This window comes from Natrix helvetica (genome assembly GCF_964273705.1).
Source record: "Natrix helvetica genome assembly, chromosome: Z".
NCBI classification, from domain to species: Eukaryota; Metazoa; Chordata; class Lepidosauria; order Squamata; family Natricidae; genus Natrix; species Natrix helvetica.
The window spans coordinates 69190181-69450446 of NC_138554.1; the positions used below are offsets into that span (position 1 = coordinate 69190181).

The 260266-nt window shown below is 39.7% G+C and overlaps 5 protein-coding genes across 8 annotated transcripts in view; 3 read left to right on the plus strand and 2 right to left on the minus strand.

Moving 5' to 3' along the window:
• The window catches only part of EGFR (epidermal growth factor receptor), a 158728-nt gene extending 109800 nt beyond the window's left edge, over window positions 1–48928 (plus strand). The window contains exons 13-28 of one of the 2 annotated variants that reach the window (XM_081971049.1): window positions 1768–1900; window positions 3405–3504; window positions 9545–9702; window positions 14000–14035; window positions 14555–14696; window positions 15125–15247; window positions 16058–16156; window positions 19227–19412; window positions 20506–20661; window positions 21706–21781; window positions 24645–24791; window positions 32445–32542; window positions 33465–33632; window positions 33836–33883; window positions 34075–34180; window positions 42795–48928. In XM_081971049.1, coding sequence (XP_081827175.1) covers window positions 1768–1900; window positions 3405–3504; window positions 9545–9702; window positions 14000–14035; window positions 14555–14696; window positions 15125–15247; window positions 16058–16156; window positions 19227–19412; window positions 20506–20661; window positions 21706–21781; window positions 24645–24791; window positions 32445–32542; window positions 33465–33632; window positions 33836–33883; window positions 34075–34180; window positions 42795–43180 — 2162 coding nt within the window. In that variant the 3' untranslated portion in view covers window positions 43181–48928. The remainder of the gene's footprint in view (window positions 1–1767; window positions 1901–3404; window positions 3505–9544; window positions 9703–13999; window positions 14036–14554; window positions 14697–15124; window positions 15248–16057; window positions 16157–19226; window positions 19413–20505; window positions 20662–21705; window positions 21782–24644; window positions 24792–32444; window positions 32543–33464; window positions 33633–33835; window positions 33884–34074; window positions 34181–42794) is intronic. The other variant, XM_081971050.1, reaches the window with a different exon arrangement.
• A 27093-nt stretch (window positions 48929–76021) lies between these two features.
• On the plus strand, window positions 76022–101300 carry LANCL2 (LanC like glutathione S-transferase 2). 2 transcript variants are annotated; one of them, XM_081971053.1, is made up of 11 exons: window positions 76056–76261; window positions 76396–76506; window positions 76698–76767; window positions 81526–81643; window positions 90833–91040; window positions 91931–92078; window positions 93548–93694; window positions 96058–96240; window positions 97453–97629; window positions 98718–98790; window positions 100215–101300. In XM_081971053.1, exons 1-11 carry the CDS (start codon window positions 76197–76199, stop codon window positions 100328–100330), a joined length of 1416 nt encoding a protein of 471 aa, XP_081827179.1. In that variant the 5' UTR covers window positions 76056–76196; the 3' UTR covers window positions 100331–101300. The 2 variants fall into 2 exon arrangements, with proteins under 2 accessions (XP_081827178.1, XP_081827179.1); XM_081971052.1 differs by lacking the exons at window positions 76396–76506; window positions 76698–76767 and having other exon boundaries at window positions 76022–76254.
• On the minus strand, window positions 100724–150349 carry VOPP1 (VOPP1 WW domain binding protein). The gene is made up of 6 exons (XM_081971062.1): window positions 149940–150349; window positions 134335–134393; window positions 120656–120733; window positions 119737–119873; window positions 108125–117025; window positions 100724–107098 (listed from the first exon to the last, which is right to left on the minus strand). The coding sequence occupies exons 1-5, from the start codon at window positions 149988–149990 to the stop codon at window positions 116844–116846; spliced, it is 507 nt and encodes a 168-aa protein (XP_081827188.1). The 5' UTR covers window positions 149991–150349; the 3' UTR covers window positions 100724–107098; window positions 108125–116843.
• An 8962-nt stretch (window positions 150350–159311) lies between these two features.
• Window positions 159312–205665, minus strand: BLVRA (biliverdin reductase A). 2 transcript variants are annotated; one of them, XM_081971054.1, is made up of 8 exons: window positions 204519–205665; window positions 176822–176885; window positions 176070–176196; window positions 174489–174608; window positions 173563–173660; window positions 170558–170665; window positions 165752–165920; window positions 159312–160261 (listed from the first exon to the last, which is right to left on the minus strand). In XM_081971054.1, the coding sequence occupies exons 3-8, from the start codon at window positions 176186–176188 to the stop codon at window positions 159988–159990; spliced, it is 888 nt and encodes a 295-aa protein (XP_081827180.1). In that variant the 5' UTR covers window positions 176189–176196; window positions 176822–176885; window positions 204519–205665; the 3' UTR covers window positions 159312–159987. The 2 variants fall into 2 exon arrangements, with proteins under 2 accessions (XP_081827180.1, XP_081827181.1); XM_081971055.1 differs by lacking the exon at window positions 204519–205665 and adding an exon at window positions 191410–191428.
• A 534-nt stretch (window positions 205666–206199) lies between these two features.
• Window positions 206200–224381, plus strand: FIGNL1 (fidgetin like 1). Its single transcript, XM_081971051.1, has 2 exons — window positions 206200–206385; window positions 222276–224381. The coding sequence occupies exon 2, from the start codon at window positions 222279–222281 to the stop codon at window positions 224310–224312; it is 2034 nt and encodes a 677-aa protein (XP_081827177.1). The 5' UTR covers window positions 206200–206385; window positions 222276–222278; the 3' UTR covers window positions 224313–224381.
• Window positions 224382–260266: the final 35885 nt, after the last annotated feature.

The following is a 260266-nucleotide window of genomic DNA, read 5'->3' on the forward strand; positions in this document are numbered from 1 at the left end:
CATGGGCAAACAAAGACAGATGGTGGGGTCACATTAAGAAAGCCAAGCCGGGCACGCCACAGCCACTGCGTGCTCAGTTGCCGCTGTCCAACTTCATCCTCCAGCCAGACTGCTTCCCAACCTTCCCATTTGTGGGGCCATTGGGAGTGGGTAGGAGAGCAGCAAGCTCACTGGAAGAGGAGGTTGGGTGGAGAGTTTAGCTCATACCATTCTATGGTCACTTCCACCATTAAAGCGATTGATGACAGAACAATTGCAGAATATGGTTTTATCATGTGACATGAGAACCTCTCCCTATGCCTAAAGAGAAAAGTTTTTGACATGCAAGAAGAAGGAGAAGGAGAAGGAGAAGAAGAAGAAGAAGAAGAAGAAGAAGAAGAAGAAGAAGAAGAAGAAGAAGAAGAAGAAGAAGAAGAAGAAGAAGAAGAAGATATGGTCTACAATACATGCAATTTAAATTTTTAATAAGATTGGATTTGAAAAAAAAACTTGAGGTTGTGTGAAAAGCAATGCACATTTCTTGCATGCATTGCCAAAACAAGTTAGTTCAAAATATTATATATAATATCATATATAGTAGGATACCAGCATTATCCCAAGGAGCCTTGATGGTGCAGTGGTCAAAATGCAGTATTGCTGCAAACTACCCACAGCCTAAAGTTTGATCCAGATGGGGCTGAAGATTGAATCAGCCTTCCATCTTTTCAAGTTCAGTAAAATGAGGAGCCAGATTGTTGGGGGCAATATGCTGACATTGTAAACCACCCGGAGAATGCTGAAAACCATCAGAGGAATGTATATAAGTCTTAAGTGCTTTTGCTATATATTAACCCAGTTATTGATGCAAAGCAAGATGGGTTTTAAACCTTCCTTTCAGCTACATGTATGAATAAAAATTACTATGAACTATCAGAACATGGAAGATATAGCATTTCCTCTTTACCTTTTCTCTAGTTTTACTAAGCAGCTATTTACATTAGGTTTGTTAAACTATGCTTTTTTTTTACTTTCTGGTAAATACCAAGTTCATCAGATTAACTGATTAATTATTACCTAACTATGGCAGGGAAGTAGAGACTAAAAAGCAATAGCAATTGCAATAGCACTTAGACTTATATATCACTCCATAGTACTTTACAGTACTCTCTTAATGGTTTACAGAGTCATCATATTGCCCCTAACAATCTGGGTCTTCATTTCACCAACCTCAGGAGGATGGAAGGCTGAGTCAGCCTTAAGTCCAGCAGCATCAAACTCCTGGCTGTGGGTTGGAGTTACAACAACCCTGGCTTCAAAGCACTGCACCATTACAGCTCCAAAAGCAATATTTTTAGAGTTAAGCATTTATGAGATATTGAACTCATAATTGTGTTTCTACATGTAGCTCACAGAATGGGCTATGATGCAAGGATGATTGGTCAGTAATCTTATTTTATTTGTACTGGGAACTGATTTGAGTTTTAAGAGGACAAACACCTTCCATCCTTCTTTGAGATTGGTAAAATGAGGATCCAGATTGTTAGAGGCAATATGCAAATAATACTGACATTGTAAACTGTAAAGCACTGTGGGGTGATATATAAACCTAGATGCTATTGATATGGTAATGCTATCATCACTGTTTCCTAGATGGGTAATTTTTCTGGATTTTGGCAACTGCTTGGATTTTAACAGTTCAGAAACTGTAATTGTTTAAATAAATTTAAACCATGCCATGCATATTTCTCCTTTCTGGTATACTGATAAACATTTGGTTCTGTCTTTTAGCTGCTACAGGACAAGTTTGCCATCCCTTCTGCTCAAATATAGGCTGCTGGGGCCCAGGACCCTTCCAGTGCTTTTCTTGCCGTTATTTTATCCGCCAACAGGAATGTGTAAAACATTGTAATATTTATCAAGGGTAAGAGTTTCAAGCGTCCCATGTAATGAAGAAGTGAAATCCTTTCAATTCTATAATAGTGCTTATGTGAGAAGATGCTTAGTAAGATTTTGAAATATTAAGTACTTTTCCTAACACACACAAACACACAAACACACACACATTAGTTGAGTTGTGCAGATCTTTGATCTCAACAATTATAGTCATTCAAACTAATAACTGATAAAGATTCTGAAAATGAACTACTGCAATGTTAAGAATGCAGTGCTAAAACATTTAACATAATTAGTTCCTATAAAAATATTTTTCTTTGCTTTCCTGCTGCTATAGTTTTCCAAAGTTAAGTAATCAATTGAGGAAAAACAAAATGAATGCACAATATGAAACTTTTTAAATAACTTTATTTAAAGGCAGATGTTAACTTTTACAAAAAAAATCCCACATATATTGTGTTGACCTAAATAGCAAATTTTGCATCAAATTATAGGTACAGTGTAACCAGTAACAAATAATAGTTGTTTAAGCCATCTGTTTCAGTTATCATGTTTTAATCATTCATTAAATGGTTTCAGAGATGAGATTCTCTAACAGATAGAACCTGTTAACGTATTTTTATGTGTATTTAGGCCACTGTCACTACATAAAACCTAATTTATCAAAACATTATGGGAGCCTAAGTGATTTTAGCATATTGTGTTACTTATAGTCCTATAAATATATGTATTATGAGCTCACTCTCCTTGAACTTATGTGCTGTCTGTTTATCAAAACCCTTTTCATCTTATCATCAGAATTCTCTTTGACTAAAATGATTTTATATTAGTCAAAGGATTACCTAAATGAAACCATAATGTGTTCAGCAATGTCCAATGAACACAGTAAAATATCTATGGGCATTTCTAATATTGCAAACTTACCTGGAAGTGCTTCTCTCTGATATTTCCCCATAATGAATATAACTTTTTTTGTAATAGTTATGACATGGTCAGAATTTTTTGTCTGTCTAAATTTGAATCATATGCTTTCTGAGTGCTGACATATTGGAAGATAATATATTTTTCTTTGGGAAGATATGGATTGTCAGTGTGGTAAAACCTTGTCAGGATGATTAGCTGCTTTAAATTGTCTCATCATGATGCTTCTATGACTTATAATTTTGTTCTGAGATTATTAGCTCAGAAAAACATCTCAGATATAATTTTTAAGGAAATCAATTAAAAATCAAAATATGTTAATGTAGTTTGTAATGGTTTAATTCATCATGCCAAAGCTCTGTTCTTACCCAAAGACAAGTAATAGCATATGATAAAAAAAGTTTTGCTCTATAAGAAAGGAGTAATTATAATAGAAGGAAGTCAGAAAAAGTAAAAGAGGGATCCCACATTAGTTTAATGTATATATGTTTTTTTTTAAAAAAATGCAGTTTAAGTAAACATTTTAGAAATAGCTTTAATAAAAATGTCTTGAAAAGTATGAGACATACATATATAAATAAATGACATATTTCTTTTTCTATCCCTTTTAGAATGCCTCGAGAATATGAAGAAAATTCTGAGTGCTTTCAGTGCCATTCAGAATGCCTTGTGCAAAATTCAACTGAACCGTATTTAACTTGCACAGGACCTGTAAGTGCACATACTTTGGTAGTTCTTAGAATATTTCTTAGAATATTTGAGTATATTATATTGTTTCTCCATGCAAATATCAGTGTGCTCACAAATAAATAGATTAATATTCAAAGGATACATAATTTTACTGTAGGGACCTAAAAGTATCCAATCCTAAACTTTTTTCTCAGCCTATATCAGCGATGGCGAACCTTTTTTGGCTCGCATGCCATAAGCGGGGGGGCGCAGGGGGGTCGTGCATGGGTGTGCTGCACCCATAATGCAATGCTTGACCCTCCCCCAGTGCGCATGCGTGCATGACAGGCGCAACCCCCCATTTTTTGCATGCTTTTTTCGCCCTCCCCAGGCTCCAGAGGCTTTATAGGAACCCGGGGAGGGTGAAAACAGCCTCCCCTGCCCCCCACCCCACCCAGAGGCCCTCCGGAGGCTTCAGAAGCAAAAAACCGGCCCTACGGGCAAACCGGAATTTCAGACTTCCGGGTTGCTGGTAGGGCCAGTTTGAGCCCTCTGGAGTCTTCAAGGAAGCCTCCGGAAGGTCTCTGTAGGCTCCGGAGGGCTTAAACCGGCCCTACGACCACACCGGAAGTGATTTCCAGTTTGCTCATAAGGTCTTTTTTCGTCCTTCAGAGCCTTCAGGAAAGCCTCCGGAAGGCCTCTGAAGGTTCCGGAGGGCTTAAACCAGCCCTACGAGTAAACCAGAATTCCGTTCCCAAACTTCCAGTTTGCCTGTAGGGCTGGATTTTTGCACTCCGGAGGCTTCGGGGAAGCTTCTGAAGCCTCTGGAGGGCCTCCGGAGGGGAGGGCGGGGGAAGCTGTTTTCGCCCTTCCCAGCCTCCTATAAAGCCTCTGGAGCCTGGGGAGGGTGAAAAATGGCCTCAAAAAAAAAGGCTAGGTCAGCTGGCTACCTTTGTAGCTATAATTTCAAATATTAGTTATCAATAATTTTTATCATTTTAAAAAATATTTAAAATGTAGTGGCTTTAAGCCTGGGATTTAAATTGTGCTGCTTTGTCTTAAAATATTGCATTAAATTACTATTCTTGTGTTATCCCAATTGCTACAAACTGCGAATAACGTAATAAAAATGCCAGAAATCTAACCAGACAGGTTTCAAGAGAATTAGGAAGAGCAATCACCAACTAAGAAAGGTTCTAAACCCTACAGGAATTGATCTAAAAAATCTAAGCATGGTTGGAACTCATTAGATGGGGGAATCACAATATAATCTCAGCTGAACACTTGGTTGGGAAGTTAAACAAAACACCCATAGATGTCTCAATGATATCACTATTAGCTGAATTCAACTAACATGAGATTTTTTCTATGAGGATCACAAAAAAGAAGGAAGTTTGGTTAATGCAGGGACGTTATTCCGGATATTGCATCCAAAATTACTGAAACATATTTTTTAATAACTGTTTTAATAACTGTTTTAATAACCTAACTGTTTTTTAAATGTCTTTTAAACGTTAAATTTTTAATTGCATATTGGGTTCTTACAATTGGGGTATTTTAATGTTGATTTTTAACTGTCTATATGATGTAATTTGTTACCTCCTCCGTGTCCGTGTCCGTGTATGTGTATGTGTGTTTTGTATGTATGTCTATGTGCTTTTTATACATCCTCTATGTTTTATATGCTCCATTGTACGCCGCCCCGAGTCCTACTTGGAAAGGGAGCGGCTAATAAATTCAAACTTATTATTATTATACTTATTATATTTTGAAGAGCTTTATAACCAATGATTTTTCTACTCATTTGGTATCAGCCAAATATCATGCTTACTACAAAGTGCATGGAATTTGCACCCAAGCTGCATTCTGAAATGAAAGAATGAGCTCAGATTCTCATGAGGCAAGGGTGTCACCTATTGGGGAAGGATATGTTTCCCAGTAGAGTTGTTTTCCTCTGGTAACTTTGGAGTGTGTGTGTGTGTGGAATTAAAAGGAGGATGGTAAGATTTTACCTAGCTTGGTAATGAAACATTTGGAAACCAACTCAAAAGCTCAGGGAACAGACCTCCACCCTTATCCTTCACACAAGCTACAGGTATTTTCCATGCAAGAGAGTTGGGAGAGTTTTGCTGTGAGATGATCATCAATAAGCAAACAGCTACACTTCTTCCATGAATGCCTTTGCAGACAAACAACCCCCAAAAGCATACCCTACTGACCACGAATCAACCACCCATAAATATTGAAACTAGTCTTCCAAAACAGGTGCGAATGCTTGATTCATGATCACTGAGGCCCACAACTGCCTGGAAAAATGCCAACACATCATTGACAAACAAAAACCACATGCCTCAACTCCATCAGACAGGACCTGACAGTCGGACCTTAAATACATGATCCACAAGAATGCTAACAAAATACAAATGCAAAAATGCAGTTCATCACAGGAAAAACTCAATACCCTCACCCCAAAACCATAAGACAATAACTCAGAACTATGGATAAAAAAATCTATCCAACAGAAACCCCCATCAGACCATCTTCACACATGGCCTCAATTCAAGGCCATTCCTAGCCAACCTTGAATGCATTCTAAAAACAAACCATCTGGACCAAAAAACACCAAGACCTCAGGCAGAGAATCATCCCCAATGTACAATGCAACAGACAAAACAAAACACTCAGCCAACAAGAGCACTAAAGAAACTGAAACAAGACAAAACCATTGTCATTCTACCAGCACACAAAGATAGATGACAGTGATCATGGGAAAAAACCTGACTATTCACTAGCAAAATGAAAACCATTTAAATGCCACTGACACCTACCAAATAATCCACAAGATCCAACAAAATACCTAGAGAACAAAATAAAAGACATCCTAAGGAAAATGGAAAAAGAAAAGCAGCTAACACCATTAGAGAGAAAGCGCATAGAACCACAAGATTTCTCTGCACCCATATTCTACAGACTCCCCAAAATACACCAGATTGGGATCTCCGTATACTTCTCCTTATGTTATGTCCATCCAGAATACCAATGTACAAAACACAAAGAAGTGGGAGTCAAGTTATTCTCTAAAGCACTTGAGGGTAGGACAAGAAGCAATGGGTGGAAACTAATCAAGGAGAGAAGCAACTTAGAACTAAGGAGAAATTTCCTGAGAGTTAGAACAATTAATCAATGGAACAACTTGCCTCCAGAAGTTGTGAATGCTCCAACATTGTAAGTTTTTAAGATGTTGGATAACCATTTGTCTGTAGCAGAGGTGGGTTCCTACCAGCTTGGACTATTCAGTCAAGTAGGTAGTAACTCGGACTACCATGCCCCCGATCGAGTTCTCTCGGCGGCACCTTAGACACCGCCATCTTGTTTTTTGCTTCTGTGCATGCACAGAAACATTTTTTTAGTCCTGCACATGGACGCATAGCATGCATCAAGTGCACACAAGCACAATGTGTTTTTCTCAGCCTGCCTCTGAGAAAACCGGCAGTAGCAGCAGCTGGAACCCACCCTGGTCTGTAGTGGTGTAGAGTTTCTTGCCTAGGCAAGGGGTTGGACTAGAAGACCTCTAAAGTCTCTTCCAATTCTGTTATACTATTGTACCTATTGGATTCACAAACTAGTAAAATCTCTGCAAAGAAAAACTCAGACACCTGGTCAATGACTCAACCCACTCAATAAATTTCATGGAACATTTTTTTCAACTCATCAACTACACCAAGATCAACAAGGAAGAAATCATGGTCTCCTTTCATCTCGATTGACATTGACCTGGTTAAAGAAACCATATATCAAATATTCACCAAAATCACACCCACAAAGATGACTCTGTCACACAACACTCCATGTCCATAGAAATCATCCCTGAAACTTCGGAATCTATACATGCTTCAAGTTCAATGGGAAAATCTATAAGCAAATCCAAGGCACTGTGATGAGATCAGCCATATCAGGCCTAATAGAAGCAATCATGCAGCAACTCTAATCCATACCCCTACCATCTAACCAAAATTTTGGACATTCTACATTGGCAATACCTTCATCATCATGGAATGTTCCCAAATTGAAGAAACACACTACCTACTCAATAACATATGCCCCAGGATCAAATTCACGAAGATCAAATTCAAGAAAAAACAGACAAAAGAATCCCATTCCTTGACTTTGACATAAGACAATGGGGAACTGGAAACCCGTGTCTACCACAAACTCACTCACAGGGACCAGATCCTCAGCTCTGCAAGCAATTAGCCCACTGCTCACAAAAGAAGCTGCATCCAGACCCTCTTTGGAAGGTCCAGGACATACTGCAGCACCACAGCACTAAGAAAAGTAGAATAGAAACAGCTGCTTGCCATCTTTCTCTTCAATGGCTGTCCGAAAAACTTTGTATTCCAAAAACACACGACCCAAACTACAACGCACTACACAGCCAACCACCCTGCAGAAACTAACCTTGCCATGCACAAACGGGGTGTTGGAAATGATGGTCAGAATCTCCGATCTCTAGGAATCACAGTAGCCCACAAACCCACACCCACATCCACCAGTAATTATCCAGAAACAAAGACAAGTTACAGAAGGATGAAAGAAACAATGTAATTTACAGAATCAACTTTAACAATTGCAAACAATTCTATGTGGGAGAAACATCATGTCAATTGAAAACCAGAATACATGAACACCAGCTGGCAGTCAATTGACATGTTCCCAAATTCCTAAGCTATCCACACTGACACCAAACAACACTAATTCATTTGGAGCAATACAAGAATCATCAGCCACACTACTACCTGCTATGCTTGTGAGTTTATCGAAGCCAGGAGCTCCACAAGCAATTCAATCAACAGACATGTTGACCTACAACCACCTATGAATCCTTGAGAATTCAAATGAACCACACAACCAACCAGCAACAGCACGAACTTTCAGCCAATCCAAACAACCCCCCCAAGCAGCACTTCACCTCCCAATGACCCTCACGTGATGTGACCTATACATCACACAACCCACCACAAGACCATTAATATGACTCTCTCATCATCCCTACTAACCACATAAAGCCCTTATTAGCAGAACACCACCAATATTAACATTCCCTAAATTCCACTGAAAATCATACCTAGCCTGGTAACAAAACTTTCAGAAATCAAACCACAAGCTCGGAAAATGAACCCCCACCCTCAAAAGGTTTTTGGAAATTTGTAAGACTTTCTGGAAGTTGACTTATATTATAAACTTCACATTGGTATGAAATCAAATGTTCTATATGTTTACTTATAGTAGTAAAATTGTAGAAAATTGTACTCTGTATTCAGTTGTGCCCCAATAATACTAATAATAACAACTATTCACTTGTAATTTTCAGCATCATGAAAACATTCTCTAATACATTTCTAACCATTTTCTGATGCTGCTGCAAAATATTAATCATGAATAAATTCCTCTTTTTCCTTTCAATTCTTCTGAAAAATTGAAAGGCAGAGTAGGACATAGTTGGAGATCTGCAATCACTGTTTTTAATTACAAATAATTCATCTAAGCACTTTATATCTATTTTTCATTGCAACTAATCAGGAAGGGTATCAAGCAAATTGGATTTGATTCATTTTGCTCGGAAGGGAGAGAAGACATGTTATATTTAAATGTCTTGATTAGCCCATTAGAAAAATATTAGCTTGAATTATCTTTATAATTGTAATTAGATAAAGCAGATGGCCCTGGCTTTTCCTACAAAATAAAGCTTATAATTAGTATGTTCTTTAAAACCTCCAAAACCTACAAAAACCTACAAAATATTTAGCATAAGTTACAGAATAATAATAATAATAATAGATTTTTTTAAATAACTGTTTTTCAAAAATCAATAGGATATTGAAGTAATAAAAGATACATACAATATTTTATCTTCTGACCTGCAGATATTTCAGATTTTAAAATCCATCATTCTCACCCTGCAAGATTTCTTTTGTCCACACATTTAATGGTGTAGTTTGACAAAGCCTGATCATTACCAAATTTATTAATGTACACACAAATGTATTTCACATCCACAAAAAATGCTGTGCTTCTTGTGCAGGGTCCCGGCAACTGCTGGAAATGTGCTCATGTAATAGATGGCCCACATTGTGTTAAATCATGTCCTGCTGGTATTTTGGGAGAAAATGATACCTTAGTCTGGAAATATCCAGATGAAAATTTAGTATGTCAGTTGTGCCATCAAAATTGTGTTCGTGGGTAAGTAATTTTTTTTCTTAATTGAAACTTAATTGAAAGGATAATATGTTGCAATGTTATAAAATTTCAATATATGAACAAAACAGAACCATCACTTAATCAATGCACAATCAGATATAAGTACAATATATGCTATAATTTGTCTATATAATTTTTATGGTTTAAAATATTTTTAGTTTGGTGTACAATTAGTTTTCTTCTAGAGAAAAAATATCAACTTTAATGAGGAAATTTAATCAATATAATTGCATGAGTAAAAGTATTATTGTAATATTTCCCAATATTACCATTTCTTCTGATTTAAGCCTCCCCATAGCTATACTGATATTTTTCAGAAATCCACAAGATATTGTGATTATTCTCTTTAGCTATTTAAGTTCTTTATTTTATAATGGCCTATAACAAAGCTAAATTTTTGAGAATTAGAATTGTAGTGACATCTGGTGGATAGTTAATATAAAGTATTTCATGGACCACTAATTCCTAAATTGTAAACCAGTCTAGGAATTATGAGTCTACAGGGATTAAATCCTATTGATTTTATACTTATAATTGTAATTTGGTGTTAGTAATAACAGTATTCCACAAGAAAAAATCCTAGTTTTTCCTTGAATGTTACTTGAGCTACTGTAAACTCTCAGTTTAATCGACCTTGCTTTAGTGGATTTCAAATACAATGGACAAATTATTCCATTCACATTTAGTGGATAAATATCCATTAAATTAAAGTTTTACAGAAAATAATGCCATTTATTTCAATTGTAAAGTAACAAATTGGTACAAAAACATATGTTCAGATTTAGTGAACTCTGCATGGTTTGTTATATTGAAGTTATACAGTATTCCATAGATACTCCTTTATTTGATATTTTGAAAAAGCAGACGGTTATATGAAAGGTATTTTATCACAGCCTCAGAAGAATCACACATGCTAGATTTTTTTAAACTAATATAATGGCTATCATAATTCATCCCGAATAAAACAGCAAGCTATAGTTCAGTTATAAAATCACAGAAGCTATGTCCTCTTCAATATCAAGTATGTCTTTAAACTGACACTTCTTGGTCAGTGTAAATAATAGTCCAGCCAATACATACCCAACAATGTATTGAGAAATCCTTATGTGAAAACTAAATTGACTTCCTTGAAATATTAAACTAGTCATATGGGATTTTTTTTTTCTGTGAACATTAACCACACATGACTTAAGTACATGTATAGACATAATCACAAGGATCCTGGTTATTAAATCAACGTGCTGCTAGGAATAGTAGTTGATTCTCTAGGAAGATTCTACAGAGTTGGCCCCTACATGTATAAATATGCCACCTGCATGGAAATTATTTGCTCAAAAGTGAGTTGTGGGGCTAGGCTATCATGAATGTAAAACATCTCTACGTAATTAAATGTTTTGCCTTATTCTTAAAAGTAACGTAATCACAACACAAAATAGATTCATGTTCTAAAGTTGTAGTTATAAGAGTGATCCTCATGAAACATGGTTGTATAAACTGATGGAAAACTTGGAATGCAGAGATTATTAAACTGATTTGATTTACAAAGATTATTTCATAATTCAATCTATAGTGATACTTAGCAGATTTTGATCACTATTCAAGATGATTATCCAGCTGGTGTTTTCTAATATAAAATGACCATTGGTTAATAGTTTTAATGGTTTGCTTTGTCACAATAATGCTGCAATGCATCAGTAATTGTTCCTCTTTTGTCGTTGCAGTTATCAGTAATAAGCCAAAAGGAGATAATATTACAGTCAACATTGATTATTATATGTATAGTGATAGGGATCTGCCAAAGAGATGGGAAAGCTCTAGGGAAGACTAGGACTGTTGTCTAGACTGGAAAGTAAGAAAACGTTTCAGAAGAAGGGAGTGGCAAACTACTTTGGTACTATTACCAAACACAGACACAATGGGTGGGGAGGAGAGAAAGATGTGTCAAGGAATAAAGTTTGAATTAAAAGACAACATGACTTTGTTTGTCTTTGGGCATAAGCAAGTCAATCTGTAAGGACCTGCCCCAACTGGTCCCTCAGGAAAGCAAAATTCTTGACTCCATTGAGTTGAATCAAAAAAACAAAGTGGTTGCATTAATGCCAGGCAGAATCTAAAGATCCCACACAAAACAAAAGCAATGGTTCCATTTCCCCAAGCCCAACCCCCCTGACCAGTCCACTGGAAGCCAATGTGATGCCACAATGATGTTTTGAGAATGCTGAAGTGCTGGGCAGGTAACAGGTCACACAAAGGACATGACTGCCTTGGAACCAGGCTGGAATCAGATGGGAGGGGTCTGCTTTGTCTCCCAAGACAATTCCCTTCCCTAATCCCCAAGCAAAAGAGCTTGCAGCAAGCCTTCCCCCTCCCCCACCAACAGAATGGCAGGACACAATGGTGTACCTGACATGTTGCTGCCCTAAACAGCAACATGTTAGTCCTGTAAAAAAACAAAAAATAAAAAGGGAGAGAAGAAGGTTAAAACAGAAAAAAATCATTTTGGTTTATAAGCATATTGATTATGAAAGCACTTTAAAAGTTTAGGAGCCCTAACATGGTGTTGGTCAATCCATTCAATTTGGATTTCTGGGAAATCCTTCCAAGCTACTAAATATTGAAGATTCCCCCTATGTTTACAGGAATCTAAAATATCTCTGTTATGACTGGCTCAGGTGGCAGCAGAAGCTTAGGTATAAGGGAGAAGTGACTAGGTTTTAATAAGCTGCAGACAGCTTATTAAGATGATGCTTCCATCCAGCTGGACCTTTCCAAATGAACGGAGGAGGTTGGGAGCCTGGGAGACTGATCAAGACTCAGGTGGTCCATAGGCATCAGAAATAAGGAAGACTGGGAAGAAAGAACCAAAGGGATAACTCTCACCAAGGCAGCTGTTTTGGCTGAGACGGGAGCAACAGCCAGAGCTGGAAGAGTTCAAGGGAAATTGAAGAATTGCTTTGTGCTTTGCGTGGGACCTTCAGATTCTGGCTAAAAAAACTGCCACAGCTGGTCCCTCAGGAAAAGCAAAATTCTTGATTGCATTGAGTTGAATTGAAAGAACTTTTACTGAGAGAAAGTGGTTGCACTAAACGTCACACAGAATCTGAAGGTCCCATGCAAAGCACAAAGCAATTCTTCCATTTCCCCAAACCCAACCCTCCCGGTCAGTCCACTGGCAGCCAATGTGATGCCACAAGGATATTTTGGAAACACTGTGGTGCTAGGCAGATAACAGATCACTTCCAGGGCAAGACAGCTTTGGAACCAGGCTGGAACCGGCTGGGAGGGAGTCTGCTCCATCTCCGAAGACAATCCCCCTCCTAATTCCCAAGCAGTAATAGCAAAAGAAAAAGCATGCAAAAAATGCCAACCAGCCTTCTCCTTTCCCTCCAACAGAACAGCAGGACACAATGGTGTACCTGACATGATCATGTAAAATCACTTCATTATAGCTTTATTTCAGAGTTACATTTGTGGTTTGTAAAAAGCATTTTTATAAAATTAATTTGATTGAGAAATATGGAATAATGCTTAAGGTCAATTTGGGTGGTATACCACTATGGTCCCCATAAAGATAGTCTTTTAGTTGCTTTGTTCTTAATTATCTGGGAATATAATTTAAAGTTCTGTATTCATATTGATAACAATCTCTTGGTCTCACCTACCTACTTCCATTGGTAGAATGAAGATAGAACTTTAAATATTTCTCACAGAATTATTTAAATGAAAAAAGCAGAATATCTACTATTGTTTCTTATTAAAAAGTAACATCAAGTCAACAAATTTATTTATTCATTTATTCATTTATCAAACTTCTTTGCTGGTAGGTAGGCCTTCAGCTCAGTGATGTAAATATCAAAATGTAAATATTGATCCGCCCACTGGAGCACAAAATGGGAGTTATCAGAACTCTGCACCACTGGCTGAAGGCCTGATTACCAGCAATGATGGGAAAGAAAGATAACTAAAACACATTAAGGAAGCCCTCAGAACTTGAGGATATCCCAAGTTGGCTTTCATCTGTCCAGTTGCCTCTTGAAAAAGCACTTTTGGGACAGGATGTTGCAGGTTACTCAAAATCAAAGATTTGGCTTAAGCAGAACCTGCCCTGACTAAAAACATTTGGTTCAAGATTCTTGATAACTTTTCTAAGTACTTAGAAGTAAGCACTTGGTCTTACAAAATAATTACTGATGTTCACAGGGCAAACAGTTAAATGTTAAATTAAAATATTCTAGTGTCTTTTTAATTCTGAACATTTTTATTTTTCTTGCTTTTATAGATGCAAAGGACCTGGACCCGAAGGCTGCCCTAATGGGTAATAATTGTTAACTAAAGCAAAGTCAGATGTCCATTTATAGCTGCGTCCAATTAAGCCAAGAATATTGTGGCAAAACAAAGCAGATTTTAATAAAATTGATTTTTATACACAAAGAATGTCTCTTTAGTTGTAGCTTTAGAAAGGATACCCAGATCCACTATTAGTTTATAGTAGTTTACACAGGTTTTTAATATAAATGGTCAATAAGGAAAGGGTAATGTATTCACTGTACTCCAATCATAGCATGTAAATATTAGCCAATAGGAAAGAGGTCATTAATCCAATCATATTTTTGTCTAGGCTACAAACCTTCTTCTTAGCCCTCAAGGTTATTCTCACAGTCCATTATAACTTCACTGCTTCAGACTGCATTGGCCAAAACACTGCCTGAATGTTTTGTTATACCAAGTTATATTTTATTCCCTTTCCTTTTTAAAAAATGCTCTAAATGCTCACATATGATGAACTGGATTTATCAATAACATAGAAGCAATAATAACTGTTTCTATTTTGTAGATCTAAAATCCCATCCATTGCAGCTGGAGTTGTTGGGAGCATTCTTTGCTTAGTTGTTATAACCCTGGGTGTTGGTCTTTTTGTGCGTAGACGTCGGATTGTTAGAAAACGTACTTTGCGCAGACTGCTGCAAGAAAGAGAGGTAAATATAACTAATGATTCAGAAGAGAAATAACTAATATGGATTCATAATACATTAACATCTCAGAGACTTTCTAAGTTGTCTGTTATTCCATATTTGCTTCAATAGGAATCATGAGCTTTCTGTATGGGATGAAACCACATTCTTTTAGCTCTTGTAAAAGAATATAATATTTCTAAATATTTGTATGTTTCTAATAGTATTAGAGCTATTATAATATAAATAAGTTTATGAGAGTATTTCTAATGATGAGGAAGCTGATTCTCAGCAATGATTTGCTAAATAATTTGTTATGGATTTATAATAATATAGCACAAATAGGTTTCAATCATTTGTTTTACATTTTTCAAAAACCACCCTTCCTTGTACACTATTATGGTTGGAAAGAAATTGACTCTTCTTAAGCCATGCCCTTTTTGATTCAATAGCTTGTTGAACCTTTGACACCAAGTGGGGAAGCACCAAATCAAGCACTTCTAAGAATCTTAAAAGAAACAGAATTTAAAAAAGTAAAAGTCCTTGGCTCTGGAGCTTTTGGTACTGTCTATCAGGTAAACTATCATCTTTTCTAAATATATATGTACCATATTTTTTGCACTATAAGATGCTCCAGACTATAAGACGCACCTAGTTTTTGGGGAGGAAAACAACAAAAAATGTGTCCCATTTTCGGCCTCCGTGAATCCCATTTTGGCCCATTCTAGGCAGCATGGATCACCACTGCTGTTCGATAGGACACATGGAGGCCCAAAATGGGACATGTGAAGGCTGAAAATGGGGCACGCGGAGGCAGCGATAGGTGATGTGGCCAGCAGCGATTCTCACAGCCTGGAACAGCTGATCGACAGTATTCCGGGAGGCTGATCCATCTGCCAATCACCTGCTCGTGCTAAATCAGATTGTGCTGAAGCTGACCAGGCTGTTTGCTGTTTGCTGCAAGGAGGCAAATTGCTGGGAGGCAGAGGCCAAAGGGTGGGGGCCCAAGGATACGCAGGGCTTCGGCAACATTCTCTCTGTAAGATGCACAGACATTTCCACCCACTTTTGGGCAGGAAGTGTGTCTTATAGACTGAAAAATATGGTATTTGCGTCTTTATATAAGTGAAAAATCAGTTCTGTATAAACTTCTTTGGAATTAAGCCCCATTGATAATCCATAGTAAATGTACATAGAATCATGCTGTTGCACACCCAAATTATCACACATTTTCAAATATATGTACATTTATATTTACTATCTTGTTCAAATACCATTTATCTACATGTAATTTATATGGATGTATTAAAGTTTGTTCATAATCTGTTTTACTTGCTAATAATCTTAATTTATGTTAAATTTACTCATTTTGATTTTTTTAATAGGGTCTCTGGATTCCAGAAGGAGAAAAAGTTAAAATCCCTGTAGCCATTAAGGAATTAAGAGAGGCTACATCTCCAAAAGCTAACAAAGAAATTCTTGATGTGAGCTTTATGTTTTTGAAGATTTAAAATATCAGCTGTAGAGACTTTATAGCATGTAGATAAATATTAAGACAGTGTTGACAGTATTTATGTCATTGTAGAATTTCTTGCAACTGATTTTTATCCTCAATGGGGCTAGGCAGAAAGACTATGTCGGGACTTCTTCAAGTGACTATAGGAAGTCCTTGATATATGCCCATAATTGAGTGTGAAGTTCAGTCATAAGTCGAGGCATAATATGACTAGAACTAATTTTTGACATATATTTTGCATCAGCCATTTGCAAACAAGATAGTCATTAAATGAATTAATTTTCTCCAATGGATATTTTTAATGGAAACCAGAAGTAAACACTAACAATTTTTTTATTGTAATTGTGCTCATAAGACCCTGAGATACTGTAAATGGCCATAAAAATATGCCCATTGTTAAATGCCCAAAAGTGACCCACTGCAGCTATTGTAAGTTTGAATGGCAATAAATAGATTTGGGAGGATAGTCTCTTATAACTTTAAATAGTTGCTCAATAGCTGCTCTGAGTTGAGGACTACTATATTTAATGTATTTAGTGTTCCACTCGGTAAATTTTTGACAAATGTTATGTAGATGAATTTAAATTTACAAAAAAAAAAAATCACATTTGGGTGGGCATAGAAAAGATTAGTTTGTTTCAAGTAATTACTTTGTGGTGCATAAGAAATGCTGTACTTCCTTTATTTTATCTACATAATCATAAAATATTACTATTATGAACATACCACATATGTAGACATATGTCCCTTTTCAGAAAGTTAGAGATTCCAAAGAACAGTTTAACAACAAAAATTTCAGTCTATTTTTTTGAAACATTTTAAAAGTGTATGGTGACACAATGGCTTCAGCATTCTTTCTTAAAGGAGTTGATAGCTGTTTGTTTTTATACTATCAAATTTAATAGGCACTGTCAAATACTGAAACAGTTCCACATTCTGATGGCTGATAAGTGGCACAGTCCATGGAGAACAAATTCCTAGTTTGGCAGAATTCAGGTTAATGTTTATAAAGTTTTGGAACTTTTAGTCAATTAGTGGAAATAGGTTAAAAACCATTATAAAATAATTAATGAAATAGGAGTCTATAAAAGAAGAAGCAAAGAAGCATGTGTTTATGATGCTACATTTATTACAGTGAAATTAAAAATATGCAGACTAAGAAAGAGCTGTTTAAAAGATCTTTGTAGAAACATTTATAGTATACACTATATTTGATCCAGACATATAATACATTCCACTTTTTAAATATTCTGGATCCTCTCATTGAAATTGCCCACGCTTTCCTATATGAACTAAATGCTATTTGAGAAATGAAGCATTTTGCCTTCTTTCTTTTATTTGGGCCATATTCTGATTTAGCAGCCTCATGCTACAGAGACATTTGTGGTACATGCAATGGTTGCTAAGGAGCCATTGCTGAAAATGGATTCTTGTAGTTTTGTGGATCAGATGTAATATGTAGACATATGCAGATCCATCATTCTCCAAATCAGCAAGTTTTCTACAATTGCAGAGAAAATGTCATAAGGGGAAGAGGGAACTTTACATCTGTTGTTTCCATGGGAAAACCTCAGATTCAGTTTATTCTCCTTCTGTAGGAGCTTCAGTAAAGCTTCAATAAAATATAATCTTGGCAAGACAAATGGCGAGAAATCTTTCTTTGCTAGATGACTGAGACTGATGACAGAAAAGCACAATTACATGATAATGAGTGATTCAATATATTATGACTAAGATATTATTTGACTGGGTTTTCCGAGAATAAATAGAGCTGATGAAATCAAAAGAAAAAATTGAGGTGTCCTTAGTTTAGGTTGTTGGCCTCAAGGAGGCAGGTGCAACTGAACAAACAAGCTTCTTCCTTTTTTATCGAATTTAAAGCCAGTGACCTTTGCAGTGATACTTTTGAGAAGAGGTGAAATTTGATTTATTAGGACTAATTTTTGTTATGGTTTCTCTTAAAAAGGTCTTCATTATATAATGACAAGTGCCATAATGTAACATTTCCTTACAGTAAACATGAACATATATATTTTCTCTTTGCTGGTCTATGACCGTTTTTGTTGATTTCATATATATTTTCTGTTTTCTTTCCCATTCTCCTATTTTTATTTCTACAATGCCTTTTAAGATCTTTATAATCTAATTTACAGGTTTGGAAAATGTAGTGGCAAATTACTTTGTTATGTTTTATGAGGTGTACATTTGTTTATTAATTGTCAGGAATCCTAGCAGATTGCTGCAGTGAATGGATAGAAAAGCATCAATATATGTGTTTGAACCATTAATTTTAAAAATTACATTATTATTTAAATAAATTGATTAAATTGTTATAACAGATAATCATTTTTTGTTTTATTTTTATTGAACCTTATTACAATTAAGCTACTTTATTTAGCCTGAGATGGTAATTTACAGTTTAGAATTATACATAGTTGAAAGTTGTTATTTGGATATGAGGATATCCTGTACCTATTTAGATCATGTGCATTAATGAAGATAAAAAAAATACTGACTTCTATCTACTGGACCTCTATACTGATGCAATCATCTTTTTAAATGAGACAAAAAATTAAAATATTATTTTCTATGTTAAAATGTAACAGGTGTCAATTCTAGCCTTCAGAGTAATTCTCATTTGACATAGAATTTAGCATGATTCAGATTAATTCTGTCAATTAATTAATTAATTGTAGTAATTTATAAATAAATAAATAAATTTTATTTCTCAAATTTATTTGCTGCCCATCTCATAGTTCAGGTGACTCTAAATGACTTGCATCAAGATAAAACCAACATTCAATTATCATAAATAAGGGTCTTAGGAGGAAAAGTGGGGTGCCTTCTCTGTTAGTGCACCAAGCACCTCCATCCAGCAGTTTCTCCTTCAGGACACCATGCCAAACAAAATAGCCAAGTTTTAAGGCTTTTCCTGAAATCTAAAAGAGAGGAGGCAGATCTTACCTTCTGAGTTTATATTAACATTGTAATTTCTTACAGGGTAGGTAATTTGTATCCTCCCCTTCTCTTTTGATTAGGAAGCATATGTGATGGCAAGTGTTGATAATCCCCATGTGTGCCGTTTGCTGGGAATTTGCCTCACATCAACTGTCCAACTCATCACCCAGCTTATGCCCTATGGCTGCCTTCTTGACTATGTTAGAGAACACAAAGATAACATTGGATCCCAGTACCTTCTCAACTGGTGTGTGCAGATTGCAAAGGTATATTAACAACAAACTCCATCTAGTTCTCCAAAAATGTCTAGAACATTGACCTAAATTTAGATTTGTCGCTCTGATACAGCTAATGCCTATAAGCATTTCTTGGTTTTTAGTTTCCACATGCTAAATTAAAAGTTCCCTTGCAATCTTGGATGTGTTTTAAAGTGCATTGGATGTGTTTTAAAATGTCGACTAACAATCAATTATTTAATATCCATTGAAAATTACAACAGATTCAGAAACGGTGTTTTATGGCCCATAAAGCACCTCCAGCCATTGTAAAATGTCACACTTTTCCCTTTTGCAATCAAATGATCACAGTTTGGGTATTCGCAGTCTGTTCATACTTATGACCAGTTGCAAAAAGCCCAGCAACCATTTGATCATGACTTGCAATCTTCTCTTTCAGTCAATGGAAAAATCAGCAGGGAAGATTGCAAGCTGTTCTGCCTGCTGAGAAGATGCCCTCTTGCCTCATACCAATTGCCTCATACCAATTGCTGAATTTCTTTGGTAGAATGAAGAAATGGAATTCAGATCACAAAGATCCGAGCTCTGTTTCTGAAACTCATCAGAGAAGTTCCCTTAACATGAAGAAGGAAGCTGAAAACCTCTAGCAGGAGCAAACTCCTAGAGTCCTGGAATATCCTTGCTCCATTCCTGTAGTCTGTTGGACCAGACTACAGGAATGAATTTCACCAGCAGGATGCAGAAACGGAGCTTAAACTCTCAAGCATTTGGCAAGCTGCAGAAATGTATCTCAGATCTGATACATTCCTGTAACTTGCTAGAATAATTTTTTCTCTACACTTTGGGGAACTGAACTTTACAAGCAGTTCTTTTACTCAATTTCCAACCCAGGAGATTGCTTAACAATTCACAACCAGGAGTGACAGAATGTTTTAATTAATACATATTAATATAATCTTGCTCTACACATTCACTAATTTTTCAATACTGCTGAAAAAGCAAGAGCTTTGTTGTGGCTACTCAATATTCTGTAAGCACAACATTCATTTTCTTAATATTTTATGTAATGTGGCTAAAGATGTTATGTGGTACAATAAGATGCTTTAACTGTTAACATATTTAGGGAATGAATTACTTAGAGGAACGTCGTTTAGTACACCGTGATTTGGCTGCCCGAAATGTCCTTGTTAAGACTCCCCAGCATGTGAAGATCACAGACTTTGGATTGGCCAAATTACTTGGTGCAGAAGAAAAGGAGTATCATGCCGAAGGAGGCAAAGTAAGAGCATCAATTTGTTTTTTCCTTCTGGTTTTATTTATACAATGTTGAGTTTTCAGATACTCAAGTTCAATTTTCAGTCACTTTGGAGAGTGGTGGAAACTATATTGACAAATAAATTTTATATATAGTCTGATTCTAGGCAGCTTTCAACAAATAAAAACTACTAACAACATAAAGGTGAGATTCAAATAAATAAATAATATAGATGACAGCCAAGGAGCCAAACCAGCTAATTGACATGGACCCTAACAAGCTGATCCCAAAGCCAGGAAAATATCCATGTCTTGAGGATCTTCCAAAAGTCAGTAAGATTGAGGCCAATCTAATCTCCAGGAGAAAGTCATGTTTCAAAAAGCAGGCACAGCAACAGAAAAGCCCTGCTTCCTGAGTCACACAAGATTTGTTTTTACTGACTTCTTGATCTAGTGGGACAAGGCGGCCATCCCACAAATTCCTGTGCTATGAACAGGTGTATAGGTGACACCCAGTACCTCCAAAATTGTACCCAGAAGCACACTAGAAGTCATTGTGCCACACTGAATAGAGATGTAACATGGGTACAGCAAGTTGCAGGTTGAATGCTGAGAAAGACATTACGTCTTCCTGAGAAAAAGACAAAAACCACACTGGAATTTTAAATTTAGAAATATGCCATCATCTGTGACTATCTCCACCAAAAAAGTTTTACAATTCTCAATTGTAGAACTATTTATTTAGAAATAATTTGGCTGTCACTCAACTCACACATAGGTGACAGCAGATGGCTTACAATATTAAAAATTCACAACATAAAAAGCCCATTCCACCCCCTACATTTAGTAAAAATACATATGAGCATTTTTTTCTGGCAATGCTTCTTTCAACTTTTCATATTTTGAGCAATAGTTCTAGGTTATATAAGTATCATACTTACGAATTGCTGGCTACCTGCAATGATATGTATTATATAATCAGTTGCGAGCATGAACATACTGTCATACTTTTTAAAATAATGAATTTCACTATTCTCATCTGCTTACTATGGTTCCGATATCGTTCTAGGTTCCAATTAAATGGATGGCTTTGGAGTCAATTTTGCATCGCATTTATACCCATCAAAGTGATGTTTGGAGTTTTGGTAAGTAAAAACATGCTGGGCTGATTCTAAATTGGTCACTGAACTGATTTGCAAGGTTTGCTCTATAATATTTATTCTTGTAGAGACACATGGATAATGTTATGGAATTGTAACTCTCAAAAGAGCCCTTGATGCACAAAATTAATATAACATATGGTTTTTTAATGGAAGCAAAATTTGGATCATTCTGTCAAACGTCTATTGTTCAGTCTGTGTGGAAGGAGATTGTGATTTGGTTTTGAGGTTTTGGTTTGGTTTGGTTTGGGTTTTTTGCATAAAGAAGCATTTAGTTATGTGGTTTTTTGAGATTCTCCCCATGATATCTGAAGAAGAACAAAGTATCACTGTGTTTGTCCGAACAAATTGGAGTAGGCAGTAAATACATGCAAAGCAGAATAAGCCATTGGGACTCTAAAATATGTCAGGAAAAGAAGAAACAGTTAGTCAACAATTATGGTTTTGTTATGTACCTCTCTAAGCAAAAACACAAATAGTATAAAGTAGTAAGAAGAAACTATGGATCTACCCCAGGGGTAGTCAACCTTTTTATACCTACCGCCCACTTTTGTATCTCTGTTAGTAGTAAAATTTTCTAACCGCCCACCGGTTCTACAGTAATGGTGATTTATAAAGTAGGGAAGTAACTTTACTTTATAAAATTTATAAAGCAGAGTTACAGCAAACCCCTACCGCCCACCATGAAAGCTGGAATCCCCGCTAGTGGGCGGTAGGGACCAGGTTGACTACCACTGATCTACCCATCAGGGTTGTGTTTCAGGCAGTACGGACTGGTACGGGCGTACCGGTTGGTGAAATTTAGTGTGCCTTAGCGTACCCATTCGTCTGGAGACCCCAACAAGCCCATGTGGTGTGTGCTGCCGTCTTCTCTTTGATAGCCGCCTCATTTCCAATGAAGGTGGTGGGGAATCCATGCAGAGGGAGGAAATCGCATGGATTCCCCACCCCTTCATTGGAAACGAGGCAGCTGTCAGAGGAGAGAGCAGTTCGCGTCCATGGGCTTGTCCAACGAATCCTCGCCTCCTGTTCCTTCTTCGCCTGCTTGAAGAAGCCATGCGAGGCATGCTTCCTTGTCTTTGACAGCCACCTCATTTCCAATTGGGGGGGGGAGAGAAATCCATGTTTTTCCTCCCTCTGCATGGATTCTCCCCCAATTGGAAATGAGGCGGCTGTGAAAGACAGGGGAGCACATCCCGCATGGTTTCTTCAAACAGCAGAAGAAGGAACAGGAGGGGAGTTCCACACGGGGCTTTTCAAACAGCCAAACTCCCCTCCTGTTCCTTCTTATGCTGTTCGAAAAAGCCATGTGGGGTGCGCTCCCTTGTCTTTCACAGCCACCTCGTTTCCAATTGGGGGGGATCCATGGAGAGGAAGGAAAAAGATGGATTTCTTTTTCCCCACTCCCAATTGGAAACGAGGCGGCTGTCAAAGACAAGGGAGCATGCCCTGTGTGGCTTCTTCAAATAACTGAGCTCCCCTCCTGTTCCTCAGGCAGGCCGGATCGGGAGCATGCACCAGGAGGAGCATGCGCTATTGTTCCTCCTGCCGCCGCTGCTCTCGGCACGACTTTCGTGAGGGGAAGAGAAAAAAATAATGAAAGGCTCTGCGGCAGCAAGATCAGCCTGCCATAGAGTGACCCACCCCGCTCCCTGCCCAGCAGAGCTTTTTTTCCCCTCAGTTTGGCTCTTCTTCATTCCTTCTTTCCCTCAATGTCCACCAAAGTGCTGCCCCTGCTTGGCTGCCCTCGCTGCCGCCGTGCCCCCTCTGAGTGCCCAGCCACCGGCCTGAGGGGGAGCGAGCAATGGTGGTGCGGGGCAGCTGACGGCGGGACGGCTACTGCTCCTGGGCTGGCTGTGGGTCATGCTGCTCAGTGGGCAGTGCCCCAACTCCCCTGCCGCTGCACTGCCTCAGCAGCAGCACCTCCCACCCACAGAACCAAAAGAAAACTTATGATCACAATTGAGCCCAAAATTTTGGTTGCTAAGCAAGAGCGTTGTTAAGTGAGTTTCACCACATTTTCCAACTTGGTCACGCCCACCCAGTCACATGACTGCCAAGCCACTCCCACCCTGTCACATGACCACTGAGCCACTCCCACAAAACTGGCCATACCTACAGAATAGGTTCTAAAATTTTTGAAACCCACTACTGCCACATATCTTTATTTTTCAAAAGAAATATTATTGCAGGGGGTGCATCTTCATATCATTGAAAGTCATGTGGTAATTAAAATGCACTGGGATCCAGATTTAACTCTCAATCTAAATTATATTACTCAATGAACTATTTCAGACCTATCATTTGAAACTTAGATGGGAAGTTCAATGATCAGATAAATAAATACAGACTTGACAGCCTGAAGTTCAGTGCTGCAACTTTTCAATATTGTTTCCCCCAAAGTTTCTGATTATTGAAAATCAAGGACTGTTGTTTCTAGCAGCCCATCATAATGCTAGTAATCATATCCAAATTCATAAAAAGCAGCTTATATCATGAGAAATTTAAGACAAAAAGTATTTTTGTCTAACACAATAATTACTCTACCTAAATTTACCAAAAAAAGAAGAATGTATTGGATACAGATATAAAGTGATGCTTTGATGAAATTGAATAGTGTTGAAAGTTTTACTTTTGTGAAATGTAACATTAGAAAATAATTTCATTCTTTGTAAGAAGAGTATTCCTCTATGCTTTCGGAAAACAAACATGAGCTCTAGTGTTTGAAATCATTAACAATTAACAATCTTCAATTCACTGAAATTTGTTCCTTGAGCAAATAATCAAGTTATTACATGCTATTAGTATTTGGTTTACTGGATGAGCCTTTCAACTTTCTACATTTCAGGTGTCACTGTTTGGGAATTAATGACATTTGGATCTAAACCATATGATGGTATTCCAGCCAGTGAAATTTCCTCTGTCTTGGAAAAAGGAGAACGGTTGCCTCAGCCCCCCATATGTACAATTGATGTGTATATGATCATGGTCAAATGTAAGTCATTCCTATTTAACAGACCAAATTATTTTCACTTGTTTGCTTTAAATAGGGTATTTTCCAAATACATCTAACATTTGACTATACTTACAATTTATTTATTGCAAGCTTTCTGGCATAATCCTGTCTTCTTCTTCTGTACAACGTAATGTACAGTTTTAGGTGGATTAATCTTTCTCATATTCTTCCATATTCTCTATGTATGATGCTATCGAACTAATGGCTGATGCTTCTTATGTACCATTGGTTATTCATTAATAAAACACTTCCATTATTAAAGAACCTTTTCCCCCAAAACTAGCTTGAAAAGGGAAATAATTGATTATCCAGTTGCAAAGATATATGTGCAGCAATGCAAATTTGGATTAGGACTAAAAGACCCAAATGTAAATCCCTATCAAACTACAATGTTCATTGACTGCTTTCACATATGTTATTACTCAGCATTACAAAGTTAGTAATTACAATGATATAAAATTGTTCTGGAGGATCCAGCAGAAAAATAACTATAATTTTAAAAAATAATATTCAGTGTATCATAATAAGAGAACTAAGAAATCCACTTCTATAGCAGGAAATGCAAGATTAGCCAAAGTATGAAAAATAATTGTAAACATCACTGTAACATTTGTTTCTCTAGAAATCAGTAACTGAATTCTAAAAACAGAGAATGCATCAAAGAGACCTGTAAATGATTATCTCAGTTGGAAGGACACAGAAAAAGCAGTCCTTCAGGTACCGAGACCAAATATAGGCTTGATAGATATAGAAAATTACTTTGAATTGGAAATAATCAGGAAGCCTGTTGAGATCCTTTAACACTGAAGAATACACTCGTGTTATTCATCAGTGGATATGCAATATCAGCTACAACCAATCAAAATTGTTCAATTCATCTAACTGAAATGTTCAAGTAGAGAAATACAAAAGTTGTATTTTTCTGAAGGGTGTCAGAAAAATCCCGCTCTCTTTTTACTTGCAAATGTATTAGATATCCAAATTGTTATCAAATGTTATGCAACTTAAGACTTCTTGACAGAGGGGGGGTGGCATCATTTCAAATTTTGACTTAAAAATTGGTGACTTTGATACTAGCGTTTTAATTTTGATTTATTAAATTATTATAAAGCAGAAATATTTATTTTCAGATGTTATCGTTCCAGAACAGCCTTTATATAGGTCTATAGATAGATAGGAGATGTCAGGTTGCCATTTAAATATGAATGTAATACTTTAATATTTACACAAGGAAGGAAGAAAGTGTTTTAGTAGGATTCTAACTAGCTATGATAATCCTTTCTAGACAATAAAAATATTTACAAATCGCCCACAAGGTGGCATAAAAATACTTCATTCTGAATTTTGGACAATTTAGTCTGCTGATACATTCAAAGCTCAACCAACAGATACATTTTGGAAATTCAAATGAAGATTAATTATTAGTTATTTGCAAAACTTTAGCCTGAAAAAAGATATTAATACAGTTATAAAACTATTAAAGCTTTTGGGTAAACAGGATTTATGCTGTTTAACCATTTTATTAGATTTTAGAATAATACAAAATACAAAAAGCAAATAGGAAGACACAGTGGGGGAAGAAGGGGAAAAAGAAGTGAGGGGGGATACAGAAGGGGAGGAAAAAAAGTGTTGACTTCCGTCTCCCTCTGTTGCAGTAAAATACATAAAGAATTAACATCAAACCACAACATTTTACTTTTCCATAATAATATAAACTAGCCATTTCTATAAAATCAAATCAATCTAATCAATAAAACGCAAAATAAAAGTTTTATTTTTCCCACCAATCCAGAAGCAGTCTCCGTGTGGCAACAAAAGTACTTACTGTATTTTTCAGAGTATAAGACGCACCATTTTCCCTCAAAAAAAGAGGCTGAAATTCTTATACACTGAATACAGCATTTTTTGCCTCCCAAAACCCCGCCCCCTTCACCAAAATGGTTGTGCATAGCCTTTAGGAGGCTTCCAGAGTGCTCCTATGGGCTGGGGAGGGCAGAAATGAGCAAAAAAATGTTTTTTGCTCAATTTTGCCCCAGCCCCCAGGAGCACTCTATAAGCCTCCTAAAGGTTATACATGCCCTTTTTTGACAAAAATGGGCCCATTTTTGCAAAAAAAAGGGCCGTTTTTGGGAGGTCTGCAGAGTGCAAAAACTTTTTTTTTAATTTGCCTCTTCAAAATCTTGGTGCGTTTTATACTCTGAAAAATATGGTATATTCTTTTCTTTAATCAAAATGGTCAATTTAGCCATTTCTGCCAACTCCATCTGCCTCTGTAACTATTTGTCTATAGTGGGAATCAAGGTGTCCTTCCATTTTTGTGCATACAGTAGTCTTGCTTTCAAATTTTTTACCCATATCTTTTTTCCATTAAACCCAAAAGAAAAGTTTCTGGTTTCATATTTATCTTTGTTTTAAGAATTTTCTGTATTAAAATATGAATCTTACTCCAAAATTTCTTTCCTTTATCACATGCCACCATAAAGGATAAAAAGTCCCTTCTTTACTTTTACACATCCAACATTCATTTAAACACCTTTATATTCTAGATAACCTATCAGCTGTTAAATACTGGCAATACATCCTCTTATAGAAATTTTCTTTGAAATTATATTTTAGTGTAAATTTTAAACCTTTCGTCCACCTATTTTCCCATTGTTCAAGCATCACATTACATCCAAAATTCCTTGCCATTGACTCATATAATGTTTTTCATGTTCACTTTCCAATTTCAGTAACATTTTATAAATCATAGCAATAATAGGTTTGTCACTACCACACAGTAAGATTTCCAATTCATTTTAACTAAATCAAGCACATAGCTCTTTTTATCTAATTTAAATATTTCTTTCTTTTGTTGATATGTAAACCAATTAAGACCTTAGCCCTCCGGCTATTGACTTTTACCACCAGCACCCTTACCCAATTGGGCTTTAATATTCTATCAATTTACTCAAGGTTAGACCTGCTCCGCCTGCGGGAGGCCCCTCTCTCGCAGGTATGGCCCTTGGCTCTTACAAGGGCCTGCCTTGATGACGGGTTTGTGAACCCCGAGAGGTGGAAGAAACGGAAGCTGAGGGGATTTTTAGTCAAATGTTTTACATTGTTTTTAGGGGGTTCCAGGGAGGGTGGGTGGGTTAACCAGGCCGGGAGGGAAGCCAGCGCCAGTCGAACAGGTGAGTCCAGGAGGGAAGTGAGCGGGGTGGGGGGGGGAGGGAACAAATTATTCCGGTAGAGGGTTGTTTTATTACATCGGTCGCGGGGAGGGGGGATGCGAGGACAAGAGAAGATCACAAGGTCGGTTGGGAGACCGTGGCTGTTGGCTACGCCCGGTCGTTTGTACCAACCCCCGCAGCCTAGGTGGTCAGGAACTACAGAGCCAGGGCCTGCAGCTGATGCTTTGCAATGCAAGGTCCGTAACCAACAAGGCCCCCCTCATTAGCGAGTTGATCTCTGAGGGGGAGCTGGACCTTGCAGGGATAACGGAGACCTGGTTGGGCCACGAGGGTGGTTTACCCCTCGTGGAAATGTGCCCACCGGGTTTCCGTGCATTCCATCAGCCTCGGGCCCTGGGTAAGGGTGGTGGGGTGGCGGTAGTTATACGGGATGGTCTGGAACCGAGAGAGTTCACTGTTCCTCAGATACCCGGTTGTGAATCCCTAGGTGTGAAATGGGGCCCAGGGAGGCAGTTGGGCCTGCTGATTGTATACTTGGCTCCTCGCTATACATCAGCGGCCCTGCCCGAGCTCCTCGAGCTGATCTCAGAGACGGCGGTTGAGATCCCCAGGCTCTTGGTCATGGGGGACTTCAACCTGCTGTCGACGGGAGCAGTGTCTGAGGTGGCTCAGGAGTTCATGGCTTCCATGACAGCCATGGGCCTGACCCAATTAATTCAGGGCCCCACACACGAGGGCGGTCACACACTGGACCTTATTTTTGTATCTGAACAGTGGACGAGTGATCTGGGAATAGGGGACTTAGTTATTACTCCCCTGTCATGGTCAGATCATTCATGTCTCCGGCTTGACTTCCCTGCCGCTACCCCCCACCGCGAGGAGGCGGAGCCAGCCTGTCCAAGCTGGTACCGCCCCAAGCACCTGATGGAACCGGATAGGTTCCAGACGGAACTTGGGCCACTACCTGTAGCCCTGACCCGCGCGCTCGGTCGGAGGACCTAGTGGCCGCCTGGAATACGGCGGTGGCTGGGGCCTTGGACCGGGTTGCTCCTTTGCGACCTCTCCTGCGGCAGCGATCCACCCGAGCTCCTTGGTATACCGAGGAGCTAAGGGTGATGAAGTGCCATAGGAGACGTCTAGAGAGCAGGTGGAGATCCTCACGCTCCGAGTCTGATCGAACACAGGTAAGAGCCTATTTACGGACCTACCTTGTGGCATTGAGAGCGGCCAAACGTAGACATTGTGTTTGTATTTTCTATTTATTGATGTGTTTTTATTTGACTGTACACCGCCCCGAGTCCCTTTGGGGAGAGGGGGGCGGTATAAAAATCTAAATAAAAGTAAAAGTAAAGTAAAGTAAAGACATTGTGCCGCTCTTATTGCGTCCGCGGATAACCACCCTGCTGCCCTGTTTAGGGTGACCCGCTCTCTCCTGTCACAGGGGACGCGGGGGGCACCCTTGCAGGGTAGAGCAGAGGAGTTTGGGGAATATCTGCAGGACAAAGTCGCTCAGATCCGGAGCGGATGGGCCCCCTCCAGTGAGCCGGACGAGTCGTCAACAGTGAGTCTTGTGAGACCATTCTGGGAGGAGTTTGACTCTGTTGCCCCCGAGGATTTGGACAGGTTGCGTGGACAGCTGCGACCCACCACATGTTCAATGGACCCGTGTCCCTCCTGGCTGGTACTGGCATCCTGGGAGGTGACACGAGGCTGGCTTCTGGGCCTGGTGAACGCCTCATTGGGTGAGGGCTTCTTACCAACTGCCTTGAAAGAGGCGGTGGTGAGGCCCTTGCTCAAGAGGCCTTCACTGGACCCAATGGAGCTGGCTAATTATCGTCCAGTCTCCAACCTTCCCTTTTTAGCGAAGGTTGTTGAGAATGTGGTGGCACAGCAATTTCCACGACACCTTGACGAATCCGAATATCTAGACCCACGCCAGTCCGGCTTCCGACTCGGGCACAGCACAGAGACAGCCTTGGTCGTGCTGGTTGATGATCTCTGGAGGGCCAGAGATAGAGGTTGTTCCTCTATCCTGGTCCTATTAGACCTCTCAGCGGCTTTTGATACCATCGACCATGGTATCCTATTGCGCCGGCTGGAGGGGATGGGAGTCGGAGGCACCGTTTTACGGTGGTTCGGCTCCTACCTCTCCGACCGGTCGCAATGTGTGTTGACAGGGGGGCAGAGGTCGACCCTGAGGTCACTCACTTGTGGGGTGCCACAGGGGTCGGTCCTCTCGCCCCTCCTGTTCAACACATATGTGAAGCCGCTGGGGGAGATCATCCGTGGTTTTGGGGTTGAATACCATCTGTACGCTGATGATACTCAGCTGTACGTTTCAACCCCAAATCACCCCAGCGAGGCTGTCGAAGTGATGTCCCGGTGTTTGGAAGCCGTCGGGGTCTGGATGGGGGACAACAGACTCAAACTCAACCCCTCCAAGACTGAGTGGCTGTGACTACCGGCACCTCGGTTCAGTCAGCTGACTCCAACGCTGGCCATAGGGGGCGAACAACTGCCCCCTGTGGAACGGGCGCGCAATTTGGGCATCCTCCTAGATGCCCGGCTGTCAATGGACGACCATGTGGCAGCCGTGGCTAGGGGGGCGTTCCACCAGGTTCGCCTGGTGCGCCAATTGCGCCCCCTTCTGGACCGGGATGCCCTACGCACGGTCACTCATGCACTGGTGACGTCTCGCCTGGACTACTGTAATGCTCTCTACATGGGGCTTCCCTTGGGACGCGCACGAAGACTGCAGCTAGTCCAGAACGCAGCCGCGCGGGCAGTCATGGGGAGTACTAGGTACTCCCACGTAACACCGCTCCTGCGCGAGCTGCACTGTCTACCTGTGGTCTTTCGGGTGCGTTTCAAGGTTTTGACCACCATCTTTAAAGCGCTCCATGGCATAGGGCCTAGTTACCTGCGGGATCGCATCCTCCCACACACATCCCTGCGGCCAATTCGCTCTCACAGGGAGGGGCTTCTCCTGGTGCCGTCCACTAGGCAATGCCAACGGGCGACACCAAGGAGTAGGGCCTTCTCTGTGATGGGCCCAACCCTCTGGAATGACCTCCCCCCCGACATTAGAACCACCACTGACTTCCGCTCCTTCCGGCAGAAACTGAAGACACACCTGTTCCGACTGGCTGGCCTGGCATAATTCTTAACGTCACCTCCTGGCATATATATTTCCTACTGGTTTTTTAGGGGACTTAATTTTATAGGACACTGGGGTTTTAAATTTTGTATATTTTAAATTATTTATTTAGCAATTACAGTTCTGTCTATTTTATCCTCCTCTTATTTATGTATTTATCCATCTAATAATTTTAATTGTTTTTATGTATGATGTTTTTGATATGGACTGTACACCGCCCCGAGTCCCTTTTGGGAGAGGGGGCGGTCTAGAAGTGCTAATTAAATTAAATTAAATTAAATGGGTACATAGGATTTATGAATGTTTATGAGATGCTTGAAATCCATTGATGACATCAAAGCACAAAGCTTCATTTATAGGTTACCTTTTTGTATTATTTTTTTTAAATGTATGGCATAGCAGCTTACATACTATATCAAATCCTTGATGCTACAAGTTTTGTTTTATCTTGTTTTACTGGCTTTTCAAGCTGTCATTTTGAAAGTCTCTAAAATCCTTAAATAGTTATTCAGGTAATTTCCAAAAGTGATTAGAAAGTGAGCTTAATGTCATTTAAAAGGCTCTGCCATGCTTGAGAGCACTATGGTTCCTTTTGTCTCCCAGCATTCAAATCATGGGAAAGAACTGTCCTGCAGTCTCGTTTTAGGAGTAGCCACCTAGAGCACAAATGGACACTCTCCTGTCCTTTCCTTATCCAGGGAACTTCCCTGGGTCTATATTCTCTGGTTCTTCAGTCTTTGCTGTGATCATCGTCTCTGCTCATTCCAAGATATCTTAGTCTATCATTGCTCTCCTGGAGGAATATATAGCCACAGCTTACAAAATCTAAGGAAACAATAAAAACAATTAACATAAAAAAATAATGTGGCAACCCAGAGATAAAGCTGCCATAATAGTAACAGCTACAGAAGGTCCTCCGAATGCATAATTCTGGAATCAGAGCCAGGTCTTAAGGGTCTTCTGGAACCCAAAGAAAGTAGGCACTGTCCATATCTCTATTTTTTCCTCTCTTGATTTTCTCTGCCCTGTTTTGCACCCTAATCTGAAATGGGAAATGACAAGAATTATTCCAACTCTTCAAGATATTCCAATTTTCCCAATTTTGTCATGGTATTCATGAAGGGAAATATAAACACAAAGACTATGAAATATGCCATTCATTCAACATTGCTATTTTATTATACAGAATACTTATTATGCTTGTTTCAGAATCAGTGTTACGATACATAATTTAAAAGTCTTTTTATTAATTTACCTGGCCATTTCCCCCATAACTTGTTTGTGTTGTTCCTATTTTCACAGGTTGGATGATTGATGCAGAGAGTCGTCCTAGATTCAGAGAATTAATAGCAGAATTCTCCAAAATGGCTCGGGATCCACAACGCTATCTCGTCATACAGGTGCTGAGCATGAGTAACATGGTGTTCACTTTTCAAGCAAAATAATACAATGTGCTCCAAATGTTTTAAAATTTAAATGGACAAGTGGTATCAAACTATTTCAAAATTCTTTTATTTTAAGTGCTGGTAGGCCAGTAAAAAACATTGTAAAATAATAGTCATTTCTACATCTAAAAGCAAATATATGAATATGTCAGTTTCTTTTTAAACAATATTTTGTATTCAATACACTTGGAATGATTCTGACTATCTAAATCAGCACTTTGTAATCCCAATTTAAACTTTGAAAGTTATGTATTATAATGGCATACATTGAACTAAAAAGCTGCATACCGATGATCAGGCTCCTGGGTCACAAATTACATTCTATCTAGATATGTAATAAATGCAAAGAAATTATAATTTCAAATTTATGGAAAAGGAATTTTATTTTAAAACTAAGAATGAGAGAAAAATATTCTATTTCAACCTATTTTCATACAGAAAGAGACATTGAATAGGGTGACTAAATCTCCCTAATCACCACTCAATTCCCTACAGAATTTTATTACTAAAGAAATAAAACAAAAAAACAACTTCTAGCTATAAAATTCAGGGTTTTCTGCTTTGGCTAAATATTTGAATAATGTATATGGAATAAAAATATTTCAGGTGGCTTCCATATCTTCTCTAGAGTCCTTGTCTAAGAGTCTTTCTTCTCAGACAATGGTGACCAAATGCTGGATAAAGTGCCTTTTATTTTTATAGTAATTTACAGTATTTACCAAGAAAATAGAATCATTCTTCATCTCAGTCTAAATTTATATTTTATTGTTGGTTGGTGAATATTTTTGATAGTGATATTTCAATAGTCAAGTTGTAGTAAGACTTAATGTTATAGAGGTGTAGTTATTCATCCTAATTGGAATTTGTTTCTGAGTAGGGAGATGAAAGAATGCACCTGCCCAGCCCAACAGATTCCAAATTTTACCGGAGTCTAATGGAAGAAGAAGACATGGAGGATATTGTGGATGCAGATGAATATCTAATTCCTCATCAAGGATTTTTCAGCAGCCCATCAAACTCACGAACACCTCTCTTAAGCTCATTGGTATGGGACTGTTTCTAAAGTTCTTTTTGAATGAAAATACTCCAAGCAAGAAAGCAACTAATCTGTTGCATTAACATCCACAAAAGAATCTTGTATCACAGCCTTCTCCAATTTGAATACCTATGAGTTTTATATTATGAAATGGTCTGATATTCTTCATCAGTTAAATTAAATTCATGAAACATTTTTCTCTTTTACTTTAGAGTGCTACAAGCAATACTTCTGCAGTAACATGCATAGATAGGAATGGGGTAAGTTTGATCAATTCAGAGCCATGAACAGTAACTTCTGAATTATTTCATGGTTGTTGTTGGGTTTGGTTTTTTTTGCCATCCATTAAAATATAAATAAGCAAGCCATTGTTTGGAATTAAAATGTCTTTTTATGTCAACAATGGAGTACTGAATCTTATTATTATTAATCTGAACTTTATTACAATTAGCAGGGACATCCAGTGAGAGAAGACAGCTTTGTCCAGAGATACAGTTCAGATCCAACAGGAGTTTTCCTAGATGACAGTCTGGATGATGGCTTTCTGCCTGCTCCAGGTAAATACACAGACTCTATTGAACCTTTGTGTTCCTCTCTGATAACATTAATCAAATGAAGAATAAGTTTTTGAATTTGATCCTATGGAAACAAACAAGCACCATTTAAAATTAGACAGTCAGGTTTATTATGTCAATCACATAAATTCAATTTAGAAGAAGGTAGATATTTAAACTTACAAAATAAATGCAGATAAAAATAAACAATTACCAAATAATGTGATTGATTATAATGGATTTTACAAACAGTAAAACAATGTAGCCATATTCAAACACAGAGATGGCTAACAACTCTACCGAATAATCCAAAAATTTACTAAGGGGCTACAAAATATAGCAATCTATTTATATAAAATAGACAATGCAAATATACATGAATTGTATTTTCAACTGTTCCTTTGTCACAAGAACCGAATCTTTAAAAAATAAGGGATTTTCCTGATCTTTCCTTCAATAATGGTTGTTAGAAGTAAGTTAAAACAACTTGAGGCTAATAGTATCCTAAATGTAGGAATGAATATTTGCTGGTCCAAATACTTTGCTGGTCTAAAATAGTGTGATTGACTACTGAAAAACATATCCAAGTAGAGCCAGCAAAATCTAATTATCTTTCTCTTTCTGCAATACTTTATTTAAGGCTTGACATCATTAGTAATATGTCTTATAAAAACCATAATCCTGCAATAATTTATCTTGCTTAAGTCCATTTAAAATTATCAGCCAGGATCAAGGCGATTAGATTCACATAAAAAAATGAAATAATCATATTTAATCACATCAGCTTCATAAGCACATTAAACACACACTATTTGGAAAATAATCCTTAGAAAATTACTTTGAAATTTCAAACATATTTGTAGCAAAAGTGCCTAGTAATTATTTTATGATTTAGGCCCCTATAGCTCCTTTGCTCACTCTTTTGCTGCAAGTACCTTTACAGCAGTTGGTACAAATAATATCCTTCCAGAAGAATTAAAATAGTAGAGGTATTGCCAATGTTGGAGAATGTTAACAATATAATCCTATGCTTACCAAATGAGTCAAATAAATATTTCTATTTTTTAAAAAAATATTTGTTCAGTTAGGTGCTCATTCACTTTTCATGCATAGAATCTACACTGTTTGCCAAATATATAATTTTAGTTTGGAAATATTTTTTCCAGTGCTTCCTCTGTACAATAATCAGCCAAAGTATGCAAAGCTGGTTTGAAACCAACTGGTACATATTAACAGTACTATATACTTAGCATATAAAAGGACCTCACTGTGTCTATAAATGTGTCTTGGAGGATGGTATATGAAGTTACTTAACATAGTCACAAAATAATTGCTAAATAGGTTAAATAGCAAGACTATCATGATACAGCTCTGCTTAACATGGACAGAAGTCTTTCTGGAGTAATGTCCTTTCACACTCTCTGAGATTTTTAATTTAGAATTTTCATAAACTTTTGCGTATTGACTGCAGCAAGCATCTGTCTACAGTAGAATTTTTAAATCAGCACCATTCTACATCTAGAATAAAATAAAATGCAAACCTAAAATCAGTAAGGGCAGCATACAATCAGACTTGGCTTTAAGAATATTATTTTCAGCACCAATCTACCAATCATGATACAGCCACACATCCAATCAATCCACATACTGAAACAACACCAGCACTCCACACACCCCCACCAAGATTTATAGAAAGACAGCAGCTCCAGCCATGCTTTAAGCCAAAAACACCAGCCAGAAGATGGCGAGTGAGATCTCGCCGAAACGTTGCCAAGACAATCTCAATCTTACACGGGAAAAGACCCGAATACAACAAGACCAGCATATATATATGTGCATGCATGCATGCATGTATGTATGTATTTGTGTTACAACCCCTGGTATGCCCAAATATGGGAGCAGAAGGACAGAAAGAGGGAGTAGTGACCTTCCTCCCATATTTAGGCATACCAGGGGTTGTAACACAAATACATACATACATACATACATAATGCATACATACATACATATATATATTGTATTTGTACTGATAAATAAATAAAGGGAGACTAGTATAGATCTATTTCGAGCTAATTAGCTCTCATCAGCTAGCCATACCCTTACTGGGATTTGAACCTGGGCTGCATTATATATTAGGCAGGAGTCTTAGCCACTAAGCCACAGGCTCTCCTCCTTATCAGTTGAGCCAGGGAAATGTGTATTTGTGTTACAACCCCTGGTATGCCCAAATATGGGAGGAAGCTCACTACTCCCTCCGAAGGACAGAAAGAGGGAGTAGTGAGCCTCCTCCCATATTTGGGCATACCAGGGGTTGTAACACAAATACACATATATAATATGCAAATATTTTTGAACCAAGGTAGCTCAAGTGAGTTAACTTATAAAATGTGTCCAAGTTCTGGGATCCATGACTGCAGAGCAAATGAAATGTGGGAAAGTTGTGGCTGTTTCAGTGCTGCTGAGCTACTACTGTGTCACATGATGCTCATTTTGAATGTTCTGCAATAGTTTTCCAGCTATTCTCTCAATCCCCTTATTCCTCACCAGCCATACCTGTCTGCTGGCCTTGAGTAGGGTAATGATGATTTTGTTAGGGTTCTAAATACCATGCAGAAATAAATCATTGTCCAAGGCAAAACATCCTTTAAGGTCCAATTTATTCCGCAGGCAATTTAGCACGGCTATGGAAATTTCAACTCTGAATTACATCCTGTAAGTTCACCTAGTTGAAAGTTCATGATCTCTCCCCACACCCACAAATCCATCACATGTTCCAATCATCATCTTCCACGCTGGCATGTACACCCATCTTCTTCCGGCCAGGTGTCGAGGTGCTGAGACAAAAGATGACCTTGGCTTCTACAAAAGAATGTCAACAATCCATTCTACAATCCTACTCCTTTCTATTCCCCCCTCCCAACTACTACACTATTGAAACAGCATAGAAAATTATAAGAAAGTGTGGCAGGCCAAAGATCCTAAAAAGAACATAACTACAGGCCTGACAGGTGGCCTCTCCTCAAAAGAAAAACATTTCCTGCAAAGAGAATAACATAAAAGTTAATATAATAAAATTAACCACCTCTTCTCCACCCAGGGGAACCCCTTGACTTCTCAGGAAACTTCCCATTGACTTGCTTTCCTAACTTCTCCACTTTTAGGTTCCCACTGTTCACCCAATTAGCTTCAGACCAAGGGTAACCCTTCCAATGCACTAAGTACTGTAAGCAACCCCTATTCAGCCTGAAATCTACATTTTTTTCCACCTCAAATTGTGTTTCCCCTTCCATCACTAAAGGAGGAGATTGAGCTTGGGTGGATGCTCTTCTGTTAGACCCAATTACTGGTTTCAACAAGCTACAATGAAATTCTGGGTCAATTTCCCCTAGACTTCTGGGTAGACTGAGTTGAACTGTAACTGAGTTAACTATCTTCACTATTGGGAATGGACCTAGAAATTTTGGACCCAATTCCTTGCTAAGCATTTCTAATCTTATGTATTTGGTAGATACAAAAACATTGTCCCCCACATGGTAGGGGTTTAGGAGTGAGCGACGTTGATCATCTTGCTTCTGGTAGGCTTCTGCCACAACTGCTAGAGCCTTCTTCGTATTCTCCCATCCTTTCTTTAGCATGTCCATCCATTCACTCAAAGACATGAAAGAAGGAGGTTCTCTAGGCAACTCAGGCATGGCAACAACTTCCATGCCACTGGTAATCTGGAAACCCGCTAATCCTCTGCTGCTGTGGACCGCATCGTTGTACGCCACTTCGGCGAAGGGTAGCAAGTCCGACCAGTTGTCGTGCTGATAGTCCACAAAACACCTGATGTATTGTTCCACCACCGCATTAGCTCCCTCTGCTGCGCCATTCATGCTGGGATGAACCTCTGAGCTCAGTTCTTGTGTGGACCCAATAGATCTCAGGACCTCTCTCCAGAACTTGGCTGTGAACTGGACTCCGCGGTCTGAAATGATCCTCTTGGGTACTCCATGCAGGCGATAAATGTGTTTCACAAACATTTTCGCTAATTCATTTGCGGATGGCAATCCTGAGCAAGCAATGAAGTGTGCCTGCTTAGAAAACAAATCAATAACAGTCCAAATTACTTTATGCCCACTGCTGTCTGGGAGTTCCATGATGAAGTCCATTGCGACCTCTTCCCATGGCCGTTTCGGGCTCTCTGCTGCAGGTGCTGTAGGTTCTGGGCTCTTGGATCCAATCATCCACGGCTGGCCTTGTTCCTCCTCCGAGGCCTCCCCCTTGGTAGGACTCTTCGTCACCTGAAGTTGAGGATCCTCTTCCCGAGGTCGGTTGGGCATTTCCCCCTCCGAGGCCTCCCCCATAGTTGGACTCTTTGTCACCTTAAGATGGGGATCCTCCTCCGGAGATTGTTTGCCTTTTTTCTCTTCCGAGACCTCCCCCTTGGTAGGACACTTCGTCACTTTAAGTTGGGGATCCTCTTCCAGAGGCTGTTGGCCCAGATGACTTTTCTGTGCTGGCATCTGGGGCCCTCTCTTTACCACCATGGCGACTTGTACACACATTTGTTCTTCGGCAATTCCCTCCTCCGAGGCCTCCCCCTTGGTAGGACTCTTCGTCACCATGAGTTGGGGATCCTCTTCCAGAGGCTGTTGGCCCAGATGACTTTTCTGTGCGGGCATCTGGGGCCCTCTCTTAACCACCGTGGCAATTGGTACACACGTTTGTTCTTCGGCAATTCCCTCCTCCGAGGCCTCCCCCTTAGTTGGACTCTTTGTCACCTTAAGTTGGGGATCCTCCTCCGGAGAATGTCTGCCCTTTTCCTCTTCCGAGGCCTCCCCCTTGGTAGGACACTTCCTCACCTTAAGTTGGGGATCCTCTTCCAGAGGTTGTTGGCCCAGATGACTCTTCTGTGGTGGCATCTGGGACCCTCTCTTTACCGCCGTGGTGGTTGGTGCGCACGTTTGTGGCATTGGGGCTGGAGCCAAGCACTCTGACGCTCTGTGGCCAAGTTGACACCAATGGTGGCATTTAATTGGGCCCCACGAGGAATGGAACCTAGTTACATCTCTAAACTCAGGAACCGTTTCATCACACTGCCTTGCTCTCCAACTTGCAGCTGCCCCCTTGGTAAACCCTTCTTCCATGGTGGAGATTGCTTCTCTGTAGGAAGGAGGAGTAAGAACCTTTTGGGGCATTGCAGATGCACCTTGTTCCGCTTCCCATCTTGCAGGCCTGGCTTTGGTAATCCCTTCTTCCATGTTGGTGATTGCTACTCTGTAGGAAGGTGGGGTAAGAACCACTTGGGGCCTTGCAGGCGCACATTTTCCCGCCATCCACAATGCAGGCCTCTGTTTGGTAATCCCTTCTTCCATGTTGGTGATTGCTACTCTGTAGGAAGGTGGGGTAAGAACCACTTGGGGCCTTGCAGGCGCACATTTTCCCGCCATCCACAATGCAGGCCTCTGTTTGGTAATCCCTTCTTCCATGGAGATTTCTTCTCTGTAGGAAGGTCTGGTAAGAACCTTTTTGGGCCTTGCAGGGGAGACTGGAACCGTTGGGGAGGTCAATCCCTCGGTTGGCCACTGCCCAGCTTTCTGCCATGGTGCCATCTGCTGAGGGAGGGCAGGTGCCCGCTGGCATCCCTCCCATCCATCACCTGGGGTTAAGACCCATCCTGGGGTTGCCTGCTTCACAGGTTGCAGCTCAACCAATGATGGCTGGCTAGGGGGTTTTACGTGCCAAGGACCCTCCTGCTGGCTTGGAGGAGTTATGGGCCAAGTAGGTGCCCTTTGCTGGCTTGGATGAGTTATGGGCCAAGTAGGTGCCCTCTGCTGGCTTGGAGCATTTCCCCATGCTGATGGCAAAGGAGTTTGTAAGTAGCATCTCTTCCATCCAAGTCCTGGGAGGAAAGCCCAATTTACTGCCCAATTTGCTTCATTTACTGGTTGCAGCCCCATTTGTGGTGGCTTGCAAGTGACAGATGCTGGAAAAATTCCTTCTTCCTGCCTCCTTTGAAATTCCCATTTTGAAAGGGAATCTCTCTCCCATCTAGTTGCAGGGTGATATGCCATTTCATTTATTGCCGTCTGGAAGGAGCCCAAACCTCTGTTCTAGGGTTTTTTTTTTCCAAGCCTTGTTTCCAAGCTGGGGGGAAGGAGGGGGAGCATGCACTCACAGTTTGCTGAAGAAGTTTTCTGAGATTTCCTTCGTCTTGTCGCGTCTCCTCCTGCATTCCTCCAGATGCAATTAAACTGGAAACAGCATTCCATTGCCTTTGAAGTTCCGCACTCAGCTTCTTATCACCAAAAGCTTCTCATTTATTCTTCGCTGATATTTACGCTGTCCCAGTCAGCATTGGGAATGCCGAGACCCCATCACCAGATCTTCCATCACCAGCCCTTCCCCCTTGATAGGGGGAGGGAGCTAGTGAAATATTTTTAAAGTAGAGAGTTGAAATAATGTTAGGGTTCTAAATACCATGCAGAAATAAATCATTGTCCAAGGCAAAACATCCTTAATGGTGCAATTTATTCCGCAGGCATGTTAGCACGGCTATGGAAATTTCAACTCTGAATTACATCCTGTAAGTTCACCTAGTTGAAAGTTCATGATCTCTCCCCACACCCACAAATCCATCACATGTTCCAATCATCATCTTCCACGCTGGCATGTACACCCATCTTCTTCCGGCCAGGTGTCGAGGTGCTGAGACAAAAGACGACCTTGGCTTCTACAAAAGAATGTCAACAATCCATTCTACAATCCTACTCCTTTCTATTCCCCCCTCCCAACTACTACACTATTGAAACAGCATAGAAAATTATAAGAAAGTGTGGCAGGCCAAAGATCCTAAAAAGAACATAACTACAGGCCTGACAGATTTAATAGCTGACCAGCTGCTCTAATGCTGTAATACTATAATGTTGCAATGATGATGCAATGGTAGAAATGAGTCAACAGGGTTATTTTGACTGTTACCGCTTTAAGAGTCTGTATTATAAGAGAGGCCCTATTGGGGCATATCTCTCATTCCATGTGTGCTTCCATGCTGGTTGTTGTTTGTTTTGAGGTCTGACTAAAGAATGTGCATGTATATATATTATTTGTAGATAAAGCCACTATTTAAATACAAACTTGTTTGCTGTACTTGCTCCTGGGTTGTCTCACATAGTCACACTGTGCGCACTCTGACAGAGTTGCAATTTCTTGCTGGCTTTCTCACTAACTTCCATCCTTCAAGCTTACCACAAGTAAAGTAAACAGAAAAACTGGAAGGAATTCAAAGTGAGTAGGCAAACAGTTCAGTGGTAGCAAGCAAGAATGGTTTGCAACGTTCCTTGCCAGCTTCCTCCCTTCCCTGCCAATGGGGAAGCCAGTTGAAGGTGGAATTCACACCATTGCATTTTACCCACCCATAGTAATTCTGTTTCTCTGTTTAAGTAAGGAAATGTCTCAAAATGATGACCCAATGAGCATAAATAGTTTAACCACTTATAATTTCAGTAGTGATAAATCATTTCCTGGAGATTTGACTTAGTCATAATCTTTAATTTTCTCATTAGTCTACTGAATAAGGAGAGGAAACATAAATCTACTTTTAGATGGTAACTGAATTTACCAAACCAGAATCTAGTCATCTGCTCCCAGTGTTGTATTAAAATCACCGATAAGGATTATTTTAAAAAGAGAATAATAAAATAATACATTTCTTAAATACATCTTTATGTTGGGGATATAGTATTAATGTAAGAAAGATCTTTTATAATCAGCACTGTTACCTTTATCCAACATCACTTGATGAAGCCTTGTAACAATGTACTGTTAATTTTGTTTTGTCTTTTACACTTTTGTTTGTTTTTAAATGACTTGTAGACTTTTGTTTTCCTAGCTGCTGTCCTATCTGCCTGAGATTTTTACTAGTAATCACATTTTGTCCTTTCCAACCTATACAATAAATGGTCCATCTTGGACCTGGATTCCATTTGTTCATAGAGAGTTTAATATTGAAATGTATCCTGGACTCATTAACAACAGTCCGTGACAATAAATTTTGTATAATAAAGTTTCATAAAAGCACAGAAATAGAGCCATGGAAGAAACAGAGAAGCAGAAAAAGAAAATGAGATTTCAAAAATAAACTCATAGAATCCCAAGGAAAGATTTTTGCAACTAGGAAATGTGTTATGACTTCTCAGAGCACTATTGCTTCAGTGACTTTACATACACCTGCCAGGTGTAGCTATCTCTTTGTGTTACCAAACACTGCTATAATGCTTTTCTTTTGCTAGTCTTTCATCATATGCCAGGATTCATAAGGGTTATGTGAAGGAGACTCCATTGATTTTAAAAAAGATGTATCTTTACCAATGGATAAAATTAGTTGCAGATTGTGGTGTTTGTAATATATACGGTAAATTTTATTTTAAAATACAGTAATTGCATACGTTAGCATGATCTCTGTCTCCAGAAGGCTGTATTAATTGAATAATTGATGCCTCATTAATAATAACAATTGATGCCTCAATAATTGATGCTTCATTAATAGAAACTTGCAATAAATAAAGGTAACATGTTGAGTCATAGATACAGTCCTTAATACATGTTTTGTACTGTCTTTCTAAAATCATTTCAGAATATGTAAACCAGCAAGTGACCTCAAAAGAAGCAAGTGCATCTGCTTCTATGGTACAAAATCCAGTCTACAGCATTTTCTCCCTTCCCATTGATCCAAAGCCTATGGATGATTCAAATAATCAAAAGCTGCATAACACAGCACTGGATAACCCAGAATATCTCAACACAAGTCTCTCACCTTTGGCTAACACAGTTTTTGATAGCTCCTCCTACTGGGACCAGACACCCAACCACCAAATCAATCTGGACAATCCAGACTACCAGCAAGACTTTTTGCCCAGAGACAACAAGCCTAATGGCATTGTTAAACTTCCTCCAGCTGAGAATCCAGAATACCTAAGGGTAGCAATGCCAAAAAATGAATACATTGAAGCCTCAGCATGACTGTGGTAGAGGTTTTGTATTGTCTCAGCAATGTAGGAAAGAAACACAGATGAAAAAGTTGTTTGCTGTATAGAAACAGACTATGGTTAGATTAAAAATCATTATTATATTTTGTAGTACACTTTTATCTTCCAAGTGTCTGTACTGTTTCAGCAAGTTTGCCTAGAATTTCATTTATTTCCGTGTTTACAAAAGATGCAACAAAGAACCAAGAATTATAAACCAGCAAGCTATGTTTTTTTCTTAAGCTATATATACAAGCACAGCATTTTTCTGAATATTAACTGCTGTATTAAGCATCCACCATAAGTCCTTTTGATACCGTATCTTTTATAGGTCATTTGTGGTGGTACTTTTAAAAAGCCTTTATGATGGCAAATGACAAGTTTATGCCATGTGGATCATAGTAAGAGGAGCACAGAGTAAGTGGAAGGACTTAGACTCAAATCATTTTGCCAGTCTCCTTAACGGAGTTACAGCAGTTTGATTTAAAGAGAAGCTTGTTCCTAAGCTTCAGTCCAGCTATTTGAACACCATCTTATTTGCTATTTTATTTGCAATGAAAATATTACTTTTTAAAATGTGAGAATTCTGCTCAATATAACCTTTGATTACATTGGGAGAAAGAATGCCTCGTTCTTCATACAGCACACACTGCCACTACTATTGCTGGGAAATTCTGCAGGTTTCAATTCAGGAATGTTGATAAAATTCAAAAAGTTAGACATTCTGGAATGATCATCAGGTACTCTGCTGCATGTCTCTGTAATGCTCACTGTAGGTATGAGTAGCATTGTTGTCTGTTGTGGTTTTGTGCTGGTATCTTAGTTTCATTATTTTAAAGATATGAAAAATGAACTTAAACATCTGCAAATGGAAAGCATTGATTCTTGTTTTACACATACAAACATTCCACTTCACTGCCTTGCTACATTTAAACACAGTATGTATATAAAGTGGTGAGGAAATGCCATTTGGCTAAAATCGAATTATTACATACATAACTGCATGCACTAAGGATGGATCTTGGGGAAATCTATTACAAAAACTGAAAAAAAATCTATGCAGTGACTCAATACCCATTTATCATGAATTTATGCAGAAATTATTGGTAGAGAAAAAATATTAACCTTGGAGGGAAAATATTTCTGTACCAAAATTCAGCATTATATGATAAATAAAACCAGTTAATTTGCAGGAGTCATATGAAGCATAATTCAGCAGCTGCATTTAAATAGGTAAATTAACTTATTCTCCCAAAATATACCATCAATGTAGGATGGTTTTCAGGCCAATCATTATATATTAAACTGATGTTCTAATACAATGCTTGAACCTAGTTTTTCTCAGAACTAAATCCGACTGAATTCAATACAGTTGTCTCTGTAATAGTATATAGGATTGCAATCTAGTAGTGTAATCCAGTATAGGTCTAATTTTAAAATAAGATCTATTAAATTTGGTAGGATTTATTTCTGTACTAATATTCATAATATTGTAACTTGACTAAGCCTGGCTCCATTGACTCTCCTGGTCTCTTATCTCCTGGGAGAGAGTAGCAATGCTGTCTAATACTGTTATCCCTCTTACTTTGAGTTTACGACTTTGATATAAAGCCACTATACAACAATTTCCATATTGTTCAAATAACGGTGAATGTAATCATTAGAATCACTGCCTTAATTACAAATGAAAAATCATTGAGCAATAACTATTCCTCTTTTTAAGGATACTATAAATTCTGCTAGTAAAATGCATGTAGAAAGTAGCCCTGGGTATAATTCATTATTTTGGATTATAGCATTTCATATCCCAGCAAATATAAGGTAAAAATCATTACACAGTGGGAAAAAACAAATCACACATATGAATGTGTCATCAAAAAGTTGGTGATGTTCTAAATAGTTCACTATGAAGCACCAATCATCATGAATATCTATTCTTTACAATGTTGATTTGGCTCTGGGTAATGGAAATGAAAGACTATAGAAACAATACATTTATCTGGAAACTCTGAATTGAAGAAAACAAGTCCAGTATCTTACTATGTATTTCAAATATTTTACATATTAATTGCATAGAAGAGATCAGACTTAAGGATGCCTGCATATATGCTGATGGTGAATGCTATCTGTTTGATTGTGTCAAATTTTCAATTATATGAACCATATCTCTCCACATTGTGTAACATATTTTACTTGTATGATGATCTGGCGGTTTTGGCTTTGATTATGTCTAGCAATCATGTTTTTATGGTAGCCTCATTTCCTTTTACTAATGATTCTGAACTTAACTGCCTTTTCCAGTGAATTTGGCCAAAATATATAAATCAAAATTATTCTGGCTCTATGTTTAGTTTTATATGCTCCATATTTGCTTGTTTGTCACATTTACTATATATGGAATGTGCAAGAGCCTTTTCCAACACCACAGCTTGAACAAGTCAGTTTTTTTCAGGGTCCAACTTTTATAGCCATAGGTAACTATGGGAAATATGATAGTGTGAGCTAATTCTTGTTTAATTGCCAGTATGCATATGTACTAGATACATGCAATGAACTGTATATATGTTTCCTGCTCTGATTTGCAGGAATTAGTCACAATTCTGTACCATTTTTATGCATTCTATATGCATGAAGTCAAGTATACAACTTATTTTCTTATATAGCAGGGAGGTATACAATGTAAAACCACTTTGGATTGCTACATATAATGATTTTTCCTTTGAAAACTAATACTGATTCCCAAGCGAAAGATTTGTGTAAATTGTGGTTACATATGAAGTCATCCTAAGTGCAAGATATTTTGCATTTCTGAACAATGATTTCATTTTGGGGACTTAGATAATAAAAGAAAAACTATTACCTACCTCTTCGATGTCAACAGTTGTTAACATGCTCTAATTTTCTATTATTTATATTTCTCTGTGAGAAAGTATGTTAGAAAAAGTAACAATTGTCTTTTGTTTGTTCTTCTCAGCCATGTTTAAATTGTGTATCAATAGTGTGATCTATATATCATGCTGCCAAGGGACAACCCTGCAGATATAGAATCTCCAGTTGCTGTTAAGTGTATTTCTTTCTCTTTAAGATTCATATTATCTTTTCATATTCTTTATAATCCACTTTTTATCTGGTATCAGATTTTTTAAAATAAATCTTTTTAGAAAAAAAACAATCATATAGCTACTATACATTAAAATACCTTTCTTTTTACATAAAAATGGATATTTGGATGTTAGAACTGAGGACATTGTCAAAAAGACATTCTTGTTATAAATTCATAAATAGAAAAATAGTTATTACAACTTTCATAGGTTCTCATTATAAGTGTAAGAGAACATTTAATTGTGATTGGGCATGACTAGACTAGACTTCTCCTTTAAAGAAGGAAGTATGTAGAGCAACATCAGTCAGTGAATGGCAAAAATTGTTCATTTCTTTTTAAGATAAGCTTCAGTATTAATATAGGTCCAGGGGAGTGGTAATATGACAGCCATTTTTATTAAACAGTGTTTAATAAGACTGCTACCAGAGAGACCCAGTCCATCTTTAGCCAGCAAAGGCTTCCTGAGGAACCTTTAGCTCAACCTATTTCAAAGTTGCTTGGAGAAAATGAAAGGAAGGAATATTCTACCCTATTTCACTGAAAATAAGACCTCTCCAGATAATAAGCCTAATTGGACTTTTGAACACATGTGCTAAAATAAGCCCTCCCTAAAAATATTGCAACACAACAGCAGCCACGAAGTGACCATACTCACTGCCTTCTGCACCTCAAAAATAATAAGACCTCCCCAAAAATAAGGCCAGTGCTTATTTCGGGGGTCAACAGAAAATAAGACCCTGTCTTATTTTCAGGGAAACATGTATATGTTATATAACTTTTCCAAAGAAAAGGCAGAATATAAAGATAATTTTAAAAGTACAGAACTGTACTATAAAAATAGAGGGAATTGTATAGTTGTTTGATAAAATTTATATAATTCCAATGGAAGAAAATATCTGTAGCTCAAGGTTGAACTTTGGAGTCCTTGATGTTCTCTGTGCTTGCAGATGTTTTATTTCTCAACTAGGCACCATCATCAGCATTAGGCAATATCAACAGCACTGTAATACACAATTTAGAAAAAGAAAGTCAACTTCTGTGACCAGATTCACTAAGGAAAAACTGTGTAGACAACATGTAGGTATACATGTGGGTAGCTATTTGCTATATAACAATTTAATTTGCTAACTAAGAACAGGATGTATATTCGGGCCCAGAACTCATAAGTATTTCACCAGGAATTAGAAAGAATTAGAAACTGAATTCAAAACCATTCTGTGGAATTATTGTGAGATCATTAAAATGCATTAGCTTTATGTAGAGATTAAAATAGGTCTATAAAGTATTTGTAGTGTTTGTTTAGCTTCCAAACCACTGACTTGCATTTCTGTCCCAAATGGACACTCTGCAGGAACAATATCAGTTATACAGAAATAATACAAATGCATAACAGTAGATTGAGCATTGTAAATACAATCATCTATGAAAGCAGTTTGTATACCAATTGAAAAAATATAATCCAATTAATTGGCTCAATAAACAAATTAATAAATAAATGCCACAATTTGTATACATGTTTAGTGTTAATCTGTGTATATAAAATGATGAAAAATATTTGTATAATTCTTTTCCATCTTTTAATATATGGAATTTATTATAATATAGCATATTACTTTTGTTATTTGGTAAAGGACAGCCTTCTGGCATTATTGATACTGAAAGTTCTGCTTTTATTTGTTTTTTTAACTTGATACTTGAAATTATATCAACATGCAGAATATACAGAAATTAAGAGAATTGTTATCTCAATGTATTCATATGAAATTATATTCCAGCAAAATTAATGGAAATTGCTCCTTAAAAATGTTGGGGTAACAATATTATAACAGTTATTTACAGCATTGATTGACCTTTAAGATGTTTATTCCTGCTGCCCTGTCCAATAATCAACAGTAACCATACAACCAAGATAGGACATTTATTTGAATCAATCTGGAGAATTTTTGATTTCCAATATGTTATTTCTGGATACAGAAATATTCAGAAGATTTTTTTCCCAGTGTTGAAAATACAAAAATTCAGAGATATTAGCAGGAAGTAATTAAAACTAGAGATCATATCAAGAGAGAAAAAGACAGACAGAGATTGTGTCTATGCCACAAAATTCCACTGTTTGGTATTATGTAAATGAATTTGTCTCTCTCTAAATAATATTGTTTGATAAAATGCTAGACATTTGATCTGCTTTGTCTGCTTTGATTCTTTACAATTCCTAAATTTCCAGGGAAAGAATAAATGGGATATTTTTCTATATGCTTTGCATTATAAATGTAAATATTCTTTTCTTCATAATCTCAGAGAGAGACTACTGTACAGAGAAGAAAAAGTGGAAACAGCATCATGAAAGGACAGTAGTGTCATTCCTATTAGATTAATCTAATTCCTATTAGATTAAACCTAAAGAAATGCATTTTATAAAACTTTTCAAAAGAAGCACTTTGTGAAAAAGAAATGGCCACTTTAATATTTTGTATTTTTTTTCTTACAGTCCATTTTGGAAGTGGCAATGGCATAAGCTACCAATATTTTTTTAATGCAAAATATTTGTAATTGTAACTTTCACGTGCTTTGCTTTCAAAAATAACTGTAATTTGTTTTTAAAGCATGGTTGTTTGTATCTCAATAAAGCTTATGAAACAATCCTCTTTCAACTTGTTATTATTTAAAGATGTGGGTTTAGGCAATCACCTAAAAGGTGGTCAAATAGCTATCTTTGCAGGAGAAAAATCTGGCACTGGGGACACCCTTCTATTTGTCAGCCACTATTTGATGGTAAAAAAAATCAGAATTTCATTATTTTCAGGGACATAGAAGATATTCAGGTCAACTTTTTCTGCTTCTGGAAAGAATTGCTATGCTTTAAAAGCAGCTTACAAGGAACTAAAATATGCTAGTCACTACTGGAATAAATTCATTGATAAATAGATGGATATAATGCATATAATGAAATGTATTGAAAAACTGCAGCAATATCCTATAGTATTCTGTAAACCATCACAAGACAGCATAGAACAAATCAATGAAATATACTATATTTTAGTGAATATTATATGACATCTATTCTCCAGTACGATCTGCATGTGTGTTTTGCATATGTATGCATATACTGTACATATTGTACTTTTTCAGTTTTCTGCTGATGTTAATAAGCAATCTCAACAGGAAAATGCAGAATCAGAAATATCACCCTGTAACAGCCCTTTGGAAACTCTAAGACTTTTGACTGTATCCTCAAAGATGTAAGTGGCATTACTAGGAAGTCAGTCAGTCTCTCCTATACTCTACATAACACATTTTGTTCCATTCAGTTGGTTTTGCTTATTTTTATTTTGTTAGACTGCACTGCTAGTAATAAAAAGGCTTGATGAATAGAAAACCTAAGTACACATGAAACTCTAGGTTATCCATAAAGTCCCTGAACCTATTCCCAATAAGTATCAAAAGACTCCAAAATTCCATGTACCTTAATCAAGTGACACCACTGAAAAGGCGGGATAAAGTCTAGATCAATTTTAGAATTGGCATTATGTAGCCTTCAGATTCCTTCCAGCTTTGCAATTTCATGACACAATTATTCAACTTCCAGTGCAACATTTTTGATAGTACTTTTTATTTTTATTATAAATTAATTAAATTTCTACATGACCCTTCTCATCATTTCTCAACTTTCTCTCAACCCTTAGGACTCAATATGTCCGAAGCATTTGTTCAAGCCAAATAATGTGCAGAGTAAGAATAATGCATGTCACAAAATTGTCAGTTGATGATTTTTATAAGTGAATGGATGAGTGACAGATTTTGCTTTGAGCATTCAATCTCCTTAGTTGCCATTTTTTACAAATACAATATAGCTCTGGAAAAGGATATATTATCACAAATAGATTATGTCCGTATTTATTATTTTGTTTGTTTGTTAAAGCAGTTTGTATAGGCATGATTCAGAACAGCATTAAAAAAAAAACAAATAGCATACTTGTATTTGAAAAAACAAAAAGAAATTGCACAAAAAGCAATTTCAGAGTCCCAAACAAACAAAATAATGAGTACAGGAACAACATATGGTGTCTAGGAGCTTCCACCCTCTCTCCTTCCTTCTCCTGACAAGCACCTGAGACCATTTGACTGCAGCACCTCCCCCAACCCCCAACCCCACCCTTGCAATTGATCGCACCCTGCCTTATAGCTGCCACAGAGGTGGGGTGCTCCTGGTTGTGCTCGGATCAGGCAAACTGGTAGCGGCAGTAGGAGGCTCCACCCACCCACCTAGATGCTTCTGCGCATGTGGGAGCACGCCCAAACCGGTAGTAAAAAAAATTGGCAACCCCCCCACTGGGCTGCCAGCATTGGCAGCTAGCCGATTGGCTGGCAGTAACTGACCTGGGCTGCCAAAAGCCTGAGATGAACAGTTTGGCATCGAATGTGCCATGTTGAAGTGTGTGGGATGGAGGGGCTGTGGCCTATTGGCCAGGGTCAACAGCTAGGGGCATATCAACTGAGAAGAAAAGCTAGTGGTGAATGGCTGGAGGCAAAACCCTGGTGAAGAAGAAGGCACGGCCAAGGGTCGGAGCCAAAAAATCCCATTCTGCATCTGGAGCATTACCTGGGAAATCCAGGTCGGTTTGAAAGACAAACAATATTGGAGTATTCCAAATCTCTCTTATCGTTGCTATTCCATGCTGACCCTGTACAGACCTTGTCACTGCGTTTATTCAGTTTGCCAGCTGTGCCTACATTCTGAGTTATACGGCAGAATGAACTGTCTCTTATCAGCAATGATTCACTGTGCATGTCATACATTCCACATACCTTCTTCTTTACCTTTCTTCCTTTGTCTGTATGGCAAGGCAGACAGGAACTCTCTGCCAAGATGTGATTATCAGTTAGTAAGTTTGTATTTTTATTTTCTTTACAATAAAATGTTTTGCCTCGGGTTTATTTTTCTTATTTCAAAAGTACACTTCAAGGATATGCCAAGATCCATACTCATTAATTTCCAGGGAGGAATTCACACCCTGACAGACCTTACCATTGAAAATTCATCATCTATATTTATTGCTTCAGCCACTGCAAATTGGAACACAATTTGGGGGGGGGGGGTTTCCTTAGAAAACAAAAGTATAACTTTTTAGAAGATTCTATGTTTTGCATCAGAATAAAACTGTCTGGAGAGCCGGGGCTTGATGTTGCAATGACACGACATGCAATCTTGGGCCTCCAGGATTGCTGTCAATATCTCTGTTCCTAGATGGTCCTTTTGGACCTAAACTGTTCTGAAGGAACCGTGATAGAGAAGAGCATGTCCTGCTGATCTCAGGGACATTGCAAAGTCCCTGATTGATCCAGGAGAAAGCTCTTTTTTGCCAGCTACAAGAGAAGCAGCCAAAATGGCTGCAGAAGGTTGGGACAAGCCCCTGAAACAGAAGCAGTACAGGAGACTGTGAAAATGGTGAGAAAAATTTTTAGTATTAGAGAAGGGAAAACCCAAAAGACTTGGAGTTTAAAAAAAATTGAAGACAGAAGAAAATAAGTGGCGAATTAACCCTGGTTTAAAACTATTGTGTTATCTTTTCTACCTTAACTTTGTTTGTTTTTATTGAATGGACTTTTTACAAATGCCTCTTACTTTTAAACTGGATTGGTCTCTTTTTCCTTCTTCCTCTATACTTTTTCCATTTTTTATATTCGTGGATTAAAAGTTTCTTCTCTTGTAAGGCTTGGTCGGTAATTTTTCAACATTTTTTTCTCTTCCGGAGCTTGGAGTTTACAGAGAGAGGCAAAAACAGACGGAAAAGAGGTAACACTGCCATCTGGTGGCTAGAGGCTTGGCAATATCTGATATTACAAAGCTATAGACTTTGTTTACTGAAAGGGTTAGTGGAAAACATTTTGTTTATACAGGTGTTCCTTTGAAGGAAAGAGAAAGCTTTGATTTGAAAACTCCATTGAATTTGCTTGAAACCTAAAAAGTCTCGAATGTTTTGGCAGTGTTTATAACCTGGGAAATGGCACAATGTGAAGAAGAAAAGGCACTAACTTTGCAAAGAATTTTCTTAGAAATTCAAAAAGTTTTAATAATCACAGAGAGAATTGAAAAGAAACTTGAAATTATAGATCAAAATACAGAAAGTAAGGGGACAGTGATGAAGTTTGAGGACAGAGCTCAAAAAGTCACAGAGACATATGAAAGTGATAAGAAAATTGTTGACACTGACAGCAAACTGAGAGTGGAGAGAAATGACAAGTGTGAAATATGGAAAGAAGAGATCGATGAAATGGAACTTTATTTCAGATGTCAGAACATAGATGAAGAAAGGAGAGAAAATTTGGCAGAAATAATGAGAGTAATCTTGGCAGAAGCACGAATGTTAACAAAAGTTAAGCTGATAAAAGGAGCAAATAGAGGGTTTCGAATCCTTATAAGACATGCAATGAACAACAGGTTTTTAAGAGAAATCTACATAAGACTTATAAAAAAAACACTTAGAGTACAGACTTTACAAATGCCAAGAGATATTGGACTACACTATTTCTGGAAGGATACAGGATGATGAAATGAAATGTCACAATAAAATTTAGTTAAATGTAGTTAAATTTTGAGTGCTATGTACAAGGTAATAATAGCTATAGTCAAATAAATGATTAATAATGATAACAAAGCATTTATATATACTAGATTGATAATATGAAATTTATACAGACTGTAAATGAGGATTATGGAGACAATGTTGAAAAGCCTTTGTATAAAAGATAAACAATTCTATATAGAATAGATTATAAAGATGTAATATCATTGGATGATTTCAGGATGGTGTAATGAAATGTCATAATATAAATTTACTTCAAATTTAATATGCCTTATGTTGAAAGGATGTAATAATAGCTGGGCTTAATGGGTGTTTAATAATTATAACAATTTGTATACATGTATATTAGATTGATGATACTAATAATGGGGAAAAACATGGAATTGAAAATTGAAAATTATTAGAGAATGTTATCAATGCTAAAATAATAGAATGACTTAAAATAGGATAAAAAATAGCTCTTTATTATTGGATATATTGAAGATGATATAATGAATCATTATAATATTAATAGTTATATATTTAGAATACCTTGTCTAAAATGGAGAGACAATAGTGATAATTAAACAAAGGAAGCATAATAACAATTTATACAAAGGTACCTTGATTGACAATATGTGAATTTTGCTAACATTCAAGTGATGACTATGGAAAGAAAGACCTTGTAACCAATCGACACACTACATGTAGTTGAAGAGGCTTTTATGTTATATATGTTGTGTGTTTGTGTTTGTTTGAAAATAAAAAATTTATTTAAAAAAAAGAATAAAACAGCGGGGGGGGGGGGGGGAAGGGGCAATACCAAGAAAGCTCAGATCACAAAAATGAATAAGAAAACCACATTGCTATAAACATACCGAAAGTAATAGTGAAATTATATTTAGAAAATATGTTATAATATATAAGTTGATTTAAAACTTTTATTCCTATATGCTGATTTTACATGATTATGTATTAATGTTTTATATCTAGATGTATACTATGAGTTTGGAGGGAGGGGGCGTCTGCCATACTTGCAACTGCCAAAATTTGTATATTATTCCACATACCCTTTTCCTAGTAAATGTTTTTAAAAAACCAATAACATTTTTTGAAAAAAAAAAAGAATAAAACTGGCTGAATTCAGTAACTTTTATTCTTACGGCAAGTATGTTCTGGAGATTGAGTGCCAGGTTTGTTAACAATATCTTCTATCTCCTGAAAAACTTACATGTTGTATTTATACTAAATTTCAGTGAGAATTCAGGCAGAATAAAAGGTACATAGAATTGTACAACAGAAACACTGTTTCTGTGCACTGTATTTTGTATGCCCTGCTATTCTGCAAAGGAATAATATTTCTAAAGTTCTCTTGTTATTATTTTTATTCAAGGTCTACTGAAGTCTTTGAGTAGCTCTCAGAAGCCTCCTATTAAATTTTATGGGATTATCAAAGGCCTTCTTTTAAAAAATGGCTTAATAAAGTTTAACACTACAATTATGGAGGATGGTGAAATAAAGCAGAAAAGAGTCCTAAGGAAGGATATGCTCATAAAAAACAATGATTGACAGTGCTAGTTACAATAAAAACTTGGTTGTATCTAGGCTGCTATTTCATCTCAGGTCAGTGATATTGGATGGAGAGAGCATTTGAGGAAGATTTAAGACAGAGCAGGTCTGTGCTTTTTAACTAACACTATTAATCAATTTCTCTTAACTTAGTTCTAGACAAACAGCTGTAATGAGCTGGTTGCTAAAGCAAGGTCATGGCACATACTTGAAAGTAAATCAGGAAGAATGTAATTGGGAGGGTCTGTCTCTCAAGAACGAAGAATGCTTATCAACAGGAAATATGCATGTGAAAAGCTTGTAGCAATTATGGGTAGATAGAAAGTTAATAAAAGTAACAAGATTTAGACAACTTGCAGACCTCAGCTAAAATTTAGCAATGGAGATGGCCTACAGCAAATGAAATGTCCTGGGGCATTCATTAGCCAAGGTTTAGGAATGGGACAGCTATAGACCAATAGGACAAATTGTAGAATTATTACTAAAATGTTTATTAGATGATATTTCTTGTAATCTCACCTTGTCCCACCTTCTCCTTTAGTGAAGGTCACTTAATCCTTTGTTCTTGGTTCTTGGCTTTTTGACCAGGAACCCTTTTCCTTGGAGTATTTCAATAAAAAGCAATCAGAAAACCTCATGTCTGGCATCCATCCCTGGCTTCGGCACCAGGCTCAGACCCGAATTGCGAACAACAGCTGGAAGGAGAAAACAAACAAAACAGAATGCCTTTGGTTTTTCTGGACCATCACATAATACCTTTCCTCCCCATCTCCCTCTCCCCTGATAGTGGGGTGTTAATAAATTGGCAGCTCATCCCTACTTTTATTGTTTATGCTACAGCTGCTGTAGCCTTGGTGTCACTTTTCCTTAAATATTGTATTAAAGCTAATATTGTTCTTGGTGGCAGCAATCAGACAGGAAATAGCTTTGCCCTGAAAGTCAGCTAAACTGGGCTGCTTAAACCAGTATGGAAAACTGCTTTGGTGAAAGAGGAACAAACTCTGTTGAATAAACTTTGCATTCTTCTTTTTCTTTATAAATATACACAACATTTCTGTGTCATCAACAGAGACCAGTAAGAAAGCCTGAGAATAATATTAAAAGACAAGTCAGTTTTTATTGGTAAGAGGTATGGTAAGAGTGGGCAATCAGAGTTTTAGAGTTAATTTTCACAATGCATTTTGGAGAATGTCTTTTTAGGAACCTGGGTAGGCTGAGGCTTAAATTAATTTCTAGCTTTTCAGAGTTATCCTGTGGAAAAATAGGTGGCCAATAAATAAATTTATTAAATTAAGGACAACTCTCTGGGCGGCTAGAATCCTGGCAAATTAGAGATGCCATTTCTTTATAAATTATTTGGTAAAATATTAGTTCTTGTCCCAGCTATGGATGGATTCACACTTCTGTTGCAGGAATAGATTTGACAGTGATGGTTAACCTTTTTGGCACTAAGTGCTGAAACTGGAGCACATGTGCACTGGAACACCAGAACCCGGAAGAGAGCAACTGGTCGGTGCACAGGTGCATGGTAGCCAGCTGCTGTTCTGTAGGGAGAACGAGGCAGACAGAGACTGAGGCAAAGCAGGTTGAAGCTAACACAACCTTTATTAACAGTGACAAACAGCTCATAAGTACGGCAAATCTCGGACCGGCAAACAGCAGCAAAAGACAGCTGACAGCTCTTTTATAGTCGAGCTGTCAGGCATGTAACCAATCAGGTAGTTGGATTCTTCCGCCGGCAGGCTGCTGCATCTTAGCCAATCAGGAGTAGGCAATGCAAGTCTATGGCAGGGAAGGTTCAGTACATAACACCTGCACTTTCGGATTTCATCATGCGCACGCACGCCGGACAGATGCTCTCTTCTGTGTGCCAGCGTGCATGCATGCGATGGAACCCAGAAGTGTAGCTGGTGATGGTACGCATGGCCACAAAGAGGGCTCTGTTTGCCACCTCTGGCATGCGTGCCGTAGGTTCGCCATAACAGGTATATGATTTTGTGGTCCTCCTGAATGCACAGCTAATGTTTAATCAACAGGGAGGGCCAAGCTAAGGAAAACTTTGCCCAAACTTGGGTCATGTAATTCGTGCATTTAGAAGAGAAAAGAAATTAGCACCTAACATAGATATCCTAGGAAAACTACACCACACTAAAAGAATCAATCTGCATTTGTTCAGAAGCTGAAGTTAAAAAGCAGCAAGATTGTTTCGCATATCCAATGAGTTCAACTAATTACAAGAGGAGCCCTAGGGAATGTGCTGTTTAGGAAAATCCAATAAATCTTTTTTGGAAATAATGTCTCAAAAGCAGCTTTTTTTGTACATGTCTCTGTTGTTTTATTCAATGGAAAATTTCAGTCAGTTTTTATTTCAGGATTAAGGGGGATATACTGCTTATTGGTCAGTATTGCTAACACTAATAAGGTAGATCCCCTAATAGGAAATCATAAGATGATTGATGGTGATGATGGAGGGGGGGGGAGGAGGAAGGAGGGGGAGGGGGGAGGAGGAGGAGGAGGAGGAGGAGGAGAAGAAGAAGAAGAAGAAGAAGAAGAAGAAGAAGAAGAAGAAGAAGAAGAAGAAGAAGAAGAAGAAGAAGAAGAAGAAGAAGAAGAAGAAGAAGAAGAAGAAGAAGAAAGCAAATCCTGATGTTATCTTGGGAAATGCAAAGTTGGTTTGCTTATATAGCACTATAACACTGTAATTCCACCCTTCTTCTAAAGATTTGTCCTAGAAAAGAGTATGTGGTATGTGGAGGGTGTGTTTCCAGCCCCAAGAGGCATTTTCATCTGAGGCATCAGCAATAACTGCAGGTGCAGAAGGGCAGTGCAAATAAGCAGTACCCTGCTACCCTCTGCATATTATCCACTTACCCAATTTGTAAGAAAAAAATTACATTCAGTACTAAAAAATTAATCAATTATTTTTAAAGCTTTGAGAAATAGGGCATTGGTACCTACCTGATACGCCTCTTCTAATAAGGTGGAGATAGCATCCACATGCTCTGATTGGACTGAGTCTGATTATTAATTAATTATTGCCCTATATAACCCACCTTGTGAGTGTCCCCACCCAGCTTTTGGCGAAGGAAATAAGACAGACTCAACGTGTTATCCAAACCATATTTTACTCAGAACTCAACCTTTATAAATCAGTGACCTACAAACATCCATAGCAGGCAAATTGTCCTTTGGAGGAAAAGGTAACCGTAGCGACAGGACAATCTCCCAATATGGGTGGGCCAGATGCTATCTCCACCTTATTAGAAGAGACGTATCAGGTAGGTACCAATGCCCTTTCTCAATAAGGGTGGAGATAGCATCCATGAATGGGATATACCCAAGCCTGGCTGTTTTCAAGGGTGGGCTCCAAGCTGTTCCGAGTGTAGTCCATCAGACCCAACAGCCTGCAAGACTGAATGCAGCGTCAGCCGACGCAAACCTATCTAACTTGTAATTTCTAATAAAGGGCGAGGGAGAAGCCCAAGAAGCAAATCTCATCCAGGGATTCTTGTGTGGCCCATGCCATGGTGGTGGCCGCACTCCTTGTGGAGTGGGCGGTGATGCCCTCTGGTACTGACTCCTGGCGAGAATCATATGCTGCTGCAATGCATTTACGTACCCACTTATCTATGGTGGCCACCGAGATCTTCTTACCCAAGGAAGACATTTGGAAAAAAACAAATAGGCCTCTGTCTGCCGTACATCTGCCGTACATTGGATGTAAAATATATATATATATATATTATTTTTGAATAAACACAAACAGACAAAACACACACAAGAACACAAAACCATCTTCCATTACAAGTTGTAGAAAGTGTGTTGATTGGTTACAAAAACTTCCGTGCACCCCTTCCACAGTCATCACCTACAATTCATATCAAATCATATATTTTAAATCAAATATATTTATATATATTACTATCATCATACCTCAACCTTCATTTGACTATAATTGTTTTTATGTCCTTTTATATAAAATATTCCAGATTTAAAGCAAAACCACATAATGGCATTCCATTAGCTCTTCCCAATATCATTCAGCAACATTACATCTTTATAACATGTTCTAAATAAAAAATGATTATATTTTATAACAGAGTTTCTGAACCTCCTTTTGTAGTCACCATTTGCAATTTATATCAAATTTCCTCTTATCAAACATATATATATATATATATATATATATATATATATATATATATACACACACACACACACACACATACATACATACATACATACATACACATTGTTATCATTATCAATCAATTATTTAACTGTATCCATTATCACTTCATTTTATACATAATGTTTTACATTTAACTAAATTTGACTTAATCTTTTATTATAAGCTTTCATTCAGCAGCAGATGTGGAAATTGACTAACCAGGAATAGATACCAAGGAGGCAGCGACAAAATCAAGAATCCCCCTCCCACCCACCCCAAAGGAGCTCCAAGGGGAGGAAAGGGATGGTCTGCAAACAAGCCCCGGTCTATTGCTTGTTTCCGATGTGGGAAGGAGGGGCACCAAGCGGCAAGCTGCTATGCAAAACTTGGCCCGAAGCCCGCCGCTACTGGAGAGAAGAAGCCAGACCGGCTGTCAGGAAAACACAAAGAAACCACCTTGAAAGGAGTGGAAGCTGTTGAGGATTTCCCTCCCACCCAGGAGGGAGAAGAGTCGTCCTTTCTTTTGGGAGAAAGTGAAACTGACTCCGATGATGATCATTTGGTAAGTCCCCGATTGGACCCCATGACCATTCCAGTAGAACCTAAAGTTCCCTCTACTGGAGCCCAAGGGAAAATGCTTGCCCTCTTAGACTCTGGATGCACCCATTGCGTAATTAGCCTGGAAGTGGTGGAGAAAATGGGTTCAAGACTGAGGACTTTGAAAGTGCCCATTGCCTTTTGCCAATTGGATGGCTCAGTAGCTGGGCGTGCCCCTGCCCATTTTGTAACTGAACCAATAGAAATGTGGATGGGGGATCACCAAGAAACCTTGAGTTTCATCGTGGCACCTGGGATGGATCAGCCCCTCCTACTAGGATTACCGTGGCTATGGAAATGGAACCTTCATGTGAACTGGAGGAAAAGGTGGTTACGCATTCGTTCTGCTAAACCCCCTGAGGGGAAGGGGAGAACTGTCGGAGCCTCAGATTGGCGGCTCCCTTCAGAAAACACCTTACTGTTGGATGTTGTGATAGGGGCTGGCCCCCCCAGGTAAGAATGGTGCTGAGAGCGGCCACCTGCTTCCTGATAGTGTTGGGAGACAACCCTTTCTTGAGCCCCTCCTGGAGGAATTCCAGGACCTGAGGGTCAGAGGACTCGCATGGAACAATGTGTCTAGGCAGGCACCAGGTGCAGAAGATTTTCCAGGTCGCATTGTAAATGTGAACCATTGACGGTCTCCTAGAGGCCTGGATGGTGTCTATGACTCTGGCTGAAAGGTCGCCCCCCCCCCAAGAGTGAACCGTTCAATTGCCAGGCAGTCAGCTGGAGCCACTGTGGTTCGGGGTGCTCCAGTAACCCCTGACGGAGAATGACCCTGTCCGCTGGAATCCTCCAAGGCCTCTCTGCCGACAATGTCCGAAGGTTGGCGAACCATGGCCATCATGGCCAGTGGGGTGGCAGAAGGATGACCTCTGCTCCTATACTGATAACCTTGCAAATCACCCTGGGCAGCAGAGGCACTAGGAGGAAGACATACAGGAGGCCCGTGGGCCAGGGACAGCAGAAGGTGTCCACCCCCTCTGTTCCAGGTGTGTGGAACCTCAAGAAAAACCTAGGAAGTTGAGTGTTGGATGGAGTGGCAAACAAGACCAGCATCGGGTCCCCAAACCACTGTGCAATCTTCTGAAAAAGATAAGGGTGCAGTTGCCATTCAGCCTGGTCTATTCTGGTCCTGCTGAGCCAATCTGCTCTCACATTAGTCTCCCCCGAGATGTGTTCCGCCCTGATGGAGAGTAAGTTCCATCCAATGTGTTAGCTTCCAGGATGAGATCTCGAGATCTAGTACCACCCTGCCTATTCACATGGGCCTTGGCTGTAATGTTATCTGTAAGGATCATCATGTGCTGACCCTCCCGCCAATGGGAAACCCATCCTGAGCCAGGTCAGGGCTTGCGGTAGTTTTGGTTACCGACCCCTTGAAAAAGCCGTTTAGACTGGTTCCCCCTCTGTTGTCTGTATTGTTGTTGTCTCGGGCATTGGCTGTAGCCATCCTGTGGACAGAAGCCCAAGGGGTAGTAATCTGAATGTCTAAAAAAAACCCTCATACCCCTGAGCCCGAAAGAGCGGTTTCCTAGGGTAGGGGGCGGGACAAAGAAACCTGTTCTTAGGGTTCGAGGGAAGGACCTTACGCTTATCCTTGCCCTCAATCAGCAGTGGAGTAAGCGCATCTCCAACCCCCCCCCCTTTGTACAGCTCCGAAGCTGGCTTCCGTTTATGCTTCATATCAGTCTGCCACTGTTGCAACCATTGGAGCCTGCCGGAAGCCACTGCAGACAGCATGGCCTTAGAGGAGAACCTGGTGGCTCTCAGGGTGGCATCTGAGGTAAATTGAACTGCGGTGACAATTTTATTCAAGTCGTGATGAGCTCTAGAGTCTCCTGCAGGAATTTACTCTTGAAGCTGCTAAAGCCAAAAGAAGCTAGATCTTGAAAAGAATGAAGCCGCAGATGAGGCTCGCACTGCCCAAGCGGCCACCTTGTGACCCCGCTGAAGGACCTGGTCAGTCTGTTGATCCTCAGGCTTGAGGATATCCTCCTGAGAGCCCGGGATCGCTGTGGCAGTGTGTAGAGCTGTAATGGGGGGATCGACAGTCAGCAACAGAAGGGTCTTGTCGAGTTGCTTGGTGACATTCTAGAACCGCCTATTGTTAGCAGAGGGCACCGGGCCAGATGTCGGGGATGACCACTGTATCTGTACAGTGTCTACGAAGAGCTGAGGGCCCCGGATAATGTCAGCCTCCAACTTGTGCTCCTTAAATCCAAGCGCTGGCGGTAGTGGGCTGTGGCGAGATGCTGGCGGCTTCTGCCTGACTGCCTAAATCAGAGGCCGCCTTAGCCTTACCCAGGAGAGGTTTCAACAGAGTGGGGGGGAAACAGGCCAATGCATGTGGACTTGTCCAGGGCTGCTCCTTCCTCCTCTGAGAGATCCGCGTCCCTAATTTCCCCCTCTCCAAGCTGGTGAAAGGCTGCGGTGCGGCTCGACAGGGATAGGTCAGCGATGGCGAACCTTTTTTGGCTCGTGTGCCATAAGTGGAGGGAGCGCAGGGGAGTCGTGTGCAGGTGCGCCGCACCCATAATGCAATGCGCAACCCCCAATGTGCATGTGTGCACTACAGGTGCACCCCCCATTTTTACGTGCTTTTTTCACCCTCCTCAGGCTCCAGAGGCTTTATAGGAGCCTGGGGAGGGCGAAAACAGCCTCCCCCGCCCCCCCCAGGACGCCCTCCGGAGGTGTCAGGGAAGCCTCCGGACGGTCCCTGAAGCCTTCGGAGTGCTCAAAACGACCCTCCGAGCAAACCGGAAGTCACTTCCGGTTTGCTCGGAGGCTCATTTTAAGCATTCCGAAGGCTTCAGGGACCATCCGGAGGCTTCCCTGATGCTTTCAGAGCACTCAAAACAACCCTCCGGGCAAACCGGAAGTCACTTCCGGTTTGCTCGGAGGGTCGTTTTAAGCGTTACGAAGGCTTCAGGGACCTGTCCGGGGGCTTCCGTGACATCTTTGGAGCGTTCAAAACGACCCTCCGAGCAAACTGGAAGTGAGTTCTGGTTTGCTCGGAGGGGTCATTTTAAGCATTCCGAAGACTTCAGGGAAGCCTCCGGATGGTTCCTGAAGCCTTCGGAGTACTCAAAACGGCCCTCAGAGCAAACAGGAAGTAACTTCCAGTTTGCTCGGAGGGTCGTTTTGAGTGCTCCAAAGGTGTCAGGGAAGCTCATGAATCCTCCAGAGGGCCTCTGGGGGGGGCTCTTTTCGCCCTCCCCAGGCTCCTATAAAGTCTCTGGAGCCTGGGGAGTGCGAAAAATGGCTTTAAAAAGGGTGAACTGAGGTGGCCAGCATGCGCATGTGCGCTGGCCAGCTGACAGGGCAGCGCCTCACGTGCCCTGACAAATGGCTCCATGTGCCACCTGTGGCACGCGTGCCATAGGTTCGCCATCACTGGGATAGGTGATTGACCCCCTCCTGCAACAATTGAGGGGTGGCACAGGGAACACCCGCTGTGGGGCCTGGTTCTTCTGCTAAAGCCCAGCTTCGATTCCCTGTTGGATTGCCTCAGTAATGAAATCTTGAAACCCGAAGGCTGCAGTGGCATCGTTGCCATGGGGGGAAGCTTGGCATGGCAGGCAATTGGCCCTCTGGCCGAAGACTGACTCAGGTTGGGGTAAAGGTGGCCTTCGGTGCCCTACCCAGTGGGCGCGTAGCAGAGTCACCCCAGAGCCTTGCCGTATTGATGGGTAGAATTGGACTGAAGGGGCCTTGGATAACCTCCAGCTGCAGCAGGGTCAATGAGAAGTGGAGGAGCTCTTGCTGCCAGCCCTCCCCCCTGAGGTGGCCTGCAATGGTGATGGCCTAGTCAGGGGATGGGAGGCCTGTCCTACCGATAAGAGGCCTGGGTTAAGCTCCGCCATGCCTCTTCAGGCCTCCACAGCAAGCTCCGGAACGCTGCTGTCTGCCATGCTGTTGCTTCGGCAAATGAGGGATAGAAAACAGCAGCTGCAAGTGTCCGGTGAGACTCCACACCACTTCAAAATGGTGGCCATGCTCTTTTTTCACGCTCTTTTGCACTCCCTGGTCATTTGCAATGACCAGGCCCTTTTTAGCAACCAGCTGTGAGCGTTGCACACCCGCTGATGTCCAGGGGCTAGGCGCAGCCCAGACGTCCTGCTGTGCTCTCTTCCGCATCAAAAGGGGCATCAGGTGACCTTGCTGAGCTGTCCTGGCTCGCGTTTTAGCGCGGCAAGCCTCGCAGCTGGAGCCGCTGAATTCACACTTATTTCAAGTTCTGGTGTCATTTCATGGACAATTGCCGAGGGTGGGATGCTCGTCCCCCAGCAAAGGGAGAGGTAAGAGCCTGTGGGCCAAAGCCCAGCGGCCAGTGAGTGATAGTCTAGTTATAGCCCACTAATTTGAAGTCTCCAGCCAGTGTACTCACTCAAATAGGAGTCCCAGTTAAATAGCAGGATAACATCAGAACATCAGGAAATTGGATAATATCTGCTATCAATTAATAAAGGAAGAAATGGATAACACAACTGTCCCAGAGTGGACTGAGTCGAAAGCTGGGTGGGGACACTCACAAAGGTGGGTTATATAGGGCAATAACTAATTAATAATCAGACTCAGTCCAATGAGAGCACGGACCTTGTTAACCCTTTCATGGATCTCCACCCTTATTGAGAACCAAGAGAATCAATACTCTTCTCTGCTGAAGGAAGATCAGGATAGCTAAGGAAATTTAAGTGGGAAACTCAAAATGGATTTATATGCTAGGAAAGTCTACTTAGACATGTCTCTAGTTGAGGAGCTGATAGCAATTGTTATGAATAACTAAGCTTTTCTTTAAGGCACATATCTTCAGGAGCATAGAACAAGTGAAAGAAATAGTTTCAGAAAATGTGGAGAGTGCTGGTCCTTACAATTGCCAAAAACTGAACACAATTGAAGGCATGGCTTCTCCATCATCACCATCACCATCATTGAACTTTAGAAACAATCATTCACAAAGTATTAAAAACGTGGTTTTGCCATTAAGCTCAGGCCCTGGTAGGCCCAATTCTTCGTCATGATTTATTAAGCATGGGATATCATAAGTGTTTTTGGCTATTTTATGTTATTTCTGTTGTTTTGATTTTGATTGTTTTAGTTGTGTTGGTTTTTAACTTTTAATCACCCAGAATCATGCATACTAGATGGGCAGCTATATAATTTATTATATAAATTTGTTATGTATCATAAGTTTTCCCTCTGGTCCGTTGCACTAGGGGGCGCTGTGCTTAACGCTGATTGGCTGACTGCTTGACAGCCGGCATATATAAAGGCTGTCAAAGCAGGGCTCAGCTGTTGCCTGTTAGCTGACGTGCGTGAAATGCGAAGTGCCACGTTTGGCAACCTATTAGCAATAAACTGTTAGCATTTGTTAAGTCCTGGCTCGCCTCCGTTTGTCCACCCATGTTCTCCCAGCTAGAACATTGGCGATGAGGATGGGATACTCAGGCGAAGCCCAGGCAGAGCTGTGAAAGTCACTATCCTACGAGCTGAGTCACTAAGAGCTGAATTCCCTCAGGGAATCACTCGATGAGAGGTCGAGTAAGTCACTTGCCTATGAAGACTGCCTCTGGTTAATCGACGAAGGAAGAAATCACCTCAGAGATGGCCTCAATGAACACCCTAGCCACTTTCAATGCGACCACAGAGACTTGGGGCTCATACATTTCACGTTTTGAGTGTTTTTTAGAAGCCAATGGCTTTACAGACTTAACTGAACAGCGAAAAAAGGCATGTTTTTTAAATTTATGTAGTACAGAGATGTTTAATCTGGCAGAGACCCTAGTTGCCCCACACTCCATCCACGATGTAGCCTGGGACATTTTAATATCCAAGTTAAAAAATCATTACGCCCCAGGGCTGTCCCGCACAACGCGCAGATTTGCTTTTTATCGAAGGGTTCAGTTTGAGGGAGAGTCAATAAATGACTATGTGGCTGCCTTACGAGCCGCAGCTGTTTATTGTAGATTTAAAGATTTAGATGAAGCTCTGACAGACCAGATTGTGGGGGGTGTTAGAGACCTCCGTACACAGCGCCACCTGCTGCCAAACCTGAACTCGACTTACAGACAGCCCTTGATGAAGCCAGGGCTGTAGAGCTGTCAACAAAATCTACAGAGGAAATCCATAAATTCTCAAAGCCCCAGCCCGCAGACAAGACCACTGAGGTGCACCATGACGACATTCTCGATGACACCGGGCCCATTGGAAATGATGAAGTACATCGCCTATGGGGTGAGCAATCCAAGGGGCGACAGGGTAAGGCTATGTCCCGAACAAATTGCCCCGGGTGTGGGGATAGGCACGATAGAGCGGACTGCCGTTTCAAAAACGCGTCCTGCCTCCGTTGTGGAAAAAAGGGCCACTTGGCAAGGGTTTGTAGGGCGACTGCGCCTTGCACAAGTGCCTTAGAAGGGAACTCTCCCAGCAACAGCCAGGGTTTCAGGAAATCCTCCAATGTTGGTAGGAACGCAGGGTTCAGGAAGCAGGATTCCTGTTTTACAGTCAGTGAAGACAGGGACGAGTTTGAAGTAGATCAGATCATCCATGCCCCGAGGAGAAAAATATTCCTCACTGTTAGACTGGAGGGCAAACCCTGTCAGATGGAGGTAGACACTGGCTCAGCCGTGTCTATCATATCGTGGGCAGGAATTAAGAGACTTGTGCCAGACATCTCCCAAGCGAGATTATAACCGTGCCCATTGAAGTTGAGGGATTTTCAGGGAAATCCCATTCCAGTACTGGGGAAATTTTTCTGTAAGGTGTCATTTAAACAGTATCATAAGAGGCTCCCTCTTATTGTAGTCAGGAGTCCCAGGCCAAACTTGTTAGGGTTGGAATGGTTTGAAGCCCTGGGTCTAGCCATAACCAGCATAGATCAGATTCAGACCACTCCACATCTTGACATGCTAATTAAGGAGTTTCCGGAAGTTTGGGGGGATGGATTGGGAAAATACACTGGTACCCCCATCTTAAGCCACATAGGGTACCGTTCGTATTAAAACCTAAAGTAGACGCAGAATTAGACAAGTTATTGGCCCAGGGGGTGTTAGAACCCATTGACCATGCCCGTTGGGAAACTCCCATTGTCACACCAGTTAAGCATGATGGCTCTGTGCGCATCTGTGGGGACTTTAAGTGCACTTTGAACCACGCATTGCAGCAGAGCGCATACCCCATGCCAGTGGTGCAGCATTTGCTGCACTCTCTGGGTCAGGGAACCATATTTGCGAAGCTTGACCTATCTCAAGCATATCAGCAGTTTCCTGTGGATGAGGCAACTGCTGAAGCCTAGACGATAGTTACACATAGGGGCACTTTTAAGTGCAACCGCTTACAATTCGGGGTCAGCGTAGCACCTGGGCTGTTTCAAAATTTGATGGAAAGGCTGCTGCAAGGGATACCAGGCGTCGTGCCCTATTTTGACAACATCCTGGTATCAGCCCGTTCCCTGTCACACCTTATGGCCCATTTGCGAACCGTACTTCGGCATTTCGGTGGTGCTGGCTTAAAGCTTAAAATGACCAAGTGCCAGATTGCAGTTCCCCAAGTTGAGTTTTTGGGTTTCTTAGTAGACAAAAAAGGGATCCATCTGACCCCTGGGAAGGTGCGGGCAATTAGTCAAGCTCCCCCACCTACAACCAAAGCCGAGCTTCAAGCCTTCCTAGGTCTGCTCAATTTTTACAATATTTTCCTGCCTCACAAAGCATCTGTTGTGGAGCCCCTCCACAGATTGTTAGACCGCTCAGCAAAGTGGGTTTGGGGCAAGAAGGAAGCCACAGCTTTTGAGAATGTTAAAAAGTTTTTAACTTCTGAGAGTGTTTTGCACCAATATGATGAATCCCTCCCGGTGATTCTGACTTGTGACGCATCCCCCTATGGGGTCGGAGCAGTTTTAAGCCACCGTCTGCAGTCTGGGCTAGAAGCCCCTGTGGTGTTTTTCTCTCGCACCCTGTCTTCGCCCGAAAGGAACTATAGCCAGCTCAATCGGGAAGCTTTGGCTATAGTGGCTGGGGTGAAGCGCTTTCACTCGTATCTCTATGGCCGTCATTTCCACATAGTGACTGATCACAAGCCCCTGCTGGGCATCATCGCTGGGGACAAACAAATGCCCCAGATTCTATCTCCCAGATTCACGAGATGGACTGTGTTCCTGGCTGCCTACAACTACACCCTGCATCACAGACCGGGGAAGCACATTTGCCATGCCGACGCCTTGAGCAGGTGCCCTTTGCCCATCGCTGTTCAGGACCCAGCACCTGCCTCTGAGGTTTTGCTGATCGACGAGATGCAGTTACCCATCACAGCAGCTGACGTGGCCTCTCACACACACACACGGTGGGACAAACTACTCTCCAGGGTGCTGGCTTGGACTGAACGAGGATGGCCAGCTAAACCACTGGGCACCGAGTGGCAACCTTTTTCGACCAGGCAACACAAACTCTCATCGCAGCAAGGCTGCCTCCTATAGGTGGCCGTGTGGTCGTTCCTGCCTCCCTACGAGAAGTGGTGCTGACAACTCTCCATGAAGGCCACCCGGGCATCGTCAGAATGAAGTCACTGGGCCGGAGCTATGCTTGGTGGCCGGGCATGGACCAGGACATTGCAAGGTGGGTCTCTGGCTGTTCTAAGTGCTAGGAGTCCCGACCTGCCTGTCCCAGAGCTCCCATCCAGAATTGGGAGCGGCCAAGGGCTCCATGGTCCAGGATTCATATTTGACTTGGCAGGCCCAGTAAAGGGCCAGACTTTTATTGTTATTGTTGATGCTTATTCTAAGTGGGTTGAAATTGCATTATTGTCTAGCATCACTGCCCTTGCCATTATCAAGGTATTAAGGAGGGTGTTTTCAACCCATGGGTTACCTGATCTGGTCGTGTCTGACAATGGGCCCCAATTTACTGCTGCCTTGCTAGACAAGTTCTTTACCAAACTTGGGATCCGACATGCGTTTGTGGCCCCCTTCAACCCAGTGGCCAATGGCCTAGCGGAACACGCTGTCAGATCAGCGAAAGAAGCGCTGGCTAGGTTTGGGCCCCTCAACTGGCAGGAAGACATCGACACGTACCTCTTTTGGCAGCATGCCACCCCATGCTCCACAGCAAACAAAAGCCCGGCTGAGTTATTAATGGGTTGGCGAATCAGAACAACACTAGACAGGCTACATCCAGAGTATGCCCCATCAAAGCCTTTAGACTCACACTGTCAGCTTAAGGGGTTCCCATTAAATGCCACAGTTTATGCCCGGAATTATGCCGGCCATCCATTTTGAGTCCAGGGAATAGTTAGAAAAATCACAGGCCCCTGCTCTTACCTGATAGAGCTAGAGGACGGCCAAGTATGGAGGCGCCATATCAATCAGCTACGAAATCGGCAAGGGAAATCAAACACGGCAGGGGAACAACAGGGCCTATCCGACGAAAACGTGCAAACGCCTAGATCCCGGTCTACCTCCCCCGAGCAATCTCGCAATAGAGTAGAAAAACCTAGATACTTATCTGATCTTCCCCATGAGTTTCCAGCAGTGACAGAGTCTGATGGGGCAAGGCCCGAGTCCTTGGAAACTGCGGCCACTAACTCTGAGGCAGAGGTCACTCTGCGAAGATCAGGGCGGGTTGGACGCTGTCCAGGGTATTTGGAAGACTACGCATGCGCGTTCTAAGTGTGAAGGAGTGTTATGTATCTTAAGTTTTCCCTCTGGTCATTGCACTAGGGGGCGCTGTGCTTAACGCTGATTGGCTGACTGCTTGACAGCTGGCATATATAAAGGCTGTCAAAGCAGGGCTCAGCTGTTGCCTGTTAGCTGATGCGCGCGAAATGCGAAGTGCCGCGTTTGGCAACCTGTTAGCAATAAACTGTTAGCATTTGTAAAGTCCTGGCTCGCCTCCGTTTGTCCACCCATGTTCTCCCAGCTAGAATAAAATTAATCAACTATACTATGCCCTGTTATAAAGAAGCTAGTTCACTTTCTTTCTGAGATGTATTGGTTATTTCCCAAATCCAGTTACACAAGTCCTTCCGTTTCAATGTAACAAACCACAAGAGTTAAAAAGCATATTCCCAGATTACAATTATCTAACCACCAAATCTGAACATTCAAAACGTGTCAATCAATACCAAAGTGAAAACCTATAAAGGTTTAGACAGCAAAAAGGGTTCTAAGTTAAAATAGAGGTGAATAATTTTGTGTTTGCTAATCATGAATTTAAGGCGCTATAGATGTAGACTGATATAGAAAGCTGATGCAGCAACTGGAAAGCCTCTATTAGTTACCTACTGTAAGGATGTGAAATAGCAGAAAATTGTGTCTTTATTGCTAAAACTATCAGAATGGTAATCTTTCTCTAAATGTTTATATTAGTCCTGTTTCAAATTCATTATTTGCAGATATCCAAGTTTCCAAAGCACAATGCTATTGGAAGAAATATCCATCTGGTTGAGTTCCAACATGGAGGAGAGGCACTGGAGGCAAAATGGAGGCTGGAGGCTGATTGGAAAGAAGGTTTAATGATGAACAGAATCACCAAGCACAGGATTCTGGGCAGCTGACCACATGGAATTGAGAGTGGCAGGTTTTTATACATTCTCTGAGCTTTGCACTTGACCTTCCTGTTCCTGTGCAAGAACATGCATTCTATTGGCTGTTGTAGGGGTTATGTAGTGGTCATAGCTGGCTATATAGGTTGTCTGAGTCCCAGGTTTGCTTGAAGTTTGGACTGCTGGTGCAATGAAGGGGCATGGGCAATTTCGATTGTGGTTGAGGACTAATCCTACCTTTGTTGGATCTTGGGTGAGAGTATTTGCTTATGAATAGAGCTATCTATCTCTTTATCTTTTAAGTGCTGACATCTGCTGTGGGCTATTAAGGAAGGTGGGGGCTGCTTCCTTCTTCTAAAAACATGTTTCCATTGATCCCTTTGGGAAATATAATATTCTGCCTTTTTAATATTTCAAACTATTTCATTTTTCTAGGAGAGGGGTAGATGCTAACTTTCTACAATGCTCAAAAAGATGATTTGTAAAATGCATAGCTAATAAATCTAAGTGCCTCATTGGATTAAACTATTAATAGGGGTATTACTCCTGATAGGAACCTGAAATACCTTATGGTTCAGATAACAAGAAAATGAAAATGTGTAGCTGATGACACATGAAAAATATTTTGAAACTCATCAAACAGGATTTAACTTTATTGTTTCCTATTAATGTACATTCATCAAGCCAAGACTATGGCAGCAACATTTGAAGGCATTGGTTCCCCCCCCCCCTTACTTTCACCAATTGACATGGGGAGAGCTCATTAGATTTTTAGGCATCTCTAGGCTTTTTGACAAAATGTTCATTTTGGATTATGATCAACAATTAAAAGCACACTGGGGGAGAAGAGCCAACGTCACGATGTGACAACCTGTGGTCTCGACTATCTGAGACTGCTGTTGATACTTTTATCGCCACATGGTCCAAACGGACCTAAGCCATCCCGAAGAGATGGCGAACAGAGAGACAAAGCCTTGCTGGTCTCAGGGACATCGCAAAGTCCCTGATTGACCCAAGGAAAGCACTCCAAGCTGGAGATAAACAGACAGCCCCGTGCTGACAAAGTCGGAGACGGCTCTGGAAAGAAGGCAGCTGAAAGTGAGTCCATTTGGTGAGGCTTTTTTCTTTGAGAATGATTGCCCAAAGAGATTTTTAAACAAAGATAAATTAGTCATTTAAACAAAGAATAAAGCAGCAGAATTTATCTTTATTGGATTGCCTTGGAAAATTTTTATTTCTTTTTTTTTCCTGTTAACGATGTTTTGTGGATTGAAGTGACTGTAATGCTTTTTGTTTCTCTTCATAAGTGAACGAACTGGTTTTTTTTCTCCTATTTTCTGCTGCCTTATCTGTTGGCTGGAACTAAAACCTTTTTTATTCTAATAATTCTTCTTACTACTTCTCATTAATTTTCATTAAAGACTTTTAAAGATTATTGTTTTCCATAAGCTTGAGATAAATAGGAGAAGAATTGAATCAACCATTCGGAAGTTAGAGCTTGGTTTTTTTTCTCTTTGAAACAATGTATCATTTGCTCTCTCTCTGTCTCCGATTTCACTAACACTGTAAGGGAGAGCTTTGAAGCTTTGGAGCTTTGCAGTTTATCTGTGCAATTTGATAAGAAGCCAAGGGTACGGTTGTTTTTACAGGTGCCTTTTTTAAAAAAAACACTCTTGGCAAGGGAAGGAAATTCTTTTTTTTCCTCCTTGCTTTTTTTCATTTGGAAACATGTATCAAACTTCAGATGAGGGAACACTGAGTCTTCAAGATTTGTTGATTGAAATTCAAAAGTTATCGGAAAGATCTGAGAGATTTGATAAGAAGTTGGATAGACTACTATCTCCTACAATAAAGGATGATGGAGTTGGAGTCCCAAAAAATAAAGAAATGAATGAAGATAAAGAAGATAAGGATAAGATAACAGATGAATTTAATGATGGAGCAAAATGATGGAGGAATTAATAAGAAGATTGACACAGCAACTGGCAAAAGAGACAAGATTCTTTTTTTACCGGAAAGATACAGGTTGATAATGAATGTTGATGATAAAAAATGTAATTAATTTTTGATGATTAATAGGTAGAAACCTTAATATTTTATAGATTTTTTTAGTTTGTTTTTAAATGTTTATTTGTTAAAAAGTAATATGTTATGACAATAACAATGAAATAATAACTCTAATCAGTTAAAATAACTTGGATATAAATAGCAAATTGAGACCTGGGGAAAAAAATTTTTTATGAATGTTAACAACAAACTTTTGTTTAGATTTTGTTATAAATAAGTAAATTTTTCTTGGGTCTAACGAGAGAAGAGCTGACATAAACAGTAAATAATCCTTAGTTACCTATAATAATGATGATAATAGTAATGAAATAATGATTTTGACTAGTAAAAGCCATCTGGATATAAATTGCAAATTGGGACCTGGGAAAAAGACTTATAAATCTTATTAACAAATCCTTGTTTATTATGTATAAAAATGTAAGTCTTCTTGGGCCGGATGAGAGGAGATGTGATATACATAATAAATAATTCTTAATTAGCTACAATAATAACCAAAGAAATGTTAACGGATATTGTTTAATGATATTTATATGTGTTGGCATTGGTAAAAGCAATTGTATAAAAGCTTTAAATGGTGAATTGGGAGGGAAGGGCGGGAAATGCTTAGATATTTTATTAATTGATTTTTTCTTTTAGAATATGTTATAAGATGTAATGTTACAGGAGGTTTGTTGAGATTGCCAATTAATGCCAGTGGGTGGTTGTATTTTTGAATGCAAATGATATCAGATAAAAGCACATTTAAATAATTTTAGCTAAATGAGAATGGTGGTGTATTGACAGTAAAATACATGAAGATTTTTGATGTAAAATGTACTATTCAATTGGAAGGAAATATATGTAACAATTAAGATAGAAACGCACAAAAACTGTTTGTAACCAATCGACACGCTTTCGACAGGATGTAATGAAGGATGATACTTTTTTGTGTTTTTGTTTATTTAAAACAATAAAAAAAATTTAAAAAAACAATTAAAACCATACTGCAAAAACTGGAGTAGCTACAAAAAGTAGCCTTGTTCTCATAATATAAAAGTAATTGCAATTCTGGATCAGTGGTGTTAAACACAATTTCATTGAGGGCTGCATCAGTATTGTGTTTGACCTTGGGGGATCGAGGGGCATTGCCAGCTTGACGTCACTTGTGTCAGGGGCGCTTGTGGTGGCCTGAGTGCTCTGCCAGAGAAAACGGGCTCCTGAATTTCAATTTTGGCTGTGACAGCCTCCTGCAATTCTCTGCCAGCAAAAACAGAGTTCAGGAATGCCGCATGCAGTCCTCCCTTTCATTGGCAGAGGAACCATGGGCAAATCTTTCACTGTTACCAGAACTTCCCCGTGGGCCAAATCTAGCCACCCTGCAGGCCAGATCCGACCCCCAAGCCTTGAGTTTGACTCCCTTGACCTAGATCCGGACTGGAATGTGACATAGTAGGCAGGGAACTGACTCAGGACTGAAGAGAGTCAGGTATCAGATCGTCAGCCATAAAATTCATTGGGTAATTTTGATGAGTCATCCTCTCATAACTCAAGCTTTTAAATCTTAAAGGTCAGAGTCAAAAATTCAATAAATAAATTAAAAATAAATAAATCAATAAAATAGCTTAATCCTGAAGCATCAATTTGGCATTATTTTGAGACAGGGATATGATAGAATATTTTTCATAATTTCTAATGGAAGGTATTTTATGGTTCAAGGCAGCCTGTACTACATATTCAGCAAGAATCCTTGTAAGAATATAAAGCTGAAACACAAAACACATCCATCTCCAATCATTTTCCTAAGTACAAAAGACTGGGACAGAGGGCTCCATCATAGATCCAATGGTTTTGATCCAGGTATTAAATACAATTTAATCTGGCAGAGCAACTGTGTTTAACTACAGAACAGGTTTAGAGAATAAGGTTCATTAGGCAAATTATTATTTACTATATTACAAAATTCCTTCTATATTCTAAGCTGCTGTTCTGCTACTTTAAGTAATCAACTTTATTTACATGTTCTACAAAATCCACAGCTCTCCTTATTTATAAGCTTTTCATTCATGATCCCCCTATAGATGGCTAAATAATCCACAAAAGGGTAATCTATCTTGCTTGCAAACATTCTCTTACTTTATACTTTTAGATTATAGATTATCAGTACAGACAGAAAGACACAGCTAGCCAGATGGTTGTAAATGGCCATGGTTCTCACTTATGTATGTAGTTTCATATAATGATGGGCAAGAATCTGGGTAGGATCACAACAGTAATAGCCAAAACCAGACACCAAATTTAAGCTCCAATATCTCCAGTTAAAAAGTATAAATAAATAAAAGAAAAAAATGCCTAAAACCTGGGGCCAGTCAGACGAGATCACTTTATAATATACTATTATAAATAATATTAGGCAACTTCTTATCCAGAGATATGTGAGTAAGGCATGGAGACAGAGATCTGGAAGTGATAATGTTTATGCTAACAGATTTTGAAAAAAAAACACCCTGTCTTCAATACAAGTACAACATTGGGAATTACACAGGATTGCAGTGGCAAAGGTGCTGGTGGAAAAATGTTGGATATTCAGTTGTAAAATTAAATAGGAATATATTTAATGTCAAAGTATTTCTATTAATCTCCCTGCTTTATAGGCCAGCACAGTACCGCTTTATAGAAATCACATGTACAGTATATTTATAAATCAGTTGCATCTTAAAAGAAATCTCCAAAATGAAACCAGAGGGTGTGAAGCAATATGGTTGAAAGACAATTCCTTCAATCACTTCTCCAGGCAGGTGAATTCCAACATAGTTTGACAAAGGTTCCCTTCTACTTTTTTTTTAAAGGAATGAAATTATAGCTGCAAAAAATGACATTTCTTTATATTGAGCAAGTCTGTCAAGAGGTAGGATTACATTCTAAAACTCATTTTGTCACCTTTAACATCCTTTTGTGAAACAAATGTGTTCTATAGAAGTGTGTGTGTCAATTAGGAAGGATTGTTTCTGTACATTCTGTGAGGTAAACTGGCTGAGCCCTCCCACTTCCTGAGTCTATCGTCATTTACAATTGATTTTGTGTGTTTATTTGCTGGCACTACAAGGCAAACACACACTGATTTCACAGCCACAAAGACAGAAGCTGCTGGAAGGCAAAGGTGGGAAGAGGGCCAGTAGCCATTAGTGATTCTTCCACTACCTCCATGATTTTCTTGTCTTCTTACAGTCTTTATTTGTTGTATTTGTACTAATATTGATCTGATCATCTGAAGAAGGATCGAGCTCTACTTGGACTAGGGGGACTGTGAATGTCCATTTGTCAGAACAGAAGAGGACAGAAAACCAACCAGAAAAAAGGGTACCAAAGCTTCAAAGGGCTGTTTTATTGTCTCCACTCTTCTCTTCTGATGGTCGCTGCAGGTCAGAGGGTTCGAATGTCCCTGAATAAGGAGTTGCTCGTCTATTGTCTACTCTTTGGGTTTTCTTTCCCCCTGTTGATCCTGATGATCTTAATCTAAAATGATTTTGGAGACGATCGTTTTCGGTTGCCGAGAGGCAGGAGGCAGAATCTCTGTTTTGCAGCCTCGGAGCTTGTTAATAAGTGCCGCAGCGGCGACAGCGACAGCCTGACCTCTCTCGGAGGAGGAGATGGGAGGATATCCATCGGAAATGGGGGATTAGAGGATACCTTCGAGCCCCAGATGATTCGCTAGTTTGCCCATCCCAGTTGTGCCGCAGGAGGAATAGCCCTCTTATATTTTCTTCCAAAATTTGCAGGAAACTGCCCCATCATTGGGAGGGTGGTGTGGTGTTTCTCTGGCCCTTAACCTGAGAATGGGGTGGGAACGAATAATTATTTATACATGCGCCTACACACATTGAAAGCTGGCTGGATTTAAGATCGGAATGAAAACAACAAACAATAGTCTCACATCGGTCCTGTCATCTTGCAGATTGACTAGGACTGGCGTTAACCCCTTAATCCTTAATTGCTAAGGATTTTAGATATTCACCCCGCTTTGGTTTTCCCTCCGCGATGAGGCGTGTCGTATTTCTCAACCTTCCCTGGTGGAGATAACTTCACCACCTGCCGAACCCCCCGCCCCTTAATTTTTGGCTGGTATGCAACAGCTGCTGTCTTCCTAGGCGCCGATCGCAGCTGCCGTTTTGCGACCTCTAAAGCGCGTTGCTGTTTTATCGCTGGCTGGGGAGTTTGTCCTGCTTGGCTCGCCGTTCGACGGTGGGAGGGCAGGGGGGCAGGCTGAGATGGGAGAGGGCATGTCCAAACGGCTGAAGGTACAATTGGGAAGCGAAGCGGAGATGGAGGAGAGGGCGTTCAACAACCCCTATCCAGATTATCAGCCTCATGGAAGCACCGCCTCGGGCAGCAGCACTTTGGCTACCCCCAGCGACTTGGAAGGCAATCGATGCAGTTCGGCTTCGCCCCAACGAGACGACTCCCTCCCCTTCGAGAGCGACGGGCAGGTAAGCTAGATGCAGGCCCGGCCGGAGTCTCTTCTGAGGGAAAAGGGGCTCTTTTTGGTGTCAGGGCGTTCCGTTATGGACCGCAGGTTTCTCGCCTAGCATTTGTGTGCCCCTCTTTTAGGTCCCTCGCGTTAATACTAGGCTCCTTCGCCTCCAGGCCTTTCTCCACACCCAAAGCGTGTGGAAGAACTTGGGACCTAATCAAAGCCCCGCCAACGTCAAGAACTGGATGGAAGGGCTGTGTCCTTGTCTGTATGATTGTTTTAAAAAATAGTATATCAGTGACGTTTAGCTGTCTTTCACGTATTACCAGGCTGGTGGAAAATATAATGGGATGATTACTTTCCCATATACTCACTGATTGTAGAAATTCCCTCCCTCTTTTTAATAGCTATTTTTGTAATTCCATCTCATATACTGAAATTACTGTTATATCAATGGAGGAGCAGGATTCTATCCTGTGAACCTCATCTGCTTTATCAGATTTTTAGGAAGGTGTCTGGGAACTCCTATGTAAGCCTGTTGAGTGATTTGGGCCTGTCACTGCCCACTAACCCAACCCAACCCACCTTGCAGGGGTGTGTGAAAATAGGAGATAGGAACATTAGGGATGTAAGCAATGTTGAGCTGGCAAAAAACTAAGATAGGATAAAAATCAAATAAATAAATATGATGGAAGTATAAATTGGAGAACTTGTCATATGAAGTGATCGTCGCGGTTAACATTCCAGTATCTTAGCAAATAGACTTGAAGAAAATATCTGATATTTCTTGAACTATCATGAATTTTCACAAAGGAGCATGAAGTCTGCACTTTAATCAATTATTGAGAATTATCTCTTGGCAATCCCAGTCCATCTCATGCATCAGAACTACCAGTAATTTCTATGGATTTTCTTTCACAGGACATATACTGATTCGGTATAATATGTAATTATACTGAATCAGTATAAATTGGAGGTACAATTTGGTATGCTTTGACAATGTGGGGAAGTGTTAAGGTTTGTGGTAACAATTTCTGGCAACAATTTTCCCATGTTCTGAAATAAAATGTGCTTATTTGAGCCAGTTCAATATAATAAGTCATAGAAAGGTCACTTATGCAAAAGGAGGCTTTTGGAAAATAATTGTAGAATTGACTGACATCTTTAAGCAGATGACAGGGAAATCCATTATACCATGTAATCTGTACTCAGAAATAAGCCTTCCTGACTCCTGTAGGATCTACTTTCAAGAAGTGTAGCTATCTGCCCATTACATATTCTCTGGTTCTAAACCTGAAATAAGCAACCTCTCTTTTGGTATCTCCCTGAGTCTTCCAGGACTATAGCAACAAAATTCAATATCCAAACAAATAATAATGCTTGGCAGGATATTAACTAATGCAATCACCCACCCACCCACCATGTGCCTTGGATTTTTATTTTAAGCAAACTTGTCTAGGAGTGAACAAGAAAAAACAAATAAGCAAGCAACAAAAAAGCAGAAATCCAATTCCTGCTGTTTCCATGACTAGAACTATAATATTAAAATATTTTGTTATCCATTTTGCTCAATAAGAATTGGAATATGTGCTGTCAAGAGAAGCTGTTGTGTTTCACAGTTCAATACATGGTTATTTAGGTAAGAATATAAAGCTAATGTTTATAAATTCCAATCCAGTCTTAACCTTATTTCAGCCTTGCAAAAAAATTAATAAATTGTAATTTCCTAGTCTGCCAATTTTCCTTCCAAAACCTCTCCTCATTTTTCCTTTAACTGTCTTTTAGTGGATTTTTCTGTTTAGAGTAGAAACGTTTTGTCTTTTTTTCTTGTCCCAAAGACCAGTATATTATCTTGAAATAATTAATGACATGTCCCAATCCCTTATAGTTCCTGCCAGACATGTCATTTGTATAGTAATAATTGTTGTTTTTCATTTTCAACCACAGAGTAGGCTGCCATATATGGATATCTGGTTGTCACTTGGTAATTCACAAATCTGAAATGCTTGTATCCAGAATTGTTTCCAGGATACAGAATTGACACTAATGCAGCATCACTGGGCAACTACCAAATCTGCCAAGTTACAATATTTTTCTTTCAAGCAAAAACAATGTCCCTGGAACTACATTGGGATTTTTTTTCCAATTAAAATGGTGCTGATTACAAGACCAGATAGGGTTCCTCCAACTTGGAGGGAATCCTGTGAGTGAACTTCACTTTGCAATTCTGCAAAGCAGAACTGCAATTTTTCTGCTTCCTAATTGCATCAAAATAGAACTTTCACATTTGTACCTATAAGGAGAGGCAACAAGTTTTTTTTTTTGATGCAGTAGAGAAAGGCAAAGGTTTTAGCTAAAGGAAATCTGAATGTTATATTTAAAATATTTTAAAATATGTATTTTAACTATGAACTATAGATAATAAAAAGAGAAAACAATCATGTCAGACTTCCAAATTCATTCTCTCTGAAATCTACAGCTCCTACCATGAACGCTTGCCTGCAGTTCACACCTACGAGTGGGATTTTTTGCTTTTGTTCTCATATCCCATCTGTCTCATCTCCAGCTTTCTATTTCTGAATGCTTATATTTTCTCCAAACCAATGTCTATATTGAAATTAATAAGCAAATGATATGCACAATAACTGCTGCTTGTCATTTATTTTGACTCTAATGTCAAGACCAGTACCATAGTCTCATAATATTTTGTCAAATATAACTTGAGTACCTGAGTTATGACAGATGGTTTGCAAAGCACAATCAGAAGTTGCCTTCAGATGTCAGTTTTTTTTCTAGGACTAAAATAGACTTTGTGTAGTTGAACCATGAATATTAAAAATTAATTTACTGAGTATATGTACCCTGATATTTTGAACAACAACAACTCCATATAATTAAGATTCAGTTTAGATTCTAATTGGTTCTTTAGGAGTGAGTTTAAGACTAATGATAATTCATGGCAAACATTATTTAGCTGGCGGGAGTAGTTAATTGGGACAACTTCAGATGATTTAGTGATGTTTAGTTATTTAGCATACACTTGAGATTGATCATACTTTTTATTTGTACTGAAGACTCAGAGTTACCGCTTTGGTAAATCACCTAACATGGTCCCAAAAAGACTATTTTTATATACTGTCAGAAACCCTTACTGTAATTGATATAGCAAGCAAAGGGGAAATGTATGCTTGAAATGTATGCATTCATTTAAATGTTTGAAGTTAAATACACCAAATGCATTTAATATATATATATATATATATATATATATATATATATATATATATATATATATATATATATATATATATATATATATATATATATATATATATATATATATATATATATATATATATATATATATATATATATATATATATATATATATATATATATATATATATATATATATATATATATAAAATGTACAGTTCCAAAATTATGCCAAGGTATTGGACATCAAATAATGAAGTCCATACTCCAGCTCAGTATATGTATTTGGAATGATTCATGACTAATGGTGTGAAAAGCCACTGAAAAATCCATTATAATCTGCAGAATCACACACTATTGAATTAAGGGATTTTTTTCTAGAGAATAACTAAAAGCAGAAATTTAAATAGGTTTGAAAATGAATCTCTTTCAAGTAACAAAAATTGCTAATCCGCTGCTTAGAAAGAAAATATTACCCAGTGGCTCATAATTGTAGTATTGTCCAGTTGTAGGCTAGTTCTTTACAAAATACAAGACTTCTTCTAAAGAAATAATACCTTCTTGGAAATCTTATGGTTATAGATGGCTATTTTCTCTTTATTAGATGAATAAATCATTCCTTCAAAATATTGTATGACAGGTTGGCTAGTTTCAGCTCATTATTTTCCGCATATTATCAGATTCCTGTAACTCAAATTCAACACATTAAGTTGAAAGATTTGCTGGACATCTCTTTAAAAATATTACATTGAGCCCAAATAATGGTTGATACTTTGTAATGCAAACCTAAATCTTAATATAGATTTATGTAGCTTACCGTGTGCATTACTTTATTGAGTTGGTAGAGCATACATGTTTAACATGAAACATACATTGTTGCCAACTAAGAAAGAACAACCACCATCACTCAGGATCACTAACCACTGAAAAAAGTGATGACCATTTTTCACACATGACAATTGCAGCATTGCCATAGTCACATGATCAAAATTTGGATGTTTGAAAACTGGTTCATATTTACGACAGTTGCATATGTTCTGAGTCATGTGATCAGCTTTTGCAATCTTCTGACAAGCAAAATCCATGGGAAACCAGATTTACTTAACAACTATGTTACTAACTTAACAACTGCAATAGTTCACTTAACAGCTGTGGCAAGAAAGATTGTAAAATGGGGCAAACCTCACTTAACAAATCTCTCACTTAGCAACATAAATACCTGTAGTTGCTTCTTGTCGTCTTCTCCTCATTTATGAACAAATAGCAATCCATTATTAATGCTAAATTACAAAATTCTTGTTGTTTCAAAGAAAAAAATTGAAAAACAAAGGAAATTTGAATGAAACCTTACTGAAAGCATGCAATCATGTAGCAAGAAACAATAAATGGGTGCCATTTATTTTTATATTTGCTGCCAAAACAATACCTATAAAGTAAAAAAAAGGTGGTTGAAGCAGAGACAGAGTAGTTGTTGAAAGTTGAAAGTTTTGTTGAAAGTTTTACTTGGCCAGAGTAATTAAATCATTATGAAACACTAAGTCTAAAAGTTGCTGGATGTTATTTTCCTTTGAGTGCTAAACAAACATGATGCTTGAGCTCATACATAATGTTAGAACTTAATGTGGTTTTACTGGTTTGGCTTTCAATTTTGTGTGAATTAGGAAGATGTAAAACAGTTCAGGATCAAAATGATGAAATACAAAATACCGTGTTCCAATTCAGAACTGGGTTTGGGACATCCTGGAATGTACTGTTCTTGAAGGGGGAGTGTTGTGATTTCTGTTTTGTAGTCAAAATGCTGCATTTCAAAATGGAATATTTCCAGTAAAGTTTGAACTATTCAGGTAAAATAATTAATTCCATCCAAAACGGAAAGTTTTGAGGGTTAAAATATTTCAGTCCCCAAACTTTTTATAACCTCTCCATTGTTTACGTATTACATGTGTAATGTAATTTATTGCATAAATCTTATTATTTAAATGTGATTTATTGCTTAAGATTTGTATGTTTTATTCACGAAGTTTTAATTTGTTAACTGAATCAGACCTTTCTCTACCTTATCTTTTTGCAGATCACCCCATATTTTAATAAGAAAATTACAACTAAAATTAAAGACTTATTGCAGCAAATGGAAGAAGGCTTAAAAACAGCAGATCCTCACGACTGCTCTGCATATACTGGCTGGACAGGTGAGATACCTAAACTCTTTGATAGTCGATTTGGAAATGAAGTCATAAGAGCTTCACTATGTATCAAGCACTAGATTATACATTCAGGTTGCATTCCGTTGATATGCCAATTGTTGATAATAATGTTTTGCCTCTCCTTCTATGAATACATCTGTAGCATATTTGATAGTATTGTGAAGAAGGCACAGAACAAGGATAACATATTTGGAAAGGACCTTGGAGGTCTAACCCTCTGCTCAAGCAGGAAATTATATCATTTCAAACAAACGGCTGTCCAATCTCTTCTTTAAAATCTCCATTGATGGAGTACCCAGAACTTCTGGAAGGCTCACAAATGAAGAAAGGCTTGCCACAAAAGTAAAAACTAACAAAATAAAGCTTCTTCCAACATGATAAAAACAAGAAAAATGTCAAGGAAACAATTGGTCCATTGCTGGGAGAAAGTGGCAAGAAGGTGACAAGCAACAGGGAGAAAGCAAACTATTTAACTCATTTTTTGCATCTGTCTTTACACAAAGGGATAAAATAGTCCAACAGCACCACAAAAATCAGATTAGGAACACAATTGAAATAGGGAAGAAAATGGTAAGTGAGCACCTGTCTACCCTAGACGAGTTCAAATCACCAGGACCGGATGGATTACACCCCAGGGTTCTGAAGCAACTGGCAGACGAGATCTCAGAACCACTGAACTATATCTTTCAGAGATCCTGGAGCACTGGGGAACTGCCAGAGGACTGGAAAAGAGCTGATGTGGTTCCCATCTTCAAAAAAGGAAAAATAATCGATCCAGAAAACTACAGACCTATCAGCCTCAATACAAGGAAAGATTCTAGAAAAGATAATCAAGCAACGGATTAGTGAACGCCTAGAAGTAAACAAAGTAATAGCCAAAATTCAACATAGGTTTGTCAAAAACAGATCATGCCAGACTAATCTTATTGCATTCTTCGACAAAGTGACAAAATTATTGGACCAGAGGAATGCTGTCGATATTATTTACTTGGACTTCAGCAAAGCTTTGATAAAAGTAGACCATAATCTAATACTAGATAAAGTAGAAAAATGTGGGTTAGACAGCATTACCACCAGATGAATTCGTAACTAGCTGACCAACCGCACTCAATGTGTAGTCCTTAATGGAACTGCATCTACATGGAGGGAAGTATGCAGTGGAGTACCCCAAGGCTCTGTTTTGGACCCAGTACTCTTCAACATCTTCATCAATGATTTAGATGAGGGGATAAATGGAGAACTCATCAAATTTGCAGATGACACCAAGATGGCAGGAATAGCCAATACTCCAGAAGATAGGCTTAAGATACAGAAGGATCTTGACAAACCTGAACATTGGGCACTATCTAACAAAATGAAATTCAATGGTGAAAAAAGTAAGGTTCTACATTTAGGCAAGAAAAACCAAATGCACAGGTACAGTATAGGTGGTACCTTGCTCAATAGTAGTAACTGTGAGAGGGATCTTGGAATCCTAGTGGACAATCAATTAAATATGAGCCAGCGGTGTGCAGCAGCTGCCAAAAAGCCAACACAGTTCTATGCTGCATAAACGGGGGGATAGAATCAAGATCATGTGAAGTGTTAATACCACTTTATAATGCCTTGGTAAGACCACACTTGGAATACTGCATTCAGTTTTTGTCGCTATGATGTAAAAAAGATGTGGAGACTCTAGAAAGAGTCCAGAGAAGAGCAACAAAGATGATTAGGAGACTGGAGGCTAAAACATGAGGAACGGTTCCAGGAACTGGGTATGTCTAGTTCAATGGAAAGAAGGACTAGCGGAGACATGATCGCAGTCTTCCAATATCTCAGGGGTTGCCACAAAGAAGAGGGAATCAAGCTGTTCTCCAAAGCACCAGAGGGCAGAACAAGAAGCAATGGGTGGAAACTAATCAAGGAGAGAAGCAACTTAGAACTGAGGAGAAATTTCCTGACAGTTAGAACAATTAATCAGTGGAACAGTTTTCCTCCAGAAGTCTTTAAGAAGATGCTAGATAGACAGTTGTCTGAATGGTGTAGGTTTCCTGCCTAGGCAGGGGGTTGGAGTAAAAGACCTCCAAGATCCCTTCCAACTCTTCTATTTTATTATTGTATTGTATTATAGACATATCCAATTCCTGCAATTATTCTTTGTATGTTTTAGCTTCCATCCTCTAATCTTTGTTATTGTTCTCTGAGCTCTTCTTAGAATCCCCCATCTTCTTTTTAATTCAGAAGCATTTCATTCAGAAAATCAAATGCTTTTTTTTCCAAAAACATTTATTGGTTTTTATACATATATGGGAAAAGGTAAGGGGATACAAAAATTTTTGGCAGCTCCCACACTAGTGATAGAAACCCATCCAAAACTCACAATTTTTACAATCTTAAAAACAAAAGATAAAAGATAAGCAGAAAACAAGGTCTTATTCTATATTTTCAACCATGTGTTCATTCATTTTCCTTTGTCACTTTCTAGAATATTACCAATTGCTATTATTTCAAATACTTTTATTTTTGTGATCTGAGCCTTTTAGATATTGCTCCTTCGTCCCTGTCCCCAGAGGAAGCCTCAGCCCCCCCTCCTTCTTATCTTGCACCTTAGTGTCCCTTCCACCACCTTCGCTATGTTTGTCCTCTAGGAGGGGAAAATTCTTTTTAATGAAGGCTTCCGCCTCCTGCACTGTATTAATTCTTATCCTGTTTCCCTCCCAAAAAATCAACATTCCTTCTGGCAATAACCATCTAAACCAAATTCCTTTATTGTATAGTTTCTTTGATAAGGAGGAATACTTCCTCCTCTCTTATCTTTTTTGGAATCTGTTTAAGGATGGTGATTTCTTCATCTTTATATTTCAATGGTCTCTCCCTTTGGGTTCCGAGTACCTCATCCCTTGTGGTCCTCCTGAGAAATTTAACATGTACCTCCCTTGGAACATTATGACTTCTAAAATATGCTGAATTTATCCTATAGACTAGGTCCATATCCCACCACAGCTGTTTTTTATCTCTCTTAATATAATCTGCTAAGATTGTACTCATGATATCCTTAAGGTCTTCATTTTCTGTCTCTGGTAGGTTCTGGAATCTAAGAAAAAAGAACATTCTTTCAAATTCTATTTTTGCCAAAACGTTTTCCAATTCTGCATTTCCCTTCCAGATTGTTTTAATCTCTTCCCTCAACCCAGCCGCACCCTCCTCTAACACCACAATCCTTTGTTTATTTTCTGCAATATGATGTTTAACATCTCTGAGGTCTTCTTTGAGCTCTGTCATTTCTTTTTTCAATTCATTTTGACCCCTCATAATTTCTTGAAACATTTGAGAGACAGATAGTTCTTTTGGTCCCTCTCCTGTCCCTTCTTGCTGTAACAGTGAGGTAATTTTCGTTTGTTGCATACTGGGACTGGAGGAGGTAGATGGGGCCGAAAGTGACTTGCCCGTTGGTGGTTTCTTAGGCCCCATTTGTTTAAAATTCAGAGATGTAAGTCTTTTCCCAAAAAGATGGTGTCCGAGGATTGCGCAGCTGTGCTGATCCCAAGAGGCAAACAGAGCCGAAAGCGCCAGTTCACAGTTCCAAGGCACCGAGGCAAACCAAAAGAAGGGGATCAAATAGTCAAAGTTCAGAGTAGCCACATATCAGGGAGGGGTCTTGGTTTCCCTCAGAGAGAGTAATAAGGCTGAAGGTAGTTTCAAAGGGCAGACTTCATTTATAAGTAGACAAACGAAGAAGGGCGGGCGCCATCTTGGCTCCTCTTTCCACAGGGAGAAAGAAAACGGAAGTCTCTATCAAAGCTTTTAAAGGAAAAATGGTTCCATAGTCATTTCTAGCAGTTGTGAAACAATCTTTCTCAGTTAGCTAGTACAAGTGACAGGTCAGCCTTTGTTCTCTCTCTTCTAAGAGAGATCGTTCAAATGCCGCTTAATCCGAGGGGGGGGGAGAAGAAAGAAACACCCCCCTCTAATCTCCATTCAAATAGATTGAACACAGAATTTACAGAAGTCTGCTGCTTTTCTTTTAAACGGTCAGAGAGTTCAGGATGGATTCCCCACCACCAGGCTCCAGCCGCACTTCTCCAGGCAGACTCTCTCCTCCGGATCCATTCGGCAAAAGGGCGGACAGCGCAATGCTGTCCCTCACCCCCCCTCCGCTCCCCGGCTCCTAGGCGAAGCTGAAAAGCACCCCCGCCTGCTGCCGCCAATTCCAGGGGGCTTCAGCAAGCCGCCCTTCGGCAGGGGACCCCTCCAGGGCCCCCTGTGCTCCTTATGGAACCCACCGGGGAGACGAGCAGCGGACAACACGTCCGTCGCCAGCAGGAACCGGAAGTCGTCTCCAAATGCTTTTTTTTTTAATGTATGATCACATAGAGGGAAAATTCTTCCTTCTTTTGATGCAGGCTTGAAATATACTTAGTCATTGAGGGACAATTTTTTTCTGGGTCGATGGGAATACTATAAGGAGTCCAGACCACACTGGACTTTGGATTTTATTAAAATGGGCTGGTTTTTGCTCATTTGGAGGGGCACCACCCAAGAGCACTCTACAAGCCTCCTAAAGGCTATTCATGCCCTTTAAAAAAAACAGGCCCATTTTTGCAAAAAACGGATCGTTTTGGGGAGGTCTGCAGAATGCAAAAACTTTTTTTAAATTTGTCTCTTCAAAATCTTGGTGTGTCTTATACTTCGAAAAATACTGTAATCAATCAGCAATTGATAAGAGATGGTATAAAGAAGCAAACATTAATATTTGATCCAGGATCAATTAGGGTTAATATTTGGGATGACTGGAGACTCAAGCCATGGTAAATTTTCTGCAGGTTGATCAGAATAATCATTTGTTAACAGGGTATTGAAATCTCAACTTTTGGGTTTTTTTTAATTACAGTTTACAATTTTTATTCATTTCTGTTATTCTTATACTTTTACATAATATGTTTATTATTGTTGTGTTAATTGTTAACCATTTTGTTATTAATATAGTTTATAAATGTCAGGCCAATAATTTTTAAGTAGATTTAGTACATTAACAGTTTGAAATTATTTTGACCTGTTATCCAAGGGGGGTGGGGAAATTAACATTGCTGTATTATACTAATCAATATTCAACTAGGGAGGATGTTAGATGTATGTGTTAGTTTCTTTTAAGAGACTTTTTTTATTAATGTCTTTTTGTTGTATTTTATTCTTTTGTTTTTTAAAATATTTTTGTGTTTTGTATTTTAATCTTTTTTGAATAAAGTAAAATTTTCTATAACAAAGAAATATGTGAACAAAATGAAAACAAACAAAAATACAGATTTATTCTCTGAGATGCATAGATGGCAAGAAAGAATTGTTGAATTTTTGGGGAGTGAGAAGGGGGATTTGGGAGCTGTAAGTGTTATCTAATCCCCTTATATGGGTGTCTCTTAGAGGCAATGCCTAATGAATTGCAGAACCTGAAATGTATTATTACCCTGGTTGTTTCCAATGCTTGAATGTTCTGTGCAGCTCCTCTCCAGGACTGGCCAATAAGAATATAAGGTAGCAAAATAAATAAGGAAGAATTGATGCTGGGAATGGAATGGAATTTGTGGGCACAGCATATGCATTGTTTTTGCAGGACAAAGTTTACATAGAGATACAAGATAGCATACATAGTTTTTCATACCTCTTACTTTTGGTACCTAGTTTTTCATTTGAAGCCTTTTAAAGTTTACACAAATGATCCAAAATTTAACATTTTTGTCATATTTTTAACTCCACCATGTAGCTGAAAAGACACAGAATAACTTTAAAACCTAAAAGATTCTTAACAAAGAAAAAGAGGGAAAAGGAGAGATAAGAACAGAGTTGCGCAGTAATTTTTGATTTGGATAAATTGTGATAATGATCATCTGGGATATAAACAATGGAGGAGCAGTCCTTAGAACTGGTTACTCAGATCACTATTGGAGAGCTATTTCTCCCTACTCTCTGTGCTCTAGCCTTGTCCAGAGATTGCTTCCAGGGATTAGCTCAGGGAGTGATCTAAAAAGCTGGCATTTTGGTAGAGAACATTTGCTTCTTTGGTTTTGTCCCAAACAAAAGTTAAATTTGAAAGCAGATTAGCCCACTCTCTATTATTAAAAGGGATCAGTATTTTTCAGTTTGTTCCTTCTTAATGGCTCTGGAGGATGCAAAACAGGCAGATGGCTCTGGAGGAGGAGAATTGTAGCATTTGTGATTTATTTGCTTTAAAAAATGGAAACAGCTGAATGCTCCTGAAATGTTGCTTTTAAAAAAATGTTGCTGCCTCTCTCTTGCTTTTTTTTTAGAAATGTAATAGTACAAAATTCTGGTGCAGGTAGGTCACTGCTAATTCATTCTTGAGTCATTATGAACCTTTGACATACAGTAAGAAATAAGAGGAATTGTATCAGTCTCCTAGGAGAAGGCTTAGTTTTGAACATGAACATTTAAATGCAACATTCTGTTAAAATATTTTTGGAGCTTTATGTAAGTTAAATGTAAATCTATTCATGTTACTTTTGTTTTTGGAATTGTTTTCCTTCCCATTGTGTTTATCTTCTTGGAGAAGCTTAGAGTGACTTATATATGTTGTTATCCATTGTGCAGCCATAGATCTTGTAAGACAAGCTAGGACAATTGATAGTTAGGGTTAGCGTTAGTATTTTTTTTTCCATTTTAATTGTATTTCAATAAATACTATGATTTACCAATATGCATTATTTGCCTACATACTTCTCTTCAGTGATACAAAATATAGTGGTACCTCAATACTCACTGTTAATTGGTTGGAAGCTCAATGAGTACTAAAAATGATAAGTGCCAAATAAATCACACTATCTTTTGTGTTGGCTGGGAAGGACTTCCTATCTGTCCCTTTTCCTATGTCAGCGGCCTTCCCAGCATAGCAAACGTCCTGTACATTCTCCACAGCAATCCCTCTTTTTCTATCTCAAGAGTACCAGTACTGGGATAACATTTGGCATTTTCATGCCAAAACAACTAGACACAAATACAATTTTCCCCCATGCCATCACTGCTAAACATCTAATTCTCACAGCACTGTCTAAAGATATTTACCATGTATTGCTGTATTGCTATTATCCTTCTTATCTTACATCTACCATCTATTGATATCTTATGATTTATCACTGGTTTGTATCTCATGATTTATGACTATCTTTATGATCTATGACTTACTGCTTTGTTGTTTGTATGTACACTGAGAGCTAATACACCGGAGATATTCTTTGTGTATCCAATCACACTTGGCCAATAAAGAACCTGTTCTGTTCCGTTCTGTTCCATTCCATTCTGTTATATTATATTTTGGGGTCAAAATGCATTGAGTACCAAATTCAATGTTTTGAAGCAGTCAATACAAAATTAACACTGTAGAAAACAATGATTATTATACATTATACATAACTCCATCTACTTAGTAGTAGCATTTTTGGTCTATATATTAAGCTATCTAAAATATACCTGATTCATTTGGTGGTGTTAGGACTATAATTGCTAAATCCTGATACTTCTGAATTACACCAATTGAAAAATGTTGATCTAGAGCAGGGGCCAGCAGGCTGCATGCATTACACGCTGGCCATGCCCACCACGTTTTAGTGAAAGAGGGGGGGGAAGCAATATGTCACATGACCACAATGTGACGACACGAGTTTGAAACCTCTGATCTAGAGTAATGGAAGTCAGTGGATTTAAATAAAATCTTCCTTGAGTCAAAGACTTTTGATAATTTTGTGCACATAGCCAGGTAATTTTCTTGGCAGTAATACAAAAGTGAATTACCATTCACACGATATTTTTCACATTCTTGATCTAGTTTTACAGCCCTGGTATTCCCTTCAAGTATTTATGATGTACAATCCTTATTTTCTGACCAATCAAACAACTACTGCTATCTTTTGAAGCCAGTACATTTTCCCACTTGGGTTTGGTAGGCTAATAGACAAAATGTACCAGGAACTGAAATTGAAACAAAAAAATTGGAATTCTGTTAATACCCCTGAATATCTGAACAGCTTGAGTTCAAGTGGTTCTCCTTTTTACAGTGCTATCAGAAGGTGATCTTGGGAGATATCAATTTGACCTCCATGGGAATTGTCCTGTGAAATAGCGCTTGGTTGATCTTGTTCCCATTATTTAATATCTATGAAAACTATACATGGATATGAATCAGCTCTACCAGTACATAATAATCCCCAGTTGCACTTCTTTCCTGAAAGTTCAAGATTGGCTATTTCAGGAGCTTCTTTGGAGATGTTTTAGTCTGTAATACTCTGATGCTGAAGAACAATCTAAAGATTAATTAAAACAAGTCCAAGATTTTGGTAATTACAGCAACAGCACTTAGATTATATATTGCTTCATAATGCTTTCCAGCGGTGTCTAAGTGGTTTACAGAGTAAACATAATGCTCCCAACAATCTGGATTCTCATTTTACTAACCTCGGAAGGGTAGAAGGATGAGTTAACCTTCAGTTGCTGAGAATCGAACTGCCAAACTGCTGGCAGTCAGCAATCAGCAGAATTTGGCTGCAATACTACATTCTAACCACTGCACCACCAAGGCTCTTATATGTGGTCAACTCTCTTCTGGGTGAAACTGAACTTTCCCATAAGAAACCTATTTTTATCTGGGAGCTCTACAGGGGGGATTTTGATTAGTTTTGGCTAATAACCAATTGCATCCCTTTCTGGGGAAGATTGATATGATGTGGGTGACACATCCTGGGTAACATCAAGTATGGCTTTCTACAATTGCATCTCTACATAGGGTCGAACTTGAAAATAATGTAGAATTTGCAATTGGCCCAGAATGTGGTAATATGAGTGATGAAAGTCCACAATTTATCAGTATTGAAACAGTTATATAGATATTTTGCAAGACTGATTCAAGTAATTCTCTTAGTTTTTTTAGCAAAAATCAACTCTTACAGTTTTCTCTTACAAGAAGAGCACTAGAGAGTTATAGAGAGAAGGGAAAAAAGAATAGAAAACAGTAAGGAATTGTTTTTATGCCGTGTGATACTTTAGTGGTAGGCCTTGCTCTTAACATGTGTTAAACTACTGGATTTAGATGTGTACATGAATGATGCGTGCAGTATATCAGATATGTGATCAGAGGTGCAGAGAAAACCACCAACTAAATCTTCCATCTTTCTTTCTGTGTGACAATTTCAGGCATAGCCCTCTTGTATCTTCAGCTATATCGTGTGACAAAGGAGCCAATTCACCTACAGAGATCTCTGGATTATGTGAAGAGAATTCTACGTAATCTGAATGGAAGAAGAGTTACGTTTCTTTGTGGTGATGCTGGACCTTTGGCAGTGGGAGCAGTTGTGTACCACAAGATGAAAAATGATAATGAATCCAAGGAATGTGTGACCAAGTGAGTGGGTGAAATTGACTAGGAAAAAAAGACTAGATCAACTTGGTATTCCTTGGTAAAAGATTGCCTTTTGGATTGTTTCGGCCAGATGATTACTGGCAAACAGTCCCAGTAATCTCCCAGTAATCCCCCTGTCGATGATGATAGAGCATTTTTGTCGTCATGTTGTCCTTTTTTCTATGCTAAATAATGACCTATTTTAATTTTGTGTGTCACTCTTAATTTTTTTATTCTAATTTTTAAAAATATTCTGGAAAGTAATATTCTAATCTTGAGGCTTTTGGAAAGTCTTCCTGTCGTTCAGGTACTTTGAAATTGACAACAGTCATGATTGAAGAGTCAAAAAGACCAAATGTTTGATGTTTGCATTCTTTATGTTATTTCTTGCCTCTACATTGGATGGTTGATTGGCTCATAGGGATTCCACTCTTCTATTGATGTTTATATTTAGAATTTTAATCAGTTGCCTGCTAATCCATGCCTGGTGGAAGATTAATCTCTGCCATACTTTTGCAAATAATATCTCTCTGTCACATGGAACTTCTCCATGCCCTAATAATAAGGGGAGTATTGTAAAACATAAACAAAGAGTGATAAAGATGAGATTATAAAAATGCTTCATCAAAAATAAATGAGATTGGAATCTGTAGAATTGTCTCCCAAAATATCTGGCTGCCAGGGGCATTTATGACGGAGCTTTTAACAACTCCAGAAGCTCCTCCCGCTTTCACATGTATTGCATTATCTTTGACATTTTAGGAGGACATATCCTACATAATCTGAATAGAAATCAAATGAAGATTTGCAGGAACCCATCCCATAATCACATCTGAGATTTAATGTAAAAATGAGAGTGCTATTGCATATTTCCTCAATTCTGGTTTGCACAGACTTTTGCAGCTCCAGAGAATAGTCCTTGCTTCAGATTCTGACCTTCCAGATGAGTTGCTTTATGGAAGATCTGGCTACCTGTATGCTTTGCTTTATCTGAATACTGAAATTGATCCTGAGACAGTGCCACAATCAATAATCAAAGAGGTAAGGGAAATACAACAAAACCTTGATTTTGTAGACTATTCAACTGTCTTTGTATGTAGGATTTGTCATCTTTGTATGTGAGATTTCATTTTCCAAAGAATAAAAAACCACTTTTCCCAAAACCTGATGTCATTTGCATAATCACACAATTGACATTTGTATTAATTTACATCATTGCATAATTACATAATTCAATTTTAATATTGTAGACACTCAAATTTAAAGAATACTAATTTCCCACAAATGGATTCTTAAATCCAATTGTATACTTTTTGTATACTTTTTCTTTCTTTCACTGATATTCCAGAGAGTTCAACTTGAATTATCTGCTTTGGAAAGGAGGCTATTTCTAGATGTTCATAGTGCTTAGTTCTTGTAATTCCTATCTTCTTTTTTGTATATCCCACCTCAGCCGTTTCATTGTGCTGAACTATGCTACACTCACCCAAGTCTTTCTTTGCCTTTTCCCAAATGTTTTATTTTAAAACTCCAGCCCAGAAGCAATCAGGAGGGGAGTTGCTTTTCATTTTTTAGGTTTACCTAAGACACTAAAGCTCTCACAGCCATCCACTTTGGACTGATAGTTTTTTACTTTAAAGTATCTATTTTGCCTCTAAATGTTTGGAATTTCCAAACATCTAAAGCAGTGCCCACATGATATTGCTGTCCATGCCTGTGTACTCCCAAAAAAGAAGGTAGAAAAAGACACAGATATAGTCCCTGGGGTCATAACTTTCCTCTTGCTCTGTTCTATTTTATAACCCACCTTACCTTCTTTCTTTTTCTTTGGTACAATGAGTGTCTGGTTTTCTGTTGCAGTGTATTTTGGGGGTGCAGAGTATCAAAGGACATAGTATGGCTCATGGAAACATCCACATTGCCTTTTGAAACCTGGAAATACTCCCTATTAAGTAATGGTGAAGTTAAAGCAATAACTTGATATCAGCATTCAAGAGCAGGAAAGGAGAATGCTTAGTTTTCAGAAAATTATAGAATATAAACCAAAAGGTCCTGGGGTGGGGGGATGTCTTAACCAAAGATGAATAAGTCTTGTTTTCCAGCATCTAGCCTTGTTGAAAACTTATAAAAACTAGTAATAACAAGATAAATCATTCAGGGATTCTGAAATAGTCCAGAAATGAAGGAAATCAGTGATAGCAAGAGTGCTGTCCAAATAGGTAATATATTATTATTCCAACAAACTTAGATATTTTAGTATCCCCTCTAGCTTGGTAATAAAAGTGATTTTGTGGGTGATAAAATATTGCATTATATAGAAACAATGACATGATAGCTTAGGAAATCTCAGGTGCTGTCTGAGAGTAGAATTGATTCCTTTGTATCCAAGGAGCCTCTTAGAAAAGACAAGCACTGCAGGAATATATTTGCATTGCTTAGGGAAAATAATAATTAAATTAAAAGAACAATGTACTATTATATTGGTATTTTTCCTCCTCTGTCTGCATAAGGTTGTGGAATCCATCATTGAATCAGGGAAAAACTTTTCCAGGGAAGAACGAAAGACTGAGCGGTGCCCATTGCTGTACCAGTGGCACCGGAAACAGTATGTGGGGGCAGCCCATGGTGTGGCTGGGATTTACTATATGCTTATGCAGGTGATGTCCCATGTTTCAATAGAAGAGAATACCTGTAGCTCAGAACAGTTGAGTGCTTGGGGTTCTTTGAGCATGGTTGTTTGCTCACAGTTCAGATATTTCATTACCCAACTAGGTAACATCATCAGTGCTTTTCTTCTTGGTTGTTCCTTGATTAGCATATTGTTTTTCTGTGTGATTTTTTTTGTCTGGTGTTAATCCAAAATTGGAGGACCATCCAGACCATCTTAAATAAACCAAAAATCCTAACAGTAGAAGAAAAGAAGAAAAAAAACCACAAGAATTATCTATAAAATAAATAAAATATAGAATAAGGACTGTAACAAGCACTATTTATGGCAGCCAAACAGAAGACTAGCAGAGCACATCCATGAACACCAAGTAACAGTTAGAAGACAAGAAAAGTCCTTAATCTCACAACACAGAGACAGACTCAAATCACAATTTCAACTGGGTCTCTGTGAGTATCAAAGACCAAACTAAACCCAAGAATAGTAGAGAACTCCTAAATCATGGCAATTAGACAAATCAGCTATCAATGAATGTATAGATAAGCTACATTTACACATCATTCAAAAGAGCCAATAAAATGCTAAGAAGAAAACAGAAAAACATAATATCCTTTGCAGCAATCTACACCAAATAACGGCCGATTAATACCAGACCAATAATCAAGCACTGGCAGAATAAGCTACTGAGGAAGTAAATGCTATACTCACTAGCACAAATGATGCTACCTAGTTGAATGAAAGTTCTTAAGCAAACCAACCTCAGCACCAAGGATTTCATGATGTTCCAACTGTTCCACGTATTTGTTTTTTGTTCATCTAATTCTATAAAGGTCACTTTTTGCAGCTGTCTACTTTTCAGACTATACTAAAAGGAATTCTTTAATTCCACCTTGAAATATTGCTCTACTGGGAGAGTACAGATCTTTTATTGGGGAATCCTTGTTTGGGAAGGGAAGCTATTCAATAGTAACTGGCAGTTTCTCAACATTGTGGAAAAAGCCATTTATTCCTGTTCAGAACCATTATAAACAGTGAGCAAGATGATTACTTAATTTTGGAGAACAGATCAGGCTTGGCCCTGAGTGAACACTGAATGAACACTGCCTCTCCAATACTCTGATCCTGCACTCAAGACACTTTTGCTATTTCTATTAGTCTATTTCTTGATGAGGCCAAGAGTTTAAAGTGGCTCTAAAGCAATACAAAGGGAAGCCCTGGCTGAAATGAAATATTTGCCATCAATTGCCTGCATAGAGCAAAGTCATTCTTGAACTGCTGCTTTTGCATTTTGCCATTGGCCAATTATTGATATAAGCTGGGCTGTTAAGAAAAGGGGAAAGATGTCCACATTGTCTCCAGACAGAGGGGTGGAAACAAAGGATGAACACATTGTGGTTGAATCCCAAATGTACATCTGTGCAGGATAATCCACATTATGAGATATAAAAGCTTAAGATATTATAGAAAGAGGAGGAAGCGGTGACTTGGTCCTATAAGTAGTAGCATATATGAGATGCAAACCCAGGATCCTAATTTGTTGCTTCCAAATGAATCAAAGATAAGTGACTGAATTGGTATAGTCATCATTGTTATTGACTTGCAATCCTGTTTTGTTTGTGTGCCACAAATTAAGAGCCTGGGTTTGAGCTTCAGGATGGTATCATTTTTCTTGTTTTATCCATTTAATGAATAAATGAAGAAGCTGCTCAAGTCCTGTTCATGCACATCTTGATTATGTATTGTGACCCTTGAATACAGATTTCAAAGATTTATAGAGCTATTTCACAGCAAATATATATTGTTGCATATGGAATTTATGCATAGTAACTTTGCAATCCCAGTTTAATGTCCAAACCAAAACCATTTGTCTTCAAGTATTTTACTATTGCAAAATATGGAAACACCAAACATGTAGGAGAGCTAACACCCCTCTTGGTATATGAACAAGTTATTCTTCTACTTTTCACAGAAAGCTAAGTGAATCGTATTACTGTTAATATTGTTTAAATTCTTGTAATAATAATAATAAAATAATAATAATAATAATAATAATAATAATAATAATAATAATAATAATAATAATAATAATAATAATAATAATAATAATAATAATAATAATAATAATAATAATTTAATAATAATAATTTATTAAATTTCTAGACTGCCCCCTCTCCCCGGTAATACACAAATCAATACATAGTGAGCAAAGGGAAATTTAGATAAATTAGGGCATTTATTTTCCAGATCTTCAGCATGGATATGAGGCTCATCAAATTGTGTGATCAAAAGATTTCATTTTTATGACAATGTATTCTTTACTGGGTAAAAAAAAAATCTTATTTACTTTTGCAGCCAGCAGCTAATGTTGAACGGGAGACATTGATGGAACTTTTGAAACCAAGCATTGACTATGTGCGGCATAAAAAATTCCGATCTGGGAATTATCCCTCATCCTTAAGCAATGAAACTGACAGGCTGGTGCATTGGTGTCATGGGGCACCTGGAGTCATCCATATGCTCATGCAAGCTTATAAGGTGCGTCCTTATTTGAACCACACAAAGATAGTAAAAAATATGTGCTTTGAAATGAAAAGTATTTTTTCAGACTTTTAATATTAGCCTATGTAGCACATACTATCCATTCTTCCAACACTTTGCAGTGTTTCTTTATAAAATGTAATGCAGTTTTTATTCTTCTGTGCGTTAATCAGGTTCATCTTAAAATTGAATTAAGTTACAATGCTTGTTTCCCCATAGTTGAGACAAACTCTGTTTTAAATAAAGTTTAAGCAAAGCTGCATTCTGGCTGTTTCTTTTATTAGTTCTGTAGCTTGTAACATAAAAATCTATATTGAATATTATAAATTGAAGCTCTATCTTGTTTTGAGAAGCTTTCAGTTTGGATTTAGACAGTGGGGTGAGACAGAAGACAACAGATAAATTACATTAGACCTTTGAAGTCTTTAGCTGGAAATTCGCCTCATCAAAGAAGTTAGTTTTTAGAAGTTTTGTCAGCCTTAATACTTTCATGTGCTCAGGTAGCTATGGGAGTAATGGTACTGAATAGGGCTTTTGCAAGCAGTTTGAAATACCTGGATGACAGTTCATGTGGATGAGCAATTCTGCAGAGATAGGTAAATGTAGATACTTTTTTCACAAAGAATACTCTTTCCTACATAAAAGAATATTCCCCTGCCCAGTTCCATGGCAAAGCATGTTTCATCCCTCCACAGAGAGAGTGCAAATAGTCTCTGGATATTTCTTTGCACAGGTAGCTTGATTTACAGCTAGTAAACATTCCAAGCTAAGATAGACCCCCCCCCCCCCAAAAAGTTGCTTATAACCCAGAATTAAAGTTCTAGTGACCACCTCCCTCCCAGTACTTAGGTGACATTTTAGGCACTCAGCAGTGCCTCACATTTATCTCTGTTTGCAGCATCCTGTGGGCACATAACTACAATTAATGTTTTTTTGCCAGAAAGCAATGTTTACTGCCAGTTTTTAGCAAAAAAAAAATGCCCCATAGAAAACAATGTGTTTTTCCTAACAATCATATACTTAAATGACAATTGCAAAATCAGGCATGATCATGTAGTGACTAGTTTAAAAACCTTCATGCTAATGACCATAATTGCAGGCTTAATTGCAATTGTAAGTAGAGAACCACCAGTTACAAAACTTTTTCCTACCTTGTGCTGAGGTTTAGCAAAGAATGGCATCTGGTTTTATGCTTCTTGATATCCACAGGTCTTCAAGGAAGATAAATATTTGAAGGATGCTATGGAATGTAGTGATATCATTTGGCAAAGGGGGTTGTTGAGGAAAGGATACGGAATCTGCCATGGGACCGCTGGAAATGGCTACTCTTTCCTGTCTCTCTATTACCTTACTCAAGATAAAAAGTATCTTTACCGAGCTTGCAAGGTACTTTCTTCCTCTTTGTTTAGAGAAATACTAAGCCTCTGTTCTTCTTATTGATGTATCCCTGACAAATTTCTTTTTTTAGTCAAATCACCAAGAAGAATAAGCTACTCTATATTCCCATAGTCAGAAAAAAATACTGCATAAAAGTACCATTTAATTTTCTAACAGAAAGGACTTCATAAATCAAGATTACTTCGAACACAGTAATCACAATTTTCTTTTAAGTCTTCCAGTTGTACTAAATGAAGAATTAATTTGACTGCCATCTGCTAAAATTATTACCACCTAAAGGGATAGTAAGGAAAACAGATGTATGCCCAGAATCTATATTTATTATTATTGCAGAAACCAACAGAAAAATCTGTATTCGGAGGTACAGTGTAGGCTGGTACCAGCCAGCCATGTTCCCTTCTAAAGTGTTCTATTTCATTTCTCAACTGTGCCCATAGTTTTTCCCATTTCCACCCTCTCCCCAGCCAAGTATTTAGTCTCTATTTTCCACCTCAGTTGTCTGTCTACTGAAGATAGGCTAGATAAGTACAGGACTCTATATTTGCAAATTTAAAAGATGCTGCTAATTTGGTTGGGTTTGTTTGTTTAAATGCAAGAGTCTGTCACAAAATCTATTAGCAATTGTTAATAGAGGCTATGGAGAATCACAGCTGATTTTCTTCCCAATTTAAAAAAAAGTTTCAATGAGGAATTAGATTTTTACTTTATTTATTCAGTCATTTTAGTGGAGGTATTTGGAATTAAGGAGCAAGAGTGTGCATGATAATGTTGATAATGATAATACAATTTATTTTTGATAAAAATTTGAATTTAACTAAATGAGGGTCTAAACTAGGGATGGCCCTTATCTTCTGACAGTTCAGCAGTTGAATTTCTGAATTAATGACCTGTGGGTCATTTGTTGCTCACTAGAGCTCATTATATAAACTGCTGATCATTTTCTCTTTAGAATTAACACTAATAGAGATTAACATCACTATATGGTCTGTAATAAGTGCAGAGTTACATATTTATTTACGTATGTTATTTAGCAAGAAGCTTACTAATTCTCCTATTTATTGGTCATATTTTCTCAGTTTGCTGAATGGTGTCTAGACTACGGTGCACATGGATGCCGTATTCCTGATCGACCCTACTCATTGTTTGAAGGCAAGAGCTTGTTTTTTGAATTCTATATTCATAAATAATCATAAATTTGCATCATAGCACTATAAATATAGGTTTGGATGTATGTAAATTTATGATAAACTGAGTGGGCTGCAACCAAAATACTTGTATCTGTCAAGCTCTGAAAGCCTTAAAGCATTGGTTTTATCTTACAAAATGTATATGAAATGGGATATCAGAATGCTTAAACAAAGAGTTGCATTCCAGATGGGTTTGGTGTGTAACTCTAGAATTCCCAAGCATGTCCATGGCATGGTGGCTGGAAATTTGCCAAACTTTAATCCAAAATTTCTGGAAGGCAACAGATTGAAAAATGTCTTTGGATTTGGAGAAAATTTTTCCAACTTCATAGATCCGGATAAGTAGAAAATCATTGAAGTGGATGATAGTATATAACTATATTCCCTTTTCTATCACACAGCTCATTGAAATTAACAAGGCCTAAGTGAGCCATATTATTTTCAAGGGTTTAATTTTCAGATTTATTTAGAAGTAAATTAAAATTCACAAGCACAAATCTCTGCCTTCTCAGAAATAAGTCCGATGGAGCTCAGTGGTACTAAGGTGCCACTAACATAATGTATGCCGGTGTTGTCCCCTAATACCAGACTCTCTTGGTGATTGAATGTTTAAAAAAAGGATGAAAATGACCAAACCCTGGCCAGTGTACAAGGAAATATCCATTGGCCCAATCTGCCCAATCTACTTCTCAGAATAATATAAATCCAGTATCGAAAGGATTTCTCTCTCAATAAATACCCAGAAAGATACTATTGTAAATGATACTGAATTCTGTTTAGAGGACTAGGAATACTTTCTAGTACTGGTGACCGTGAAGCACTTTCCCTCCATCCAGATCTTGGCATACATCATACACCAGAACAACAGTGCTACTTCCATTCCAGCCTGGGCCTGAATCCTGACAGAAGAGGGTTCAGAAAATCCTCTTCCTCTAGTCTAGAGCATTTGTATTTATTTATTTATAAATAAATAATTTATTCCAGGAAGAGCTCTTGCAGGGATTCCCATGTAATTCTTAATCAGCATAATATTGCAATGGGCAAGTTGTGAGTTGATTTTTTTTTAATGCTCATTAGACTCTTCCAAGAACATAGCACCAGTTTTCAGCACTAATTTTTTAAGAGATAAAAAAGTAAGATATTGGTAGGTGCTATGTTTCCAGGAGAGGATTTGATGACCATTGTGGTTCTTTTTTAACTCTTTCTCCAAGTTGTGACCTCTGTATTAAAATTGTTAGTCTTAAGTAGGCTTGCTTAACAGCTGTACATCTTAATGAGAAAAGATTGACTTAAAGCTGGTCCAGTTTCTCCCCAAAATATCTGCCATCATGCCCCTGTTAAAGTTATGAATAAGATGCCACATTTCTTTTGAACTTATTTTTTCAGGTATGGCAGGAGCTATCCACTTCCTTTCCGACATCTTGGTTCCAGAAAAGTCTCGCTTTCCAGCATTTGAACTTAGTCCCCAAATGAAAGAAAACAAAGAGGAGCGCAACAGCTAAATGGGAGCTGAAGGTGGTGCCAGAGGCAACATGACTACTGAGTGCTTAAAGTATATTGGATCAATGTTGGAGTCCAAACAGCGAGATGCAAGACAATTTTCTTGGCTGTCCTTCAAAGGACTGCGTTTGTCATTAACGCATGAATGAGAGAATTCCATACCTTGGTGTTTCCTTATAAGAGATATCTTTAACAGTGACAAAGAGCAAATTTCAGTTTGTTGGGATGTTTCTTGTTTGGCTTTCACAGTTGTATCTTAAGGTCTTTCAAGGGTTTGCATGTTCTTGGTATTGTGTCATTTTTCTTTGTTTGTTGCAAAGCTGAAAAGCATTCTGTAATATCTAGTCCTGTTGTTTTTTCTGTGCATGACTGTATTAACAACACAGTTCTTTCTGCAGCTGACAAGTACATGATGATAATAGGACCAGTCTGTTGGACACAATAAATGAGAGAAGCAGGAAAGGCCAGATACTTAAGTCACAGAATCCTTTCACCAGGAAACAAGTCCAGAGTTCTAGAGCATTTTGTTTGCTCCCATCACAGCACAGAAGTTTTAAAGTTCTGTGTGCTTAAATTGCCCTGATCTCATTCTACAGAATCTAGAATGCATTATGCCCAACATTTTTACAGTTACTGTTTCCTTCAATAGGGAACATTTTTATGATTTCATCCAAAGCGCAACACTGACATCCTATATTCATTTCTCTGGAATCTATGGATCCAGATAATGGGGGCAGTTTAAGTGTACTGCAATTAAATAGGATAACATAATTCCCCCCTTTTTTCTTTATTATATTTGTCCTCCACCCAGCAATTCTGGTCTGTGCGGAAATGTTTCTTTAAAATCTGTTCAGTTAACACTTTTCTATTTGAAATAGACTTATGCCAAGGGATAACATTTGCTTGGTTACTTCTTTGTTGTTGGATCTATATTATAAATCTTAGTTTATTAAAAAAATGTTATCCCTTTGATAGTATTGCATATCTGTATTTGATTATTGTGTTTGGCATACAACCAAACAAACCAAAGGAAAAAAAGAAAAGAATTTATTCTCATTTGGTTTTTCAATGGAACCCAACTAACACATTCTGATTAAAAGGCAATGATATAAATATAAAAATATATGCATTGTTTTAAAAAACCATATAAATAACTCACTTTTCTCATTTCATTTTTAAAAACTTCATTATCTTTGCATTCTTCCATTCAAGAGCTACGCAATTGAGTAAATCACTTAAACTGAACTTTCTCAATAAATAAATGGTTACTTTTCATCTTTATTATTTCAAAACCTCTTAAAAAATCTAAATAAACAAGATTTGTATATCATTTAGAGGAAGAAGGCTACTGTTAAAATTAATTCAAAACTTTCCAGTCACTGAAAGATAAAATCCACTCTTAGAATGAATATTTAAAATATTTATCAAACTTTTCTGATTGCCATTGTATTGTTTCTAGTCTAACATGAAATGGTAATTTCACAGTTAGAAACACTTTTTGAAGGAGAGATGGTGGGCCTGGGAAGGAAAAACTCCTTGCCAAATATTTTGCAGTTCAGATTTTTCAAGAAAAAAAAGACAGCAAGATACAGAATAGTTGAGCAATTATATTCCACCTGCCCCATTTGTTAAAATTTGTAAAATGAAAGATTCCAAAATTTCCCCAAAAGTCTGACATGGAAAATTATTTTCCACTTTCTTGATTGCATTGCATTATACCTGCATTACTATGCTCATTCCACGTGTCTTTACTTTAAGGAAATTTGCAACACAACACTTTTAATATTAGAAATCCTAAACTGTACTTCTCCAGCCTGAGACACTTCACATTTCTCATGCCAGCTCTGTTTCCTGGAAGTTTAGTTCCAACAAATCTACGATGAACTAGGCTGGAGATGATTTATTAAGTAATTTCCCTCATAACTGGCAGCTCAAATCTTACAATTCAATCTTCTACATATGTTGCTTACAACTGAAATCTATTAAGTGCTTAGAATTTTTATACCTGTTTGGAAGAGCAATTCTCTGACAAAAATATATTATTGAGAATTTTTCAAATGAGGAAGATTGAGTTATCTTTGAAAATGCAATCTTTTGAGCTACCATGTGTGAATATTACCTTGTTTTAAAATATTTGTAGTTTGCTTCTAAATGAGTTTGCAGAGAAATGGGATTTCTAGCTTCTGACTACTAAACTTAGTTATTAATCTCAGAACTAGGCAGACCATTGATTTTAAACATAGTTTTATGAAAATTTCTAAGACAATTTGCTTTACATCTGATTCATACATCTGATTTGACATTGTAAATTATTTGTAACTGAATGCTGCTCATGGGATTTCCTTGCAGGCAAAGTTTAGAGCTCACCATGATTTTTTGCAGACTTTTAGTTTAAATCAAGCCTTTCTTGAACAGACAAGTCTGAGTCAAAAAAGTGAAGTTCTGCCTGTCAACTGTCTATAAGTGGAAAGACAAATGTGAGTTGAGTAAGTGGACATTCATGATACTATGAGTAGTAGGTGGCTGAGAGGTAGACAGTCCATTTCCATGATAGATATGTTAGGGAAATTATAGCAAACCAAAAGGCTAAACTGATATTGACTAGGACAGAAATGGATTTATTTATATCTGCCCTAAGTTGGTACACCTAATAATGTATTCATTATTCAAAGGCTTCTTTTCCGGTTCAGATTCTATTTGGGCCATTAAATAAATGGAAATGCATTGCTGCCTTCTTTGTCTTCAAAGAATGAGTACAGGCTAATTTAATATACAATTGTATGAGAGAAAGTAGAAATACCAAACTTCACATTTTGTCCAAAACTAACTTTATTTTGAAAGAAATAGCTTGTAAACTACAGGTTTGCACAAGTAGCTCATCAGTCAGAACTCTAGCTATTATAATTTACATTACCATTGCTACTAATTTGTACTGAAATCTTACTAGCTGGCTCTGTTGCTTACATGTTTGTTAAAAAATAATTCATTCCTGAACATGGTTGAATTCTGGAATACATGAGTTAATTTTTGTGAGTGGGATTGTTGCCATTGTCTAGTCCAGTGATGGCTAACCTTTTCATTGCCGAGTGCCGAAAGCACACACGCATGTGTACACATCCATAATGTAATGTGTGCATGACACCCCCACGCGTGCACGTGACATCCCACATGCCCCTTGTGCATATGCGTGCAGCCCCCGCAGGCATCCCAAGCAGGCATCCAAGCATGTGCATGACCCCTGCCTGCACCCTGTCCCCCCATGAATGCACATGCATCTCTCGCATGCACACAAGTTCCCACGTGCAGCAAAACCCCCGAAAACCAGCTGGCTGGTGGGAAGTGCATGCGCATGTGCGGTGGAGCTGAGCTGGGGTGATGGCTTGCGTGCTCGCAGAGAGGGCTCTGCTTGCCACCTGTGGCACGGGTGCCATAGGTTCACCATCATGGGTCTAGTCTAAATGAAAAAGATGTGTGCCCATCCTCCTGTGGGTCCACCTATTTGTGACTTTCTCAGGATTCAGAATTATGTAAAGGTTTAAAACTCTTTTAACCTTCATAGCAGAGATGGGTTGCTGTAGGTTCGGCCTGGTTCAGGTGAACCGGTAGTGGAATTCAGGCCTGGGTCGTAGAACCAGCAGCAACCCAGGCGGCCATACCTCCGAACCAGCTCCCTCGCTGCCGCTTGGCCGCCGCCATTTTGGATTTTAGTGACTGCGTGTGCACAGTTCGCTGTAAATTGTTCTGCGCATGTGCGCAGAACAATTTACATTGAACAGCATACATGGATTGTGAACCGGCAGTAACGCCAGAAGCAAAATTATAATTTGTGTAAGGCTGTTCACATTAGTAAGCTGGATAATGGGTGAGCCATCAGTACTATGTCCCTCAGTTGAATTTTACTTATTTACAGAGGAAACATTACCTCCAAAGGTTTAACAATGCTATGAAATTTCTTTTATTAAAAAACAAGAACAGAGCAAAATAGATTCTATGCAAAGCAAGAATCAAAATTATCCAATATGTTTAATTAGGATTTACTTCTTTTCCAACTGTGTTCCATAACTCACTAGAACAGCAGCTTAACTTTATTATAAGGTGTAATATAAAGTATAGTAGCCAAAGAATTGTTGGAGGAAAAAGAAACCTACTTCTCAATAAACCCCAGCCCAATACCAAAATTAGACAACTTGATCAAGCAATCTCTCAACAACCTAACCAAGAAATATAAAAGCAATGGCTTCATTAAAAACAGTGGATTCATCCTCCCATTTGCTGCTGATTATGTGAAGGAATCATACCCCAAATTATTTTTTTCAATTGGCTTGTCCATCTTATTTAAAAGAAAAGCTTCAGGTTTCATTAAGATGTGTATCTTAAATATTTTCTGCATTGTCATTGTTATGTCTATCCAATATGTTTTCATATATTTGCAAGACCACCGCATATGATAAAATGAACCTGGATTTTGACTACATTTCTAGCACTTATTAGAAATCCCTTTATACATTTTCAATAGTCCATCTGGGGTCAAATACCAATGACATCTCTTTATTTAAAAAATCTTTCAAACTTTAATTTAATGTAAAATGTAGTTCATTCATCCATACATTCTCTCATTTATCCAGCATTACACCACCCCAAAAAATTGCTCATTTTATTATACGATCTTTAATGTATTAATCTTCAAGATTCATCTTAAGTAACATTTTATATATTTGGAAATCAAGTGGTCATCTTCAGAACATAAATTAACATCCAGTTCAGATTTAGTTCCTGTTAAAACAAAACTTTTTTAAAATCAAGTTTAAATCTTTCAAAAATTCTATAATAATTAAACCAATCACAAGCAAATTCTTCACTTACTAATTTTCTCTTGCCTTTATCTTGAATCCCCTTTTTTCAAATATCAGTAAGTTTCAATATGTCTTTCATTTGCATTCTAATATCTATGTAGTGCTATATGAGGTGATATTGAAAGTAGCACTTTATCAGGCTAATCTTTTGTACTTCCATATACCATACATGTGTGATCGATTGCCTAACACCATGAATCTTAAAACCAGGTTTAACTTTGTCACAGATAGGCATGCCACTCAAATCTCAAATCAAACTTTTCAAGGTCTAATTTATTAAAGTTATCCAATTTTTTAACTATATCAGACTACAAGCATTGTAATATAATCTAAAATCCGTCAAACCCAGACTTCCTCTATTTTTAGAATCTTGTAGCAGTTTATATTTAATTCTTGGTTTTTTATTTTGCCAAATAAATTTAAATATAACTTTTGCCACTGTTTGAAAGAGGAATCTCTAACCAATATCAGTATAATCTGAAATAGAAATTACATTCTAAGTAGTACCTTCACTTTAATTCTGGAAATTCTTCCCATTAATGACAAATCTATTTTTTTGCCTTCTATTTAAATCCAATTTTATCTCCTTCCATATTTTATCATTATTTTTGTAAAACTCAATAAGAGTTATTCCCAAATGCTGTACCTTTTTCACAACTTTAAAACCAGTTTTAAATTTCAATTTCTTCTGATGTACCACATTTATGTTCTTAAATCAGTATTGTCATCTTTTATTTATTTTTAAACTCACAATTTCTTCAAATATTTTGATATTCCTCATAGCATAGTTGTGTCAAACTGGCAGCCCATAGGCTGGATGCATCGCATGTAGGATGCTCCGCGAAGGGGAAAAAGTTACAATACATTACATGACAGCAACATGCCATCAGTTTGACACTCGCGTCATAACATATTCAATGTTCTCTAGTGGGTCTCGCACAATCAATTCCAAATCATCGATAAATGCATGTAATTTGTGATTATGTACTTTAATTTGTAGTCATTTTGCTCTGTTATCTTTCCTAATATCTCTAACAGTTCCAACACTAGAATAAATAATGAAGTTGATAAAGGACCCCCCTGTCTTGTTCCCTTCTAGATTTCACATGGCTTTGTAAAATCTCCATTCACTATGATCCAAGCTTTCTGGAGTGTATAGATAGGCTTTTCCACTACTTGAAACATAAAGACCCAGTTCAAGTTATCAAACACTTGACTCCGTCCAATACACTGCTCTGAACTAGCAGCACAAATCTTTGTTTTGCTAGACGAATGGCTGGTTTGATAGCTAGGAGTAGGTCTCTATAGCTATTTCACTCCTGGACTAGAAAAGGAGTGGCACGGAATCGCCCTGAAGGTTCTTGTATGGTATTCCTTGATCAGTGTAGGTAGTGAATATTCAGCAAAGTTTTTCTAAATTATGCCAAAGGAGGGGACTGACATCATATCCACCAAGCTTTTGTTTTCAAAGACACCGCTGTTTTAACTTCACAACTTTACAAAGGTTTTTTTCTTATTATTATTGCATATGAATTAGCTGTGTGCCGGAATTCTGATACCTTCCCTCCTCGTGAACTCTAATTGATTTAATAACACAGGAGATGTGTGTTGAAATAATCATTCCATATGGAAAAGGCAAATGGCAACAAGTTTTTTTAGATTACTGAGAAAATGAGTTACCGATTTAATTATATTGAACTTTCACCAAAAAGACTATATATTATCAAGCTGAAAATATTTTATATCTTTATTTTATTTCTACCACGCACTACATATAATTTTCAGCTTTCTATGTTAAAAGCTTAGAAACATCTTTTTCTCTCTCTACTTATATCAACATTATTTCCCCTGCTAGCTGCTTAGTTTTGCTTTTGGAATTCTTTATCTGATCTTGAAAAGGGTACTATGTATTCTTGCCTGTTTTTCTTGCCAGCAACTGTAGGAATGAGAGGTAAGGCTTACATACAGACATGCGTAGAAACTACCATGGTCTCAGTGGCTGTTTATCTTGGAAGCCTACAAGCTCACCTAATTAGCAGAACCAAATACAGGAATAAAGGAAAGGTGATGCACAGTCTGTTATCTTTAGCTCATTAATTCACCAGAGCAAAGGCATGAGGTATCCTTGGCCTGAATAGTATTCTTGATTCTCTAGGGAAGATTTGGGGGAGTGAACCTGTTATAGCAATGTGTTGTTGCTCTGTGCTTTGCTTGTAAAAACTTTATAAAAGCCAAATAAACTCTGCGAGAGGCAGACAGATATTTTGGACACAAACTGCGTGATGGATTTCTGAAACCTACATCTGGTGCCGAAACCCGGGACCTCTCGCACCCTTCAGGATCAAAGACACCCTTCGGGGGAGCAACAGCCAACATAATTATCTCCTGTCTGGAACAGACCCCAAAGCGCGCTTCGTCCTACGGGACCCGTCAGAGGTAAATATGGGTTGCAATCTGTCTCACCAGCAGCAAAAACATGTTCAAGAACTTAAATTCTTGTTACAGAAGTCAGGTGTTACCACACCTGAGGCAGACATAAGGAAGCTAGTTGGTGAGATAGGGAAACATTGTTTTTGGTACCCTGAAAGGGGAACGCTTCATTTATGTGACTGGGAAAAGATAGGGCAAACTTTACATCTTGAACCCAGAGCCCCAGTAAAGACATTACAACTATGGTTTCAGTGCCATCATGCAGTGGAAAAATTTGGCTCTAAGGTTTTGGCAGAACAACAATTGACCACAGAGCCTCCACCTAATTCTGAGCAAGTAAAAATTCTTCCCCCAAAATCATCTTTAGTTGGACTTTCAGCTCCTGACGGAGAGGTTAATTCATCTGCTTCTCCACAGTCAGAGGAACAATTAGCAAAAGAGGAGGAGAAGAAAGAAGATAAACAGCCACTGAGACCATGGTAGTTTCTACGCATGTCTGTACGTAAGACTTACCTCTCATTCCTACAAGCAGCTACTGGTAGTTGTAAGAGAGAATATATATAAAAATGTCTCCTAAGAAGGAGTTGAAATTAAAATGTGATTTGAAGGAGCCCAGTGCCAAACTCCTTAAGGAAGCATTCGAGAAAAAGGTTTCATATGTTACATGACACTTTACAAGAGATGAATGAAAAATCTGGTAAAAAGTTTGAATTATTAGTAACACTTAAAACAAACTGAAGCTGTTAAAAATAAACAGATTGGATTGGATAAGACAGACACAAAATTATATCTTATTAGCTCAAATTTGTTGTTATTTGATTGGCAACAGAGACAAATTTTTCTATGGTTTAAGGGCATCTCTGAGTAAATTCGCAATTTATGTATGTAATTGTAACAGAAATAACTAAATGATTTAATGATGAGAAAGTAGACTTCTCTAAAGAAATAGGCAAAATGTACAGAATAAACTCAACATATGCAGCCAGAAGAAATTACCAAGAGATGTTATCATTCAATTTATAAGAAAATCTATTAAAAATCAAGTAATTCAGAAACATTACCATCAAGAGCCGCAGTGGTGCAATGGTTAGAATGCAGTACTGCAGCTAAATCTGCTGCCTGGCAGCAGTTCAAATCTCACCAGGCTCAAGATTGACTCACCTTCCATCTTCCCAAGGTCAGTAAAATGAGGACCCAGATTGTTGGAGGCAATATGCTGACTCTGTAAACCACTTAGAGAGGGCTATAAAGCACTGTGAAGCAAGTTATAAGTCTAAGTGCTATTGCTATCAGTGATTTAACATTTCTGGAAAAGAGATGCAAATATTCAAAGAAATTCCAATTACAATATTAAGGAAACAAAGAATATTTGTTCCTGGTAGACCTCCTGAAATAAAATGATATTCCCTTTCGCTGTGATAAGTTGGAAGGGGTTATCATTACCTTTAGAAATCAACAATATAGACTAAATTCAGTCCTTAAAGCACAAGATTTTTTTGAAAAATATGGATCAGAACTATACTATTTTTCAAAAGATAAAGTACAACTACCACAAGAATTCTGAAGAAAAAAATAAAAAGAGCTCAGAACAGGCTGTGAAGATGGCAGCCATAGCTGGAATCCCTGAACTTCATTTCATAACAGATGGATTGCAAGAGTCTGACCTGGAATGTTTATAGGACAAATTCATAAACTCATATCAAAGAGACTGACAGGGAATAAAATCTATTATGATGGGATTATACACCTTGTACCAAGAAAAAGCCAATTTTTTAAAACATTTGTCCCAACACTTGCTCTCCTATTCCTTTCAATATTGGTGTGTAATTGGAGACTACAATGGAGTAGAAACCCCATGACTGGACAAATCAGCTGATAAAGGAATTAAAGAAACACAAGAGAAACTGTCCCAAACTTTTTTTGAGCTAGCTGATACTTTAGGTTTGATTGATGTTTGGAGGTGTAAAAATGAACAAACAAAAGACTATCTTCTTTTCAGAGACACAAATCGTTTTCTAGCATTGATACAATTTGGACTACAAAAAATCTACTGCACAAAACAACTAAAGTCATTATTCTTCCAGAAACTTTTCTGACTATAATCCAGTATCTTTACATGTTAAATTTGGTCTTTAGTCTTTTAGATTAAACGAGTCTGTTTTGGACAGGCAACAGATTGTTAAATAATGTAAACAGGTACTTTAAGACTATTTCAGTAGTAATTTAGGTAAGAGAATCAATTTGACAACTGTTTGTAAGACTATGATACAAGGATGTTTTATACAATATAATACAATAAGAGAAAGATGGATGAAAACATCAAAAATGTGCTACAAGAAATTAAACTGAAGGAGAACTCCAAAATTCGCCAGAAAATTCTAACACACTCAATCAACTAAAATTATTGAATAACAAACTTGTTGACTGTTTCACCTATTGAAAAGAAACTTAAATATACAAAACAACACTTTTTTGAACATGAAAATAAACCAGGGATATGGTTTGCACACAAACTAAGAAAATAGACAGAAAAGATTATAAATTCAAGATGGGAATAAGATTTATATGGATAATGAAAACATTCAAATATTTTTGGAATTATTATACCAAGTTATATAAAGCACAAGAAATATCTTCAGGCAGTATGAAGCATTATATATCAACTAAAAATCTTCCTAAGCCATAAGTCAGAAAACTACAAGCAAATTTTGAACAGTCCAATAACAACTTTTGAAATAATAGAAGCAATTAAAAGAGGTAAAAACACAAAGCTCTGGGACCAGATAGCCTACCAAGTGTATTTTACAAAATTTTTGAAGATCAGCTACTTCTTCCAATGAAGAACTTAATGAATTCTATTCTAGAAGTGAATTCTATGCCAGATTCTTGGAAGGATCCTACATTTCTTTAATTCCCAAAGATGGACTGGATTTAACATCTGTGAAGAATTACAGGCCAATTTCCCTTTTTAATAATGGTTACAAACTCATAAAACATCTATTTTAGCTGAAAGGTTTTACAAGATTATATACATTATATACACATATACATGAAGACCAGTGTCATTTCTTACCTAAAAGACAACTAAAATAATTTTGAATATAATTGAACTTTTACATAGTGACAAACAGGTTGCATTAATCTTTCTGGAAGCATCCTCCCACGCTTCCAAATTTCACAAGCCCAACATACCTCCTCATTCAATTGTATTATTGCCAGAAACCCAACATACAACACAGCCAAAGAACTTACAAAAAAGCTTGGATATCTCACAGAATGGAGTGAATATTTTATCAACTCAACACTATGGTATGCCACAAAATAAAAGACCTACAAATAGAAGCTGAAATTCATCAACCTCTGCTTCATTACCAACTTAATGGACAAATAGAGCAACAAATCAGAACACTCATGTAATCATTACTTTCATGACTCATAGCAGTCTCAATAGGAGAGATACTGGTCTAGAAATTACAGCCCTCCCACACATGCAACCAAAATTATGGATCTGGTATGCAGATGATGCCTTTGTCATAATGAAAAATGTACAAGTAGAGAAAAGATGTGAAACAATCAATGTCATCCACAATATAATAATAACAACAACATACCAGCCCCAAAAGCTGTGAATCTCACCAAAGATTAACCGTAATAATAATAATGATGATGATGATGATGATGATGATAGGAAAAGAAAGCAACATATTATTCTTCCTGGATATCTTCAGCAGAAGAAGAACTGACAGCAAATTATAAGTGAAAATCTATCAAAAAATAATCTACATTAACCAAATAACAAGCCAGTCTCTCACAAGAGGAACTGTGTAAGGACATTATTCATATGAGTACATACACACTGCAGCAACCAAGAACACCAGAAAAAGGAAACAGAGTCCTGTACAACTTCTTCCAACTTTATCAAAAGGTGCCTGACCAGTCAACCTATTTCAGGACAACCAGCACAACCTATGAAAAAATTAACACTGACATATATCAAAAACATCTCAAAAACAACCAACAGACTACCACATAGCATCAGTGTAGCAAACAAACCAACAAAAGCCAGCATCTCAGAAACCACCAACAGATCATTACAACCAAATGGCATCACTGTAGCACACAAATTAATTAAAACCCTCCAAAATATCTTAAGTAAATTAAAAGACACAGTAGCCAAGAAGTAAAAAAACAGGACTTATCTATAATACAGAGTGTAAGAACTGTACAATTATTTTGTAGGACAGGCGGGAAGAAGATCAGTAGAGCACATGCATTAACATCAACCAGCAATCAGAAGATAGATGAAAACTTCATAATCTAAAACATGGATACATTCAACCATAGTTTCAACTATATAATTGTGAGCATCTTAGATCAAGCTAAATCCAATAATTCTAGGGAATTCCTGGAGTTTGGCATTTAATCAAATCAGCCATCAATAAACACATAGAGATAAGCCACATTTACACCCCACTCTAAAGAGACAATAAAAAACTAGAAAAGAAACAACAATAACAACAAAAAAGCATATCCTCTGCAACAGAAACACCCAGATAAATATGGATTAATACCAGACAAATGATCAAGGACACAGTATCCTAATCAAGAAACTGCTAAGGAGAAAACCACATCCACACAAAAACTGGCAGGAGAAGCTATTGTACATAAATAGGAAACAAATGATACTTGCACTAATTAGGTAACCTAGTCAAATAATTAAACTTTTGCAAGCAATCAACAAATCTCAGAGAGCACCAAGGCCTCCACATGTGGTATGATCTAATAATAAAAATATAAGAAAAAACTTCAATGAAAAATATTTGACATTCAATTTCAATGTATCAAATAAGATTTGACTATAAAGATAAATTTCAGACAATGTTAACAAGGAAATGTAAGTTTTCAGCACTACTAAGTAGCTTAAAACTTTGAAGAATACCTACCAGTTATAGAATTCAGCACATTAAGAGAGGTATTCCTGATTTATCAGTTAACCTATGCGGCTTTAAAGTTGTCCTATTTTTGAAAATATATACAACATTAAGTGCAGTGAGACAACTCAGACCATATTATAAACCAAAATGAAACCAATTTATTTTAAAATAAAGACTAACTTGTGCTACAATCAGTTCTTGAATTATGAAGCAAAGATGGGCAGCACTTAATGAACTCTTATAAACCCAACTCCTAGATTCCTCCCAAATTTTAAGTAAAACCTTTAAAACCTTTCTAGTTTTCTAAAAGTTCTGCTAAAAGAAAATGGCAAAAGGTAAATAGTAGAATGAGAAAAGAAGAGGCTATAATTCAAGCATTGATAGCTCTATAATAAATCAGGTTTTCTCATACCAAAATTAATTCAACCTTTGATGATATCTCTTTTTGCTACCAATTCACAGTAAATTATTTTAATGATATGGTGGTTCTATCTGATGTGATTCACACATATTTGCAACCAAAATAAACTAATATTGTACCAGTCAACCAATTATGAAATGCAGATGAACTGATCCTATCTTATATTGATGGAACAGAAATTGCTTACATAGTATGTAGAAAGCTACGATAGATTTGATTTGTGCTTCTCAATACATTCAATCCCATACATGTATAAGGATTGTATTATGGTAAATGTGGACTATAGGTGAAATAGACACATTACTATTATATTTCTGGCTATGTGTAATTATTCTAGCTATGCGAAACATTCATAAAGGAACTCCACAAGATGTATTCGTATGAGCCAAGTAGTCTTCAAAGCATTAGAGCAGATATTTCCTCTGGAGAGATTGGCACAATCATTGCACAACTTTCCCCATATACAGTGAAGTATATTATTAACCCATATTTGACAGCCAGAAAGAAACCTTTAAAGATACCACATTCATACTTCCAGAAGAGGCTGCTGTTTGAACACTCCAAAAAGAGGTGTAATTCTTATGTCTATTACGTTTTATGAAATTTCCTTTTTAATTTTTTTGTTCAGGTTAATAATTATGGTAAAATTCTGCAATTTTACTGGCTTCTGCGGAGCAACAGGGAAAATACTCTTTATAACAGCTAAATTATCTCGGATTAAATCTTATGTGTATGTTTAGGTTTGGAACCAATCTCAACTATTTTGGCATTGTAAGATTTTTCAGAGTGCTAAATGCATAAACTCTTAAATGCATAAAAATGAACTATGACAAAAAGGGATTAATCTTTTTTCTTGACGTGTTCATTTTTAATGCATGACTTTTTTCCATGTGATCCCATCCCTACCTGCACTTAGAATAAACACAGCCCAACAATTTCTTCATATTATATAGTTTGTGTGATTAATCAAAGTAATAGATACTATGCAGCAAAATGTTTGTAAACTTCCCCTGTGATCATTTCTCTTTGATATCTTTAGGACTTAATTTTGCAAGATAATAGATAAAGTTTCCATTAACTCAATTTGTACTAATGGCTTTTCACTTTATCATTTGATACTTAGTGTTCTTAAACCAGTTAATTTCAGAAGAATTTAACTAAGGTTTTATTCTGCAGCAAAAACCACTGCAACAATAATAGTTCCTTTCTCAAATCTATAGATCTATACGTAATAAAAGTATTTTTTCAAGAACTGGGGCATCAATTGATTTTTTTCAGCCTTCATAACTTCCTTATTGTTCAGTAGTTGTTACTTTCCTACATTCAATCACAATAACTTGACAAATAATATTTCATCATGAATGAAGGTTCTGCAGGTTGGACATTGCAATCTTCAGATGTTATTACATTGTTATTAAATTATCTTTGATCCTGTCAAAGTTTCAAACCTAGCATAGCAGTTGACCCTTGTAATTACAACTAAAAGTAATATTCAGGGAACAATACATAAAACAGTTATTTCAGATTAAAGGCTAAAGTTGAGATGTATAGTTCAAAAAATGTTCAAAAGTTTGATTACATCTGAAACTGAAGAATGGAACTGCAGCCCAGTTTAAATACGCAAGAAATACTAATAAAGTAAACTTGAAATTCATGAAATGCAAATTATCTAGAATTTAATCATTTACAGTCAACTCAGAAGCAAAATTTCAAAATTCACTGAAATTGAATAGCAATAACTTCTTTCTTACTGTTTTTAAGAATTATAACCTCAGAGAAGTTTCATATATTACAGAAGCTTAGGTAGAAAAAAACCCGATCCAGCAGTCTTGCTTCTTGATAAAAATTGCTCATATGTGTTTGCATTGATGCAAATCTTTTGTATATTGCACACAAATATTTAAAATAGTTTAGATATCTAAAATGTAAATGCAGAGTTTCACTTTTTTTCAAAATATATTCATTTAACCAATACACAATGAAAATGACATATATTCATTCAAAGTACTGAATTAATTAAAATCAAAGTCTCATTTGAATACTGACTCCAAAGATGTCCATGCACTGAAATGGAGGTGCCTCTAAGGTACTCCTTCAGGTCTTACAGATTACCTCAAAAAATTTCATTTTTTTAAAGTCCAGTGTTATGGATAGATGGTGGATATATTATCCATTCATATAAGCACCCATAGCATCATCTGGTTTTCTTCTCCCTTCAATTGAATTCATTCTGCTATATATCACTTATAGAGTAAAGGGAAGAATTTACAATTGTCCAGCTTTCCCATTTTAGTTACAGAAACCTAGCTAAAAGAAAAACTCTCCAGATATATCCTAGTAACCTTAAGAAAGTTTCATTTATTCTTTAGTGGAGACAAGATCTAGGAGCTGAGCTCCTAAATATTTCTAATGCTGGTAAAGGTAAAGGTTTCCCCTGTCCAGTCATGTCTCACTTTAGGGGACAGTGCTCTATTTCATTTCTTAGCCAAGGAGACCACTGTTGTCTAAAAACATTTTCTGTGATCATATCGCCAACATGACTATACGCTGAAGCACCTGGAACACTGTTACATTCCCACCATAATGTTATTCATTTATCTACTTGCATTTGGATGTTTTCGAACTGCTAAGTGGGCAGGAGCTGAGAAAAGTAACAGGAGCTCACCCTGTCATGCAGAGTTCAGGTTTTGAGCCTGGGCTGTCAACAGCCAAATGCAGGACATTTCTAATGAGAAAAATCTATGGAAAATGAGACTCATACGATGAGATTTATACCTGTGGATTTCTACATGACACTTTTATTACACTGAAGAATATGCAATCATTTCTCAGTACCTCACAAATCTCAATTTCAGTAAGATTTTCACTCTGAATAAACAACCATGTAACCAACCTCCCCTCCCCCAGGAAAAAGTCGTGTGGAAATAAGTCTCCAATGTCAAAAAAAAGAAAACAAGTGAAAACAAAGTAGAAGTACTGATAGTCTATTCTCACATATAAAAGCAAGCCTAATCAGACCAACTAGAATTCCTTACTGAGTTCTCTTGTTTCAGATGCACCCCTCATATCCAATTAGGAATAAAAACAGTGTATGCCAAAACACGGTTGTAAAAAAAACCCTAACCCTGAATCAATATAAAAACTCCAAACTTTTTCTTTACATAAGCAATGTTTTCTAGACATTAATTTTTGTATTACTCTATCTTGACAAATTACTGTTGACCCTCAATAGCATTTTCCATTCCATCCCAAATCAGCAATTTGCTAGGCAGTCCCAAAAGGATAATGTATTTTCTTATTTTTGGCAGCCCATCTTCAACAAACTGGTAGCATAGGAGATTTTGTAATATTCTGCCCTCCAATGTTGGTACTAGTGAAACAAAGGGATTTTATTCTTACATGAAGTTTTCCACATAGTGTACTACAGTTCCTCCAAGTTTCCTTTATCAACACTTTATTTATCTAAGCTTTATTAATAAGTTCATCTGCTTCAACTAATTCAACTGTCTTTAGTCCATCATCTTTTTTCCTCTTTTCATTTGTAAAATGATACAATATCTTCCTAGAGTTTTCAGTTGTTTTGTGCTTGCTACCATTTGTTCCCTCAAACATGTGTTACTATATGCATCAAAATCACAAAGAAAATAAATTAAAAAGGCCAGCAAAGGGAATTTAAATATAAGTTTCAGAAGGGAAGCACACAAAAAACTTTTCTTATTTTGAATATGTCAAAACTTAATTTGTCCTGTGCCATCACTATTGTCCAAAGTATTCTAGTTGGAACAACAGCAAAGGATGGTAGAGGTCTGAGAAGTCTTCAGTCAGCCCACGATTTATCTTCTTTCTGACTAAGGTCCTGCTGGTTTCAATAAAGAGGTTATGTGGAAGATTTCACAGCCTGCTCATATGATGGGGGTGGGGTGTTGCAGTAAGAAGGTGGAGGGGGGTAAATCTGGCTCATTTGTGGAGACTTAGGTTGGACATGGTAACTCATGGCCATAGGATTCATCATAATTCCTTCTGGATCTGCATAATAGGCCATTCCTGGCTGCTGGACTCCTGAAAAAGAGACATAATAGAAAATATCAGAAGCTGATCAATGTGACCATGTTGAACAAGTAACTCTGGATGATCTTTTAGTTACATTCACAAGGGTTTTTATATTGTGTAGTTAACATTAACTATACATTTTATTATAGATTAAATATAAAAAATATCCCATCAACACGTTCAGATTTCTGCAATCTGAAATAAGTGGATCTTTTTTCTTGGTAGCTTAGAAATACGACAACATTTATCTTCTTTTTGAGCTATTAATTTGATATTCATAATTGTTGCACTTGCCAAATTGTATCCACAAGACTTGTTTCTATTCATTCCTCTTTACTTTACTTTACTTTACTTTACTTTACTTTACTTTATTTGCACTTATAGACCGCCCCCTCTCCCAGAAGGGACTCGGGGCGGTGTACAGTCAATACATAGAAAATACAGAACATAAATAATTAAATAATTAAATAGTTAAATAGTTTTCACCATTTTTACATCAGTCATCCAACTTAGTATGTAATAAATTATCATACATGTGCTGTGATAAAGCCTATGTAACAGAATGTGAGACAGAACCAAGTTCAGTTCATAGAAAGTCTGAATAAAGCAGAAACTAGAATATTATAAAGAAAAGGCAGTGCTTGTTTTGAAATTAAAATGGATTTCTCAAACTCTTCAGAAATCATTAGACAATTATCTGGCATTTGCATGGTAATATGGCTCTATTCAAAAAATGTTGCTACAATGATAGCCCTTGTCAGGGTTCCGACCAATGCCCTAATGAAATCATGACCCTCAAGCCAAGCTAAAAAAGAAATCTAGTTGTTTATTAGGAGCATCATGTCGGCACGGACCAAGTGAAGACAATTCTGACCTCACTTAATTTGTGCCTTGGCTCTGACCCTGTTTCCCCTCCCCAAGGTGTGTCATCAGTGACATTCCCCAATGAATTTCGCCAGTTGTAGAAGTCACTCTCTCTGGCCACTGTGGGTCTCCATGAAGATGACCTTGACATTGCCAGCTGGAATGTGCTTTGTTTTGACTGAAATGTAAGTTCCTTGATGCAGTTGCAAGGTCGTTTCATCATCCCCTGCCTATGGCAACTAGAGAGCAGGTCAGGAATGCTTCGCAAGTTGACATCCCTCAAAAAAAGTGAGCGTTTTCAGATAAAGTTTTATTGTACAGTTTCATTGTAAGTTTTTATTTACTATGGTCTCAGATTTTATTGGGACAATATAATTCTCTAATAATTTCATACTCTTTGTTCTATATACTTAAGCTCTTCTAAAAAACGGAGTAATGCTACAAAAGATAGATCTGCCATACCTTTTGACTGGTAGTACTCAGAACCTCCTCTATGAAAGTATTCACCATCCTATATGATGTGATATGATGACTCCTTTCAAATCATTAATAGTATCAATTCACCCCTTTCTCCTCATCATTTACAGATACTCATGTAATTCTGAATTATAATCCACAGATTTGAAATCTGTCAGTAGATAATATAATTGGGACTGGTATTTCTGGTGGCTTATTCTTCAACAGTAGAAAGATTTGTTTCACTCACAATGATGCATGGACAAAATAACAATTTATGTTTGAATTTGAAGCATATAGTACATACAGTATATGCTTAAAGATCACTTCTTGTTCAAGGTATGGCCCCTTCAATTATATTTTTATTTAGCACATATTTACTATTAAACTCTATTTAAATTTATTTTCCCTTTCCTTCTATGTATTCAACAATATACAATGACTCACTTTAATATGTGAATAACTGCAAGGAGAAAAACAGATAAATATAGTGTGTCATTGGAAGCCTATGAATGAGAGTGCATTTACATTTTGAGTGGACTGGCTTGATAACTGAATGAAACCATTTGATGTGTTTGGGTTTCTTAGACATATTCGTGTTTTATTCCACGGAAAAAGTAATTTAAAACATTTGTGCTCTTCTTTTTCATTAACAGCCACCCCAATCTGGCATACTATGTTAAGTCTGGGGTGTTCTGTTTCAAATTGAAATTTCATTTTGAAAATCCCAGAACAATTTAGCTTCTTTCTTTTCTATTATTTTGCCTATTTGTGGTCCCAGCAGTTCTTGCTTACAGGCAAATGGTATTTTTGCAGATATTCCAATGCAATATTATTGCTACTTTGTCATGCTGTTGTTTATAGGCAGTCTTTGTAATTTTGCAATAACTTCAGGGTTGGGTTGCTGCCGACATTACTGCCAGTTCGGCACACAAAAATATTTGCGCCCACCTCTGAATAACTCATTAAGTGTTCTACTGTTTCTTCACTTTTATTACATTCTGGCAATATATTAGAAAAAAATGGTTAATAGATAATTTCAAATAGCAAATCTGTCTGCTTTGGATGGACTCTCCTTTATTGGGGATATTTAAGTTGAACAACTATGGTTTTAACCTGCATTGAGTTAGCCTAAATGGCCTTAACCCGGTTTTTAACTTTTTACTTGTATGATCCTTTGTAGTCACACCATTCTTTCATGGCAAAAAATTTGCCTTGAAATTATACTTCTTCAATCTGCCTTTTAAGTCTTTTAAGATGTCTGGCAAATTTCATAAAGTAATGCATTAGATTACCTTACAATCAAATCAGTGAGTACCTAGCAGTAATTATTGAAATAAATAATTACTATATTATTGAGCAATAGGTGTAAACCTGATAGGGCAATTAAAATCTCTAACCTGGTGTACTGGAGTTAGGTGGCCGAGTGAACGACACGTTATAAGTTGTTTCATCAACCAGTGGGGGAGGATACATCCTTCTTCGGATAAAGAAACCAGCCCCACAGCAAAATAGAACTCCCATCATCAGAAGGAACCTGAGCAGAAAAATAGGTTTAAAAAACCTTTAGTTATTTACTGTATAGTTAATTATTGATCCCAGTACAAGTAATTAATCAATGGTCCATAAATCTTAGAGAAATGCTAAACTTTTTTGACTATGCTTCAAGTACCGTTTAGACAGGGTATATAAATTTCATCTTGCTTTGCATTAGTTTTTGGGTGCCAAATATATCCAGTTGGCCAAATATTTGAACATTTTGGAGGTGAAAATAATTAAAGAGTTTTTTCCACAAACTTTCTGTATCTCAAAGACTATCTGGGACAATGAAGCTAATAATTGTTGCATGTTCACATAATAGACATCTAGTCTTTGAGGACTGCTCAATCCCAGGTTGGTTTGAGGGGACGGAACAGCTTCTGATCTTTAGGGAGTTAGAGGCTGCATCTAAAAGAAAGAAGGGATGACCAGGGAGAGACTTCATGGTGTGGAAGAGATGCTTGCCTTGATGCTATTCACTCATTCTAAGCTTGTATATGCCCAAAAGAAAACTCTTGTTTCAGATTTAATCTTTTATTCTTGTTATACCCATATTTATTGGATATTATGGCCCATTGAACAGAATGAAGCTTACTTACATGAAGGCAGGTATCAGGTTGTATTAATTACTTAAATCCGTCTGTCAAAGTAATACAGGAATTCTTGTCTGACTGATTTAGAAGCTGCTTTGGGCGCTTAAATTAATGTTCATAGTAAATTAACCACAAAGGAACACTTCATGGATATCACATTAACCTTGCTAGTTGCTTACCAACTTACCAAAAATACCATAGTCGCTGGATCGACAGATTTCTCACGCAGCATCTTGAACCACAACAATCTTCATAGGATCGACATCTAGGGATAGCAATGGAAAAACTAAGAATTTTAAGAATTAAAAATTAGCAGGAAAGCAGAACCTCAAAATGCAGTGAACATGATTGCTAGATACAAATTCTGGAAGATTCACAGTTTTGCTTTAAAGACATTTACATTATCTTATTTGTGGGATTAGCTATCCAAAATCAAAAGACACAGAGGGGCTGTTCCCTGGAAACTAACTAGAGCAGTGGTTCCCATACTTTTTTAGTCCATCACCCCCTTGGTGCTACAAACTGATCCTCAGTGCCCAGTGGTGGAATTCAATTTTTTTTACTACCAGTTCTGTGGGCGTCGCTTGATGGATGTAGCTGGGGGGGTCATGTGACTGGGCGGTTTGCATGACGGAAGGAAGATAGTAACAATAAAATTCAAAACTGTAACAATTAATTGCACATTTATTCAAAATCCAATTTAAAAACCTTTTTAGTTAATGTTAATTCAACAAAATTGTTGAACATGATCTGGTTTTTCTTTGAAGATGTTTTGTTTCTCATCCAAGAAGTGTCTTCAAAGAAAAACCAGAAAGTCCAGTTGCCTCTTGAAAAAGCACCTGTGGGATTCTGAAGCATGATGAGATGACCAATTAAATAAAGTTTCGTTTTACAAAGTAATTTGTAAGTCAAAGTCAAATTTGCATTGGTGTAATTAAGAAAGCACCAACATTTGCTTGAATTATTTGATGAGATTATTGCATGGTACCTAGGGATTCCCAATATGGAAAGTGAGAATGGGAACATTTTAACAGATCTATATGTTCTTGGGTTATAATTTTCACTAAAGAACCATGGGGATGGAAAGGGAAATATAGACAATGGAGTCCAATCCCCTTCCTCAACAGATTGGAAGCAAAGAATAACTCTAACAAAATGTAGCCTTTTTCCTCTTTGGGGAATCATTTTCTTTTTTTAATTATTTTCCCCCCAATACAACTCATGCAAAGGGTCATCCACACGTACATTACAATTTCCACACTTTTAATTTACATATTTGTGATTCCTTATAACTTTTTTAAGCTCAACATTTTTAGTACAAATCAGCGTATTGACATATATATCACTAATGCAGTTTCCTATCTCTTCCATTGACATAATTAACTCCTTTTCATAAATAAAGTTCAGTTGTCTCACCTCTCTTTCTCCCTCTCTTCCCCTTCTCTCTCCCTCTTTCTCCTTTCCTCTCTTCCACTCTTTCTCTTCCTTCCTCCTTCCCCACTTCTCTCCCTATCTCCTTCCCATTCTCCTTTCTTACTCTCCTCTCTCTCCATCTTTCTCCCTCTCACTTTCTTTCTCCCTCCTCCCCTTCACTTCCTTCCTCCTTTTCTTCCTCTCTTTCTCTTTGACTTCCTCCCTTCTTCCTCTCTCCTTCTCTTTCTCTCCCTCCCTCTCTGCCTCCCTCCCTCCCTCCTTCTCTTCCCCTCTCCTTGTGAAAAAAAAATAGCTTGGCAAAAAAGAAAAACTTTTTCCCCTCCTCCTGGCTGCTCTGTTGCCCTCCTCTCCCACCCTGGATTTTAAACTGAATGCTAGGCTCAGCTCTGCAAGGGAGAGCCCAGACAGAGGGAAATAGTTTAGAAAAAAAGAAAAACATTTTTTCCTCCTCCTGGCTGCTCTGTTGCCCCCCTCCCCTGCCCTGGATTTTAAACTGAATGCTAGGCTCAGCTCTGCAAGGGAGAGCCCAGACGGAGAGAAATAGCTTGGGAAAAGAATAGATACCTTGGCTGGGGCGTGGGGGAGGTAGCTAGAATAGAAGCAAAGGAAGACTCACTGGGCAGAGATCTGCTGGACTGTGTGGTTGAGATAAGCGAGGGAACCAGGCTGGAAGTGCTCAGCTGATTGGCAGCTAACAGAGCCCCAGGCAGAATTGCGCCTTGTAAGGGGGCCACCTTCAGCACTCCTCTGCCACCTCCCTTGCCTCTTAGCACCTCCCTAAGTCATCCCACTGCGGTACCGCCCACTTTGGGAACCACTGAACTAGAGTGCTATTTGGACCTATCAAGAAGTCATCATCAAACTACCACAGATTCAAGGACAGAAAATTCTTTAGCTGCTGATACAACTGATTTTTTTCTTCATTCATATTCATGGGATTATACTTTGGATACAGTAGGAAAGAAGAAAACAAAATTGTCTACAATTTCACATGGACATAAAATAATATATTTTCAAAACTGGATATTAATATTGATGAAGCCAAGCGACAAAACATGGATTAACAGATCGCCTTTATCTGGCCATATTTATTTTTTAAAAAACCAAAAATAAAAGTCTTCCTAGAAAAATGTGGAAAAAAACAAAGTAAATTAAAATAATTCATGATTTCATTACTTAATTAACAGTATTATACTTAAGCGGCCAGTTATCCAGATATTTATACTGGATTTGGCATTTTTGTTCACTTATCAAGTCCTTACCAAGAACCTGAGATAGGCAAATGTTGCTGTTTAATAACATTAGAAATAACATATAAACAAGTAAAGCTGCCTTTGAAATTATTATTATGGTTAGTCGCACATTTTTTCTGTTCTCAGATTATCCCTCTATTTAATACCAATATAAATGAAAAGGAATACACATATTCCCAAACTGGATACAGTAAGTTGTTAGATGTTGGCTTAGCATTACAGGAATTTCCCTGTAAATATTCCTAGGTGGAATCTCTTTTTTAGGCTATATGCCATCAGTGGAGAGGTCTCAAAATCACCTTCCATTGGGCTTTTTCTGCTTATGATATGGACAGTGAAGTCTGAGGTTGGATAGAAAGAACCACTGCTGCCCAAAGAGTTTAATTACAATAAAAACCTTTCAGAAACACATATTTACTATGAAGCAACTATATTAAGAGCTGTAAATCATGTGCTCAAATGGTGGATCTACCAGAGCCTCCAGGACTTTAGCCAGATCCCAGGTTGGATATCTATGCACCACTGGGGGCTTTAGATTAACCAGCCCTTTCAAGAACCCTCGGACATTGGGATGATGTGCTAATGACTTCCCCCACTCCAGGTAAGTATGCTAGTGAGGGCGGCCACCTGTCTCCTAAGAGTGTTGGGGGATAACCCCTTCTCCAAACCATCCTGTAGAAATTCCAGCACCTAAGGGATGGTAGACTGAACTGGTAAGATATGCTTGGTCATGCACCAATGAGAAAAATTTTTCCAGCTGGCATTATAAATGCGGACCGTCGACGGTCTCCTGGATGCCTGTACGGTGGAAATGATCCTGTCCGAGAGATCGCCTTCCCTCAGCGCAAGCCACTCAACTGCCATATGGTCAGCTGAAGCCACTGAGGGTTCGGGTGTTCCATAGACCCCTGGGTGAGGACAACCTTGTCTGGCGGAATCCTCCAAGGTCTCTCCAGCGACAGTGACCGCAGGTCGGCAAACTAGGGGCGACACGGCCAGTGAGGCACCAGAAGGATGATCTCCGCTCTGACACAGATGACCATGCGTTTGACCCTGGGGAGGAGAGGAATCGGGAAGAATGCATAAAGTAGGCCCCTGGGCCAGGGGTAGCGAAGGGCATCCACTGCTTCCACTCCAGGTGTGTTGAACCATGTGAAAAACCTTGGTAGCTGGGTGTTGTCCGTGGTGGCAAACATGTCGACGATCGGGAGACCAAACGCTGTGTTATCTCCTGAAAAAGACAAGGGTGCTGACGCCATTCGGCTTGGTCAACAGTAGCCCTGCTAAGTCAATCAGCAGTGACATTAGCAATGCCCGAGATATGCTCTGCTGAAATAGACCCAAGATTCTCCTCCGCCCAGGAAAACAGGACATTCGCTTCTGCCATAAGATCACCTGATCTAGTATCTCCCTGTCTATAATGTGGGCTTTGGCCGTCATATTATCAGTCAGAACAAATACATGTTGTCCGGAGACAGAATCCTGAAAATTCAATAGGGCCAATCTCAGGGCCGGTAGTTCCAACTAGTTAATACTTCTCTCCGCCTCCTTTCGTGACCATTGGCCTTGTGCCATTTGCGTCCTCATATGCCCCCCCCAACCGTACAGACTGGCATCGGTGGTAACTGTCACTCTACTGAAAACTCTAAAATGACACCCTTTCTCTATGGCTGGTGACCTCCACTAGAGGAAAGAGTGGCGAACCTCCCTGGGTAATGGTATCTTAGTCAAGGAGACACTGCAATTAGACTTCTGGTAGGGAAGAAGGCACCATTGCAACTCCCTTGTGTGTAATCTAGCCCAGGGCACAATGGAAATAGTAGAAACCATCTTCCCCAACAATTTGGATAGAGTGGCCAGAGACACCCAATGTCCTCTATTACTATATGTTTAAGGCTGTTGAGGTGGTCCTCAGAAAGGAAAACCTGACCCACCTCTGTATCAATCTAAGCTCCCAAATGTAAGATACGAGTTGTGGGTGTAAAATGGCTTTTGGCTTCATTGATGGATAAACTATGCTCCCTCAATACATCTAACATGAGGTGAAGGTTGTCCACCGCCCTGTCCCTGGAACCTGATTGTACCAATATATCATCTAGATAAAGTTGTACCCTGACAGGAATGGAGCGCAGATGGGCTGCCAAGACCGCCAATACTTTGGTGAAAACTCTGGGCGCGGAAGAAAGGCCAAAGGATAATGCCCTGTACTGATAATGACGTGACATGTAACAGAAACGCAAGAACTGACGATATTCCCTCAGGATGGGCACATGCAGGTACGTCTCCGTGAGGTCAATTGAGGTGAGAAAATCGCTTTCTCAAATACCTTCAAGAATAGTGACTAAGGAATGCATTTTAAAACGTCTGTATTTGACAAACTTGTTTAATCGTTTCAAATCAAGGATGGCCCTCCACCCTCCAGAGGCCTTAGGTATCACAAATACAACAAAGTAGAAACCACAGCCAGCTTGATCAGTTGGCACCTCTTGTATAGCCCAAATCTCAAGCAAATGCTGTATAGCGGATTGCATAAGGCACCTCCTCTGGGGGTTGTTAGAAACAAGGCAATGAAGAAAGAACTTTGGGGGTGTGGAAACAAACTCCAAGGTCAGACCGAACCTGACCGTGGCCCTAACCCAGGCATCAGTGTTGTGGCCTCCCATTGGTCAGTGAAAAAACGCAACCTGCCTCCAATGGGGAACTGTTCCTGAGAGGGATTAAGGTCTGCGGTAGTATCGGTTACCGCCCCCCCTGAAAGGAATGCTTAGATTGGTTACCTCTCTGCTGCCGATACTGTTATTGCCTAGACCATTGAAAAAACTTCCCTGTGGGCGATATTCCGAAGGAGGGTGCTCCGGCTCTCGGGTGGGACTCCCATACTCCTGATTACGAAATGGCTGTCTTCTAGGGTAAGGAGCCGGGCATGCGAACCCCTTCTTGGGATTGGAGGTGAGGATTTTGTGTTTATCCTTACCCTCAATCAATAGGGGAGTGAGTGAATCCCCAAAGAGTGTGCCCCCCCATATGGCTCAGATGCCAGGCGCCATTTATGTTTGACTTCCGTCTGCCACTGTCGCAGCCACAAAAGTCTGTGTGAGGCTACCGATGATGCCATTGCCCTGGAGGCGAACCAGGTAGTGCTCAAAGTAGCATCCGCGGTGAATTGTACAGCAGCTACAATTCTGTTCAAGACCTGATGGGCCCTTGAATCCCCGACTGGGATCCACCCCTGCAGCTGTTGTAGCCAGCTAAAGCTTGAGCAGGAGAAGGAAGCCGCTGTCAAGGCCTGCATCGTCCAGGCGGACGCCTGGTGGCCCCGCTGGATGACCTGGTCAGCCCATTTATCCTCTGGCTTGAGAATGTCCTCCAGAGCCCCCACCATTGGGGTGTTGGTGTACAGGGCTGCGAAGAGCAGGTCAATTGTTGGCCACAACAGCACCTTGTTGAGGTCGTCTGCAACATTATAGAAGTGGTTGACGGAGCTGGGCGGGATGTAGGAGTGGACCACTGATGCTGAATAGTATCAACAAACAACTGTGGGGCCGGAATGGTATTGGTCCCCAAACACTGGTTGACTGGGACTGTGATGGGGGTCCCTTCACTGCTTGAGTCCCAAGCTCAGAAGCTGCCTTGGCCTTGCATAACAAGGGGGTGAACAAGTTAGATGGAGAAAGGCCAGTTTAGGAGGGTTTATTGGTGATGGGCCCCTCCTAATCCGACAGGTCAGCATCATGGGCACTCTGGGCTCCGCCCCCTTTTCAAAATGGAGTTCATGCCCTTTTTCGTGCAGCCGAGGTCCCTCAGAGCGGCGCCGAGCCTCCCAGAGAAGCACTTGACCATCTTTTAAATTTTCGGCTTGACCGGGCGCTTGCAATCGTCCTGGGCTCTCCCTGTCAGCGCACTGCTCCTTTAAAGCGAGAGCGGCCTCGCACACACCGTTGGAACTGCTTCGGCAATTGGTGCGCTGCCCTGACGCTGAGTGGTGTTCCGGGCTCTCCCGTCTCCGCGGCTGTCAGTTTTAAAAGGAACAGCACACTTTTCTCTGCCTTTCAGGCCGTTGTTTAAACTAGGCAGGGAGCCAACGCTCCTTGTGCTGCTCAGGGGGGAGGTACGTGGCCTGTGGGCAGCAGCCCTGTGGCATCAAGCGTCCAAAGCCCAAACATTGGATCCAGGATACTCACAGTTGCTGTAAAGAATCAACAGTTCTGAATCTATCAAATTTTTGACCAATTAAGGTAGAGATAAGAAGGATAACACAACTGTCCCAGAATGGACTGAGTCAGAAACTGGGTGGTACCACTCATGGAGGTGGATTATATAGTGGTTAATTAATTAGTAATCAGACTCAGTCCAATCAGAGCACAGACAGTGTCAACTCATGCATGGATGCTATCTCCACCCTTATTGAGAAAGAAAGACCTTTTGCCGAGCTCACTGAAAACTGGTTCATATTTGACATGTAAACATATGAATCTAGTTCTGCTAGATTAGACATAAGATATGGCTAGTGCACAGATTGATTGCGTCACATGATGTATCACGACATATCATTACTTTTTTCCCTTTGCGGAGTAAAGGTCTGTGCGTGATGCATCTGGCCCATGGGCCGCCAGTTTAATACCCCTGGTCTAGTGCTATCTCTGCATGAGAGCTTCTCTCAGTCAAGAACAGATAATAGTTGGTCAAGTAGATACATGTTGGACTAGAGCAGTGGTGGGCAACCCGCGGCTCGGGAGCCACATGCGGCTCTTTACACCCTTTAATGCGGCTCTTCTGTGTGCCAGGTGCCCGCTCCCCTCCCTCCTCTCGGGCTTCGGAGGGAAGCTTCTGCAAAAGCCCGGGCGAGTGACAACCAATTTTGGTCCTATGACTGCAGAATGCTGCAAAATACCATAAATGCAGGCCAGTTGTTGAGTGTTTCAAATGTGATTGGAACACTCAACAAGGTGACCACAGTGTGTGTGTGTGTGTGTGTGTGTGTGAGTGAGAAAGACAGACAGAGAGAGGAACAGAGAGAGGGAGTGAGTGAGGGAATCAGAGAGAGACTGACAGACACACACACACACACACACACACAGAGGGGGGGGAGGGAGGGAGAGACAGATAGACAGACAGAGAGACACACACAGAGTGAGTGATTAAGTGAATGAGTGAGAGACAGACACACCCACATACACAGAGTGACAGAGAGAGAGGAAGGGAGGGGAGAGAGACAGAGGGAGAGACAGAGACAGACACACACACACACACAGAGTGAGTGAGAGACAGACAGACACACACACACACAGAGTGACAGAGATGGGGGAGGGAGGGAGAGAGAGACAAAGAGCCAGAGAGAGAGAGAGAAAGAAAAAGAAAAAAAGAAAGAAAGTGGGAGAGAGAGATGAATTTAAAAACAACAACATACAAACCTGACTTACTCAAACTATCCAAGGAAATGCAAGGCCAATGTTCACATTAGTGGTTGTGACTTTGTCAGTCAATGTCAGGATGTAATTTTCTCTACATTATAAGGCAAATTTTACGGAATTTAACGTTATCGATAAATAATATCGTTCTAAAGTTTTTGTTTTATTAGTTGTGTTATGTGTATCCTCCCGACCTATGTGGATACTTGCATGCAGAATATTCTCAATAAAAACTTATTGAAACTAAAAACAGTGTACCATCCTATGTATTTTCGGTTTTAAAAATGTGGCTCTCAAAGTAAATTTCAATCGTGGTTTTGGCGAGATTTGGCTCAGTTGAAAAAAAAGGTTGCCCACCACTGGACTAGAGCAGTGGTTCTCAACCTGTGGGTCGTGATCCCTTTTCACTGGGGTCACTAAGACCATCGGAACTCTAAACTTTAAACTCCACTTCATGTTCCTCGAAACCCCACGCGGATGGGCTCCAGAGTCATCGCCAGCTGCACAGAGTCGCCGTGGCTCCACATCATAGAAAACATAGGTGTGCGTGCACACCCCGTACAATTACAGCTTCGGAGACTCCACAATGGCGGGAAAGTGTACTCACTCTGACAAAGCGCTGCCTTGTCTTTCACAGCCACCTTGTTTCCAATTGGGGGGGAGATATCCTCTGCATGGATCCCCCCAATTGGAAATGAGGCGGCTGTGAAAGATGTGTGGGGTCCGGAGCCCGCCCGTGCTGCCGAGGATGGGCATTGGACGGGATGCCGGCCATGCTGGGAGCCATGCTGAGCGCAGAATAGCAGGCAGCCAGGGAGCCCTGAAGCAGCACCAGCCAGCATGTCCCGCAAGAAAAGCCCCAGAGGCAAGGGCGGCAGTGCCACGTCCTCCTCCATCCTGCCCATTGCCCAGCAACGTGCTGCCGCTGCTGCTTTATCAAATGGGCCAGGCAGGGGGCAGGCGCGGCCTCATTTCCAATGGGGGGAAGAAATCCTCTGCATTGATTCCCCCCAATTGGAAATGAGATGGCTGTGAAAGATGTGTAGGGTCCGGAGCACATTCGTGGGGGGGAGAGGTTCCTCTCGCATTCTTCATCTTCCCGGATGGGCTCCGGTGTCATCCCCAGCTGCGCAGAGCCTCGGCATGGTTTCATGCCATTGAAAACATAGGCGCGTGGTGTGCGCACACCCCGTAAATTACAGCCTCGGAGACTTTCCCCCAGAGAAAAATGCCGCTGCCAGGTACTTTTAACCTGTGATTAAAGGTGACTACAGTATGTGTGTCTGTGTGTGAGAGAGACAGACAGACAGACAGACACACACACACACACACACAGACACACAGAGTGACAGAGATAGGGGAGGGAGGGGAGGGAGAGAGACACACAGACAGACAGACAGACAGACAGACAGACGTACAGAGAGAGACAAAGAGAGAGTCACACACACACAGAGTGAGTGAGACACACACATACACACACACATAGAGCGACAGAGATGGGGGAGGGAGGGGAGAGACAGAGAGACACACAGACAGACAGAGGTACACACAGAGAGAGAGACACACACACAGAGTGAATGAGTGAGAGACAGACACACAAACACACACAAAGTGACAGAGATGGGGGAGGGAGGGGAGAGACAGAGAGACACACAGACAGAGAGAGGTACACAGAGAGAGAGAGAGAGAGAGACACACACACACAGAGTGAATGAGTGAGAGACAGACAGACAGACACACACAAAGTGACAGAGATGGGGGAGGGAGGGGAGAGACAGAGACACACACAGACAGATAGAGGTACACAGAGAGAGAGACACACAGAGAGAGTGAGTGAGAGACAGACACACACAGGGTGACAGAGATGAGGGAGGGAGGGAGGGAGGGAGAGACAGACACACAGAGAGAGACAGAGAGACAGAGAGACAGAGAGAGTGAGAGACGGACAGACAGACACACACACACACACAGAGTGACAGAAATGGGGCAGGGAGGGGAGAGACAGAGAGACACACAGACAGACAGAGAGAGGTACACAGAGACAGAGAGAGACACACACAGAGAGAGTGAGTGAGAGACAGACACACACACACACACAAAGAGTTACAGAGATGGGGGAGGGACAGAGAGAGACAGAGACCGGGAGACAGAGTGAGTGAGAGACAGACAGACAGACAGACAGACAGACAGACACACACACACACACACACACACACACACACACACACACACACACAGAGTGACAGAGATGGGGAGGGAGGAAGAAACAGACAGACACACACACAGAGTGAGTGAGTGAGTGAGAGACAGACAGACAGACAGACACAGAGTGTGAGTGAGATACACACACACATACACAGTAACAGAGATGGGGGAGGGAGGAGAGAGACAGAGATATACAGAGAGAGAATGATAGACACAGAGGGGGAAGGAGGAAGAGAGAGACAAAGAGCCACACACAGAGAGACAGAGAGACAGACAGAGAGAGAGACAGAAAGAGAGAGAGATATATTCTCTTAATATATAGATATATTAAGAAATATTTCACAATATATAATTACATATTGTTTTTTTATTAATCATATGCTTTAATTATGCTCAATTTATAACAATAAAAATACATCCTGCATATCAGATATTTACATTACAATTCATAACAGTAGCAAAATTACAGTTATGTAGCAACGAAAATAATTTTATGATTGGAGGTCACCACAACATGAGGAACTGTATTAAAAGGTCGCAGCATTAGGAAGATTGAGAACCACTGGACTAGAGTAATCTGTAAAGGCAGTTTAGTAAGACTACAAAAGAGGGAGACATCAATGAATAGGAAATGTGAATCTCTAGGTAGTATATATTATTAATTTCTAATGTGGCTTTCATTATATTACATAAATTTATTTTCCTTCCATTGACATACCCTATAATTACAGTCACTGCCACTAGGAAGAGAACTTGAAACTTTTATCCCATATAGGCATATTTGCTAAGTAGGCTCCCCGTTAGGAGAGCGAGTGTGCAGAGAAGCGTAATGAGAGTGGTGTTGGAGAACACACAAACCAGCATACAGAGACACTGCAGTTTTTACTTATGTGGAAAATAGAGGTATTCAGAGTTCAATTTACAAATGATTCAGTCAGTCAGTTATCCATCGAACACAGCCCAGTATCATATAATCAGTTCAGCACACAAAGTAGCTAACAGTAGCAAAACTCACAGTAACTCACAAGCAGTATCTACCGATCAGCATCTAACAAACAGTGAGCTAACAGTCATTCTGGCTCCATCTTATGGCTGCTTGAGGTAACAGCAACCAATCCCATTTTACAGCAGTACTTAAAGCTACAGTACTACCATCATGGTTTATATATTGCTGACCCAACTGTTAGCTTACATTCCTAACATTCTCCCCTTTGGGTAAGCAGTATATATACCCTTACAGTCTGAATCAGTATTCATCACAAAAATGTTTGTGTTTTACAGTACCTTGAGCTTTGGTAAAATGATCTGCTATGTTATCTTCAGACGTACAATACTCTAGTGTAATCATATTTTCCAACCTTCTTCTTGACTCTTCCAATAGGCCAGTGCTTCTCAATTATTTTCTGTCATGCCCCCCCTAGGAAGAAGAAAACATTTCGGCCCCCCCCGCGCGACTGTAAATAGTATCATTTGTCTATAAAATTGTTATAAGTACACCTCTGCATAACATAGCACACCGGTCTTTCCTCATCTCCCACCGTAGTCACATGCTTTCTTTCCTCTTTCCCTCTTACTTGTCTATCCTTCCTTCCACCCTCCCTTCCTCCTTCCCTTCCTTCCTGCCTCCCTTCCAGTTCCCTCCTTCCTCTTTCCCCCTGCCTGCCTGCCTGCCTTCTTTCCCTCCTGCTTATCTATGCTTTCTTCCTTCCTTGCACCTCCCTCCCTTCTGCCTGCCTTCTTTCCTCTTTCCCTATCCTCCTATCCTTCCTTTCTCCCTCCCTCCTTTCCTGCCTCCCTTCCAGTTCCATTCTTCCCTCCTTCCTTCTGCCTCCTTCCTGCCTGCTTGCCTTCTTTCCTCTTTCCCTCCGGCGTGTCTGCTTTTCTTTCCTTCCTTCCACCTCCCTTCTGCCCTCCTGCTTTCTTTCCTCTTTCCCTCTTGCTTGTCTATCCTTACTCCCTCCTCCCCTTCTTCCCTCCCTCCCTGCCAGCAGCTCCTCCAGCATCCCAGCTGGAAGCAGCAGTACAACAGTCGCCGTTACCAGGAGCGAAGGGGTGGCGGTGGCAAGATCGGGCGACCGCCGCCCCTTTGTCCCTTCCCCAACAGCGGCTGTTGCGCTTCCGCTTCCAGACAGAATGCTGGCGGTGGAGCTGCTGGCGGGGAGGCGAGCTACGCGGTGGCGAAGACGGGCGGTCCCATGCTTCCCTCCCTCCCACCCCCGCCCGAGCAGGCTTCTTGCACAGCTCCAGCCCACGGCTCCAATGAAAATCCACAGTCCGAAGTGCTGCCACTTCCAGGCGGGATATATTATGCCTCACCCACGCCTTCGCCGCCGTTGCACCCAGATGGAAAGGGAGCCTTCGCGCCCCCCTTTACGGAGCCTCGCACCCCCCCAGGGGGGCGCGCCCCACTATTTGAGAACCGCTGCAATAGGCATGCAGTTATGTCAGTCAATGTTAGTTCATTTCGGGTTAGGACTTCAAGGGAAGATACGAAATCATCATAACTCTCATCCAGTGAGGACAGAATGATGTAGACTTGATGTAACTCTGAGAAAATAAGTTATTTTCATGTAGCTCCTGGAAAACTCCTTTCATAAAGTTTAAATGAGCTAACATGGCTCTACCTTTTAGAAGACGTGCCCTAAACAGTTTGCGGGTAAGATGTATATGTGCTCCCATAGTGTCACGTATATAAATCTTCTTCAAATTCTCCCAACATCTTGCAGCAGAATTTTCCCCATGAATATGAACTAATTGTTGGTCAGTCAGTGTTAGACCAATTATACACAACGTTTGTTTGTTGCATCGTTGAAACTCTGCTATCTTCTTGGCATCATCCTCGTCATCTGGATCCCAAGAAGTTACGTCTGGTGGATTCTGTACAGCATCCCATAATCCCTCACTATGCAGGAGTAGGCTGCATTTCATAGACCAGGAAACATAGTTTGTTCCATCCAACCGAGTTATTAGTGATAGACTTGCGTGTGCCATCTTCTCCATGATAGTAACAATCACAAACTAAACAGCTGTCTGTGTAAGGTATTACGTATCGACACCAACTCTTTTAGCTACGTCTGGTACAACCTGCACCCATAACCAGTGTTAAGTAGGCTTCCCGTTAGGAGAGCGAGTGTGCAGAGAAGCGTAATGAGAGTGGTGTTGGAGAACACACAAACCAGCATACAGAGACACTGCAGTTTTTACTTATGTGGAAATAGAGGTATTCAGAGTTCAATTTACAAACGGTTCAGTCAGTCAGTTATTCATCGAACACAGTCCAGTATCATATAATCAGTTAAGCACACAAAGTCGCTAACAGTAGCAAAACTCACAGTAACTCACAAGCAGTATCTACTGATCAGCATCTAACAAACAGAGAGCTAATAGTCCTTCTGGCTCCATCTTATGGCTGCTTGAGGTAACAGCAACCAATCCCATTTTACAGCAGTACTTAAAGTACAGTACTACCATGATGGTTTATATATTGCTGACCCAACTGTTAGCTTACATTCCTAACAATATTCATACAGACGAACAAACAGAAAGAAAAAAGGAGGATCACTTACATATAATATGTAGGATACACCCCTTCAAAGTACCAGCATTGCTTTTTGGCTTCTGAATACTGAAAAGAAAAAATATAGCATTGTTCATCAGATGCCAGCATGAATCATTATAAACATAAAATATATTACAATTTCATTTATCAGAAATTCTAATGAAGTTTAAAAAAAAATCCATTGGGAGGGGATGTCCAACCTGATACCATCTAGATGTGAGTGAAATGTAATTTCCAGAATTTTTTACGTTTTGCATGTGGAGTTGAATGAAAATAATTTTAAATAAATTCTAAAGGTAAGGGTTCCCTCACACATATGTGCTAGTTGTTCCTGACTCTAGGGGGTGGTGGTCATCTCTGTTTCAAAGTCAAAGAGCCAGCGTTGTCCAAATATGTCTCCATGGTCATGTGGCCAGTATGACTAAATGCCAAAGGCGCAGGGAACATTGTTACCTTCCCACCAAAGTGGTCCCTATTTTTGTACTTGTATTTTTACGTACTTTCGAACTGCTAGGTTGGCAGAAGCTGGGACAAGTAATGGGAGTTCACTCCGTTATGTGGCACTAGGGATTCGAACTGGCGAACTGCCAACCTTTCTAATTGACAAGCTCAGTGTCTTAGCCGTTGAGCCACCGCATCCCTTTTAAATAAATCCTAGGATAATAAAAATTACTGGTTTGAGAAAGGATTAAATGTTACCTCTGAACCATTTCTTCCAAAACTTTCTTCATGGCTATTGCCATTAAAAGGGAAACAAAGAGATGGCAAGGATCTTTTTTCCCTATACCTATTTTGCCGCCAGGAATCCTAGACAAATCATAACCTTTTATCACAGTGATGGGGAACATTTTTGGCTCGCGTGCCATAAGGGTGGGGGGAGCGCAGGGGGGGTCCAGTAGAAAGGAGTATGACTGGTGGAAAAGTGCAAATTTTTAGAAGGAATTCTTCTCTCAGTTGACTTTTTTGGACATAATTTCTTCCAGTTTTATGTAATAGACTTTTTCAGAAATGCTGGACATACGTTAGATATGTTATCTAACATATCTGACGGGCTTTAGACTAACAAAGTATATATTTAATACAGATGGATTATTTTTCTCTTATTCACTGTTGCTTTGCATTGATTCAGAACATTCTCTATCCCGAATTACTCTACCCAATATTTCTATGGCAACATCTCCAGCTGTTTGGAATTGGAATATCATGTGCTTGTTCAAAGTAAGGCTTTTTTTTTAGTTTGCTCATTCTGTTGATATTCTTCTTCTTTCCACACTATGTAAATATAAACAGGCTACATGTAGAACTGTAAAATGGAAGCTGCCTTTGCAAGTTTTAACACATTTAATTCTCAGCTGAATATCACACTAAACAGTTACTCTAGAAGGATATTGACAGAATTACTTTGTCTCTGAAATAAGTGCTTGGCCTTATTTTCGGGGAGGTCTTATTATTGTTGACGGGCAGGAGGCAGCAAGGATGGTTACCCCATGGCTGCTGCTATGTTGCAATATTTTCAGAGAGGGCTTATTTTCAGGGAAACAGGGTACAAGTTTTGTCCATTGGGTCCTATCTATAGGTAACAACTTCTACGCTTTTGACAAAGACAAATAAGATTAAATTCATAGCAGAGTATGAGCATCAGTGTAAATGATTTCAATGTTCTGAAACACTCTGTTGCAATACACTTAGGAATTGAATCCAAGTGTAGGTTTAAAACAATAAAACGTTTCTCTGAGTAATAGCAAATATAATTGTTAATATTATTATTATAATTATTTAGATTTTTTTTTAATCATAATGAATTTTCACTTGTAGTAGATAGTGTTGGAAGAAACATCCATCTGGTTCACTTCCAAGCTGGGAGAAAGATGCTGGAAACAACATGGAGTCTGATTGGAAAGAGAGGTTTATTGATGAAGCAGAACCACCAACCACATATGATTCAGGGACAGTGGACAAAATGGAGCTGAGAGTGGGTGGGTTTTTATACCTTCTTTGGGCTTTGTATTTGAGCTTCCTATTCCTGTCCAAGAACGTGTCCTTTAATATTCTATTGGCTGTTGTCAGATTCCTATAGGATCAGGTAGAAGTTATGTAGGCGTCACAGCTGGCTCTACAGGCAAGAGGAAATGCAAATTCTAGATACTTGTCTGAGCAAATCTGGCCAACCTCTGGCTTATTGTTATCTGACCTCCCAGGTTTCTGTGATTTTGATGTTTGGACTGTTCTGGGGGTGGTACAATGAAGGGGCTTGTGTTCTGAAAGGATGTTGGGCAATTCCTATTGGGGTTAATATCTTTCATCCTGTGTTTGATTTGGGGTGAAGAGCTGATTTCTAATCCTACCATTCTGCCAAGGAGTTTTGAAATATCATGTCTTAAATGGATTTCTGCCTGCAGTATTTGCTTTGCTTATGAATAGAGCTATCTAGATACTTGTTTTCCTCTTTCAATAAACTCTTTAACTCTTAAGTGCTGACATCTGCTGTGGCTATAAAGAAACACTTGGGTGCTGCTTTCTGTCTTTAAGAGCATGTTTCTCCATTTTTTCTTTAGGAAAATATAATATTCTGCCCTTTTAATATTTCCCAAATATTTAATTCTTCTAAGAGGCGGGGCTCACAAGATGTACACACAATAGTGTACATCTTCAATAATTAGCAAAACTGGTCACCTCACCTAATTGTGTGTGTAACCTTATCCGTATTTTAGAATTTCTGCTTAGGTTCAAAACCATAAGACTTTCTACATTTATCATACATAGAACTAATCAATTACTTTAGCAAGTAGCGATAACTATTTTAATTTGGCAAATGAAAATTCTCCTTTCTAGGATTTTTAAATTTTATTTGGAATGATTCTTATACACACTTTTGGGGAAACAAGAAAATTTATTATTTTCTTCTCAAAACAATTAGAAAACCCAGAGATTGTGAAAAGTATTCAAAATTAAATTAAATACATGCATGGAAAGAATGCCTTTTTACTTTTTAATCTGACTCAAATAAACATCTTGTTTATGAGATGATGGAAATGTTTACTTTTTTTTGTTGCGAGAGATTTCACTTTTTTAATGCATGCAGAAGACAAAATTATCTCTGAAATCTTTTTGATATTCAGAGAGATGAATCATTCAATACAATAGCAGAGTTGGAGGGGACCTTGGAGGTCTTCTAGTCCAACCCCATGACTAGGCAGGAAACCTTATACCCTTTCAGACAAATGGCTATCCAACATCTTCTTAAAGACTTCCAGTGTTGGAGCATTCACAACTTCTGGAGGCAATCTGTTCCACTGATTAATTGTTCTAACTGTCAGGAAATTTCTCCTAAGTTGCTTCTCTCCTTGATTAATTTCCACCCATTGCTTCTTGATCTACCCTCAGGTACCTTGGAGAATAGTTTGACTCTCTCTTCTTTGTGGCAACCCCTGAGATATTGGAACACTGCTATCATGTCTCCCCTAGTCCTTCTTTTCATTAAACTAGACATACCCAGTTCTTGCAACCGTTCTTCATATGTTTTAGTCTCCAGTCCCCTAATCATCTTTGTTGCTCTTCTCTGCACTCTTTCTACAGTCTCCACATCTTTTTTACATCATGGCGACCAAAACTAAATGCAGTATTCCAAGTGTGGCCTTACCAAGGCATTATAAAGTGGTATTAACACTTCACGTGATCTTGATTCTATCCCTCTGTTTATGTAGCCTAGAACTAGAATTCCTGGGGCTTGACTTTCTTAAAGATTATTGAAGATTATTGTTTTAAGCTTTTTAGGGTACACTTCCAAAGTATAGGGGGAGATTCCCAAGGGACAGAATTGGGTAGGGTGAGAGAGGGCACGGGTGCCAAAGACCTTCTGGAGTTCTTCACAGGAAGGGAGATCTTGATTCTATCCCTGTTTATGTAGTCTAGAACAGTGTTGGCTTTTTTGGCAGCTTCTGCACACTGCTGGCTCATATTTAAATGGTTGTCCACTAGGACTCCAAGATCTCTCTCACAGTTACTACTATTGAGCAAGGTACCACCTATATTGTACCTGTGTGTTTCGTTTTTCTTGCCTAAATGTAGAACCTTACTCCTTTCACCATTGAATTTCATTTTATTAGATAGTGCCAATGTTCAAATTTGTCAAGATCCTTCTGTATCTTAAACCTATCTTCTGGAGTGTTGGCTATTCCTGCCAGCTTGGTGACATCTGCAAATTTGATGAGTTCCCCATTTATTCCCTCATCCAAATCATTGATGAAGATGTTGAAGAGTACTGGGCCTAAAACAGAGCCTTGGGGTACTCCACTGCATACTTCCCTCCATGTAGATGCAGTTCCATTGAGCACTACACGTTGAGTGCGGTTGTCCAGCCAGTTACGAATCCATCTGGTTGTGATGCTGTCTAACCCACATTCTTTTACTTTATCTAGTAGTAAGTTATGGTCTACCTTATCAAATTCTCACTGAAGTCCAAGTAAACTATATCGACGGCATTCCTCTGGTCCACTAATTTTGTCACTTTGTCAAAGAATGCAATAATTAGTCTGGCATGATCTGTTTTTGAGAAACTCATATTGGCTTTTGGCCATTACTTTGTTTACTAGATGTTCGCTAATTCGTTGCTTGATTAACTTTTCCAGAATCTTTCCTGGTATTGAGGCCAGGCTGATAGGTCTGTAATTTCCTGGGTCTATTTTTTTTCCTTTTTGAAAATAGGGAACCACATCAGCTCTTTTCCAGTCCTCTGGCAATTCCCTGGTGCTCCAGGATCTCTGAAAGATATAATTCAGTGGTTCTAAGATCTCGTCTGCCAGTTCCTTCAGAACCCGGGGGTATAATCCATCCAGTCCTGGTGATTTGAACTCGTCTAGGGTAGACAGGTGCTCACTTATCATTTTCTTCCCTATTTCAACTTATGTTCCTAATCTGATTTTTGTGGTGCTGTTTTTGATAGGTTGGACTGCTTTATCTCTTTGTGTAAAGACAGATGCAAAAAATGAGTTAAATAGTTCTGCTTTCTCCCTGTTGCTTGTCACCTTCTTGCCACTTTCTCCCAGCAATGGACCAATTGTTTCCTTAACTTTTTTCTTGTTTTTAACATGTTGGAAGAAGCTTTTTTTGTTAATTTTTACTTTTGTGGCAAGCCTTTCTTCATTTGTGAGCCTTAGCTTTCCTCACTTCATCTTTACAGGCTCGGGCTATTTGCTGATATTCTGCCTTAATTATGTCCCCCTCGTTCTACTTTTTATACTTCCAATTTTACTTTTTTGCCTTTCAATTTTTCAGAGAGTTCTTTATGCAGCCATGCTGGTTTCTTTGGGGAGCTGTTATTTTTCTTCTTCATTGGTATTGTGCTAGACTGGGCTTTTGTAATCTCAGTTTTCAAAATTTGCCAAGCTTCTTGAGTTGTTTTCCCCTTGAGGATTATCATCCATGGAATTCTTCCCAAGCTCTCTCTACGTTTATTGAAATTAGCTTTCTTAAAGTCCAAGATTCTAGTTTGACTTTGTTCTACTACTTGTGTTTGCATAATGTTGAATTCCAATATTGCATGGTCACTTGCCCCCAGGGTTCCTGTGCTTCAACACCTTCTATCATTCCTTTCTGTTAGTGAGAATTAAGTCCAATATGGCTGATCTCCTTGCTCCCTTCTCTACTTTTTGGGAAACAAAATTGCCTGCTAGGTTTGTTAGGAATCTGTTGGATCTTCCACTTGGTGCAGAGTTTCTTTCCCAGTTGATGTCAGGGCAGTTAAAATCCCCCATTACTATTGTGGTGTGCTTCCTACATACCTTAGTTAGCTGACTAGCAAAAAGTTCATCTACTTCCTCTGCTTGGTTGGGTGGCCTGTAGTATAGACCTATGGCAATGTCATTTCCCCCCTCCCCAACCTTTAATATTGACCCAAACACGTTCAAGATAGTTCTCATCGTTGTTGTGCTCTATTTCTGTAGAGATGTAGTTATTTCTTATATATAATACAACTCCACCTCCTCTTTTATTTGGTCTATTTCTTTTAAATAATTTAAATCCTTCTAGCTGTATGTTCCATTTGTGGGTTTCATCCCAAGTTTCTATAATGGCAACAATATTGTATTTGCCCTCATTTACTTGAATTTCTAATTCACCCTGTTTATTCCTAATACTCTGTGCATTGGTGTATAGAGATTTGGTTGAACCTGTGTTTATTATCTACATAACCTGTGTTATGCCTGACTGCTCCTATTTTGTTGCCACTTGTATGATTCATGCACTTGGTATGGCACTCACTATTAAATGCTTGGTTTTGCTTGACAGCAGGAATGATAATCTTACCCGCACAAACATCTATCTTACATGCACTGATAACCCTATGAATTTTGGATTGCTGGGGACAGAAATGTTCTGTATCAATTAATTCTCTATTCCCGCTGTTCAGTTTAAATGTTTAATCTGGCATTATAATATAATTAGATTGCATTTATGGTGACAACAGAATTATAACACATTCAGTCAGTATTTCTTAGTGCCCTTCATTGTTCAGATGTTTTAGTAGGAATTAATGCAGGTTAATAGAAATTAATGCTGGATAGAATCTCAGTAGAATATATTGCAAAGCTTGGATCTTATTTTTTTTCTCCAAAACGGAGTACTATCAATTTGAGTTGCAAAAGATAAAAATTGTCATTAATTATGGATAGTAAATATATTTCTGTCTTAGAGCAACTGTATTGGAATTAGCATATTGCCTTGTCACTCTTCCAGAATAAAAATTATTTGTATTTACTAGGTAAGTTAAATTGGAAAAAAAAATTCTGTAATTTGCTTCAATTTAAAATAAAGACAATCCACAAGTTAAGAGATCTTATATGAAATTATTTTAAAAGTAAAGATTCCCCTTGTCCAGTAGTGTCTGATTCTAGGGCGGGTATTAAGAGGCCAGGAGGGCACGCACAAACGGGAATACCCTCAAGGGAGCAGCCGAGCTTGGCCAAAGAGCAGCAAAGGCACACGGGTTGACCAGCGAGCGTCTTTGGCGAGGGTGCTCCGGCTTTCTCCGAGCTTGATCCCTGGGGTGGGCATGCAAAAGAGACCTTACAAAAAAGACCTTCTGCAAACTCTGTTACATCATTCTCATTAGAAAGAGCGTGTTTCAAACCTCTTTAAAAAGTAGGGTTGGTTTTTCATCTCTGATGTATAAAGCCCTAAAAATAGGGATAAAGTTGAGGACATTGCTAAGGCAATGTCACATGCATTCTATTATTTTTTCGTGTTGTTAAGTTATTACACACAAAGTTTCACATTTATCATACCATTCCTTCCAGAGATATAAAAAGCCAAACTTTAACCTTTTTTCGAGCTGCAATATTTTTGATCAAATTGTTCCAAATTATCTAGATGGAGATTGCTCATGAGAATGTTTTTATTATTTTGTTTAATAGAGCACAAAAAGTTGTACAAGATGACCAAGTTTTGTTTCTCTCAACAAAATATTGCTGGAGATATTATGTCTGAAAGTTGCTGGAACCTCAGAGTCATACTATAGAAGGCTGCAGTATGGGGTCAAACAAATGACTATATCTCTGAAAATATTGCATTGGCACATGTAACACTTTATCAATGTTCATTGGGGACATGTGTGCATGTTCACACAAAATTTCATTGAAATCTGTGATGGTCGAGCAGGTCCCCCCAGACCACTTGACATGGAATGACCCAGCTGGCAATCAAAATTTTAACATATCATGCTGGGTGCAGCAACAATTATAATAGTTATATAGTATATAGCAGTGGTGGCGAACCTATGGTACACGTGCCAGAGGTGGCACTCAGAACCCTGTCGGTGGGCGCACACACCATTGCCCCAGCTCCATCGAGGGAGGTAAAGAGAGAGGGGGAAAGAGAGAGAGAGAGAAAGCAGGAGAGAGGGAAAGAGAATGGGAGGGAAAAAGAGAAACAGAGAGGGTGGGAGGGAAAGAGAGAGAAGGGGAGAGGGAAAGAGAGAGGGAGGGAGAGAGGAAGGAAGGGGAAGAGAGAGAGGGAGGGGAGAAAGGGGGAGAGAAAGAGAGGGAGGAAGGGAAAGGGAGAGACAGAGAGGGGGAGAGAAAGAGGGAAAGAGGAAACAGAGAGGCAGAGAGAGAAAGAACAAGGGAGAGAAAGAGAGAAAGAGGGGAAAAGAGAGAGGCAAGGAAAGGGAGAGAGAATGTGGGAGGGAACAAGAAATGTTATTACAAAAGTTTTTATTTTTTATTATTGCTAAATGTAATATTTCAAAAGCAGGAAAAAATGAAGGGGCATAAAAGTGCATTTAGCACTTTTTTCTTAGAACAATTAGCTGAATTCTGCATTGTTTATCAATATTTTAGGTAGTAAAACCTCATTATTCAGGTTAAATTGTTGTGTTGACACTGCGATAAATAAGTGGGTTTTGGGTTGCAGTTTGGCCACTCGGTCTCTAAAAGGTTCGCCATCACTGGTATATAGTTAATTTATAATAACAACATAATGCATTACTAGTAATAATAGGTATTATTATTTTCAGCATCTTCTTAGTCAGCCACATTTAATCTGCCATTCTCTCATTCAATTTGGTGACTGAGCTACGTGCAAACATTAAACACAATCTCTCCCCACCAATGACAAAGTTGAGCTGAAATAAGCCTAATTAATTCTCATGTGAAATAATTTTAAATAATTGCAAATTTCCACATTTGGTAGAATGGAGCTATACAGATGGTGCTATATAGAAAATTATCCAATTTGTTTATCAAAGCCACTTCAAAACTGAGGAGGAGGAGGAGGAGGAGGAGGAGGAGGAGGAGGAGGAGGAGGAGGAGGAGGAGGAGGAGGAGGAGGAGGAGGAGGAGGAGGAGGAGGAGGAGGAGGAGGAGGACAATCAAAATAGTTCACCTACTACAATGCCTAAATAGCTTAAAAATAGATCTGGGGACTCCAAAAAGTATTGTGGGAGTATTCCTGGTTTGGAACCAGACCAGATTTTTCTTCCTACAGTACCTTTAAAGTTTGCAATCTATTTTAATAAAGAATGTAAATAGTTGTTCTTTTAGGTTCAAGAATATATCCACTGATTTTTTTAAAGCCTCTTTAATGGTTTCATGCGGCTTTAAGGACCTCACTAGGGGACTTATGGCATCAATAATTATAGGACCCAAATCTATTAGTTAATTGTTTTGTCTGCAAACAATGATTGATATACCTCCTTTAACACTAAAATAACAAGCATCGTTTTTCAGTAGTAGTTAAACCTTCAAGTATCACTCTTTTTTTCTAGATAAAGGATATGGGGAAGATGAAGGAAACTGACTTTGAATACACTGAGGTCTCTTCATATTTTCCCGTTCTGCCTTTTCAGTCAAAAGCCAACAAAAAGCCTACATTACTATGGGAGAGAGGTAATCAGATCATGGCTATCTACACTGCCACATCCATAAAAGGTTAAGTAATATAATTTAATTTTCTTTTGGAATTACATAAGGAAATTACATGTTTATTATTCTGTTCAGTTCCGGATCTCTTTCATAGGGCCCACAGATCTTGCTTCTATCTACGCTAATAATTTCTCTTCTTATCTTTGCTCAATTGAGACAGGAAAAAGAAAGTATACATAATATTTCCTTCTCTTCTTACTCTTAGCACTGCATAGTCTGCTTCCATAAAGGGAATTCCCTTAATCCAGTTAATGCCAATAACCCATAGCTAAAGGTGCTTTGAAATTTCATTGATCTGTTATCACAGAGCAGAGCAGAAGGCACTGGTTAGCAAGCAAGCATTTATCAAGTTGCTTATAGATACCACATTATATCAGCTTTCTGAGCACTTAGGAACAAACACTAACTAGCTTAAGAAACACTGATTTTAGAAAAAGAGCAATCTTGTCTTGACTATACATAATTATCTCTAACTTCTTTCTTTCTCTGGGAATTGTACAAAGATAGCAAATGCAGGAAAACATCTTTTTTCTACTTTTCATGTGGCCTGTGCTCAGCCCTTAGGATCTTCCCTAACAGAATTCTGCGGTGTGCACCTCTTCTGGCAAGCTTTCTCCCTGGAAAATCCTTTAATTTCTAGCTTATTCAAGATAAACTGAATAGTTTTCAACATGTCTTTTGTTTGCTGATTTGGGGGTTCTGCGTACCATTGGTCCCACGCCTACCCTTTACTTCTTTCAGACTCAGAAAGGAAATTATTTATTTCAGAAGAAACTTTAAAACTCTAATTATGATATCAGAATTCCTCTTGCACATCACAATTCTATTAACAGTTTACAAATGCAAAATAAAAATCTCATAGATATAAAGAATGGATGACAGAAGAATAGATTATGATATTCTAAAGTCAAGACTATAGATGAGAATCATGTTTGAAAAAAAGAACCAAAATGATAAACCACATGCAAGTAATCTTCAACTTAAAACCATTCATTCATTCATTCACTTTTGAAGTTACAATGACACTGAAAAAAGTGACTTACAACCATTTCTTACACTTATGACTATCACAGTATCCCCACAGTCACATGATCCAAATTTGGATGCTTGGAAACTGGCATATATTTATAATAATGGGTTATTTGATCACCATTTGTAACCTTCCCAGCTGGCTTTTAACAAGCAAAATCAATAGGGGAAACCAGATTCGCTTAACAACTGCATGGTTCATTTAACAACTGCAATGATTCACTAAATAACTATGGCAAAAAGATCATAAAATTGGGCATGACTCACTTAACAATCAGCTTGCTTAAGAACAGAAATTCTGGTCTTAATCGTAGTCATAAGTTAAGAACTACCTGTATATCCACATTTAATTTTAATTCTTTAATCTTTCCAGATTTGATTTCTGCAAATTTAATTCTGAAACTGCTTCAGAAACCTACTCTTGCATCCATATGTACTAACACATGTTTTACCATATACATGGATTTGCAGAAAAGATACCACAATACAGCAGTATTACATTTTTTAGAAATTTCTGGATTAGAGTGCAGATAACAGCAACAAAGATGATCAAGAGGCTGAAGGTTAAAACCTATAAAGAACGGTTGCAGGAATTTATTGTTGTTGTATATGTCCAATCTATAGATAAGAAGGACTGGGGGTAACATGATAGCAGTGTTTAATTGCCTAATTGCTATAGATGTGTACTAAAAGCCACCCACCCAACCAGATGAAATAGGTGAACTTTTTGCTAATCAGTTAGCTGAAGTGTGAAGGGAACACACCACTATACTGATGGCAGTCTTTAACTATCAACAGGAAAATAAACCTTGCAGCAAGTGGGAGATCAAACAGGTTCTTGATGGGCCTAGCTAACAACTTTGTCATCCTTAAAGTGAAGGAGAGAACTAGAAGGTCAGCTATACTGGACTTAAATTTTACTCATAGGGAAGAAACAATGGCTAAGGGAGTGGAAGTTGTAGGAACTTTGGCAGAGTGATCATACCATACTAGAATACTGACATAATGCAAAAGCACAGGCAACTGAACAAATTCAAGCTAGTGTTTTAGACTTAAGAGAGCTGACTTCAACAGACTAAGAGAGAGAATAGAAATGGATAGAAATCCTAGATGGCAAAATAATTCAGAAAGTCTGGATTAGAAACTCTGAAAAATAAAAAGCTCAACCAAAACAATATCATAGACAAACAAGATATTCCAGATGAAAGCAGCATGAGCTCTCTGACAAACTGAGGGATAAAAGGACAAGTATAAAATGTGAAAGTAGTAATTGTATCTAATATAGGGCTGAAATCAAAAGTTAGTACAGTATAAGGTATCTTGCTTCCTGTCTCTGCTGTTCTTTTTACTGCCTAATACTGCTGAGTCATTAGTGTCATGCTCATTGACATTAATGGTCTCTATTGACCATTTCCCTCTCCTGGGAGTTTCTGGGCCAAACAGTGACAAATTAAGCAGTCACAACAGTGAATAATAAAGAGTTCACAGTAAAAAGTTAACTTGTAGAAAGTTAGCACCCATGGCTCTCCTAGAAGAACGAAATATTTTGAGAAATATTAAAAAGGAAGAATATATTTCCCTGGATGAGAAATGGAGAAACATGTTTTCTTAGAGGGAGAAAGCAGCTCCACCTTCCTTAATAGTCCACAGCAGATATCAACAATTAAGAGATAAAGAGATAGTTATATTTATAGGCAAAAATTTCCTACAGCAAGGTCTGAACAAAGACAGAATGGGATTAGCCCTCACTCAAGACGTTAATTCGTCTCTAGCTCAGCATTTTGTAGGCCAAATATGCCCACCCACTTTCTGGAGATCTTAAATGACCTCTCTGCTAAAAAGTTTCACTTTATGAGCAAGAGTTGGCTGTATTTTAACTATTTTAATTCTTCAGTGTGCTCTGGCACCTGCCTGATTTGTAACTCTGGGTTGCAGATATTGCTGAGGAAAAGGAAAGCATTCAGACAGAATGGTTTAACCTTCCATGACAGCTGTGACTCATTGATCTTCAGTGTGTATTCCCCCATTTCTAATGTAATGATTGGAATTTAGGGCAGCTTTTTGCAACCAAAGAAGCTTTTGGTATTATTTCACAGGTAATCCTTGATTTACAACAGTTCATTTAGTGACCATTCAAAGTTACAATGGCACTGAAAAAGTGATTTATGACTGTTTTTCACATTTACAATCATTACAGAATCCCCATGGTCATGAGAGGCCGGGTGAGGCTAAGTGCCTCTCGATGTGACATCAAGTTGTCCATGCTTACTCAGTCACATGACCACCCAGCCATGCCTACCCAGCCAGTCATTAGGGCAGAGAACCCGTTATTAAATTATTTGAAGCCCACTGCTGCTTAGAAATAATATACTGGGTCTAATATGCAATCTCCTCTATGAGTTAGGGAAGGGCACAAACATTTAATGTAAAATGATTCAAAAAATGTGGGTGAAAGTAGGCAATATTATTTAGAAAAACGAGATGTTACTGATAGCAAAGAGGAAGCAGCGAGACTGAGAAATTAACCAGCTTTGGGTTTTTAGAAAGAAAATTATACAGAACAGATTAAAGTGAAATCCTAACTCAAGGCAGCACAATAATTTTTTAAAAAATGTGAGGATGGAAAAGCATCAACATCTGCACTTGATCCTATATTTGAACTGAATGAGACCTTCAGGATCTGAACACTCATATTAAAAAAAAATCTCACAGAGTGGGCCAATTCTATAACTCAGGATGCCAAGAAAGCCAATAAAATGAGAAAGCTTGCATAATAGTCTTCGATACAAAGAGCTGAGGTATTCCTTCTATCATTTATTCTAGACTCTTTACTTTTGACTTGTCAAATTATCATGCAATACTAATATATCCCAAGAACATCTTGCATCATCATTAGTCATTAAAGTATCAAATATGAAATTCAAGGCTTATAGCATAATAAAATGCTTTTTTGAAGCCCATCATTATATTTCTAATTCTTGAGGAGACAAGGATCAAAACAGTATCCCACAACCTTAGTTGTTGTATGCCCAATTGGCCATGAGCCTAATTTCAACCAAAGAAAACCCCTATCTCCCAGATTTATAAAGCCAGTGACAGCATGTATATGTAGCTTTTAATTTACCAAAGCTGAAAGATCACTAAAATTTAGAGATGAAAGCTGAGGCTCGCTCAGTATTAAAATCTGGAAAACATGTTTGTGCTTCATCCAAATGAAAACAATCAAAGCAATGAAATACTCAAGAGGATATTGGGGCTATTTCTGTAAATGCTCTCTGTAGGAGATGAAGAGGCAGAACCTGGGTTTGAATCAAGAGACAATTCTGCATGTCCACAAATGTTCCTCCAAGTCCAGTCACCCTTGAATTCTGTTGACTCTTATTTAGTGTGAATCTAGTGCTGACCATGAGTTGACTAGATTCTTGTGTATAGGCCTGGGCAATAAATCTTCTTAACTGGTTCTGATTCTTCATTCCTGACATTTTCTGGTTCTGGTTCTGATTCTTCATTCCTGACATTTTCCAAGGAAAGCTGGAACCCAAGAAGCACATACTTCACATATATCTTTGAAGGAAAATTAAATTGATCTTTTGGCATGTTTGGGTGGGTATAGGAAAGAATGTGGTCACAGGAATTGGCTGCCAATCAGAAAATGCTGGCATATAATATATGGCATGAATAATATAATTAATTGCATAAATTTACCTATTATTAAATATTTGTTGTTTTAACAGAAAATAACATACTTTTACTGAAGAGATCCTCCAGTTTTACATTATAAACTGTGGCTATTGTATATTCTTCTACTAATTTCTGGAAAGAACAATGTCATAGCAGTCTCTAGGTTCAAATCACGCATTTCATTTGCTCCCCATGACCTGACCTGACCTATGAATAGTCCTGGTTGTTCAGTTCCATCTAGCCTTAGGGCATGTCAGGTTAATTCAAAATTTAGCTTTTTATCTTAGCTTGGTGAAATCTAAATATGGCCCTGAGCACAAGCTTTTTTGCATAATTATCACCTGTCCTTACTTTTCTGAAATTGCAAATAGAGAATTTCAGCACATAAAAATCTCCAAAGACCTGCTGAGTTTAACTTATATAATTCCGCTTTTGGGAGAAATGTGTAATAGAATTAAGTAAGTACATACCAAAATGAGTACAGCAACCCTGAGCATATGTTGCAACTTACAAGAGGGTGGGCATGAGAACAGTTGAATTCACCTAATCCATAATAAACAATAGTCACACCCTCACAGCTATTCCTATGGGGCAAAGACACCTCCCTGTCAAATGTGCATTTCTAACAGCAGGCTCCTCAAACATATGGATTATATACACACAGCTAGAAGCCTTTAGACCATTTAGGACTCAGCCTCTTTAGGAAGTTTAAAACATCATAATGTGATTGTGACCTTCCCCATAAAAAAAATACTTTAAATAGAGGGAGATTCTTTCATAATCAGCACATTAGAGCACATCAGTGATTAGAGACTCAAAAAGCTTATGTGATATGCCTCTTCCACACCCCCGTACTCTCTTTATAAACCAAAGTGTATAATAAGAAAAGAAAATTAATGGAGGAGGGGAGGAGATAATTTCACATTGAAATTTTATTTAGTTACAGACAGGCCATAGAGTTAAAAAATCATCGTTTAAGTCCAAGATGTGCATTGCAGGCAACTTGGAAAAAACAGCAAATCAATCAGGCAAGGAAAATTGGAATCTTAACAAAGCCTTATTATTTCCTGTACGGGAATTTAGTGGAGAAAATTTGCCTCAAAACATTAGGTAGCCTTTTCTATGCTTCATTAAATATCCCAGAGCTACTTTTCAGAGAGAAAAAGAATTATTAATTGGAAAATAACATACATATAAAATCTGGTCTGAGATGGCAAAACATATGTTAGCTGAGTAATTTCAGACTTTACCAAGCATCCCCTCTTACAAAAGAGAAAGCAATGTTGGCACAAAGAACCCTTCTCTTCCAAATCCTGGGTATAGTTTTGAGAAATGTTTTGGTGTCTCCCCTCAACTTGGCTGCCTACCTTGATTCCAATCTCTGCAAACCTCAGAGCTCACTTTCACCATAACGCTGCTGTGTAGAACATTTCCAAATGATGAAGAACTGCATTTACAGAAGTCATTTTTGGCCCTTTCAACTTACCTCCAAGAATAAGAAGAGCAACACTAATATTCCCTGCTGAAAAGGGCTCATTTCACCCCTTTTTTCTCTTAGACGGGGGTTCCTCTTTCTGCCTGGTTTACTCAGATGTACTTGGAAGCTGTCAGTAGGAGCGGCATTCCTTCCAGGATTCCGTCTTTAAAGGGTGCAAAAAGTAAGAGATGGCTCAAGAGCGGAATAGGGGTGAGGCGTGGTGGTTGCAAAAGATCCCAAGTGAAAGGAGGAGCAAAAATCAAAGAGACAAAAGGATCCTCGCCCCTTTGCTTGGCTTTGAAATGGACAGGACCGTTCACTTTCCAGGAGAGACGAAAAGAACCTGATTAGAGCTCCGGATTTCCACAATCACTGGAAAACGCCTCTTATTTAAGCTACCAATCACGGCATGTCTCCAGTAATTGATGACTCCGGACGTCGATCCTGCTCCGGGAGAAATCCCCCGTGACCAGGAAGGGCGGGAGGGCTTTTTCAGGCGGTCCGCCTAGAAGCAGCACAAAGAGAGGCCGCAACGCAGTTGGCGGAAACGGAATGAAATGTAGGGCAGGATTTGTGGGATGGAAAGTCCACGCCCCGGGACCGCCTCGCAGACTTCGCTAAGCAGTAGCCGCTTCTCTCGCCCACCGGGCTGCCTCCCACTACTTCGATAGAAAAAGCGGGAGCCAACCAGGGCTCGGGAAGGAGGCGCGCTACTTACCGCCCACGACGCTAAAGAGCAGCAAAACGAGAATTCGGGTAAATGAGTCGACAGTGGGCGGGTGGGGAGGAGACCTTATGGTGTAGATTAATTCATCTCTACCATTTCTTCTGCGCGATGATTTACAAAGTGATGGGGAGCGGGGAATTATCCACTTTACATGCTAATTCAAGATGTTATGGAAGTCCTAACCCAGGATTATAAAGCTATGGAGGGCTGAATGGATAGAAAGATGTTCAGACTTAATCCCAGCAAGATGGAGTTGCTGCTGCTCAGAAAGATCTTGGCTCTGTTGCTGACTCTTGATGGGGTTGGTCCAGTGGTGGGTTTCAAATTTTTTTAGAACCTCTTCTGTAGGTGTGGCTGCTTTGTGGGAGTGGCTTGTCAGCCATGTGACTGGGTGGGAATGGCTTGCTGGCCATGTGACTGGGTGGGCGTGGCCAACTTGTAAAATGTGTTGAAACTCACTTAACAACGCTCTTGCTTAGCAACCAAAATGTTGGCTCAGAAACTCTGGCATTTGAAGCACGCAAGTCTTAAAGCTGTCAAGTTACAAGACCCTTGCACCCCTAACCCTTTAGAAACACACTCCCAAGGGGTGTTCAAACTTGACAGATTTAAGACTTGTGGATTTCAACTCCCAGAATTCCTCCTCTTGCTCTTCATATTGATGATGTGCGGACGAGCGGTGGGAGGGAGCTGGAACTGGTCCTAAAAGGCACTGTAAATTTGTGGAGGTTAGAACTGGCAGGAACCCACCCCTGGGTTGGTCTCTCCTTGAAGGAGCATGTTCTGAATTTGGAGATCCCCTGGACTCTGAACTTTTGGTTAAGTAGCAGTCAAACCAGGAACCTCTCCCTCCCCTAGGATATTCTGTCAATTGTAGCCCCAGCTGGATTCTAAAGTTTGGCAAATATTAACTCCCATCCTCATAACCACACAGTAGAATTTCTGCCGCATACTCTATGAAGAGCCAATTTGGTGTACTTGTTAAGGCATCCAGCTAGAAACCAGGAGACTGTCAGTATTAGTTCTTTCTTAAGCACAAAATCAGATGGATTATTTTGGACCAATTACTTACTCTCAGTCCTAGGAGGCAGACAATGGTAAGCCACTTCTGAAATCATGCCAAGAAAACTGCACAGACTTATAGACGCAGTTATCAGGAATCAGTGCTAACTTGAAGGCACCTCCACTCCTCCAAAAATTCAGTATATGCATTGAAATTGGCCAAGAGACTGCAATAAGATAACATGTAGCAGCCTAGAAGCTAGTTAATGTTGGTCACTGCTGCTATAATATAAAACGTACCATATCTCCAGTTGCTTTGTTGAATACTGCTAGATTTCCAAGTCCAATTAAAAGTGTTGTTTAGGTCTCAAAGACCATAATAGCATCCATGTTTTGGAATATCCTAATTTAGGAGTGATGCCTTGCCCCTTCCGTGCTGGTATTTGAAGATCAGATTATTTAATAATGTTTTGATAGATGATCGTTATTGTTTTCATTGGCTGACATGTTATTGCTATTTATATTATCTTGCTAAATTTAAGCTTAATTGATAATTTATTTCTATATTTTAATATTATTATTAATATTTAATATTATTGGAACATCTTGGGAATTGTATAAATATGGTTAAGAAAATAAATAAATAATCCCATTTGTTCTTGCTTGATTCCTGAAAATACAAGCAGCTAATGAAATCAAGCAGAAATAAGAATCCTATTTCACATGCAAAATAAGCTTTTTTTTAAATCACCAAAGTCACATATAGAGGGGAATGAGCCAACTAAAAATGAGAAGCTGCATACAGAGACATCCACTTTATAAGAGTACCATATTATTTTTGTGAGTAAATACAAAAACTGTAATGTTCCTCATGTTACATTTGATACCTAATGACTTTCTTATAACCCTGAGTTTACTTGAGGTCACTATAAAGTAAATTACCAATATTTTATGAGTTTTAATCTGCAAAAGCCAACTTTGTGTAATAGTTAAAGGCACAAGACTAGAAGCCAGAATATTATTTTAAATTTTAGTCATGCCTGACATGAAACCCAGCTAAGTCACTTTGGGACAGTCACTGTCTCTCAGTCCTAGGTAAGCCATCAAAGACAAACAGTTCAAAAAAAAATTTACCAAGAAAAGTGCATGAATTTGTTCCAGCAATTACCAGCAGTTGAGATTGACTCTGAGGTAAACACACACAAACACAAGTATAATCGGCATCATTGAATTTTCCATTCAAGTGCTAACCAGATACAACCCTGTTGAACTTTTGATCTCAGCAACAATAAGGTAAGTGCATCCACTATCTGCAACTGTGAAAAGGAGCTATTGATTGTGCAGACTCCTTAAAGGCTTGTTTGCATCTACACTTCATGGAAATGCTGCCAAAACTGATAGCCATATGGTCACTAATTTTGCTCTTGCTTTAATGTTTATAACTATCTTCTAAACATTATATCATCCTCTGGATTTCCTAAACTAGTTTGCACAGGCAGCAGATGATACATGGAACTTCCCTGTCTGAGTTCCTTTGGATAGAGAAACTGGATATATCAACGATCAGTAATATTAAATATTGAATAGTAGTCAAATATCAGCAAAATATAAGAAGTATAATCATCAACAAGAAGTCAATGGGAAAGTACTATGTTAAAAGTTTTGTTTTAACAAGGGTGCATTTTAAAAAGATTAACTTTCCACCTGCAGTCAGAGAGGATATGGTACAGGCATATTATATATAATTAGTAGGTTCTGTAGATCCAAAAAAGTCAGAAGGCCAGTTTGGAGGTTCTTGACATTCTGCAATCATTCTCAGGATAAAACCTACACACTAAAATTGATAATGGCTTACATTAAATATGAATAATTTCCCTATTAATTTCAATGCACATGACAAATTCTGAATCTGGAAAATATAATTTGAGCAGCATGGATATTCAGCATTGATCTGCTAATAGGAAATTAAATCACTCTCTACTTCAAAATAGTGCTTTTTTTCAGGGGAAAGCAGAGTGGACTGAGCAACTCTGGCCAAATATTGAAGGAAGAAAAAAGATTATGCATTTTTCTTTAGCTCAGCATTTACAGTACATAATTCCTCCATTCCTCATTATTATTTTCATAGTTAATCTTTTTCAAGTTAAAGAAGTGTAGAGCTGCCCTTGAAACTACCACAAAACCCTCCATTTCAATCAGAAATTGAATAAATACCTCCCATAGTTATACAATAATAAACTCTTTAACTGTGAGTCATGAAAGTGAAAACAATACAATTTAGAAGGCAGATAATTAGAGTATAATTGGTATCATTTGCAGCATTCCCAATGCTGATTGAGATTGTGCTCCATGGACCATCAAGACAGAAAAACAAAGAAAAGTGATTTAGCATGACTCATCAAAGGACATTTTGTAGCCCTGAATGCTTTACTTTCTACTGTCCCCATCAGCACGCTAATGAACAGCAGATTCCTAGGAGCTGAATAAATTCACTTTCTAGGTCCACCAATACTTAAATGTACTTATGCTAGAAACTTAGAATAACTAGAAAATCATTGTCTGGATGTTAGCGTTCCAGATAGCATCCAAAATTAAATCAAAGTCCAAGACCAGTCATACTGCTCAAAGTTCCAATTTATTAAGAGAGCCATGCTGGTACATCTGGGAAAACCTGAATCTAAAGTTTCTCAGTTTTCCCCACCCAAGTTAAAGTTCATGATCTTGCCCCCACACCCACAAGGCCATCACATGGTCCAATCTTCCACTGCCATACTGGCAGTTCCACCCATCCAGTTCCAGTCAGGTGCAGAGGCACCAAGACAAAGGATGACCTTGGCAACCTAGAAAGGAATTTTATTTTGGCTACATAACATTCCACTCCGTACTATCCCCCACTCCCAATTCCTCACTATAGAAACAACACAGTAGAATAGAAGTGTGACAGGCCAAAGATCCAAAAGGAACATGGCTGCAGGCCTGACACTGGAATCCCTAGGGCAGGGGTATCAAACTCAAGGTCTGAGGGATAGATCTGGTCTGCGGGGTGCTTAGATCTGGCCAGAGGAGCCACTGGAAACAGCAAAGGACCGGCTCACAGCCCTCCTGAGCTCTCTTTTCACTGGCAAAGGATTGCAGGAGGACTTCGCAGCCGAAAACAGAGCTTGGGAGCCTGTTTTCACTGGCAGAGCACTTGGGCCACCATAGGTGCACTGACATGAATCACATTGAGCTGCCATGCCTACCCTGGCCAGGCCCACTCTGGCCCCAAGGTCAAACACAACCCTGATGCGACCCTCAAAGAAATTGAGTTTGACACCCTGCTCTACAGTGGTGGGGTTCAATTTATTTTACTACCAGTTTGCTCGTGCAACGCTTCTGCGCATGTGCAGAAACATCTGTGCAGGTGGGCAGAGCCTCTTGCCGCCGCTGCTACCAGTTTGCCTGTGACCTTTAATCTCCCACCTTAAACAGCAAGGCAGAGAGAAAAGCAGGCATGGGCGCTAACGAACACTTTTTATCTTTTTATAATCTACACATATTTCTTGCATAGATAGTCATTGCTATAGAAACATTATTTCATCTCCATGGTTCATGCAAACCTCATGCTTTTCTCAGTGCTCTGAAAACAATGGATCTCAGAAAAGGAAAAAAAATACATTTTCTGGCATATAGCCCAGAGCTTTGTTAGGGGAGTACTATCTCACATTAGCTTATTGAGACTACACATTTTAAGTTACAAACAAGGCTATTTGGCAATTAGCCTGGAGGCTTTATCTTTGCAGGTAATGCACTATGCAGCTCAGCTTTGAAGGGAATCAAAAATTGAGTTGGATACACTGTAAATGCTTTAATCCTTTCATTCCCCCCCTTTTAAGGCAATAGGATATTTCCTATTGCTGGAACAATAGTGAATATTGCTTTGGTGCTGGTGTCAAAGTAAGAATCTTGGCAGGCTTGTCCTGTCGTCCCGAACTCACAACTGTTATTCCAGAAATTGTGCTAGTAACAACTGATCTTAATACAGGTATCAAACAAGGTACTATCATCAATCCTCCAAAGGCCAGACCTATGAGGAACAAAATTCTCTTCCAATCTCCAAACATTCCTTCAAACCATCCAGAGGTATCTAAGATTCCATCCCAGGTTTGAACAGGAACATGGGCAAGATTCCTTGTACAGTCTGTGATTTCTTCAATTGCTTTTCCGTTATCATCTATCTGGATACAGCAATTGGTTAGATTAAAGTTTCCACTGAATCCTCCTCCTTTGGCTAGAAGGGAATCTGGAGACAATCTATTTTGGTAAATAGCAGTCCTCATTTGACTATGTTTTAGCCAGCAAATTAAGGGTTACAAGCATCAAACTTAACAGTCATTCCTGAGCTTTTCCCAAGTGTAGTGTGGTTATAAGGCAACTGTTGGGTATAATGATTATTTCCCCCCACAAATGCATACACCCATCCCTTAGTAGTGAACCTTGCTTCCTGTGGAGTGTGACACGTCAGCTGGCTACCTTTGGAGCAGGTTGCATATCGTATCTGGTCATGTGTGCAGGTGAATTTTATTCCCTGACAGGTGTAATCTGAATGATAAACCAGAGTTTTAGTGATTTTAGCTCCTGTATGGGTGGTTTTTATACACTCTTAACAAAATGAGTTGTCATCTACCTCAAGAGTGAGGGAAATCAGTTTCAGACTCAGAATCATCAGAATCCTTTTCAGGTGGGAAGAACTGGAGCCATAGTTCACATGCAGGAGTATGGGGAGGAATTTGCTTCAGAAGCAGCCAAAGTAAGTTGTGTTACCATGGCCCTGGAAGGAACCACAGCAGAATGGATGGTCACCCTTCAAAATGATGATGCCACCCAGCTGAAAGCTTACGACCAGTTTATGATGCTCCATGTGTAGTTCAAGGACCCCCTAACTGAATGCAAGCCTAGGACCAGGATGAAATATGGGGTAGAGGTCAGTAGCAGAATACACCCAGGAGTTTCGCAAGTTGACCTGCCACATGCATGGCTGGTCCCCAGAAGCCTTGATGGAGTGCTACAAAGATGGGCTTAATGATGATGTTTATCAGAGCTGAGGAGTCCCCCAAGACTTTTAACACTGGTATGTGTTGGCAGCCAAAATGGAAATCGACTTGGCCAGAGCCCGGCACCATGGGAGCCACAGCTGGAGCAAGCCTTTCCCCTCTGCCATGAAAGAGGCTCCAAGAGCTACCAGAGGCAGGCCAGCAGCCAAACCAAGATCCACAGAGTGCTTCAGGTGTGGGAAGGAAGGGTACAGAACATTAGTGCTGACAGCCTTGGTTAATGATTATACCACCATGCAGGTTATTAAGCAAGCATGAGGTAATTATGTGGAAGACCATAGAGGTAGTAGATAAAATAGCAAAAAGCTTTGAAAAACCAAAAAAGAGTTCAGCTACATCAGGGCCTAGCACCTATGTTGAAGAGGCTTCCAAACAAGTCTCCATGATTGACTGGGGAAGCCATGCTTGTCGGCTGGGCCTCTGCTCTGATCAGATGAAATTGTGAGACTTGGAAACCTCTTCTGGCTCTTGCTAGGCTTTGGGAAGTGTTTAGGATAAGTTTATAAAAACTTTTTTCTTAATTACCTCCCTCAAAATACAAGCTTTACCTAGAAGGTAATCCAGAAAGAAAAGAGAAATTATTTTGGGGGGAAAGGTAATTCTAATATTAATTTACATTCTAAAAATTCCAGTGTATGTAACAAATATTTGCAAAACATAAATTTGTTCAGTAAATTTCTATGGAGTTTTTCAATTCTGGGAAAATCTTTAGAGAAAATGCAATTATCAATTAATTGTATTTGGGTTTTCAAATCAAAAGCTATATCATTAGAACCTCTGGTCACGACCATAATTTATTCCATAACTTTGGTCGTGACGCGAACCTAATTTTGGAAATTTGCCACTTACCCTCCCCCCCAAAAAATGGCATGGAAAGGAAAATCAGCTGCAAAAAGAAAAAAAAATGTGAATATTTTTTTGGGGGGGAACCCGATTTGGTCGTGGTCAGAAGCATTTGTGACCAGAGGTTCTACTGTACTTATTTATTCTCAAGTATTAATTACCAAAAGCCAGAAATTGGTATTAATTTTGAAGCTTGGTGAACTTCAGAATATAGGATATGATATACTTTATTCATTAATTATGGTATAATAAAATACCATAAAATGATATAAGATAGTGAAATGAGATAAAATAGTTACTGTGAGATAACATAGAATGAAATATAATAGGTAAGAGAGAGTGGAGGTAAAAGAGTAAGATAAATTAGTATAGCAGGATCCAATCTGGATCGGTCACCAGAACCACAAGTTTTGCCTTCCAAGCTTTCGGACTCGTGCTGGAGCCTATCTTCAGGGAACTTCTCACTAGCAGAGTGTGTGCTGTTCTGTGTGTGGTATTTCTAGTGCCTATTTTAGATGTTGATTGGGGTGTGTTGATGGCTGGCTTTTAAGTCATTAGTTGTCGCTTGCTTGTGCTGCCCAGCCGTCACCTTCTAAGTACTTGATAGGCAGGTGGCAAATCAGCGCTCCTGTTGACTAACGAGGAGCCTGTATCCCAGGCTTCAATCACTTCCCTAGCTGTTTTTGTGCCTGCTCATCTAACAATCTTAGTAGTTTCAAAATTGAATGTGTGTGCAGTGTGAGGCTACCAATGAGTTTGAATCTCCTTGTCTGACTACTTGCTTGTGTCTGTACTACATAGTTACAGGGGCAATTCATGCAGGGGATTCTGTAGATTACATTGGAAGTATCTCCCACCTCCAAGCAATTTTTATAATGCCTAATTTGTCCTTGTATGATAGCCTCTGGGCCAGTGGTGGAACTCAATTTTTTTTACTACCGGTTCTGTGACTGTGGCTTGGTGGAGTTGCTTGGTGGGCGTGGCAGGGGAAGGATGCTGTAAAATCTCCATTCCCTCCCCACTCCAGGGAAAGGTTACTGCAAAATCCCCATTCCCTCCCAATCAGCTGGGACTAGGGAGGCAGAGAATAGATGGGGCAGGGCCAGTTAAAGGTGGTATTTACCAGTTCTCCGAATTACTCAAAATTTCCGCTATTGGTTCTTCAGAACTGGTCAGAACCTGCTGAATACCATCTTTGCTCTGGGTGGTGTTCTATGCCCACTTGCAAATCTCGGAATTTGCATTCTATGCTTCCAAAATGTTTTTGATGTATGGCAGAGTGTGTCATGTCATTAGTATTGTACCTTGTTTCTTCCTTCCTCTCCTCACTGTGTTGCACAGACATCTTGTGACAAATGATTGTGGGTACCTATTCTACTTGAATTGTTCATGTACGTATCTACTTTCCAGCTGTTTCGCTTGCTGGGTACTACAGTAGGTTCCCACCCTGCCGTATAGTGTTCTGATGCAACTCTTTTTTGTGTGACAGTGGATGGTTGCTATTGAAATTCAGAATGCTTGGAATGTTGTTGGCCTTGCGATGGGCCTAGCTGTTTCTTCCTCCATTGTGAACTGTATGTCAGAGGAAGAATGGAGGAAGAAATAGATAAGCAATTACCACTTTTAGATGTTCTTGTTAACAGATAAAAATATAGAAGATTTTTGGATTCTCAAGATAAAGCTCAATGGGTTGGTCATGTATTATACTAAGACCAATTTTTCAAATAACATTTATTGACTAATTCATAATTTACACAACATTATGTTTAAACCAGGTCATTGTGATATATAGTTGCCAAATCAAAAACAACAACAAAAACCACCTTAACATCCAGAATTTTTCCTTCATTCACTATCCTTTCAGTACAGTTTTCTATCTTGAAAAGCTAAGTTGTAGTCTTGGGCTAAACATTAGAGATGAACATAAGAAAGGGCATTATTTTCAATGTTTTGTACAATTGCGGTTAAAAAGCAACTTAGACTGAACAGAGGCCAAAAATAAACTTAACAGCACACTAATTAATGTCTGTGTAAACATTTAAGTAATATACGTGAAGGCTTAAATATAGAATTTAAAGTGTTTTCACAGAAATATTTTGTTGCTGAGAAATATTTTTTTCTCCTCAACAATAAATATTGTGAATAAATGACACTCTTGCTATTGCACTTCTAAAAGACATGCAGGCAGTTTGTTTACTAATTTTTGATTAGAAAGTTGCTTTGCAGTAAAGCAAGAATGTATCTATATACCCCCTTGTGTTGCCAGATCAATATGGCTTTGTTAGAAAAATATTGCTTAATAGAATAGAGAAGCTGGCACATTAGAAGAACATTTTAAAAAGGGAGTGCAAAAAACAATTTAAAATGGTGATTCCTGTAGTTTCACATACTTTCAAGAGTAGAATTTTGATGGCTGTTCGCAGTGCATTTGAATCTCCTCAGCAAGACTGAGACACAGCAGAATCCGCCTTTTCTCAGCTGTCAGTTCCTCTTTGGGGATCTGTCCCAAAAGTTTTTTGGCAAAGATAATCAGGTCTTGCATGAAAAGACCAACTGGTGAACGTGGAGCCACAGGGAGGCATTCCAAGCACCCACTTTTAAAACAGAAGTTGATCTTCTTCTCTCGTTTCATCCCTGGAGCCCTTTCTTCAATCCAAGTCAGGGGCCTTTGTTAAAGCAGAAGGACATTTTTTTTAAAGGAAGAAATAAAACTTTCCAAAGAATTGTTTAAAAGATGTCACAAAGATGGAAAAATTGAGAACATTAAGCTTTTGAACGTTATGTAAATAATTGCCGTCTAGAAATTGCTTGTTTTGTCATTTGTACTGTTTGAATCAGTGGTGGGTTCCGGATCCTGGTGCAACGGGGCTCGGCGTCCACCACATGAACGAGCACAGCATGCACATGCTTACTTACTGTCTGCGATGCTCCATGACACCTCCGCGATGCTCCAGCTGTTCGGCAGAGCATCGTGCCGTACACTCTGTGCGCGGAAGCCCCGAAGAGCTCAAATATAGATAAGGAAGGTGGGCGGGCGGATGGGTCCTCAGCACCGTACTGGTACCCAGTGCTCCTGGCAGCCACCTGTACACTTGTACCAGGACGTACCAGTCGTAACCCATCACTGGTTTGAATATATAGAATTGCTATGGTTCATTGGTTTATGTTTAGTTGTGTGCTTTGCTTGCATGCACTTTCAATAGAAATAGACTTTTCTTGCATCAACTAACATTTTGACAATAGCAGGGGACAAAAAAGAGTCAGATATTATAGCTTTGAATGGGTAGGAGTATACTGCATAATACATTTGTCAAGTAATGTATACTGAATAATCTATGAATTATTGATTATTACCAGATTGGTACATTATGTCAGTGGGAATCATGCAATGGCCATTGTTGTTCAAGCTAAAATCAAAATCATAAAATCATGTCACAGTGATTGGTGAATTTTAGTAGTTGGAACCCAGGGACAAGAAAGCAGATAAAAAGAAATGACACAGTGCAGCTTGAAAAATACAACAAAACAGTCACATTCCTATATTTTTGTATATTGGAATCAAGCAATGTTGGGATTACAATCTATTTTTGTATACTGGTTTGAAAGACTATAACTTGTGAATATTTTATTAGGAAATAGAGAAAAGAATGCACAATGATAACATATATTTTGAAAAAGAGACATCTCATCACAGCAGGTTTATGACAAAGTATAGCAAAATACCCTATGATGACATTTCATGGATATTTTGGGGGCCACTTCTGATTCCTTATATTTGTGGGAATATTAATTTACATGTGATGCCTCCTTTAGAACACATTGTAAAGTTTAGCCTTCTCCAAAGACTTTCTTATATGTATTATTTTATTAAATAAATATTTTAAAAGAATAAAAACCATACAAATTTTGAAAGAGGAAAAAATAAGGAAAGGAAAGAAAAATAATAAGTAACTGAAGAAAAATGGAAACAGGAGGAAAGGAAAGGAAGAAGTGTCTCTTAATTTTTTTAACAGTCAGTAATAAATATAGGTTATTGTATTTTCTCTAATTAAACAAGCCAATTTTGTCATCTCTGCTAATTCTGTGATTCTCATCAGCCATTCTCCATGGTGATATTTTAGTCTTTCCATTTTTGTGAATTTTGCAGTGTCCTCACCAGAAGGATTTTCATGTATTTGGTCAGGGAATATATTAACAATGCTTTTATGTTTATCACATACTCAGATGTTAAAATCTAAGCTTCTGTCATAGTTATATAGCCATAAGTAAGAGTTGCCAAATATTCAGCAACTAAATGGATTATATCATTGGAATAACGCCAGTAGGAAACTGCCAAGAAACAGAATAGATCTGGCTAAGAGAGTAGTATGACATTCAGAAGCTGTTTGCATAGATCTCTAAAGGCTCTACAAAGAATGTTGCTTCTGGACTTTGTGCTTGATGTGGGGGGAAAATGAAATGAAAAATGAAACTTTAATTTTGAGTTTTGACAATTTGGTTTGTTGTTACAGAAATGGCTAGTATATGTTACTATTGTACTAGGTTGTATGTTACTACTTTATTCTACTGTGTTAAAAAGAGTCAGAAATCAATTCTTATTTTTTCTTCCCCCTTCTACCCTACACTTTCTCTTCCTTTATCCTGCCATACTTTCTCATTATTTTTATTTTTTTCCTATTTTAATAAATTAATACAATTATATCTATGAAATTGAACTTCAGATGAAATCCTACTCCAAAAGGTTATCCTCAATGAGCTCAATGGGAGTTACCTCAGAATAAATGTATAGAATATTGAAGATTCTATGTCAGTCTCCTAATTCTTTCTCTGTAATGGGTCTCACTACATATCTCACTATAGCACGCTAAAATAGGATTTTTGGGGTCTTATGAGGTCTCAACCATTGTTCTATCAAATTGAATGAATCAAGGAATCACTTTAAGCCATAATATAGTTGCTTTGATTAGATATAGCATTCTATGTGAATATAGCAACTATATTCTGTTAATCTGGGCTCAGAGTTACTACTGGTATGTTGTATGAACCCAATCAGTAAATTCTAAAGGCAAAAAAATATAGAGCAAAAAATCCATCAGGAATGGTCTCTTTTATGCAGATGAGATTATCAAACAAAATTCAGGGACAATAGGTTTGGAGTTGTTTGAAACCAGGCATTTTTCAATCACCAGACAATATTGCCTGGAAACTGGAAAAGAAGGAAGTCAGCAGGTGGGTTGTGAGATATCCAATGTGATCACAATTGCCATCAGCCTTTAATGACAGTCAAAATAACAACATGGGAGTTTCTAAAAATTTTGGAATGTATTATAATATGGTTAGGACATTAATAAAATTTTGGAAACCTGTCAGAGCTCTACTCATATTCCTAATACAATGAAGATATATTTGCTTTGAGTTTCTTTCTCATACTTTTTCTTCCGAGGACTTAAAAATTACTTTTCTCTGTCTCACCTTACTATCTATTCTCTTTCCCTTCCCAGAGTCAAAATAAGCATGTGGTTGGATTTAACTGTGATAAAATGCTACCTTATGGTAGGGGGTAATTGTGCCAAGGCAGGGTTTCACCACCTCTTCAAAATGTCATTCTTAGTGTGACTTCCAGGAGACAAATGGTGAACTGAAGACTATGATGGAATGAACAGTAGACCAACTCATTCGTAACTCCTCTCTGGACAAGGAGAGAACTTCAACATGTTCTCCAGACTGTTGCACCTTGTGAGGAGACTGAAACATAACAGTTTTCAGCGGATTTATACCACTGGGTGTTGAGTGAATAGCCATCTAGCTCAAATCATAGTCTAGGCCCGGGATGGCCAACCTGTGCCACGCAGAGGCATTTGTCAGGGCACACGAGGCATTGCCCTGTCAACTGGCCAGCACGTGCCTTTTTTTGAGGCCATTTTTTGCTCTCCCCAGGCTCCAGAGGCTTTATAGGAGCCTGGCGAGGGAGAAAACAGCCTCTCCCCCTCCCCCCCCGGAGGCCCTCTGGAGGCTTCAGAAGCTTCCCTGAATCCTCCGGAGCACAAAAAAACGGCCCTATGGGCAAACCAAAAGTTTCAGCCTCCTGAAGGTCCCTGAAGGCCTAAAGTGACTCCCAGTTTGCTTGTAGGGTCATTTTTTGCCCTCCAGAGCGTTCAGGGAAGCATCTGGAAGGCCCCTGAAAGCTCCAGAGAGCTAAAACTGGCCCTACAAGCAAACCGGGAGTCCATTCCTGAATTTCCGGTTTGCCCTTAGGGCCGTTTTTTTTCCACTCCAGAGGCTTCAGGTAAGCTCCTGAAGCCTCCAGAGGGCCTCCGGGGGGGGGGAGGCTGTTTTCTCCCTCCCCAGGCTCCTATAAAGCCTCTGGAGCCTGGGGAGGGTGAAAAAAGCATGCAAAAAATGGAGGGGAGTACTGGTCATGCACACATGTGCGCTGGGTGTGGCACACCTGCGCATGACCCCCCTCCACTCCCCCCCCTCTTTTGGCATGCGAGCCAAAAAAAGGTTCACCATCACTGGTCTAGGTCTTCGAAAGGACATTCAATTTCCATACTTCTTTTTCTAATCCTTTCAAAAATTGGTTAAGTACTTTTCAGCTATTAGGAAACATTTGATTAACACATTTGAAAATATGGGTCAGTTTTCTTGAATCTTTAGTGAAAGAAGTTTTAAATATAAGTGTAAGGATTTAAATATAATTGTTTTTGAAACAAACAGTGAAGGAGTGATTAAAACTTTGAGTCTGAAAAGTTACAAATGGACTATTAATTACTTATTAAATTTACTTGCCACCCATCTCACTGGAAGACTGAACTAAGGATCCAGATAGATTTGAAATAAGATTTTATAATTAATAAGACAACCTATTTGTTTTTTTACGCATCTTTCAGCATTCAGGTAGGATGGATTTTTTTTATGTTTAATGTTAGAGATGTATTTGAGGGTTGTATATAAGTTTTTTTTCTTTTTTGTAAATGCTGGGTGTTTGTTAGTCTCCTTTCTTCTTTCTTTCTTTCTTTCTTTCTTTCTTTCTTTCTTTCTTTCTTTCTTTCTTTCTTTCTTTCTTTCTTTCTTCTTTCTTTCTTTCTTTCGTATTTAATTTTTGGTGATAAAGAATAAGCCCTAGCATATTTTCGGAGAAACACAGTAGTACAGAATAGAGCAAAATGTTTTAATTTTGTATATGTTGAAAGCTATTTGAAGGAACTAAAGATTAAGTGTTAAAAGTAAAAGCAAGCAATGTAGCATTATTTATTTGATCAAGACTAAAATAGGTGTGTTGTTATCTCTGATTACTCTTGATAGAACTTTGTTGATCAGAACTTAATAACAAGGCTTTAAGGATTTGTTTATAGAAAAAAGACAGGATATGGAAAGAAGTAATCATTTGTTTTATTTAAGAGAAGGTGATAAGTCACTAAAATTATTTATACTTGTGATAAAGGGAGAAATAATTTCTTAATACATTTGTTTTTTTCTTTATTCTTATTCTTATTTTCTATTCTTATTTTTTCTTTTTGCAGATCAATAATGCTTGACTTTAAAAGTATACTTTCAGGAACTCAGCTGCAGATTTTGCTCCTCGGGTTCAGTTAAACTGACTACAGAAGTGGTAGTTTGGTCCTTGCCATGAACATTTTATAATTAAGTCAGTGAAACTATGGTAGAATGTTAGGCAACATATTTAAATTATGTCCTGCTTATATTGGTTAGCAGTCAATAATCATAGTATTAAGAACTAATATTAAGTCAAGGACTAAATGTCCTGAAGCAGAAATGGAAGAGCATAGAATAAATCAAGTAGAACAAAAGCCGAAAATTTAGAAAACAGATCATATGCTGCCATGGAAAACATCAAGAATTAAAAATCTGACTAGCGGGGGAAAAAATCTTACAATAATAGTTTCCATAATGAAGGATCAATTTTATTCCAAAAGCAAAATTATTTACTAATGACTAGTAGCAAAATGATCGGGCCTTAATTTCCGAGTCTATTTGAAAGACACTGGCTGTTTAGTTTGGCTGCTAATAAAATCAAATGAATGTATGTATAAATGAATTAATTAATTAACATTGTTTCTTTAATGATGTATCGCTATTAGCAAGAATAAAATTATTTTGATTAATGAACATTTCTAATGCTTAAGAAAACCAACCTTTTGTTTGGAGTCTGAAAATGTACTGTCATTCTGAAGCAGTTTTTTTCTTGCTGTTCTCTTGTGGCAGAAGTGACAGCGAGATCTCCAAAAAGATCCACCAACCATGTGAGGCGAGCAATGCCACTGAAAGATGGGAATCCTGAATATCTTTCATCCAATGGAGGCCCTTTAGAAATAATAAAGAAAACTTAAAGACTGGAAAAGAGAAGATTTTAAAATACCTTCACATAGAACTTAAAAATTAGAAAGTATGAGACCTGATCTACACATACATACATCCGTGGTGGGTTTCAAAAATTGTTACTACCAGTTCTGTGGGTGTGGCTTATTTTGTGGGCATGGCTTGGCAGTCATGTGACCATGTGGGAGTGGCTTGGTGGTCATGTGACTCGGTGGGATTGGCCAATTTAGCCGTCCATTTTGCAGTTTAGCAGTCCATTAAACAATACACAGCAGCCCCCTTTTCTATTCTTTTTAATACAGCATGAGGTTTTTGCTCTTAAGGTTTTTTTCTACTGTGGGGAGAGGTTGGCAATGCTTGGGGATTTCTGGGAATTTCTCCTCTGTGTTAGAGGCACCAAAATAACCAACATGATATAAGGTCTCCTGCTGGAGCAGAGGGTTGTACTAGATGACCTCTGAGGTCCCTTCCAGCCCTGGATTGCTCTGCTGTTTCAAAGCATCCTCTGAAGCTATGTCTAGTGCCAGGTTTATGGTCTGTCCTTCCTCTCTTTTTTCTCTCCCTCCCTCTCTCCATCCATCCATATCTTATTCACTTTCTCTTCCCTCTTTCTCCCTTCTCTTCCTCCCTCTTTCTTTCTCCCTTCCCTCCCTTTATTTTCTCCCTCCCTCCCTTCTTCCTTCCTTCCTTCCTTTCTCCCTTCCTGTGAAGAACTCAAGAAGGTCTTTGGCACTCGTGCCCTCTCTCACCCCCACCCAATTCTGTCCCTTGGGAATCTCCCCCTATACTTTGGAAGTGTACTCTAAAAAGCTTAAAACAATAATCTTCAATAATCTTTAAGAAAGTCAAGCCCCGGAGTTCCGGTTCCGGCGGCTACGGCAACGGGCAAGTCCTTTGCCCGCTCCCGCTCTCCCGGTGGGCTTCCCCCGCTCTGGGGGGGCACAGGACGCCCGGAGAGGCGTCCTGCCGAGGGAGCAGTATCGGAGGGCGCGCCTGCGTCTCGCTCCATGCCGATCGGACAACACACTATTGAAGGAAGCAGCGGCGGTATGGTGAGAGGCCTTCTTCATTCCCTTTCTTTTGAATTGATGGACTTTTCAGCGATTTTAAAAGTTAAGCTTTTGGACTCTTGCTGGAGGTGCGGCTAGAGGGAGGGGGACTTTCCCCCCCTCTTGGACAAGCGGCTTGAGAAGATTTTCCTTCCTCCCCCAGGGGAAGGAGGAGGGGGGAGAGCCAACTAATGATGCCTCACCCCTGTAAAAGTGACTTTCATTGGATTTAGTTCCAGAATATATGGGTGAACTGAGAATTTTCTGAACTTTTTAAACTTTATTATGCCTCTGAGCCCAAAGCTGGCAGGGCAAGATGGCACACTTCCGTTGTCTTCATGAACTGTGAAACCTGACTCCACCTTTAAAATTCAGGCTTCCGGTCTTTGTCTCCGTGTCACCCAGAAGAATCTCTTGTGGATTGCTATTCTTTGAACTTTCTGGAGAGAAAATTTTTCTCTATTGTTAGACTGACTAAAGAAACTCCCATCTGTTTGGACCTTCTGCCTCCTGGACTCATCTGCCTGCTCTACTTCTCCAGCTGTCCAGTCTCTACACTGACTGATTTCTCTGTCTTTAAACTATGTCTCCAAAAAGACCACCACCTGGAAAACCTGGCTTTGCTACCTCTGCACCAACATCTGCAACATCCAGTCCTGCTACACAGTCAAAGATTACAGAACTGATGCAACCTAAGAGCATAGAGATGGATTTGCAACAAATGCTTCAGCAACTCATACAGGGCCAGGAAGAAATTAAGAAACAATTAAAGGAAATGAAGGAAGAAATTAAAGAGAATCAAGTCCAAATTTATAAGAACTCACAGAGACTGGACATTGTGGAGGGTGGCGTGGCGGAGGCGAGGGGGGGGTAGAAGCTCTGCAGAAGGGTAACAAAGAACTTGATATCCAACAAATGAAAACAGAATTTGAGAGAATGTCCTTTTATCTTAGATTTCAAAATGTTATAGAAGCAGATGGGGAAAACATAAGGGACATTATGGCTAATATCTTAGCTGAATATATACACAAAGATAAACAACAGATGGAATGGGAGATAGACCTGGTCTATAGAGTGAATTCAGCATATGCCAGAACACACAATGTACCCAGGGAGGTCCATATCAAATTTCTTAGGAAAAGCACAAGAGACATAATTCTGGGTGTACAAAGGGGGCAAGCATTGACATATCACGATAGGGAGATAACCATCTTGAAGCAGATCCCAAAAAAAATTAGGGAGAAAAGAAAAAACTATTCGCAATTGGTGAATAAATTATACCAGAAAGGGGTATGGTTTAGATGGTTGATGCCTGAAGGGATGTTGATATTCTGGGAGGAGACAAGAATCAGAATCAATACACCCATAGAGGCTCAGGCCTTTATGGAAAAAAATAAAGCGAACCTAGAAAAAACAGAAGACTCTTCAACGGTCACACAGGACACGGGAGGGGCCGGAGCTCTGCCAGCGGGGGGAGAAGGGGCAACACCAAGAAAGCTCAGATCACAAAAATGAATAAGAAAATCACACTGTTATAAACAAACCGAAAGTAATAATGAAATTATATCTAGATTATATATCATAATATATAAGCTGATTGAAATTTCTTCTTAGAATTAATATGCTGATTTTATATGATTTTGTATTAATGTTTTATACATAGATGTATCTTATGAGTTTGGAGGGAGGGGGGCGTCTGCCACACTTGCAACTGCCAAAATTTGTATACCATTCCACCTACCCTTTTCCTTATAAATGTTTTTAAAAAACCAATAAAATTTTCTGAAAAAAAAAAAAAAGTCAAGCCCCAGGAATTCTAGTTCTAGGCTACATAAACAGAGGGATGGAATCAAGATCACATGAAGTGTTAATACCACTTTATAATGTCTTGGTAAGGCCACACTTGGAATACTGCATTTAGTTTTGGTCGCCACAATGTAGAAAAGATGTGGAGACTCTAGAAAGAGTGCAGAGAAGAGCAACGAAGATGATTAGGGGACTGGAGACTAAAACATGAAGAACTGTTGCAGGAACTGGGTATGTCTAGTTTAATGAAAAGAAGGACTAGGGGAGACATGATAGCAGTGCTCCAATATCTCAGGGGTTGCCACAAAGAAGAGGGAGTCAAACTATTCTCCAAAGCACCTGAGGGTAGAACAAGAAGCAATGGGTGGAAACTGATCAAGGAGAGAAGCAACTTAGAACTGAGGAGAAATTTCCTGACAGTTTGAACAATTAATCAATGGAACAGCTTGCCTCCAGAAGTTGTGAATGCCCCAACACTGGAAGTCTTTAAGAAGATGTTGGATAGCCATTTGTCTGAAATGGTATAGGGTTTCCTGCCTAGGCAGGGGGTTGGACTAGAAGACCTCTAAGGTCCCTTCCAACTCTGCTATTGCATTGTATTGTATTGTATTGTATTGTATTGGTAGGAGGAAGAAAAGCCAGACATTTTGAAACTGAGAACATGCCCATTGATCATCTGACATTCTTAAGAGTTCCACTATTGATTAGCTTAGCCTGAGCAAGGATAGTCAGCCACACTTTCAATAACCTCTCAACTCAAGCTCCATGCCAGAGGTCTTCAAACTTGGCAACTTTAAGACTTGTGGACTTCAACTCTCAGAATTCTCCAGCCAACAGAGCTGAATTCTGGGAGCTGAATTTCAATTCTTAAAGTCACCTGCTCCGTGCACTTGGGAATCTCCAAATGGTGAGAATTTTTTTCTTTCTTTCTCCCTTGAAGTCCGTTTTTGCTCCCAGGGGGCTGTAGGGAGACTTGCTAGGTACCCCCACGGCCTATTGTGGGCCTAGCAGGCCTCTCTGAAGCTCCTTTGGAGCCAAAATGAGTGTGGGGACACCCAGAGCCCTATTTTGGGCGTGGCAGGCCTCCCTGAAGCCCTCTGGGAACTAAAATGGGGCTCATGGAGATCTTGGAAGGGGCAGGGGGGAAGGGAAGATTGCAAGCCCGGGGGGGGGGGCAGCAAGCTCCAGGGAAGGGGAGGCTAGCGAAACTTACCTCTAGGCAGGAGGAGGCAGCTCAGTTGGGGTGCAGGGCAGACACCAAGTGGCAGCTTAGGGAGGAAAGCTGCCTGCGAGGTGAGTGATTGGGTGGGGCAGGTAGGTGGGGTAAGTGACCAGGGAACTGGTTCGGGGGTGTGGCAGGCCTGGGTCGCTACCAGTTCCAGCAACCCAGGCCGCCAAGTTACTACTTATTTGGCCGAACCAGTCCGAACTGGTAGAAGCCTACCTCTGACATATATACAAGTAGCAGATTGAACTGTGGTACTTTAAGCTATAATTGAGGAATACAGAAGATCATGCTTTTCGTGGTTCTCCTTGTGAATATTGTTTCATAGCAGACAAAGGGCATAGTTGTCTTCAAAGGGCTGAACCTCCATTTTCTTTATGTTCACAATAAACACTTTTCAAAATATCTTCCAACCACCCCTTTTTCTAGGTCTAGTATGAAATGACTTAATCCATTCATGACACAAACCTAGATATAAAAATATTTTTCAAATTAAGGTAACTCATCAGACATATGAAATCAAAGGATCTCTAATAACTAACCTGTGAAATGTAATGTTCCCTTCACAAGCTCCTTTCCTGATACCTCTTTTTTCAGTTGTTTGTATTCCTCTGATAGTAGTTCAATATGTTCCACATGGAGGATCTTGCCTGCCATTGAGCCAATTTATATTTGCACAGGTTATTTGTTATGATCACAAAGCAATTAATATTTAAGAACAGCAGAACATCCCAAAAGAAGAGTTATCAGTACATTGATTGTATTGTGGAAGGTTATATAAGAAAGAAATTATATATATTTAATTTCTTGTCTCCCAATTGCGAAAGCCATAACTCTTCAGATAAGATACTAATAACTTTTAGGAAAGAAGCAGGAACTAGTTATAGATGCTGTTGTCCTGCATCAAGATGCCATGTTGAGAGGAAGAAAAAGAAAATTCTCATTTTTATTCAACTATTCATAAAGAATCAAATAGAAGTATAATAGTACTGTCCTAGAATGTATACTCTGAGACTGCATTAACAAATCTCTGCAGTTGTCTAGACAAGATTTTTCAGATGTGATTTGCCATTGCTTCCTTGAATTGTGAGAAAGTGACTGATCCAAAATCACGCAACTGGCTTTGATCCAAAGGAAGGACTACAATGCATGGTCTCCCAGTTTCTAACCTCATATCTTAACCACTACACCAAATTGGCTCTCCTACACTCTACATTACAAAGTTCTCAATTCCAAAATGAAAAATTTGATTAGAATTTCGAGATTCACTCAGTAACGCAATATCCCTATTCAGTATATGAATAGAACTTAATCCATTAAGGATATAGATGCTTAGGTTCTAAATGGATAACATTACATTGAGAGAAGCATCAACTGAGTATTCAAGAGCTGCAATGATTTTGTTAAGGTCATGCTTCCATCTGGAACCTTCCATGGGAGGATTCGATCTCAACTGTCTCAGCCAGAGCAGCGAGGCCTGAGTAAAAAACGATGCTGAGGTGGAAGCCTTGATGGACTAGGCGGCCGCCTGGTGGGTTTTGTGGCAGGCTTCTCTGCCTTCTTGTCTTGAGCTTTGAGCCCTTCAAGGAGATCAGCCAGCAGTACAGAATTGGAAGTGAGAGAGATAACTGGGGCATCCACCTGCAAAAGCTTCAATATGTCCTCTAAATTACTTTCAATGGAATACAGGTTCTTGTCAGCCCCGCTAGGATTGGTTAGTGAACCGGGCTGTGCCCACTGGCGCTGAACCACGTTCATGAACAATTCTGGCACGGAACCAGGTCCTTCGCTGGAGCGTTCTCCCTGAATAGACCCTCTTTTGGATTCTGGAATCCAGAGGGGGCTGCCATCCCCTGGCTGGGATTGCCCAATTGGGTGGAAGCCTTTGCCTTGTGCAATATAATATAAACCTGAAAAGCAAAGGCCTGAACAATCCTGTGAATGCAGGCTTATCAGGGGGAGGGTTTTCATCTTCAGAGAACTCCTGCTCCCCTATGTTCTCCTCTTCTAAAACGGACTTCTCCGTGGTGATGGACGTCCCTGGAGAAGGAGGTCCCTGTACCTGACCCCCCTGGTCTGACCTCTGGGTAGGCCTGGCAGAGGAGCTTTTGGATGCGTGGCACTTCTCACGAAGGCCAGCTGCACTACCCCTCTTAATAGCCTGTTCTATGACCCTCTGCATTTCAGTGGACAGATTGGTACTCTGATCTTCAGAGGGCCTTGAGCCACCTGACCTGCCCCTGCTTGCATGCCCTGAGGGTCGCAGATCCTCCTCTATGATGGAGCAGACAAAGCGGCATAATTTCTCATGGATGAAGAGCCAGGATAGCCCAGGGAGGCTGCAGGAGAAGAACCCTAGAATCCCTCATCCACCAGTGAAGGGGAGATGTCCCTTCATGTAGAGGGATGAGAGATGACCTCCTGCATCTGGGGTACTGGGCTTGAAACCCGAGATGGTTGCCCAGAAGAAAGAGTCTTCGGGTCTTTTCAAGGGCCTTATGTCTGTGGGCCTCAGCCTTGGATAACGCCTTGCCCCCTCTCGGATTGGTAATCTCCTTCCCCTTGGTGCCCTTCCTGCCCTCCTCCAACTAAGGGGGGTCTGGCCTACTGCATTTTGATGAGTGGCCTTGCTGTTCTTCTGGAGCCCTCCCATCTCGCCGGCCATGGTGGTTTTCAGCTGGGGATGAAGCCAGCACTGAGCTCTGTATCTGCTCTGAAGAATTCTCTGTTTTCAGTATGCCTGACACCGGCACTTATTGTGAGCTGCGGTGCACCCTGCAGATATGTCCTGAGGACAGGAGTAAGACCCGGCAGGCCAAAGTTCTCCTAAGCCTCCCGATGGTAATCTTCTTGAGAAAGGAGGCCTTGCTGGAGTCCAAAACTAAGGCCACACACTCCCTCGCGGCAATCTGCTGGCTGGGAGGGAAGCGCGGCAAGTAGAGACAGCCAAGGAAGAAAAACATGAGAAAACATTTTTTAAAATGGCCGCCACACTTTTTGGGTGATGAGGGAACTGTTGGGCGCAAACCAGAGCCTCCAACGAGAAGTCCGGGAGAGCAGTTAGATGGAAAATGACAGCCAGGGAAAAAAAGGAAGCCTCCTACCTCCCCTGCGCCCACTAGCAGCTGCTGAATTGCAAGCTCCATCAACAGCGCAGAGCCAAAAAGCCATGAAAATCCTCACCAGCAATTTTAAAGGTAAAGGAACTTCAGCTAACTGACAGCAAAGGACAAAAATAAAAAATTCCTATGCTAACTGATGGAGAGTCCCAGTCTATTTACACAAGCACTAAGGAGCTCCCCAAACACGCATCCAAACTGGGCTGGACTGAGTTTTTAAACTGGCCCTCAATGAGGAGGGGAGGCGTGGTTAAGAAAATTAACTCAGTCCTTGTGCGAATAGACTGAATTTAACCCATGCTTGGACCCTCCAAGCAGCGCACAGGGAAACAATTCTGACTTTGATGGGAGAGGGAAGAGGAGATGGAAAACAATAACTTGAGCATCAACATTTAAACAATAGATGTGCATTCTGTATTATATATTACCTTTCAGCTCTGCCAACTCCCAAAGTTCATGAGCTATTTTTGCAGACAACGCCAAAGGGTACTCAACAAGGACATGCTTGCCAGCCTCTAGCAACGTCCTTATAGAAAAGAAAGAATTTCATATTTTATACTTCTATTAGGAAGATGAAAGCAGTGTATAAATATCCCCCAATTATTATCAGCAGTCTTGGAAAAGCCTTATCATATCTAAAGCACATTTTGGCCTTCCCCTAAGTAAATATTTAAAGCCACAACTATAGATACTATAAAGGATGCACCAATATTCACTTTATACTAATTAAATACTATATATATGTAGATAATGAAAGCAGTTCCCAATAAGATGCATGCATATTTCTCACTTCCATAATTTTGAATGCTGGGATTTAAATATTCTGATATTTGATTTGCATCTGAATGTAAAGCTTAATTTGGTTCTAAAATGTAACTGATGGATGCCTAGTTATCAATTTAAATTATCATCACTTTGATAATGCAGAAAATGTTAGCGGCTTCTATATTGGTTTCCAGTAGACAAAAAAATCTGTATGAATGAATGAAAATGAATGAAAATAAGATTTTTAAAAATGTATGCACAAGCACATACATCTATACGCAAATAATAAAACAACCCCACCTAACTATTTTTCATTTTAAATCTATTTCAAATCTTTAAATGGATAGTAATTGTCAACTATGTAGACAGTAACTATTTGAAAGCTATAAAAGGCCCAGATTCTCTGGAAAGTCATAAAAAATGTGCAAATAAACAACAATTTACTCTTCCTTAACAGTAGGCCTGTCTATATTATTTCTGTGATTTTTAAAATTTTGATTTTCCCCTTGGCTATCTTGCTGTTTAGAATGGCAACTAATCAACAAACATTCTAATGGCAATTTGATATTAAGAATTCAAAAGGCAATACCTTACACTCTCATTATGGTTTTGGTTATCTGTACTGATGATGGCAGCATGGACTTCCGGATTGTCTAGAGCTTCTTGCAGACTAATTTGCTTGACTTGATAAACATCACCTAGAAATCTTCTAGTTTTAGCAGAAAAAGAAAGCAAAAGAAAGATTTCCCTCAGAATTTCCAGATTATAAAACAGCAGCAGGAGAAGAAGTATTAACATCTTCATGATCAGATCTAGAAAGTCCTAACAGAAATTGTCTTTCAAGTATGGTTTCAATGGGTTGTTAATTTTGCATGTTAACTTTGCTCACTAATAATATAGTGAATTAATGCTTCTTTCTATGGCCTACTCAATTTCAAAATCCTTTTCTGATCCATACACTGTATGAGATTAAAATATTAATAAGGAATAAATTTTCTACAATATACAGTACTTCTCAGGTTATGGAATTATTTCTGGGAGGACTTCACAACTAACCTTAAGAAAAAGACTCTCTTATTCTATATAGCAGTGATGGTTAACTTATTGGTGCCAAGTGCCCAAAATGAGTGTGCGCATGCATGAATGCATGCTCATGTACCCCAACTCTCGAAATGCAATGCGAGCACCCCAGTGAATGCATCCCTCTGCGCCTGGTTTTGGCTTCAACGATGGTGCAGGAGACTTTCCACAGGCAAAATGGGATGCAGGGGGCCCTCATGTGGTGCCCCCATGCCCTGTTTTGGCTTCGAGGTTGGTGCGGGGGCAGAAATGGAGGAGAAAGGTAGGGCATGCTGGGGAGGGGAAATTTGCAGAGATTCGGAAGGCCCCATCCCTCACGAATGCGCAGCAGAGACCTGAAGACCAACTGGCTGGCACAAGCATGCATGGTGGAGCTGGGTTGGGGTGATGGCTGGTGAGCCTGCAGGGAGGGCAGGCAGGCACTCCTTAGGTTTACCATCACGGCTAAATAGCATTAAAATTGGAAGGCAGCTTGATTACTATAGCAAAACAGTGGCAACTTAAACAGTTGCATCAAGTTTGAAAAAAAGTTGCTCTGGATTTGAAATTGATTATTTCAACATTTTTGAAAATGTTTTGACCTTATAAAAGGGTATTACAACATTGAAAAAGTGTAGAACAGTTCAAAAACCAAAGCAACTTTTCCAAATTTAAAACAAGGTTATGAATTTTGACTTTGTTTGCATACTATTAATCTTCAATATTTGGAGTAAATTAGCTTAATAACTGAAAAATGCAATTGTCCTCATTCATTGAGAAATATATTACAAATATTTGTATGGAAAAATAAGATTTGTGACTTCTAGCAGAAATGTTCTCAATAGTGATTTATATATAGAATTGCAAGAGTTTAAATATTCAGGCATTTGCATTAAATGAATCATATTGCTTAACAACTATGTGTTATGCCATGTAACTCACTGAATTCTGACATTATATTCTGATTCTGAAATGGATGTTACCATTTCAAATAGGAAATGAGAATAAAGCCATAGTGTTTAAAAACAATGGGACTTCATAGTCAAGACAAGACGTATATTTGTCTGACTACAATATATCTTGTTAAATAAAATAAAAGGGCTCCTCTCACCTAGAAACAAATCCCAATAATTTAAGGTGCTCAACAGGACTGGAAGGCAAAGGATTTAGCAAATCTCTGATTCGTACAGATCCAGCAATTCCAATTCCAATCACTACTGTCCCAAACATTGCCAATTCTAGATGAAAAAGGAGAAGAGAAAGAAATATTAAAAAATATTATAAAGAAGTAACTGGCTTTTGAGCAAGAGATACAATTCAGGCAAATGCAATCATTTGCTTTTAATGGTGAAAATGCAGAACTGTAATTACCACATTGTCTAGGCTTTTTCATCTTTTCATAAGCTTGTTAGTACTTTTCTCTCTTTAGTATTTTTGTCTATAAAAATCTTTTGTTTTTAATTTAGTACCCCCTTTCCTGTCAATTTACATAGAGTGAAATGAATAAGAACAGTTTCTATTTATTTTCTGAATAGCCTTTATAAGCAGGTATATAAAAGATTCTATGGAACTATTTTAATTTGCTCAGCTTACCTAAATGGTACCCATCATCCTTCTAAAAGATGCAAAATATTTTTATTCATTAAATTCCTCATATGTGTGAGGAAAATTGGGCTAAATGGCCAGTAGCATGCACAGTAAGTAAAAGATATCAGTCCACAAATAATTGTCTATTTTGGCCTCTCCAATATTCCATCCATTCCTCCACTCTGTCAGCGATTCGCTGGAGAAGGTGAGGCAATAGTTTAAAAAAAAATCAAGTGGTCCAAGAAGAAACATAAAAACATGGATAGAAGTACATACCTGGGATAAATAGAGTGGGATCTTCTTTTGAATTGATGTAGGCAGGTCACAAAATATGCCTTTCCTACATACAGAAGATATGAGAGTTACTAACGAAAGTAACATTACTCAGAGTTGACTCCCGACTTTATCTACTTTTTCTGTGTCCTAGAGATAATCCTACATACTTTAATCTTCAGATAAACGCAAATGACTTATTATCACTAAGAAACAGTGCATGGGTGTTCAACAGAAATTCAGTTTTAAAAAAAACAGGACACATTTCTAAGGAAAGTGTAATTTGATTAGCTGAAGTATATCTTTACTTTTTTAAAAAAAATAGGTTCTTTTTCTTTTAAAATCATGAATTCTGTTCTCTATAATGCTGTAATACTGTTATTTTATTATACTGTAATAAAAACAGGCTGATTTCAGAAAATTTCATTTTTCGCAACTGAAATCCCACTCCCTTCTTCACTGAAATTTTTTTTTCATAATAAAAATTCAGAAATTTTGATTAATTGGAAAAAAAAACCCACACAATTTCCACTTGTTTATCAGTTTAAAACAATCATGGAAAGTTATGCTATTATTTTTTATATTAGTCATCTATGCTATCACCCACCAATAGCCTCAGACATTGTTTAAATCAACACACAGTTTACTGTCTCCTTTATCAATGGGAATTTTTCTATTAGTTTTTATAGTCACAGATATCTGTGACTAAGAGGACTAAGTCAATGTTCAAAAGGCAGCAGTTATGTACTTAGAAAAGTTTGATTCACGACTAGTTTAAAGAGATGAGGGGAGGGGCTTCCAATCAATTGTCACTCCTGGGACTGCCTGGACATGTCACTTTAATTTTCATTTTACGATGGATATTATCTGAAATCGATTATTGCTTTTCCTGATTAGCTATATTCCATAAGAGATTTTTTGTTATATATGTATTACTACATCTATTCTGCTATCTTAAGCTATGTCACATTTTCCTCTTATTTATTTATTAAACTTGTAGGCTGCCCATCATTTAGATTCTACCTATATACCAGTCAGATGTTGATGTTAACTTGGACCCTATAAAGTCATAAAGTTTCTTTAGAATACAAACTGTTCTATAGCAAAAAAATAAAATTTCTGTTAATACATCTAACAGAATAATAGAGCTGGAAGGGACCTTGGAGGCATTCTAGTCCAATCACTTTCTCAAGCAAGCAACTCTATATAATTGCAGACAAATGGCTACCAAGTCTTTTTTAAAAAACCTCCAATGATGGAACACTCACAATTTCTGAAAGCAAGCCATTTCACTGGTTTATTGTTTTCACTGTTAGAAAATGTTTCTTTAGTTCTAGGTTGTTTCTTTCCTTGATTAGTTTCCAGCCATTGTTTCTTTTCTTGTCTTCTTGTGCTTTGGAAAATAGGTTGATGCTCTCTCCTTTCTGGCAGTCCTTCAAATATTGGAACACTGCTATCATATCACCCCTTAGTCCTTTTTTTCACTATACTAGAAGTATCCAATTCCTGCAAACATTCTTCATATGTTTGAGCCACCAGTCTCCTAATCATCTTTGTTGCTCTTCTCTGCACTCTTTTTAGAATCTCAACATCTTTTTTATATTGTGGTGACCAAAACTGGATCCAATATTCCAAGTGTGATCTTAACAAGGTATTATAAAGCGGAAGTAACACTTTAAGTGATCTTGATTCTATTCTTGTTAATGCAGCCTATGTAACTATATTAATATCTTTAATACAAATAGCTGTTTCTGGAAACTACATGACAATGAAAAGATCATTGAGATCTTGGATTAGTGAGTAGAAAAAACAATGGTTTATATTTTGCTTTTCAATTGTTAGCTTAACATTTAAATTAATTAAATTCATATCTACACAAAAGCCTCTTCTAAAGTTTACCTCACAGTCAATCTATGGAGTAAGTTGGTCTAATAGACAGTGATCCAGTGAGTGTCTGCACTAGAGACGGATTTGAACCCTTTAACAGATTAACAGAGTTGGAAGGGACGTTGTCTCAACCTGTGACCACAATTGACCCTGGAATTTTGGCGACGAGTTGTTAATATATTTTATTGTTTTATATCACAATTTTTGTTTCTATATTGAATAGTGTGTGTTCTAGGTGTCCAATGTGTTAAAATATAAACATCATCATAATCATTATAATCATGTGCATTTAGACATACATAGTGGCCAAAATTGTGGAAACCTTTTGGGACAAGTGTATTTTTGAGGTTTGATGGCTAATAACACCACTTTTTTTCTGGAGTTTCAAGATAATCATATTCCACTGGAATGGCCTGGGAATAGTCCAGACCTTAACCCAATTGAAAATCTATGGAGCTGACTAAAAAAACTTGTTAATCAGAAGTGACACAGCAATAAAACCCAGTCAATAGAAGCAATCGATCGATCTTGGTTTCACATTATAACCGCTGCAGAACTAAAAGACTTAGTTCACTCCATGGGAAGATGTTGTAAAACTGTAATTGATGCTAAAGGTTACCCAACTAAGTATTAACTGACGTGATAATTTTTATATATCGCATTCTTTCTATGGTGATACTTTTTGTATATCTCATTTTTTCTATGTGTTTCACTTTTCTTCTTTATACTGTAACAGCTATTCTAATAGCAAATCCTTCATAAAAGTTAGTGCGTTAAATTCTTGATTAAATTATCTTTCCATTGATATATAATTATATGGCACTACTCCAAAAAAAGTGGTGTTATTAGCTAGTTTTAGAAAATACACTTTTTCCAAAAAGCTTCCATAATTTTGGCCATTACTGTATATGCGATAATATCAATCATTATTGAAAAGTGTACTATCTTCCATTATAACAATTATATAACCAACAAAATATTTACTAATCATTTTTTATTTCTTATGTAGTTATATTAAAAAATAAATCCACTCATCTAAGCTCTGTATCTGTCAGCTAACCATTTGTAGAAAAGTTCTCATGTCATAAAATATTCCGAATCTTCTTTTTCTTTGATTTTTAGAGTAAACCTACCCATTTCTGCACATTCCAGAATTTTTTTGATTACGTTATCATCTGTTGGGGTTTCTATCTTTTTCCAGTACTGTGCGTATACAATCCTGGCTGCTGTTAGAATATGTAAAATTAAATATATGTTACCTTTATTATAATTTCCTGGAAGCATGCCCAACAGGAATGTTCCTATTAGAATCTGGTCTAGCTCATTTGGCTCATTATAAAACCCATACTCCTTCCTATCTTTTTCATATCTGGATTGTATCTGTAATTGTCGCCACCATGATAGGTCAATCCCTAATCTTTTAAATTCTTTTTTTGGTTTTTGATTCTCCCCTTTCGTTTAGTATAAGATAAAATTATCTTATTATTTTATCCATATTTATGACATTAGGATATATACACACCTCCATTATCGATAACTATAGAGGCACTTCAAGTAGTGTTGCTCTTTGATTTTGGTCCATTCTAGCAGTAATGAATTTCTAATGGAAATTTCTAATGGAAGTAGGCATGCCATCCCAATTGCAGATCATGATCTTCCAGTGTTAATAGCCTTATATTCCTCAAATTAACCAACTCTTTCACCCACATCAGTGTCGATGCTTGTTAGTATAGTTCCCAATCCGGGAGATCAAAACCTCCTCTATTTTTAACATCTTGTAGTGTTTTTAATTTTATTCTCGCTTTTTTTCCTTGCCATACAAATTTTAATATAATCTTATTTAGTTCTTAAAAATATCTCCCCCCCCCCCCCCGTTTTATTAGGATCGTCTAAAACAGGTACAATAATCTCGGTAGAATTTTTATCTTAATTGTAGCTATTCTACCCAATAGAGACAATTGTAAGTTTTGCCAATTTTCCAAATGTGTTTTAATTTCTGCTTTAAGTTAGTTAGTTAGTTAGTTAGTTAGTTAGTTAGTTAGTTAGTTAGTTTACTTTATTATTATTGCACATGGTACAACTAAATTAAATGTCATCTTCAGTGTACATTATATCTATAAAAATAAAAACACAAACATACATCCTTTACATGCTATGTAATTGAAATTATCCACAATATACACTGAAAAAAGACTGCACAGCGGCAGTCTCCATGTGCGCAGCCATCTTGAATGGCAGTTGGAACAAAGAATGAAGTTGGCAGTAAAAGTTATCATAATTATCTTCTTTGAGAGATACACATCTTGCTGTTAATTGAACCCCTAAATATTTGACTTTCTTTACAATTTGCATGTTCATCATTCTTGTAAATTCCCTTTTGTTTATCTGTAAAATTTTAACCAATATTTTCATTTTCTCTTTATTTATTTTCAAACCTGCAACTGCCCCATATTCCTCTATCTTTGTAATTAACTTAGATCCTGTTTCCTATGGGTCTTCTAAAATAAACACCAAGTCATCAAATGGACTCAAATACCAAGTCATCAAATGGACTCAAATGGCTATACCAATGCACAGAGTATGAGGAATAAACAGGGTGAATTAGAAATTCAAGTAAATGGGGGCAGATACAATATTGTTGCCATTACAGAAACTTGGTGGGATGAAACCCACAAATGGAACATAGAAGGATTTAAATTATTTAAAAGAAATAGATCAAATAAAAGAGGAGGTGGAGTTGCACTATATATAAGAAATAACTACATCTCTACAGAAATAGAGCACAACAATGATGAGAACTATCTTGAACGCATTTGAGTCAATATTAAAGGTTAGGGGGGAAATGACATTGCCATAGGTCTATACTACAGGCCACCCAACCAAGCAGAGGAAGTAGATGAACTTTTTGCTGGTCAGCTAACTAAGGTATGTAGGAAGCACACCACAATAATAATGGGGGATTTTAACTACCTTGACATCAACTGTGAAAGAAATTCTGCACCAAGTGGAAGATCCAACAGGTTCCTAACAAACCCAGCAGGCAACTTTGTTTCCCAAAAAGTAGAGAAGGGAATTAGGGAATCAGCCATATTGGACTTAATTCTCACTAACAGAGAGGAAATGATAGAAGGTATTGAAGCCACAGGAACCATGGGGGGAAGTGACCATGCAATATTGGAATTCAACATTATGCAAGTAGTAGAAAAAATTGAAACTAGAGTCTTGGACTTTAAGAGAGCTAATTTCAATAAACTTAGAGAGAGCTTGGGAAGAATTCCATGGATGAGAATACTCAAGGGGAAAACAACTCATGAAGCTTGGGAAATTTTGAAAAATGAGATTACAAAAGCCCAGTCTAGCACAATACCAATGAAGAAGAAAAATAACAGCTCCCAAAAGAAACCAGCATGGATGCATAAAGAACTCTCTGACAAATTGGAAGACAAAAAGTGGAAAGAGGGGGACCTAACTAAAGCAGAATATCAGCAAATAGCCCGAGCCTGTAAAGATGAAGTGAGGAAAAGCTAAGGTTCAAAAGGAAGAAAGGTTTGCCACAAAGTAAAACATAACCAAAAAAAAAGCTTCTTCCAACAAGTTAAAACCAAGAAAAAAGTTAAGGAAACAATGGGTCCATTTCTGGGAGAAAGTGGCAAGAAGGTAACAAGCAACAGGGAGAAAGCAGAACTATTTAACTCATTTTTTGTATCTGTCTTTATACAAAGGGATAAAACAGTCCAACCTATCAAAAACAGCACACAAAAATGGGATTAGAAACACAAGTTGAAATAGGGAAGAAAATGGTAAGTGAGCACCTGTCTACCCTAGACAAGTTCAAATCACCAGGACCGGATAGATTACACCCCAGGTTCTGAATGAGATCTCAGAACCACTGAACTATATCTTTCAGAGATCCTGGAGCACCAGAGAACTGGAAAAGAGCTGATGTGGTTCCCATCTTCAAAAAAAGGGGAAAAAAACAGATCCAGGAAACTACAGACCTATCAGCCTGACCTCAATACCAGGAAAGATTCTGGAAAAGATAATCAAGCAACGAATTAGCGAATACCTAGTAAACAAAGTAATGGCCAAAAGCCAACATGGGTTTGTCAAAAACAGATCATGCCAGATTAATCATTGCATTCTTTGACAAAGTGACAAAGTTAGTGAACCAGAGGAATGCCGTCGATGTAATTTACTTGGACTTCAGTAAGGCATTTGATAAGGTAGACCATAACTTACTACTAGATAAAGTAGAAGAATGTGGGTTGGACAGCATCATCACCAAATAGATTTGTAACTGGCTGACCAACCGCACTCAGCAAGTAGTCCTCAATGGAACTGCATCTACATGGAGGGAAGTATGCAGTGGAGCACCCCAAGGCTTTGTTTTAGGCCCAGTACTCTTCAACATCTTCATCAATGATTTGGATGATGGAATAAATGGGGAACTCATCAAATTTGCAGATGACACCAAGCTGGTAGGAATAGCCAACACTCCAGAAGATAGGCTTAAGATACAGAAGGATCTTGACAAACTTGAACATTGGGCGCTATCTAACAAAATGAAATTCAATGGTGAAAAAAGTAAGGCTCTACATTTAGGCAAGAAAAACCAAATGCACAGGTACAGTATATGTGGTACCTTGCTCAATAGTAGTAACTGTGAGAGAGATCTTGGAATCCTAGTGGACAACCGTTTAAATATGAGCCAGCAGTGTGCAGCAGCTGCCAAAAAAGCCAACACAGTTCTAGGCTACATAAACAGAGGGATAGAATCAAGATTACATGAAGTGTTAATACCACTTTATAATGCCTTGGTAAGGCCACACTTTGAATACTGCATTCAGTTTTGGTCACCACGTTGTAGAAAAGATGTGGAGACTCTAGAAAGAGTGCAGAGAAGAGCAGCAAAGATGATTAGGGGACTGGAGACTAAAACATATGAAGAACGGTTGCAGGAACTGGGTATGTTTAGCTTAAGAGAAAGAAGGACTAGGGGAGATATGATAGCAGTGTTCCAATATCTCAAGGGTTGCCACAAAAAAGAGGGAGTCAAACTATTCTCCAAGGCACCTGAGGGGAGAACAAGAAGCAATTGGTGGAAACTAATCAAGGAGAGAAGCAATTTAGAACTGAGGAGAAACTTCCTGACAGTTAGAACAATTAATCAGTGGAACATTGTGAATGCCCCAACACTGGAAGTCTTTAAGAAGATGTTGGATAGCCATTTGTCTGAAATGGTATAAGGTTTCCTGCCTAGGCAGGGGGTTGGACTAGAAGACCTCCAAGCTCCCTTCCAACCCTGCTATTGTATTGTATTGTATTGTATTGTATTGTATTGTATTGTATTGTACTGTATCAGCAACGGCCTGTAACTTATACTTCTCATACCTTTTATTTCCCTATCATGTCTAACGTTCCTGTCCAATACCTCTAAGATTATTTATACTTCTAAGTATAAATAACAGGGGGGGGGATAAAGGACAACCTTGCCTTGTGCCTTTTATTATGTTGAGATTCTCAGTCATGTCACCATTTATAATCACCTTTGATGTTTGATTATGGTATATCGTTTTAATCATGTTAGTAAATTTCTTTCCGAAGTCTATATATTTTAATTGTAAAAACATAAGCTGCCGGTTCAGATTATCAAAAGCTTTCTGTACATCAAGAAAAATTATTGCCATCTGCTTTCCTGAATGTATCTCATAATATTCCAGTGTGGTCAGAATCATCCACATATTATTTCTTATTTGCCTCTGACCAGCCATTCTGGTCTGCATGTATGAAGTCATTCAGGAAACTTTTCAGTCTTCCTGCAATTATTGTGGCATAGATTTTGTAATACATTTAACAATGATATAGGTCTATAGTTTTTTATTTGTAATAAGTCAGAGTCTTATTTAGGTTATAATTGTCTCCGTCCATGTTTTAGGGATCTTTGCTTCAAACAATACTTCATTGTAGATTTCTAGCATAGATATGCCTAAGATCTCTTGTAGGTGTTTATAAAATTCTGCCGGTAGGCCATCCAGTCCTGGTGTCTTGTTGGTTTTTTGCCTCTTAATTGCTTCCGTTAACTCCATCATTGTTATTCTTTCACTCAACATTGTTTTTACTTCGTCCGGCACTTTGGGTAGGTTGACTTCTTCCATATATTGTTTAATTTTATCTTCTAGTATATTTTCTTTGCTATATAGTTTTTCATAAAATTCTTCTATTATTTTTTTCTTATCTTCATTTTTGTGTCAGATTGTACCCGTCTTGTCTCATAATTTCTGTATCAGTTTCTTTTCTTTCTCTTTTTTGAGTCTAAATGCCAACCATCTCCCTAGCTTTTTTAAAGGAGTTTCGTTTGGCTGTTTTGATTTTTTGTGCCAGTTCCTCTTTCTCTAAAATATTTAATTCATGTTTTAGTAGTTCCATTTGATTGTTGCCATTCGTTTTTTGTGGGTCTCTCTTGTAATTCCAGTTCAAATCTTTTATATTCTTCTTCTAATTCCTTTTGTCTTTTCTTCTGCTCCTTATTTTTCCTTCCTATATAGGAGATTGCTAGTCTCCTGAAATATGCTTTAGCAGTATCCCATACATTTTGCAAGGACATTTCTCCATCTCCATTTTTATTCTTTTTAAAGAACAACTCCATTTCCTTCTCCATTTCCTGTATAAATTCTATCTTCCAATACTGACTGCTTTAATGTCCATCTTGGTTTTCTTGTTTGTCCTTTCCATGTTACTTTTATTGGTTTATGGTCTGCCCAGATACTTGATCCACATCTACGTCTTGTATATTCTTATGTTATTATATTCTATTTCTGTAATTTTTTTGTGTAATTGTTCTTTAAAAACTTCTTGGTTAGTATTTAATGCATATATTACTGTTAATAATGTTTGTTTATAATTCATCATTACTTCCACTATCAAAATTCTTCATCTTTGTAAATTTGTCTTGATTTTATGTATTATTTGATGAAGAGGGACACCCCTCTTTTTTTCTGCTGTGCTAATGAGGCATATAGTTTTCCCATTTTGGGGTTTTCCAATAGTTTATAGTGGCCCTTTCTTATATATACTTCCTGGAGGCAAATCACATCTAAGTTCAGTTTTTTAATCTATTAAAGAAGATTTCCCTTTTTACTTGTAGATCGGTCTAGTAGTTCTAGTGGTTCTTATTTCTCTCTGTTTTTTTCTCTAACTTCTTCCCATTCTACTCTTTCTTTTTGCTCTCTTTCATTCCCTTTTAGCTATAATGGTTCCTCTTTGACGGATACTTCTTGACTCATCATCTATTTTCTCTCTCTCTTCCTTCATGCCAAAATGTTGTTCATCAAATTCAATCGCTTTATCTATTAAATCTAACCTATATCTTTCTTCATGCCGTCACCAATAGGCCTTCAGGTAAAGTGTATATCATATTTGATCAATTTTCTTGTCAGGAATTGGCATTCTCTTCTTAGGTCTCACACTCTTCTCAGTATCTGTTTTAGAATCATTATTTCTTTTTTGTTAGATACCATTGGCTTTCCTCTAGCTTTTTGAAGTATTTCCATTCTGGTCGTTTTTTTCAAGAACCGAATGTGCACTTCTCTGGAGAGTCTATTCCTCCTTACATAGCCTATATCCGTGATGGCGAACCTATGGCACGTGTGCCTGAAGTGGCATGCAGAGCCATTTCTCCTGGCACGCGGAGCCATCACCAGTTGCTCTTCTGGGTTCGGGCGCAGCAGCCAGCTGGTCTTTATGTGCATTGGCGTGCCAGAAAACAGAAGAGGATCCGCCCGGTGCGCATGCCAGGAAAACGATCTTGTTTTCAGTGTGCACATGCACGTTGGCCGTTTGGTGATCCAGTTCCTGGCGCACATGTGCATGCAAAAAACACCAACAGGAAGAGCAAGGGCCGCGCATGCCAAAAGATGTGGAGAGGGGATCCCGGCCGTCACTTAGTAGAGCAGAGCTGTGGTCAGGGTTTCCCTCCCTCCCCGCCCGAGTGGGCTTCTTGCGTGGCCTTTGCCCTCCAGCCCATGGCTCATCTGCAGTCCGAAGGGCTTGGCCGGCTCGGGCACCTCAGAAAAGCAGCGGCAGCCACAAGGGGAAGGCCGGCCTCTGCAGCCACTCACACACCAGCCAGATGCGACACTGTGATAGCCGCCAGGGATGAGGGAGCGGCGGTGGCAAGGACGGCAAGGGCTTCCCTCCCTCCCCACCCAAGTGGGCTTCTTGCACGGCTCCAGGCTGCGGCTCTGATGAGGATCTGCAGTCCGGAATGCTGCCGCTTCCAGCGGGATATATTCTGCCAGGCCCTCGGCGGCGTCTTTATGCAGGTAGCTCGCCTCCCCGCCAGCAGTTCCTGCAGCGTCCCGGCTAGAAGCAGCAGCGCAACAGTTGCCATTACCAGGGGTGAAGGGGTGGCGGTGGCGAGAACAGGTTACTGCCACCCCTTCCTCCCTTCCTCAACAGCGGCTGTTGTGTTTCTGCTTCCAGCAGAAGGAGGAGCTGCTGTTGGGGCGGCAAGCTAACCACATAAAGATGCCGCCAAGGGCCTGGCAGAATATATCCCACTGGAAGCGGCAGCACTCCGGACCGCGGATCCTCATCAGAGCTGCAGGCTTGAGCCATGCAAGAAGTCCGCTTGGGCGGGGAGGGAGGGAAGCCCTTTCCCATCCGTCCTTGCCACCGCCACTCCTTCAGCCCCGGTACTGGGACGCCTTGGCAATGCTCGCCTCACGTGGCAGCAAAGTGTGTGTGTGTGTGTGTGTGTGTGTGTGTGTGTGTGTGTAATGGGGACTGGCTGGGACTGATCAGCTGAGAGGCTGGCAAAGAAGCGGCTCTCGGAGGAAGAAGGCAGGGATGCTTGCTGGCATTCGCTTCCCTTACTGTTCGCTGCCACTGCCCCAGCAGGACGGAGCATTCCCTCCCCATCCCTGCTGGTTGCAGCCCAGGCCCCGCCTGCCCTGCTTAGCTGAAAGTGGCAAGGGAGCAAGCAGCGATGAGCAGTAAGGGAAATGAGCACCGGCCACTATCCCTGCCTTTTCGCCGCAGTGGGGAATACTTCTTTGCCAGCCCCTCAGGTGATTGATCTCATCCAGCCCCTGTTACACACACACACACAAACACACACACTGCTTGTTGCCATGCAAGGTGAGCCCTCCTGGGGAGAAATCAGGGGGAGCGGGGGGAGAAGGCCATCCCTAGCAGAAGTTTGTTTTCTTCCCCCCCTCCCAGATTTCTCCCCAGTAGCGCTTGTCTCACATGACAACAAGCGGTGTGTTTGTCTTTTTGTAACACTCTCACTACTAGATTCCTTTATCTATCTTATTACCACTTCTGTCAAATAGTCTATAATACATCAGTTCAAGAGTACTTTTAAGTATAGTTTTTCACCCTTATTTTCTTCTTTTTTACAACAATAGTGTGTAGAATTTATGTAGAAATATAATATAAATATGACTATTAATTAGATTCCTAATATGTCCACAGAGTCTAAAATATGTCTGTCACAAATTTTAAAGGCAAACCAAAAAATATCTCACAAGTCGTCTTTGATCCTTTTCCTCTTTGGTAAATAGGCTATCAAAGTTTATTTGTAATCCACTTAGGCCCACCTATGTCCCCAAGAATCTTCACAGTGTCCCAAGACACTGTTGTGTATAACTATTTTAGTTTCTTTTCTTCTCTGTCTACAATTATAATATCAAAAATTATATTCCATTAATGTAATTTATAATCCAGCCTGATTTGGCAAGTCTTTATAGCTTCACAACTTCTAAGTTTTAAAAATCTTAAAGGAAAACAAGAAAAACAAAAGAAAGGGAGGAGTCCAAAAGTGTTCTATTCAAAATGTTTCCAGTTGCAACCTGCTTACTTATTTATTATCTGCTAAAGCCAGAGAGCTGCTGATTTTGCACAGTCATAGCTCTTTCAGTCTCTGACTAAACAAGTTGCAGGTGTCAGAAGATTGTTGTTTCATTTACTGTAATCCACATCCCAAGGTCATGTCTATTCAGAAGTCCTTTTTCTCCTTAAACACTTTCTCTGCCAGCCAGTACCAGTAGATGGCGGGCTTGTTCTGTTTCCTCTATTTTAGTCCAGGCACTCCTTAATTTTAAAGCTTAACGTTTTTCCTTTTTACAATCAAAATTTTAATAAAAGGGGCTTCACGTCAAATAATGCCTTAGTCTCTTCTTTCTATCTCTTCCACATTTTCTTGTAGCAAAATAGTAAACTCTTTATGTCTTTTTATTAATGACTAAAAGCCTCTTTGCTGTTCAAATCTGGAGGTGAAATGTTTAAAATCTCATCTCTTATTCTTTAGTCTTACTCTCAACTAAATCCAATTTGAGGGAGAGCCAAAACTTTTCTTTTGAAGCAGAGAACAAATACAATGATCTTTTTTTAACTTTCCAGTCTGGCTGCCAGGGCTTCTGACAGTTTGTAGTGGCCATGTCAGCATTCCACTGACATTATATGTCTAACTACATTCCCTCTACTAAATCTTCCCTCCTAATTTCCCAAGCACAAGAATGTGGAAGCATGGAAGCGTCCGGTGTTAATATGGCTTCCAAAGCTGACAGGCCATCTATCACTCCTCGCAGTTCTGATTATGGACTCCCTGTGGTTCGCAGAGTGTCCTCTCTTCTTCTTCAACCCCTATAGGGTTGGCTAGGGTCTCTATGGACCCCTGGGCAGGGGGATTTAGATGTTTTCCACAGAGCCCTGTGGAATTCTGTCGTATCGCCTTGATGCTAGTTGTTGCAGTGCTAAGTCAAGTCATCATATGACACATTTTTATTACAGTCATTAAGCAAATCACTGCAGTTATTAATTGATTTGCATGGTTATTTAGTAATTCATGTGATTGTAAGTCCAAATGTAGTTCACACAATATAATTTTTTGCCAGTTTTTACAGAAAAATGGCAAAAGTTTACAGAATTCAATCATAGGAATGCCACGAGCCAGTTGCCATGTGCATGAAATCAAGTGATGCAGGAGTGTGTTCTGACCCAGGCTTAACAGAATCACGAAATAGACTCCTTGTCCTGCAAAAAAAAAACCTCTTTTTATTTGGTTAATTTGAATTCCTGGCATTCACATCCAGAAAAGTCCCGGCAATAAGCCTTTCAAGTTTAATTGCAAAAAACAGACCTTATCAGTCCCTGGATAGTTGCCAGGCCAAGAGCTTAAGTCACAATGCTGTAAAATGAAATACCTGGCCAGGAGTCTCTGTGAGGCACAAACTCAGATAAACAAGTCTTCACAATAATAAGCAAACTAATTGTCTCCTGCAAACACCATTCCCCTTTTGCTCTTATATATTCCCTATGGGAGGGGCATTCAGCATCCACTTGTGTCTTTCCTTCTGAATCAATCCCTGTTCCTTAGTTATTCCTTTCTCCTGATAGCCCTGCGTATGTGTGCATCTGGAACAGGATCCAGCTGTTCTTCTTCCCCACTTATATCTGACTCTGAATGCAGCTGATAAATGTCAGATAGCCCTGGCCCCATTTCTGCCTCTGATGCAGAGCACCCATCAGAGCCTTCCTCAGATTCCAGGACTGGCCCAAGTTCCTCCCCAACCTCCTCACTGTTTGAGTCTGCTGCCAGCTCTGCTGGTAGCTGGGGGACCAAAACAGGGTGGTGCAGCAGTCATAACTAGGAAGACACGTTGTAAGTAACTTCAAGTCTGTCGTAATTTCAAATGATTATAGGACTGGTCATAACTTGAGAACTACTTGTACTGGTTTTTTAAAGTATCATGCTCTTTCAGCTTATCTGATTTAAATTCTTGCTTCATACAATTACACAATAGTTCCCTAAACTTGTCAGTGTAACTTTGTTGACTGAGTAACTTTGAATGAAGGGTACATTTATGAGTAAAGAGATTCTGAACTATTATGTTCACAGACTTCTTACAGTCTTTCTCTGAAATACAAACCTTGTTCAAAACTTTAAAAACAAATTTAAAAAGTAAAATGTCTCCTCTTGGTAACAACATAAATTCTGTGCAGGCTTTTCAGCAATGATACAAAAGTGATGCTGTGGCCTTGGTTGAGATTATTTTTTTTTCCAACCTCCCTGGTAATATCTCCAGCCTATTCCCTGGTAAGGTCTGTCTGAAGGTCAATTAGTGAAAGCCAAATACTGCCCATGAGCTACACAATAAGATTTTTAACTCTGCTTTTGTTGCCCAATTTCTTTGCTCTTATTCAGTTGATTTACCATTCCAATAGGGGGAATCATACAGTACTTTCTGCTATATATTAATGCAAGATAATTGCACTTATAATTTACCACTCACTTACAATATTTTATATATACAATTCCATTCAGTCTCAACCTGCACATACCTGCATTATCAACAAATTGACTATCATGTAAATCATTAATGTGCAATGCTTGAAAAGGGTTATGGAGGTGAGGCCTAGAGTGCCGCGTGCAACCTTCAGCACCTCCCTTTTCATCACCAAAGTCTTCTTCAAGCCGTTCATGCACACATTCAGTCGCATTTTTTTGCTGCCAAATGGTTTGATGGGGGGTGGGATAGGTGGGATGAATGTTGCAGAACTTCTGTGGTCATTTATAAGAACGAACAACTGCCGTGGTTCTGCAACATTCATAATTTCGGGAGTTGTTCTTAAACGCTGGGAGGCACTTATCGCTTAACTTCAAACATTCGCTAACGGAATGCTCGTAACCCTAGCGTTACCTGTATTAATTGTGATGATGATAAATATTTGTTATGTGATACATATACCACCCGAGGGAACCCTTAGTGCCTCAAATGTTTAAGCTTTATTCTAGCTATTCATGTCCGCAAAATTTATTTTATTTGAATAACAATAAAGTACATTCTAAACTGTCAATGTCTGCACAAATCAAGATAGAACAAAAACAGGTTTACAGTATATATTATCTACGATGATGTGTGCACATCCTCTTCTTATAAATCCTTTATAACTCATAGTTGGAAAGAAAACAAAGAGAATTTATCTTCAGTAGACTTGTTGGACATATTAAAAATAGATAACTGGATGAGACATTTAGGCAAAGGATTTTCTGACGTAGAAATTATATTTTTATTTTATTGATTAGATTAGATTAGATTTATTTGATTTATAGACCTCCCCCTCTCCCCGAAGGGCCCCCGGGGCGGTGTACAGATAGCTCATTAAAAAACCATATACAAAAATAAATACCCTTAAGTTCCCATAAAATCGAATTAAACAATAGGCTGTACAAAGTGATAAAAATTAAAAACAACCTAAAACCCACCCCTAAAAATTTAAAATACAGACTTGAGGGACTAAACTGGGATTAGGCCAGGCCGGCTAAATTGAACAGGTGGGTTTTAAGCTTCTTACGGAAGGAGCAGAGATCTGTGGTGTTTCTGATATCGGGGGGGGGAGTCATTCCAGAGGGTCGGGCCCATCACAGAGAAGGCCCTGCTCCTGGGCGTAGCCTGCTGGCACTGCCTAGTGGACGGCACCCGGAGGAGTCCCTCTCTGTGAGAGCGGATCGGCCGAAGGGATGTATGGGGCAGGATGCGATCCCGCAAATACCTAGGTCCTGTGCCATGGAGCGCTTTAAAGATGATAGTCAGCACCTTGAAACGCATCCGAAAAGCCACAGATAGCCAGTGCAACCCGCGCAGGAGAGGTGTTACGTGGGAGTACCTAGTAACTCCCACAATTGCCCGCGCGGCTGCATTCTGAACCAACTGCAGCCTTCGGGTGCATCTCAGGGGGAGCCCCATGTAAAGAGCATTACAGTAGTCCAGTCGGGACGTCACAAGTGCATGGGTGACTGTGTGAAGGGCGTTCCGGTCCAATAGGGGACGCAATTGGCGCACCAGGCGAACCTGGTGAAATGCCCCCCTTGCCACGGCCATCACATGGTCATCCATTGACAGCCGGGCATCCAGGAGGACGCCCAGATTGTGTACCTGATCCACGGGGGCCAGCTGTTTGCCCCCAATGGCCAGTGATGGAACCAACTGGTTGAAAAAAGAAGAGTGTATTTACAATAATGTAATGGAAGAAACATAGTGGGAAATAATCCCAATTCATTATAATAACACTAATTTCTAAGAAAAAAGTAAAACATATAAACTAGCTGGCTGTTTTATTATTCTCAGTTAGAGCTGCATTTTCTATTTTCATTCAAACATACAGGCCTTGGTCTGATTGTAATGATCTTGCTTCTTACAATAGTTTGGTTTTTTCGATTATTTAATTGTATGCTTCCTTTTCTCAAACATCTTATAAACCATGCTTCTCAATCCACTCTTTTTGCATTTTTTGTTCCAGACCTCCCCCCCCCCTTTTTTTTTTTTTTTTTGCAATTCATTCTTATTGCTTTTGTCTCTCCAACATCCAAAGTTAATCTGTATTTTGACTTCTTTCATAGCAATTTTATTGTGGGTCTTTTGTTGACCTCTTTGCACTAATATTTTCAATATTTTCTTAATATTCTATGCAGGACAACAGCAATTTAGGCATGAGGAGAGGTAATAATGGTCGTTTAGCAATATACATAAAACTTTGCCCAAGAGCTAGTTACACATAATGGTGAAGACCACAATGAGGCTTTGCCCAAAAATATTTATGCAGAAGACAACTATCCAATTAAAAGCTAAAAAATTTATGCCTGTAAAAATTAATGTTGAAAATGAAAACTGGCTCTAAATGATGATGAGGTGAAGGGTGACAGAAAGCTTATTAACTATTATATTTTGAGATTTTACAGAGGATCCAATAAGGTCAAGCCTGTGTCTTTTCAAAGAGTCTTGGAAAATAGACAAAAACATTACTTTCCTATTTGATGCCTATCACATCTGAATTTCTGTTTCAATCTTCTCTGAGCATTTAGAAAAAATGCCTTATACATAATGTACAGTTATTTTGGAATATTAATGGCTGGATTCAAAAGTTCACTAAACAACAATGCACAAGGTCACCAATCAGGATATTCCAGCCTTTCAGCCCTATTCATGTTTATTCACACAGATCTAAAAGAGTTTGGAATAACATTGCTGAAGTGAGGAACAAGAAGAACTGGCATGGCATAGCAATTACTGTAGTAATTGCTAAAGACTTGACAGAGACACTAAGACTGCTGTGAACGTCTTGGAGTTACAGCAGGATAGAAGAGGTGATATCTTTTATGAAATAAACATGGGTCAAGAAACAAAATTTTCATAATTATTTTGCATAATTGTTTCAGTTACGTAAATAATTATTTCATGTATATCTCACATTCAGTTTTGCTCAAACACAATATTCTGAATAAGTACATATATTCAATTAACCTAGAGAAGTAATGGAGGAGACTTGCCTGATCATTTGGTAGCAGTGGTATTATCTGCATAATTTTATTTTGCTTGCAATGACTGTCAAGACCAGTGTGGTGAAGATGAACAATGCTGACTATCTAGAGCAGCATTTTTCAAACTTGGCAACTTTTAAGATGTTTGGATTTCAACTTTCAGAATACCCCCGCCAGCATTCTCAGAGTTGGTTCTCATATCTTAAAGTTTGAAAAACACTGATCTAGATGCAGGCATGGGTTCTGGCAGGCACTACTGCTGGTTCGCTTGTGGGTACGCTGCATGCATGCTTCGTGCATGGGTGCATGCTTCATGTGTGCTGCACACATGCTTCATGTGTGCTGCACACATGCTTCATGTGTGCTGCACACATGCTTCATGTGTGAGTGCATGCTTCATGTGCACTGCACATGCATGCACAGTATAATAAAAATTGTTCTGTGCATGCACAGAAGTGAAAAACAAGATGGCACCGCCCATGGTGCCAGCTGGAGAACCAGTTCAGGGGTGTGGGAGGGCTGGGTCACTGCCAATTCCAGCAACCCAGGCCCTCAAACCACTACTGGTTCGGCCGAACCTGTCTGAACCGGTAGGAACCCACCACTATCTAGATCCGGGATGGTGAACCTATGGCATGCATGCCACAGGTGACAGGCGGAGCCATTTATCAGCTGGCCAGTGCACACGCTTTTTTGAGGCTATTTTTCTCCCTCCCCAGGCTCCAGAGGCATTATAGGAGCCTGGGAAGGGCAAAAACAGCCTCCCCTGTCCCCCCTGGAGGCCCCCACAGAGGCTTCAGGAGCTTCCCTGAAGCCTCCGGAGCGCAAAAAAAACAGCCCTATGGGCGAATTGGAAGTTCAGGAATGGACTTCCAGTTTGCTTGTAGGGCCGATTTTAGCCCTTTGGAGCTTTCAGGGGCCTGCCGAAGTCTTCCCTGAAGGCTCTAGAGGGAAAAAAATGACCCTACAAGCAAACCGGGAGTCTACTGGTCTAAACCAAGCCAAACTGGGAGCAATCCACCTCTGCTCATAACCATCACTGCCTGGAAAAGCCAAGGTGTTGATATTTTTCTGAATTTGTTCCAAATCATATTGTCTGCAATAAAGACAGAATTGAAATCTGTGTGACACTAACTTCAGTCAGTATATTATGTTATGATGCAAGTCACCTGTTTTGATTTTAGACAGCCTGTTGTTGGAATATTTGGAATGCAAGGTGCTATGTGGAATATAGCTCTTATGAATTTAGCATGGACCCTTTCAAAAAAAGTAAAGGAAGTATAATGTCCATCTTTAGTAGGATTACAAAGTCATTATGTGTTAGCCTTAGCTGAAAAGAGAATTGTAGGATCATTATAAGATTATACATAAGCAACAGTGACCATCTATCTATAGTAGTATTCACAAGCTTAGTTCATAGACTTGCTATGGAAACTAGATGAAATCCAGGGGTAAAATAACTTAATGCAGGATATGTTGTTGGTTTGAGCTCCCCGTGGGGGCTTGGGGGAGGAGAAGGCCCTGCAGGGACCTGATGGTGGGAAAGGCCTATGGAGCATTGTGGGACAACAGAAGCAAGTCTAAGGGCTATCGGGACCCTGAAGAGCAGCAAGCTGAGCTTGGGGTGTCTCAGAGGTGTTGGTGGCCATGGAAAGCCCAGAGAGTCTGAGTCTGCACCAAGTTTCCCAAGTTCTCCAAATCCTTGAGGCATACCATGCTCCATTTAATGACCTGCATGGTCATTTAACAATCATATCAGGGATAGCAGAGAACGAAGATCATTAAAAAAGGCCATCTCACTTAACAGCCATCATCACTTAAAACCGGAATGGACAGGCTCATTATAATTATAAATAAAGGATTACCTGTAGTTATCCCTCTCTGTAGGAATATAGGAAATTGACTTAAACCTGCCAACTACAGACTAATTAGTTTGCTTAATACAGGTAGTCCTCAACTTAGGACCATAATTAAACCCAACATTTCTATTGCTAAGTGAGACAGTTGTGATTTTGCCCCATTTTATGATCTTCCATAGTTGTTAAATGAATCACTGCAGTTGTTAAGTGAATCTGGCTTTCCCATTGACTTTGCTTGTCAGAAGGTCAGGAAAGGTGATTGTGTGACCCCAAGGCACTGCAACCATCATAAATATGAGTCAATTGCTAAGCATCCAAATTTTGATCATGAGACTATGGGGATGCTGCACTTACACACTGGGATTGTAAGTGTGAAAAATGGTCATAAATCACTTTTCAGTGCCACTGTAATTTTGAACTGTCACTAAGTGAACTGTGTTGTCGAGGACTACCTGTACCAGTATCTTTATTTAAAACTGTTAGATTGAGTGCAAAGTGAAAATGTCCTCAATGAGAAACAGATGGGACTTAGAAGAGATTGTTCAAACTTAGAGAGTTCACTGGTCTTGCACCATTTAGCTGAAAATACAATTCACTTCACTGCTTTTTTGCAGTCTGTGGATTTCAAATCATCTTTTGATCTGATTCCAAAGGAGCAGCTATGGCAAGAACTTGAGGAATCCTCAACAGATAAAATATTCTCCTTATTCAGACTTTATTCTAATACTTTACAATAAAATAGTTCCAAAAATATGCCTGTAAGGAAAATTTCTGTCTGAAAGATTCTCCTTATAGGCATATTTTGGAGCTATTTTTACTGAAAGAGGGGTAAGGCAAAAGTATGTTGTAGTCCAGTGATGGCGAACCTATGGCACGCGTGCCACAAGTGGCACGCGGAGCCATTTGTCAGGGCACGCGAGGCACTGCCCTGTCAGCTGGCCAGCGAGCATGCATGCGCTGGCCAGCTAAGTTCACCTTTTTAAAAGCTATTTTTCGCCTTCCCCAGGCTCCAGAGGCTTTATAGGAGCCTGGGGAGGGCGAAAAGAGCCTCCCCGCCCCCCCCCGGAGGCTTCAGGGACCGTCCGGAGGCTTCCCTGAAGCCTTCGGAACGCTTAAAACCACCCTCCGAGCAAACCGGAAGTGACTTCCGGGTTGCTCGGAGGGTGGTTTTAAGCACTCCAAAGGCTTCAGGGACCGTCCGGAGGCTTCCCTGACGCCTTCGGAGCGCTTAAAACCACCCTCCGAGCAACCTGGAAGTCACTTCCGGTTTGCTTGGAGGGTCGTTTTAAGCGTTCCGAAGGCTTCAGGGACCGTCCGGAGGCTTCCCTGACGCCTTCGGAGCGCTTAAAACCACCCTCCGAGCAACCTGGAAGTCACTTCCGGTTTGCTCGGAGGGTGGTTTTAAGCGCTCCGAAGGCTTCAGGGAAGCCTCCGGAGGGCCTCCGGGGGGGCGGGGGAGGCTCTTTTCACCCTCCCCAGGCTCCTATAAAGCCTCTGGAGCCTGGGGAGGGTGAAAAAAGCATGTAAAAATGGGGCGGGTCGCGCGTTGTGCGCGCATGCGCTCTGGGGGGGTCGCGCGTTGCATTATGGGTGCGGCATGCCCGCACATGACCCCCCTGCACTCCCTCCCTTGAGGCACGCGAGCCAAAAAAGGTTCGCCATCACTGTTGTAGTCCATTTACTTTTTAAATGTATACATTAGTTCAGGATCTCTCATCTTCTGATCATCATTTCCCAACGTTAGCAAGTTATGCAATTCGAGCCTTGTATATTAGTCTTATTTCTCCCACCTTTATTGTTTTTTTATAAATAACTCAAAATGGTGAACATACTTAATACTCCTTCCTCCTCCTCCTATTTTCTCTACATCTGTGATGTGAATTAAGTTGAGAAAGAATGAATGGCCCAATGTCAGCCACCCAGTTTCCATGCCTAAGATGTGGCTAGATTTCAGAGTCTTCTGCTTTCTAGGCCAATGCTTGTTTGTTTGTTTGTTTGTTTTATTGGATTTATATGCCACCCTTCTCCCAAAGGACTCAGGGTGGCATACAGCATTAAAAAACACATATTACAAAAGTTAAAAGAAAATTAGAAACAATCCAAAAAACAATCCCAATTAATATAACACTAACGTTTTAAAAATTAGATAAAATTAACAGGCCAGGCCGGCTTGCTGGAAAAGCCAACTTTTTAGAGCACGTTGGAAGGCCCGGAGGTCGGGGATTATGCGAAGCTCCGGGGGCAGCTCATTCCAGAGGGAAGGCGCTCCCACAGAGAAGGCTCTCCCCCTGGGGGTCACCAGCCGACACTGTCTGGCCGATGGCACCCTGAGGAGGCCAACTCTGTGGGATCGCACTGGACGGTGGGAGGCTACTGGTGGCAGTAGGTGGTCTCGCAGGTACCCTGGGCCTAAGCCATGGAGCGTTTTAAAGGTCATAATTAGTACCTTGAATCGCACCCGGAAAACAAACGGCAACCAGTGCAGGCCATCTAAAAGGGATGTAACATGGGAGCACCTAGGTACCCCCATGATAACCCGTGCGGTCGCATTCTGGACCAGCTGAAGCCTCCGGGTGCCCTTCAAGGGCAGTCCCATGTAGAGAGCATTGCAGTAGTCCAGGCGAGAAAGGACGAGGGCATGAGTGACTGTGCACAGAGCATCCCGATCCAGGAAGGGGCGCAACAGACATACCAGGCGAACCTAGAAAAAGGTCCCCCTGGTCACGGCCGTCAGGTGTTCTTCTAAACTAAGCCGCATGTCCAGGAGGACTCCCAGATTGCGGGCCCTCTCTGAGGGGGCTAACATTTCTCCCTCTATCATCAAAGGTGGAACAAGATGCACAAATCGGGATGACGGAAACCACAGCCATTCAGTCTTGGAGGGATTGAGCTTGAGCCTGTTCCTCCCCATCCAGATCCGCACAGTCTCCAGGCATCAGGACATCACGTCGAGGGCATCGTTTGGGTGGTTTGGGGTACAGATGAAAGGTTGGGTATCATCAGCATATTGATGATACCGTACCCCAAAACCATGGATAATCTCGCCCACGGTTTCATATATATGTTGAACAGGAGGGGTGAGAGAACCGACCCCTGGGGCACCCAACAAGTGACGCGCCTCGGGGTCGATCCCTGTCCTCCAGTCAACATGAACTGCGACCGATCCGACAGGTAGGAGAACCACCATAAAACGGTGCCCCCCACTCCCAACGCCCCCCGAGTTGTCGCAGTAGGATACCCTGGTCGATGGTATCGAAAGCCGCCGAGAGATCTAATAGGACCAGGACAGAGGAGCAGCCCCTGTCCTGGGCCCGCCAGAGATCATCAACCAACGCGACCAATGCCGTCTCCGTGCTGTACCTGGGCCTGAAACCCAACTGAAACAAATCCAGGTAGTCAGCTTCATCCAGGTACTGGGGAAGCTGACATGCTACCACACTCTCAACAACCTTTGCTACAAAGTGAAGGTTGGAGACCGGACGATAGTTGGCTAAAGAAGCTGGGTCCAGGGAAGGCTTCTTAAGGAGGGGCCTCACTTCAAGGCGGTGGGAAAGAACCCCTCTCTCAATGAAGCATTGGTAATTGCCTGGATCCAGCCTCGTGTCACCTCCCGGGAAGCCAAAACTAACCAAGAGGGGCACGGGTCCAGCACACAAGTGCAGCACTGAGTCTCCCCATAATCCTGTCTATGCCCTCGGGGGTCACAGGGTCAAACTCATCCCAGATTGTCTCCACAAGATTCATCCCCGTCAGTTGGGCAGTTATCTGCGGATGCGATAAGAGCAGGAAAATGTTGCCGTTTTGCCGCTTTTATCGCCACTAAGTAGGATTTAATAAGAATTTTTACTAGTGTTCGATCAGATTCGGACCGGCTGGCCCTCCAACCACTCTCTAGGTGTCTTTTCTGGCGTTTCATCTCCTGGAGCTCCTCGGTAAACCAGGGAGCCACCGGGATTGACACCGGGTCAGAGGCCGCAAAGGCACAACGCGATCCAAGCCCCCAGTGGCCGCCCTATCCCAGGCTTCCACTAGGGCTTCGGTCGAGTTGTGAGCAAGGGATTCAGGAAAAGTCCCAAGCTCCATCAGGAACCTTTCAGGGTCCATCAGGCACCTGGGGGTGGAACCATCTAGTTAGTTCCGCCTCCCTGCGGCGAGGGGTAGCAGTATGGAAGTCAAGCCTGATGAGGAAATGATCAGACCATGACAAGGGTTGAATAGAAATATCCCCTAAATCTAGATCATTCATCCACTGCCCAGAGACAAAAATCAGGTCGAGCATGTGTCCCCTATTATGGGTGGGGTCTTGAATTAACTGAGTTAGGTCCATAGTCATCATGGAATCTATGAACTCCCTAGCTGACTCGGATGTCTCGCCAATGGAAGGCAGGTTGAAATCCCCCAGGATCATAAGCCTGGGGAAATCAACCGCCAATCCAACTAACACATCTAGCAGCTCCGGCAGGGCCGATGAAACGTAGCAGGGAGACAGGTACGTAACAAAAGGCCCACCTGAACTCCAAGGCCCCATTTCACAAAAAGGTACTCACACCCACCTATCTGAGGCACAGTGACCTCCTAAGGTCCAAGACTTTCCCTAATAACCACCGCCACCACCACCCACCCCTGCCCTGGGCTCTCGGTTGGTGAAACTCCCAGAAGCCTGGTGGGCATAGTTTACTAAGAGGAACACCCCCCTCGTGGCCCAACCAGGTCTCCGTAATGCATGCTTTAATTACTAGACCAAACTGGCATGATGTAGTAATTTTATCTGTTACTCATGTGAGAATGAGAAGGACATTGATACATTGGCTTCTTTTAATCTAAAACAATGTGCAATAAATTATCACAAATATAAAGTGCTAGTGTTTGCATAACAGTAGGTTACTTAAATGGCAAATTAATGAGACCTCAGTGAGTAGGTATATACTAATTAATATCTTGGGTGCAGTTCTAGATGTCCGTATCTTGGAACTCACATTTATCTGCGTGGCCCAACATAGCCCTAAGCCTATCTTGAAATTCTTCTAATTAAGGGAGCACATTTTATTCTTGCAGATTGCAAAGTTTTTCTTGATAAGGTCATATTCAGTTTATGATATTCCAAGTTGCATCAAGAATGATGTTTTATAATTAAAAAATCTTGCTAAGTGGGTGACAGGGCCTACTTCCAATTCCTTAATTTTTGGTTTATTTATTTTTTTAATCTGTGGGTTTAATCTGGCTCAACTGGTTCTCAGATACTATTTTAAATCAACCTAACTAATAAAAGATAACAGCAAACTATACTCCTTAGGTCTTTCTTTGGAAAGTCTCTGTCCACTAGGGCTTGAAGCTGCCTTGGGTAATCTTGAACAATATTTTTGAGATATTTTTCAAACTAGAGTGTGTCCAACTCTACAATTTATCAGTTTTTCTCAAATAGGCATATACCAACCTTTTTATCTCTGACATGTCTTTCCAGATAGTCTGATTTTCTACTATCATTTCTTGTTTCCGTCCTATCCACAGTTGAGGTTTACTACAAAATTTGTTGATTGCCACTATTTGTACCACAGTTGCTATAATCATGCATTTTATGTAATTTTATTGCATTTAAAAGTTTAATTAATAATTACAGGTCTGTGTATTTTATTATTCTGCTTTTTGGCTTATTGGTTGAAATAGAAGTTTTAAAATTTGACTTGATTTGAAGTTAAATATGAACATATTTTTCTGAACAATAAATAAGAAATGTTTCCATATTAACCATACAAGGAAATTATGTATTCCAAGAAACCCGAAAAGGATGCGGTTTCTTTCTTTATCATATTGTACACCAAGATTTGCTGACATCCGCTGTGTTTCAAAGAACATTGCTAAGTATAGGCGACCTGTGACAGAATGGGACAACTCACCTTGACCAAATTGCCACAGAACAATTCACCAAATCCAAAATTAATTTCAATGGAACCATGGTCAATATAAATAAAATAAAGTCAATCCAAAAATACATGAGTTACAATAATTCTGATGAAAACATGGTCACCAATAATACAAGTAACTGAATGAAACGATTAATACAGCATTGAATTAACCTGCACTGAGTTATCCTGTGGCAGGTTGGCCACAGTGAGTTGTCCTAGGTCCACCTGTAATAAGTGAATGATAGTTATGGCAAGAGTGATGGGGATCTGCGGTATCGCAAATTTGAAAAGCTTCAAGCTCCTCATTTCTGCAAGCGGATGCTGAGTCAAGCAAAGAGGGTAGATTTTGCCCTCAATATAACTGTATCAAACAAGGTTAAGGTCCACAATACTATTTCTTTTAATTTTCTGCTATGTTTCCTAAACAAAACTGCAGTATGTGTTAATTAATATAATACAATACAATACCCACAAGAGCTTTTATTGTCAACAAGTACCACCTATAACTTATAGTGTTATTGCAGGGTGAGGAAGAATTTCAAAACACACATGCATTTTACAATCTATTTTTATAGCATGAGTGCTGCCATAAATCATGATACAGCTCTGAAATAAAGAGAGGTCACACAGCTATCCCAGGTTTCTTTCAACTCTGTATGCAGAGTTATGCAGTCGGAATGGAAACTTTAAAGATTGTTTAGGAATGCAACTCGGTAGGGAGAAAAATGAAAAAGTCATCTCAATGAAAAATAAATAATTAAGAATTTCTTGCCTTCTAATCCACTTTTGGTGAAAAGAGAAAAACGGAAACAATAGTAAAAAAAATTGCATTAGCGTTAGTATCAGAGAAAAGTTAAAATGCTATAAGCATGTGAAATATAGAAACAGAAAAGCAGCAGCAGCATAGCCAAACAAATATGAAAGTGCATTATAAAAGTAGTATAAGAAAAAAATAGAAAACTGACAGTGCCAAGGGAAAAGTGATATTTGAAAAAAAATATTTGGTAACTTCAACTGCTGAGAACATAGTCTGCTTCTACCCTTAGTCATGACAAGACATTAGAACTAGCTTCCTGCAGAGAAACTAGAATCTACAAAAAAATATTGTAAAAGGGAATGTTTCAGGGGTGGGTTCCGGCAGGCATTGCTGCCCGTTTGCTCATGAGCGTGCCGTGTGCATGCTCAGTTCAATAAAAATTACTATGCGCAGAAGCGAAAAACAAGATGGCGGCGTCTATGGCGCTGTCCCAAGAACCTTGAAGCATGCTAGGTTTTTATTTCTTGGAGATTTGGGTTTTTGAACGTTAGGAGGGTTTTAAAGGGTTGGATTTTTTTGGGATGTGTGTCAAAGCCTTTAATAACTATAGTTTTTGCTGCAGAAAGAGCAACATAGGTGGACAACCTATACAAATAAAATGAATGACATGCTCAAACTTTATTAATACCTACAAGGAATCTGAATAGATAATCTATTGTATTAATAATATTGCTGTCCTTTATTATTATGAACTACTCTTACAAGATATGTAAATTGCAAATTTAATTGCATTTACGAGCATCTCTTCAGACTAAACATTTAAAATAGTTTCCCCCTCATTATACAGAATAACAGAAAGGGATCTTGGAGGTCTTCTAGTCCAATCCTCTGTTTGAGTAGATGACCTACTCAATCTGTCCAATCTCTTCTTAAATCCTCCAGTGATGCAGTACCCACAACTGCAGGATGCAAGTCTTTCCACTAATTAATTTTTGTTACTGACAGGAATTTTTTCTTTAATTCTAGGTTGGATCAATAAGCTTACATGTTATTTCTTGTCCTGCCTCAGAATAGGTCAACCCCACTCTTTTCTGTGACTAACCTCCAAATATTGGAAGATTGTTATTATGTCACTCCTAGTCTTTCTCTTTGTTAGACTAGATACCAAGTTCCTGCACTCATTCTTCATATGCTTTAGCTTCTATCCCCTTGTACATTGAGTACTTGTACATTGAGTACATTGAAGTGCACTAATGTGTACTTTTGTACTCATCCATGGGGCAATTGGTTTTTATTATTCTTTTACCATTGAGTCCTAGATCCCAGATCTTCAAAAACCAAGCTCTGCTCTCCAAGATTCATCCAATTTTCTATTCCTGTAATTGCTTTATAAATTTATCTTGGTTTTATAAAACTCCTTGTATGATAGATGCATTATTTAGATATGCAAGAAATTAGAAACATTGGCAATTGCTTTTAAAAATTAATTACTCCATTTTCTAAAAAATGCTTTTCACCTCCTTTAATCTGGAGTTCAAATTAAAATATTAAAATATCCAACAGTGCCTCTGGGCACTAGTGCAATAAAAGTATCAGGCTACAAAGAGGAAAACATGAGTTCTAGTTTTTCTTTAGATTCAAAGCCAGTGACTTTGAGCTAGTTCCTTTTTCTTGACCTAGAAACAAGCAACTTCCAAAAGTACTGTCAAGAAAAGTGCAGGAGTCAAGACTGACTTGAAGGGACAACTTTCCTTTCCTATGTGGAATAAAGGCACAGGATCCTGGCAACATCTCTCTTGTGCCACTCCACCGAAAAGGAACAACCCCACACCGGTTATGTCATTTAGAAATGTCGAACACACCGGCCAAAGCACATTCTCTACACAGGATTGTCATTCCGCATCATCGTTTGACAAAGTACCACACAAGGCTACATAATTTTGTTTAACAGAGGAGAGGGTATTTCGCTTACTCTTTATTCCAGTTTCTGGCAGATTTTCGTTCACGCAATCAACCCCGTATTAGAAGCACAGCTACTTTGCTTGTCGCCCCTTGCACAAATCGCGCGTAGCCAAGTCTCTACTGCTGGCTAACGAAGCACTACTTCCTTTCTCGGCTCTCTTGAGTGGTAATTCAGGAAGAAAACTCCGGTTATCAATGATATGTAGCTCAGACTACAGCAGGTGAAACCTCAGCAGGGTAAAATCAAGAATCGCCGATAATAAACGGGCGGAGTTAAGGGGTACCACCTGCAGCTGATTGGTGCTCTTAGTAAGAAACAGGGCGGGCCTTCTCTGGAAGTCTTTTAGTCACTACAATCAGATTAGTTCCCGAAGAAACGCGAAAGGTCGTGGTGATTTCTCTATATTCGCGTGGTACGGACGGCATTTTCCATTTCTTAAAACGGGCTGATTCGGACCAGAGCTTCCCTGGAGAATATTTTGGAAAAAACTAGATAGTCGACCTACTGTCTTCTGTTCATAGTTACATTTAACAACAGCCTCTATACATGGATAATCGGCTCTACCGCGACGGAAAGTGACAGCCGCTGTTGAACCGAAATTTATTAGGATTAACATCGAGTTGCGCTCGATCCCTGGCGAATTACCTTGACAAGCGGAAAAGGGTCTCCGTGGCTTTATGTCTATGGAGATTCTCAGTCATCCAAAGGTGCTTTTTCTTCAGAGCTGAAGAAGCTTCTTGGATGAAGAGCGAAACGTCTTCAAAAAAACCCCCAACAACCCCAGAAAGTCCAGTTGCCACTTGAAAACGCACCTTTTTCCGTGGCTTTCTTCTTGTTCCCACTTGGAATTTGGAGGTTCAGTCATATTTCTCAATCTCAACAACTTCCCGCGCCACAGCTGGGAAATTCTAGGAGTTGAAGTACATATATCTTAAAAGTTGTTGAGATTGAGAAACACTGGGCTAGGTGCTGTCTCCTCGCTTGGCAGTTGGTTTAACACTGACAACCCGCCATGGGCTGGATTTTAAGCTCCAGGGGAAAAAAACATAATCTGAACAAGGGCTTTCCTTACCCATTTTAATTAAACACGCTGTGTTTAATCTGTTAATGACCGGTTGCATTAATTGGTAGATAAATCTCACGGGACAATCGAGTCCGTCCTGTTAGGACGGATCATTCCCGGTCAAGGGCTGAACAACTAGTAATTTTTTTTTCTATTCGAACCTGCCCAATAATCCTTGGTACATACTGTACGCATCGCAAATTCAATAGGTACAAGGGTTGATCAGGAATGGGAAGCGCCGTTGTCGCCCATGCTTCTATTCTTCCTCGGAGAGAAGTGGCAGCGTAGCGTAGACATAGCTTAGCAAATGGCTTGTCTTTCACCAGTGTTTCTCAAACTCAACAACTCTTAAAATGCGTGGACTACAACACCCAGAATTCCCCAGCCGTCTGGGGAATTCTGGGAGTTGAAGTCCACACATCTTAAAGTTGTCAACTAAAAAAACAAAAATAAAAAACATTGAGAACTATAGCTCCAAGAAGATCTGATAGCACCAAAGATCCTTTACTGTAACAAACGCATATTGCCCTTCATCCAGAGGGTTGCAGTGACTTTAAATGATAATAATAAAGATCGCATCTCCTGGAAATCCGCAAATTAAGCAATCTGTTTCCCCGCACTTAGCTGGTAAACAAATGAAACTGTTCCTCTTTATACTGTAAAGGAATCCTTCCTTCCGCCTCTTTAATCAGCGTCCATTCTAGGAATCCGTCTACTAAACTCGTTGGTAAGGCTGATCAAATGTTTCAAGATGGCTGCACGAAGGGAGGGAGTATGATGTTTTAGTTTCCACGCGGTCTATGTTAAAATTCGGTGAGTTTTATTGTGAGTTTAAATACATACAGGAATTGTTTTCAGCTTTCTTAAAGACAGACTGAAATAAACGTGGTGGGCCTTTTTTTGGGGGTAGTGTGTTTAAGTTTAGATCTTTTTATTACACACGTTGCGGTACCATGACGATATTTGTAATCTATTTTTATGTTTTATTAATAAAGTTTTACGTTTAGGCATAATGGTACATAACAAGTTCAGAAAAAGGCTCGCATTCGAGCAGTTATACTTCAATGTAAATAAACAATGAATTGAGATTAAAATTTAGTCTTCAATCCACAACCGGGGAATTAGAACGTGGTCAGTCATGCTGGAATTTCTAAAATAAGCTGAAGTGCATTTCAAGAAACAAAAAATATAATAGTGTGATTTACCATTAAAAAAAATCTAATTATTGCTGGGTTCAGGTAAGCTTTAGCTTCTCCATCTTTCTTTCAGACGAGAAGATATAACACAGAAAATATGTGCTTCATTGTGTTTGTAATAGTTAAGTCTGATAATAAAATTAGCAAAAATAAGGTTGCATTTAGAGCATTACAAATCTAAGTATGTTTAAATAGTTATACAGTGCAAATGCAGTGCATTGGGAATGCCCCAACACTGGAAGTCTTTAAGAAGATGTTGGATAGCTATTTGTCTGAAATGGTATAGGGTTTCCTGCCTAGGCAGGGGGTTGGACTAGAAGACCTCCAAGGTCCCTTCCAACTCTACTATTGTATTGTAATATGTGGTGGGGAGACACATAGATTTTTGTCAGATTTTCCTATGTGCCAAAAATAGTAGACAGAAATTCTTCTGATTCTCTTACCTGAGTGCTTGTAAGTGAAATCAGAAAACAACTTTTGTATGATGGTATTCGATGAATGTTAGTATTATTAGGTGAATGTCAGGAGTTATGTATTTGTGTCAGGGATTTGATACCTAATTATGACATTTTGTGATGTCATTGCATTTATATTGCCATTTTGGCAATCATGGCTTGTTATGAATACTGCTAGATTTCTGGTTTACCCCATAACAGGCAACACGTTTATTTACCTCCAGGGGAAATGGCTTGACAAGCATGATAGCTCTGTTTGTGTGTACGTAGGTTAATAGCTATAGCAGGGGTGGCGAACAAGTTCGACAAAAAGAGCCAAAATTTTAAACTGTGAGAGTCAGAGAGCCACACCACGCAGTGACCTGCCAAAACAGACAAACACTCACACAAAAGCATATAATTTTAACAATAATATATTAAACACATAATATAACATGCTCAGTCAGGTGTTTTTTGTTATAAATTTTTATAAACCCATTAGAGCTGCTGTATAACTTTTAAATCCATAAATAAGTGGAATCTCTGTCCACCTAACAACCTACAAGATTACTTGATGACCACAACCAGGAATGCCACACTTGCAGTCATTAAACAAAGCAGTCACATATCTCGCTTAATGACTGCTTTGCTCAGTGACGAGATTGTGATTGTAAATCGAGTACAACCTATACATGGGTAAAGCCTGGTCCTAATATTATCTTCCTTTAACCTAATATATGTATTATAATATATATATGAGTTTGGATTATCTTTGATATCTATTACAATTACAGGCTGTGAGAAAAACACTCGTAGAATTTTGGGAAATATACTAACCATGGAAATTCAATGAAATGTTTTCTCCTATTTAAAACTCTGCTGCTCCTGAACCCAGAGCTTCAATATGCAACCATTATTATTAATTTGAGCAATCATTAGAACCTCACTGGAATCCTGCAGCAACTGTGCTAGACTTTGAAGCATTATTTTTTTGGTTTATCTCAACAGCAGAGGGCGCTGTTGAGATAAACCCGGAAGTACGGTCGACGCGACGACCAGCTCAGAGCTGGTGGAGCGCAGGCAAGCGTCGACCGTACTTCCGGGTTTAGCGCGCGATCCGAGCCACAGTATACTAAATAATGGTAAGAGGCAAAGAGCCTCATTTATTTTGGCTGCGAGCCGCATGCGGCTCGCGAGCCGCGTGTTCGCCACCCCTGAGCTATAGTCTACATCAAACAGCAACTTTGGTGTGTGGTCTTGCTAAAAGTAACAAGCCAAAGTTCCTATTTCTCTAGAATGATAGATGCGCTATAGAACATTGATAGACAGAATGTTTGACCTATTTTTTAAAGATCTGTGAAGGGCATCTTGTCACTGCTATGAAAAGTGCTTATTCCCAAAACCACAGCAATATGGCCAGAGATAGATAGATGATAGATGATAGATAGATAGATAGATAGATAGATAGATAGATAGATGATAGATAGATAGATAGATAGATAGATAGATAGATAGATAGATAGATGATAGATAGATAGATAGATAGATGATAGATAGATAGATAGATAGATAGATGATAGATAGATAGATAGATAGATAGATAGATAGATTGATAGATAGATAGATAGATAGATGATAGATAGATGATAGATAGATAGATTGATTTAGATATACACATACATATATATCTCAGAAGGTCAATTAACTCCCATGATAATGTTTGCCATTAAAAGGAGAGCTTTGTAGAGTCAAAAATTGTGTTGCAGATAAACACATTTCATCATGCCTTGCTTAGTCGCATGTTATTTTATGTTATTAAAATAAAAAAAAAAGGCAAGTAAACACAGATTCATGATGCCTAGTCTTATTTATATAGAATTGTCTACATATTTTAACTACTTCCACTGGCAGAATAAGTTATGGAAAAGTGAATTGAACTTTACTAGCTTGCCACCTGTTCTATGCTATAAGTAATTCATTGTGGTCTATGCCTATTAATGTAGACTAATAGGTAGATATTTTAGAATTTGGTTAAAGGATGGTTCAAATTTACACTGCAGTTTCCATGAGGTTAAACTGTATGGAATTTTGGCAGAACAGAATCCAGAGCATTTCCATGGACGAGAAAGAAAGAAAAGCTGCTTAAATTAAGTTGAGATTTATTGTGAATTTGAACACAAGTCTTACTGAATAGTGTAAGAATATAAATATGATGGGAGTGGCAGTTGTTTGGCCCTGAAATTTCTGTCTCTCTTTCTCCCTCTCTCTCTCCCTCTTTCTCCCTTTCCCCTCACCCTCCACACACACACACACACACACACACACACACACACACACACACACATACCAGAGAGACAGAGTTTTGTAACCAGCCAGGGATGCACTCTGCTTATGTATACTTCTTATGCAGTCAAATAATGCTGTCCCAGCAACCCAATGATTTTCATTACATGGAGAATGGTAGGGAGACAAGAATGAGCCCTCCCTCTATTACCCTGGTATCTCTATGCAACATTATCTGTTCTGGAATAAAAGATTTTCTCTGTTGTCTTTTCGATTTACTTTTAGTGAAATCCTTGCTTCTACTATCAATTTTCTAAAATCCTTTTGTAAGGATTAGTAAATATTGTATCTTTGTCCTAAGAACAAAAAAATCTGCTTTTAATGCAAACTGTCTTGTTGGAGGTAACTAGAATTACAGGAAGCAATTCTCTTTATGGATTACACAAGTATGGCTTGATAAATTGAATGTAGATAAGATCTAAAATCTGAAACAAACTATGGGCTAATAGATAGATAAGGGACAAAATTAAATCTGTAATATTTAATCCTTGTTCTACAGACTATAGAGAAAATGTGGAAAATACTGTTTTACATTACAATATATCTCATAAAGCTGCATCGTGCTTTAGATTTGAAGGCAGAAAAGTATTTTAGAGCATGAAAATGTGAATGTGCAATTCTTGAATCCAAACAAATATTTTCCTGGAATTGGTTGACAACTGCAGAGGACAGCCTCTGTAAGCATTTCTGCCAATAAAGCTAACAGAAATGCTTCCATTGACAGAAACTAAGATAAAAGAGCCTATTTCAGCTGTTTCCTCTGAATATCCAAAATTATGCCTTGCTCATTGGCATATAACATGTCTGCATGTTTAGAAGTTCAGTCCCATTCATCTGCAGTGAAAGGGATGAATGATAAAGATATTTTGTGGGGACAATCATCATATCTTTGTAGTTCCTAACTATGTAGATTAAAACATGCTTGATATTGGCAGAAGTATTTATCACTTAGATCAGAGTATTATAACTTAGGGTAGTACTATGGACTTCATGTTGGTCTTTGAGCAAAGTTATATGCCTGATGATGTTTTATCATCTAACTAAATAACATCCTTACTATATGTTTCTATTATGAAAATTGAAGTCTAGGGTTACACTTGTTGGTATAAATCTCTATAAATATTTTGTGGAAATCTCAAAACACTTTAGTAATAGTGTTTTAGAAGTACTCATTTTAGGAAGTATTTCAAGGATGGTAGAATTTCTCATACCTTTTAAGAATTTTTTGTTTTGTTTTAAGAACTTTTGAAATTGAAATATGTATAAACCATGGTGATTGGCTATGTTTCTGCGCCTCAGGCATTACTGCTGATCACCAGCATCTCAGTCTAGATCTGAGATCAAGAATTTGATGATGTTGTTAGGTATTATTTTAGAAAGTTCAATTATGCCTTTGGGAGATCTGGTGTTTGACTAAGTGAGTCCTGAAGTAATAGAGCAGTGGCTACACACAAATAAAAAGGGCTTCAATTATATCTATACCATCAGGGTAGATTAGATTTAAATCAAGTCAATTTAAATCACGATTTAAATCATGAGTAAAAAGTCTTAATTGAAATCATAATTTTTAAAGAGCAACTGTCATCTCTGTCCTGCAGCAGCTCCTCCTCTGACCCACTGTTGACTTACTGACAGTCCTAATATCGCAGAATATACAGCCTCATGCTACATAACTAAGTTCCATTTCATGCTGAATGAACTAAATTATTAATGTATCTTAAATGGAAAACTATCTTTAGATAGATTTTTACTCCAAAAACATTTTAGTAAAATAAATTTGATAAAAATCAAAAATCTGATTTAAATTTTTAAAAAGCTGTTGTTGTTTTTTAAAAAAGTTGTTTTTAAAAAATCATTTTTTACCTACCCTGTATACTATTTTGATGCCGTTTATCCCTCCCATAGTTACTGTTTTGAAAGTGACTGTCACATACACACATATACCCATAGTCATGTTATCACATTTTGGGTACTTGGCAATTGGCTCATATTTATGATCAGCTGTAGCATCTTGCAATTATGTGACTACAATTAGCAATTGTTTTTTTCTGTTTTTCCATAGAAAGTGGCAAAAATGCCACTTGTTGAATATGCTGGATTTACTTAGACACAGATTGCTTAATCACTACAGTGACTTGATTTATGACCATGGTAAATGATCATAAAATCTAGTCTAATTACATGGTGCTTCAACTTATGACCAAAGTTCTGGGCTCCATTATAGTTTTGTGCATATGAATACTTTGAATATAGGCATTCCATTCTAGAATATTGGTTGTAGTTCTACTTTGTTTTTTTGGCTTGTTGCCACTCATCACGCCTTCTTGTCCTTTATAAACTTATAGTTGCATATCACTCATGTCGGGGGTGCCTGTGGTGACCCGAGCGCTCTGCCAGTGAAAACGGGCTTTTAAGCTCTGTTTTTGGCTGCAATGGCCTACTGCAACCCTCTGCCAGTGAAAATGGAGTTCACAAGAGCTGCATGTGGCCCTCATGAGCTCCATTTTTGCTGTCAAAGGCAGCAGGGGGTCCTACTCCACCCGGAGCCTTAGTGGCTCCAGCTGATCGCCTGGCACTTGAAAGGCAGATCCTGAGGGCGGCCAGTATCTCCGACCGGGTAATCACGACCATCGATGCATCACACATCTACACATCTACAATGCGACTTGGTTGGCATTTGCTAGGTGGTGCGAGGGAAAGGTCATTGACCTTATAATGGCATCCCCACTGCAGATCCTGGAGTTCCTGCAGAACAGCCTTAAGCGAGGCCTAGCACATAACACCCTCAGGCGCCAGGTGACTGCAATTTCCACAGTTCTGGGAGATGGCCATTCCCCATCCTTAGCCCACAGCCGATTGTCCCGCAATTTCTGAAATGGCCTTCAACCTGAGGCCCTCGGTGGTCCACAGATTTCCTTCATGGGATCTCCCCACAGTTCTTCAAGCCCTAGGTTCTTCAAGCCAAACCGTTTGAGCCAATTAGGACCGTCTCACTCCAGTTCCTGATGCTTAAGGTGGCCTTCCTCGTGGTGGTAGTAGAGATGCACCTCTGCCAGGCGCATCTCGGAACTCGGAGTACTGTCATCATATACTGACCTATGCACCTTTCACAAAAACAGAGTGGTCCTTCGATTAGACCCAACTTTTCTCCCAAAGGTCAATTCTCTCTTCCACAGATCCCAGGAGGTGGTCCTCCCGGACTTCTGTCCCTAGCCATCGGGGGAGAAAGAGCGCCAATGACATAGGTTGGACGTCCATAGGGCCCTACTAATCTATCTGAAAAGGACAGCCCCGTTCCGTAGGTCTGGCGCTCTCTTCGTTTCCTTTCAGCCTTCCTCCATGGGAACTAGAGTATCCCTGGCCACGATCAGGAGGTGGTTGAGGGGGGAATTGTAAAGGCCTATGAGGCGCAATATCTACCAGTCCCAGAAGGAATCACTGCACATTCCACAAGAAGTGCAGCTACCTCTGCAACCTGGAGACCAGTGCACTCATAAAGGATATCTGCAGAGCGGTGGCCTGGGCTTAGCTGTCTCCTTTTATTCGGCACTAATGGGTGGACGCCTTTGCATCTGTGGATGCGTCCTTCGGCTGCAGAGTGCTTCAGCAAGTCGTACACTCCCCTAGACAGACAGAACAGTCTTAGTGACTCACACTTAGGAGGTTAACTCTGGTACGTCCCATTTCTGAGCCATCCCACTGGATCCATGGATAACATATGTTGTCTTACCTGAACGTGGCTCAGGTCCTTCCCAATAGTTGGAGCTGGCTGTTAGCTGGGGGGGGGGGGACTCCCTTATTTGTTTCAGGTCCTGGAAGCTACGACCTCATTAAACTGGGCCAAGGAAGAGGAGAGTCATAGGCGTGGCTTCAGAATTATTGACTCAGTCTCTCCACCAATCAGGCCATGAGAATACCCATTCCTGAGCCATCCTGCTGTTCCATGAGAAACAATGTTCAGGTAAGACAACGTATGTTTTCAACCATCTTATAACTCAAACTCAACTGTTTCACAAGAAAGTAGAATACTTGACATATATCACGATCTCTTAGTTAAGCTCCAACCATTTATAACAAAGTGAATATCAATTTGATCAGACTGTACTCTTAAGAGTTAGTTTGATAAGTTCTGCATTGCTGCCAAAGCATCATTATTGGAATCGTCTGCTGTCTTACCCAAGGTAAGTTCACCAGATTCTATCCAAATTCTACAGGAACAAAAAAGATAATAAAACATCCTGGTATTCAAAATCAGAAATCCTTCCATATTTTGGCAAATTATAACTGTTCAAGTAACATTATACAACTCAATTGTAGTAGCCCCTTAGGTTTCGAGGTACACTATTTGCAAGCTCTCTATTGGGATCTACATGCTTGTAACGATGTGATGGATATATATCATTATTTCCTTACTGCAGTGGCCTCCAGTCACTTGCAAGAAAGTAAAGCCTACAATTAACCAGCTTAATAAAGCACCCTATAGTGATTGTATCCTCTCTCAGTTAATTAAATCCAAGTCAAATTGGTGGGTGCCTGCATTGGCCTTTTTATTTTCATACATACCTGCACAGGCAAATCCTGGGAGGAGATCATAATTATCCCCTATTAAAAAAGGGCAATAGGAATGATCTAGCTAATTATAGACCAATTACAAACTATTGTCAATCATTAGCAAACTATCATAATTTTTGGTCTATAAGACAACCCCCCCCCCCAAAGTGAGTGGAAATGTCTATGTCTTATAGAGCAAATGTTGCTGAAGCCATGCCTACCCACCGGCCCCCACCCTTTAACTGTTTTCGGCCTCTGCACGTCCTTATTGGACTCATGCCTCCCTGGGTTGGTTAAGGCCTCCTGAAAAGTGGCACATGGTCTAAATGGTGATTAACATTTCATTGTAAAAAGGGATTTGCTGCCTACTTTGAATCAAGAGGCTATCCTTGTATTTGACCATTTAGACAACTTATGTCCAATCTCCATTCTTCTCTTTTTAAGGAAAATTGTTAAGATAGTAGTTATTCAGTTTCAGAGGGCCCCAGAAGAAGCAGATTATCTGGACCCTTTTAGTCAGTGTTCAGGTCAGGCTACATGTCTGAAACAATGTTGCTTGCGCTGATGGATGGCATATGAATTACTCAGCTTGAGTGTACTGCTTAACCCATTTTTGATAGAATGGGCTAAAAAATGTTGCCTAAGTGAAGTATTACATGTACAAAAATACAAAAAGTTTCAAAACTGTCACAAACACAAAAACAGAAACAGTTTTTGGTCAGAAACTGTTTTGTGACAGGGAATTATCAAGTAAGGAACAGAAATGGATAGACAAAAGGCTCCAAAAAGATCTTCCTAGTCCCAGAAGAAGAATTGCACTTTCAGACTTGCAAAAATCTGTGAATATAGCTTTACAATAAAGTAGAATCAGCCTATTTGGCCATGTTTCCTGTGTGGTATAAGTAAGGCTGCCTGTTTTACTGCTTTTATATTATTGTTTTGTGGTTGTGGTTCATAATATGAGTGGATATATAAATAAAACTGGCTTTCATGCAAAAATATTATTTTGAGCATTGATCCTTTTTTGTGATGCTTTCATAATAAGCTTTTCTTTGTCTTCTTTAGTTATAGGAATAAAATGTGATTTACGGGTCTGAGATGTGATTTACAAGTTGAGTAATTTTATCTCGTTTTTATTCTAGTTCCGCCTCTTTTGTGATATATTGCTGCATATGTTCAGTTGATACAGAAAAAATGCCATACACCCATGCCTCACTTTCATTCACATTCTGAAACACTCCAGATTCAGTTCTTACAGTAGTTTTTTTGTCAACTTCATCTATCTTTAATTCAGATCTGAAAGGGGAATGTATGATTAATATATCCTGATAAAATGAATATATTTGGTACAGTTAACAGTCCAACTGATACTTACACCAGGACAAACAAGCAGTTGTTTGTTTCATAGGGATTGTAGAAAGGGAAAAGATGAAGAATTCATTTTTCATATAAGTTAATAACCCTCCTCCACTGTTGTTTTCCAGCATCTAACCAATGCATTTCCTGTTGCAACATGTTTTACATGTGCTTGCCTTTAAAAAGTATTTCGCTGAAGCTAGTCTTAAAATGCAGTAGCATAGGTAGCTTTGGGGAAACCATAATACAGCCATAATGCCTGCGTTCTGTTAGCTAACTCTTAGTGGGTTTCTCCATGCAATTTAAGGTGCTGGCTGTCACCTTTAAACACCTATATGACATGGAACGAGGTTATTTCTAGAACCAGCTGTTCCTAATGATTTTTGTTCATTCTTCTACAACTAGCAGAGTAGCCATTTGCCAATTTTCTTAAGCAAAGCAGTGTTACTTTGTGGCTCCCCAGGAGGTGTGCCTTGTTGGCCTTTTGAAAAGCTGTAAAGATCTGGCTCTTTCCCCAAGACTGGGGCCAGGATATTGATTGACTTTTGATGTTGAATGCAGTTTGTTTTAATAAGCTGATACTGAGTTTTAGGAGCCGTGGTTTTTTTTCTAATAGTTCTGTATAGTTGTTAGCATTTTTTTACATTTCTGTTCACTGCCTAGAGTTTCTGAGTAGATGAAATGCTATATGAATTTGATCAGCTAACAAATGAGCCAACATGTTTGTAAGGCATGCTACCTCCAATTCAAAAAGTAAAAACTATCAATATTCATTGTGATTACTAATCTAATCCTACATAAAATCAGAGAGCCTACTTTGAAAAAGTCTGAGTGTTATCACAATTAGCAGTTTAGTTATGTGCTTTCTGAAGCAAAAACCTTTATAAAAAACATGTCAATGTCTAAAGTGTTTCCATAAAGTTTCCAACTTTAGAAGGGAGGAGAATTCCATGCATACCTTCGGTCTCATATTTCTACAATCTAGTTGGAGAATATAATTTATGACGCAGGACAGAAGGGGGGAGTTTGGAGGGTAAAGTTCAAACGCAATTAAGCAAAAGTCAGTTTAGGCTCCACAGAAGTAATGCTAAGATGTTGATCCTAATAAATGAAGGGGTTTTGTTTGAACTCTGTCTCAAGGCTCATAAACTAATTAGGTCATCTCTTGGGAACTTCACAGAGAGCCTAGACTGACTTTTAAAAAATCTATCAAGATTTCTGGGTTTCCTGAATCCCAGGCTCTCCCGAGTACTCCCCCAATATTTGGGGTGCTTGGGGGGAAAATCAGGCAACCATGGCAGAAGATGGATTATTGGGAGAAAGCCTGATTTCAACTGGAGGAAGTCGGCCAGCCCCCCCCCCCCATCAGAGCTCCACACTTCCACGCTATGATGTCTTCCCCGGCAGCAGAAGCAAGAAAGGATGAGTACTTTTGGAAATTAACCCCTAAGGCAGAGTACCCTTTTCCCAATTCCCAGATACAGAGAATGGTCTCAAGCAAGCTGGCAATGGTGGACTGGAGGTGGGGCTGGAAACAAGCCAGGCTCCCAAAGCCCCAGATGGAATCCCTAGGGAGTGCAAAAGAGCAACTGAGGGAGGATTTTGACCGAGCCACCCTTATGTTGAGGGGCCATCATGCCGCCCAAAAGAGAGGAGGGGAATATCTGATCCTGTTGAAGGGAGGAGATGCAGACTGGAGTGCAGTCCCCCCTCCCCCTCCTGATAGAAGGAGAAATGGCAACCAGTGCTTCTCCCACGCAGCAGGCAGGCTGCCAAGAGCAGGCAACCCCCTCCCTCTCTCCGAACTAGGGGTGAAGAAGATGACCAGCCATATCAGGCACAAGCATACAGAGGCCAACAGGAGGTTGGAGGAGTAGGGCTGAACGACCCACCCTGAAGGAATAGAGGTAAGGCTACGTAAAGACATGTGTAGAAAGCTATCGTAATCTCAGTAGCTGGTTATCTTGGATACCTACAAGCTCACCTAATTAGCAGAACCAGATGTGGGAAAAGAGGAAAGGTTACGTACAGACATGCGCATTACAGCCATGATCTCAAGTAGCCATTTATCTTTTAGCCCATTATCTCCCTGAGCAGAGACGGGCCGTATCGGGAAGTTATGTGAGATTCAACCTTGGCTGGGATAGCCTTCTGGATTCACAAGGGAAAAATGAGGGAGTAAACCAAAAACAATACTGTTGCTTTCTGTGCTCTGTTCTGCTGGTTGAAACTGTATAAAAGCCAAATAAACTCTGCGTAAGGCAGACAGACATTTTGGACACCACTGCTTGATGAATTTCTGAAAACCTATACCACCCCAATTCAGGGGAAAGTTTGACGGAGATTCAGACCAGCTAGTCTATTCCTTGACTCAGCTGATATCCACCTAGAACACTATGGGCACCTCTACCCATCTCCCAAAGCCATGGTGAATACCATCGCACAGAGTCTAGAGGGAGAAGCAAGGGAATGGCTAGCAGCCCTCCACAAGAGGAGAACCCCCCAACTGCAAGACATAGATGACTTCCTGCAACTTCTAGAGGCCAGATTTGAGGAGGTGGAGGAGGACCCATATGCGGAACTCAGCAACCTAAAGTAGAGGGGCCACCCCATCAAAGAGCACATCCGTGAATTTAGGAGGGTCATAGGAAGGCTACCCCCTTTACCAGAGCTACTGCTAGTGCATTTTTTCAAAACAAGCCTGGACAAGCAAATTGCCCAGATAACTGCATACTGCGACATCGCAAATCAACACTCTGAGTGGTTCTGAGTAGCAACAAAAGTTGACAGCGGGCTGCACGCCAATGACAAAGCAACCGGACACAAGAGAGAGGTCAACCTGACCTGAAACCACCCAGCCGGCAGGGAACCACAACACAGCAGGCCCTGAGACCAGCCCTCCCTCAAAGTCCGCTGAAATGCTACAGATGCAGGGGGGCCACATGGCAGCTGCATACCCAACCCCAGCTGCAAAACCAAGGCCAGACCCACCAGCACACGACCAGAACAAGGTCCAAACGGACCACCAACACGTCTGGGAAAGCCCTCCAGGCTGCAGAGGCCCCTTCCCCCTCAGGCGAAAGTGGTGGAACCCCAGGCAATGACAACCAGTTGCCCAAATCATATGACAGCGAGGACGAGGGAGAAAATGACCCAATGGTGAGTGAATCAATTCACCCTTTTTCCAATACGCCTCACAGCCCCAAAAACAGGAAACCATGGGAATTTTCAAGCCCTAATAGACTCAGGCTGCACAAGGTGCTTGATCAACCTAACCACAGTCCTGAAACGGGATCAGAGCAAAAAAACTGGCCCACCCGATCCAGTTCGAGCAGGTTGACTAGTCCCTAATGGAAGGAGTCTATGCCACCCACCTAGCTGAACCAGTGAGGCTAGAACTAGCGGATCACTGGGAAGTAATTCAATTCATAATAGCCCCCAAAATGACAGACACAGTCATACTGGGACTTTCCTAGCCAGACAAGTGGGGACCGACCATCTGGTGGCAAGGGGGTACCTGCAGACTTAGGATATCAAGGGCCCCCCAACCCCTCCCACACCAGCAAGCAGAAACACCACCCATGCTGGAAACTCCCCCAAAAGCCCACAAGAACAACTGGCAACTACATTCGACAAAACCCAGGAGGCTGAACTGATTCCGATGGAATATCAGAACCTCGCAGAAGTATTCGGCGAGGCTGAGTGCAATGTTCTGCCTTCCCACCGGGAGACACTGTGCCATCGAAATCATCCCCGAGGCAAAACTACCCAAGCCCAAACTGTACGCCATGACACCCCTGGAAATGCAAGAGATGTGCAAATACATAGACAAAAACCTAGCAAGGGGGTTCATTGAGCCAGCCAAGCCACAGGTTGCGGCACCACTCCTCTTCAAAGAAAAAAAAAGATGGAACTATGAGGTTGTATGTAGACTTTAAAGGGATAAATGTGGTGTGCGTACACAACCTATACCCCCCCTCATGAAGGATATGCTATCTCAACTAGCCAAGGGGAAAGTCTTCACCAAACTAGACCTCAGAGAAGCATACTACTGAGTATGTATCAGAGAGGGAGATGAGTGGAAAACAGCATTCAACTGCCCCCTAGGGAGCTTTCAATTCAAAGAGATGCCTTTCGGACTGCAGGGGCTCCCAGCGGTATTCATGCAATTAATAAACAAGGTGCTGCACGAGCACCTTACAAGGAAGTCCTCGTCTACCTAGATGACATCCTTATCTACACAGAGACCATGGACAACCATGTATCCCTGGTCCGTCAAGTACTGGAAAAACTTCTGGCAGCCAACGTGTACGTCAAGGTATCAAAATGCGAATTCCATCATGCACGGTTAGACTAGCTGGGTTACCAAGTGTCAAATGAGGGAATCGAGATGGACCCAGCCAAAGTGCAAGCCGTCCTAAGCTGGCAACCCCCTCACACCCGCAGACAGATACAAAGCTTCCTAGGGTTCGCAAATTTCTGTAAGCAATTCATCCCCTCCTTTGCAAAGATTGCCAAACCCCTGACAGACCTCCTGAAGACGGGGAGTCCAGGAACGAAACCTACCTAACCTACCAAGAGGTGTTTGAAACACTAAAAGAAATGTTTGCAAAGGAGCCGGTGCTGAAGCATCCTGACCCCGAACAACCCTTCGTGAACCAGGCAGATGCCAGCGACATGGCAGTGGGAGCGGTGCTACTCCAAAGAAACAACCAAGGAAACTTACAACCCTGTGCCTACACTTCCCGCAAGCTCAAAGACACAGAGAGACAATGGGCCGCATGGGAAAAGGAGGCTTTCGCAGTGAGATGGGCACTGCTAACCTGAAGACACCTGTTGGAAGGGGGCCAGAAACCGTTCGAAGTCTGGACTGACCACAAAAATCTGGAGGCACTTTGGACCTCACAGAAACTATTACCCAAACAAGTCTGATGGGCTCAATACTTCAACCATTTTGATTTTGTCTTAAAGCACGTTCAAGGCAGGAGGAACTTTTTAGCTGACGCCCTCTCCCACATACCTCAGTACAAATGTGAATGGGAACACGTAGTGGATGCCATCATTCCCTCTAATCAAACAGCTGCCCAAGTAACCACCAGGCGACAACGCCATGACCGGCAAGACCAACTCGCAAACAACCTAACCACGAGACTCAAAACCGAACTGCTAGCAGATCTGGTTCCAAAACAACAAACACATCTTGATGAAAAGAGATGACCTTGCATGGAAGGGGACAAACCTCTATGTCCCAGAATCCCTATGTACCCTAGTTCTCCAGATGAGTCACAATGCCAAATCGGCAGGCCACTTTGACTTCCTAAAGACTTTACACTTAGCCCGGAGGCAGTTCTGGTGGCCTGGCATAAAGAAGGATGTGGATAGTTACGTGAAAAGTTGCACCATCTGCACCACAATGAAGAGACGACCAGGAACCCCCACCCCCACCCCCGGACTGCTGCAAACAATAGCAGAGCTAACGAGCACGTGGGAGGAGATCGCAATAGACTTTATAGTAGAATTACCAAAAAGTGGGGAAACACTGTGATTTGGACTGTAATAGATCTGTTCTCCAAACAGGCACACTTCATACCCTGTAGCGGACTACCCTTGGCTCACAAGCTGGCTAAATTGTTCGTGAGGCATATCTACCGACTGCATGGAGTACCTCGAAGAATTATCTCAGACGGGTCCAGTCCACGGTTAAGTTCTGGAGGGAGTTCCTGCAGTCCATTGGGCCATCTCAGGGTCTTAGTTCAACTTTTCATCTGAGCACTAATGGGGCAGCAGAGAGACTGAACGCCATGATAGAGCAGAACCTGAGGTGCTACGTGAACTATCAGCAGTCCAGTTGGGCAGACCTTTTATCTTTTGCTCAGATTGCTTTCAGGAAGTGAGGGGGGGGATGTCAACGTCTAAAGCGTTTCCATGTCTACTATCAACTTTAGAAGGGAAGAGAATTCCATGCATACCTTCGGTCTCATATTTCTACAATCTAGTTGGAGAATATGATTTATGACGCAGGACAGAAGGGGGGAGTTTGGAGGGTAAAGTTCAAATGCAATTAAGCAAAAGTCAGTTTAGGCTTCATAGAAGTAATGCTAAGATGTTGATCCTAATAAATGAAGGGATATTGTTTGAACTCTGTCTCGAGGCTCATAAATTAATTAGGTCATCTCTTGAGAACTTCACAAAACATACCTGCTTGCATTGGAAGTTTTCTTTTTTAAGGCTGATGGATACATTTCTGCTGCATAAATGCACAGGCTCAAGACAAATTATCTTAGATTAGTTTTGTTTCAAGCTTACTATTCTCTGGAAAAAGATAATGTTTTGCTGGTTAGTGGATATTAATTTATGCACCCTTGAGAGTTTCTATCTATAGATTAAAACAGCAAATGGATGGCACACAGTTATTTGGGAATAAGTCAGTTGGATAGGATATAACTATTTTATGCCTACCTGTTCTGCTTAATGTTCAATGAGCCTTACATATTAATGTTCAAAGATACTTAACGTAGATATATATTAGAGTCAGACTAAATGGCTCTTAATTAGTTAACTTCTGTTTCAGATGGCGCTAAAATAAATTTAGTGGTATTGATATAAATTCCATGTATCATTTTAAGTGAACTTGTGCTTATTTTTTATAACAAATGCAGAAGAGTATTTGCTTAGCTTTGCTATATAGAATATTTGCAAAACATAATATAGTGATAATAGAAAAGTGAAAAAAAATCAATACACTATAATTTGCCCCTAGATTCATGTTAGACATAAGTATCCCCAGTTCTGATTATTCTGTTGTTTGTCTGTTTCTTTGTAGATCATGCAGACTGACATACATATGAGCGAATGGCAAAAGAATTACTTTATTGTTACCTCTGATACTTCTACACCAGGACAAAAAGCAGATGCATATCGTTCACAAATTTTACATATTCAGCATGCATGGGCAAACTCAGATATTTCCCAGGATTGTGCTGCTAACCTTTTCAAAACATTTGTAGAAAAATATTCTGAAATTATTGATTCTGATAATGTAGAAAGAGGCTTGAATAACTATGCTAAAGATATTTTAACTATGGTAAAGTATCAGCAGAATGAGAGTGACAAGTGGCAGTCTGCTTTGACAACAAATAATGTGATGGAATTGAAGTGTGTTCAAGCAATGATGCGGGCTGGAAAAATGTTTGAGATGCCTCTGAAAGCGCAAATAGATATATCCATCGATAAACAGATCACTGAGTCTCTTTCTTCAAATGTTCCCAATCTTACTCTATCAAGTGGTCATGGAGAATCTGTGGTTGGAGCTGGTTTGTCAAATTATGTAACTCAAGCAACAGAGATTTGTGAGAAGCCAACAACTTCAAAGTGTTATCGAAATGATATATTCTCCTTGCCTAAAGCAGGAGTTGCATGTTCTGTTTTGCCTGTGACTATGAATGATGTGTCTTCTAGAGCCCTCACTGGAAATAATGAATCAGCATTTAATAGTTCTCTGAAATCCACAAGTAATACTCGTCAAGGGCAAGATTTATCTTCTGCTCAGTCTGCTTTCTCTGCAAGAATGGGCAATCTGGGAAAAAGGAAGACATTTGCTGTGTCCAGTGAAGATAACAGTAATATATGTCCTGGTTCCACTCATAAGTTAGTTCCTAGAGAAGGGTCAAACATTCCATGGAATGAAAAGAAAAATAATGAAAACAAAGCATCTGGTTTCAAAACTGCAAAAGAGCAGCTGTGGGTTGATCAGCAAAAGAAATTCCAAAATCAGCCCCAGAACATCCCATTACCATCTTACGGGGGTACAAAGAAATCTTTGGGAGCTGGAAGATCCCGTGGTCCATTTGGAAAGTTTGTTCCTCCACTGCCCAAACAAGATGGAAATGGGAACACAAGTATGCCATTTAAGTCAAATGGGACTGGATCTACAGAGCTGACTTATCCAACAGATGAAAGGTTAAAGAATATAGAACCTAAAATGATAGAACTTATAATGCATGAAATCATGGACCATGGGCCTCCAGTAAACTGGGATGACATAGCTGGAGTTGAGTTTGCAAAAGCAACTATCAAGGAAATAGTCGTATGGCCTATGCTGAGACCTGACATTTTCACTGGATTACGAGGACCTCCAAAAGGAATTCTTCTCTTTGGTCCTCCTGGTACAGGGAAGACTCTTATTGGCAAATGCATTGCCTGCCAGTCTGGGGCTACATTTTTCAGCATCAGTGCATCCTCACTGACTTCCAAGTGGGTTGGTGAAGGAGAAAAGATGGTCCGTGCATTGTTTACAGTGGCACGCTTCCAGCAACCAGCTGTAATTTTCATTGATGAAATTGATTCTCTCTTATCCCAGCGTGGAGATGGAGAACATGAATCTTCCAGAAGAATAAAAACTGAATTCTTAGTCCAGTTAGATGGAGTAGCTACTTCTTCTGAAGATCGCATATTAGTTGTAGGTGCAACCAACCGACCGCAAGAAATTGATGAAGCTGCCCGAAGGAGATTGGTGAAGAGGCTCTACATTCCACTTCCTGAGGCTTCAGCCAGAAAGCAGATTGTGTCTTATCTAATGTCAAAGGAACATTGCTCCCTAACTGAAGAAGAAATTGATCTCATTGTTAAGAAATCAGATGGTTTTTCTGGGGCTGACATGACCCAGCTTTGCCGAGAGGCTTCTCTGGGTCCTATCCGCAGCCTTCAGACCCTTGACATTACAACTGTTAGACCTGAACAAGTACGATCTATAGCTTTTCAAGATTTTGAAAGTGCTTTCAAAACTGTTCGACCCAGTGTGTCTTCTACAGATTTAGAATTATATGAAACTTGGAATCAAATGTTTGGGAGTGGAAGATGAGAAGAATTAATTTGTTTGCATATTCAGTTCTGAAATATTAACCATGATCTAATAAATTTGAGAAAACTATTATTTTTTCCTAGAGAATTGTTTTGCATGAAAATCTTTATTTTTGCTAGTAGAAAAATAGTAGAATTCTATAAAAATTCACCATATTGCTCTTTTGTGCCTTGCTATATTTTTATATGCACCTAACATTAAAAAAATGTTAATAAGATGCATTATTAACTTTAATGCACCCTCCCCAACTCCTTTTCATCAAAGGAATCTAGGAATTCTATGTAAAATTTAGCTTACATCCAGGCATAAAGTTATGCAAAATTTTCAGTGCTAAATTATTGGGGGGAGAAGTGAAAGTGCTTAAAGTGGATGTAAATTTAATAGGCACATTGGATATGTTCGCCGCCTTAAGTTATTTGTAAAAATTATATAGGTGGAATACAAATAAATAAAAATAAATAAATAAAACTTACTTCCAGAAGCTATTATTCCTGATTATAATACGAGAATAAATTATCACTGAAACCTTTAGGGAAATATTATATTAAACTTTTTATATATATGACATAATTTGCCAAGTTACAGGTAGCCCAGAACTTGTGACCAAAATTGAGCTCAACATTTTTGTTCCTAAGTTAGATATTTGTTAAGTGAGATTTGTCCCATTTTACAACCTTTCTTGAAACAGTTGTTAAGTGAATCACTGCAATTGTTAAGTTTATAACATGGTTAAGTGAATCTCATTCCCCATCTCAGTTTAATCTATTTTTCCTTAGACATATTGTATATATTATGATATAGAAACTGGCTGATAGTTCATTATATTCTAGGGATCTGCTGGCTAAATGCCTTGACAACATGTATATTGGAGTTGTACTATATAAGTAACTCATTCAAGTAACTCCAACAAAAATTTAAAAATGAAGCCCACAGCCAAGTGAAAAGAAATGCCAAGGAAAATCTCTAAATTTTTCCTGAATTCAAAGAAAAAGGCAGAATTGAAATGTATCAATATCCTATTGCAGTAACTACAGAACAAGCCTCTTCTTGGTGTGACACTTGGGGGAGAGTGTTGGCTTTCAAGAGAACTGGAATGACCCCTCAATTTTTAGGCAATGCCTTTTACTTTATCATTTTTTAATGTTTTGTGAGAACTTATTATTTGGAGCATCACACAAATTTGTGGAATTCCAGTTCCCATGTGGTTAGTTTTTGGTGACATATCCATATCTGCCAGTGTTGCTAATTAATGAATTGCATGTATGAATTTTCTTTAAATTCACACCTGCAGTTTCATCAGGTGACTTCAAGAGGATCTCTTGTTACTAATGAAAACAGATGCTTCTTCCATCTCCATTTTAGAAAATAATCTCAGGCATTTAAAAAGATGGAAATGATTTTAGACCATGTGCCCCAAATAATCACATGACTAATTAATCCAGATCTGGAATCCTTTTTGCTGAAAGACATTTCATTTTAAATTAGATCACTTAAAGAATGGGATCTCTTAAACTAAAGGACAATATCACTACTACATGAAAACATAATTTAAAGAAAATAAAGAAACAGATAATTTAACCTAACCAGCCGTGGAATTCACTTACCTTCCCTACCGGTTCGCAAATGTGAGTGCACGCATGATGTCTGCACATGCACACTACCTTCTGCACATGCACAGTGCTCACGCATTACTTCAGGGTAGGTGGAGCCTCCCACAGCGGCTGCTGCTGGTTCGCCTCAACCGGAGAGAACCGGCTGAATAACACCTCAACCTAACTATCCGATTCGGTTTTTGTAGCTGAGTTGTTAAGAGCTATTCCTCCTAAAGAGTCTCATGCAGCGTTTGCATGCCATTTGTCAATGTAAACAATGTGTGTGCATTAGCCTGTAGATTGGCTCCTTATAAAAACTTTAAAAGCAGAGTTTGTATTTTGAAGCTACTGGCAACTTTTAGGCTTATCAGTACTGGAAAAAATAATCACATTAATTAATACTAGTTTACACATGCCAGAAAAGCTACAGTCTTAGAAGGGCAAGTCCTGGCAATATTCTTAATGAGTTGGCTTCTAAAAATCATTCAGGAATTGCTTGTACTGCCAACTTAAGAGCTTTAGTCACAATTCACACCCTTTGCCACCACAAGATTTAGATAAAGATTTACCCAACAGCAAAAAGGGCTGGGGCTGTTCATGGACATGATTCCATCAATCACTTTGTGACTTTTCAATCTTTTATTTGTGTATTACAACTGCACCCTATTTGCAAAACTTTTCTCGTGTCCTGTTTCCGAACAGGGGTTCTCTCTCACTTCTACTGTATAGTTCTCGAACCATTTATAGTTCTTAAACCATGGTCATATTATTTAAATATATTACATTAATAATTTTATTATTTGTTATGCAAGAACACCTGCCCATCACAGAGAGAAATTTCCGTGGCAAGCAGAGTTTACTCAGTCTACCTTGAAGCTGATAAAATTGTGTAGGATTTACCAGAAAAGTTGCAACCTGAAGGAGGGCTTTCATGTCCGAGGAGACATTAAAAACATTCTCAGCTTTTTCTAGAAATCAGGAGGATCGTTGAATGAGATGAAGAAGAATCTTAAACGCTGCACTTAGAAAACTCTGCTGAGCTTTAGCAAGATAGGTTACCAACTTTCTGCCCAGAATAAGCAATTTAAACTTCAGCGTGGCTTCTCATGATGCAAATATGTTGGTCACTTATTAATGCTTGCATGTTACACTGCTTATTAAGAGAGAGTCTGAGGAAAAATCATTGCAAACTGCTCAGAAGAGAAGATGCCTTAGGCTAGAGCCAATAGCTAATAAGCACAAGTGTTTGTATGTTTTTGCAACTTGGCATAGTTCTCTTGGAAAGTGCACCTGGAGTTCTGTAAACTAACACGATGAAAGGGTTAACAATATGCTAACAAAACACATGAGACCCATATACCTATGATGAACAATTAATTAAACTAATTCATCTTGTGACAGGATATTTGTTCAATGGAATGATAAACATGTTTTTCAGAGACAGAAGCTTTTCTCAGGTGCTATGCGATAAGCTATTGAGGTTAGTTCCACTCAGAGTGTAGCAGGTACTCTTTTTACTGCATTGCCTGCTGCAACAATGTCCCTCAAGCAACAACTTATGAAGATTCTCAGGCTTGGAACAACAATCTGGCTGAGTTGTAGGAATGGCTGAGTACAGCCTTTATGAAAACAAACATGTTGGTCTTTTTTTGAATCACATTACTTGGAACTGCAAGTAGATAATGTCTGAATCAGTCTTAACAGAAGAGTCCCAGTAGCACTGATGATGTCACTTAGTTAGGGTAATGAAATATCTGCACCAAACAACCAAGATCAGAGAGCACCGAGGACCCTTCATATCAATCTTGAGCTACAAATATTCTCCTTTATTGGAACCTTATTTGCATTTGCAACATTCTGTTGCTAATGCTATACAATTAAAGGAATATTTTTTAACATGACCAAAGCATTACGCATTGTCTAATGGGTAACACAGTCCATTGTGTTAAAACTGGTTTCTTATGCAATCTCGTTCACATATGTATCAAGATGTGGTTGAATGTGTCAAAAATGCAGAATGATTCAGACTTATCTACTTGCAGCTCTCAAGTAATATGATCCAAAAAAGACCACGTTTGGTTTTATAAATGCTGCACTCAACATTTCTATAACTCAGCCAGAATGTTTTATTGCAGACATTTCATTACCAAACTTAGATAACATCATCAGTGCTAGCAGAAACATCTGCAAGAAAACAACCAGGCTCAGATAACACTAAGGACACCTCACAAATATGTTTATCATGTTTGGGAGAAATAGTATTTTTTTCTTCTTGTTTGTTTAGAAAAATGGAACATTAAAGCTGTACTTCTCTTTCATCTATTCTCTGAGAAGCCTGTGGAAAATAGCACTAGCAACAGAAGGAAGGAAGGAAGGAAGGAAGGAAGGAAGGAAGGAAGGAAGGAAGGAAGTTCAGAACTTCAGTAGTTGTACAGGAAAATCCATTCTTGATGCACAACACTATACCAGCTCCTTTTTTGTTTTGCTTCAGTAGCATGATATATAACATAATTTGTACAAGATCTTTGAAACAGGGTATACTATGTTCATTAAAACCAGTGATCTACTGATGGAATTTATGATATCAGTTCTGTGATTCCTGTAATATCATACTTGTCTTGTATCTCATGACATCCAATTCATCTTGCTTCAAATCCAATTGCTTTGGATCCAATTGCTTTGGATATTTATGCAAACACTTTTAAGATAAGAAATCTGTTCCCTGTGTTCAGTACCCCTTTCCTGTGTGTATTTATCCTTTGCTCCTTTCTTAAACTAGTAGTTTATAAAACAATTTGCTTTGCTGCTATACTAATCCATTACTTGCTAATTTTTATTTCTCAATGAACTTTTTATACCTCACCATATTCTAGTTTAAAATCCTCCTGATCTGATGAATCAATTGTCATCCAAAGATTTATTTATCCTTCTTAGTGCTGAATTTCATATTTGTAGTTTAGTTCCACCATCTTGAACATGAAATTTGCATCACTATTGAAAAACCCAAACTCTTATTTTGCACAAATACTGTAATCAAGATTTCACTTGAAGTCTGTTGTTGAATGTTTTCCTTCTTCCAAACCCTGAAATTACACGATGAGCTAAAAGTTATGTCTTGCAGAATAATTAGTATCCATATTGATTAGTTGATATGGATTTTATTCTCCCATGATTTGTGTAACAACCATAGTGGTTAAGATTCTGGATGTGGGTGAGGGAAACTCAGTTTCCAGTTTCAAGGCAAATTCAGAAATCTCTTTCAATTCAGAGGAACTTGAGGCCAGAGGAAATATTTTGCATAATTTGGAGATAAAAAATTATGAATTGTATGGTGAAAGAATAATAATATTTGCTAATCTTTGTCTGGAACAGATCTATGTGAGTCGTGAAAATAGAGTTCTATGGAGAGGATGGTAGAAACGGATGTAGTGTAGAAAATAAAAGGTCTTTAAGCCAACCTTGCACATATTTAAATGCTACCTTGTTCATTCTTTCTATACAGAAAAATATGCAACTGATTTCTAGAAAACAATCAATTTCTATGTTTTCTTCATAAAAATTATAAATTACTCGAAGGGAAGAAAATAGTTTTAATCTGAAATACAAAAACATTGCATGCTAACTGCCAAATGTTATATTTTATTTAAAAAATAATAATCCACATGCTAACTCTGTGTGTGTGTGGGGGGGGTTTGTAGGGTACATTCAGTGACTTATTATTAATAAGGAAATTATAAGATTAGACTATTATCTATAAAGAGAAGCTATCTTATGTAAGCATGTAAAAAACAAATATGTCCTTCACAAGCACATAATGAAGGCCCAACCCCTTTTCATGTTAAACGTAAAAAAGGAAGGTGAGAGTTTCATCTTACAATGGTAGTAACGTCTTTTTTATACCTGTTAAAATGTAATTGTAGTTATAATTACTGTGAAAAATATCTGGAGGCCACCTATCTTTTAAAAAAGGAAGGTGAGAGTTTCATCTTACAATGGTAGTAACGTCTTTTTTATACCTGTTAAAATGTAATTGTAGTTATAATTACTGTGAAAAATATCTGGAGGCCACCTATCTTTTTGTCTTTTTCTATTTTTAATTATTTTTTATTTATTTCTTGCACTTTTTTCTTTGCTTTCTTTTCCTTTTTTCTTCCTTTCTATATTAGTTTGCATCAGTTTTTATCCTGTTTAAAATGTAATAAAAATTCTATATAAAATTATTTTTTAAAAAAATCATTGGAGCAGAACCAAGAATGAGATTTCTGTGTTTCAACTGAAGGAAAAAAGTGATTTAATGCCATGCACTTGACTTTAAGTCACCTGTCTATTAAAAATTATCCCCCTTCTCCCTTTTCAGTCCCCCCTCCCTTTCTTCTTTCCAAAGAAATGATGACTATTACATGCTCACTAGCTCTTCACATAAAGGCTTATGCCAAAAATGAGAACTCTGATGTAAATAATGTCTTCAGCAGCAAACAAAACATATATACAATGGGTAAATTTGAATGCTGTGGTTTTAATTCAAATTCAATTCAATTCAATTTGAATGCTGTGCATTCAATTCCATGTTTATTTTATGTACTTATATCTTGCTACAATTGTAAACAGATTTGGAGCTGTTCATTAGCAGGTTTAGCTTAATGATCTCTACTATTCATGCTTACAGCAATTGAAACTTGTGTTATTCCACATTTTGTGGTTACCTTTAAACGTTGTATTCTATGTGCTAAATTGGAATTGTTTTTATCAATTAATACATGAATTAGAAATTGTGTTTGCGTGTGTCTTTTTCTCTGTCCTGGTTAGAATATTGGGCTAATACTTCTACAACTGTGACATTTACTGAGTGAGACTTAGTCAGCCATTGATTAGGTTTACAGAGTGTGCTAAACATGGATTATTCAACTATAATTAATTAATGGGGCATAGTTGGCTAGGTTCATAGAAGTAATAGTGACTTGTGAAACAAATGTGAAATTATTCTGTGTCCTATTGAAAAAGTGATGCTTTTGCTTAAACTTCAGTGGCTATGGTGCTGTTCACCTTGTTGGCAAGAGCAGCATGTATTTGGAGCTCAGTAAAAACAACTCTGATTATTTATATTGCTTGATTCTAACAATGATCTTATGCAGTGCCGTAAGGATGGTAGTGGAAAGGTTGGATAAAAATTCAAATGTGTGTACAAATATGATCTTGCCTGATGAAGAATATGCTTGGAGCTGCCCAGACCTGCTGTAAATGTCTTCTCAGGCATAAATCACAAAGTAACTTTAAAAAATGACCTGTTTCAGCCTTAGTTTCTATCCAGTCTGTCATATGAGTAAAAGTTTTACTTGGTGGAATTGTACAAAATAATCTGGCTCTGGAACATTCAGTTCCTTTCCTCATTTCTCATTCCTGAACAGAGTATCAGCAGATTTATTTTTATTGTCATGGAGTAGGTAGCCTGAAATTTGTGCTTTAAATGCATTGCATCCTAAGTCCTCAAAAGGGCTTAGAAATACATATTGCATATATCAGTTTATGCATACAGCAGTGTCTGTTTTTCAGTTGATTGTGGATTGCGGTTTATTAATCTAGGGCTTTATTATATGATTTAGTTATCTTATTCCTAAGGTTCTTTGTTGTACTTATTAAAATATAATTCCTTTTTATTGTTTTATTTTAACGTTGAAGTTTATTAAGATGCACATTCTAAATACATTTGAGCAAAGCCACTTTTGTTAAAGGGAGCCATTAGTTCAAGCATTTAGAACTGGCAACAGGGAAGAAATTGCTGGTGAATGAATGGGAGGGGGGGGGCATTCTCTAGCATCTGGTGGGAGTGGCAGGGGAGAGAGATTCGATGTGTTTATGTGTATGAAAAAGTTGTAATATTTGTAATGTGTTTATGTTTTGTAATGTGTAAGGAGTTGGAAATAGAATACCCTGTGGGCACTGAGAGCTGATAAACCTCAAGGTGCATGGCTTCCCATCCTTAGAATTTTCTGATAAGGGCATTGGGAGGTTCCAAATTCCGGGTCCTGTGAGCTTCCTTCTGGGGATGGGGCTGATATTGGTGGGAGAGCAGGTCATAGAATTAAGTGGTGTTGGGCAAGGGGAGATATGGTGAGCAACAAAAGCAGACCATCTTCGGGAATTGCAGAACTGTTGTCTCATAATAGTTCCACGTTCCATGTTTAGCCCCAATGCTTTGTTAGTGGACCTTTAGCAGCCCTGGCCACTAGCTGCTTCTACTGAATATGAAGTCTGTAATAGGCCTTTCCCATAAATGATTTGATCAATAATGAGATGACAGACTTAGCATAAACAAGTTCATTTAGTGACTGTTCAAAATTGCAATGGTACTGAAAAAAGTGACTTTTCACATTTTTCACACTTATGACCATTGCAGCATCCCCATGGTCATGTGATTTGCATTCAGATGCTTGACAACTGGTTCATATTTATGGTAGTTGCAGTGTCCCAGGGTTACATGATCACCTTTGACAAACAAAGTTAATGGGAAAGCCAGATTCACTTAACACTAATTTAACAATTGCAATGTTACTAATTTAACAACTGCAGTGATTCATTTAATGTGGCAAGAAAAGTCATGAAATGGGGCAAAACCCACTTAGCAACATAAATTCTGGGCTCAGTTGTGGTCGTAAGTTGAGGACTACCTGTATTACTGAGACCTGTGTAGATTCTAAAAGGAGATTTGCCCTTTCCAAAATTTGCCCAGATGGGTTGCAATTGAGCCATGGTGGCACAGTGGTTAGAATGCAATGTTGCAGACTAACTCTGCTACAGCCAGGAGTTTGATCCTGATGGACTCAAGACTGACTCAGCCTTCCATTCTTCTGAAATTGGTAAAACAATGACTCAGATTGTTAGGGCAATATGCTGACATTTGTAAACTGCTCAGAGAGTGATGCAAAGCACTATGAATGGTATGTAAGACTACATGATATTGCTATTGTTATTGCATTGTGACAAGGGTGCAGAGTCATTCATGAGGGAAATTCATAATTTAGTGCGATTTTCACAGATCACAGATTACCAGTTGTGTGAGCCTGTTCATTGAATTGGGCTATAGAGATCAGTTAGGACTGTTATTGTAGTTCAAGCCCCCCCCCCCCCCCCCCCCGCTGCACAGTGAGCTCTCTGCTTGAACTCCTTTCACTCTATTTCTGATTTGGCTGGTGGCTCTGGGGCACTTTAAGCTACTTTCCCTTGAAATGGGCTCTGAGGTGGCTCTAGACAGCCATGGGCCTATCCCAGGTTATTTAGAAGTCTATTCAAAGTGCTGGTGTTTTAGATTACTGGAAACATACTTAGATGACTCCATTGTGGAGGCAACAATTCTTATCCTCCTTTATGCCCAGGCTTTGTCTATTTGTTTTCATATATTTTTTTAATGTGGATTTTTTATATTGGTCTAACTTTTTTACTTGATTGTTGATTGTGTTTCTTCAGAATGTTTCATTTTGATATACATCTTTATATTACACATTTTGGATTTAATTTATTCAATTATGTATTTTTAATCCAAATTATAATTTGGGTAATGGTATACTGCTCATGTTGGTTAACTGAAGCACCTTAAGTACTGCAAATCAGTCTAGCCATTGATCAATCTCCTCTTTCAGGAAAAGGTGGAAATAGTTTTACACCTACTCCATCTGGAACGCTTTTCATTCGAAGAGTCAATTATTCCCAGACACCTGGAACTTAGATAAAGGAGAAGATAGGCTGGTTAAAAAAGGGAAAGTGGCCTTGGAACTCAAACAGTTAGGAGACTAGAGATTATATATGTTGTTTTCACAATTTAAAACAGAGATAGACAATTGTACTTTCTAGAAGTTGTAGTACATTTTTTTCTCCATTGACTATGCTGGCCAGGCTGATGTTCAATATCCAGAGAACAATTTCTTGCCACTTTGGGGTACTTTTTTTCAGCTTCTAAAGCTGCATCGTCTGGAAAACATTTTTAAAAAGTTATTCAAAATAGCAAAAATAGCAAAATATTCATATTTTTTCAGCAATATCAGTTTTTTGCAAAGCCAGTCTTCAATTCTGAGAGTTGTAATCTCAAAACTTCTAGAGCACACCAAATTGAGTAATATTGGTTAGTAGGAGATGAGGAAGATATGATGCCATTTTTAAAAGACTTATTCTAAAGGAACTTAAAGATACTGATGTATGTAACTATTTTTAAATTCCAGAGTAATTCTTCTTAACCAAGACAATTAAAAAACTTCCTGGGAAGAGCTTGACAAGGTATGTTATAATGTCATTAGATATAATTGATTGATTGATTATGCACCATCAAGTAATTTTTTATCTTAGAAACCACATATTTTTACTAATGTGTAAAAGCATGTGTAAAGCTATAGCACTTCATCTTGGAAGGAGCAAAAGAATGAATGACCATGTTCCTGAGCATTTTCACAAAATATGCAAAATATTTGCATTTTCCCTCCTGTTTTATTCACTTAAAATCTGACTCAATAGATTAAGCCAGGTTTTAACTGAGAGATGCAAGAAGAAGAGAGATTTCAGAAGCATGTAATCATTTTGGCAAAATTTTCCTGTTTGTGGCTTCAATGCTGTCACTTTTAGGAATAATCAGGGCTTCTTATTCATCCCGAGAAATGATCTTTTGAAAATATCTTCTAAGCAAGTCCTGATTGAATTAATAGGATTATACATATGTGTTGTGGTAGTTACTATTTGTAAATGTTTCCTTGTGACAATGTGTTTATGAATAAATCCACACTCAAACAATGGAAAAGGAAGCATATTTTTTATGTTTACTTCTTTGTTCTGATCATTATGATTTAGGATTCATACCATTCTATCAGTGTGAATCTCCAAAGTGTGAATCTCCAAAGCATCTGAAAGAGGAGATACAGTATCTTCATTGCAATAAATATCTGGCAATATGTGAATGATCAAAAAAAAAGGGGGGGGGGACTGAATTCTTTTCTTTAGCAGCACTCTGTCTTTTCTGCTTTTTCTCTGATGTTTGTCATCTGCCTGAACATCAGAGCAATGTTACAAAAAAAAAAAAACCTGATTTACAAGATAGGCAGGTTTAATGAAGAACATAGGAATGAAAAGCTACTGCAAAATATTCTAATATCATTTTGTCTACTTTTGTCTGTACTTAATGTCTCAAAAATGAGGCAACCTTTCCTCTTGCTAACTACTCAAATCTATTTCCTGATGATGATGTCATTGGTTTTTTTTCCATTCCCAGTTCAGGGGCACCAACTTTTTGGACTTCAGAGACCACTAAATTCATAATTTTAAATCCCACAGACTACTAATATGAATTTTTTAAAAAAGCTAAATAGTATTTAGTGCAATATAAAAAATGTGAATAATTTTTCTGCAGACCACCGAAATTTTCTCGCATACCACCTATGGTCCACGAACCACCAGTGGGTGACCACTGCCCTAGTTGATTCCTATACAATGGGTGACATTTCATTTTGAAATAAATTGAACCTTTCCTCCAAAATCTGAAAAATCTTCCTCCCCCTGCTTTCCTGTATTATTCAATGCATATGCAAAGGCTACGTTTCTGACTGCTAGCCATACAGGAATATCATTTTTCCTTAATAATTAGTGAAACAGTAACATCCCCGAAATAAATGTATAAATGGATTTGGCTTGCTCAGTTTTCCTTTGGAATTTTCTCAGAGAGAACCAATACAGAATGCTATGTGAAGGGCTTTTATTCAGTCCAGTCTTGTGGAAATATTGAAAAAAAATTAACATAAATACCTGGCTTTTCTCATGTACACTGATTTGTTTTTCAACTTTTTTCTCCCTAGGAAATAAAATATGTCCTTAAGAAAATTTCATCAAATGGCTGTTTTTATGGGTATTCAGTGTATTGTGGCAGGTACTTTTACATACTACTATGTACAAAGTAAGTTTCATCATAGTTAGCAATTTGAAATTGATTTATAAAGGAAGTGTCTGTGCATTAACTGATAAATTGAACTGGACCCTCTTAGACTGTAAGTACAGGGTCCCTATTCATTTCTCCATGCTCAATTTTTTTTACAAACAGAAAGCCAGCATAGTGGGCAAAGAATTATCTATCTATCTTTCTATCTATCTGTAATAAGATTTTAAATGGGGAGATTTTAAAATATCCCTACCTATTCATATGAGCATCAACCAAACATTCTGTGTTAGAATCTTTTTATACTACCCAGCTAAATATTTCTGATTTTGCTAATAGGTGGAGGACTTTGACCTTCAAACATTTTATTTATTTGCTATCCATCTTGCCATCAGGTGACTCTTGGTGGCTTACAATAAAATAGAAACAATATAAAATATTAAAATGATAAGCATTAGCATTAAATTTAGCAAAAATGGCTAAAGAAGAAAGCAGAATGCAAACAGGATAGAGACAGAATCCTCTCTCAGTCCACCAACCAGCTCTAATACAGAATGTCTCCCATCAGGACCCAAGGCCAATCGGCAGTGCAAGGCCAAAGGGAGGGGGATCTCACCATGGAGACATAATATTCCAGAGGGCAGGAGCCTTGGCAGATATTCTCTTCTCCTGGACCCTGCCAACTGGAATTTCCTTGCTGGCACAGGAAAGACAGGTCAATCGCATTGGAATTATAAATGGTGCTTTATAAATGGTGCTTCTAAGAAAAACATACTCATATTTACAAATCCAAAATTTGCCTTGAATATGGGTTTGACTGACAATGCTTGAGTCTTAAAATAAATTATAAGAAATAAGGTATACATTTTCTTCAACAAGGTATGTAAATCACACATTAGGGCTCCGGCATAAAATTTTATTTTCTCTGTGCACTGCTTGGAGTTATAACTTGTGCCTATTAGCCCTGAGACTGAGTTTGAATATTTGGACACGCCTCTTTGGGCTTGCTGTAGCTCAGTTCTTAACTCGGTGTAGGCCAGTGCTTCTCAATTATTTTCTGTCATGCCCCCCCTAGGAAGAAGAAAACATTTCGCGCCCCCCCCCCGCGCGACTGTAAATAGTATAATTTGTCTATAAAATTGTTATAAGTACACCTCTGCATAACATAGCACACCGGTCTTTCCTTGTCCCCCACCGTAGTCACATGCTTTCTTTCCTCTTTCCCTCTTACTTGTCTATCCTTCCTTCCACCCTCCCTTCCTCCTTCCCTTCCTTCCTGCCTCCCTTCCAGTTCCCTCCTTCCTCTTTCCCCCTGCCTGCCTGCCTTCTTTCCTCTTTCCCTATCCTCCTATCCTTCCTTTCTCCCTCCCTCCTTCCCTGCCTCCCTTCCAGTTCCATTCTTCCCTCCTTCCTTCTGCCTCCTTCCTGCCTGCTTGCCTTCTTTCCTCTTTCCCTCTTGCTTGTCTATCCTTCCTTCCACCCTCCCTTCCTCCTTCCCTTCCTTCCTGCCTCCCTTCCAGTTCCCTCCTTCCTCTTTCCCCCTGCCTGCCTGCCTTCTTTCCTCTTTCCCTATCCTCCTATCCTTCCTTTCTCCCTCCCTCCTTCCCTGCCTCCCTTCCAGTTCCATTCTTCCCTCCTTCCTTCTGCCTCCTTCCTGCCTGCTTGCCTTCTTTCCTCTTTCCCTCTTGCTTGTCTATCCTTCCTTCCACCCTCCCTTCCTCCTTCCCTTCCTTCCTGCCTCCCTTCCAGTTCCCTCCTTCCTCTTTCACCCTGCCTGCCTGCCTTCTTTCCTCTTTCCCTATCCTCCTATCCTTCCTTTCTCCCTCCCTCCTTCCCTGCCTCCCTTCCAGTTCCATTCTTCCCTCCTTCCTTCTGCCTCCTTCCTGCCTGCTTGCCTTCTTTCCTCTTTCCCTCTTGCTTGTCTATCCTTCCTTCCACCCTCCCTTCCTCCTTCCCTTCCTTCCTGCCTCCCTTCCAGTTCCCTCCTTCCTCTTTCACCCTGCCTGCCTGCCTTCTTTCCTCTTTCCCTATCCTCCTATCCTTCCTTTCTCCCTCCCTCCTTCCCTGCCTCCCTTCCAGTTCCATTCTTCCCTCCTTCCTTCTGCCTCCTTCCTGCCTGCTTGCCTTCTTTCCTCTTTCCCTCTTGCTTGTCTATCCTTCCTTCCACCCTCCCTTCCTCCTTCCCTTCCTTCCTGCCTCCCTTCCAGTTCCCTCCTTCCTCTTTCACCCTGCCTGCCTGCCTTCTTTCCTCTTTCCCTATCCTCCTATCCTTCCTTTCTCCCTCCCTCCTTCCCTGCCTCCCTTCCAGTTCCATTCTTCCCTCCTTCCTTCTGCCTCCTTCCTGCCTGCTTGCCTTCTTTCCTCTTTCTCTCTTGCTTGTCTATCCTTACTCCCTCCTCCCTTTCTTCCCTCCCTCCCTGCCAGCAGCTCCTCCAGCATCCCAGCTGGAAGCAGCAGCACAACAGTCGCCGTTACCAGGGGCGAAGGGGTGGCGGTGGCAAGATCGGGCGACCGCCGCCCCTTTGTCCCTTCCCCAACAGCGGCTGTTGCGCTTCCGCTTCCAGACGGAATGCTTGTGGGTGCGCTGCTGGCGGGGAGGCGAGCTACCTGCATAAAGACGCCGCCGAGGGCATGGCAGAATATATCCCGGCTTGAAGTGGCAGCGCTGGGGACTGCTCAGAGACTCATCAGAGCCGCGGGCTGGAGCTGTGCAAAAAGTCTGCTTGGGCTGGGGGGGGGGAAGGGAGGGAAGCCTGGGACAGCGATGCTTCCCTCCCTCCCACCCCCGCCCGAGCAGGCTTCTTGCACAGCTCCAGCCCGCGGCTCCAATGAAAATCCACAGTCCGAAGTGCTGCCACTTCCAGGCGGGATATATTATGCCTCGCCCACGCCGCCGCCGTTGCACCCAGATGGAAAGGGAGCCTTCGCCCCCCCCCCTTTACGGAGCCTCGCGCCCCCCCAGGGGGGCGCGCCCCACTATTTGAGAACCGCTGGTGTAGGCCAACAAGATGCATTTCAACTCTTCTCTGAGGTTTATTTTTAGGCATTAGTTAGAACTTTATATCTGGACTCTTAAACCAGCTACAGAAAGTATTTGATCTCTTTTCCTGATAATCTGCTAGCCTTAATTGGACTGCAGGGGAGCTTAATGATCTCCAGGGCTCTTGCGACCGTTCTGAGGTAAGCCTTCATCTGGCTACCTCTCCCACAGCTGCATTCTTTGCTTAATAGCTCCGTGGACTCTCCCTTTCATCTCTAATTGCTGCCAAGCCGCTGGCGGCGTTTGGACGACACATGCTGCAAAGGGTTCTCTCTATGGAAGGGGCCCTGGACCAGACTGTTCCCCGCCTTTGATCATCTATGCTTGGGTATATCTCATGCATGGAGTCTCCAAGCAGTGCACAGAGAAAGATGGTTGGTCTTACCTGAACAGTAGTTCTCTGTGCACTGCGGGAGACTACATTCCCTTCCTGAGGAGCCGGTCTAGGATCCATCTTGAACTCTGCATTTCTAATTATCATTTTTTTTTAATCTATGCCTTTGTTAAGAACTGAGCTACAGCAAGCCCAAGGAGGTGTGTCCAAATATTCAAACTCAGTCTTGGGGCTAATAGGCACAAGTTATAACTCACGCATGGAGTCTCCCGCAGTGCACAGAGAACTACCGTTCAGGTAAGATCAACCATCTTTTTCAGATTCAAAGTTTAGAAGGTGTGCATTTTGTGGTTAAGATCTTTTTGAAAATTAATTGATTTTGTAGAATCCCAACTCATCTGTGATACATTTCAACAACAAAAACATATAAATAATCTCAGCTGATAATGGATTTTATAAATCTTTTTTTTCCTACATAGCTTAATATTTTATATATCAAAAGAGTTTTCAGAACAGTGGCTATTCTTCCTTTGGTGAAAAATAATTTTCTATCCATCATACAAGCTTATGGGGGGGAAAGCATATGATGCAACAAAGTTCTGTTGTTCTGCCAAAACAATTCTATAAATGTAGATTTTGCCATCATGCTCTGCTTTCATGAACAGAGCAAGATATCACCCGCCATTTGCTAAGAAATAGAAACACAAGAAAGTTGTGGTTGGTAAATATTACTAAAAATCCTGCTCTTCTTTGCTTGCTATTGGATTGCCAACCAATGGCCTGATTTTATCAAAAGGGGAAGCAGCACTAGAAGCCAAAATGTGTTAATGTCAGTGCTGAAATAATTCCAAGGCACCAATGGAGAAATTCAATTTCCAAATTTTCCTGACCAAGTAGCGGGTGTATATAAAAATCCAGAATATATTAATATATACCAATGTATTTATTGTATGTATTGGGAAGTTTTTAAAACTTCAGTACAGGTCAGAATTATCATTCGATCAGTCAATAAGGTTAACTGAACTTTATGGGTTTACATTTGCACTAAATGTTGCTCTTCCAGGCTAGATTCATTGCTGCAAAACTAACAATAGAAGACAACTAAGAGGCATTTTCTATTCCCTAACTCTAAGCAAATTCTAGCCAAATAAATAGTGGTATTTTGTTTTTAAGGTTTATCAAGATAAAAAACAATTATAATGACTCTTGTGGGATAATTTATTGAAAGTAATAACTACTTTCCAAAAAAGAGGGTTTCTTTTTCTTTTGCCCTACTCCTTTGTTTCTACTGACTTCCTCTCCCTAGTTGGGGAGAGCAGCAGCCAGGATGGGTTGTCTCTGTCCAGTACCAATAGGACTGAGTCCTCAGCTGTGACATCATTGGGACCACTGGTGACTCCTTCCAGCTTTAGACTCAGTCCAATCTGCACGCTTTTGCAACTCTCCTCCAAATGTAATCAGTAATTGTGGTTAGCTATCTTTATCCAAATATTTCAATTGGCTTTAATTAGCTTCGGTTCCTGCCTATTGGAACTCCAAATTTATCCAAATTACCTCAAATTGACAGCTGCTGCTCGTTTCGAAGACTGCTGCCTCTCAAAGATTTGTGAGTGCCACGAGTGCTCTCAGGAGCACTCCGCGACGTCAGACCTTCAGACAAGCCCATGGGCGGTAACCCAATGGCCTCTGTCCTTTCTGCAATTGGCTATGAGGCTTCCTTGAGTTTCGCTTCCTTTCGGTGCCAAAAACAGCTCCAGCATCTATTTTAGCAAAGGTTAGAGTTCCAGCGGCCATTTCCTTTGGTGCAAAAACCTCGGATGGGCATTTTAAAGCATCCGAAGGGTCATTTCTTTGCCAGCAGCGCAGAGGCATCTTACAGCTAAGCAAGAGAGCCCTGAATCACCAATTCTATGGCTTCATTGGTAAGAGGGGATATGGATCCTACCAGCCCTCAGTTGTCCCCTCCTGATAGCCCCGTTGCTGGTCCCTCTGACTTACCAACAGCTAGAAAGAGGGCAGCACCAGAACCCAGTCCAAAGGGCAGACCTCCTAAGATTTCCAAGGCAGTCCAAAAGGTGGAGGATTGCCGCCAACACCAGCTGGACAAGCAATTTGCCAAGGCATAGTGTTTGGCAGCCAAGCAGCCGACCCAGGTCATTGCAGAGTGCTCAGCCAGCCATCATCCGTTCCTTCCAGGACCATTGCTGATTGAAAGTCCCAGGCCCACTGACCTCTCCTCAGATAGCGAGGAGGAATCTCAGGAATCACATGGTTCAGGGCCTGTGGAACCCTCTCTGGTTCTTCAAACCATTCAGCCATCTCCTGAGACTGGAACTCCTCTGGCTGTGCAGGGCCCCTTACCAACAGTTGGATTTGATATGGCCTCCATAATATCTGAGGTCATTAAGCAAGGCATTGCTGCAGGTCTCCAACAATATGCTGCTGATCCTCCGGCTCCAGTTGTGCCATCACCAAGACAGTCTCAAACTAGCAAAAGTCCATCCTCTTAGTCTGTCCCTACCCATTCTGACCAGGCCCCAGTGGGGGTGGAGGAGGAACAGGCAGTTAGAGACTGACTTATCGGAGGATGAGGATTTCACACATGATCAACCTACCTTTGTAGGTTGTTCAAACCAGCAGTATTTAAATCTCTCCTTAAGACTAAAAAGATCACCAAGGTAGGGTTAACTCTCCCTCAGGTCTCGGACTCAGGAACTGGGGATCCAGTGTATCCTCTTTTTCTGGAACCCACGGTAGAGAAGGAAGTTATTCCTTCTACCAAATTATTTCTGGATTTAGTCCAAAGGCAATGGGGATCCCCAGGATCAAGGCCTCTCCCCAGTTCTTTGGAAAAGAAACTCTTCAATGTGGGAACAGAGCTAGCAAAGCTATTGGAAACCCCATCTGTACATCCCCCAGTGGCAACCCTGTCCTCCCCTTCGGCACTAACTCGGGCCCCAGAGGAAGTCTTAAAACCTGAAGACAAGCATTTCGAGCAGAAGCTTGTCAAAGGGCACCAGGCTTCTGCGTGAGCTGTTAGAACCTCCACTTGTTCTTTTTTCAGCAGAGCGGCCATTCTCTAGATCAAACAGCTCCAGGAACGCCTTCCCCCATCAGATGCTAGAACTCATAGTGACCTCAGTAAAATCAAAGCTGCCATGGAATTTGTGGCAGATGTGTCCCTCAATTCAGTCAGGTTCTCTTCTAAGGCCATGGCCTCCTCAGTTTCTACCAGATGCTTGCTTTGGTCGAAACAATGGCAAGCAGATGCCAGAGCCAAATGGAAGCTGGTTTCAGTTGCATTTGGGGGAGAAAAACTTTTTGGGGATCCGCCGAAACCCCTACTGGTGGAATCATGCGACAAATGCAAGGTTCTGCTTTCTCTTTTTCACAAATCCGAATAAAAGCCTACTATCGCAGGTGTCAAGCTGGCCTCCTTCAGCAACCAAGAAAGAAACCACTTAACTCCATTTTGCAGAATTAAGAGTACTTTTACTGGTTATGAAAAGATAGCAGCTAAGTAAAGCAAGGTCTGAGGCAAAAGAGTGCGAACTCATACATATCAATATTTGCCCAACCCCCTCCCCCCGGTAACCCCCATCCCATTGTCCAATCTGCAAGTCCCTCAGGTGTCATGTGGGTTGCACATCCAAGAAGCATCATCAGGTTGGTATGCAGGACAGTTGGCCTTGATCAACTCTAAACACCAGCCATCAACATGCATAGTAGATGGTGAGAACAAAACTCCCTCTTAACAATCTCTCCTGTACCAAACATACCCTTCCCAAATACCAAGCCTCCCCTCCCCGTTTCAATGGCAGCCGAAAGCGAATAGCAAAACAGAGGCTGACAGCAGGTCTCCCTTTCGGGGATCAGATGGGGGTGGGGGTTATGCCTCTTGTCCTCAATGCCAATCAAACCCTAGGCAGTTCTATCAGCCACAGGTCAGATTTGGGAGGGGAAGCCAACGTTTCCCCCCTAGGAAGTCCTTCAAGGCCTCTACCAACTGACCATTCAGACATCAGAAGTGACTGTCTGGGTGATCTCCCAATCAGGGGTCATCTCTCGGCCCTTTGCTGACCAATGGGAAGCCACGGCCACGACCTGTGAGTTCTAAACACAATAAAATTTGGCCTGTCGTTTCTCTCCACTCCCTTGATGCTTTTTTTCCCTTGCTCCATCTCCTGGGAGCCATCTTGCAGACTCCTGATGGAACAAGCGGTCCACCATCTGCTGGAGTTCCACGCAATTCAACTGGTCCCTCCAGATCAGATAGGTCAAGGGTTTTACTCTCAACTATTTGTCATCCCAAAAGCATCAAATGGGTGGAGATCAATTCTCGACCTAAAAACCCTAAACCTGTATGTCAAATACCTCAGGTTCAAAATGCATTCACTCCAGACCATCCTAGAGGAGATTAGGGAGAACGACCACCTCACATCGGTGGACTTGACAGAGGCATACCTCCACATCCCTACCAGCCCACAGGCAATTTCTAAGGTTTTCCTATGCATCAAAGCATTACCAGGACAGGCCCCTTCCATCCAGCCTGTTGTCCGCACCAAGCGTGTTCACAAAGGTCCTCGCAGCACTAGCAACTCATCTCCACGCTTGGCCCATCAGCTACAGTGCTACCTTGACTACATCTTGATACAATCCAGTTCAGCGAATCAGGCGTGCAAAGATCTCGAGGTCACCCTCTCGATGCTCAGGAAGCACGGCTTCTCCATCAACATGGACAAAAGCTACCTTGTCCCCACAACAAGGCTGTTGCATCTAGGCCCAGTAACCAACACAGTGTAGGGCAGTTTTACTCTTCCCAGACCGCCTCTTCAGCCTACAGGATCTGGTCCGGCAGGTGAAGAGGAGCCGCCAAACATCTCTTCTCAGACTCTCCCAACTCCTGGGCAAAATGGTCTCCTGTTTCGGCATCGTCCCTTGGTCCAGGCTGCACAGTCGCGGGCTGCAGTGGTTTCTCCTGCCACACCAAAGAGCCAACAGAAGCTGCTTGGCAAGGTTGGTCACCTTTCCAACAGAGGTAATCGGGTCCCTGGGTTGGTGGCTCTCCTCAATGATCACCGAGGGGTCCTTCTTGCAGGACTTGGCCTGCATCATGATAACGATGGACACTGGTCTCGTGGGTTGGGGCCCCATCTCCACTCTCAGATTGCACAGGGCACCTTGGGAGAAAAGACACAACACCACTCGAACTGTGAGTTGTCCAACTAGCTCTCAAGCAGTTCCGAGATCTTGTGACGAACTCACATGTACTAGTTTTCACGGACAATATAACAACAGAAGCACACATAAACCAACAAGGAGGCATGCGGTCCCACGCTCTGATGGATGAGGTGAATCGCCTGGACACCTGGGCGGAATGTCATCTGTTGTCACTCCATGGGGAACACATTAGTGGCATAGGCAATGTCCAAGCAGACTGGCTGAGCCAATCCCAAGTCGATCACGCGGAATGGAGCATAACACCAGAGCTGTTCCATAAAATGACCAACAGGTTTGACGTTCCAGTGATAGACCTGTTCTCGACTCATCTCAACAAGCTGCCCATCTTCTTCACCAGGTACGTGGGCCCGGGGTCGGCGGGGGTGGATATCCTTCGTTGCACATGGCCAGAAGGTCTCCTCTACGCATTCCCCCCTCTTTTGCTAGTCCAGAGGGTGATCCGCAAGATGATCAAAGAGCAGGCCGAGCTCCTCCTCCTGTCCCCCCACTGGCTGCGCAGGCCGTGTTTCCCAGACTTGGTCAACCTCTCCGTGGCCCCTCCATGGTGGATCCCTATTCCCAGGACCACATTGACACAGGGCTGTCTCATCCATCCAGACCCACTCTGGTTGCAGTTGACCACTTGGAAATTGAGCAGACAGCCCTAACAGTGGCGAATCTCTCTCCAAGGGTCATACAAACTCTCCAAGCCTCCAGGCGCCCCTCCACCAACCGTATATATGACGCTACCTGGAGGGCCTTCCACACCTGGTGCAACAGTCACAATATTGTCCTGACCTCGGCATCGGTCCCGTCGATCTTGGACTTCCTCCAGCAAGGGCTAGATGCGGATCTTTTCATCAACACCCTAAAAAGGCAAGTGGTGTGTTAGCATCGGTTCCACTCTTCATCATTCGAGATTCTCTCCCACTATCCTTTAGTGACTTCTTTGCTCCAGGGGGCAGCCAACATCAGTCCACCTACAGTGCATAGATTCCCCACGTGGGATTTGTCAGGGTTCTGGATGCTCTCACAATATCCCCCTTTGAACCACTTTGCACCATCTGCATGAGGTACCTGTCCCTCAAGGTTGCCTTTTTGGTGGCAATTATTTCAGCACGCTGCATTTCCGAAATTGCAGCTCTGTCCACTAGGCAAGACCTTTGTATTTTCCATGAGGCAGGGTGGTGCTTCAGCTTGACCCGGCATTCATCCTGAAGATCAACAGTAGGTTCCACAGGGCCCAGGAGATCATCCTACCCAATTTCTGCTCTCCCCTGCCCATAGACTTGAGCGCAAATGGCACAAGCTGGATGTGCGCCGTGCACTCCGCATCTACATTTCCATCTTTTTGACACTCAGAGGCCTTGTTTGTTTCTTTTCATCAAACTAACATGAGTGCCAAAGTCTCTTCCAGGTCCATTGGACATAGGATCAGTTCCTGCATATTGAAGTCCTATGGAGCTCAGGGACTGCAGCTCCCTCCTCACGTGACAGCACATTCGACGAGAAGCGCAGTCACCTTGGCAGCATGGTCTACCCAAGCTTCACTCACGCAAAGCGGCCATGTGGTCTTCACCATCTCTATTTGTAAATAATTATAGACTAGACAGATATGCGTCAGCAGATGCTGCTTTTGGCAGGAGGGTTCTCCAACAAGTAAGAACAGGACAATCAGCCTCAGGCGAGTCATCTACCCATCCTTAATATCATGGACAAGCTTTGGTATGTCCCATCCTGGCTGCTGTCTCCACCAATTGGGGAGACTGGGCATTGGTCCTTACCAGATATGTCCTTTATCTGGACGGTGGAGACAGCAGCCAGCCCCATCCCATAAGATGACTAAACTCTGAGAGACTGTTACCGATTCATGGATTAGGAATAGTTTAGGGCACACTGGAGGAGAGTGTGATTATGTTATCGGATGTTGTGATTAACACAATTCGTCAGTCGACAGATCTATCTTCGTTAAAGCTGGGAGGAGTCACCAGTGGTACCAGTGGTGTCACAGCTGTAGACTCAGTCCTGTTGGTCACTGAACAGACATAACCCATCTTGGCTGCTGTCTCCGCCGTCGGGAGAAAGGGCGTATCAGGTAAGGACCAACACCCATTTTATTCCTTTTTCATTAATTGTAGTGGAGGAAATTAATGAAAATGAAGTTCTGATGCTGGTGTAAGTAGGTCTTGTCTCTTCTGACAAGATGTTTCTGATGAGATATGTCAAGAATGAGGAGATTTTTCATCTGGTACATCTAAAACATCTCTGCCTAACTTTTGAGAGGCCTTTGAGTCTTTGCCTTGGGGGATCATCGCCCAGTCTATAGATATGAATAGAGAACTTTAAAGCAGAGAGCAGCACAGGGTACTCTTGATATAAAGGGAAATGAAATAATGACGTGAAATAGAAAGAATGTGGTTTGCAACAGTAACTTTAGCTCCTCTGATATTTTTGAATCCCCTGTTCCAAGCTGGGAAGTAAGCAATTTAATCCTTGTTTTAGTCAGACTGCACATTTGGGATGGATGAGTAAAGAACAACGAAGCCCCTATTTGCTCAATTCAAAGTGACTTTCTAATATGAAGAAGCTTCTTGGATAAGAAACAAAACGTCTTCTGGAAAAAACAAAAAAAAGTCCTCTTGAAAAAAGCACTTTTTTCTTGGTTTGAGCATCAGTTGGATGCCTTCCTGGTCTAATTAATATTTAACTCTGTTCTTTTTGATATTCTGTCCAAAATAATATTGTTTTTCTTTTTTGTTTTGTTATTCAGGGGTTTTCTCTAGAACAAAATACTATCAGGATGCTCTTAAGCAACTTCAAGCAGACCCATTAGCCCTAGAAGCACTTGGTGCTCCCCCTCTGAAAGTTCACTACATCAGCTTGAGAGACAAGAGCAACCACGTTGATAAGTCAACTGCCCAGGTAACCAACAGATGCATTAGGAGCTGATGGTGAAGTAATAAAACAGAAGTCATGACAAAGAACAAAAAACAGTTTTAGTTTGTCTAGGTTTATAGGATGTTTTTAAAGTCAATACAGAAAATGGTATTATACTAAGTAGCAGAGGCAGGATTCCTGAAAGTTTGGAATTATTATTGAATATCATTCAGTAATTTAAAACAGTACTTATTAGCAGTAATAATGTGTCAAAAATTATCTGTCATACTGATTTTAAAAGAGGCTCCAAATGGATTCAACAATTTTTAAACTTTGCCTAAACCTCCTAATATCTTCAAAGTTTTTGTTTAATCTCATACAGGTAGTTGCTTACTGACCACATTTGGGACAGGCAAGTCTATCACCGTTGCTAAGCAGAAAATCATATGACCACAATGGACTTATGGCATCATGTCCCATTTTATTGTATTGAAATATTACATAATTATCACTTATTGATATTTTTATATTCTGTGTTAACTGCTTATTGTTATCTGGTTACAAAGCACACAAATTGTGATTGTGATTATAGGACATTGTGATGGTTGACAGTGGGTTTTTTTTTTTTTTTGGGTAGTTATAATCATTCAAATATTAAATAAGGCAGTCAGCAAATAAGGACTACCTTGAGTTAGATACCCTACACAGATTTTGAAAATAATGCAAGTGGCCTTAGAATGGTTTCCCTATCTATTGAGACAATATTAAAGGTTGGGGGGGAAATGACATTGCCCTAGGTCTATACTACAGGCCACCCAGCCAAGCAGAGGAAGTAGATGAACTTTTTGCTAGTCAGCTAAATAAGGTATGTAGGAAGCACACCACAATAGTAATGGGGGATTTTAACTACCCTGACATCAACTAGAAAACAAACTCTGCATCAAGTGGAAGATCCAACAGGTTCCTAACAAACCTAGCAGACAACTGTGTTTCCCAAAAAGTAGAGAAGGGAACAAGGGGATCAGCCATATTGGACTTAATTCTCACTAACAGAGAGGAAATGATAGAAGGTGTTGAAGCCACAGGAACCCTGGGGGCAAGTGAGCATGCAGTTTTGGAATGCAACATTATGCAAACACAAGTAGTAGAACAAAATGAAACTAGAGTCTTCGACTGTAAGAGAGCTAATTTCAATAAACTTAGAGAGAGCTTGGAAAAAAATCCATGGATGAGAATACTCAAGGAGAAAACAATTCAAGAAGCTTGGGAAATTTTGAAAACTGAGATTACAAAACCCAGTCTAGCACAATACCAATGAAGAAGAAAAATAACAGCTCCCAAAAGAAACCAGCATGGCTGCATAAATAACTCTCTGACAAATTAAAAGACAAAAAAGATAAGTACAAAAAGTGGAAAGGGGGGGAACATAACTAAGGCAGAATATCAGCAAATAGCCCGAGCCTGTAAAGATGAAGTGAGGAAAGCTAAGGCTCACAATGAGGAAAGGCTTGCCACAAAAGTAAAAAATAACAAAAAAAAGCTTCTTCCAACATGTTAAAAACAAGAAAAAAGTTAAGGAAACAATTGGTCCATTGCTGGGAGAAAGTGGCAAGAAGGTGACAAGCAACAGGGAGAAAGCAGAACTATTTAACTCATGCTTTGCATCTGTCTTTACACAAAGGGATAAAACAGTTCAACCTATCAAAAACAGCACCAAAAAAATCAGATTAGGAACACAAATTGAAATAGGGAAGAAAATGGTAAATGAGCACCTGTCTACCCTAGACGTGTTCAAATCACCAGGACCGGATGGATTACACCCCAGGATTTTGAAGGAACTGGCAGACGAGATTTCAGAACCACTGAACTATATCTTTCAGAGATCCTGGAGCACAGGGGAACTGCCAGAGGACTGGAAAAGAGCTGATGTGGTTACCATCTTCAAAAAAGGGAAAAAAAGATCCAGGAAACTACAGACCTATCAGCCTGAACTCAATACCAGGAAAGATTCTGGAAAAGATAATCAAGCAACGAATTAGCGAACACCTAGAAGCAAACAAAGTAATAGCCAAAAGCCAACATGGGTTTGTCAAAAACAGATCATTCCAGACTAATCTTATTGCATTCTTTGACAAAGTGACAAAATTAGTGCACCAGAGGAATGCCGTCAATATAGTTTACTTGGACTTCAGTCAGGCATTTGATAAGGTAGACCATAACCTACTACTAGATAAAGTAGAAGAATGTGGGTTGGACAACATCACCACCAGATGGATTCGTAACTGGCTGACCAACCGCACTCAACGTGTAGTGCTCAATGGAACTGCATCTACATGGAGGGAAGTATGCAGTGGAGTACCCCAAGGCTCTGTTTTGGGCCCAGTACTCTTCAACATCTTCATCAATGATTTGGATGAGGGAATAAATGGGGAACTCATCAAATTTGCAGATGACACCAAGTTGGCAGGAATAGCCAACACTCCAGAAGATACAGAAGGATCTTGACAAGCTTGAACATTGGGCACTATCTAATAAAATGAAATTCAATGGTGAAAAGAGTAAGGTTCTACATTTAGGCAAGAAAAATGAAATGCACAGGTACAGTATAGGTGGTACCTTGCTCAACAGTAGTAACTGTGAAAGGGATCTTGGAGTCCTAGTGGACAACCATTTAAATATGAGCCAGCAGTGTGCAGCAGCTGCCAAAAAAGCCAACAAAGTTCTAGGCTGCATAAACAGAGGGATAGAATCAAGATCACGTGAAGTGTTAATACCACTTTATAATGCCTTGGTAAGGCCACACTTGGAATACTGCATTTAGTTTTGGTCACCACAATGTAGAAAAGATGTGGAGACTCTAGAAAGAGTGCAGAGAAGACCAACAAAGATGTTTAGGGGACTGGAGACTAAAACACATGAAGAACGGTTGCAGGAACTGGGTATGTCTAGTTTAATAGAAAGAAGGACTAGGGGAGACATTATAGCAGTGTTCCAATATCTCATGGGTTGCCACAAAGAAGAGGGAGTCAAACTATTTTCCAAGGCACCTGAGGGTAGAACAAGAAGCAATGGGTGGAAACTAATCAAGGAGAGAAGCAACTTAGAACTGAGGAGAAACTTCCTGACAGTTAGAACAATTAATCAGTGGAACAGCTTGCCTCCAGAAGTTGTGAATGCCCCAACACTGGAAGTCTTTAAGAAGATGTTGGATAGCCATTTGTCTGAAACGGTATAGGGTTTCCTGCCTAGGCAGGGGGTTGGACTAGAAGACCTCCAAGGTCCCTTCCAACTCTGCTATTGTATTGTATTATATTGAGACTAATCTGACTTGAACTAAATTTTAAACTTAATAGATTAATATCCCTACATTTGCAAAAGATTACCTTGGCACAGTATACATTTTATGGCAGTACTTCCATGACTTTTAATTCTTTGGCTAGAACCTGAATCATTGCTTTCAACATTCAGTTGATTACATTGTGATATTAATTTGGTTAGAAAATTAACCACAAGAATAGCCAAAGTATATGAACATTAAATTACCAGTACTTGAAATTGTAGGAAAATGAAATTGGTTATTTCAACATAATTTATGCATCTAACAAGGAAGATTTTAGCACACAACTGAACTGGACGTGCAGCATTGCTGAAATTATCACTCATTGGTAGAGTGATTCTTAAGACTTTTCAGACACTAGATTTTAAATCTATATTAATAATTATATCTACATTCTTCAAAAGAATGCACATTTGCAAAAGTTCACAAGAAGGATTTCTTTTATAGGTAAAAATACCAGTATCTGGAAAAAAGTCAGGTGGTTATCTTCATGTTAATTCAGAAATGGATTTTTCCCTCAACAGGTAAGTTTTAAAAGATCGTGTTTTAAAAATTGTTGGATATTTGAACAACCATACTGTGTATGATAGTTATTCTATCATACTATACTTAATAGCCTCAGAGGAGATATTGCAATTTGATTAAAACAAATGGGTAATAAAACTGATAAAGTACAGAACTGTCTATAACTTGCAATACATTTCTGTATCAACCAGTACAAAATGCTGATGTAAATAAATACATATTGTTAATTGGGTTGCTAATATAGATTTCCAAAAGTGATTCATGTAATGTTATACTACATCCACCTACAAGTGTACGTTTTCACTGTTTTGCATCTAGTCTATATAGCAGTGATGGTGAACCTTTTTTTTACGGCGTGCCAGAATAGCACATGTGTGTGCTATTGCACGAACCCATGTGAACACACAATTCCCCACCTAACTGTGCATGTGACCCCCGCGCATGCGCATGCAACCGCTCCCCAGGCTCTGGAGGCTTTCCTGAAGCCTGGGGAAGGGGCAAACGGACTCCCCTGCCCCCCTGGAGGCCCTCTGGAAGTCAGAAATGAATCGGTTCCGAATTTCCATTTGGCCAGTTGGGGCTGTTATTTTGCCCTCTCCAGCCTTCGGAGTCTTTCCTGAAGCCATTTCCGAGTTCTGGTGGACTGGGGGAGGCCGTTTTTGCTTCAGGAGACGGTAGTTGTGCGCCTCAGGGTTCCTGGGCAGCCCATGTGCTCAGGGCACTAGGCTGGCTCCGGTTGCAAAATGACAGAAAATTCCCCATTTTGCAAGGCGGCTGTCAAAGAGAATGAAGCGGGTGCGGGTGCTTCTTCCATTCTTACAATGAGTAGTAAGAGAAGTGAGCGCCGGCCAATATCCCTGCCTCCTTCCTCTGAGAACTCGTGCGGCAGCATGCAGTGTGTGTGTGTCTGTGTGTGTATGTGTAAGGGAGGCTGGCAAAGAAGCCTTGGTTTTCCCACTGCCGCGGCTCTCGGGGGAAGGAGGCACTCGCTTCCCAAGGCTGGCTGGCACTTGCTTCCCAAGGCTTCTTTGCTAGTCCCCCTTACACACACACACACGCTGCCGTGAGAGGGAGAGGCTGGCAAAGCAGCCTTGGATTCCCCACTGCCGCGGCTCTCGGGGAAAAGAGGCAGGGATACTGGCTGGCGCTCGCTTCCCAAGGCTTCTTTGCTAGCCTCCCTTACACACACACACACACACACACACACACACACACACACACTGCCCCGTGAGGGAGAGGCTGGCAAAGAAGCCTTGGATTCCACATTGCAGCGGTTCTCAGGGGAAGGAGGCAAGGGTAGTGGCCGGCGCTCGCTTCCCAAGGCTTCTTTACTAGTCTCCCTTACACACACACACACACACACACACAGGCACGCTGCCGCGCGAGGGAGAGGCTGGTGAAGAAGCCTTGGATTCCCCACTGCCGCGGCTCTCGGGGTAAGGAGGGAGGGACATTGACCGGCGCTCACCTCGCGTGGCAGCAAGCGGTGTGTGTGTGTGTGAGGGAGGCTAGCAAAGAAGCCTTGGGAAGCGAGCACCGACCAGTATCCCTGCCTGCTTTCTCCAAGAGCCGCTCCAATGGGGAATCCAAGGCTTCTTTGCCAGCATCTCCCTCTCCTCCCAATTTCTCCCCGGCAGCACTCAGGCGCACATGGGCCGCTCTGGGTGCTTTTCGGGGCCCCAGCTTGCCAGGCTGCCCACATGCCCCTCGCAGCCGCGACGGCGGCGGCTTCGGAGATATTGGTCGGTGGGGAGAGGGAGGCTAGGCGAGCCATGTTAAACCTCCCTCCAGCCTTGGTTCCTCTGAAGAAGCGCCATGGCCACTTCCTTCTCTTTGAGAGCCACTATGCAAAACTGGGTGTTTTCTGACATTTTGCAAGGTGGCTCTCAAAAAGAAGGAACAGACCGCCAGCGTTACTCAGGGAACTCAGCCTGTGGAGTCTGGAGTTCCAGGGGGAAGCCTGCTCCCCACGTGAGGGGTTCCCCTCATTCACCCACGGCTTTTGCCTCTTGCTCCGCTTCCTTGCCAGCGGTAAGCGGCGCCACAGCCATGGAGGAGGCAGGTGGCTGGGTGGGAAGCCAGTGGGCTGCTTTGGAGCCTGAAGCCCCACGGAGCCGGCATGAGAGGCATGCAGGCCTGAGGGGAAGGCAACATCTTCCTGCAGTGGGGGCGGGGGTTCTGCATTTGCAGAAAGGGAGCGGGTGCATGTGCAGCAGCCCTGGGCTGCAGAATCATTGCTACTGCCTCTCTCAGCCCCATCATAGCGTCTGCATTTTCACCAAGGGCCGCCCACTGGCTGGGCTGGATGCTGATCTCAGAAGGCTAGTGGGCATGGGGATCCACTGGTAAGACCACGTGGAAGGCAGGGAAGCATGGCAGGGCCATGGGGAAGGGTTAGCTAGCTAAGCCACGACTCGCAGTCTTACCTAGCAGGTGTGCAGGGCTTCAGGCAGGCAAACTGCAGAGTACAGACTGGGCAGGGTGGGACAAGCGAGCTGTGACCAGGTAACCGGTTCGAGGGCGAAAAGGCCTCCCCTAGCCCTCCGGAAATATGAAAAACCAGCTAACCGGCACACGCATGCGCGTCTGAGCTGACGGCTGGCATGCCTCTCAATATGGTTCCGCATGCCACCTGTGGCACGCGTGCCGTAGGTTCGCCATCACGGCTATATAGTTTCCTCAGACAGTAGATATTTACCCATTGGAAACCAGATTGGGCAATACAAAAATAAGTAATTTTTTTTAAAAAACGTAGTTCACTAGAAATATCAACAAGTTAAAAGCTTTTTTTAAATAAAATAATGATTTATCCTTAATAGTATTTACCTCAAAGACGTAAAACAAATGATGTATTGGGAGGACTGCAGCAATGAACCTATTCTAGGTTAAAATCTTAACTATTATATTTCTACCATGTTCAACTACATCATTTCTAACAATTTTTTGTGTTAGTTGGAGTCTACAGGAAGTCACTCTACAGCTCTGCAATGGACACAGAATTCCAGTGTATGTTTCTTCCATGAAGACTATTTCTGGATAAAATACGTAATATGTAGAACTGAATTATTGTTATTATTATTTGTATTAATATATTCAAATCCAATAAACGTTCTTACAGACATCCAGAACTTTTGAACCATTTATTTATTATTTAAAGTTTAATTGCCTTCATAACTACTCTAAAGACTTACAATTACAAATGTAAAAATATGTAAAATAAAATTACATAGAGACAAAAATGTAGCTGAATAGAAGACAGAATTTTAAAAAAACATCATGGGGTAGACATGGCCATCATCCTTGCAACCAAGTCCTTAACAATTGCAGTGTCAAAAGGGTAAAAGCAATACAGATCTCTATGGCTATATGTAATTCCATTGGGCAGGAACCATCACTGAGGAGATACACTTCCTGGGCGCTACAATGACACTGCTTAACTGACCCTTTGGGGTTTAAACTAAAGCAGATGAAGGATGATAAAAGGTATATATAGATTTTAAGTGGCTTGGATTTTTATATCCTGTCCAGTTTAAACTAATTTACACATATTCCCGAGGTATTAGGGCTGTGTATGCTTAAAAATAATTTGGGATTAATGTTTCATACTTTGCCCAAGCACAGCACCTGCGTACTATTCATTGAAGCAACCATGCTCTTCTGCATTATTCTCTGGGTGCCTGAAAAAAGATATTAAATCATGTTAATAGGATAGGTTATTAAGATTATCAAATATTTTTCTAGGCTGATGAGGGAGCTTGAAAAAGGAATGACTGCTTTAATTAGTAGCCGAAAAGTGATGTACTCATATACTTTGGTAATATCCAAAATGCTTTCTCTAAATAATGTTTGATTTCAGGTGTCTTATAAATGAACCAGTGTAGTTTAGCAGGCAATGTATTAAAGCATTCAGCCATGGGAATTCACGGAATAATTTTGGACCATCATGCTGTGTCAGCTCAACTTGCTTCACACAAATGTAATGTGAAAAAAGTGGAAGAGACTATGCTGTGTATATTGCATTGAGCTCTTGAAGGGAGGGCGTATACAATATAACAAATAAAAATTTAAAACAAATAAAATCTACTTGTCTTCAGCACTAAAATGCACTCTATAGTCAAAGAATAGCCAAGAACCTTTGAAATATAGTATTTAGTATATGGTTCATACAGTTTCTTTAAAAAAAAAAAAAAATTGCTAGGAGTGCAGTGGCTCACATGGTTAGGACACTGAGCTAACCATGATTGGCAGGCTCGCATTCGTGACCCAGTGGCTTCCATGAGGTAGGGTGAACTCCCATCATATTCTCCAGTTCCTGTTGACCCACAGTTCAAAAGCTGGAGACCAAAAGTACATAGATGGGTACCACATCGGTGGGCATCTTAATGGGGACATGAAAGGAGTCCCTAACTGAGTGTTCCCTGGGCAACAGTGATAGTACCGTTCAGCCCTTTCAACCCAGAAGTGCTTTGATGCTTCCAACACAACTGTACACCATTCAGTTGCTATATTGTCACCTGTGTCCTCCTTCCATAATTAATAGGTAGGATTTATTATAATAATATGAATAAGATTTTGAATGCCTAATAAAAACATATACTATATTAATAACAGACTTGCTCTGAAAGATTTCTCACTTTCAGGAGAGGTTCAAGTCTTTGTTTGGATTGTGGTGGAATAGAAATATGCTTAATAAATACATTCTGAGTAGTTATGTATCATACAGTGTACAGCCCAAAAATTCTGTTGCTAAGCAAGACTATTAAGTGAATTTTACCCTTTTTACACCCTTACTTGCTACAGCTGTTAAGTGAATCACTGCAGTTGTTTAGTGAATCTAACTTCCCCATTGACTTTGCTTGTCACAAAAAGTGATCAAATGACTCTGGGACACAGCAACCATCATAAATATGAACTAATTGTCAAGCATCATGTGACCATGAGGATGCTGCAATGGTCCTATGAAAAACAGTCAAAAATCACTTCTTCAGTGCCATTATAACTTCGAACAGTCACTAAATGAATGGTTGTAACTCAAGTAAGTTTTAGAAAAAAAAAGTTTAGCACACTTGAAAATAAAATATTTTACACAAATGAACATACAGGTGAAACTCGAAAAATTAGAATATTGTGCAAAAGTTCATTTATTTCAGTAATGCAACTTAAAAGGTGAAACTAATATATGAGATAAGACTCATTACATGCAAAGCAAGATAGTTCAAGCCGTGATTTGTCATAATTGTGATGCTTATGGCGTACAGCTCATGAAAAACCCCAATCCATCATCTCAGAAAATTAGATTATTATATGCAATCAATAAAACAAGGATTGTACATAGAACAATATCGGACCTCTGAAAAGTATAAGCTGCATATATACTCAGTACTTGGTTTGGGCCCCTTTTGCAGCAATTACTGCCTCAATGCGGCGTGGCATGGAAGCTATCAGCCTGTGGCGCTGCTGAGGTGTTACGGAAGACCAGGATGCTTCAATAGCAGCCTTCAGCACTTCTGCATTGTTCGGGCTCATTTTTCTCTCATCTTTCTCTTGGCAATGCCCCATAGATTCTCTAGGGGGTTCAGGTCAGACGAGTTTGCTGGCCAATCAAGCACAGTAATCCCACAGTCATTGAACCAGGTTGGCAGTGCGGGCAGCTGGAAAATGAAATCAGTATCCCCATAAAGCTCGTTTGCGGAAGGAAGCATGAAGTGCTGCAAAATCTCCTGGTAGACGGCTGCATTGACCCTTTTGCATCTCATTTGGAAACCAAGGACCCAGAGTATGGAGGAAGAATGAAGAGGCCAATCAAGCACAGTAATCCCACGATCATTGAACCAGGTTTTGGTGCTTTTGGCATAAGTTGCTCTCATCAGAAAAGAGGACTTTGGACCACTGAATAACAGGACTTTGGACCACTGTGCTTCATTAAGACCAGGGTTAACGCAACCATCTACCAGAAGCACTTCATGCTTCCTTCTGCAGACGAGCTTTATGGGGATGCTGACTTTATTTTCCAGCTGCCCACACTGCCAAAAGCACCAAAACCTGGTTCAATGACCATGGGGATTACTATGCTTGATTGCCAAGAGAAGGATGAGAGACATGAGACTGAACAATGCAGAAGAGCTGAAGGCCGCTATTGAAGCATCCTGGTCTTCCATAACACCTCAGCAGTGCCACAGGCTGATAGCTTCCATGCCACGCCACATTGAGGCAGTAATTGCTGCAAAAGGGGCCCAAACCAAGTACTGAGTATTAAGGTGACCAACCGTCCTCCTTTAGGGAGGACAGTCCTTCTTTTGTAAGTTCTGCCCTCCCTCGAAAAGTGTCCTCCTACATGTCCTCCTTTTTGATATTTGAAGGCTAATCTGTTGCGCGTTATGTGACATATTTTATTAAACAGTTTTTAATGGTGTTTTTTTTACTTCATCGCAAGTATATTGAACAGATATTGAATCTTGTGTTGAATTTTTATCTAAAGAAATGCTAGACATTAAAATAGACGACAATTGTCTCTTTGAAGAAATTAGAAGTCTGAATGTATATTTAAATTCTGAAAAATTAATACAATGGGAAAATCAACATGGTGAAATTGATAAAAGATGGGTGGATATTTTCAGCCATTTCAAAAACGAAATGTGAACATTTATTTATACTTGTTCAATTTACGTTGCGCTGCTCTGGAACTAATGCAGCAGTTGAAAGAGTTTTTTTCAATTGCCAATGATTTTTCGACAAGTGAGAAATCAAGATTGAATGTTGATACTCTAGCTGCAGCACTTGCCGTAAAATTCAATATGAAGGATATTTCTTGTTCAGATATTTCCAATATATTGTTAGAAGATGATACATTGACAAAAAATATTAATTCAATGGAAAAGTACTCATTTAAATAATAATTAACAGACATGTAAGCATAATTACAATATAAAATGTTGCAAATGTTTTTATTATGCATATATAATATTTTAGTGTATTATTGTTGCAATGAATGAAATATTTCTTTTATTTACGATATATTTTTTCCAATTTATTTGTCCTCCTTTTCATTGTAAAAAAGTTGGTCACCTTATGAGTATATATGCAGCTTATACTTTTCAGAGGTCCGATATTGTTCTATGTACAATCCTTGTTTTATTGATTGCATGTAATAATCTAATTTTCTGAGATGGTGGATTGGGGTTTTTCATGAGGTGTACGCCATAATCATCACAATTATGACAAATCACGGCGTGAACTACCTTGCTTTGCATGTAATGAGTCTTATCTTATGTTATCATTACTGAAATAAATGAACTTTTGCACAATATTCTAATTTTTGAGTTTCACCTGTATATGTATGGGCACCTAAAAATTGCCCTAAGGGGGAAAAATTGGAATGTTAAAGTGTACTAAATTAGCCAAAATATTGCCATTTTAGGCAATATGCTTACCTCTAAGTATCCAAGTTTAAATAAATATTTAGTGCACTGATCTCCTAAATTAGGTAAAGTTAGACAGTAAAACCTGTCTTATTCCGATAGTTCTATAGGCAGATTCACATTTATGTAACAAATTGTTATTACTGTCCATCTCACCAAATATAACTGGGCAACATAAAAACAACAGTTAAAATGTCACATTAACATTTTTAAATAAAACCAAGATTGCAGAAGAACATTCATCTAAATAAAGTGTAACCATTGTGCAGGCTAGCTATGGGATCCCCAAGGTTATTGGAAAAAACTATGTTTTCCGAAAGTATAACAGTAAAGGGGCTTACTTCACCTTGCGGAGAGATGATGTTCTAGAGCAGTGGTTCTCAACCTGTGGGTCGGGACCCCTTTGGGGGTCGAACGACCCTTTCACAGGGGTCGCCTAAGACCATCGGAAAACATATTTTCGAAAAAATACAGAAAACCTAAAATAATTTTATGGTTGGGGGTCACCACAACATGAGGAAGTATATTAAAGGGTCGCAGCATTAGGAAGGTGGAGACCCACTGTTCTGGAGGGCTGGACCAGCGATGTGCGGTGAGGTTTATGGCTGGTGAGGCACTGACACTGTGGTGGGTTTCAAATATTTTTAGACTTGTGGACTTCAGCTCCCAGAATTCCACAGCCAGGCATGCTCACTTCCAATTTAAAACGACAGCATTTGTTTCTCTCTGACCCCTTCTTCCTCCTCCTCTCTCAAACACACACACGTTGGATTGGACTATCTCTCCTACCCCCTTCCCTCTCTCACTCACTCTCAAACAAACACACACACACACGTTGGATTGGATATCTTTTCCAGTGGCTTGAAAGCAGCTCCTCTGCCATCCCCTCCATTCCCCTGCTGCCTTCCCCAAACACCTCCACCATTGCAAATGCAGCCTGCTATCTGGGTGGGAAATGCCTGGAATGCAATAAAGCCCACCCACTCACCTGCTGGCAGGCTGGGGTGAGAGGAGAGGCAGAAAAGCAGGAGTGGAGCCGATCCGAGCCTTCCAAAAGAAAAAGGCTGGGGGAAAGTGTGTGTGCTACAGCATGGCTCTTTGCCTGGCTTCCGTGGATGACTCTGCTTAACTGTTTAAAAAAGCCTCTAAAAAAGCGCCCTGTACTATGAGGCAGGAGAACTGCTGCCTCAACTATGTCAGGATTTTAACCCTTGCTTAACTCTGCTCGAGTGATCATAAAACGCCTAAAGTCAGACTAGAGGAGGCATGCAGTTCTCTTGCCTCATAGTAGAGGGAGCTTTTTTGAAGGCTTTTTTTAAGAGTTAAGCAGAGTCATCCACGGTGAGGCAGCAACTAGCTCAGCTTTTTCCTTTTACATTTTTTTTCTTTTCATGATGAGAGTGGTGAGGTTGTGCCTCGCCTGACTGCATGTCACTGGGCTGGACCATAGCAGAAAAGGCATGCTCTCTGGGTCTCATCAGAAGAAACTGTTTAGTAGCTAAGACCCACAGCATATCCCTGTGCTAGACTTGATGGATTGGGTAGATCTGTGAAGAGATGGCAGGAGGTTTGGACTTTCAGATTAACAAGATCTGTTTATGTAGTCATATAATAAAGTAAAATTAACTCATGTTTCCTTGTCAACTGGGGAAATTGACACATCCTTAGGGGCATGCAGCCACATTCTGCACTGATTTAAGCTGCTGG

What these genes read in the sequence shown, in the direction of transcription:
- LANCL2 (XM_081971053.1), top strand. Translation starts at nt 76,197, where the DNA reads ATGCAGTTCGGCTTCGCCCCAACGAGACGACTCCCTCCCCTTCGAGAG. An exon ending in TCCAAGGAATGTGTGACCAA is followed by an intron (nt 91,041 to 91,930) that starts GTGAGTGGGTGA and finishes TGGTTTGCACAG; the next exon opens with ACTTTTGCAGCTCCAGAGAA. An exon ending in CACAATCAATAATCAAAGAG is followed by an intron (nt 92,079 to 93,547) that starts GTAAGGGAAATA and finishes TGTCTGCATAAG; the next exon opens with GTTGTGGAATCCATCATTGA.
- VOPP1 (XM_081971062.1), bottom strand. Translation starts at nt 149,990, where the DNA reads ATGAGCCCTTTTCAGCAGGGAATATTAGTGTTGCTCTTCTTATTCTTG. An exon ending in CAGCGACTATGGTATTTTTG is followed by an intron (nt 119,874 to 120,655) that starts GTAAGTTGGTAA and finishes TTTTCTGCTCAG; the next exon opens with GTTCCTTCTGATGATGGGAG. An exon ending in ACCTAACTCCAGTACACCAG is followed by an intron (nt 117,026 to 119,736) that starts GTTAGAGATTTT and finishes TCTCTTTTTCAG; the next exon opens with GAGTCCAGCAGCCAGGAATG.
- BLVRA (XM_081971054.1), bottom strand. Translation starts at nt 176,188, where the DNA reads ATGTTTGGGACAGTAGTGATTGGAATTGGAATTGCTGGATCTGTACGA. An exon ending in TTATTGGGATTTGTTTCTAG is followed by an intron (nt 174,609 to 176,069) that starts GTGAGAGGAGCC and finishes TGCTAAAACTAG; the next exon opens with AAGATTTCTAGGTGATGTTT. An exon ending in GGGAACATTACATTTCACAG is followed by an intron (nt 165,921 to 170,557) that starts GTTAGTTATTAG and finishes TTATTTCTAAAG; the next exon opens with GGCCTCCATTGGATGAAAGA.
- FIGNL1 (XM_081971051.1), top strand. Translation starts at nt 222,279, where the DNA reads ATGCAGACTGACATACATATGAGCGAATGGCAAAAGAATTACTTTATT.